Source organism: Cuculus canorus, chromosome 28 (assembly GCF_017976375.1).
Source record: "Cuculus canorus isolate bCucCan1 chromosome 28, bCucCan1.pri, whole genome shotgun sequence".
Lineage (NCBI taxonomy): Eukaryota > Metazoa > Chordata > Aves > Cuculiformes > Cuculidae > Cuculus > Cuculus canorus.
The window spans coordinates 1535899-1803665 of NC_071428.1; the positions used below are offsets into that span (position 1 = coordinate 1535899).

At 62.5% G+C, this 267767-nt stretch overlaps 19 protein-coding genes across 44 annotated transcripts; 11 read left to right on the forward strand and 8 right to left on the reverse strand.

Annotated features, from left to right (window-relative positions):
• Positions 1-3403: 3403 nt before the first annotated feature.
• Positions 3404-36660, reverse strand: KCNN3 (potassium calcium-activated channel subfamily N member 3). The gene is made up of 8 exons (XM_054050882.1): positions 35344-36660; positions 30382-30477; positions 22802-23220; positions 16034-16175; positions 12803-12913; positions 10832-10959; positions 9908-9977; positions 3404-6913 (listed from the first exon to the last, which is right to left on the reverse strand). Exons 1-8 carry the CDS (start codon positions 36055-36057, stop codon positions 6617-6619), a joined length of 1977 nt encoding a protein of 658 aa, XP_053906857.1. The 5' UTR covers positions 36058-36660; the 3' UTR covers positions 3404-6616.
• Positions 36661-37399: 739 nt separating this feature from the next.
• PMVK (phosphomevalonate kinase) lies at positions 37400-43091 on the reverse strand. The gene is made up of 6 exons (XM_054050929.1): positions 42975-43091; positions 42046-42109; positions 41384-41536; positions 40278-40407; positions 39395-39510; positions 37400-37588 (listed from the first exon to the last, which is right to left on the reverse strand). The coding sequence occupies exons 1-6, from the start codon at positions 43055-43057 to the stop codon at positions 37400-37402; spliced, it is 735 nt and encodes a 244-aa protein (XP_053906904.1). The 5' UTR covers positions 43058-43091.
• A 486-nt stretch (positions 43092-43577) lies between these two features.
• Positions 43578-52903, reverse strand: PBXIP1 (PBX homeobox interacting protein 1). Its single transcript, XM_054050884.1, has 9 exons — positions 52786-52903; positions 50668-51061; positions 49054-49171; positions 48771-48974; positions 47195-47218; positions 47047-47111; positions 46840-46965; positions 44881-45845; positions 43578-43757 (listed from the first exon to the last, which is right to left on the reverse strand). Exons 2-9 carry the CDS (start codon positions 51040-51042, stop codon positions 43703-43705), a joined length of 1932 nt encoding a protein of 643 aa, XP_053906859.1. The 5' UTR covers positions 51043-51061; positions 52786-52903; the 3' UTR covers positions 43578-43702.
• A 378-nt stretch (positions 52904-53281) lies between these two features.
• Positions 53282-56982, reverse strand: PYGO2 (pygopus family PHD finger 2). Its single transcript, XM_054050905.1, has 3 exons — positions 56845-56982; positions 55570-55619; positions 53282-55493 (listed from the first exon to the last, which is right to left on the reverse strand). The coding sequence occupies exons 1-3, from the start codon at positions 56966-56968 to the stop codon at positions 54417-54419; spliced, it is 1251 nt and encodes a 416-aa protein (XP_053906880.1). The 5' UTR covers positions 56969-56982; the 3' UTR covers positions 53282-54416.
• A 1478-nt stretch (positions 56983-58460) lies between these two features.
• SHC1 (SHC adaptor protein 1) lies at positions 58461-69931 on the reverse strand. Of its 4 annotated transcripts, XM_054050889.1 has the most exons (14): positions 69735-69806; positions 67348-67430; positions 63804-63965; positions 63524-63594; positions 63242-63305; positions 62914-63033; positions 62049-62102; positions 61890-61941; positions 61592-61718; positions 61316-61484; positions 60396-60456; positions 60123-60281; positions 59768-60030; positions 58464-59284 (listed from the first exon to the last, which is right to left on the reverse strand). In XM_054050889.1, exons 2-14 carry the CDS (start codon positions 67357-67359, stop codon positions 59156-59158), a joined length of 1443 nt encoding a protein of 480 aa, XP_053906864.1. In that variant the 5' UTR covers positions 67360-67430; positions 69735-69806; the 3' UTR covers positions 58464-59155. The 4 variants fall into 4 exon arrangements, with proteins under 4 accessions (XP_053906863.1, XP_053906864.1, XP_053906866.1 ...); XM_054050891.1 differs by lacking the exons at positions 67348-67430; positions 69735-69806 and adding an exon at positions 69831-69931; XM_054050890.1 differs by lacking the exon at positions 67348-67430 and having other exon boundaries at positions 69735-69846.
• A 335-nt stretch (positions 69932-70266) lies between these two features.
• Positions 70267-72265, forward strand: CKS1B (CDC28 protein kinase regulatory subunit 1B). The gene is made up of 3 exons (XM_054050932.1): positions 70267-70399; positions 71868-71995; positions 72068-72265. Exons 1-3 carry the CDS (start codon positions 70341-70343, stop codon positions 72118-72120), a joined length of 240 nt encoding a protein of 79 aa, XP_053906907.1. The 5' UTR covers positions 70267-70340; the 3' UTR covers positions 72121-72265.
• A 2008-nt stretch (positions 72266-74273) lies between these two features.
• On the forward strand, positions 74274-85287 carry FLAD1 (flavin adenine dinucleotide synthetase 1). Of its 2 annotated transcripts, XM_054050894.1 has the most exons (7): positions 74274-74450; positions 76491-77250; positions 79123-79270; positions 80874-80972; positions 81839-82028; positions 83008-83081; positions 83158-85287. In XM_054050894.1, the coding sequence occupies exons 1-7, from the start codon at positions 74274-74276 to the stop codon at positions 83291-83293; spliced, it is 1584 nt and encodes a 527-aa protein (XP_053906869.1). In that variant the 3' UTR covers positions 83294-85287. The 2 variants fall into 2 exon arrangements, 1 of the variants encoding a protein (XP_053906869.1); XR_008447341.1 differs by lacking the exons at positions 81839-82028; positions 83008-83081; positions 83158-85287 and adding an exon at positions 79488-79640 and having other exon boundaries at positions 80874-80970.
• Positions 85288-90635: 5348 nt separating this feature from the next.
• LOC104065069 (mothers against decapentaplegic homolog 6) lies at positions 90636-98148 on the forward strand. Of its 3 annotated transcripts, XM_054050920.1 has the most exons (5): positions 90636-90653; positions 91922-92030; positions 92113-92517; positions 93661-93774; positions 97327-98148. In XM_054050920.1, the coding sequence occupies exons 3-5, from the start codon at positions 92133-92135 to the stop codon at positions 97845-97847; spliced, it is 1020 nt and encodes a 339-aa protein (XP_053906895.1). In that variant the 5' UTR covers positions 90636-90653; positions 91922-92030; positions 92113-92132; the 3' UTR covers positions 97848-98148. The 3 variants fall into 3 exon arrangements, with proteins under 3 accessions (XP_053906895.1, XP_053906894.1, XP_053906896.1); XM_054050919.1 differs by lacking the exon at positions 90636-90653 and having other exon boundaries at positions 91895-92030; XM_054050921.1 differs by lacking the exon at positions 90636-90653 and having other exon boundaries at positions 91895-92030; positions 93661-93756; positions 97327-98145.
• Positions 98149-102383: 4235 nt separating this feature from the next.
• On the forward strand, positions 102384-121835 carry ZBTB7B (zinc finger and BTB domain containing 7B). Of its 5 annotated transcripts, none has more exons than XM_054051077.1 (3): positions 102384-102447; positions 117088-118091; positions 121186-121835. In XM_054051077.1, the coding sequence occupies exons 2-3, from the start codon at positions 117094-117096 to the stop codon at positions 121610-121612; spliced, it is 1425 nt and encodes a 474-aa protein (XP_053907052.1). In that variant the 5' UTR covers positions 102384-102447; positions 117088-117093; the 3' UTR covers positions 121613-121835. The 5 variants fall into 5 exon arrangements, with proteins under 5 accessions (XP_053907052.1, XP_053907054.1, XP_053907055.1 ...); XM_054051079.1 differs by lacking the exon at positions 102384-102447 and adding an exon at positions 102538-102634; XM_054051080.1 differs by lacking the exon at positions 102384-102447 and adding an exon at positions 102726-103359.
• A 3825-nt stretch (positions 121836-125660) lies between these two features.
• Positions 125661-132799, reverse strand: DCST2 (DC-STAMP domain containing 2). The gene is made up of 15 exons (XM_054050628.1): positions 132583-132799; positions 132323-132493; positions 131680-131781; positions 131331-131525; positions 130390-130455; positions 130065-130278; positions 129239-129396; positions 128966-129130; positions 128703-128870; positions 128506-128606; positions 128303-128430; positions 128049-128164; positions 127096-127189; positions 126761-127000; positions 125661-125760 (listed from the first exon to the last, which is right to left on the reverse strand). Exons 1-15 carry the CDS (start codon positions 132749-132751, stop codon positions 125661-125663), a joined length of 2187 nt encoding a protein of 728 aa, XP_053906603.1. The 5' UTR covers positions 132752-132799.
• An 889-nt stretch (positions 132800-133688) lies between these two features.
• On the forward strand, positions 133689-137737 carry DCST1 (DC-STAMP domain containing 1). The gene is made up of 16 exons (XM_054050629.1): positions 133689-133767; positions 133854-133979; positions 134056-134130; positions 134227-134355; positions 134438-134577; positions 134668-134845; positions 134969-135112; positions 135267-135388; positions 135465-135622; positions 135765-135864; positions 135967-136062; positions 136142-136268; positions 136373-136489; positions 136582-136724; positions 136828-136941; positions 137060-137737. The coding sequence occupies exons 1-16, from the start codon at positions 133689-133691 to the stop codon at positions 137294-137296; spliced, it is 2085 nt and encodes a 694-aa protein (XP_053906604.1). The 3' UTR covers positions 137297-137737.
• A 2264-nt stretch (positions 137738-140001) lies between these two features.
• ADAM15 (ADAM metallopeptidase domain 15) lies at positions 140002-159029 on the forward strand. 10 transcript variants are annotated; one of them, XM_054050952.1, is made up of 25 exons: positions 140002-140341; positions 143262-143365; positions 143919-143995; positions 144989-145067; positions 145184-145260; positions 145334-145517; positions 145595-145660; positions 145746-145814; positions 145914-146083; positions 148036-148120; positions 148188-148336; positions 149318-149495; positions 150651-150743; positions 150835-151030; positions 151116-151224; positions 152497-152647; positions 152720-152797; positions 153836-153947; positions 154086-154224; positions 155261-155314; positions 155553-155658; positions 157740-157808; positions 157988-158059; positions 158212-158333; positions 158984-159029. In XM_054050952.1, exons 1-25 carry the CDS (start codon positions 140017-140019, stop codon positions 159012-159014), a joined length of 2895 nt encoding a protein of 964 aa, XP_053906927.1. In that variant the 5' UTR covers positions 140002-140016; the 3' UTR covers positions 159015-159029. The 10 variants fall into 10 exon arrangements, 9 of the variants coding, with proteins under 9 accessions (XP_053906927.1, XP_053906929.1, XP_053906928.1 ...); XM_054050954.1 differs by lacking the exon at positions 157740-157808; XM_054050953.1 differs by lacking the exon at positions 155261-155314.
• A 2654-nt stretch (positions 159030-161683) lies between these two features.
• EFNA4 (ephrin A4) lies at positions 161684-168136 on the forward strand. Of its 3 annotated transcripts, none has more exons than XM_054050963.1 (6): positions 161684-161815; positions 165177-165469; positions 166808-166876; positions 167046-167105; positions 167223-167466; positions 167571-167708. In XM_054050963.1, the coding sequence occupies exons 1-5, from the start codon at positions 161709-161711 to the stop codon at positions 167312-167314; spliced, it is 621 nt and encodes a 206-aa protein (XP_053906938.1). In that variant the 5' UTR covers positions 161684-161708; the 3' UTR covers positions 167315-167466; positions 167571-167708. The 3 variants fall into 3 exon arrangements, with proteins under 3 accessions (XP_053906938.1, XP_053906939.1, XP_053906937.1); XM_054050964.1 differs by having other exon boundaries at positions 167226-167466; XM_054050962.1 differs by lacking the exon at positions 167223-167466 and having other exon boundaries at positions 167571-168136.
• Positions 168137-188132: 19996 nt separating this feature from the next.
• EFNA3 (ephrin A3) lies at positions 188133-203923 on the forward strand. The gene is made up of 5 exons (XM_054050965.1): positions 188133-188325; positions 199707-199996; positions 201105-201170; positions 202162-202239; positions 202372-203923. The coding sequence occupies exons 1-5, from the start codon at positions 188207-188209 to the stop codon at positions 202491-202493; spliced, it is 675 nt and encodes a 224-aa protein (XP_053906940.1). The 5' UTR covers positions 188133-188206; the 3' UTR covers positions 202494-203923.
• A 6942-nt stretch (positions 203924-210865) lies between these two features.
• EFNA1 (ephrin A1) lies at positions 210866-221414 on the forward strand. Its single transcript, XM_054051119.1, has 5 exons — positions 210866-211023; positions 214396-214691; positions 215924-215989; positions 218306-218356; positions 219654-221414. The coding sequence occupies exons 1-5, from the start codon at positions 210923-210925 to the stop codon at positions 219767-219769; spliced, it is 630 nt and encodes a 209-aa protein (XP_053907094.1). The 5' UTR covers positions 210866-210922; the 3' UTR covers positions 219770-221414.
• A 2422-nt stretch (positions 221415-223836) lies between these two features.
• On the forward strand, positions 223837-231912 carry SLC50A1 (solute carrier family 50 member 1). 3 transcript variants are annotated; one of them, XR_008447369.1, is made up of 6 exons: positions 223837-223938; positions 225647-225724; positions 225832-225955; positions 226617-226899; positions 226975-227094; positions 229290-230535. XR_008447369.1 is itself a non-coding variant. In XM_054051115.1 (6 exons), the coding sequence occupies exons 1-6, from the start codon at positions 223874-223876 to the stop codon at positions 229389-229391; spliced, it is 651 nt and encodes a 216-aa protein (XP_053907090.1). In that variant the 5' UTR covers positions 223837-223873; the 3' UTR covers positions 229392-231912. The 3 variants fall into 3 exon arrangements, 2 of the variants coding, with proteins under 2 accessions (XP_053907090.1, XP_053907091.1); XM_054051115.1 differs by having other exon boundaries at positions 226738-226899; positions 229290-231912; XM_054051116.1 differs by lacking the exon at positions 229290-230535 and adding an exon at positions 229062-229279 and having other exon boundaries at positions 226738-226899.
• Positions 231913-238354: 6442 nt separating this feature from the next.
• DPM3 (dolichyl-phosphate mannosyltransferase subunit 3, regulatory) lies at positions 238355-239919 on the reverse strand. 2 transcript variants are annotated; one of them, XM_054051113.1, is made up of 2 exons: positions 239824-239919; positions 238355-239200 (listed from the first exon to the last, which is right to left on the reverse strand). In XM_054051113.1, the coding sequence occupies exon 2, from the start codon at positions 239192-239194 to the stop codon at positions 238916-238918; it is 279 nt and encodes a 92-aa protein (XP_053907088.1). In that variant the 5' UTR covers positions 239195-239200; positions 239824-239919; the 3' UTR covers positions 238355-238915. The 2 variants fall into 2 exon arrangements, with proteins under 2 accessions (XP_053907088.1, XP_053907089.1); XM_054051114.1 differs by having other exon boundaries at positions 239860-239885.
• Positions 239920-241347: 1428 nt separating this feature from the next.
• Positions 241348-243953, reverse strand: KRTCAP2 (keratinocyte associated protein 2). The gene is made up of 5 exons (XM_054051120.1): positions 243800-243953; positions 243033-243187; positions 242896-242959; positions 241742-241808; positions 241348-241541 (listed from the first exon to the last, which is right to left on the reverse strand). The coding sequence occupies exons 1-5, from the start codon at positions 243801-243803 to the stop codon at positions 241421-241423; spliced, it is 411 nt and encodes a 136-aa protein (XP_053907095.1). The 5' UTR covers positions 243804-243953; the 3' UTR covers positions 241348-241420.
• A 636-nt stretch (positions 243954-244589) lies between these two features.
• TRIM46 (tripartite motif containing 46) lies at positions 244590-261601 on the forward strand. Of its 2 annotated transcripts, none has more exons than XM_054051096.1 (10): positions 244590-244718; positions 248205-248460; positions 249644-249987; positions 250110-250253; positions 250371-250466; positions 251255-251508; positions 254660-254781; positions 257531-257830; positions 258158-258455; positions 260945-261601. In XM_054051096.1, the coding sequence occupies exons 1-10, from the start codon at positions 244656-244658 to the stop codon at positions 261318-261320; spliced, it is 2253 nt and encodes a 750-aa protein (XP_053907071.1). In that variant the 5' UTR covers positions 244590-244655; the 3' UTR covers positions 261321-261601. The 2 variants fall into 2 exon arrangements, with proteins under 2 accessions (XP_053907071.1, XP_053907073.1); XM_054051098.1 differs by having other exon boundaries at positions 244607-244718; positions 248210-248460.
• The last annotated feature ends 6166 nt before the right edge of the window (positions 261602-267767 follow it).

A 267767-nucleotide genomic window follows, 5' to 3' on the forward strand; every position in this document is an offset into this window, starting at 1 on the left:
GGCAGGTCGGGGCGTGCTGAGACCTCAGCGGAAGGAAGAACACTTTGGGTAGAAGAAGAAGCAAAGCTGGGCGCACATCTCGCAGCGCCCGGAGCACCGGAGCCTCCCCGCCGCGAGCACCCGCTGGGCAGATGGTGCTGGAGCCCTGCCTGGTGCCCCACGGGGCTCTGAGGTGGCTCAGTCCACAGGGAAAGAACTAATTCCATGGAGCGGCTTTTCCTCTCTCCTGCAAAAGGCCCTCTCTTGCCACCCCAAGCCTTTGGGGAGGGAGCTCAGAGCCAGGCAAGGAGAAGTCGGGACCAGTGCAATAGCAGCAGCATCATCTTCCTCTTCTCAACCCAACCTGATGGCCATTGCATGGAGCTCTGAGCAGGCAGGAGAAATCCAAAGGACGGTGGTGCAAAGGGCCAAGGACCCCCTAAGCACCCCCAAACCCAACGAGCAGCAGGGGAGGCTCAGCCCTGCCCTCACGGGGGAACCAGCCCCTCTCCTCTGGCAGAGCTCTAAACCCCCTGAGATGGTCCCAGACGTGTTCCAACAAGGACCGGTTACCTCCAACAACCATCCCATGAGTGGGGACGAATCTATGGGGCAGGAACAGCGCCTTGCTGGGCAATCCCAGGCTGCCGGCTGATTTCTGCGGGAGGATTTCGGGTCTGGGAGTCAGCAAGGAACCCCTGGAGCTCACGGCAGCTCATTGCTGCTGGGACTTGGCCCTACTGGGTTTAACTGGGAGGCTCAGGCCAGCACAGCCGCGACAGCAACGACAAGGACGGCAGCCCAACAGCGATTTGGAGAGGGAAGAGCTGGTTTAGGGCTTTTTAGGCTTTTTGTTTTTTTTCCTGGCTGAAAGCAGCAGGAATTGGTCCCCTAGGCACTGCTCGTTCCCAGATGTGGTGCAAGAATCCTGGCTGGGAAGGAGCAGCAGGGCTGGAAAAGAGAAGTTGAAGACTTCTTTGCTCCCAAATCTTGATGCGATGGAGATCGGGTCCAACAGCTCAGAGGCTGAAGATAAGGAAGAGATGCTCTCCGAGGAGTAAATCAGCTGGAAGGCTGAGATGGAGCAGAACCCGTAACCTCATCGCTGTTCTCTTTCACGGTCAGGGCTTTGTCATCCTCCAACCATCGCAGATTGAGGCTGAAGGAAGCAAAAGCCGCAGCTCTCCAGGGCTGAACCGGATACCTCCCAGGCACGATGGTTGGGTTCCTCTGGAGCAATTCACTCCGAGAGAGTGAGATTACTCCTGGGAATGCAATGCAGGTCACTGGGGAAGGGCTGCCCTTACCCCCATCCCAGAAAGGAGGTGTTGACCTGAGAAGAAAAAGCGAGTGCGCTATTTCTGCCTCCTTCGGAGCCAACCCTGCACAGCTCCGCTCCACATCCAGGGAGCCAAAGCCGGCAGCACCAATCCTACCTGTCTCCTTCAGAGAAAACCCCCACCAGCCCAGCTCCGCACCCAGGGAGACAAAGCTGGACCAATCCCACCTTCCTACAGGTCTTCAGCCCAAACACACAGTGTTTGGAAGAAGGGATTTGTAGCCTCAACCCTTTTCCTAAGCACGTATGATTCCAAGCCTGCCTGATCCTGACTCTGCTGAGCCAAACCGTGCCGCAAATCCAGGTGGAGAGAGGAAAGGAAGCAGCGTGCCCTGCACCGCTTCTTCCAGGAGAGCCTCTGTCCTGGGGAAAAAGGGGAATTTTGGTTCTCACACAGCTTACGCCCGGCAAGCCGAGTCCCTGCTGCAGCTGGAGAAGACCTGGAAGGGAGGGAATGGCTTTCCAGAATCCGCTGAGACCCCGGGAGGAGAGCAGGACAGACCCTTCCTTAAGGAGAAACAAAGCTCTGGTGTCATCACGCTACGCAGATCCTGCTAAAAGCCAGCTTCTAGGCAATGGGTATTACCTGGAAGTCCAGACAATGGGAATTACCTGGAATTCCAGGCAATGGGAATTACCTGGAATTCCAGGCAATGGGAATTACCTGGAAGGGGAAAGGATAAGGAGCATGGAGAGCCTTTCTGGCTGTGCCCTCACCCAGAAACAGGCAGTTGCGGCAGCGGCTGCTGCCAACCAAGTTGGGTACAAACCCATCATCGAGAGTTCCGATACGCTTTCTAATAGAGCGATAGATTCCATAGGTAAAATAAACCATTATGCTTTCCCCTAGCGTTAAAAAAAGAAGCGAGCGGTACAGATGCAAACCCAGGGCAAAGCTCCCCAAGTCCGGACAGAAAAGTCCATGAGTTTGCAGAGAGGACGGTGAGACTTTTCCAGCGTTTCCAGGACGTTTCCTCGTAGGCGGCGCAGGGAGAAGGTTTGTGGAGCCAGAAAAAAAAAAACCACCCGAGGCTGAGCCGAAAAATAAGACTGAGTCGGTCCCGGAGGGTCGGATGCTTCCCAGCTGCAGGAGGTTGGCATCTCTTTGGGATGAGAACTCTGCGTCGCAGTTTTGTTCTTGTGCTTTTTCTCCACCGTGGTTGCCGGGTTCAACTCTTCTCTTTGCTTATCCCGATGCCCTTTGGAGCTTTAGGCTCCGAAATGATGTTTTCAGGTGTTATAGGGAACATCCTGCCATGGGGAGAGGGAGACGGTTACCGGAGACCCGCCGGGAAGGGAAGCTCCAGCTCCAGAAGGGCACCCCCAGACGCAGGATCCACCACGTACTGGACCATGCTGGGGTGCAGGGGGGGGTCCTCCCCTGTGCCTGCCCTCACCGTGGCCTCGAGGCAGCTCCCAGTAGCCCCAGTGGGGTCCAGAGAACCCGGCGAGGGGTCAGGGCTACCAGCAACGGTGCAATATGGGGGTACAGGGGGTGCAAAGGGGTGGAGTGAGGGATGCAAGGTGTAGGATGGGGGTGTAGGGGTTCAGGGAATGCGGGGCGCAGGGTAGGGGTGCATAGGATGCAAGGTGTGGGATAAGGGATGCAGGGGTGTATGGGATGCAGGGGGTGGGGATGCAGGGGATGGGGATGCAGGGGTGCATGGGATGCAGGGGATGGGGATGCAGGGGGTGGGGATTCAGGGGTGCATGGGATGCAGGGGATGGGGATTCAGGGGTGCATGGGATGCAGGGGATGGGGATGCAGGGGGTGGGGATGCAGGGGTGCATGGGATGCAGGGGATGGGGATGCAGGGGTGCATGGGATGCAGGGGTGCATGGGATGCAGGGGATGGGGATGCAGGGGTGCATGGGATGCAGGGGATGGGGATGCAGGGGGTGGGGATTCAGGGGTGCATGGGATGCAGGGGATGGGGATTCAGGGGTGCATGGGATGCAGGGGATGGGGATGCAGGGGGTGGGGATGCAGGGGTGCATGGGATGCAGGGGATGGGGATGCAGGGGTGCATGGGATGCAGGGGTGCATGGGATGCAGGGGGTGGGGATGCAGGGGTGCATGGGATGCAGGGGATGGGGATGCAGGGGTGCATGGGATGCAGGGGATGGGGATGCAGGGGGTGGGGATGCAGGGGTGCATGGGAGCTCAAGGCGCAGAGCGTAGGGTGCAAATCCAGGGCCGCAAGCTCTCAGGCAGAGGAGTGTTTTGGGGTGCAGGGGTGAGGCTGGGGGACACAGGGTTGTGGGGTGCTAGGTGCAGAGCTCCCGCTGGCTCGGCTCAGCTCCTGCCAGCCCTGCTGAAACCCCACCGAAGCAGCAGCTCTGCCTTAGACAAGGATCTCTTGCACCAGCTGAAATCCTGAAGCTCTCATCCCAGGTCCTTCACCCCACCCCAGGTCTCAGCGAGCTGACAGCGCCTGCTCTCCTCTCCCTCTGATTTCCCAGACCCGATCATTACCCTGCCGGGAGGATCCTGCTGGCGCTATCAATTCTTGAGCATCGCTACTTCCTTTAGCTCTCTGATGCCCACGACGCACCCCTGCACCTCAAACCCTTGCACGACCCCATCGCACATGACAGTTTGTTCCTGCCCAAACCCTTTGGAGAGACGTGGATGCGTTATTTTCCCGCTGGCTGCCTGCAGGCCAGTGGAAACGCTGCATTTTAGGCTCATTCTTAGGATTTGCATTGTTTTTGCCATCACTACGCTGGAAACCTCCTTACAGAGAAGGGCAGAAGGTTCTTCTGCCAGGGACGTAGGGCTGGGGGGGTCCCCAGGAGGCACACAAAGACCTTGCGGGGCTGCCAAGGCAGCGATGCTCTCCCAGCCACTCTGCCTATACCCTGCAAGAACACCAATGCCAAGAGCCTGGAAGAGCAGCTCATTCCCAGAAGTCGAGTTCTCTCCTGCCAGCCAAAGAAAGCTGGCAGCTATCGCCTCCTTTCCTCCCTGACCGCGATGGAAACAACCACGGCTCGCTTCCCTGCTCCCAAGGAGCTCAATACAACCCCTTCTGCAGCCCTGGGAGTTCATTTTGCAGCGCTTGTGGCTTTGCAAGCCTTCCTCCTCCTCCTCTTCCTCCTCTTCCTCCTCCTGGCACCGGACGGAGGAGCGCTCCTCGCTAATTCTTGCTTGTTCGCCAAGTATCTTTAATTGCAGGGCACAAGGACTAAACCACCTCCCACCGCTACCAAGTGGGGTTGAGCAGAGAAATCCCTCAGCTGAGAACGTCCCTACCTCCGTGCGCGCGGAATGCGGCGTTATTCATGGAAGGGAAAGAGTTACAAAGGAGAAGATTACAGGCTTGAGTATACCTGGAGTAACACAGTGACTTTGATTACAATTACTGACACTGCTGGGTGAGCTGTAATTAATATCGCGGAGTAATTACACGGTTACTTCATCTGTTTAAAAAAAAAATATATATATATAAATAGCTTCTGCTGGGTTTTCAGGGAACGCAGCAAACGCCAACCCCAATGCTGGAGCCTGGTGGCTCCACGCAGGGACCTGGAGGAGCCCAAACGCAACCCCAGGGCAGAATTGGGGAGGAAAAAAGGCAAACGGTGAAAGCAGAGCAAGGACAGTTGGAGTCGATGGGTCTCAAAAGTCTTTTCCAACCAAGCGGTTCTAGGATTCTATGATGAAGTTATGATCACCGTTCTAGAAGGAGGCAGGTGACGCCCAAAGATACTTCGAGTCATAGAATGGAATCATGGAATGGGTTGAGTTGGAAGGGACCTTAAAGCTCATCCAGTTCCAACCTCCCTGCCCTTGGATTCAGGAAGGGGAACACCAGCAAAAAGAAATAGAAGCATGAGGCGCTGCACTCGGGCGAGGACAGGTCACGGAATCATGGCATCATGGAATTGTTAGGGTTGGAAAAGGCTTCTAAGGTCATCAAGTCCAACCATCAACGCAACCTCACCGTGCCAACTCAACCATGTCCCAAAGCATCACCTATACACCCATTTGAACCCCTCCAGGGATAAGGACTCCATCACCGCCCTGGGCAGCCTCTGCCAGGGCTTGACCACACTCTCCATGAAGGAACTTTCCCCAGTATCCAATCTAAACCTCCCCTGGCGCAACTCCAGGCTGTTAATTTGAGGTTTGGCTCCTAATGCTGAGCACCGCGCCGTTGCCCGGTTGGCATCGGATGGTGCTGCTGATCCCACCAAACCCACCAGAAGCTGCACGAAGGCGATTGGGCGCTGTTTTAACCAGATGAAGCACCTACCCCCGCTACTACATCCCTTGCCAGCGAGCCTCCCAGCTCGACCCCAGCGCTTTGGCGCTGCCGCCTGGCTTCGAGTGCGGACGTTCCTGCTGCGAGCAGAGGCAGTTGTAGCTGATGGGGGTTTGGAATCCAGCAGTTCGGAAGCTGCCACAAAGAGCCCGCCGGCTTCCCAAAACGCTTGGAGGGCTCCCAGGTGGACGGCGATGGGAGCACCTGGAGAACCCCCCCTGGCACCCAGGCTGGCCTGCCAGCCCCGTCATCACCCATTGCCGCGTCGGCGTGGGGCAGCCCTGCCCGACCCCACATCCCCACACGCTTTAGGCACTGCGTTCCCGGCTCTGGCGTGTGGCCCCCAAGCAGGATCTGACACCGAGGAGCAGAAAGAAGAAGCGCCTCTTGTTCTGCCCAAGTAGAAAACACTCACGGCTCCGAGGAAAGAGAGAGAGAGAGAACCCCCTGGGCAGGATACGGCCAGACCCTGTCACCCGGGCTGGGGGTTCATGTGGGTCCTGGGAAGGAGAAGGGATGGAGCGCGGGCAGCGTAGGTCAGAACTTGGGCAAGAGACCACCACGTTGGCATCTGGCTTAGCGATGGGGCGAGGGGAGCGCCCCAACCCCCGGGCAGGGTCCACGCAGGGGAGGGAACCCCCTCCCTCTGGTGTCTCCATTGCTTCAGTGCTTCTGACTGGTTGTTTTGTTTTGTTTTCAAACGTGAAGACCTGAGATTGAGCGTGGGTTTTTGGTTTTTTTTTTGTTTGTTTCTTTTTTGTTTCTCCGTTCGCCACCGGACGCCGCGGCACAGGTTGACCCGAGGCGTCGCCTCCCGTCCCCTTCCTTCACCACGTGTAGAGGCACCTGAACGGGGATGCAATTCCCGATACCAAGGCGTTGGCAAAAAGCTCCGAGCGTCGCTCGGCAATGCTGGTCCCACCAGCTCCGGCTGAAAGGTCCTTGCGGTGGGGTTCAAGGACCAGAAGAAAGTCCATGGAGACCTCGGGACCTGCGTGGAAACGCTTCCCCTCTCCGGAGGGGCCGTGTTTTAGCAGCTGCTTGAGCTTGTGTAAGGAGTAGGGAAGGAGGTGGAGCTGACCCCGATGGGGCTCTCCGAGAGAGGAGTTTGGGGGGTGCCTACCGGCACACCGATCCCCCGCGCCTCCAGGACGGCGGCGAGCAGGCGTTGCTGCTGCTGGCGCAGCATGTCGGCCATCAGCAGGGGCAGAGAGCTGAAGCTGGCGCTGAGTTGCTCCAGTTTGGTCTCCAAGCTGCCTATCTGCTTCTCTAAGTCCTCGCTGCGGTCGTTGAGTTCGGTGATGAGGTCGTACATCACGTTCTGCATCTACGGGGAAAGGGAAAGAGGGGACGGCGGTTGGGTTTGTGCCATGGGTGGAGGGATTGGGGTTGTGTCATGGGTGGAGGGATTGGGTTTGTGTCATGAGTGGAGGGATTGGGTTGTGCCATGAGTGGAGGGATTGGGTTTGTGCCATGAGTGGAGGGATTGGGTTTGTGCCATGAGTGGAGGGATTGGGTTTGTGCCATGGGTGGAGGGATTGGGTTTGTGCCATGAGTGGAGGGATTGGGTTGTGCCATGGGTGGAGGGATTGGGTTGTGCCATGGGTGGAGGGATTGGGTTTGTGTCATGAGTGGAGGGATTGGGTTTGTGTCATGAGTGGAGGGATTGGGTTTGTGTCATGAGTGGAGGGATTGGGGTTGTGTCATGAGTGGAGGGATTGGGTTTGTGTCATGGGTGGAGGGATTGGGTTTGTGCCATGAGTGGAGGGATTGGGTTGTGCCATGGGTGGAGGGATTGGGTTTGTGTCATGAGTGGAGGGATTGGGTTTGTGCCATGAGTGGAGGGATTGGGGTTGTGTCATGAGTGGAGGGATTTGGTTGTGCCATGGGTGGAGGGATTGGGTTTGTGTCATGAGTGGAGGGATTGGGTTTGTGCCATGGGTGGAGGGATTGGGTTTGTGTCATGAGTGGAGGGATTGGGTTTGTGTCATGAGTGGAGGGATTGGGTTTGTGCCATGAGTGGAGGGATTGGGTTGTGCCATGGGTGGAGGGATTGGGTTTGTGTCATGAGTGGAGGGATTGGGTTTGTGCCATGGGTGGAGGGATTGGGTTTGTGTCATGAGTGGAGGGATTGGGTTTGTGTCATGAGTGGAGGGATTTGGTTGTGTCATGAGTGGAGGGATTGGGTTTGTGCCATGGGTGGAGGGATTGGGTTTGTGTCATGAGTGGAGGGATTGGGTTTGTGCCATGGGTGGAGGGATTGGGTTTGTGTCATGAGTGGAGGGATTGGGTTTGTGTCATGAGTGGAGGGATTTGGTTGTGTCATGAGTGGAGGGATTGGGGTTGTGCCATGAGTGGAGGGATTGGGTTTGTGTCATGGGTGGAGGGATTGGGTTTGTGCCATGAATGGAGGGATTGGGTTTGTGCCATGAGTGGAGGGATTGGGTTTGTGCCATGGGTGGAGGGATTGGGTTTGTGCCATGAATGGAGGGATTGGGTTTGTGCCATGAGTGGAGGGATTGGGTTTGTGCCATGAGTGGAGGGATTGGGGTTGTGTCATGAGTGGAGGGATTGGGTTTGTGTCATGGGTGGAGGGATTGGGTTTGTGCCATGAGTGGAGGGATTGGGTTTGGGCCATGAGTGGAGGGATTGGGTTTGTGTCATGAGTGGAGGGATTGGGGTTGTGTCATGAGTGGAGGGATTGGGTTTGTGTCATGAGTGGAGGGATTGGGTTTGTGTCATGAGTGGAGGGATTGGGTTTGTGCCATGAGTGGAGGGATTGGGTTGTGCCATGGGTGGAGGGATTGGGTTTGTGTCATGAGTGGAGGGATTGGGGTTGTGTCATGAGTGGAGGGATTGGGTTTGTGTCATGGGTGGAGGGATTGGGTTTGTGTCATGCGTGGAGGGATTGGGTTTGTGCCATGAGTGGAGGGATTGGGTTTGTGTCATGAGTGGAGGGATTGGGTTTGTGCCATGAGTGGAGGGATTGGGGTTGTGTCATGAGTGGAGGGATTGGGTTTGTGTCATGAGTGGAGGGATTGGGGTTGTGTCATGAGTGGAGGGATTGGGTTTGTGTCATGAGTGGAGGGATTGGGGTTGTGTCATGAGTGGAGGGATTGGGTTTGTGTCATGAGTGGAGGGATTGGGTTTGTGCCATGAGTGGAGGGATTGGGTTTGTGCCATGAGTGGAGGGATTGGGTTTGTGCCATGAGTGGAGGGATTGGGGTTGTGTCATGAGTGGAGGGATTGGGTTTGTGTCATGAGTGGAGGGATTGGGGTTGTGCCATGAGTGGAGGGATTGGGTTTGTGCCATGAGTGGAGGGATTGGGTTTGTGCCATGAGTGGAGGGATTGGGGTTGTGTCATGAGTGGAGGGATTGGGTTTGTGCCATGAGTGGAGGGATTGGGTTTGTGCCATGAGTGGAGGGATTGGGTTTGTGCCATGAGTGGAGGGATTGGGTTTGTGCCATGGGTGGAGGGATTGGGTTTGTGCCATGAGTGGAGGGATTGGGTTTGTGCCATGGGTGGAGGGATTGGGTTTGTGCCACGAGTGGAGGGGTTCATGCCATGGGTGGAGGGTTTTGGTTCGTACCACGGTTGGAGAGAGTTGTGCTGTGGTTGGAGGGGTTTCTGCCACCACTGCAAACCCTTTAACCCCTTCCTGCCTGCAAAGCCCCAAGAACCTCAGCCCAGTCGAGGAGCTGACAGGGCACCACGACCACTGCTCGTCTCCCTCACCCTGAGGACATTAAAATGAGGAAACTGCTTCCATAGAGGCAGAGGGGAAAGGGGCAGTTGGCTCCGTGCTGCCAAGCGGTGGAACCCCCAATTGGGGCTGCACAAGGGGGTGTGGGGAGCAAACCCCTTTCCTGGATGCAAGGTCACCCCTTCAGCCGCTGGATCTGTGTCTCTCCTACTGACTTGCAAGGGCAGCCGCCGCCTGGCAGCAAATCCCAGCTGACATAGAACAGAATCAAGGAATCATTAAAGTTGGAGAAGACCTCGAAGCTTGTCCAGTCCAGCCGTCATCAACAACCCCACTGCGCCAAACAAAACCGTGTCCTGAAACATCTACGTGTTCTTTCAACCCCTCCAAGGATAGAGACTCCACCACTGCCCTGCGCGGTAAACGCCGTCAGTAAAGGAATCTTTCTCGATATCCACTCTAAACCTCCCCTGGAGCAACTTGAGGCCATTTCCTCTCGTCCTACATCTCCTGAGCCAAAGCATTTTGCGATCAGCCAGGTTTGCTGTTGTTTTTCCAAGTGAAGAGAAACACTTGGGCATCCTGGCTAAGCCGCAAGGTCACCGCGGGGACTTGCCTTTGAGAGGTCGACGAGGGTGTTGGCTTGGTCGCTCAGCTTTCTCTGCTCCATCTTCACACTCCGCAACCTGGGGAGAAGGGAAAAAAAAAAGCAACGTGGCTGCATCTCCTTCCCAAGTGCAAACCACAGGCAGACGCCTGCGATAGCCCAGCTTTGGGAAATGAGAATCATAGAATGATTTAGGTTGGAAAGGGACCTCAAAGCCCATCCGGTTCCACCCCGTGCCGTGGGCAGGGATGCTTCCCACTGGCTCAGGGGCTCCAAGCCCCATCCAACGATTGGGAGCGATGAGGTCTCCCCTCAGCCTCCTCTTCTCCCAACTAAACAGCTCCAGTGCCCTCAACGCTCCCAAAACCTCTGGGCTCCAGACCCTTCCCAGCTCCGTTCCCGTGTTTTGATGGCAGTGCGGCATCGAGCTCAGTGTCCTGAGGATGGGACACAGGGCGTTCTGCAGGGCTTCTGTCCTCCCTGTCCCAGGATGGATGGGTGCTGCCATCACCTTATAGAACCCTGGAATGGGTTGGGTTGGAAGGGACCTCACAGCCCATCCAATCCCACCCCTGCCATGGGCAGGGACACCTCCCGCTGGATCAAGGGGTCCAAACCCCATCCAACCTGGCCTGGAACCCCTCCAGGGATGGGGCAGCCATGGCTTCTCTGGGCAACCTCTTCCAGGACCTCCCCACCCTCACCATGAAGAATTTCTTTCTAAAATCTCATCTCAATTCTCTCCTCTTTCAGCTCAAAACCGTTCCCTCCATCCTCTCCCTGCACTCCCTGATCCAGAGCCCCTCCCCAGCTTTCCTGGAGCCCCTTTAAGCTCTGGAAGGATTGTCCCCACACCTCTGCCAGGAGCTGGACCCCAATTCCCTCAAGGCTCAGCATCCCTGCTCAGCCCCAGCCCGATGCGCAGCCCCTTACTGGTGAATGGCTTGTAGGAATTTCCTCTGGTGCTTCCTGACTTTTGCGTGGTCGATCTTCTTGAGCAGCTTCGTGTGCTTATAGATGAGCCACGTTTCCCGCAGGACGTTGGCTGCCGCGTTCTTGATCTGCAAGAGGAGAGTCAGCTGCAGGTCATCGGCCACAGGATTTCATGGAGACGCCAGGCTGGCCGCGAGCCACTGGTTTATGAGCCACTGCAGCGAGAACACTTTACTCATCCCAGCTGGAGCGAGGCGCTCAGCTCCGCTCCTGCAGAGCCTCCTGCACCTTCACAAGGGATCACGAGCGGCTCAAATAGGAGCGCCAGGTCTGAACACGTGCATCCCCATCTTATCCTGCACCCGTGTCCCATCACTGAGCATCCTCACGCCTAAACCCCGAGAAAAAAAAGGAAAGATCCCAACGCTCTTCTCCATTCCCACATCCATCTGCTGCTCCTGGCGGGTCCTGGCATGAGGATGCAGCTTCCACAGGCTAAACCCACGCCTCCGCTGCTCACTCCGAGATGAATTGGCCGCCGTCTGCCTGGCACCGAGCCTGCAGATCCATATCCAGGGATGGGGAATGAGGCCGAACGGCTGTTGGCTTTCCTGACCCGGCCACGTTGAGGCCCTCAACTATTCCCGGAGTGTCAGGGCTTTTGCCGGCACCATGGCTCTGCTCTCCAGGGCAAAGCATCCCTGCACTGGGAGCCCATTCCAAAGGATAGACCACTGCTTGCTTTGCCACCATCCCCTGCATTGAAGAATCCACTACATAGAATCATAGAATCACCAGGCTGGAAAAGACCTCTGTGATTATCGAGCCCGACCATCCCTATCTGCCACTCAACCTGAGCCTTCACTACCTCATCTGCCCATCTTTTAAACCCCTGCAGGGACGGGGACTCCACCACCCCCCTGGGCAGCCTCGATGACCTTTTCGGTGAAGAAGTTTGTCCTAATGTCCAACCTGAACCTCCCTCGGCACGCAGCGCCGACGGGTTCCGATGCTTTGCCGCGATGAGGCTGCGGAGACAGAGCCCTCCTGCAGCCCCACTGGGGATGGAACACTGGTTCCCAGCACAACCAGTGACCCTGCAGAGCCCCCTCCCGCTGTGGCCTCCGAGTTCCTCCTTGGGGATGGGAAACGCAAAAGCCTCACGGCACGGAGGTGTTGAATCACTGAAATCCGGTCGTCTTCCTGACACCGAGCTCTGTGAGATCATGCTCTGCAAAAGGACGGAATCTGTATCCTCCCGGGTGGTGGGGATGGAAAAATAGGCTTTTCCTCTCGGAGGTGTGGCGGTGAGCATCCTGCATCACCCAAATCCCTGATACAGAGCAGGTGGTGGTTGCTCTCACTGTAACGCTCGTACCGGTGCCGCATCCTCGGACACCTTCCTCTGCGTGGCATCCATTGGAGCCACACCCAGGGATGCCAACAGCTTCCTCGCACCGGGGTACCCATAGGATCTGCACCCAGAGATGCCATCACCTTCATTCTGCTATGATCCCTTCAGGATCCACATCCAGAGATGTCCACACCTTCCTCCTGCCATGGTACCTACAGAATCCATACCCAGACATGTCCACACCTTCCTCCTGCCATGGTAGCTACAGAATCCACACCCAGGGATGCCAACAGCTTCCTCACACCAGGGTACCCATAGGATCTGCATCCAGAGATGCCAACACCTTCATTCTGCTATGATCCCTTCAGGATCCACACCCAGAGATGTCCACACCTTCCTCCTGCCATGGTACCAAGAGAATCCACACCCAGAGATGCCAACAGCTTCCTTACACCATGGTACCCATAGGATCTGCATCCAGAGATGCCGACATCTTCATTCTGCTACGATCCCTTCAGGATCCACACCCAGAGATGTCCACACCTTCCTCCTGCCATGGTACCCTGCATCCCCAGCTCCCACCACAGCCTCTCCTGATGGCTCCCATGGCCCCTTACCCGCTTGGTCAGCTGCGTGTCCATCATGAAGTTGTGGACGTGCTTCTCGGCTTTGGTGAGCTCCAGCTTCCTGGCCACCACAGCCACCACCAGCGCCGTGCAGCCGGCACCCTGCGTGGGGACATCAGTCAGGGAAATGATTTAGTCACCCTCGTTGCAGCCTCGTGCAACAGCAGCGCCGCCACCCTCACCACCGCAACCCCTTAATTAACTAAAGCCCTCCACCCACATCATCCTAATGAGGAGCTATCACAGAACCGGGTGTCCTTGAGCAGCTGATGATGTGCCGAGTAAAGAACGGGAGGCTGAGGCTGATTTACGAGGTCAGCGGCGATGAGCAAGAAGCCCTCGCCTGGTGCCCACCTGCTTACTGGTGCCACTTGTGTCCTCTGCTGGTGCCCTACAGGATGGGTCCCCCCGACTCCCAAGGGGGGATCCGGGGTGGGAGAGCAATAGGGAAGCACCGGGTGATGTGAGGGGAAGGGGGACCCTAAATTGAGACCCATCAAACCTCCCGACAGTGACAGCTGGGAGCTCGCTTATCTTAGTGATTAGAGCCGGATCCATCATCTCCGGCGTGTATTTGGCTTTGGAAAGCACGGGTGCCAAAGCCTCCGCTCCCTGCGGAGCTCCTGCGCTCTGCCCATGCAGAGATGAGCTGCTCCCCCCCTCCCGGCACGCTGGCAGAGGGCCCCCATCCCGGCAAAAGCTCCTTAATTTATTAAAGAGTCATTAATTAACATCATGCTGGAAGCTGAATCCTTTAGCATCTCCCCCCCAAAGGTCCCGCTGTGTGCTCTTGGCTCCTACGGCTGCTCTCGTCCGGGCGGAGCAGCTGATCCGGTGCTGCATTTTGGGGAGCCCAGGGGAGCCCCTGGCAGTTGGGGGGGGGTCCCTCTTCCCGCTGATGTGGGGTACTGTGCAGCCGGATGGGTGCGGGTGGGGGGAATGCTCTGATAGACGGTGTCAGGGTTCAAAGCAACCGCTTGTTTGGAGACCCCCCCCCCCCCAGCACCAGGACCCCCCCCATGGCCAGACCGGCAGCTGCTCCCCTGCTTTGCCCTGCTGGGAAATGCCACATTCCCCCTCTCCTTTTCCCCCCCCCAAAAAAAGGGATATTTTTCCTTTGCAGAGCAAAGATGTGCAGATAATATAAAATCAATACCCGCGGCTGACAGCTCTCGTGGGTTTTTCCTCTTGAAGATGCGGCTGAGCATCCTGACCCACCCAAACCCCTGATACAGAGCGGGTGCCGATGGCTCTCACTGCATCCAAGGCACGCGGACACCTTCCTCTGTCGTGGCATCCATGGAATTCCCACCCAGGGATGCCAACAGCTTCCTTACACCCGCGGGATTGGCACTCAGAGATGCCATGCCAACACTTTTCTCCTGTTGTGGTACCCACAGGATCCACATCCAGGGATGCGAACAGCTTCCTCCTGTTGTGGGATCCATGGGATCCACATCCAGGGATGCCAACAGCTTCCTCCTGTTGTGGTACCCATGGGATCCACATCCAGGGATGCCAACAGCTTCCTCCTGTTGTGGTACCCATGGGATCCACATCCAGGGATGCCAACAGCTTCCTCCTGTTGTGGTATCCACGGGGTCCACATCCAGGGATGCCAACAGCTTCCTCCTGTTGTGGTACCCATGGGATCCACATCCAGGGATGCCAACAGCTTCCTCCTGTTGTGGTATCCACGGGATCCACATCCAGGGATGCCAACAGCTTCCTCCTGTTGTGGTACCCACGGGGTCCACATCCATGGATGCCAACAGCTTCCTCCTGTTGTGGTACCCACGGGATCCACATCCAGGGATGCCAACGGCTTCCTCCTGTTGTGGTTCCCACAGGATCCACATCCAGGGATGCCAACAGCTTCCTCCTGTTGTGGTACCCACGGGATCCACATCCAGGGATGCCAACAGCTTCCTCCTGTTGTGGGATCCATGGGATCCACATCCAGGGATGCCAACAGCTTCCTCCTGTTGTGGTACCCACGGGATCCACATCCAGGGATGCCAACAGCTTCCTCCTGTTTTGGTACCCATGGGATCCACATCCAGGGATGCCAACAGCTTCCTCCTGTTGTGGTACCCACGGGATCCACATCCAGGGATGCCAACAGCTTCCTCCTGTTGTGGGATCCATGGGATCCACATCCAGGGATGCCAACAGCTTCCTCCTGTTGTGGAACCCATGGGATCCACATCCAGGGATGCCAACAGCTTCCTCCTGTTGTGGGATCCACGGGATCCACATCCAGGGATGCCAACAGCTTCCTCCTGTTGTGGTACCCACGGGATCCACATCCAGGGATGCCAACAGCTTCCTCCTGTTGTGGTACCCACAGGATCCACATCCAGGGATGCCAACAGCTTCCTCCTGTTGTGGTACCCATGGGATCCACATCCAGGGATGCCAACAGCTTCCTCCTGTTGTGGTACCCATGGGATCCACATCCAGGGATGCCACACACATGGGGTGCAAATTGGCAGAGCCAAGCAGGGATGGGGATGACTTCATCCGTCCCCCGAGTCTGGGAGCTGTGAGGGGGAAAAGCCGGGATGATAGGATGGGTTTGTGAAGGAGCTGTGGTCACAGAGTCCCCGGCTGCTCCTTTCGTCACCCCGGCTGGACCGTGCAAGCTGGGACATCTCATGGCGCCTGGAGCAGGTACACCGGATGTCCTGGGAATCTTCTGGACATGAGGAAACAAAGCCACAGTGGAACAGTGACGTCAGTGGGAGCACAGCGGGGGTGGAGGGCTCCCAGCTGGTCCCAGCAGCGTTTGGGATTGCTCCGGGTGATGGAAGCCAGGCGGTGTGAGCAGGGATGACCAAGGGATGCTCGGGGCCCCCTCTGCTCCCTGGGGACATCCTGACCCTGCCATGGTCCATCTGTCTCTCTTCCCTTGCCAAACACAGGTCCAAATCCACCCCAAACTCACCAGTGGGGACCATGGGGCAGCGGAGCAGCCGGTGCCCCACCGCAACACCCAACCTGCCCCATCACCTCCTCAAGCAACCTGCCACATCCTGCTAATTACCGTGTTTACGCTAATTGCAAGGACAACTCTATCAGCTTCCAGGTCGTGAGACCTTGGAGCTGAAGCCGTTGTGCCACGGACAAGGCAGCTGAGGAGCAGGTAAAATCCGGTGGCTCTGCTGCCACAGGGACAGGCAGAGCCCCCGGGACGGGCAACGGGCTCCGCACAGCTCTTACCATGATGCCGGTGAGCAGGCAGACACCCTTCCCACAGTAGGTGTGCGGGACCATGTCACCGTAGCCGATGGAGAGGAAGGTGATGGAGATGAGCCACATGGCACCAAGGAAGCTGCTGGTGACGTCCTGCTGGTCATGGTACCTGCCAAGGAGATACGGGCAGAGCGTCACAGCTGTGGGAAGAACAGGGATCCCTGGGCGAGGCAGCTCCCCTGGCACAACGCTGCGCTGTGCAACGCGCCACAGGGATTCGGAGAGCAGCAGGATGCCCCAGCCCTGGAGATGTTGAAATCCAGGCTGGATGAAGCTTGGAGCCTCCTGATCCAGTGGGACTGAATGGGCTTCGAGATCCCTTTTCACCCAACCCATGATTCTATGCTCCGTAGCAAGAGCGGATGCACAATTTACAACAGAGGAAAACCCACATGGATAAAAACAAAGGAGAAACTCAATGGAAAGGGATTCTGTTTTCGGTCAGACCTGTCACCGCATCCCGGTCCCACCGCCTGCATCCCCGGTACCGTGTGGCACGGCGGTGAGAGCAACCGATGGAAGAAGCAGCTACACCTCTGCAACATCCCCAACTGCACCAGAACTGCTGGGAATGGATCCTTCCAAACCTCTGGCACGCACTTGGCTCTGGGACGGCGCGTGGGAACGGCTCATGCGCTCGAGATGAAGCACACGTGGGGCGGCTGCGGCTTCGAGGATGCTGCAAACTTCCCATGGCCGTACCCGTGCTGAGCCGCGAGGTCAGCGACCGCCTCGGCTGCGCTGCGGCTCTTCCGACAAACACGCAACACAGCTGCCTCCGGCACCCCGGGGTCAGCGCGAGCCCGGCCAAGCCGTGCGGAGATGCGTCCTAGGGGATGCTGCTCAGCCTCATCCCTGGAGTGAGCAGCACCTTCACCCCACCACGGGCAGGATGGGCGCCCTCCTCCCTGCGCTCATCCCTCGTGCCAGAAGGCTTCGCGCAACCTCCTCGTAAAGTCATCAGAGGAAAACCAGATGGGAGCTTTTTGGCCTTTGGTTCATCCGAGCTCCTCGTTCCTGGAGCAGTTGGGTTTTCTCCTCTTCCAAAATGTTTTTCCCTCCGAGGAAGCGGAGACTGGGATGAGATCCGGGTGAACGCAAAAGCACCCTCAGCCACGGTGAGAGCTGCTGCTGTGCTCCGGGCACGGCTCGCCGGGGGAGCCAGAGCCCATCACCATGGCCAAAGTAGGGGTCCCCAAAATCCTGGCAACCATAGTAGCATGAACCCCCCCATTCCCATGGGAAAGGCTGAGCCCAGACTGTTCTGCAGGATGTGAGCTCTTGAGGCACGGGGACAACCGCGGGAGCATCATCCTTCCCCTGTGCTCAGCACTGGTGAGGCCACATCTCCAATCCTGGGTTCAATTCTGCGTCCCTCACTCCAAAAGGACCCTGAGGGGCTGGAGCACATCCGGAGAAGGGAACGGAGCTGGGAAGGGGCTGGAGAACAGGGGTTGTGGGAGCGGCTGAGGGCCCTGGGGGTGTTTAGTCTGGAGAAGAGGAGGATGAGGGAGACCTCATCGCTCTGAGCAGCTCCAGAAAGGAGGTTGGAGCCCGGTGGGTGCTGGGGAGAGGCAATGGGACGAGAGGAAATGGCCTCAAGTTGTGCCCGAGGAGGAGAACAAATCTGACGAGGAGCGGCTGAGAGAGCTGGGGTTGTTTAGCCTGGAGAGGAGGAGGCTGAGGGGAGACCTTATTGCTCTCTACAACTGCCTGAAAGGAGGTTGTGGAGAGGAGGGAGCTGGGCTCTTCTCCCAAGGGACAGAGGACAGGACAAGAGGGAATGGCCTCAAGCTCCGCCAGGGGAGGGTCAGGCTGGACATCAGGAACAAATTCTTCATGGAAAGAGTCATCGGGCACTGGAACATCTGCCCAGGGAGGGGGTCGAGTCGCCTTCCCTGGAGGTGTTTAAGGAACGGGTTGATGAAGTGCTGAGGGACATGGTTTAGGGAGTGTTAGGAATGGTTGGACTCGATGATCCAGTGGGTCCTTTCCAACCTGGTGATTCTCTGATTCTACGATCCACCTGTCCCCACTCAGCCACGAGTGTCGCGCTGGTCCCATGCCACCCCGGAGCGTCGCTGTGCCAGGATGCTGCGGCAGCACCGGCTCAGCTGCACCAACCCCTTCGCTTTGGGCATCGCCATCGGGGAGCCCCGGGCCGGTTGCACCCTCGCCGTGCGGAGCGGGACTGGCTTGCACGTGCATGCACGTGTGCGAGCGCCCGTGTGTGCCGTCGGCGGGCAGGGCTGGCAGCGCCGCTGGCACCGCAGGCAGCTCTGCATGGTGAGCGGGCGAGGTTGCTAAGCGACTCACTGCCTTCGGAAAGCTGTGCCCCCCCTCCCCGGCACGCACCAGAGGATGCCCGGCAGCGACGCTGCGCCTGTGGGCATGGGAGCAGCCCACGATAGCTCAGGGATGCACCATGGCACCGAGGGGGATGCATCTCTGAGCTGCCATCCCAGCCCAGGGACCACGTCTTGGAATGGCACAGCCACCTCCGAGCTGCCCAGTCCCTGCGGGTGCAGGTTGGGGATGGTCCTGTAAATCAGGGCAAATCCCTGGTTTCCAGGGCTGGTGTAGCAACCTGACATCCGCGGGGACACATCCTGGGTGGCCCTTGCAGGAGCTGTGCAGCGCCCAGGGCTGGTGCATGCCCTGGGGATGGTGCATCCTTTGGGGATGGAGCATATTCCAGCAGTCCTGCATCCCCCTGGTCCTCTATATCCCCTGGTCCTGCATCACCCGGGTCCTTCAGCCCCCTTTGTCCTCTATCTCCCTGGTCCTGCATCACTCCAGGTCCTGCATCCTCCCAGTCTCTGCATCCCCCCAGTCCTGTATTCCCCCAGTCCTCTATTCCCCAGTCCTGCATCCCCCCAATCCCTGCATCCCCCTAATCCCTGCATCCCCAGTCCTCCATCCCCCCAATCCCTGCATCCCCCCAATCCCTGCATCCCCCCAGTCCTGCATCCCCCTAATCCCTACATCCCCCAGTCCTGTACCCCCCCAGTCTCTGCATCCCCCCCAGTCCTGCATCCCCCCTAGTCCTGCATCCCCCCAATCCCTGCATCCCTCCAATCCCTGCATCCCCCAGTCCTGTACCCCCCCAGTCTCTGCATCCTCCCCAGTCCTGCATCCCCCTAATCCCTGCATCTCCCCAATCCCTGCATCCCCCAGTCCTGAACCCCCCCAGTCTCTGCATCCCCCCAATCCCTGCATCCCCCCAATCCCTGCACCCCCCCAGTCCTGCATCCCCCTAATCCCTACATCCCCCAGTCCTGAACCCCCCCAGTCCTGCATCCCCCCCAGTCTCTGCATCCTCCCCAGTCCTGCATCCCCCCAGTCCTGTACCCCCCCAGTCCTGCATCCCCCTAATCCCTGCATCCTCCTAATCCCTACATCCCCCAGTCCTGTACCCCCCCAGTCCTGCATCCTCCCAGTCCTGTACCCCCCCAGTCCTGCATCCCCCTAATCCCTGCATCCTCCTAATCCCTACATCCCCCAGTCCTGTACCCCCCCAGTCCTGCATCCCCCCAGTCCTGCATCCCCCCAGTCTCTGCATCCCCCCTGGTCCTCCATCCCCCTGGGATCCTGCATCCCTCGGGTCCTGCATCCCAAGCTTGGCCAGGATCCTGCCCGGGTTCACATCTGCTGCTCCGTAGGCAGAGGGAGGTGGTGCAGCAGCTGTGGTGCCGGTGATCTGCAGCGCCTCGTCTGCGTCAGTTCATCATTTTTGACTGTTGGGAGTGGTTCTTTCTTTACATCGCATTTTCCAGCCGAAGCTCTCCAGGTGCAGAATCAGCCCCCCTGGGAGCCTGTCCGCCCGCTCCCCATTTACGAGACACAAATAACAATGAAGGAGAGCACAACGATCTCCAGAACATCCCGAGAACATCATTAAGGGAGGCAGGAAGGCAAACACAGCCTGGAGAAGCTTGAGAACTCTCAGCGTGCTCCTCCACTGCCACGGCTCTTGCTGCCGGGGCAAGGAGTCATGGAATCATGGAATCGTTTGTTTGGAAAAGACCTTTAAGACCATCGAGTCCAACAGTCCTTTGTCCACTCTTCAACCATCGCTGAGCACCGCATCCACGTGGCTTTTGAACCCTTCAAGGGTGAGGACTCCACCACTGCCCTGTGCAGCCTCTGCCAGTGCTTCACCACTCTCTCAGTGCAGGAATCTTTTCCCAATATCCAATCTAAACCTCCCCTGGAGCAGCTTGAGGCCATTTCCTCTCATCCCATCACTTCTTCCTTGGGAGCGGAGCTCAGCACCCAACTCAGCAGAGCCATGAGGTCTCCCCTCAGCCTCTTCTTCTCCCAACTAAACAGCTCCAGTGCCCTCAACGCTCCCAAAACCTCTGGGCTCCAGACCCTTCCCAGCTCCGTTCCCGTGTTTTGATGGCAGTGCGGCATCGAGCGCAGTGTCCTGAGGATGGGACACAGGGCGTTCTGCAGGGCTTCTGTCCTCCCTGTCCCAGCATGGATGGGTGCTGCCGTCACCTTATAGAACCCTGGAATGGGTTGGGTTGGAAGGGACCTCACAGCCCATCCAATCCCACCTCCTGCCATGGGCAGGGACACCTCCCGCTGGATGAGGGGCTCCAAACCCCATCCAACCTGGCCTGGAACCCCTCCAGGGATGGGGCACCACCACTGCTCGGGGCAACCTGGGCCAGGGCCTCCCCACCCGCACAGCAATAATGAGATCTTTCTCCCCAGGATCTCATCTCAATCTCCTCTCTTGCAGCTCAAAACCGTTCCCCTCCGTCTTCTCTCTGCCCTCCCTGATCCAGAGCCCCTCCCCAGCTTTCCTGGAGACCCTTTCAGCACTGGAAGCTGCTCTAAGGTCTCCCACAGCCTTCTCTTCTCCAGGCTGAACAACCCCAACTCTCTCAGCCTGTCCTCCTACAGGAGGTTCTCCAGCCCTCAGATCATCTCCATGATCTCCTCTGGACTCGCTCCAACAGCTCCACGTCCTTCCTGTGCTGAGGACTCCAGAATTGGACACAGGGCTCCAGGTTGGGTCTCACAGAGTGGAGGAGAGGGGCAGAACCCCCTCCGTCCCTGCTGATCCCACTGCTCTCGATGCAACCCAAGCCACGGGTGGTTTTCTGGGCTGTGAGCGCACATCGCTGGCTCACGTGGAGCTTCTCTCCTTCCCCAGCACTCCAAATCCTTCTCCTCAGGGCTGCTCCCAACCCATTCTCTCCCCCAGCCTGGATTTGTGCTTGGGATCACACCACAGGCAGGGAGAACCCCCTCCGGCACGGTGCTGGGTGGGCGGGGGGTGCTCCACCACAGCTCCTCCCGTGTTCCTCAAGTGATGGAGGCGAGCGGTACCCACCGGAGTCGGTCGCCACAGCAACCCCCACACCAAGCACGCTGCTGCCGGCATGATGCCATCCGGCAGTGGGTTTGTCACTGCGGGGTTGTCATGGCACTCGCTGACAGAGCCCAAGCCAAGCTCTACTGCTCCTCCGGCCTCTCCCTGTGCGCGTTCCCCCAACTCCCACTGCTCCCCACGTCCCCCCATCCACCCTCCTGGGGCTGCTGCGCCGGCTGCACCACATGCAGGACATGCTGCCTGTCCCCAGGGACTGTGCTGCGAGGACGGGGCTGTCCCTGCCTCTGGCATGGGGGGTCCTGGGGTGGGAACCCACGTCTGCCGAGCCCCCGCGTCTCTGCAGCTCCGTCACGGTCTTACAGGACATCGCAGCTCTGCTGCACAGCCCAAACTGCTGTGTATCCCTAAATGCTGCACATCCCAAACTGCTGAGCATCCTGAACTGCTGAGGATCCCAAACTGCTGAGCATCCTGAACTGCTGAGGATCCCAAACTGCTGAGCATCCTGAACTGCTGAGGATCCCAAACTGCTGAGCATCCCGAACTGCTGAGTATCCTGAACTCTGAATATCCTGAACCACTGCGCATCCTGAACTGCTGAGCATCTCCAACTGCCATGCATCCCAAACTGCTGAGTATCCCGAACTATCATGCATCCTAAACTGCTGAGCACCCCAAACTGCTGAGTGCCCTGAACTACGGCGTATCCTGAACTGTTGAGTACCCCAAATCACCACTTATCCCAACTGCCATGCATCCCAGACCATAATGTATTCTGAACTGCTGAGTATCCCAAACCACTGAGCATTCCGAACTCCTGAGCATCCTGAACCGCCATGTATTGTGCACTGCTGAGCATCCTGAACTGCTGAGCATCTCAAACTGCTGAGCATCCCAAACTGCTGAGCATCCCAAACCACTGAGCATCCCGAACCACTGAGCATCCCAAACTGCTGAGCATCCCAAACCACTGAGCATCCCAAACCACTGAGCATTCCAAACCACTGAGTGTCCCGAACTCCTGAGCATTCCTAACTACTGAGCATCCCAAACCGCTGAGCATCCCAAACTGCTGAGCATCCCAAACCCCTGAGCATCCCAAACCCCTGAGCATCCCAAACTACTGAGCATCCCGAACTCCTGAGCATCCCGAACTCCTGAGCATCCCGAACTGCTGAGTATCCTGAACTCCTGAGCATCTCAAACTATTGAGCATCCCAAACCGCTGAGCATCCCAAACCGCTGAGTATCCCAAACCACTGAGCATCCTGAACTGCTGAGTATCCCGAACCAGTGAGTATCCTGAACTCCTGAGCATCTCAAACTATTGAGCATCCCAAACCGCTGAGCATCCCGAGCCGCCGCGCATCCCAAACCGCCCCTCTCACCTCTCACACACCCGGACCGTCCACGCCGCGATGATCCAGAGGGAAATGCTGAAGACCAGCAGCACCGTCCCAGGGCAGATGGTCATGAGAGTCTTCATGACGAAGCGGGTGTTGAAGTTGATCTTGTTGAGTGCCCCAATGCTGCGCGAAGAGGCGTCGGTGAAGAGCTTGCTGTGCAGCAGCATCACCCGGGCAATCAGGTAGAGGCGCAGGAACATGGGGATGGACAGGATGATATCCACATCCGCCTCTGCCAGGGAAGGTGTGTAGGAGAAAGCCAGACGGGCTGTCCAGAAAAATTTGTACTCCCCGGGGATGGGATGTATGGCACAAACCAACATCTCCAGACTGATGTAGAGGATGCGTTCGTACGTCATCGCTATCCGCCAGTCGTCGGCTCCATTGTCGATCACAAAGAGCTACCGGGATGTAAAACCACTCCGTTACCAACGGTTCAAGCCAACCCTGTCCCACCAGCATCCCACCCACCACGGACCAGGGAGCAGCAACGCCAGAGCCCCGCGGAAGTGGGGACGGCTTCGGCTAGGAGGGTTGGAGACGGGTGGGGAAGGAGAAAGTGGGAATGAGTCTTTGCCGTCGCCACTGTTGCTCTGCCTGGGTGCTGTGAGGGCATCTCCTGTGCCGGGGACACCCCAGAACGCTTTAGAGTGCCCGGCGTCAAGCGCGTGTCCAGGCATGGCACGAGGACCGTGAGGAACCCAGTTCCCGGCACAGCCTCCTCGCCCGGGACACAGAGCTGCGGTGCCACCGAGCACCAACACAAGCTCTTCTGGCCCTTTTGCTCCTGCTGGCGTTGCACCCGTGTCACCGACACCCCCAAACCCCGAATGCCAGAGCAAGTTTTGAGAAGGGAACGCTGCAGCCGGAACACCCAGCTGCTGGCGGCGATGGGATTCTGTTGTCATAGCAACCACCAGTTCACCCTGGGTACCAGCTTTTCCGCCGCTAGAGGTGACAGAGTTGAGGGTCTCCGATGGAGTCGGGGAAACAGCAGCTCAGGTGGCCCTGGAAGATCCCTGGGGGTCACCTGGACAGACCCCCCCCCCCCCAAGGTGGGATATTGCCTTCTCCCTGGTGTGACAGAGACCCCAATGTCACTCGCAGCAGCGAGGATGCACTCAGAGCCCCTCTGTGAGCAGCGCTTGGCAAAGGCACCACCGGGAAGGGATCCAAGAGGGACGTGGCAGCTGGCGCTACCATCACCAATGTGTCCTCCATCCTGCAAAGAACACAGCGGTCTTGGCTCATCCTGGGGGATCAGGAGCTCTGGCAGCCACTTCAGCCCAAGTAACGGGGGGAGAGCGTGACCCCGGCTGGCACCGCGCCTGGGAACAAACCTCCTGTTCCACCGGAGGCTCCGGAGCACCTGCGCCAGCACAACGCGGCACGTAGAGCTCTCTCCGGGGACGTCAAAGAGTTGCCACCGGGACTGAGTCACGGAACGGCTGTCCCCGGTCACCCCTCCCTGTCTGTTTGGAAAAGCTCTGCTCCTTTTTAGCAGAGCTTTGTTTGAGAAGTTGTTTATAAAAGCGCTCCAAGCTGTCAAGGGAGCTCCCAGGCAGTCAGGGAGCTGACAGCCCATTCCTTCCTGGAAAAGGGTGTTAAAAATAAACAAATCAGCAAGAGGAAAAAGGCAGAGAGCGTTCTGACTGCGTCGGGGAGAGGGGTGGAGGGGGAGCTGCAATGGGCCAGGCTGGAGAAGGGAAGGAGCAAAGGGGGCGTTCGGGCAGGTTTCCCCCTGTGCGAGCCCTTGGCAGCCCTCCACCTGCGGCGCATCGCTACAGGTTTCCATGGAAACGTTGGCACAGTCCAGCGGGACTTGATGGGGACTCCCCAACATCCCCAGTATCTTCAGCATCTCCATCTCCAGCATCCCCAACATCTCCATCTCCGGCATCCCAAACATCTCCAACATGCCCAGCATCTCCACCTCCAGCATTCCCAACACTTCCAACATCTCCAACATTCCCAACATCTCCATCTCCAGCATCCCCAACATCTCCAACATTCCCAACATCTCCATCTCCAGCATCCCAAACATCTCCAACATGCCCAGCATCTCCACCTCCAGCAGCCCCAACACCAACATCTCCAACATTCCCAACATCTCCATCTCCAGCATCCCCAACATCTCCAACATTCCCAACATCTCCATCTCCAGCATCCCCAACATCTCCAACATCCCCAACATCTCCATCTCCAACATCCCCAACATCTCCATCTCCAGCATCCCCAACATCTCCAACATCCCCAACATCTCCAGCATCCCCAACATCTCCAACATCCCCAACATCTCCATCTCCAGCATCCCAAACATATCCAACATGCCCAGCATCTCCACCTCCAGCATTCCCAACACTTCCAGCATTCCCAACACTTCCAACATCCCCAACATCTCCAACATCCCCATCTCCAGCATCCTCAACGTCTCCAAGATCCCCAACATCTCCAACATCCCCAGCATCTCCATCTCCAGCATCCCCAACATCTCCAACATGTATCTCCATCTTCAGCATCCTCAACATCTCCAACATGTATCTCCGTCTCCAGTATCCCCAACATCTCCAGCATCCCCAACATCTCCAACATGCCCAGCATCTCCATCTCCAGTATCCTCAACATCTCCAACATCCTCAACATCTCCATCTCCAGCACCCCCAACATCTCCAGCATCCTCAACATCCTCAACATCTCCAGCATCCCCATCTCCAGCATCCCCAACATCCCCAACATCTCCAGCATCCCCAACATCCCCAGCATCTCCATCTCCAGCATCCTCAACATCTCCAGCATCTCCAGCAATGGAAGGAGAGATCGTGTTGGCCACCACAGCTCCAGCCAAGCCACACGCAATGAAAAACCTTCACTTAACCACATGCACAAAGAGCTCCGGACACCCTGAGGACAGCGACGAGAGGAGTTTGCGTTCCCTCAAACCCCACGGGTAGAACCCCTTCCGCACCACCGTGGACACGGACCCCGTTTGGGGTGTAGGGAAGAGCCATTTCCGAGGTGTCAATCCACTGGGAGCCCCGGGTCGGGAGGGATGAGGTCCCAACCGCTCTCTTGCAACCCCTCAGCTTAACGAAGCGCAATTAGCATCAGCTTGGAACCGTGCCAGGACAGAGAGGATGATCTCGCTCCCCCCGCAGCCCTGGATGGAGGACGATGGGTGACATTGGGTGACACCCATTCCGATGGGTGACATTGGGTGACACCCCATTCCATTGGGTGACAGCGGGTGCAGGGAGGGGACAGGCAGCACCGCAGAGGCTGAATCCAAGACCTCAGGCACAACAATGGAGAAACTGAGGCACGGGGAGAGCCCGAAATGTCTTGAAGGACTCAGCAATTAACACAATTTCTACCGAGGGAAGAGGTTGAAGGTACTTTTGAGCCATTCCTGGAGGCCGAAAGGTGCGGCAGTGTCGTGGCAGGATGAGCGCAGCCCCTCCAGAGGCAAGAAGGACAAGAAGGTGCACATTTCCACCTCCAGACGGATTAGCAGCGATCCCTATATAAGCATCTAAGGGATAACAAAGTGCTGAGCCGCCGGCACGGCTTTGTCCGGAGAAAATCAACTCAAACCGATCCCATTCATAGAATCATAGACTCATCAGGTGGGAAAGGACCCACCGGATCATCGAGTCCGACCATTCCTAACGCTCCCTTAAACCAGGGCTCTGGAAGTGGGAATTTGGGCTCTGGCATAAGGATTTGGGCTCTGGCAGTGGAAAATTGGGCTCTGGCAGTGGGGATTTGGGCTCTGGCAAAGAGATTTGGGCTCTGGCTGTGGGGATTTGGGCTCTGGCAAAGGGATTTGGGCTCTGGCTGTGGGGATTTGAGCTCCAGTAGTGAGGATTTGGACTCTGGCAGTGGGAATCTGGGCTCTGGCAAAGTGATTTGTGCTCCGGCAGTGGAAAATTGGGCTCTGGCTGTGGGAATTTGGGCTCTGGTATAAGGATTTGGGCTCTGGCAGTGAGGATTTGGGCTCTGGCATTGGGAATTTGGGCTCTGGCATAAGGATTTGGGCTCTGGCAAAGGGATTTGGGCTCTGGCAGTGGGGATTTGAGCTCTGGCAGTGGGAATTTGGGCTCTGGCATAAGGATTTGGGCTCTGGCAGTGGGGATTTGAGCTCTGGCAGTGGGGATTTGGGCTCTGGCAGTGGGAATCTGGGCTCTGGCAAAAGGATTTGGGCTCTGGCAAAGGGATTTGGGCTCTGGCAGTGGGAATTTGGGCTCTGGCATAAGGATTTGGGCTCTGGCAAAGGGATTTGGGCTCTGGCAGTGGAAAATTGGGCTCTGGCTGTGGGAATTTGGGCTCTGGCAGTGGGAATTTGGGCTTTGGCAAAGGGATTTGGGCTCAGGCAAAGGGATTTGAGCTCTGGCAGTGGGAATCTGGGCTCTGGCATAAGGATTTGGGCTCTGGCAAAGGGATTTGGGCTCTGGCTGTGGGGATTTGGGCTCTGGCAGTGGGAATCTGGATTCTGGCAGTGGGAATCTGGGCTCTGGCAAAGTGATTTGGGCTCTGGCAGTGGGAATCTGGGCTCTGGCAAAGTGATTTGGGCTCTGGCTGTGGGGATTTGGGCTCTGGCAAAGGGATTTGGGCTCTGGCAGTGGGAATTTGGGCTCTGGCATAAGGATTTGGGCTCTGGCATAAGGATTTGGGCTCTGGCAAAGGGATTTGGGCTCTGGCAAAGGGATTTGGGCTCTGGCTGTGGGGATTTGGGCTCTGGCAGTGGGAATTTGAGCTCCGGTAGTGAGGATTTGGACTCTGGCAGTGGGAATATGGGTTCTATCAGTGGGAATCTGGATTCTGGCAGTGGGAATCTGGGCTCTGGCAAAGGGATTTGGGCTCTGGCAAAGGGATTTGGGCTCTGGCAAAGGGATTTGGGCTCTGGCTGTGGGAATTTGGGCTCTGGCTGTGGGAATTTGGGCTCTGGCATAAGGATTTGGGCTCTGGCAGTGGGGATTTGAGCTCTGGCAAAGGGATTTGGGCTCTGGCATAAGGATTTGGGCTCTGGCAGTGGGGATTTGAGCTCTGGCTGTGGGAATTTGGGCTCTGGCATAATGATTTGGGCTCTGGCAAAGGGATTTGGGCTCTGGCAAAGGGATTTGGGCTCTGGCTGTGGGAATTTGAGCTCTGGCAGTGGGAATCTGGGCTCTGGCAAAGGGATTTGGGCTCTGGCTGTGGGAATCTGGGCTCTGGCAGTGGGGATTTGGGCTTCAGCTGCCAGAACTTGGGTACCAACAGTGGGGATTTGAGCTCCGGCGACAGGGATTTAGGCTCTGGCAGTGGGGGTTTGGTCTCCAGCAGCAACGGGAAAGGTGGGAAGGCCACGCACCCGCTCGGGTGGACACTGTGTTTGCACAACCTTCTCCCAAGAACAACAAAGGGGCAGAAGGCGGCGAGCGCCGCGGCACAGACCGCCCCGCTGACCCCAACCACCACCACCACCACCACCACCCCCCAGAGTAAATATTTTCTTAGCAAATACCAGAGCTATCAAATATTTGCTTTGAGCAACCGGTCACCAGCTCGGACTGAGCCGGAGAGGGGTCTCCCGGGAAGCAGATGGGGAGAGGGGCTCCTGCTCCCAGCCTGGAGTGGGATGAGCTTGGGGCATCAAAACACCAGGTGCTTTACCATCCCTGCCTGGGATGCTCCTTCTCCTTCATTCCTCCTCCCCAAACCACTTCCACACCCCTGGTGGCATTCCAGAGGTTGGAGCCCCGGATCCAGTGGGAGGTGTCGCTTCCCACGGCAGAAGGTGGGACTGGATGGGCTTTGAGATCCCTTCCAACTCAAACCGTGATGTTATGATGTTTCAGACAAGTCTGAATACACCTTCAAAACATCAAACCCTTCCTGTAACCTACAGCAAAACCACAATTTCTCTCTAAACCCACTCTTAAACGAGAGGTGGACATCTAAAGTGCCATTATCATTCTCTATTAAAGGGACTATTCGAATTTCTGGTTCACCCAAAGGACACTTCGGATGATGGTTAAGGCTTTTAATATTGGTCACCCATTTCGAGCTGAAAGAGGGGAGATTGGGATGAGATCTTAGGGGGAAAATCTTAATTCTGAAGATTTTGCCCAGAGCAGTGGTGGCTGCCCCATCCCTGGAGGGGTTCCAGGCCAGGTTGGATGGGGTTTGGAGCCCCTGAGCCGGTGGGAGGTGTCTCTGCCCACAGCAGGGGTGCGACTGGATGGGCTTTGAGGTCCCTTCCAACCCAAACCATCTCATAGCTCCACGAGTCTCACTTGACATCAACCAGAACCCCCAGATCCCATCCCTGGAGGGGTTCCAGGCCAGGTTGGATGGGGCTTGGAGCCCCTGGGAGGTGTCCCTACCCATGGGATGGGGTGGGACTGGATGGGCTTTGAGGTCCCTTCCAACCCAAACCATCTCATAGCTCCATGATTCTCACTTGACATCAACCAGAACCCCCAGATCCCATCCCTGGAGGGGTTCCAGGCCAGGTTGGATGGGGTTTGGAGCCCCCGATCCAGCGGGAGGTGTCTCTGCCCATAGCAGGAGTGGGACTGGATGGGCTTTGAGGTCCCTTCCAACCCAACCCATCCCAGGATTCTATGATTTTTCAGGCTACGACTCAGGAAGAATGAAGCGAATATTTAACGTTACTTATTAATACAAAATAAAAAGGAACTCAGCCCTGTGCCGAAGACGGACTCTGTGGGGAAGCGCAACCTTCCTGGAGCAAACCGGGAGCCTTTGCACTTCCCAGCAAAGCTGAGGAGGAAGAGATTGGGCAGCTCTGAGTAGGAAAGGGTGTCACAGCTTTCCTTGGCACCTTGGCCAGTCCCGGCCCTTCCTGGCTTCCACCTCCTCCGGCCGCTCGCGGCTCCCCCCGGAGCACCCCATGCCCGGACAGACCCCTGTGTGCCCGGAGACAGCGGCACAGAGGGAGAAAGCTCCAAACAAGCTGTAAGCTCAGCAACCACATCCTCCCGAGCGTGGAAGGCAAACGCAGAACCATGGAATCGTTAAGGTTGGAAAAGATCTAGAAGCTCATCCAGCGCAACCATCAACCCAACCGTGTCAATCCAATCATGTCCCGAAGTGTCACGGCCACAGGGATTTTGAAGCCCTCCGAGGATGGGGACTCCACCACTGCCCTGCGCAGGCTCTGATGGTCCTTAAGAAGCCTTTCAGTGAAGGAATCTTTCCCAATATCCAAACTAAACCTCCCCTGGTGCAACTTGAGGCCGTTTCCTCTCACATCCCATCGCTTGGGAGAAGAGCTCAGCACCCGTCTCACCACAACCTCCTTTCCGGGAGCTGCACAGAGCGATGAGGTCTCCCCTCATCCTCCTCTTCTCCACACTAAACACCCCCAGAGCCCTCAGCTGCTCCCACCACCCCTGTTTTCCAGCCCCTTCCCAGCTCCGTTCCCTTCTCCAGACGCGCTCCAACACCTCATGGTCTTTTTTTTTGGAGTGAGGGGCGCAGAATTGAACCCAGGATTGGAGGTGCAGCGCTGCATCCTTCCCCGGTCCCCCACCCCGGCACCAGCGACACCCGGGACCTACCTGCACCTCCCGCGTGTGGTAAGCGATGATGAGACCCAACAGGATGACGGTGGAGAGGCTGATAAGGCATTTCAGGGCCAGGGAGAACATGGAATCCTGCAAGGAGAGAGCAGCGTTGGCGTTAGCGGAGAGGGATGCGGCCACAACGCCGGGCTCCGCACCCCCATGGAGATACACCCCCCAACTCCTTCTCCTCCCTACAACCCTTCAGCCACTCCAGTTCCCACACTGGGCAGTGAGGGCAATGTTGGCATCACCAGCATCACCGTAGCGAGGGCACCGCCAGCATCGCTGGCAGCGAGGGCATCGCTGGCATCACCAGGAGTCAGAGCATCGTCAGCATCAGTGGCATCACCAGGAGTCAGAGCACCACCGGCATCACCGGGAGTCAGAGCATCGTCAGCATCAGTGGCATCACCAGGAGTCAGAGCACCACCGGCATCACCGGGAGTCAGAGCACCATCAGCATCCCCGGCATCACCGGGAGTCAGAGCATCACCAGCATCCCCGGCATCACCAGGAGCCAGAGCACCACCGGCATCACCAGGAGTCAGAGCACCATCAGCATCCCTGGCATCACCAGGAGTCAGAGCACCATCAGCATCCCCGGCATCACCAGGAGTCAGAGCACCACCAGCATCCCCGGCATCACCAGGAGTCAGAGCACCATCAGCATCCCCGGCATCACCAGGAGTCAGAGCATCACCAGCATCACCGGCATCACCAGGAGTCAGAGCATCACCAGCATCCCCGGCATCACCAGGAGTCAGAGCACCATCAGCATCCCCGGCATCACCAGGAGTCAGAGCATCACCAGCATCCCCGGCATCACCAGGAGTCAGAGCACCACCAGCATCCCCGGCATCACCAGGAGTCAGAGCACCATCAGCATCACCGGCATCACCAGGAGTCAGAGCACCACCAGCATCAATGGCATCACCGGGAGTCAGAGCACCACCAGCATCCCCGGCATCACCAGGAGTCAGAGCACCACCAGCATCCCCGGCATCACCAGGAGTCAGAGCACCACCAGCATCAATGGCATCACCAGGAGTCAGAGCACCACCAGCATCAATGGCATCACCAGGAGTCAGAGCACCACCAGCATCAATGGCATCACCAGGAGTCAGAGCATCACCAGCACCACCAGCATCCCCGGCAGCAAGGGCATTGCCGGCATCACCGGCATCGCCATAGTGAGGGCACCACGGACACTCCGAGTCCTTTCTCCAACCATTTCCTCAATCCCATTCTGCCCAGCGTGTTTTCCAGCCTCCCCTCGCGGGGACTCACACCACCAGCACCGTGGTCACATCCAGCACCCTAATGGATGCTCTAATTAGATCCTTCTGCTAATTAGCCCCGGTAGCCCTCCTGGCAAAGCATTGCCGCACCCCTCTCACTTTTACCAACGTCTCGGCACACCTCCTGGCAGGATGCTTCGCCGTGGTGATGCTCACGGTGCCGTCCTGGAAGCAGGACAGGTTGCATCCCGCCAGCGCTCGAGGGATGGGAAGAGAACAGGTAAATCCCGGTCACCGCGTCTTCGTTTTCCGGCTCAGCCCTCGGCATCTTCCGGCTCAGGGAGCACTCAGCGGCCGTGGGGCAGCGCTGGAGCCGAACCACAGCCGGCAACACCACCACCGCCAACCGCGCAACAGCTGCTCGGGTGGTTCTTTGGTCATGACCGTGTTGCCGATGGCGATCTCGACTTTCCCACCAGTGGGAATTTGGAGGGGTTTGGCTGTTGCCACGGCTCCAGCCAAGGGGTCCCCCCTGCACGCCGCGGTCATTGGCGCGAGTTGGGGTGACCGCAGCGCTGAGTCTTCCCCGGCTGACACAGCAGTTCGGTGATGCTGGGATCTTCCTCCTCGGAGAGGGAATCAGGGATGCGGGTGAAGCATCTTCCTACTTGGAGAGGGAATCAGGGATGCGGGTGAAGCATCTTCCTCCTCGGAGAGGGAATCAGGGATGCGGGTGAAGCATCTTCATACTTGGAGAGGGAATCAGGGATGCGGGTGAAGCATCCTTCTCCTCGGAGAGGGAATCAGGGATGCGGGTGAAGCATCTTCCTACTCGGAGAGGGAATCAGGGATGCGGGTGAAGCATTTTCCTCCTCGGAGAGGGAATCAGGGATGCGGGTGAAGCATCTTCCTACTCGGAGAGGGAATCAGGGATGCGGGTGAAGCATCTTCTTCCTCGGAGAGGGAATCAGGGATGCGGGTGAAGCATCTTCCTCCTCGGAGAGGGAACCAGGGATGCGGGTGAAGCATCTTCCTCCTCGGAGAGGGAATCAGGGATGCGGGTGAAGCATCCTTCTCCTCGGAGAGGGAACCAGGGATGCGGGCTCAGCACCGAGGCAGCAGAGGGAATCACTGCTGGTGGCTCCCGCGCTCCGTCTGACGCTGGTTGGGGCCCAGGACCCCCCCCGCCCCCCTACTGATCCCCTTTGTGGGGTCCCCCACACCCACCAGACCCCCCGTTTCACCCCTCCCTTCACCTGCTCCCCCTCCTCCTCCACCCATTCCACCCTTCCCCACCGCCTGCGCTGGATCGAGCAGCATCTGTCCCCCCTCACCAGCTCCTTCCCCTCCGCCGGCAGCACCGCAGCGTGGGGGGACCCCCCACCCCCCCGTCAGCCGCCCCCCCAAAACTGTCCCAGTGACACCCATGAGTGCCACGCACGCCGTGCCGGCGCGGGTGCCGCTGCTTTCCCCTCGGAGGCTCCGTATAAATAACCTGACAGATGTCAGTACAAAGAGTTCCTCACGTCGCTGCCAACCAGCGCAGCGCGAGAGCGGAGCTGGAAAGGGCGGAGGGGGGAAAGCAGGGGGAGAATCATCAATAAAAGGCATTATCCTGCTCCCCCCCCCAAAAAAAAATGGGATGAGGATGAGGAGGTGCGGGTTCCATCGGTGTCTCCACACCCTGGTGGGGTGGAACGCCTGCGGCACACGGAACAGCTCTGCCGGGGGGTGCCCAGCGCCCAACGCGGCCAACTCGTGGTCCTGGTGGCCACCAGCCCAAAGGTCCTGTGGGACACCTCCGTACGGCCCCGGGAGCGCAGACAGCTCCGGATGGTCCCATCCTGCACCAGATGGGCCAAAGGGCTCCGTTTCTCCTACGGGCCAAAATATGGGGGGATCCACCCCATGAGCACCACGTGGGGCAACCGGGTTTGTGGGCAATGGATGGGGCAACCGGGTCCATGGACACCAGATGGGACAACTGGCTCCATAGGCACCAGGGGGGCCAACCGGCTCTCGGCTCACCCCACGGCCACCAGACGGGGCAACCAGCTCCATGCTTACCCCATGGACATCAAATGGGGCAACCAGCTCTGTGGGCAATGGATGGGGCAACCGGGTCCATGGACACCAGATGGGACACCAGATGGGACAACCAACTCCATGGACACCAGATGGGACAACTGGCTTCATAGGCACCAGACGGGCCAACTGGCTCTCTGCTCACTCCACGGGGACCAGATGGGGCAACCAGCTCCATGGGCACCAAACGGGGCAACCGGACCCATGCTTACCCCACGGACATCAAATGGGGCAACCGGCTTGGTGCTTACCCCATGGGCATTAGGTGGGGTAAATAGGTCCATAGGCACCAGATGGGCCAACTGGCTCTCTGCTCACCCCACAGGCACCAGATGGGACAACCAGCTCCATGGACACCAGATGGGCCAACTGGCTCTCTGCTCAACCCACAGGCACCTGATGGGTTAACCAGCTCCACGCTTGCCCCACGGGCACCAGATGGGGCAACCAGCTCCATGGACATCAAATGGGGCAACCAGCTCCATGCTAGCCCTGTGGGCACTGGCTGGGACAACTAGCTCCACGCTCACCCCATGAGCACCAGATGGGGCAACCAGCTCCATTCTCAACACACGGGTGTCTGATGGGGCGACCACCATCTGTGCTCACCCCACGGGCACCGGATGGGCCAACCAGCTTCATGCTCACCCCATGGACACTGCATGGGGCAACCAGCTCCATGGGCAATGGATGGAGCAACCAGCTTTGTGCTTGCCCCACGGGCACCAGATGGGTCAGCTAGGTCTGTGCTCACCTCACCATCACCAAATGGGGTCACCAGCTCCGTGCTCACCCCACCAGGCACTGGATGGGGCAACCAGCTCCATTCCCAACCCATGGGCATCCAACGGGGCAACAAGCTCTGTTCTCAACCCACGGGCATCCGATGGGGCAACAAGCTCCATTCCCAACCCATGGGCATCCGATGGGGCAACAAGCTCCATTCCCAACCCCCGGGCATCCGATGGGGCAACAAGCTCCATTCCCAACCCACGGGCATCCGATGGGGCAACAAGCTCCATTCCCAACCCACGGGCATCCGATGGGGCAACAAGCTCCATTCCCAACCCATGGGCATCCAATGGGGCAACCAGCTCCATTCCCAACCCACGGGCATCCGACGGGGCAACAAGCTCCATTCCCAACCCACGGGCATCCGACGGGGCAACAAGCTCCATTCCCAACCCATGGGCATCCGATGGGGCAACAAGCTCCATTCCCAACCCACGGGCATCCGATGGGGCAACAAGCTCCATTCCCAACCCATGGGCATCCGATGGGGCAACCAGCTCCATTCCCAACCCTCGGGCATCCAATGGGGCAACAAGCTCCATTCCCAACCCACGGGCATCCGATGGGGCAACAAGCTCCATTCTCAATCCATGGGCATCCAATGGGGCAACCAGCTCCATTCCCAACCCATGGGCATCCGATGGGGCAACAAGCTCCATTCCCAACCCACGGGCATCGAACGGGGCAACAAGCTCCATTCCCAACCCACGGGCATCCAACGGGGCAACCAGCTCCGTTCTCCATCCATGTGCATCCGACGGGACAACCGTCCCTGTGCTCGCCCAACGGGCACCACCCAGCACCACCAGCCCCGTACCCAATCCCTCGGCCGCACCGGTACCTTGGAATAGAGCCCCCAGGAGAGCTCGGTCTCGATGACCATAACGACGATGCCGAACATGCCGAAGATGAGTGCGTAGTCGCTGAGACGCTTCCTCTTCTCAAAGAGCGCCCGCCGGTGCCCCAACCGGTAACCGATGTTCTGGGCTTTGCGTTTGGGCCCTTTGGCGAAGGTGGCGGGCGCCGGGTGGGTCGCCGGGCGCTCGGGGCGGCGTGCGGTGGGCGCGTGGTTGTCCTCGCGTGAAACGACGATTTCGGGGGGTTCGCTCGCCCCGAAGAGTTGTAAAGGTTGAGCTTCGGGTTCGGCTTCGATGAGGTTCCTGCGGGATGCGCTGAGCCGGCTGAGGGGTTTCATCACGCCGCCGCTGTACTTGCAGGAGCTCATGGCGATCTCGGTGAAGGGATTGCTGTCCCGGCGATGAACCAACGGACTGGGCTGCCGGTGTTTGCCGCTCCCGGGGCCGGAACCCGCCGGGTGGTCGCCAAGGTTGAGTTGGCTGCCGTGGCGGGAGGAAGGGTGGAGGGCGGCGGGGGCGGCGGGAGGAGGAGGAGGAGCGCGCAGCGAACCGGGCGAGGAGTGCAACAGGCTGTGTTGGAGCGGCGGCAGAGCGGCGGGAGGCGGCGAGCGTTCATCTCCCGGTAACGGGCACGGACACCGACCGTCTTCATCCAAATCCCCCACGCCGGAATCGTGAAGATGCCCTGACGTCTCCATAACGAACGAGGCAGAGCTTCTTTCTCCCAAGCGCGGCGGTGCCAGACCGTTCAACCGAATTATCGGTACCCGTTGAAACGGATACCGGACAACGGGAGCATGAATGGGGCGTCGTGCGCGTTCTCCGTCGCCGCCGCCGCCGCCCCCGCCGCCGCCGTTGGCCCGTCCCCCGCCAGCGCCATTGGCCACGGCGGGGCTCCCCGCAGGCTGACATCATCCCCGCTCGCTCCCCGCTTTGGATCCCACCCCTCTTTGCCTCCTCTCGGTGGGGCTGCGGAATTCGGTGGGGGCGGACGGGATTCCGAGTTCTTTCCCCCTGGGGGTAACGGAACCGGTGTGGGGGTCGCCAAGGAGCTCATGCCGGAGCCCCATCCGTTGTATTATGGGATCACGGAGGGGGTTTTTGCTTTGAGGGGGGGGAAGGGACTTCAAAGGGTATGGAATTATGGAGAGGTTTGGGTCAGAAAGGACCTGAAGGATTGTGGAATCATGGAATGGTTTGTATTGGAAGCGATCTCAAAGCACATCCAGTTCCACCCTCTGCCATAGGGCACCTCCCACGGGATGAGGGGCTCCAAACCCCATCCAACCTGGCCTGGAACCCCTCCAGGGATGGGATCTGGGGGTTCTGGTGGACGTCAAGTTGGAATCATGGAACTGTGAGATGGTTTGAGTGGGAAGAGAGCTCAAAGATCATCCAGTTCCAACCATGGGCAGGGACACCTCCCAGTGGATGAGGGGCTCCAGGCCCCATCCAACCTGGCCTGGAACCCCTCCAGGGATGGGATCTGGGGGTTCTGGTTGATGTCGAGTGAGAATCATGGAGCTATGAGATGGTTTGGGTTGGAAGGGACCTCAAAGCCCATCCAGTTCGACCCCTGCCAACCATGGGCAGGGACACCTCCCACTGGATCAGGGGCTCCAAGCCCCATCCAACCTGGCCTGGAACCCCTCCAGGGATGGGGCAGCCACCACTGCTCTGGGCAACCTGGACCAGGACCTCCCCACCCTCACAGCAAAACATTTCTCCCTAAGATCTCATCTCAATCTCCCCTCTTGCAGCTCAAAACCATTCTCTCCATACCATCCCTGCACTCTCTGATCCAGAGCCCCTCCACAGCTTTCCTGGAGCCCCTTTTCCGTACTGGAAGCTGCTCTAAGATCTCCTTGGACCCTTCTCCTCTCCAGGCTGAACAACCCCAACGCTCTCAGCCTGTCCTCCTACAGGAGGTTCTTCAGCTCTTGGATCATCTCCATGATCTCCTCTGGATTCGCTCCAACAGCTCCGTATCCTTGTGGTGCTCAGGACTCCAGAATTGGACACAGGACTCCAGGATGGGTCTCACGGAGCGGAGCAGAGGGGCAGAATCCTCTCTCTCCGTGCTGATCCCACCGCTCTGGATGCAGCGCAGGACACCGGTGGGTTTTCCACGTTTGAGAGTGTCCTTTCCCACCTCCCGTTGAGGTTCCCCCATCCCTGGAGGGGTCTCGGACCACGTCGGATGGGGTTTGGAACTCCAATGGGAAATATCTGTGCCCACAACAGGTGATGGAACCCCGATGGGCTTTTGAGATTCCCAGGATTGCATTTGGGATTTGGAGGACCTCAAGTTCTCAAAGGTCTCCCCAGAGGGGAGAAGAGGGGCAGAATCTGACACCCCCCCCACCCCCAACCCCCCCCAAATCCCCCCAATCCCCGTCCCCATCCCCCCCCTCCGGATGCAGCTCAGGATACAAAACTAAACCCCCCCTTAATCCCTTTTCCCGGAGATTATGGAGAACAGCTGGAATTGGATGTTCCCAACACCCCCCGAGATGTCCCCATGGGGTGAAGCGATGCTGTCCCCGCCCCCCCCCCCCCATGCCTTAACCCCCCCCCCCCAACATCCACCCTCCCCCCCCAAAATCCCCCCCCATAGAGCGCCCCCCGAGAAGGGCTGAAGGCGTTTGCTCAGGAGGTGGAAAATCCGGAGGGAATTGGGGTTGGATGTAATCGGAACGCAATCGGAACTCACTGCAAAGAGCACAGCTGGTGCCCCCCCACCCCCCCCCCCCCCCCGGGCAGTGGGGATTAACCCCCACCCCATAGCCCCATAGCTCCTGCCCCATAGCTGCTGACCCATAGATCCTGCCCCATAGATCCTGCCCCATAGCCCCTCAGCCCCATAGCTCCCAGCCCCATAGCTCCCAGCCCCATAGCCCCACAGCCCTCAGCCCCATAGCCCTATAGCCCCATAGCACCAGCCCCATAGCCCTCAGCCCCATAGCCACCAGCCCCATAGCTCCTCCCCCATAACCCCTCAGCCCCATAGCTCCCAGCCCCGTAGCCCCTCAGCCCCATAGCCACCAGCCCCATAGCTCCCAGCCCCATAGCCCCACAGCCCTCAGCCCCATAGCTCCAGCCCCATAGCCTCCAGCCCCATAGCCCCACAGCCCTCAGCCCCATAGCCCCATAGCTCCAGCTCCATAGCCCTCAGCCCCATAGCCCCTCAGCCCCATAGTCCCCAGCCCCATAGCCCCTCAGCCCCATAGCCCTATAGCCCCCAACCCCATAGCCCCATAGCCCTCAGCCCCATAGCCCCTCAGCCCCATAGTCCTATAGCCCCCAACCCCATAGCCCCATAACCCGTCAGCCCCATAGCTCCAGCCCCATAGCCCCTCAGCCCCATAGCCCTATAGCCCCCAACCCCATAGCCCCATAGCCCCCGGCCCCATAGCTCCAAGCCCCATAGCCCCTCAGCCCCAAAGATCCTGACCCATAGCTCCTGCCCCATAGCCACCAGCCCCATAGCTCCTGCCCCATAGCCCCATAGCCCTTCAGCCCCATAGTCCCTCAGCCCCATAGCTCCTGCCCCACAGCCCCATAGCCCTTCAGCCCCATAGTCCCTCAGCCCCATAGCTCCTGCCCCACAGCCCCATAGCCCTTCAGCCCCATAGTCCCTCAGCCCCATAGTCCGTCAGCCCCATAGCTCCTGCCCCACAGCCCCATAGCCCTTCAGCCCCATAGTCCCTCAGCCCCATAGTCCGTCAGCCCCATAGCTCCTGCCCTACAGCCCCATAGCCCTTCAGCCCCATAGCCCTCAGCCCCATAGCTCCTGCCCCATAGCCCTCAGCCCCATATCCCCATAGCCCTTCAGCCCCACATCCTCCTCCTGTGTCCCCCAGCCCCACACGTGTCCCCCAGCCCCACATCCTCCAGCCCCATAGCGAGATGTTTCTCCCCCCCTGGACCGGTCGCTGCTCTCTGAGCTTTATTTGCAGGGCCGCTGTGGGGCAGCCGTGGGGCAGCCATGGGGCAGCCGTGGGGCGGCCTGGGCTATAAGCGCCCGCGGAGCACCTGCAGCAGCGCCTCCAGCTGCTCGTCCAGAGCCGCTCCGTCGCCGTTGTTGGTGATGACCCAATCGAAGGGCACTCCTCGGTCCAAACCGCACTCGGATTCGGCGTCGTCCACCCCTGAGGAGGAGCAGAGCCGCCATGAAACCCCCCCCGCCACATCTGTCCATCCCACCACCACATCTGTCCATCCCACCGCCACATCTGTCCATCCCATCGCCACATCCGTCCATCCCACCGCAACATCTGTTTGTCTCACCACATCTCTCCATCTCACCAGAACATCTGTCTCACCACATCTGTCCATCTCACTGCAACATGTCCATCCCACCACCACATCTGTCCATCCCACCACATCTGTCCATCCCACCACCACATCTGTCCATCTCACTGCAACATGTCCATCCCACCACCACATCTGTCCATCCCACCACCACATCTGTCCATCTCACCACATCCGTCCATCCCACTGCAGCATCTGTCCATCCCACCACAACATCTGTCTGTCTCACCACCACATCTGTCCATCCCACCGCATCTGTCAATCCCACCGCAACATCTGTCCATCCCACATCTGTCCATCCCACCACATCAGTCCATCTCACTGCAACATGTCCATCCCACTGCAGCATCTGTCCATCCCACCACATCTGTCCATCCCACCACCACATCTGTCCATCCCACCACATGTGTCCATCCCACCGCAACATCTGTCCATCCCACATCTGTCCATCCCACCACATTTGTCCATCCCATCGCAACATCTGTCCATCCCACCACAACATCTGTCCATCCCACCCCCTCTGGAGGCTCCATCTCCCCTCACGGCCACCCCTGTTGCCGCGGTGCCGCCATGATGCCGCCGCCTCAGCCGCGTTTCCTCTCACCAGCGACGAAGACCCAATTCCTCTTCTTCCGCGTCTCCTCGTCGGCCACAACGCGAACCGTCTGCACCGCATCCCCATAGCCGGAGCGGAACCACTCCACGTCCGAGAGGCGCCGCGCGTCGCTCACCACCTGCGGGAGACGCTCCGTCACCTCCCGCTGCCCCAAATCCATCCCAAATCCATCCCCAAATCCATCCCCACATCCTCATCCCCACATCCTCATCCCCACATCCTCATCCCCACATCCATCCCCACATCTCCATCCCCACATCCATCCCCACATCCATCCCCACATCCATCCCCACATCCTCATCCTCACATCCATCCCCACATCCATCCCCACATCCTCATCCCCACATCCTCATCCCCACATCCATCCCCACATCCTCATCCCCACATCCTCATCCCCACATCCTCATCCCCACATCCATCCCCACATCCATCCCCACATCCATCCCCACATCCTCATCCCCACATCCTCATCCCCACATCCTCATCCCCACATCCTCATCCCCACATCCATCCCCACATCTCCATCCCCACATCCATCCCCACATCCATCCCCACATCCATCCCCACATCCATCCCCACATCCTCATCCCCACATCCATCCCCTCATCCATCCCCACATCCTCATCCCCACATCCATCCCCACATCCTCATCCCCACATCCATCCCCACATCCTCATCCCCACATCCATCCCCACATCTCCATCCTCACATCCATCCCCACATCCATCCCCACATCCTCATCCCCACATCCTCATCCTCACATCCATCCCCACATCCATCCCCACATCCATCCCCACATCCATCCCCACATCCTCATCCCCACATCCTCATCCTCACATCCATCCCCACATCCATCCCCACATCCATCCCCACATCCATCCCCACATCCATCCTCACATCCATCCCCACATCCATCCCCACATCTCCATCCCCACATCCATCCCCACTTCCATCCCCACATCCATCCCCACATCCATCCCCACATCCATCCCCACATCCATCCCCGCATCCTCATCCCCAGATCCTCATCCCCACATCCTCATCCCCACATTCCCATCCCCACATTCCCAGCCCCACATCCCTCAGGCTCTCACCCACACCGGCTGTGCCGCGCCCTTCACGGCGCTCCGGCAGAAGCAGCCGGGATCAGCGCGGCGTTTCTCCTCTCCCCATCGGATCATGTCGTGCCGGTACCGCTCCTTATATTCAGTGGCGTCGAGGAGCCGCTCGAAATCCAAACCGTGTTCCTGCGGGGAAACGGCTCAGCCGGCAAAACCCATGGCACGGCGCGGTGTGGCACGGGGCGCGGTGCCGGCACGGCAGGGATTGGCTCAGCAGGGCAGGGTGTGGCACGGGGCGCGGTGCCGGCACGGCAGGGATTGGCTCAGCATGGCAGGGTGTGGCACGGGGCGCGGTGCCGGCACAGCAGGGATTGGCTCAGCACGGCACGGTGTGGCACAGGCGCAGTGCCGGCACGGCAGGGATTGGCTCAGCATGGCAGGGTGTGGCACAGGCGCGGTGCCGGCACGGCAGGGATTGGCTCAGCATGGCAGGGTGTGGCACAGGGCGCGGTGCCGGCACGGCAGGGATTGGCTCAGCATGGCAGGGTGTGGCACAGGCGCGGTGCCGGAACGGCAGGGATTGGCTCAGCACGGCAGGGTGTGGCACGGGGCGCGGTGCCGGCACGGCAGGGATTGGCTCAGCATGGCAGGGTGTGGCACGGGGTGTGGTACCGGCGCGGCACAGGACGTGGTACCTTGGCGAACTGCTCCTTGAGGGGCCCCGAGAGGCGCAGGACAGTGCAGACGTCGGGGCCGAGCCTGCGGGACATTGGGCAGCAGAGTGGGCACCGGCACCGGTGCCGCCCGGTACCAACCGCGCCCCATGGTACCGACCCACCCCGCCGGTACCGACCCCATCCCACCATACTGGTCAGGCACAGCCGGTACCGACTCACCCCCCGGTACCGACACCACCTCTGGCACTGACCCCGTCCCCCGGTACCCACCCCACCCCCGGTACCGGCCCCACCTCCTGGTACCGACCTCATTCCCCAGTACCCACACCATATGCCGGTACCGACCCCGTCCACCGGTACCGACCCTGTTCCCCGGTACCGACCCCGTCCACTGGTACTGACCCCGTCCACCGGTACCGACCCCATTCCCCGGTACCGACTCCACCCCCAGTACCCACCGGTACTCACCCCATCCCCCAGTACCGACCCCGTTCCCCAGTACCGACCCTGTTCCCCTTTACTGACCCCACCCCGGTACCCACCGGTACTCACCCCATCCCCCGGTACTGACCCCACCTCCTGGTATCAACCCCATTTCCCGGTACCGACCCTGTTCCCCGGTACCGACCCCCTCCCCCCGTACCGACGCCGTTCCCCGGTACCGACCCTGTTCCCCGGTACCGACCCCGTTCCCCGGTACCGACCCCCTCCCCCGGTACCGACCCCGTTCCCCGGTACCGACGCCGTTCCCCGGTACCGACCCCGTTCCCCGGTACCGACCCCCTCCCCCGGTACCGACCCGGTTCCCCGGTACCGACCCCCTCCCCCGGTACCGACCCCGTTCCCCGGTACCGACCCTGTTCCCCGGTACCGACCCCGTTCCCCGGCACCAACCCCATCCCCCGGTAACCTCACCCCCCGGTACCGGCCCCGCCCCCCCCCGGTACCGGCTCCGCAGCTCCTCAGCCACGAAGTCCTTCCCGGATTTCCTCTTCCCGCTCAGCACCACAACAGCGCGCGGCGCCGCCATTGCCGGCGAGAGGCCACGCCCCTCACCCCATAGGTCACGCCCCCTGATAGACCACGCCCCCCGGTCGCATGGCACAGCCCCCGCCGGTCACGCCCCTTCCAGGCACCGCATACTCGGTCACGCCCCCTCTTTGGCCACGCCCACAGCGACTGACACACACGCGGCCACGCCCCCTCGGAGGCCACGGCCATAGCGGACGACACCCCCTTCGGCCACGCCCCCGCCAGAAGCAGATGTCATATGCCACGCCCCCCCGTCACGCCCCCTCGTCGGCCTTGTCCCATCCAGACACTGCCCTCCTCGGCCACGCCCCCTCTTTGGCCACGCCCACCGCGCGCTCCAGCACCCCCTGTTCCCCTTTAGCACCCCCTTTCCCCCCAGCACCCCCTCTTCCCCTCTGACCCCCCCCTTTCCCTTTAGCACCCCTTTCATCCCAGCACCCCATCTTCTCCAAGCACCCCCTGTTCCCCCAGCACCCCTTTTTTCTCCTCTGAACCCCCCTTTTTCTCAGTTCTGCTCAGCGGTGCCTTTATTTCGTGTTGGGGGTTCAGTGCATCTGCTCAGGGATCCGATCCTCTCCGGACCCCCCAAAAAATGGGGGGACCCCCCCCCCCTTTGTCCTGGGTGAAGCCGTGAGATGGGGTTCTACACCCCTGTGCTGTGCTGCCGCGATCCCCAAATCCGCTCCTTCCCGGTACTGCTGCAAAAGAGGGGGGGCTGGAATTGGGGGACACACCCAGGACCCCCCAATATCCCCCAGGAAAGGGGGGGGGGGGGGTCTGGTGGGGTGACAGGGTCTGATCCCCAAGAATTCCCCCAAGAATTCCTTGAGTCATCCCAAGACCCCCCGAAAAAGAGGACTGTGAGGAGAAGTGGGGGTTCAGCCCCCCCCAATTCACCCCTTGAAAAGGGCACTTGTGATGGGATGTGGGAATTTGGCCCCCCAGAACCCTCTGGAAAAGGGGGGGCTGTGATGGGATGTAGGAATTTGGCCCCTCAGGACCATATGGAAAAGAGGGGCTGTGATGGGATGTGGGGATTTGGCCCCTTGGGATCCCCCAGAACCCTCTGGAAAAGGGGGGGCTGTGATGGGATGTGGGAATTTGGCCCCTCAGGATACCTCAGCACCCTCTGGAAAATGGGGGGCTGTGATGGGATGTGGGGATTTGGCCCCTCAGGACCATATGGAAAAGAGAGGCTGTGATGGGATGCAGGAATTTGGCCCCTTGGAATCCCCCAGAACCCTCTGGAAAAGGGGGGGCTGTGATGGGATGTGGGAATTTGGCCCCTCAGGATCCCCCAGAACCCTCTGGAAAAGGGGGGGCTGTGATGGGATGTGGGAATTTGGCCCCTTGGGTTCCCCCAGAACCCTCTGGAAAAGGGGGGGCTGTGATGGAATGTGGGGATTTGGCCCCTCAGGATCCCCCAGAACCCCATAGAAAAGAGGGGCTGTGATGGGATGTGGGGATTTGGCCCCTCAGGACCATATGGAAAAGAGGGGCTGTGATGGGATGCAGGAATTTGGCCCCTCAGGATCCCCCAGAACCCCATAGAAAAGAGGGGCTGTGATGGAATGTGGGGATTTGGCCCCCCAGAATCCCCCAGAACCCTCTGGAAAAGGGGGGGCTGTGACGGGATGTGGGAATTTGGCCCCTCAGGACCATATGGAAAAGAGGGGCTGTGATGGGATGTGGGAATTTGGCCCCTAAGGACTATATGGAAAAGAGGGGCTGTGATGGGATGTGGGAATTTGGCCCCTCGGGATCCCCCAGAACCCCATAGAAAAGGGAGGGCTGTGATGGGATGTGGGAATTTGGCCTCACCCTCCGTAGTGCCGCCGCACGAACTCCTCGAAGCCATCGGCCGCCTCCTCGTCGCCGCGTTCCCTCTCCGCCACCTCCTCCAACAGCTCTTCCACGTCCTCCACGAAGTCAACGAAACGCAACCGATCGTGAGCGAAGGCTCCGTCGGACCCGAAAACCCCATCCAACTTCGCTGCCAACTCCCCAAAATGTTGTCCCCAACCCAAACGCTCCATAAACTCCTTCAGGAGTTGCAGGAATTGCATCTTCTGCACCGGCTCCAACGCAGCGCCCAACGCTTCCCGACCCTCTTTCCGGGTGCAATCGGCCACTCCGGAGCAGCCCTGGGGTGCTCCGTACCGGCTGAAAGGCATTCCATGAGGTGCTTTCCCCCCGTTTTTTCCCGCTTTGTACCCCCCGGATCCCTTCCCGTTGGATTTGTGACGCTCCCTCTCCTCCCACTCGCGACGGGACGCGCCGTCGCGACGGGACGCGCCGTCGCCGCGTCGCTCGTGCCGTTTGCTCTCTTTCTTTTCCACCTGGAACGGCTTCTTCCAAGACTTTGGGAAGGATTGAACCCTCTCGGCTTCCAACTCGCGGCCGAGGCGTCGCTCCAGGGCGCTCAGCTCCTCCGCGAGACCCTGGAGACCCCCGGGACGCCGCGCTCGCTCCAGGGCGACCGCCAGCTCGTGCCGTACCAAAGCCAAGCGGCCGCGTTCCCGCTGCGCCGCGGCGTCACCGGAATGCGGAGTGCCCATATTTGGGGGTTGCTTCGGCGCTGGATCCCTAAATTTGGGGCATTGCGGTGTCTTCGCTTCCCGCAGGCGCCGTAACTCGGCACGGGCGTCGTGGAGGGCGGATGTTTCGCGGTCCAGCGCCGCTCGCAGCCGCGCGTTCTCCGCCGTCAGGGTCTGATGCTGCGCCCCGGCCGACGCCGCGGCGTCCTCGCTGCGACGCAGCAGCGCCTGCAGCTCCGTCTTCTGCGCCTGCGGAGAAACGGGGGGCGAAAGCGGCTCTTGAGATCCCTTCCAACCCAACTCATTCCATGATTCCACCATCTTTGAGATCCCTTCCAACCCAACTCATTCCATGATTCCATGACCTTTGAGGTCCCTTCCAACCCAACTCATCCCATGATTCCATCATCTTTGAGATCCCTTCCAACCCAACTCATTCCATGATTCCACCATCTTTGAGATCCCTTCCAACCCAACTCATTCCACGATTCCATCACCTTTGAGGTCCCTTCCAACCCAACTCATTCCATGATTCCATCACCTTTGAGATCCCTTCCAACCCAACTCATTCCATGATTCCATGACCTTTGAGGTCCCTTCCAACTCAACTCATTCCATGATTCCATCATCTTTGAGATCCCTTCCAACCCATTCCATGATTCCATCATCTTTGAGATCCCTTCCAACCCAACTCATCCCATGATTCCATCATCTTTGAGGTCCCTTTCAACCCAACTCATTCCATGATTCCACCATCTTTGAGATCCCTTCCAACCCATTCCATGATTCCATCATCTTTGAGATCCCTTCCAACCCAACTCATCCCATGATTCCATCATCTTTGAGGTCCCTTCCAACCCATTCCATGATTCCATCATCTTTGAGATCCCTTCCAACCCAACTCATTCCATGATTCCATCATCTTTGAGATCCCTTCCAACCCAACTCATCCCATGATTCCATCATCTTTGAGGTCCCTTCCAACCCAACTCATTCCATGATTCCATCACCTTTGAGATCCCTTCCAACCCAACTCATTCCATGATTCCATCACCTTTGAGATCCCTTCCAACCCAACTCATTCCATGATTCCATCACCTTTGAGATCTCTTCCAACCCAACTCATTCCATGATTCCACGATCTTTGACATCCCTTCCAACCCAACTCATTCCATGATTCCACCATCTTTGACATCCCTTCCAACTCAGATCAGTCCGGAATTCTCCGGCCGTTGCCGCCCACCTGCAGCTCCGCCTGCATCCGCCGTATCTCCTGGTTCTCCTTGGCCACCTTGTCCAGAAGGACACTCACCGAGTGCACACTCGGGGGATCTCCGGTCTCCGGCGTTGGGGACTTCTCCCGCGATTCCTTGGGAAGAGGATGGATTGGGGTCCCCTGAGGGCACTGGGGACGCCGGAGACGCCGAACCCCACTTGGTCCCCCCCTTACGTTGCCGTCGGTGGGCGGCGGCGGCTCCCGCTCCGCATTCCGGGTCACCACAAATTCCGCAGGTCCTGGAGAGGAACCAGACGGCGATGTCCGACCCCGGCGCGAGGCTGAGCGCCGCACGGCCGCATCCGGACCGGGGAGCGCTTACCGTCCCCCAGATCGTAGAGGCCACCTGGGGGGGGAGGGGAGGGGCCATCAGGGGGATGAGGGGACCCCCATCCCACTGTGGGACCCCCACACTAACCTGGAGACCCCCAACCTGCTGTGGGACCCCCATCCTGTCCTGGGACCCCCAAACCTGCCCTGGGACCCCAACTCTGTCCCTGGGACCCCAACACTGCCCTGGGACCCCAACCCTGTCCCTGGGACCCCAACTCTGTCCCTGGGACCCCAACCCTGTCCTGGGACCCCCATCCTGTCCCTGGGACCCCTAACTCTGCCCTGGGACCCCCATCCTGTCCCTGGGACCCCAACCCTGTCCTGGGACCCCCAACTCTGCCCTGGGACCCCCAACTCTGTCCCTGGGACCCCCATCCTGTCCCTGGGACCCCCACCCTGTCCCTGGGACCCCCAACTCTGCCCTGGGACCCCAACTCTGTCCCTGGGACCCCCAACTCTGCCCCGGGACCCCCAACTCTGCCCCTGGGACCCCAACCCTGTCCTGGGACCCCCAACCCTGCCCTGGGACCCCAACTCTGTCCCTGGGACCCCCAACTCTGCCCCTGGGACCCCAACTCTGCCCTGGGACCCCAACCCTGCCCTGGGACCCCAACCCTGTCCTGGGACCCCCAACTCTGTCCTGGGACCCCCAACTCTGCCCTGGGACCCCCATCCTGTCCCTGGGACCCCAACTCTGCCCTGGGACCCCCAACCCTGCCCCTGGGACCCCAACTCTGTCCCTGGGACCCCAACCCTGTCCTGGGACCCCCAACCCTGTCCCTGGGACCCCCATCCTGTCCCTGGGACCCCAACCCTGTCCCTGGGACCCCAACTCTGTCCCTGGGACCCCCAACTCTGCCCTGGGACCCCCAACTCTGTCCCTGGGACCCCCATCCTGTCCTGGGACCCCAACTCTGCCCTGGGACCCCCAACTCTGTCCCTGGGACCCCCATCCTGTCCTGGGACCCCTTCACCCTGTCCAGGGACCCCAACTCTGTCCTGAGACCCCCATCGTGTCCCTGGGACCCCCATCCACATTTGGGACCCCCACTCTGCCTGTGGGACCCCCACCCTTTCCCTGGGACCCCCATCCAAATTTGGGACCCCCTCACCCTGTCCCCGGGACCCTCATCCTACTGTGGGACCCCCACTCTTCCTGTGGGACCCCCACCCTTTCCCCAGGCCCCCCATCCATATTTGGGCCCCCCACTCTTCCTGTGGGACCCCCACTCTTCCTGTGGGCCCCCCATCCATATTTGGGCCCCCCACTCTTCCTGTGGGACCCCCACCCTTTCCCCGGGCCCCCCATCCATATTTGGGCCCCCCACTCTTCCTGTGGGACCCCCACCCTTTCCCCAGGCCCCCCATCCATATTTGGGCCCCCCACTCTTCCTGTGGGACCCCCACCCTTTCCCCGGGCCCCCCATCTCCCTGTGGGCCCCCCACTCTTCCTGTAGGACCCCCACCCTTTCCCCGGGCCCCCCATCCCCCTGTGGGCCCCCCACTCTTCCTGTGGGCCCCCCACCCTGCCGTGGACCCCCCTCCCCACGCCGGTCCCCCCTCACCGGTGAGGAGGAGCAGCGCGGCGGCCGCCAGCGCCAGGACACCCAACAGGACTTTGCTGAGGCTGAGCCCCTCCTCAGCGCCGCGATTTGGGGTCCCCCGCGGTGGGGCGGCCTTTTGGGGGTCACCACGGGGCTCACGGCTCTGCTGTAACCCCCCCGTCTCATCGTCGCTGCCGGTGCCGCTCTCGTCCTTCACGGGGGACCCTGAGGAGGGACGAGGGGACCCCCAGGGTGGGACTGTACCCCAAGACCGCCCCCCCTGAACCCCCTGGGAGGGTCTCACCTGGTTTTGGGGTGTCCAGGAGGGGTCCCAGCGCGGTGTTGGGCTCTTTGGGTTCCGTGTTTTCCGGCACATCCGTGGTGTCCGGCGCTGCCGCGGTGTCCCAACGCTCCTGCGGATGCTGCAGGCACAGGTGTGTGGGGGTCAGGAGGACCCCAATCCCCGGGGACACCCCTATTTCCAAGCTCATCCCGGATCCCAGCTCATTCCAGCTTCCAGGCTCACCCCAGTTCCCAGCAGCCAAATCCCGTTTTGCCTCTGGATCCTAAACTCACCCCTCTTCATGGACTCATCCCCGTTCCCAATCCCACCCCAATTCCCACTCCTCCAGTTCCCAATCTCACCCCAAATCCCAATCCCACCCCTCCATTCCCAATCCCACCCCAGTTCCCAATTTCACCCTAATTCCCAATTCCCACCCCAGTTCCCAATCTCACCCCATTTCCCATTCCCACCCCTCCAGTTCCCAATCCCACCCCATTCCCACCCCAATTCCCAATCTCACCCCAATTCCCAACCCTATCCCATTCCCACCCCAATTCCCAATCTCACCCCAATTCCCAACCCTATCCCATTCCCACCCCAATTCCCAATCTCACTCTAATTCCCACCCCTCCAATTCCCAATCCCACCCCATTCCCACCCCTCCATTCCCAATCTCATCCCAATTCCCAATCTCACCCGAATTCCCACCCCTCCAATTCCCAATCCCACTCCATTCCCACCCCTCCATTCCCATTCCCACCCCAATTCCCAATCTCACCCTAATTCCCACCCCTCCAATTCCCAATCCCACCCCATTCCCACCCCTCCATTCCCAATCTCATCCCAATTCCCAATCCTACCCCATTCCCACCCCTCCAATTCCCAATCCCACCCCATTCCCACCCCTCCAATTCCCAATCTCACCCGAATTCCCAATCTCACCCTAATTCCCACCCCTCCAATTCCCAATCCCACCCCATTCCCACCCCTCCAATTCCCAATCTCACCCCAATTCCCAATCTCACCCCAATTCCCACCCCTCCAATTCCCAATCCCACCCCATTCCCACCCCTCCATTCCCATTCCCACCCCAATTCCCAATCTCACTCTAATTCCCACCCCTCCAATTCCCAATCCCACTCCATTCCCACCCCTCCAATTCCCAATCTCATCCCAATTCCCAATCTCACTCTAATTCCCACCCCTCCAATTCCCAATCCCACTCCATTCCCACCCCTCCATTCCCATTCCCACCCCAATTCCCAATCTCACCCGAATTCCCACCCCTCCAATTCCCAATCCCACTCCATTCCCACCCCTCCATTCCCAATCTCATCCCAATTCCCAATCTCACCCTAATTCCCACCCCTCCAATTCCCAATCCCACCCCATTCCCACCCCTCCATTCCCAATCTCACCCCAATTCCCAATCTCATCCGAATTCCCACCCCTCCAATTCCCAATCCCACCCCATTCCCACCCCTCCATTCCCATTCCCACCCCAATTCCCAATCTCACCCCAATTCCCACCCCTCCAATTCCCAATCCCACTCCATTCCCACCCCTCCATTCCCAATCTCATCCCAATTCCCAATCCCACTCCATTCCCACCCCTCCAATTCCCAATCTCACCCCAATTCCCGGTCTCATCCCGGTGCCGGTCTCCGCTGGGTGGGAGCAGAGCACACGGTGAGCGGTGATTCCGGAGGGGACACACGGACACACATCGGCCCTTCCCGGTCCCCACGGCCATCGCTTGCCTGTGCTGGTGGTATTCCCGGTGCCTTCCTCCTCCTCCTCATCCTCTTCATCCTCAGCGCCGCGGGAGGCCAATTCCGGCTCGGCACCCTCCGGATCCGTCTCGGCACCCTCCGGATCTGTCTCGGCACCCACCGTCTCGATGGGGACACCGCGGGGGCAGGACGGGGGGGGTCCCCCCTCTGTCACCTGGTGGCCCGTCAGCACCCGGCCGCTCGCCGACTCCGGAAACGATGGATTCTCCGCCATGGGGAATGTCCAGAGCCACCTGCGAGGAGACAGAGGGATGGACGGACAGAGAGATGGAGGGAGAGATGGACGGATGGAGGGAGGGAGGGAGGGAGGGATGGAAAGAGGGAAAGAGGGAGGGATGGATGGATGGATGGATGGATGGATGGATGGATGGATGGATGGAAAGAGGGAGGGAGGGAGGGATGGATGGATGGATGGATGGAAAGAGGGAGGGATGGATGGATGGATGGATGGATGGATGGATGGAAAGAGGGAGGGAGGGAGGGAAGGATGGAAAGAGGGAGGGATGGATGGATGGATGGATGGATGGATGGATGGATGGATGGAAAGAGGGAGGGAGGGATGGATGGATGGATGGATGGATGGAAAGAGGGAGGGAGGGAGGGAGGGATGGATGGATGGATGGATGGATGGATGGAAAGAGGGAGGGATGGATGGATGGATGGAGGGATGGATGGAAAGAGGGAGGGAGGGATGGATGGATGGATGAATGGATGGAAAGAGGGAGGGAGGGATAGATGGATGGATGGATGGATGGATGGATGGATGGATGGAAAGAGGGAGGGAGGGAGGGAGGGAGCGATGGATGGATGGATGGATGGATGGATGGATGGATGGATGGAAAGAGGGAGGGATGGATGGAGGGATGGAAAGAGGGATGGATGGATGGATGGATGGATGGATGGAGAGAGGGACAGATGGAGAGACTGAGTGACGAATGGATGGATGGAGGGAGGGATGGAGGGAGGGATGGATGGATGGATGGAGGGATGAATGGAAAGAGGGAGGGATGGATGGATGGATGGATGGATGGAGGGATGGATGGATGGATGGATGGATGGATGGAGAGAGGGACAGATGGAGAGACTGAGTGACGAATGGATGGATGGACAGAGGGAGGGAGGGAGGGAGGGAGGGAGAGAGGGAGAGATTGAGTGATGAATGGATGGTTGGAAAGAGGGATGGATGGATGGATGGATGGAAAGAGGGAGGGATGGATGGATGGAGAGACTGAGTGATGAATGGATGGATGGACAGAGGGATGGAGGGAGGGAGGGAGGGAGGGAGGGATGGATGGATGGATGGATGGATGGATGGAGAGAGGGACAGATGGAGGGACTGAGTGACGAATGGATGGATGGACAGAGGGATGGAGGGAGGGAGAGATTGAGTAATGAATGGATGGTTGGAAAGAGGGACGGATGGATGGATGGATGGATGGAAAGAGGGACAGATGGAGAGATTGAGTGATGAACGGAGGGATGAATGGATGGACGGAGGAATGGACAGAAGGATGGATGGACGGATGAATGAAGGGATATATAGAGGAACAGACTGAGGGATGGATGGATGCGGCGATGGATGGATGGATGGATGGATGGATGTGACCGGGAGAAGTCACGGTCTGCACGGTGCCGCTGCCCGGACCCTGCCTGTGGTGGGGACCCCCGTTCCCCCCATTCCCAAATTCCCCATCCCCCCATTCCCCCCCGCAGCACTGCCCCGCTCGGTATTTTCAGTCGGTATTTTTAGCCGGTGACGCTCCGGCAGCCGCGCGGGACACGGGGCGCCGTTCGGGGGCACCGGGAAGGCAGTGGTAAACGGGGGAAAAAGTGTCCCGAACACCCCTCGCTCCCCCCCTCCAAGGGACCCGGTACCGGCCCGGTGCCCCCCCCCCGCCACTCCATCCCTGCGGTCACACCGGCTGTGCCCGTTCGAACCGGCTCCGCTCCCCGTTACCTCCAGTATTCCCAGTGCTCCCAGTCCCTACACGATCCCGTTCCCAGTTCCGGCCCCGTGGGGCAACCGGATTTCTCACTGTCCCCAACGAGTCCCTCCGGTAACTCCTCCCGGTGACCCCCCCCCCCCCCCCCCCCGTAACCTTCAAAGGATTCCGGTAACATCCCCCCCATCCCAGTAACTTTCTCCGCTCCTCTGTTAACCTCCCGGTAACCGTTCCCGGTCTCCCGGTTAGTTCCCACACGGTAGTTTTACCCCTCTCCGGTCACTTTCTCCCCCTCACTCCCGGTTACGGTACCCGGTTCCCCCCCCCCCCCCCGGTTCTTCCTCCTCCCCTCCCCGTTCCCGGTCACCGCCCCCGGGAAACGGCACCACGTGACACCGGCAGCCAATGGGCGGAACCGCCGGTACCGGACACCCCCCCCCAATCCTCCCCCCTCCTCCGGTCCACCGGCGGCGGGAGCGGAACCGCACAGGGCTTTACACGAGGGCTTTATAGCGGCCGTACAAAAGTTTCCGTTAACGATCGGTTACAACGGGGAGTGGGGGAGGACCGGGAGCGTCCCGAGCACCGGGAATTGAGGGGGAAAAGAGTAAACCGGGAACGTTCAGAGCACCAGCGGTGGGGGAACACGGCGCACCGGGACCGTCCCGAGCACCGAAAGGGGAGGAAGGAGGGCACCGGGAGCATCCCGAGCATTGGGGGGGGAGGGCACCGGCAGCATCCCGAGCGTAGAGAGGGGAGGGGGGCACCGGGAGCATCCCGACAACCGATTGGAGGGCACCGGGAGCATCCCGAGCACCGAGAGGGGAGGGGGACACCGGGAGCATCCCAAGCACGGAGGGGGGATGGGGAGTACTGGGAGCATCCCGAGAACCGATTGGAGGGCGCAGGGAGCATCCCGAGCACCGGAGAGGAGTGGCGGGGGGGGGGGGGGGCGCACCAGGAGCATCCCGAGCACAGACTGGGGGGCACCGGGAGCATCCCGAGCACCGAGGGGGGGGGGCACCGGGAGCATCCCGAGCACTGAAGGGGGGGGGGCCACCGGGACCATCCCGAGCATCGAGAGGGGAGGGTCACCGGGAGCATCCCGAGCACGGTGGGGGGGCGGGGTCACCGGGAGCATCCCGAGCACCGGGGCAGTCCTGGACGGTGCTGGGCACCAGATCACTGCCCGGGTAATGGCAGGGCCACCCCCTCTCAGCAGAGCCGGGGGCACCAGGAGCCTCAGCCCCCCCCTTCCCCGCAGCAACCGGCCACCCCCCCCGGCCCCGAGCCCGTGATGGGGCTGAGGCACAGCCGGTGCTGAGCCACGGCCTGTGTCCGGTGCCGCATCCAGAGTCTGGTGCCGCAGCTGGAGTCCTACGCTGAGCTGCAGCCGGTGCTGCAGCCGGTGTCCCGTGCCGAACGGCGTGCAGTGCCGAGCTGCAACACCATGCTTCATTCTGAGCCGCAGCCGGAGTCCGGCACCGCAGCCAGAACCAGAATACAGTGCCAGAGCCGGCGCTGAGCCGCAACCACAGCCCCGGTGCCATCTCTCCAGCTCGCAACAGGGACAACGGCTACAAAAGAAAGGGATTTTTGGTCCTAAACCAGCAGGAGAAGCTGGAGCCGGCGGCGGGCGGGCGGCTCAGCCGTCGTTGGCGGCCACGAGCTGTCCCATCCCCTCCCGGACGTAGACAGATTGGATCTCCTTGGTCTTGAGGCAGAAATCGCACGCCCAGACGGCGGAAGCCTCGGTGGTGAGCAGCCCGTAGGCGTTCTCCGTCATCCCGGTGCATTCCCGGTGAAACCACTTCTGGCAGGAGGCCTCGCACAGGATGGCATCCTGGTCGTCGTTGACCTCGTTGCGGCACGCTCCACATGGATACACCAACCCCGGTGGCGGTTGGTGTCCGGAACCGCCGGCTGCTTTGCCAGGAGGTGCCGGCGGGAGGCTGTTGGTTTCTGGGGTGCTGGCGCCACGGCCGGCACTGTTGGTGAACGCCGGTTGCGCCCCATTAACGGCAGCAGGGGAGCCCGAATGCGGCTCCTGAGCGAAGGTGCTGGGCGGCGGGTTGAGGGGTTTGCCCCCCTCTTCGCCGCCGCCGCCAGGGAAACCAGGATCGGCGCCGGGAAAGGGGCTGGCGGTGGGAGGCAAAGGCGGGATGTTCTGCCCGGGACGCCCCAACGGTGATTGTCCAAAGAGATTGCCGGGCTGGTTGAAGCGCTGAGCCACTGCCGGCCCCGCTGGGGGCGCGTTGAGAGCTGGCCCGGCACCCCCGTCACCCCTGGGGGGCTGCCCCATGGTGGGGGAGATCATGGGCCCAAAGGTGCCCACGGGGCCCGGCAGGAGCTGCGCCGCCGGCGGGCTGAAGCTCTGTCCGAGGGGTTGCCCGAACGGCTGTGCCGGGAAGGCCAAGCCGCCCGCTTGCCCGTAGCCGGGGGTCTGGGGCGGCATGGCGAACGCCGGGCCCATCTGCCCCGGCGCAAAGGGCGGCGGCTGCCTCCGCAGGGGCTGTGGGCCATAACCAGGGGGCACCTGCGGCGTCAGCCCCCCGGGGCCACGGAAGGCGCCGAAGGGACCGGGGGCACCAAGGAACGGGGCAGGCGCCGCGCCGGCTTTGGGAGTGGCAAAGTCGTCTTCGAAGGGGTTAGAGGCTACCAGGTGATCCACCATGGGCGTAGGCGGCGGCGCGAACTCCGAGAGATGCGAATAGGCCGGGCCCTGCGGGAAGAGGGCACTGGTTATGGCTCCAGTTACCGGTACCGGAGCCGGGACCACCTCCAAAGCTCGACCCTACCTGCGTGTTTGACTTGCGGCGCTTCTTCTCGGGGCTCTTCATCTGCAGTCCTGCAGGAAAAACGGGGGCATCAACCGGGGATCAGCTATGCCAACTGCCGCGGCATTAACTGCGGCCGTGCCAACATGAACCGGGGCGGCAGCAATGCCAATAAAGCCGTGTTAACTAAATCCAGGGCTGTGCCAACCGGGATCAGAGCAAACCGGGCAGCAGCACCCACCGAGGGCTCCAAACACGGCTGCTCAAACCGACGCAAACAGCGTGAAAGCGCCAACCCGAATCAGGGCCACACCAATGCCAACCAGAGCAGTATCAACTGGCGGCAAACGGGGCGGTGGTGCCAATGGGGGCAAATAGGGTGGTGGTAATGGTGCCAATGGGGGCAAATGGGGCGGTGGTAATGGTGCCAATAGGGGCAAATGGGGCGGTGGTAATGGCGCCAATGGGGGCAAATGGGGCGGTGGTGCCAATGGGGGCAAATGGGGCGGTGGTAATGGTGCCAATGGGGGCAAATGGGGCGGTGGTAATGGTGCCAATGGGGGCAAATGGGGCGGTGGTAATGGCGCCAATGGGGGCAAATGGGGCGGTGGTAATGGCGCCAATGGGGGCAAACGGGGCGGTGGTAATGGCGCCAATGGGGGCAAACGGGGCGGTGGTAATGGCGCCAATGGGGGCAAACGGGGCGGTGGTAATGGCGCCAATGGGGGCAAATGGGGCGGTGGTAATGGTGCCAATGGGGGCAAACAGGGCGGTGGTAATGGTGCCAATGGGGGCAAACGGGGTGGTGGTAATGGTGCCAATGGGGGCAAACGGGGCGGTGGTAATGGTGCCAATGGGGGCAAACGGGGCGGTGGTAATGGTGCCAATGGGGGCAAACGGGGTGGTGGTAATGGTGCCAATGGGGGCAAACGGGGCGGTGGTAATGGTGCCAATGGGGGCAAACGGGGCGGTGGTAATGGTGCCAATGGGGGCAAACGGGGCGGTGGTAATGGTGCCAATGGGGGCAAACGGGGCGGTGGTAATGGTGCCAATGGGGGCAAACGGGGCGGTGGTAATGGTGCCAATGGGGGCAAACGGGGCGGTGGTAATGGTGCCAATGGGGGCAAATGGGGCGGTGGTAATGGTGCCAATGGGGGCAAATGGGGCGGTGGCGGCGGCGCCAACCGGGACAGCGCCAACCGGGTCCTCAGGAGCACCAACCAGAGCCAGGCCTGTGGCGGCGGCGCTGACAACGAGGGCAGCACCGCCCGGTCCCGGTGCCCGCCCCCCGCTCACCTGCCTTCCCCTGCTTGCGGCCGGGCCCGGTGGTGGCGGCGCCGCCCGCGGGGTGCGGGGGTCCCGGCGGGGCCGGGGGAGCCGGGACGCCGCCCTCCAGCTTCTCAGCGTGCGGGGCCGCCATGGCCCGGCCTCGCCGCAACCGGAACCGGAAGTAGAGCCGGAAGCGCGCGCCGCCAATCAAGGGCGGGGAAGGCGGGGTGGACTAAGTGCTGCACGGGCTGGGGGGGGGAGGGCGGGGGGAGAGTGGGACAAACCATGTGCGGGGAGGGGGGAAGGGGATGGGCCAATCAGAGGGGAAAAGCAGAGCGGGACGAACCAAGTGGAAGGCCCTGCGGGGGGGGGGAGGTAAGCGGGAGGGACCATGTGCGGGGGGGGGAGAGTGAGGGACCATTTTGAGGGGATGAGGGGACCATGTGGCACTGGAAAGGGCGATGACGATAGCGGGCAGGGAGGGGGTGCAGACAGTGTCTCCCCAGCTGCCCTCGTCCCCCCCTTCACAGCAGGCAACGCTAGAGAAGTGGGGAGCGGGGTCCCTCCGGGATCCTCATCCATGACACAGGAGAGCGAGCGCAGGTTCAGGGATGTCACCAAGGCGAGAGGTGAGGGTGACACCCGTGAGGGACAGGAGGGCATCCAGAGGGAGCTGAGCAGGCTGGAGGAGTGCCGTCCTCCGGACGTTCAAGCAGGCCAAGATCCTTCACCTGAGCTGGAGCAACGCACGGTTTCCGTACAGGATGGGGGATGACAGGATCGGGACCAGCCCTGAGGAGAAGGACTTGGAGGGCCGAAGGATGAGAAGCTCCAGAGGAACCGGCAAAGTGCATTTGCAGCCCAGAAACCAACCGTGGCCTGCGCTGCATCCAGAGCGGTGGGAGCAGTAGGGACGGAGGGGGTTCTGCCCCTCTGCTCCGCTCTGTGAGACCCCAACCTGGAGCCCTGTGTCCAATTCTGGAGTCCTCAGCTCCACAAGGACGTGGAGCTGTTGGAACGAGTCCAGAGGAGATCATGGAGATGATGCGAGGGCTGGAGAACCTCCTGTAGGAGGACAGGCTGAGAGAGTTGGGGTTGTTCAGCCTGGAGAAGGCTCCATGGAGACCTTAGAGCAGCTTCTGATATGGAAAAGGGGCTCCAGGAAAGCTGGAGAGGGGCTCTGGATCAGGGAGTGTAGGGAGAGGTTGGGGGGAACGGTTTTGAGCTGAAAGAGGGGAGACTGCAATGAGATCTCTTTCCTGTGAGGGTGGGGAGGCCCTGGAAGAGGTTGCCCAGAGCAGTGGTGGTGCCCCATCCCTGGAGGGGTTCCAGGCCAGGTTGGATGGGGTTTGGAGCCCCCGATCCAGTGGGAGATGTCCTTGCCTGTGGCAGGGGTGGAACTGGATGGGCTTTGAGGTCCCTTCCAACCCAAACCATCTCATAGCTCCATGATTCTCACTTGACATCAAGCAGAACCCCCAGATCCCATCCCTGGAGGGGTTCCAGGCCAGGTTGGATGGGGTTTGGAGCCCCTCATCCAGTGGGAGGTGTCCCTGCCCATGGCAGGGGGTGAAACTGTATGGACTTTGAGGTCCCTTCACACACAAACCACTCAGTGATTCTATGAAATACCAACTTTAATACCAACCGCCGGTTCCTTTGGTTTAGTGGGGCCCGGGGGGGTTCCCAGGGCTGCAGGGGCTGCGCTTTGGCTTGGGGGGGGAGAAGGGGGGGTCACACCGTGCATGCGAGGTGGGGGCCCTCCCACCGCCCCCCCCCCCTTCCCGGGACTGCCGGCACCGCCGAGCCCGGATGGGACCTTGGGGGTGCCGGGGGGGCCCCGTGAGGGCTGGGACCAGGGGGGGGCTCTGCCCCCAGCCCCCTTGGCTTTGCATAAGAGAGTGGGACCTGCGGGGTCAAGGCACAGAGTTAACACGTCAAGTGATCGGGTACAGTCCGAGCGGGGCCATCCGGGCCTTGTGCTTGGGGGGAACGGGGTCCCCCCATTCCCCTCCGTGGCCCAAGGGGTTGGGGATGAAGCCAGGCTCCCCCACGCACCTCCCACAGCTCAGGAGGTTCGATTCCGCCAGCCCCACGCCGGCGAGCGCGGCAGCAGGGCCGGGATTTGGTGGGAGCAGAGCTGCTGTGCAAAGGCTGGAGCTGGGAAAGGAGGCAGCGGCTTTGGCAAGACCAGCCCCGCGCCCCACAGGCAGCTCGCGCCACGCCGGCCGGGCCCCCGCAGCCGCCAGCTCCTCATGGCAGAGGGGAACAGGCCCCAACTACGGCAAAGTCCCCGCTCGGAAGCGGGCAGAGCACCCAAGGGTAAGGCCAAGGGCGCTCAGAGTCTCCTCTCCACTGGTTGCTGCAGGCACATCTCGCTGCCGGCCGAGATGATGGGCAGGTGATTGTCCATGTGGTAGCTGATGAGGTGGCTGACGCTCTCGAAGCGGTGGTCTTTTGTCCGCACCTGGGGGAACCGGAGAATCAGAGAATCACAGAAGGGTTTGGTTGCAAGAGACCTTTGAGACCATCAAGCCCAACCATCCCTGTCCACTCCTGAACCATATCCCTACGCACTTCACCCACCCGGCTTTTAAACGCTTCCAGGGATGGGGACTCAACCACCTCCCTGCTCAGCCGTTCCAGTGCCCGACAACCCTTTCGGTGAAGAAATTTTTCCTAATGTCCAATTTGAACCTGCACTCGCGCAACTTGAGGTGTTTCCTCTCATCCTAAAGAGGCACTTAGGGCATTGCCAATGCCTGCTAGCAGCCAAAAGCCACCAGCACCTGGGCACCAACCCTCACCACACACTCTGCCAGGTCTTCTCCATCCCTGGAGCCAGTCCAGAGGGTTCTCTCCAGCAGCAGCGGGGAACCCCAAAGCCTCGGTGGCTCTTCTAACCACCCCCAGGTCCCTCCAGAGCTGTGCTGATGTTCCACGGACTCACCACTCCCTCAGGATCGACGAGCAGGAGATGCTTGGGCTGCCCACCCTGCAAACCAGTCAGGACGTACTGGCCTGGGGTGGTGGTACTCTCCCGCACCAGGAAGTCTCCGTTCACCTTCAGGAGCTTTTCAGCCTCCTTGCGGTTCATCTTCCCGTGGTACCAAGGCTCCCGTCGCAGCTGCTCCTCCATGGAGGCCACCACCTGGGCAGGGGGCAGCCCCACGGGCACAGACGGGGGCACACGCAGGGCATCCTCAAAGGGCTCTGCAGGGACAAAGGAGCAGGAGGGTTCCCGTGAGCGGCCTCACAGCTCTCCACCCCAAGCCCAGGCGCACGCTGCGTGCTGTCGCACTCACTCATATCGAAGAGGTCTCTCTGGGCGCTGCCGTTGGCCGTCGCGGGGGTGCCAGCAGCCGGTGCTTGGCGTGTCTTGTCCATGTTCTGCACGTTGACGTAAGACGGGTCATCAAACAGGTCCGTGCGGCCGGAGGCACCCGCTGGAGCTGGGTATTTCCCTGCAGCCAAAAGCACTGTGCTCAGCAGGGCCTCTGCATCAACCCTGGCGTCCGCTGCAGGAGCGTGGCGGGTCCAGGAAAGCAGGCAGGGACCGGGAATGTCCATCTCGTTACCTTGGCCAGGAGGGTGCTGCTTCCGGGGGTCGTGTTCCCCACCAGACGTCTGGCCAACAGGCTGCAGGGAGAGGCGGGCGCTGAGCCCCACTGAGCCACCCCATCCCCATCTCGCCCTGCTCCCCTCCCAACTCCCGTTCCACTGCGCTTCCCATCCATCCCGTTCCCCCATCCCGCTCCCCCAACTCATCCCATCATAGAATCACCAGGTTGGAAAGGACCCACTGGATCATCGAGTCCAACCGTTCCTAACACTCCCTTAAACCATGTCCCTCAGCACTTCATCCACCCGTTCCTTAAACACCTCCAGGGAAGGCGACTCGACCCCCTCCCTGGGCAGCTGTTCCAGTGCCCGATGACTCTTTCCGTGAAGAATTTGTTTCTGATATCCAGCCTGAACCTCCCCTGGCGGAGCTTCAGGCCATTCCCCCTTGTCCTGTCCTCAGTCCCTTGGGAGAAGAGCCCAGCTCCCTCCTCTCCACAACCTCCTTTTAGGCAGTTGTAGAGAGCAACAAGGTCTCCCCTCAGCCTCCTCCTGCCGTGCTTCCCTGTCTCACCGCATACCCCTGCCCCATCCCACTGCGCTTCCCTTCCCCATCCTGTCCAGCTTCCCTTCCAATCCCACTCTGCTCCCCCCATTCTGCACTGCTTCCCTTCCCATCCTTCTCCCCCTCCCATCCCATCCTGCTTCTCTTCCCATCCCATCCTGCTCTCCTTCCTGTTCCCCATCTCATCCTGCTTCTCATTCTGTCCCGTCCTGCTCTCCTTGGCGTTCCCCATCCCATCCTTTCCCCACCCTCTGGGCTGCTGGAGGGACCGCGGACACCCAACCCCACGGCTCTCGTGGTGGAACAACCCTGAGCCAAGAGCCTGCAGCCCGGTTAGGATCCCTGGATCTCCCTGGTGGCCCAGAGCCTCACCAGCGTGGCCCCCAAGTGATTAGGGGTCTGAGCAGCCCCGTCCCGCAGCCGCATGTCCACGACTCCTCCGATGGGAGGCTCCTTGCCAGGGAAATCGTTGTAGTACTGGTGATCGGGGGCCGGTTCCTCTTCTTCCTCATCCCAGGCAGAGCCATCAAACCCTGCCATCCTGGGAAAGCAGGGCACGGATGAGCAGCCGACAGGCAGCCGGGGCCGCATCCCCTCTCCAAAAGCCACCCCAGACATCATCCCAGCTCCCTCTTTCCCTGCCCTGACCTATCGTGGGGTGTCACCAGCTTCGGGGGGTTCTTCAGGTACTGCTTGAACCGCAGCTCGAAGGCCTGGCCGATGGTGCTGATCACATCCTGCGCCAAACCCTCGGGGCACTCCAGGATATGGCAAGCTGGGAAGGGAACACGGAACCCCAACGTTGAGTTTGCCACCTCTTCAGCCTCGTCTTGTGCCCCCCAAAAACATCCTTATGGGGCAGCTGCTCCCTCCCCACCACCCCGAGCTGCACCCGAACACGCAGAGCACAGCGCTCCGGCATGGAGGACCCTCGCGGCAACCTCACCTCGTTGGTTAACGGGGTCTTTGGCAACGTAGGCGACATACTCAGCTGTGTCCTGTGGGTGAGACAGCGGTGGTGGTGGTGAAACGGCGCTGCCCGAGGCTGTGGGGGAGGCAGCGATCCCGAGCAGGGCACGCGGGGACAGGGACACTGTGTACTCACTGGGTCTCCCCCCGAGGCGAAGGAGATGGACTGCATGTGGTGGTTGGCAATGATCTGCAAGGCAGAGAGCTTGTTGGACACAGCCAGGAGCTTCTCGGCACTCAGCCAGAGGTAGCACCTCCCGCTTGCCACAATCCTCCTGGTGCTGGCCCGTTACAAACCCTCTGGAGCCCTGGTTACAAGCCATGAGCCATCAGGAAAAAGGTTGGGCACCAACAGGGCCACGGAGAGCGGGGTCAAAGCCAGGAGACCTGGACCCCCATGCAAGGGCTTGGGGACAGAGGATAGAATCATGGAATGGTTTGGGTTGGAAGGAACCTCAAAGCCCATCCAGTCCCACTCCTGCCATGGGCAGGGACACCTCCCGCTGGATGAGGAGCTCCAAACCCCATCCAACCTGGCCTGGAACCCCTCCAGGGATGGGGCAGCCACCACTGCTCTGGGCAACCTCTTCCAGGGCCTCCCCACCCTCTCAGCAAAACATTTCTCCCTAAGATCTCATCTCAATCTCCCCTCTTTCAGCTCAAAACCATTCCCCTCAACCTCTCCCTGCTCTCCCTGCTCCAGAACCCCTTCCCAGCTTTCCTGGAGCCCCCTTCTGTGCCGGAAGCTGCTCTAAGGTCTCCCTGAAGCCTTCTCTTCTCCAGGCTGAACAACCCCAATGCTCTCAGCCCGTCCTTGTACAGGAGGTTCTCCAGCCCTTGGATCATCCTGATGGCTTCCTCTGGAGGAGGAACCTGCAAAGCATGCAGGACATCTCTTCCCTGCCGGGAATGGGTGGGTAAAGCTGAGCCCAGGGTTTGGGGGATGCGGATTCCTGCTTGTCTGATACCAGCCGCCCAGCCCTGTCCCCTCCGGCTCTCACCTGCTTGCAGTCAGAAGCCATGAGGTTGAGGCTGCTGGTGGAGATGGTCAAGGTGATGGGCATGCCAGCGAACTTGAGGTTGCTCTTGCCCAGGATGGAGTTCAGGGAGCGGCCACAGGGCTGGGGGCAAACGGTATCGTGGGGAAAGGGTTCCCCAGGCTGGACAAAGCCTGGCTGGGGGGGACAGGCCACATCCTGCACCTTGTCCGCACCACCGCTCCCGCTGAGCTGCACTGGCCTGAGCCGTGGTGGGAGATCGGAGCCCCAGGGTGTCCAGCAGAGCTGGAATTCAGCCCTCGGCCCCACGTGTGTTCCCCTCCGGCCTCACCTTCCTCCTCCGCATGGCTCCCTTGGCACCAGGCACGGCTTCGCACACCAGCCCAATGGCCTCCCTGCAGAAAGCACAGCGGGAGTCAGTCCCCACAGTCCCCTGTGATCCCTAAACCACGGGACCGAGGACACAGGGACCCGGGGGACAAGGAGAAGCCCTTGGCAAGCACCAGCTGGGGCTCTCCAAGTGGGAGAAGCCTCAGATGCCACCAAGGGCTTGGATGGGGCTCGGACCCCTCTCCGACGAAAGCAGCGGCCCCGGAGGAGAAGCAGAGCTCACCTGGTGACCTGTGTCCTGGTGTTGAAATCCAAAGCCCTCATGGACTGAAGGACTTCCACGCAGCCCATGTACTGTGGGAAGAGAGCAAGATCAGTCAAGTCCTCCTCATCTCCGGGATTCGCTCCCCATAGAGCCGGGAAGGTGGTCAGCACCTCAACCCCCCCAGCTCTGCAGTAGTAACCTCCTTGGGAGCCCACTCATCACACCAAGGAGGACGCCAGGAGGTCTCCAAAGCCCCACCACAACCCTTTCCACACCCCTCCGAGTCACCAGGACTTACCCGGACGTGGTAGGAGACCCCGGGGCCCATGACCTTCTCATCGGGGTGCAGCCAGCCGCGGGTAGGCTTATTAACGAAGCTGCCGTGACGGGTCCATTCGTCACCCCCGAGCTGGCCGCCTTCCACCCGCGTCTTCTTCCCGCAGCTCAGCTTGTTCATATCCTGGGAACAGACAGCGACAGGTCCCACTGAGTCGGAGCCGGCAGTCAGTGCCGACATTCCGGCAGGGCCAGGTTCTCCCGGGCTGCTGCCGCTGGCCGAGGAACCGCGCAGGCTAAGCAGATTGGCGGGATTGGAGAGCTTCAAGTTGGCCATTTTGGGGAAGAAGGAGCAGAGGGTGGTGGGGCTGTCCTCCGACTCCGGCGAGAGCTCCGCGAGTGAGGAGGAGGAGGACAGGGAGCCCGGTAGAGACTGTGCGCCTGCGAGGGACTCCAACGGGGAGGCTGCTCCCCCACCAACCGCCTCCTCCAGGGAGGAGACGGACTCATTCCGCAGGTGGCTGTATTTGCTCTTCTGCAGGAGATCCATGCCGGAGAGAGGTGAGAAGGGCTGGGATTGGCCCGGCCTGCGCAGCAGCGGGTTGGAAGCAGCTGGCTGCGTCTCACGGGGGCCCCACGGCCAGTCCGAGCGCCTGCAGCCACCAAGAAGCCACCCCAAAGCACAAGCCGAGCTCCGTGCCAGGTCCGTGCCAGCCCGGCATGGCTGGTGGGAAGAGCCAAGCCCAGCACAGCCAGCAGCGAGTCTGGGGGCTGCCTGGCTCTGCACCGTCGCAGTCGATCGATCGCAATCGGCGTCAGCAAGGATGTGAGGATCTGGGCAGACGGCGAGCAACGGGGAGGAAACGGAGCCGCGGCTACGCCCTGGGGAGTGGGGCTCAGCGCCCTTGGACCCCAGCCCCCAGGTCCTCAAATCCCACCACCCCACGCAGCTCCTGCACCGGGATGGTAAGAAATTGCATTGTCTTCAGCCGGGGCCGGATCTGGACCCCTCTGTGCGTGCTGCTGGGTCCGGCACGGCTGCCCTCAGCCCCAGCCGCTAAGAGGAAATCAAAAGCATGAATATTTAAAGCCCTGAGACAAGGCAGCCACAGAGCGCATCCAAGCCCAGCCCAGCCCTGCTCCCAGCACCGTCCAAGAGCCAACAAGGTCCTTCTGTGGCAGCCGGCGCTACGCAAGCCACGTGCCAGCGGCAAGCAGCCGCCGTTGGCTCCCTGCGTTCTGTCGGGGGGGGGGAACCGCGATGCTGAGATGCTGCCGGTGCTCGCAGCTGCCTGGGATGCAGGGACATCCAGTCCTTCAACAGCACCAGTGGGAGGAAGAGGAGGATGCCCGGGAATGGGATACAGGTGGGGCGTCCGGTGGGTGGGCGATGCAGGGCTCGGTGCTAGCTCCGGGTCGCGGTGGGCAGGCGGCAGGAGAAGCGGCTGCTGCTAAATTGCTGCTGCTTCCCACATCCTGGCCGGTGCTGAGCAGTGACTCCTCCCGGGAGAGGAGACGAAGGAGCTGCCACTAATTGGAAGGGCCGTGCTGACTCACGGGCGGCGGGGGCTGCGTGGGGTTGGGGCACAGCGCAGGAGGGGCTCCCCGCAAGGGGTGGGGACCCAGCACCGAGCGAGAGCAGAAGAATCAAGGTCACAGGCGGAGCTAACGGGTGGGAGCACGCTGGGGGTGGCGGGGGAGCAAACTTTGGTCCCTTCTCCCACGCTCCCCATCCTTGAGGCACCAGGACCTCACCCGTAGCCAGGGGACAAGGGGCTCTCCCTGCTCCCACCTCCCGTGGGCTGGGATTTTGGTCACCGAGCAGTGCCCAACCCCTCTGGACCCACCATGGGCCGAAGCTTTCCTTTCCTGGCACCAAACGCTTGGCAAAACCGGCCACCGATCCAAAACCGGGTGAATCCACTCGAAGGGAAGGGCTCTCCCTGCTCAGAGCACTGCTGCCTGCCCTGCTTCCCAAATTCTGCCACGCCGCCACAGGGACAGGGAAATGGAAGCCGGGACGGAGCTGGAAATAGCCTCGCTCACGGCCCATGGGGCAGTGGCTCAGGACGGCGGGTCCGTCTCCCACCTCCTCGGAGCGCCGAAGCACCGGCTTAGTCACCACCACAAATGCAGCCCCCACCTCAGCCGCCGGTGCCGGTGGTCCCGAGGGTCCTGCGAAGCGCTTGTCCCTGTTGGGGCCCCTCTTGGCCGCTCTGCGCGGTGACCTTCCCGTGGCCGGCAGCGCCGCTGCTCTGAAGAAAGGCAGGAAGCCTGGGACCAGGGAGCCAGGAAGCCGGCAGCCCCGCGAGGGGCCAGCGCAGACCCCACTGCCGGGGCGGCGTCTGATGGGCACAGGGCAGGGGGGTCTCCCCGCAGGCAAATGTAGGGCTGGGGTCCTCTCAAGGGATGCAACGGGTGCCCCAGCACAGCAGCACGGGCTCCCCCAAGGCTTCCCCAGGGCACTGCTGGGATAAAAGCAGGAGGGAATTACATGGGGGGGGCTCCTCAGTCCCTTTCCAGCACCCCAGGATGGCCCAGATGGGTGATGGAGCTGGGCAGGGCCATTGCCAATGTACTCGGAAGGACTGGCGCGCCGCAGGAGCCGCAGCTCCGTGCTCAGCCAGGCCTCTGCTTCTGTGAGATGGACTAATTCCTGATTTTATCAGCTCCTCCTGAGGCCAGCTGGCCCGGTGTCACCTCAACAGCATCACCGCTGCCAACCCTCAGAAACCAGAGCAGCCACCAGATCCCACCCCAGGGCATCTGAGACCCCTTCCTGGTGGGCTCAGAGGACAAACAGAGCCACGGAACAACAGCCCCACCTGAACAGGCAGCCCTTGAGCCCCAATCAGGCAGCATTTGAGCCCCAGCCAGCATCCATCTCATTTGGCAAAGCCCTTTCCTCACCAAACAGGCCGGCAGCGAGCTCCTGCCGTGGCAGGGGAGGACGAGCAGAGCAACCAGAACAATCCAGGCCAGAACAACCGCCCAGGACGTGCCCTGGCAGCACAAAGAGGTGCCGGATCCTCCCTGCGCACGGGAGAGGTAGAAGGACCTGGACTACTTTCCTTGGCCTGGGGCTGGAATTTCACACGCAGCCCCGAGCGAGGAAGAGGAGCAGCGAGGAGACACTCTCGAGGTGCTCCTACAGGACCAGCACCCGACATCCTCCTCCCAGGAAACACAAACTGGGAGCTGAGTCAGAGACCTGGAACACAGCGGCGATTTGGCAAGAACCGGCAGCGAAGAGCAGGCAACTGCCACCGCACGTACACACCTTGTCTGGAGCGGGAGACCTCCTCGCTCCAACAGCGGCCTCGGTGGAGCCATCCCAAACCTCCAGGGCAGGGGAGAAGCAAAGAAAAACACCGAAATCCAGCTAACAGCTGTGGTTTGCCCCAAAAATCATATGGCATCTACACCGTCCTGTGCACAACCGCTCCGCCACTCAGGAGAGGAGCTGAGAGACAGCAGTGGAGACCTGGAGAGGAGGCTGGGGCCCTGCCAGCGGGGAGAGCGGGATCCGCCACCGAAGCCAGGTAGCCCTCCACCGAAGTCCTTACCACATACTCCATCGCCGGCGGAGGGCAGGGCAGGCCCCGGGCAGGGAATGGAAACGCAAACCCCTCTCGTCCGGCACTCCGACCTGCGGTTCAGGGACAAACAGGGAATTAGCCAGCCCCGTCCCGGTCCACTGAGGTGGTGGCCTTGGCACCAAGAGGCAGACCCTGCTCCTCCTCGCTGACCGCAGGTGGACAGGGCCGTAGCGGCAAGATGCTGCTGACATTGGGGGTAAGAGAGGATGGAGTTGGGATGCAATGGAGCAGGAGCGCGAGGCCAAGCCTGGCTCTGCTCAGGCCTTGCCTGGAGCAGCAAACGGTGTTGAGGGCCAAAAGTCACTCCCTGAGCTGAGATGTGTTCGGAGCTGGTCCCTGCCTGGCCCCAAAACCATCACCCAGAGGCCACAGGCGAGTGGGGAGAGCGAAGGCAGCCGGGCAGGGCAGTGCTGCCCCCCCTCTCAGCTGGCACCTCGCTGCAAAAGGACGCTGAGAACCACGGCGCTGCAGCCCTTTCCTTCCCCAGGGCAGCAGTGAAAGAGGGAGCCATGGGAAAAGGCTCTGTGAGGGGAGCCAGGAGGGGCAGGAAGTGCTGTGATGGGAAAAAAAAAAAAGGCAAGCAAAGCAGGAGCAGCTCCGGAACCGCTGCCCTTCCCACCCCCACTGCCCAGGCGATGCAGTGAGGCCGAGCCAGCCAAGCAGCAAACATGATTTACTTCCTTGCAGCAATCGCACTCTTATCTGGGGCCGGAGAAGGCAGGGCCGGAGCCCAGGCGAGCGCTAACCCGATTAGGGAAGCAGTGAGATAAGAAAGGCAAATGCAGAGGCACAGATCGGCCCCAGCAGCACCGCACCAGGTCACTCACTGCCGAGAAAAGGTGGCGACGAAGCCCTTTGGACACCGAGGGCTGAGATTAGCAGTAAGGAAGGAGGATTAGAACTTGACCGGCTTCGCTGAAACATCCTTAGGGTCTGGCTATGTCCCCACGCGGAGGGGACGCTGCCCTGCGTGGCTCCTGGTGGCTGAGGTGGCACAGCCATGGTGCTCCCGCACCAAAGGGCTGTGGGAGGATGAGGTTGGGATGCACTGGAGCAGGAGAACGAAGCCAAGCCCGGCTCTGCTCAGCCTCGCCTGCACCCACAAACAGTGTCAGGGTTCAGGAGTCACTCCCTACCCTGAGACAAGTTGAGAGCTGGTCCCTGCCCGGCCCTAAAACCAGCAACCAGAGGTCACAAACGAACAGGGAGAGCTGCTGGGCTGGGAAAAGTCGGCGCCTTTGACGGCGCTCGAAGAGGCCAAGGCCAGGGCGACCCCAGGGAGCGATGCCAAGGGCTGCCCTTTGTCTCCGCTTCCACAGCCCAAACCCTGCGGGCAGAGCCCGGGTCGCACTCCCTACAAACCCGCATCTGGGGTCTCCCCTGGGCAAGGGCAGCGTCTGGGCGACCTCATCCAAGAGGATTCAAGTGGAGAAGCATGGACAGCCTGCAAGGGATGGACACATGGACAAGGCAGATATCTGTCCCATGGGGGACACCCACCCCTGCCCACAGCAGCCGGTGCTGCTCCGGTTCCTCACTCCAAGGCTCCGCGGGGCTGAAGACAGGACTCCTTGCTGGGGTTGTGCCAGGCCGGGCTCCGGGAGCTCCCCCAGCCCCGCCGCCGGCACAGGGCCCCGAGGAATGGAACAGGACAAGGCCAGGGCCTGGCGAGCGGCCCTGGTGAACGCACAGTAAGGAGAGATCCGGGGCACCAGAGTTACCCCAAGAGGCAACTGAGTGGCGGGCGCAGCCTGGCACCACGGAGGCTCCTCGGGACACGGGTTTGGCACCGTGGGGCCTCTCTGTGACACAAGCCCAGCCCCGGTACCGTGGAGCCTCCCCGGGGCCCGGCCCGGTACCGTGGGGCCTCACCCAGCACTGGGGGGCTTCACTTAATAGCACAGCTTCTCCCCAAGACACGAGCTGCTACCGCCGGGACCTCGTCCGGTACCACGGGGGCTTCCCGGGGATCAGCACCAGCAACATGAGAGCTCACGGGTAACTGTGGGGTCTTCACCCAGTACCACGGGGGCTCCCCAGGGGTCAGCACCGGCACCGTGGGCGCTCAGCCATCACCAGGAGATTTCACTCGGTACCATAGGGGCTCCCCGGGGCCCGGCCCAGCGCCATAGGGGCTAGCAGAGTACCGTAAGGCCTCACCCGGTACTTCGGGGGCTCCCCAGGGCACGGGCTGGTATCGTAAGGTACCACAAGCACCCTACAGGCCGCAGCCCGGTACCGTAAGGCCTCATCCGGCACGGGGAGCCCAAGGCCTGAGCGGCTCCCGGAGGCCCCGCCCGGCCCAGTCGCCCTCGCCGCGGCCCCCCCGCCCCGGGGCTGGCCCCCGCGCTCACCGGGGCACCATGAGTCCTCGCACCGGCCTCCTCCGGTCCCGGCGGCCGCCCTGCCCCCGCCTCCGCCTCACCCCCCCCTACCGCGCCGCCACTCACTTCCGGCCCCCGCCTGGCAGCGCGGCCTCAACTCGCCCTCGTCACGTGACAGACAGTAAGCCAATAGCGCGCCGCGCTCTCTGTCACGTGACAAGGGCAAGCCAATCGCTCGCCGCGCGCGACCCGCGAGGAAGCAGCGCCGAAACCCCGCCCCTCCGCCTTGGCGCTGACCAATGGGTTCCCGCTACCCCACCCCCGGCAGCGTCTCCACTCTCTTGGGTTTTTCCAACACGCCCACCCGCTCCATCACGTGACGCACAGCTCTATGTCACGTGATTCGGATGGGCCAATAGCGACCCGTTTTTCAACCCGCGGGGAAGCAGCGCCGAGGCCCCGCCCCCCAGCGCTAACGCTGACCAATGGTCTCTCCCCCGCCTCCTGATGGGCGGGGCTTGTCGCCGCGCGGGCCAATAGGAACGCGGGGCGGCGGCGTTTGAAAGCGCGCCGGGGGGCGGGGGGGGGGCGGTAACGGTGCGGTGGGCGCGGGGGCCGGGAGCGGGGCGGGGCGGCATGGCGCACAAGCAGATCTACTACTCGGATAAGTACGATGATGAGGAGTTCGAGTACCGGTGAGGCGGGGCGAGGGGAGCCCCGGTAGAGGCTCTGGGATGAGGGGGCGGGGGGGGGGTAATGGGGGGCCCAGGGGGTTGCGTCGTGATAACGGAGCCCCGAGGAGTGGGGAGGGGTTGTCCCAGTAATGGGGCCATGAAGTTGGGGGAGAGATGTCCCGTTAACGGAGCCTCGAGGTAGGGGATGTCCCGGTAACGGGGTCTCGAGAGGGGGATGTCCCGGTAACGGAGCCCTGAGGAGATGCAAGGGGGGGATGTCCCGGTAATGGGGCCCTGAGGAGATGCAAGGGGGGGGATGTCCCGGTAACGGGGCCCTGAGGAGATGCAAGGGGGGGATGTCCCGGTAACGGGGCCCTGAGGAGATGCAAGGGGGGGGATGTCCCGGTAACGGGGCCCTGAGGAGGTGCAAGGGGGGGGGATGTCCCGGTAACGGGGCCCTGAGGAGATGCAAGGGGGGGGGATGTCCCGGTACCGGGGCCCTGAGGAGGTGCAAGGGGGGGGATGTCCCGGTAACGGGGCCCTGAGGAGGTGCAAGGTGGGGGATGTCCCGGTAACGGGGCCCTGGGGGGGGTGGGTATGAACTCCGGGTAATGGGGCCCTGAGATCTGAGGGGGGGGTGTGGAGAAGGGAAGATGTCCTCCTCGTCGGGGGTCTCGAGGTCTGTGGAGAAGGTGTCCCGGTAACGGGGCCCTGAGGTGGGAGCAGTTCCGTTAAAGGGTGGAGGGATGCCCGGGGTGGGGGGGCGGGTCCCGATACAGCGCCTGGGAGGGTGGGATTCCCAGACTGGTGCTGCTCCCAAGGGATGGGGATGCCTGGAGGTCCCAGGGTGGGATTCCCAGTCTGGTGCTACTCCCAAGGGATGGGATGCCCGGGGGTCCCAGGGTGGGATTCCCATACTGGTGCTGCTCCCAAGGGATGGGGATGCCTGGAGGTCCCAGGGTGGGATTCCCATACTGGTGCTGCTCCCAAGGGATGGGGATGCCTGGAGGTCCTAGGGTGGGATTCCCAGACTGGTGCTGCTCACGGTGCTGCTCCCAAGGGATGGGATGCCCGGGGGTCCCAGGGTGGGATTCCCAGACTGGTGCTGCTCCCAAGGGATGGGGATGCCTGGAGGTCCCAGGGTGGGATTCCCAGACTGGTGCTGCTCTCGGTGCTGCTCCCAAGGGATGGGATGCCTGGGGGTCCCAGGTATCCAGAGGGTGGGATTCCCAGTGTGGTGGGTCCTGGTGTTGCTCCCAGTGCTTTTCTTGGGGTACAGGTGACACCTGTGGCTAGCGTATCCCAGTGCTGCTCCCCATGGGCTGGGATTCCCAGGAAAGCCAGTCCATCCCCCAGCGGATGGGTGGGATCCCCCCGCGGCTGGTGGGTCCCCATAGGCTGAGATGTTTGGAGGTGATGGGTCCCCCAAAGGGTGGAATTCCCAGTGTTGCGGCTCCTGCCGTCGAGCTGACACCGGGTGGGGCCGCAGGCACGTGGTGTTGCCGAAGGAGCTGGCGCGGCTGGTGCCGAGGACCCACCTGCTGTCGGAGTCGGAATGGCGGAATCTCGGGGTGCAGCAGAGCCAGGGCTGGGTGCACTACATGGTCCACGAGCCAGGTGAGTCCGGAGTAGGGGGGAAGGATGGCTCCCACAGGGATTTGCTACTGACACCCCCCTTGTACCTCCCAGAGCCTCACATCCTGCTCTTCCGCCGTCCGCTGCCCAAGAAACCGGAGAAGTGAGTGGCCTCTGGAACAACGGAACCTCCAGGACAGCACCTTCCACCGTTTCCTCCTGCCTGGTGTTCCCGGGAGGGTCCCCGGTGCCGGGAGGCTCTTCCTGAATGCCGAAGCTTCAATAAAAGGATGTTTGTGAGTTGCTGGTTGCTGGGAAAAGGGGTGGATAAAGTGTTCCAGTACCTTGGAGCATCCTTCCTGAGGGATCCAGGCTGCTCCCAGTGACCGGAAGAGGTATGGGAGAGCTTCCCACAGCACCCCTGGGCTCTCCCGGTGGATTGGGGGAGGTCCTGGTGCTGGAATGGGCTATGGGAGGGATTCCCAGGGCACCCCAAAATCCTTTCAGTGGAATGGGGACGGTCCTGGTGATTGGAGACGGAGGTATAAGAGGGATTCCCAGGGCACCCCCAACTCATCCCGGTGGATTGGGGGGGCTCCCAGTGCTGGAATGCGGTATGGGAGGGTTTCTTGGGGTATCCCCATTTCCTCCCAGTGGAGCTGGGGTGCTTCCAGTGACTGGACGGAGGGGTAGAGAAGGGCTTCCAGGGGCACCCCCACCCTTCCTGATGGATTAGAGGGGTTCTGGGTGCTGGAATGGGGTATGGGAGGGATTCCTGGGGTATCCCCACTTCTTCCCAGTGGAGCTGGGGCGCTCCCAGTGACTGGATGGAGGGGTAGAGAAGGGCTTCCTGATGGATTAGGGGGGTTCCGGGTGCTGGAATGGGGTATGGGAGTGCTTCTTGGGGTATCCCCATTTCCTCCCAGTGGAGCTGGGGTGCTTCCAGTGACCGGATGGAGGGGCAGAGAAGGCCTTCCAGGGGCACCCCCACCCTTCCTGATGGATTAGAGGAGTTCCAGGTGCTGGAATGGGGTATGGGAGGGCTTCCTGGGGTATCCCCACCCCTTCCTGATGGATTAGGGGAGTTTCAGGTGGTGGAATGGGGTATGGGAGGGCTTCCTGGGGTATCCCCACTTCCTCCCAGTGGAATTAGGGGGCTGCCAGTGACTGGATGAGGGTACAGAAGGGCTTCCCGGGGCCCCCACATCCAATTCAATCTCCTGGTGGATTGTGGGTGGTTCTGGTCTTGGAACGGAGTACGGGAAGGAGCACCTCCTGTACAAGGAGAGGCTGAGAGAGTTGGGGTTGTTCAGCCTGGGGGGGACCTTAGAGCAGCTTCCAGTGCTGAAAGGGGCTCCAGGAAAGCTGGAGAGGAGTTCTGGATCAGGGAGTGCAGGGAGAGGCCGAGGGGAACGGGTTCGAGGTGAAAGAGAGGAGATTGAAATGAGATCTTAGGGAGAAATGTTTTGCTGTGAAGGTGAGAAGGCCCTGGAAGAGGTTGCCCAGAGCAGTGGTGGCTGCCCCATCCCTGGAGGGGTTCCAGGCCAGGTTGGATGGGGTTTGGAGCCCCCTGATCCAGTGGGAGGTGTCCCTGCCCATGGTTGGAACTGGATGATCTTTGAGGTCTCTTCCCACTCAAACCATCTCATGGTTCCATGATTCCAACTTGATGTCCACCAGAACCCCCAGATCCCATCCCTGGGGGGGTTCCAGGCCAGGTTGGATGGGGTTTGGAGCCCCCTGAGCCACTGGGAGATGTGGGACTGGATGGGCTTTAAGATCCCTTCCAACCCAAACCATTCCCCCAGCCTTGAGATCCAGTCACACCCAAACCGCTCCATCATTCCCTGCAGGGGGTCCCGGGGGTGCTTCACCCCAACTTTGCGGTAGAGGTGTAATGTGGCGCGCTCGGAGCTCGTGGTACAGCACCCCTGCCGGGTGGGCCCACTGCCACAGGGACGGGGGGTTGGGGGGGAGAGCTGGTGCCTCCCCCTCCTGCCGCGATGGTTCCGTCCGCGCGAGTCCCGCCAATCCGTGCTGGGCGCGCCTCGTGACTGGCGCACTCCTCGGCCAATGGGCGCGAGGGGCGGGACCATGTCTGTCTCTGGGCCAATGGGAGCACGAGGCTGAGCGGGGGAGGGGGCGGAGCAATGGCGGGCGCGTCTCGCGGCCAATGGGAGCGGGGGGGTGGTGTTGGGGGGCGTATCCATGCCCGCCCCTGGACCAATGGGAACGCGTGGCTGAACGAGGGGCGTGGCCATCTTGAGGCCGCATCCAACGGGAGCGCCGCGGGGGCGGAGTCATGGTGAGGCCTCGGCCAATGGGCGCGCGGGGCGGTGGGGCCGTGCGCATGGCGGGGCCGCTGCGGGCGGTGCTGCGGGGGGGACGGGCTCTGCTCGCCGCCGCCTCGCGCTCCATGGCGGCTCCCGGGCCTGAGGCCGCGCGGGGCCAACCCGCCACCGCCGGCATCGTCGTGATCGGCGACGAAATACTCAGGGTGAGGAGAGGCGGGGACGGGGTCTGGTGCCGGAGGGGGCGTGGCCGTGGACTGGTGGGCGTGGCCATGGACAGTGGGCGCGGCCGTGGTGAGGGCCTTGAACCAGAGGCGGCCATTGTTGGGGCGTGGCCTGTTGGCAGGGGGAGGGGCCTGCGGGGGGGGGTATTAGGGGGGCACCCACTGTCCAGTCACAAGTGGCTTCGTCTCCCCTCAGGGTCACCTGAAAGCTCCACCATCTCAGGTGGCTCTGTTCCCCCCACCCCCGCAGGGCCATCACGGCCCCTGTTGTCACCAGTGGCTCCGTCCGGGGTGTCTCTGTCCCCTTAGGGCCACCCAAGGCCACCACTGTCATGGGTGTCTCTATCCCCCCCCCCTCAGGGCCACCCAAGGCCACCACTGTCATGGGTGTCCCTATCCCCCCCCCCCTCAGGGCCACCCAAGGCCACCACTGTCATGGGTGTCCCTATCCCCCCCCCCCCCTCGAGGCCACCCAAGGCCACCATTGTCATGGGTGTCCCTATCCCCCCCCACCCAGGGCCACCCAAGGCCACCACTGTCATGGGTGTCCCTATCCCCCCCTCAGGGCCACCCAAGGCCACCACTGTCATGGGTGTCTCTATCCCCCCCCCTCAGGGCCACCCAAGGCCACCACTGTCATGGGTGTCCCTATCCCCCCCCCCCTCAGGGCCACCCAAGGCCACCACTGTCATGGGTGTCCCTATCCCCCCCCCCCCTCAGGGCCACCCAAGGCCACCACTGTCATGGGTGTCCCTATCCCCCCCTCAGGGCCACCCAAGGCCACCACTGTCATGGGTGTCCCTATCCCCCCCCCTCAGGGCCACCCAAGGCCACCACTGTCATGGGTGTCTCTATCCCCCCCCCCTCAGGGCCACCCAAGGCCACCACTGTCATGGGTGTCTCTATCCCCCCCCCTCAGGGCCACCCAAGGCCACCACTGTCATGGGTGTCCCTATCCCCCCCCCACCCAGGGCCACCCAAGGCCACCACTGTCATGGGTGTCCCTATCCCCCCCCCCTCAGGGCCACCCAAGGCCACCACTGTCATGGGGGTCCCTATCCCCCCCCCTCAGGGCCACCCAAGGCCACCACTGTCATGGGTGTCCCTATCCCCCCCTCAGGGCCACCCAAGGCCACCACTGTCATGGGTGTCCCTATCCCCCCCTCAGGGCCACCCAAGGCCACCACTGTCATGGGTGTCTCTATCCCCCCCCCTCAGGGCCACCCAAGGCCACCACTGTCATGGGTGTCCCTATCCCCCCCCCCTCAGGGCCACCCAAGGCCACCACTGTCATGGGTGTCCCTATCCCCCCCCCCTCAGGGCCACCCAAGGCCACCACTGTCATGGGTGTCCCTATCCCCCCCCCTCAGGGCCACCCAAGGCCACCACTGTCATGGGTGTCCCTATCCCCCCCTCAGGGCCACCCAAGGCCACCACTGTCATGGGTGTCCCTATCCCCCCCCCTCAGGGCCACCCAAGGCCACCACTGTCATGGGTGTCCCTATCCCCCCCCCTCAAGGCCACCCAAGGCCACCACTGTCATGGGTGTCCCTATCCCCCCCCCCCACCCAGGGCCACCCAAGGCTCCCACAATCCTGGATTCTCTGTCTTGGGTGTCTGCATCACGGGTGACACTGTCCCCTCAGGGCCACCTGAGCTTCGCCACCATCACAAGTGGCTCTGTCATGGGCGTCTCTGTCAGAGGTGTCTCTGGGCCACCCAAATCACCACCATCTCAGGTATCTCAGTCGTGGGTGTCTCCATCACAGGTGGCTCTGTCATGGGTGGCTTTGTTTTGGAGGGCACTGTCCCCTCAGGGCCACCTGAGCTTCGCCGCCATCACAAGTGGCTCTGTCATGGGCGTCTCTGTCTGTGGCACAAGTGTCTCCATCTCCTCAGGCGTCACAGGTGGCTCAATCTCAGGTGTCTCTGTCACGAGTGGCTCCATCCCGGGTGGCTCCGTCCCTCCAGGGTCACCCCACCATCCAGTTGCCTCTGTCACGAATGTCTCTGTCCCTCCAGGGCCACACACAGGACACCAACTCCTTCTTCATGTGCCGCCGGCTGCACGCCCTGGGCGTGAAGGTGGTCCGAATCTCCGTGGTACCTGACGAGGTGGACGCCATCGCCGACGAGGTGGCCACCTTCTCCTCCCGCTTCACCTACGTCCTGACCTCGGGGGGGATCGGCCCCACGCATGATGATGTCACTTTTGAGGCCGTGGCCAAGGCCTTTGGCGAGAAGGTCACCCTCCACCCCGAGCTGGTGGCTCTGGTGCACAAATTCTTTGGCAAGATGGACATGGAATGCCCCGAGATGAAGCTGGCTCGCGTCCCTGAGTCCTCCTGCCTCAACTACGGCACGGACGGGCGCACGGGCAATGCTTTCAAGTACCCTTTGGTCAACGTCCGCAACGTTTACATCTTCCCTGGCATCCCGGCACTGATGGAACGTGCTTTGGATGGTCTCACTCACCTCTTCCGCAGCGCCAACACCCGTTTTCACTCCCGGGATATCTACGTGGCGGCCGACGAGGTCCTCATCGCGCCTATGCTCTATGAAACCAATGCCACCTTCCAGGGCCGCGTGGCTTTGGGTTCGTACCCAGATTGGGCGAACAACTACTACCGCGTGAAGCTGACGTTGGAATCCGAGTCGGAGCAGGATCTGGAGGAAGTGCATCGCTTCCTGATGGAGAAGCTGCCGCCGGGCGTTGTTGTGCCGTTGGTGACCGATTGCGTCGCGTTGGCGGCCACGCAGGTTTATGACCTGGCGGAGTCAGGTACGGGGACAATCGGTGCCTCCATGCGGCTCCTGCCGTGGGAAGAGTGGGTTCGGAGAAGGGTTGGTGTGGAGCGGAGCTTTGGAAGGTGCTGAGGTTCTGCTGGTGACGTGGTCGCAAAGGGTTTGGTCCCGCGCAGGTCGGAGTGGGACCAGTAATCCCACTTAGGCACTGGTCTCCATCCCGGGTGCTCTGTGTCCCCTCAGGGACACCCAAAGGCTTTGCCACCACGAGTGGGTCCATCACGGGTGTCTCTGTGTCCCCTCAGGGCCACCCAAAGGCTGTGCCACCACGAGTGGTTCCATCCCGGATGTCTCTGTGTCCCCTCAGGGCCACCCAAGAGCTGTGCCATCACGAGTGGCTCCATCCCGGGTGTCTCTGTGTCACCTCAGGGCCACCCAAGGGCTGTGCCATCACGAGTGGCTCCATCCCGGGTGTCTCTGTGTCCCCTCAGGGCCACCCAAGGGCTGTGCCACCATGAGTGGGTCCATCCCGGGTGTCTCTGTGTCCCCCTCAGGGCCACCCAAGGGCTGTGCCATCACGAGTGGGTCCATCCCGGGTGTCTCTGTGTCCCCCTCAGGGCCACCCAAGGGCTGTGCCATCACGAGTGGCTCCATCCCGGGTGTCTCTGTGTCCCCCTCAGGGCCACCCAAGGGCTGTGCCATCACGAGTGGCTCCATCACGGGTGTCTCTGTGTCCCCTCAGGGCCACCCAAGGGCTGTGCCATCACGAGTGGTTCCATCCCGGGTGTCTCTGTGTCCCCTCAGGACCACCCAAAGGCTGTGCCACCACGAGTGGCTCCATCACAGGTGTCTCTGTGTCCCCTCAGGGCCACCCAAGAGCTGTGCCATCACGAGTGGCTCCATCCCGGGTGTCTCTGTGTCCCCTCAGGGCCACCCAAGGGCTGTGCCACCACGAGTGGGTCCATCACGGGTGTCTCTGTGTCCCCTCAGGGCCACCCAAGGGCTGTGCCACCATGAGTGGGTCCATCCCGGGTGTCTCTGTGTCCCCTCAGGGCCACCCAAAGGCTGTGCCACCACGAGTGGCTCCATCCCGGGTGTCTCTGTGTCCCCTCAGGGCCACCCAAGGGCTGTGCCACCACGAGTGGGTCCATCACGGGTGTCTCTGTGTCCCCTCAGGGCCACCCAAGGGCTGTGCCACCATGAGTGGGTCCATCCCGGGTGTCTCTGTGTCCCCTCAGGGCCACCCAAAGGCTGTGCCACCACGAGTGGCTCCATCCCGGGTGTCTCTGTGTCCCCTCAGGGCCACCCAAGGGCTGTGCCATCACGAGTGGCTCCATCCCGGGTGTCTCTGTGTCCCCTCAGGGCCACCCAAGGGCTGTGCCATCACGAGTGGCTCCATCCCATGTATCTCTGTGTCCCCTCAGGGCCACCCAAGGGCTGTACCACCACGAGTGGTTCCATCCCGGATGTCTCTGTGTCCCCTCAGGGCCACCCAAGGGCTGTGCCATCATGAGTGGCTCCATCCCGGGTGTCTCTATGTCCCCTCAGGGCCACCCAAGGGCTGTGCCACCACGAGTGGTTCCATCCCGGGTGTCTCTGTCCCCCCTCAGGGCCACCCAAGGGCTGTGCCACCACGAGTGGCTCCATCCCGGGTGTCTCTGTCCCCCCTCAGGGCCACCCAAGGGCTGTGCCATCACGAGTGGGTCCATCCCGGGTGTCTCTGTGTCCCCTCAGGGCCACCCAAAGGCTGTGCCACCATGAGTGGGTCCATCCCGGGTGTCTCTGTGTCCCCCTCAGGGCCACCCAAGGGCTGTGCCACCACGAGTGGCTCCATCCCACGTGTTTCGGTCCCCTCAGGGCCACCACGGTCAATCTTTCTGGGTTGGCACCGATTGTCCTCTCCTGACAGACTCAGCACTGGGGCACAAAGTGGCGGTGGCGCTGCAGATCATCGAAGAGGCTTTGGGACGGCACAGTCTGGCGGAGCTCTGCGTGGGCTTCAACGGCGGCAAGGACTGCACGGCGCTGCTGCACCTCGTCCACGCCGCCCTGGAAAGGTACTCATCGTGGGGGGTTGAGGGGTTCCACAGGTCTGGTTGGGGTTCAACAGGAGGAGTGGGGACCTTCCTGGGGCGCAGCTCGCAGGGAATCCGAGAATCGTTTGGTTGGAAAAGATCTTTGAGATCATCGAGTCCAACGGTCAAGAGACCGCAGTCCTGCACAGGTCGGAGCAGGAGGACATCTCCTCCAGCACACACAGAGATTGTCCCACAGGTTGATGATCACCAGGAGAACTGTCTTGAGGGAGTCATAGAATCCTGGAATCATTTGGTTGGAAAAGACCTTTGAGATGATTGAGTCCAACCATCCCTGTGAACCTCTCTGAGCACATCGTCTATCCGGCTTTGGACTTATGGAATCATTGAGGTTGGAAAAGGCTTCTCAGTTCATCCGGTCCAACTCTCAGCCCAAACCATAGGGTCATAGAATCACCAGGTTGGAAAGGACCCATTGGATCATTGAGTCCAACCATTCCTAACACTCCCTAAACCATGTCCCTCAGCACTTCATCCACCCGTTCCTTAAACACCTCCAGGGAAGGTGACTCCACCACCTCCCTGGGCAGCTGTTCCAGTGCCCAATGGCCCTTCCAGTGAAGAACTTCTTCCTGATATCCAGCCTGACCCTCCCCTGGCGGAGCTTGAGGCCATTCCTCCTTGTCCTGTCCTCAGTCCCTTGGGAGAAGAGCCCAACTCCCTCCTCTCCACAACCTCCTTTCAGGCAGTTGTAGAGAGCAATAAGGTCCCCTCAGCCTCCTCTTCTCCAGGCTAAACACCCCCAGATGGTCCCACAACCCCTGTTCTCCAGCCCCTTCTCCAATCGGTGCCTCCATGCAGTTCCTGCCGTGGGAAGAGTGATTTCGGTGAAGGGTTGGTGTGGTGCGGAGCTTCAGAAGGTGCTGAGGTTCTGCTGGTGATGCAGCTGCAACGAGTTTGGTCCCATGCAGGTTGGAGTGGGACCAGTAATCCCACTTAGGCACTGGTCTCCATCCCGGATGTCTCTGTGTCCCCCCAGGGCCACCCAAGGGCTGTGCCATCACGAGTGGGTCCATCCCGGGTGTCTCTGTGTCCCCTCAGGGCCACCCAAGGGCTGTGCCACCACGAGTGGCTCCATCCTGGGTGTCTCTGTGTCCCCTCAGGGCCACCCAAGGGCTGTGCCACCACGAGTGGCTCCATCACGGGTGTCTCTGTGTCCCCTCAGGGCCACCCAAGGGCTGTGCCACCACGAGTGGCTCCATCCCATGTGTCTCTGTCCCCCCTCAGGGCCACCCAAGGGCTGTGCCACCACGAGTGGCTCCATCACGGGTGTCTCTGTGTCCCCTCAGGACCACCCAAGAGCTGTGCCATCATGAGTGGCTCCATCCCGGGTGTCTCTGTGTCCCCTCAGGGCCACCCAAGGGCTGTGCCACCACGAGTGGTTCCATCCCGGGTCCCACAACCCCTGTTCTCCAGCCCCGTTCCCATCTCCAGATGCGCTCCAGCTCCTCAAGGTCTTTCTTGATGTGAGGAGACCCAAAACTGAATCCAGGATTGGAGGATTGGAGTTGTGGGGGATGATGCCGTCCCTGTTGGTCACCCCACGGCGATGGTCTCTCGGCAGGCGGCACCCGGCGAGGCAGGAGAAGCTGCAGGTGCTCTATATCCGCACCGGGTCCCCTTTTCCGGAACTGGAGCAGTTTATCCAGGCGACCGTCCAGAGGTGTGGGGCACACGGGGGGCTGTGGGGCAGAGACAGAGGGGCTGTGGGGCAGAAGCAGCACTGTGGGGTGGGATTCTAGGGCAGAGGGCAGACTATGGGGCAGGGCTATGGAGGAAAGAGAGAGCAGGGCTGTGGGGCAGGGCTATGGGGCGGGGCTATGGGGCAGGGCTGTGGGGCAGAAGGAGGGCAGGGCTATGGGGTGTGGCTATGGGGCGGGGCTATGGGGCAGGGCTGTGGGGCAGAAGGAGGGCAGGGCTATGGGGTGTGGCTATGGGGCAGGGCTATGGGGCGTGGCTGTGGGCCAGGGCTATGGGGCAGAGGGAGGGCAGGGCTATGGGGCGGGGCTGTGGGGTGTGGCTATGGGGCAGGGCTATGGGGCAGAGGGAGGGCAAGGCTATGGGCCGTGGCTATGGGGCAGGGCTATGGGGCAGAGGGAGGGCAGGGCTATGGGGCAGGGCTGTGGGGCATGGCTATGGGGCATGGCTATGGGGCAGAGGGAGGGCAGGGCTATGGGGCGTGGCTATGGGGCATGGCTATGGGGTAGGGCTGTGGGGCAGAGGGAGGGCAGGGCTATGGGGCGGGGCTATGGGGCAGGGCTATGGGGCAGAGGGAGGGCAGGGCTATGGGGCATGGCTATGGGGCAGGGCTATGGGGCAGAGGGTGGGCAGGGCTATGGGGCGTGGCTATGGGGCAGGGCTATGGGGCAGAGGGAGGGCAAGGCTATGGGGCGTGGCTATGGGGCAGGGCTATGGGGCAGAGGGAGGGCGTGGCTATGGGGCAGGGCTATGGGGCAGAGGGAGGGCATGACTATGGGGCGTGGCTATGGGGCAGGGCTATGGGTCAGCACTGCTCCCTGCCCCGTCCAGGTACCGGCTCGAGCTGGTGACGGTTCCCGGCTCCATCCGCGAGGCTCTGGCGCAGCTGAAGGAGCAGCGGCCGCGGCTGGAGGCGGTGCTGATGGGTACGCGCCGCACCGACCCCTACTCGCGCACGCTGACCCCCGTGTGCCCCACGGACGCCGGGTGGCCGTCCTACAGCCGCGTCAACCCCCTCCTGGTGCGTGTGCCGCGGCGCGACGGGCGCGGTGGGGGCGGCTCGGTGTGAGGGCACACGGGGCAGAAGGAACCTTCAGCCTCCGGATCTCTGGCTGAGGGTCGGGATTGGGCTCCTTTGCTCCCTCGGGGGAGACCCGAGAGCTTCTCGTCCATCAAATCCCAAAGGGAAGATCCTTACAAACATAGAGTCGTGGAATGGGTTGGGTTGGAAAGGACTTCTAAGATGATGGAATCATGGAATGGGTTGGGTTGGAAGGGACCTCAAAGATTGTGGAGTTATGGAATGCTTTGAGTTGGAAGGGACCTCAGAGGTTGTGGAATCGTGGAATGGGTTGGGGTGGAAGGGACCTCAAAGATCATAGAATCATGGAATGGGTTGGGTTGGAAGGGACCTCAAAGATCTTGGAATCGTGGAGTGGTTTGGGTTGGAAGAGACCTCAAAGGTTATGGAATCATGGAATGGTTTGGGTTGGAAGGGATCTCAAAGATGATGGAGTCGTGGAATGGGTTGAGTTGGAAGGGACCTTAAAGATTGTGGAGTTATGAAGTGTGTTGGGTTGGAAGGGATCTCAAAGATTGTGGAGCTATGGAATGGTTTGAGTTGGAAGGGACCTCAAAGATCATAGAATCATGGAGTGGGTTGGGTTGGAAGGGACCTCAAAGATCGTGGAATCATGGAGTGGTTTGGGTTGGAAGGGACCTCAAAGATCATAGAATCATGGAATGGGTTGGGTTGGAAGGGACCTCAAAGTCCACCCGGTTTCAACCCCCTCTGCCATGGGCAGGGACACCTCCCACTGGCTCAGGGTCTCCAAACCCCATCCCACCTGGCCTGGAACCCCTCCAGGGATGGAGCAGCCACCACTTCTCTTGACAACCTGTTCCGGGTCCTCCCCACTTTCATCGTGCAGAATTTCTTCCTAATATCCAGTCCAAATCTTCTCCCCCTTCCCACCACCCCTCTCCCATTCTCTCGACAGGACTGGACCTACCGGGACATCTGGGAGTTCCTCCGTAAACTTTTTGTCCCGTACTGTGTCCTCTACGACAAAGGGTGAGTGTCTTAACGCTGTTGTGGACGCAACCGCTGGTCGTGGACGCGGCCTTGATGCCACCATCTCCCTTGGTAGCTACACCTCATTGGGCAGCATGGCCAACACGCTGAAGAACCCGGCGCTGCGCTACACCGACGCTCGCGGCCGCGAGAGCTACCGGCCTGCCTACGAGCTGGAAAACGAGGAAGAGGAGCGCACATCCCGCCACTGAAGGCTCTGCAGCGACGCTCGTGGTGATAATCTCCGTCACCGACGTCTCTGGCGCTGCGCAATGAATAAATCCGGTGGTGGATTGCGTCAGGGGGGAGGGATAGAGTGGATGTTGGGGAATATTTCTTCCTCGAAAGGGTTTTCGGGCAGTGGAATGGGTGCAAATGGATGCGGTGGAGTCTCCGTCCCCTGGAGGGGATGAAAATCGTGGAGATGTGGTACTTGGGGATGCGGTTGAGTTGGCGCAGTGGGGATGAGCTGGTGGTTGGGTTGGAAGAGCCGTGAGGGCTTTTCCAACCTTAATGAGTTCGTAGAATCATAGAATCCTGGAATGGTTTAGGTTGGAAGAGATGTCAAAGCCCATCCAGTTCCACCTCCTGCCATGGGCAGGGACACCTCCCGCTGGCTCAGGGGCTCCAAACCCCATCCAACCTGGCCTGGAACCCCTCCAGGGATGGGATCTGGGGGTTCTGGTTGACGTCAAGTGAGAATTATGGAGCTACGAGATGGTTTGGGTTGGAAGGGACCTCAAAGCCCATCCAGTCCCACCCTCTGCCACGGGCAGGGACACCTTCCACTGGCTCAGGGGCTCCAAACCCCATCCAACCATGCCTGGAACACCTCCAGGGATGGGGCAGCCACCGCTGCTCTGGGCAACCTCTTCCAGGGCCTCCCCACCTTCATCGTGAAGAATTTCTTCCTAATGTCCCATCTAAATCTTCCCCCTTTCAATTTAAAGCCATTCCCCCTCGGTCTCTCTCTGCACTCCCTGATCAAAAGTCCCTCTCCAGCTTTCCTGGAGCCCCTTTTCCATATCAGAAGCTGCTCTAAGGTCTCCATGGAGCCTTCTCCAGGCTAAACACCCCCAACTCTCTCAGCCTGTCCTCATAGCAGAGGTTCTCCAAGCCCTCAGATCATCTCCGTGGTCTCCTCTGGACTCGCTCCAACAGCTCTACGTCCTTCTTATGTTGAAGACTCCAGAATTGGACACGGGGCTCCAGGTTGGGTCTCACCAGAGCGGAGCAGAGGGGCAGAATCCTCTCTCTCCGTGGTGGTCCCACTGCTTTGGATGCAGTGCAGGACACGGGTGGTTTCTGGGCTGTGAGTGCACGTTGCTGACTGTCTCGTGGAACTTCTCATCTTCCACCACCCCAAGTCCTTCTCCTCAGGGCTGATCTCAACCCCCTCATCCTTCAGCCCATATTGAAACCATCCAAGATTCTATAATTCTATGACTTTTCCTTCACTACAAGGGTTCTCGGGCACTGGAACAGCTGCTCAGGACAGTGGTGGAGTCCCCATCCTTGGAGGGATTCCAAAAACCACGTGGCTGTGGCACCTGAGGACTTGATTTGGGCTCATAGTTGGACCGCATGAATTAAGAAGCCTTTTCCAACCTCAATAATTCCCCGATTCTATGAGTTTTTCATCCTGGGAAAGCTTGGCAGAGGCTTCCCAGAGCAGGGATGGACCTTCCGTCCTTGGAGAGGTTCATAAACCACATGGACAAGTTGCTCCGAGATGGTTCGGTGATGGACGGGGAACGGTTGCTCTCCATCTCAAAGGTCTTTTTGCAACCAAACGATTCTATGAATAAAGCTGCTGTGCTGTGCGCCGCGTTCCGGGCTCCGAACGGCCACCGCTACCTCAACAAAAGCATCGGCCGGACTTCGGAATCGCCGAGAACGCGACAGATTCCAGCGCTCAGCAGGTCCTGCGCGTCGCGTGGTTACCCGTTGGCCTCACGTCCCGCCGCCCCCTTTTGCCGGCCATGCGCCTGCCGCGCACCGCGGGCGCACCGGGACGAGCAGCGAGGGCCGTGGCGGTGCCGGCTGCCGCGACGGCTTCGCTGGGGCTGCGCTTGGGCGCGTGGCTGCTGCGCCTCCTGCGCCGCTGCGTCTACCTGCTGCTCTGCAGCTGGTGCATCCACGAGCTGCTCGACTAAAGGGGGGGGGGTGTTCCCCCCCGCGGACACCACAGGACCACCCCCCCCCCCGGGGTGTGGGTGAGTGTCCTGTGGTTGGGGACCAACTGGGGGTGATGGGGACCAACTGGGGGTGATGGGAACCCAACTGGGGGCTCCTGGGAGTGATGGGGACCAACTGGGGGCTCCTGGGGGTGATAGGGACCAACTGGGGGTGATGGGAACCCAACTGGGGGTGATGGGGACCCAACTGGGGGCTCCTGGGGGTGATGGGGACCCAACTGGGGGTGATGGGGACCAATTGGGGGTGATGGGGACCCAACTGGGGGCTCCTGGGGGTGATGGGGACCAACTGGGGGCTCCTGGGGGTGATGAGGACCCAACTGGGGGTTCCTGGGGGTGATGAGGACCAACTGGGGGTGATGGGGACCCAACTGGGGGTGATGGGGACCCAACTGGGAGCTCCTGGTGGTGATGAGGACCCAACTGGGGGCTCCTGGAGGGTGATAGGTACCAACTGGGGGTTCCTGGAGGGTGATGGGGACCAACTGGGGGTGTTGGGTTGATGGGGTGCAGCTATGGTTTTTGGGGGTGATGGGGACCCAACTGGGGGCTCCTGGGAGTGATGGAGACCCAACTGGGGGTGATGGGATTGATGGGATGCAGCCGTGGGTTTTGGGGTTGATGGGGACCCAACTGGGGTTGTTGGGTTGATGGGGTGCAGCTATGGTGTTTGGGGGTGATGGGGACCCAACTGGGGGTTCCTGGAGGGTAATGGGGACCCAACTGGGGGTGTTGGGTTGATGGGGTGCAGCTATGGTGTTTGGGGGTGATGGGGACCCAACTGGGGGTTCCTGGAGGGTAATGGGGACCCAACTGGGGGTGTTCGGTTGATGGGGTGCAGCTATGGTGTTTGGGGTTGATGGGGCCCCAACTGGGGGTTCCTGGAGGGTAATGGGGACCCAACTGGGGGTGTTGGGTTGATGGGGTGCAGCTATGGTGTTTGGGGGGTGATGGGGCCCCAACTGGGGGTTGCTGAGGTGCAGCCATTGTTTTCGAGGGCTGCTGCGGTGCAGCCGTGTTGCCGGCGGTGTTCCTCACGCCGTGTCTCCCCCCCCCCCTTTCCAGGATCCGCGTTCCGCCCTTACGCCGATGGAATTGACGGACACGCCGCCGCGACCCCTTTCGTCCCCCACCCAAAGCTTTTCCACCCTTCTCTTTACGGCGCCGCTGCCGAGAGCCGCGGGTCCCATCCTGCCCGTCCCCGCGTCGCATTGTCCCTGCTCGTGACTCAACCCCGCGTGTCCCCGCTTGTCCCCGGGGCTCCAGGCTATTTCCTTCCCCGGCTCCGCGGCACCGACCAAACCCTACCGGGATGCAACCGGAGCCAAATGGCACCAAAGGGCCCCCAATGGCCGGAGCTGCGCCCGCGTGAAGGGACGCGATTCGATACCTACGGAAATAACGCTGATGATTTGTATCGCGAATCAATTCCATGAGGGTTTTTCATATCGATTTGGGATTGTGAATAAATTTGGGATTATTGAGAATACGGAGCGACAGAGCGCGATCCGTGGAATGTAAATGGGTGATTTGGGTTTAAATCCAATTGGACCGTTTTTGATGTCACAGTTGGATAATGAATAAATGATTTACGATACAAATCCTCTGCGAGTTTGAGGAGCGAATGGAGCGACGGGACCCGATCCGCAGATTATAGGTGATCCATAGATTATTTGTAATTAATAAATAGGTGATTTTTATATCACACACGGATCGTAAATAAATGGATTCTTCAGGATATGGAGTCCTTGAGTAAAACTTGAATTTGTGGAGTATTGGAGAGTTTGGGCTTTTATATTCGTCGCGTTTTACGCTAAAAATCCTCAAATACACCCGAATTTCACAGAATATTCAAGAATTTGGGCTTTCCCGATGATTTTGGCTGAAAGCCTTTGAGTAAAACTTGAATTTGTGGAGTATTGGAGGGTTTGGGCTCTTACGCCAACGACGTTTTGTGCTCAAAGTCCGATGCGGTGATGGCCAAAGTGGTGGCAATGGGGGGACTCGGGCTCCGGTTGTTGGGGTTCTATCCTGCTCATCCCGCCGTGTGCCATAGCTTTGGCGCCAGCGCCGTCACCCTTATCGCGGCGGGAAGTCGGGAGCAGGAAACGTGGCTCGGAGCGGGATAAGGGGCCCGTTTACATCAACTTCTTTGTTCTGGAGTGGCTCCTCCACCCTCGCCCAACGCCCACGGGGGCGCTCAGCGGCCACAGGGACCCCGGTTTGGGGGTGCTGGGGGGCTCGGTGGTGACGGGGACCTCCTCTTGGGGTGCTGGGGGGCAAAAGGGATCTGCCCCTTGGGGTGCTGGGGGTCTCCGTGGTGACGGGGACCTCCTCTTGGGGTGCTGGGGGGCAAAAGGGATCTGCCCCTTGGGGTGCTGGGGGTCTCCGTGGTGACAGGGACCCCACCTTGGGGTGCTGGGGGGCAAAAGGGATCTGCCCCTTGGGGTGCTGGGGAGTCTGTGGTGACAGGGACCTCCTCTTGGGGTGCTGGGGGGCAAAAGGGACCCCCATATGTGGTGCTGGGGGGCTCCGTGGTGACAGGGACCTCCTCTTGGGGTGCTGGGGGGCAAAAGGGTTCTCCCCCTTGGGGTGCTGGGGGGCTCGTGGTGACGGGGACCTCCTCTTGGGGTGCTGGGGGACAATAGGGACCCCCGTGTGTGGTGCTGGAGGGCTCCGTGGTGACAGGGACCTCGTCTTGGGGTGCTGGGGGGCAAAAGGGACCCCCATGTGTGGTGCTGGGGGGCTCGGTGGTGACGGGGACCTCCTCTTGGGGTGCTGGGGGGCAAAAGGGATCTCCCCCTTGGGGTGCTGGGGGTCTCCGTGGGGTGGGGTGGGGTGACAGGGACCCCACCTTGGGGTGCTGGGGGACAATAGGGACCCCCATATGTGGTGCTGGGGGGCTCAATGGTGACAGGGACCCCACCTTGGGGTGCTGGGGGACAATAGGGACCCCACCTTGGGGTGCTGGGGGACAATAGGGACCCCCATATGTGGTGCTGGGGGACTCGGTGGTGACGGGGACCTCCTCTTGGGGTGCTGGGTGGCAAAAGGGATCTCCCCTTTGGGGTGTTGGGGGGCTCCGTGGTGACAGGGACCCCACCTTGGGGTGCTGGGGGACAATAGGGACCCCCATATGTAGTGCTGGGGGGCTCGATGGTGACAGGGACCCCACCTTGGGGTGCTGGGGGGCAAAAGGGACCCCCATGTGTGGTGCTGGGGGGCTCGGTGGTGACGGGGACCTCCTCTTGGGGTGCTGGGGGGCAAAAGGGATCTCCCCCTTGGGGTGCTGGGGGTCTCCGTGGTGACAGGGACCCCACCTTGGGGTGCTGGGGGACAATAGGGACCCCCATATGTGGTGCTGGGGGGCTCGGTGGTGACGGGGACCTCCTCTTGGGGTGCTGGGGGGCAAAAGGGATCTCCCCCTTGGGGTGCTGGGGGTCTCCGTGGTGACAGGGACCCCACCTTGGGGTGCTGGGGGACAATAGGGACCCCCATATGTGGTGCTGGGGGGCTCAATGGTGACGGGGACCCCCTCTTGGGGCACTTGGGGGCAACAGGTTGGCTCCTGTGGCCGCATCCTGCCGTGTGGCACCACTGCCATCGTGCACAGTGCCCTGGCATTGCGGTGCCCATGGATCCCATCAGCCCTGGCATTGTGGTGCCCATGGATCCCATCAGCCCTGGCATTGCGGTGCCATGGATCCCATCAGCTCTGGCATTGCGGTGCCATGGATCCCATCAGCTCTGGCATTGCGGTGCCATGGATCCCATCAGCCCTGGAATCGGTGCCCATGGATCCCATCAGCAATGGCATTGCGGTGCCCATGGATCCCATCAGCTCTGGCATTGCAGTGCCCATGGATCCCATCAGCCCTGGCATTGCAGTGCCCATGGATCCCATCAGCCCTGGCATTGCGGTGCCCATGGATCCCATCAGCCCTGGCATTGCGGTGCCCATGGATCCCATCAGCCCTGGCATTGCGGTGCCATGGATCCCATCAGCTCTGGCATTGCGGTGCCATGGATCCCATCAGCCCTGGAATCGGTGCCCATGGATCCCATCAGCAATGGCATTGCGGTGCCCATGGATCCCATCAGCTCTGGCATTGCAGTGCCCATGGATCCCATCAGCCCTGGCATTGCAGTGCCCATGGATCCCATCAGCCCTGGCATTGCGGTGCCCATGGATCCCATCAGCCCTGGCATTGCGGTGCCCATGGATCCCATCAGCTCTGGCATTGCGGTGCCCATGGATCCCATCAGCCCTGGCATGAGTGCCCATGGATCCCATCAGCCCTGGCATCGGTGCCCATGGATCCCATCAGCAATGGCATTGCGGTGCCCATGGATCCCATCAGCTCTGGCATTGCGGTGCCCATGGATCCCATCAGCCCTGGCATTGCGGTGCCCATGGATCCCATCAGCTCTGGCATTGCGGTGCCCATGGATCCCATCAGCCCTGGCATTGCGGTGCCCATGGATCCCATCAGCTCTGGCATTGCAGTGCCCATGGATCCCATCAGCTCTGGCATCGGTGCCCATGGATCCCATCAGCTCTGGCATTGCAGTGCCCATGGATCCCATCAGCTCTGGCATTGCAGTGCCCATGGATCCCATCAGCCCTGGCATTGCGGTGCCCATGGATCCCATCAGCTCTGGCATTGCGATGCCCATGGATCCCATCAGCAATGGCATTGCGGTGCCCATGGATCCCATCCAGCTCTGGCATTGTGGTGCCCATGGATCCCATCAGCTCTGGCATTGCGGTGCCCATGGATCCCATCAGCCCTGGCATTGTGGTGCCCATGGATCCCATCAGCTCTGGCATTGCGGTGCCCATGGATCCCATCAGCAATGGCATTGCAGTGCCCATGGATCCCATCAGCCCTGGCATTGCGGTGCCCATGGATCCCATCAGCTCTGGCATTGCAGTGCCCATGGATCCCATCAGCCCTGGCATTGCGGTGCCCATGGATCCCATCCAGCCCTGGCATTGCGGTGCCCATGGATCCCATCAGCTCTGGCATTGCGGTGCCCATGGATCCCATCCAGCTCTGGCATTGCGGTGCCCATGGATCCCATCAGCCCTGGCATTGCGGTGCCCATGGATCCCATCAGCCCTGGCATTGCGGTGCCGGCATCGGTGCCGGTGGCTCCTGCGCTGCTCCTGCTGCATCGCGGCTCCGGCAGCAGCTCAGCGCCAGCTCCGATCAGGATAAGCCGAATCCGTGCATTCCCCAAAGAGGGAGATCCGGAGGAGGGAAGGATCCGTCCCGGCACAGGAAAAGTTCCTGGCAGCCTCACACAATGCGCAGAGCCGCGTTGGCTCCCGGAGCACAGGCCCATGCGCAGCCCCCGCGCCGCTGCAGCCGTGAGCGAGACCCCAACCCCGGCACCCCAACCCCGGCACCCCAACCCCGGGACCCCAACCCCGGGACCCCTTCCCACCCCAGGGACCCCAAATCAGGGACCCCAACCCCGGGACCCCAACCCTGGGACCCCTACCCCGGGACCCCTTCCCTCCCCAGGGACCCCAAATCAGGGACCCCAACCCCGGGACCCCAACACAGGGACCCCTTCCCTCCCCAGGGACCCCAACACAGGGACCCCTTCCTTCCCAAGGGACCCCATTCCCCTGGACCCCAACTCAGAACCCCTTCCCCAGGGACTCCTTCCTCAGGAATCCACCCCGGGGACCCCAAACTCATGGACCCCAATCCAGGACCCCTTCCCTCCTCAGGAACCCCCTTCCCCTGGACCCCAACATAGGACCCCTTCTCCAGGAACCCAAACTCAGGGACCCCTTCCTTCCCAAGGGACCCCCTTCTCCAGGGACCCCTTCCTCTGAAGCCCAATCCAGGGACCCCGAATTCATGGACCTCAATCCAGGACCCCTTCCTCAGGGACCTCCACTTGGGAATACAAACTTGGGGACCCCCCTCGCCCAGGGACCCCTTCTTTTCCCCCTTCCCCAGGGACTTCTCTTCCCAGGGACCTTCTCCTCATGGACCCCTTCTTTAGGGACCCCCTCCTTAGGGACCCCATCCTCATGGACCCCTCCCTCGTGGACCCCTTCTTCAGGGACCACAACCCATGAATCCCTTCTCCTCAAGGACCCCTTCCTCATGAACCCCTTCCCCCAGGACCTCAACTCAAGGACCCCAAACCAGGAGCCCTTCCTTGGGAACCCCTTCCTTGGGGACCCCAACTGGAGGGACATCAAGGGGTGGTGTGTGCTGTTGGGAGGGGTCTCGCAGTCTGAGTCTGGGCAGGTTCTCCTGTGCTGGGGGCTGGTTTGGGGGTCCACATGACCATGAGGACCTCCATGACCTTGGTCCCCATCCCACTGGTGGTTCCCCATTCCACTGGTGGTTCCCCATCCTGCAGGTTGTCCTCATCTTGTAGGTGGTCCTCATCCTGTAGGTGGTCCTCAGCTTGTAGGTGGTCCTCAACTTGTAGGTGGTCCTCATCTTGTAGGTTGTCCTCATCCTGTAGGTGGTCCTCATCTTGTAGGTTGTCCTCATCCTGTAGGTGGTCCTCAACTTGTAGGTGATCCTCATCCTGTAGGTTGTCCTCAAATTGTAGGTTGTCCTCAAATTGTAGGTGGTCCCCATCCCACTGGTGGTCCCCATCTTGCAGGTGGTCCTCATCTTGTAAGTAGTCCCAATCCTGCAGGTGATCCTCATCTTGTAGGTCATCCTCATCCTGAAGGAGGTCCCCATCCCTCGGGTGGTTCGCCATCCCGCAGGTGATGCCCCTCTTGTAGGCCATTCCCATCTTGTAGGTGGTCCTCATCTTGCAGGTCCCCATCGGTTGTCCCCATCCCACAGGTGGTCCCCGCTGCCACCCCATGTTCCGCTCGCGCCGCGCCCGCCTGGTGCGACGGCTGTGGCGGCAACGCTGCGCGGCGGCGGCCGGCCCTGACGATGGTCCCAACGCCCTCAAACTGGCAGCGCACTCTCTCTTCAAGAAGCTGAAGGATGAGGAGCTGGAGGTGCTGGTGCAAGCGGTGGAGAGCCGAGGCGCGTGGGAGTCTGGCTGCGTCTGGGCGCCGCGAGGGGCCAAGCAAGCGGTGGCCCCGCAGCTCCTGCTCTGCCGCCTCTACCGCTGGCCCGACCTTCGCCAACCCCACGAGCTCAAGAACCTCTGCTGCTGCACCGGCGGCCGTGGGGGCGGTGGGGACACGGCCGCGCTCTGCTGCAACCCCCACCACTTCAGCCGCCTGGCTGCACCTGGTAAGTGCATCACCCACCTCCTCCTCACCCACCTCCTCCTCACCCACCTCCTCCTCAACCACCTCCTCATCCACCTCTTCTTCATCCACCTCCTCCTCACCCACCTCCTCCCCACCCACCTCCTCCTCCTCCACCTCCTCCTCACCCACCTCCTCCTCATCCACCTCCTCATCCACCTCTTCTTCATCCACCTCCTCCTCACCCACCTCCTCCTCATCCACCTCTTCTTCACCCACCTCCTCCCCACCCACCTCCTCCCCACCCACCTCCTCCTCACCCACCTCCTCCTCATCCACCTCCTCCTCACCCACCTCTTCCTCACCCACCTCCTCCTCACCCACCTCTTCCTCACCCACCTCCTCCTCAACCACCTGTTCCTCAACCACCTCCTCATCCACCTCTTCCTCACCCACCTCCTCATCCACCTCTTCTTCACCCACCTCCTCATCCACCTCTTCTTCACCCACCTCCTCCCCACCCACCTCTTCTTCACCCACCTCCTCCCCACCCACCTCTTCCTCACCCACCTCTTCCTCATCCACCTCCTCCTCACCCACCTCCTCATCCACCTCCTCCCCACCCACCTCCTCCCCACCCACCTCCTCCCCACCCACCTCCTCCTCATCCACCTCTTCCTCATCCACCTCTTCCTCACCCACCTCCTCCTCACCCACCTCCTCCTCACCCACCTCCTCCCCACCCACCTCTTCCTCACCCACCTCTTCCTCACCCACCTCTTCCTCACCCACCTCCTCCTCACCCACCTCCTCCTCACCCACCTCCTCCCCACCCACCTCTTCCTCATCCACCTCTTCCTCATCCACCTCCTCCTCACCCACCTCCTCCTCAACCACCTCCTCCTCACCCACCTCCTCACCCACCTCCTCATCCACCTCTTCTTCACCAACCTCCTCACCCACCTCCTCCTCATCCACCTCTTCTTCACCCACCTCCTCCCCACCCACCTCCTCCTCACCCACCTCCTCCCCACCCACCTCCTCTCCTCTCCCCTCCATCTCACTCATGTCCTCCTCGCCCACCTCCATCTCGCCCATCTCCTCCTCTGCTCCCTCAGGGTTCAAGGAGGTTCTGGAGGGCCAAGAGGTCCATCCCATCTTCTCACCTCCTTCTCTCCCCCTTCAGAGACGCCGCCCCCTCCCTACTCGAAGTCATCCTGGTTGGATGAGCCTCCCAACCCTCAGCTCCTGGAGTTCGGCTACAACAGCGGCGACCAGCGTGGTGAGAGGCTCTCATCGGGTGAGGGGGGATCAGGAAGGGCCCTGTGCCCCACTGACCCCCAAAGCAGCCCCCAGCGTAGGGGGACCTGCCCAGCCCGAGGTGGCAAGACCCCTCCCACAGCACCCAGCACCCTCCTGCTGCCCCCCAAGTTCATTGTTCCGGGGAAGGAAGGGGTTCCTGGAAGAAGGAAGAGGTTCCTGAGGAAGGTGTCCTTGGGGTAGAGGTCTCTTGGAGAAGGAAGGGGTTCCTGGAAGAAGAAAGGACACCTGAGGAGGGTGTCCTTGGGATAGAGGTCTCCTGGAGAAGGAAGAGGTTCCTGAGGAAGGTGTCCTTGGGGTAGAGGTCTCTTGGAGAAGGAAGGGGTTCCTGGAAGAAGGAAGAGGTTCCTGAGGAAGGTGTCCTTGGGGTAGAGGTCTCCTGGAGAAGGAAGAGGTTCCTGGAATAAGGAAGGGGTTCCTGAGGAAGGTGTCCTCTGGGTAGAGGTCTCCTGGAGAAGGAAGAGGTTCCTGGAAGAAGGGGTCCTTGGGGGAACGAAAGGTTTCCTGATGAAGAGGTCCATGAGGAAGGGGTTCCCTGGTGGAGGGAGTCCCCGGGAGAAGGAAGGGGGAAGAGTTTCCTGGGAAAAGGAAGGGGTCCCGGGGAGAAAGAAGGCAGAGGTCCCTGAGGAGGGGATCCTTGGGGAAAGGGTCACTGGGAGAAGGAAGGGGAACCTGAGTGAAGGAAAGGGTCCCTGAAAAAGAAAGAAGGGGTCCCTGGGGAAGGGGTCCCTGGGAAGGCGTCCCTGGGAAGGGGTCTATGGGGAAGGGGTCCCTGAAGAGTGGGTCCCTGAGGAAGGTGTCCCTGGGGAAGGGGTCTATGGGGAAGGGGTCCCTGATGAAGCGATCCCTGAGGAAGGGGTCCCTGAGGAAGGGGTCCCTGAGGAAGGGGTCCCTGGGAAGGGGTCTATGGGAGAAGGGGTCCCTGGGGAAGGGGTCCCTGGGGAAGGGGTCCCTGGGAAGGGGTCTATGGGAGAAGGGGTCCCTGGGGAAGGGGTCCCTGGGGAAGGGGTCCCTGGGAAGGGGTCTATGGGAGAAGGGGTCCCTGAGGAAGGGGTCCCTGATGAAGGGGTCCCTGATGAAGGGGTCCCTGGAGAAGGGGTCCCTGAGGAAGGGGTCCCTGGAGAAGGGGTCCCTGGGAAGGGGTCTATGGGGAAGGGGTCCCTGAAGAGTGGGTCCATGGGAGAAGGGGTCCATGGGAGATGGGGTCCATGGGAGGAGGGGTCCCTGGGGAAGGGGTCCCTGGGGAAGGGGTCCCTGGGGAAGGGGTCCCTGGGAAGGGGTCTATGGGGAAGGGGTCCCTGAAGAGTGAGTCCCTGGGGAAGGGGTCCATGGGAGAAGGGGTCCATGGGAGGAGGGGTCCCTGAGGAAGTGGTCCCTGGGGAAGGTGTCCCTGGGAAGGGGTCTGTGGGAGAAGAGGTCCCTGAGGAAGCGATCCCTGGGGAAGGGGTCCATGGGAGAAGGGGTCCATGGGAGAAGAGGTCCCTGGAGAAGGGGTCCCAGAGGAGTGGGTCCCTGGGGAAGGGGTCTATGGTAGAAGGGGTCCCTGATGAAGGGGTCCCTGAGATGTGGGTCCCTGAGGAGTGGGTCCCTGATGAAGGGGTCCATGGGAGAAGGAAGGGATCCCTGGGGAAGGGGTCCCTGGGGAAGGGGTCCCCGAGGAAGGGGTCTATGGGAGAAGGTGTCCCTGGGGAAGGGTCTCTTGCGGCACTGTGGGGTCCGCAGGGCCGTGGCCGTGCAGGGGCTGTGCTGCGCCCCCACCCCACTGCCCTTTGGGTGCTGAGCCCACCGCCCTCGGCGCAGAGCCGGCGGCCGCTCCTGGCAGGAGAAAAGGCTCCGGTGCAAGGCGAGGGGTTCCTGCCGGGGGGCCCAGCCCAGCTTGGCCCCCCCCTTCTACCCCGTCCCCGCCATGGCCTCTGTTATTTTTGGCGGCGCCGGACTCTCCGCCGGAGGAAGCGCTGCCCACGGGGACACACAATGCGCGTTGACGCACACAGCGGTGGCTCCAGCGCGGCTGTTGGCCATCGCGCTCCCACCTTCCCCTCGCCCGGGGACCCCCCTTGGCCGCGTCCCCCAGGGACAGGGACCGGGATGGATGGTTTGGCTCTACGTGCTGGGAAGAAGCGGCCGCGGTGACGCATCCGGACAAACTGGGACATCCAGGCAGAGAGAGTTGGGGTTGTTCAGTCCGGAGAAGAGAAGGCTCCGAGGAGACCTTAGAGCATCTTCCAGGGCGGAAAGGGGCTCCGGGAAAGCTGGAGAGGGGCTCTGGATCAGGGAATGCAGGGAGAGACCGAGGGGGAATGGTTTGAAATTGGAAGGGGGAAGATTTAGATTGGACAATAGGGAGAAATTCTTCACGATGAAGGTGGGGAGGGCCTGGAAGAGGGTGCCCAGAGCAGTGGTGGTGCCCCATCCCTGGAGGGGTTCCAGGCATGGTTGGATGGGGCTTTGGAGCCCCTGATCCAGTGGGAGGTGTCCCTGCCCATGGCAGGGGGGTGGATGGGCTTTGAGGTCCCTTCCAACCCAAATAATCTCATAGCTCCATGATTCTCACTTGACATCAACCGGAACCCTGAGATCCCATCCCTGGAGGGGTTCCAGGCCAGGTTGGATGGGGTTTGGAGCCCCTGATCCAGTGGGAGGTGTCTCTGCCCATAGGCTGGAACTGGATGATCTTTGAGCTCTCTTCCCACCCAAACCATCTCACGGTTCCATGATTCCCACCTGATGTCCACCAGAACCCCCAGATCCCATCCATGGGGGGGTTCCAGGCCAGGTTGGATGGGGTTTGGAGCCCCTCATCCACTGGGAGGTGTCCCTGCCCATGGGAGGGGTGGGAATGGATGGACTTTGAGATCCCTTCCAACCCAACCCATTCTATATTCCATACTGGGGTTGCATTTGGTGGTTGAGAAGCTTTCAGAGATCTCCCCAGAGTGGAGCAGAGGGGTAGAATCTCCCCCCTCGTCCTGCTGACCCCACCGCTCTGGGTGCAGCCCATGGTTGGCTTCTGGGCTATGAATGCCCATTGCTGGGCTCATGCAGAGCTTCTCCTTGGAGATCTTCCAGGCCAGGTTGGATGGGGTTTGGAGCCCCTCATCCACTGGGAGGTGTCCCTGCCCATAGGCTGGAACTGGATGATCTTTGAGGTCTCTTCCCGCTCAAACCATCTCATGGTTCCATGATTCCAACTTGATGTCCACCAGAACCCCCAGATCCCATCCCTGGAGGGGTTCCAGGCCAGGTTGGATGGGGTTTGGAGCCTCCGAGCCCCAGTGGGAGGTGTCCCTGCCCATGGCAGGAGGTGAAACTGGATGATGGGCTTTGAGATCCCTTCCAACCCAAACCATTCCATGATTCCATGACCCTTGGGTGCTGTGGCTGTCTGTCTTTCCACCCTGCACTACTCCAAGGGCACTGACCCCATCACCTCTCTGGCTGTGGTTGGTGGCCGTGCCCACCACCGTGCCCACCACCGGGTCGTGGTGGCCCATCCCGGCGCTAACGGTTCCGTTCTCCCCATCCCCCGTAGACACCTCACGGAGCGCCATGAAGGACGGCTACTGGTGCAAATTGGCTTACTGGGAGTACCGGACGCGCGTTGGCCGCCTTTACGCCGTGCACGAGGCATCGGTGAACATCTTTGGCGAGCTGCCGCGTGGCAACGGCTTCTGCTTGGGCCAATTGCCGGCTCCTCACCGTAGCCGCGCTGTGCGCCGGGTGAGGGGCAAAATCGGTCGGGGGTTATTGTTGAGCCGCGAGGTGGGCGGCGTTTGGGTTTACAACCGTAGCGAACACCCCATCTTCATCAGTTCGCCCACCCTGGCGCCGCCCGGCGCCGTCGCCGTCCTCAAGGTGATGCCGGGCTATTCGGCCAAGGTGTTCGACTACGAGCAGGTGGGGGGTTCGGGGGGTCGTGGGTTCTTTGGGGATGGCCCTTGTGACCCCCACAGTGTCCGGATCAGCTTCGCTAAGGGTTGGGGACCCTCCTACTCCCGCCGGTTCATCACCTCCTGCCCGTGTTGGCTCGAGGTCCTCCTCAACCGCCCGTGATGGGGGGACCGGGGGGGACCCCGAGTGGGCACAAGGGGAGACCCCTTGAGGGGAGGGGGCTCTCTGCCACCCCCCAGCCTCGCTCTGCCAGAGCTGATCCCAAACTGGGACCCATGGGGGACCCCCCCCCAACAACACAGGGCACTATTTAACCTCTTTCTCTCTTTTATATCTTCTTTTCATGGTTAATTGGATTTTAATTTATCGTAGTTTTTATTTTAGAAAGGAAGAAAAGGGTGAAGCGGGAGCTGCTCCTGAGCTGGAGATGGGGGAACCGGCACAGTGGGGGGAGAACAGCTGGAATGGGGGGGGGAGCACAGCTGGAAGGTGTAAAGCACGTGAGCACAGCTGGAATATGGGGGGAGCACAGCTGGAATATAGGGCAGGTGAGCACAGCTGGAATATGGGGTGAGTCAGCACAGCTGGAATATGGGGGGAAAGCACAGCTGGAATATGGGAGGGAGCACAGCTGGAAGGTGTAAACGAGGTGAGCACAGCTGGAATATGGGGGAGCACAGCTGGAAGGTGTAAATGAGGTGAGCACAGCTGGAATATGGGGGAGCACAGCTGGAATATGAGGCGGGTGAGCACAGCTGGGAGGTATAAAGCACGTGAGCACAGCTGGAATATGGGGTGATCCAGCACAGCTGGAAGGTGTAAATGAGGGGAGAACAGCTGGAATATGGGGCGAGCACAGCAGGAAGGTGTAAATGAGGGGAGCACAGCTGGAATATGGGGGGAGCACAGCTGGAAGGTGTAAATGAGGGGAGCACAGCTGGAATATGGGGGGAGCACAGCTGGAAGGTGTAAACGAGGTGAGCACAGCTGGAATATGGGGGGAGCACAGCTGGAATATGGGGGAGCACAGCTGGAAGGTGTAAAGCACACGAGCACAGCTGGAATACGGGCTGGATGAGCACAGCTGGAAAGCGTAGGGCAGGCAAAGCCCCCCTCGGACGGGCACCGGAGGGGCTCCGCATCCGTGCGGCGGGAGGATGGGAGCAGCGGTTCGGTCGGAGGGGCAGCGCGGGGTCCCGTCGGTGCCGGTGTCTGTAACCCCTCGAAACCCCAATAAACGGCTCCCGCGTCCCCACGCGTGTCCGCTCCGCTCCGGGACCGGCAGTGCCCTCTGCAGGCGGCCGCCCTCGGGCCGCTATGACCGCCCGGTCCTTCCTGCCACGCCGGCCCGGCTGACAGCGGCCCCGGTGGCTCCCGGTCCCGTCAGACCCCCCCCCCGCCGGTCCTGGTCCCGCAGGTGAGCACCGGCGCGGCGGTACCGGGAGCGCAGTGTCGAGCACCGGAGGGACCTCCGGGACCGGAGCGGGGAGAGCCGCTTTAGGGGCGGTGGGACCGGCCCTGGAGGCAGCGGGCGAGCGGCACCGGGAAGGCTCCGGTACCGGCAAAGGGGAAGCGGTGGGGCCGGGAGAGCCGGTGTGGGCTCGGCACCGGGAACACCGGGCGAGTGACAGCGGGAGAGCTCCGGGACCGGCAAGGATGGGGGGAGGGGGGCGGGGGGGAGTCGGTGGCACCGGCCCCGGGGACATCGGGCAAGTGACACCGGGAGGGCTCCGGGACTGGGAAAAGGGAGCGGCGGAGTCGGAGGAGCCGCTTTGGGGTCGGTGGGACCGATCCCGGGGGCACCGGGAGCGCAGCCGCCGGCACCGGGGAGGAACCGGCACCGGGGAGCCGGTGTGGGGCCGGTGAGCGGCGCGGAGGGGATTTAATGCGGATTTCTCCCCCCTCTTCCCCACCGGAGCCCGGTAGGTCGGTCCCGGTAGGTCGGTCCCGGTCCCAATGGGTCGGTGCCGGTCCCGGTGGGTCAGTCCCATTGGGTCAGTCCCGGTCCCGGTGGGTCAGTCCCGGTCGGTTAGTCCCAATGGGTCAGTCCCGGTCCCGGTAGGTTAGTCCCGGTGGGTCAGTCCCGGTCCCGGTGGGTCGGTGGAGGTGGGGGGGAGGTGGGGGTGCTGCAGGTGCACGGTCGGACCGAGTGGTTGCGGGTAGCGCCGTTCCGGTATCCCGGGAGGGAGGGAACGGGGCGGGCTGGGCGAGGCACGGCAGGTGCCCGGTACCGGAGCCCGGCAGGCGGGGCCCGGCGCTGGAGCGGTTCCCCCCCCCCCCCCGGGGCTGACATAACGTCTGCGCGGGGCGGTGTTTGCCTTGGCAGCCGGTACCGGCGGCTCCTCACACTTTCCGCCGGGCAGCGGACGGGCTCTGAGTCAGGAGCCGGGAGGGAGGGAGGGAGGAACGGGGGGGGCTGGGGTGAAACGAGGTGAACGCCCGGGGCTGCCCCCCTCCCCCCCCCCCCCCGCCGAACAGGTTGTGCGGGGTCCGCGCTCGGCACCTGCAGAGGGGCCGCACCGGGGGGACCCCGCGCCCCGGCCCGGAGCTGCCCCGCCGCACCTCCCGGCTCCCCGTGCTCTGGGCCCGGCGCTCCACACCCCTCCCGGTGCCCCGGTCTGGGTCCCGGTGCTCGGGTCTGAGTCCCTGGTGCTCCATCCCCCCCCCCGGTGCCCGGTTCTGGGTCCCCGGTTCTCCATCCCCCTCCCGGTGCCCGGTTCTGGGTCCCCGGTTCTCCATCCCCCTCCCGGTGCCCGGTTCTGGGTCCCCGGTTCTCCATCCCCCTCCCGGTGCCCGGTTCTGGGTCCCCGGTTCTCCATTCCCCTCCCGGTGCCCGGTTCTGGGTCCCCGGTTCTCTATCCCCCTCCCGGTGCCCGGTTCTCCATTCCCGTCCCGGTACCCGGTTCTGGGTCCCCGGTTCTCTATCCCCCTCCCGGTGCCCGGTTCTCCATTCCCGTCCCGGTACCCGGTTCTGGGTCCCCGGTTCTCTATCCCCCTCCCGGTGCCCGGTTCTCCATTCCCGTCCCGGTGCCCGGTTCTGAGTCCCCGGTTCTCCATTCCCCTCCCGGTGCCCGGTTCTGGGTCCCCGGTTCTCTATCCCCCTCCCGGTGCCCGGTTCTCCATTCCCGTCCCGGTGCCCGGTTCTGAGTCCCCGGTTCTCCATTCCCCTCCCGGTGCCCGGTTCTGGGTCCCCGGTTCTCCATTCCCCTCCCGGTACCCGGTTCTGGGTCTCCTGTTCTCTATCTCGGTCCCGATGCCCGGTTCTGGGTCCCCGGTCCTCCATACCCCCTCCCCCCCCGTGCCCGGTTCTGAGTACCCGGTGCTCCATACCCCCCCCGGTGCCCGGTTCTGGGTCCTCGGTTCTCCATACCCCCCCCCGATGCCCGGTTCTGAGTCCCCGGTTCTCCATCTCCTCCCGGTGCCCGGTTCTGAGTCCCCGGTTCTCCATCTCCTCCCGGTGCCCGGTTCTGGGTCCCCGGTTCTCCATCTCCTCCCGGTGCCCGGTTCCGGGGTCCCCGGTTCTCCATACCCCCCCGGTGCCCGGTTCTGGGTCTCCTGTTCTCTATCTCGGTCCCGGTGCCCGGTTCTGGGTCCTCGGTTCTCCATTCCCCCATCCCCGGTGCTCAGTTTTCCGTGTTCCGTTCTCCATCGCCCTCCCGGTGCCCGGTTTCCCATCTCCCCCCCGCTCTCCAGTCCTCCGTGCCCGGGTCTCGGTGCCCGGGTCTCTATCCTCCACATCCCCGGTGCCCGGTTCTGAGTGCCCGGTATTCCAGCTCCCACTGCCCGGTTCTTGGTACCGTTCTCCATCTCCTTCTCCGTTCTGAGTGCCCGGTTCCGGGGGCCCGGTTCCCCCCTCCCGTGCCACGTTCCGCATCTCCCCCCGCCCGGTGCTCCATCGCCTCTCCCGGTGCCCGGTTCTCCACGCCTCTATGTCCTGTTCTCCCTTGTATCCAGTTTCCCCCCCCCACCCGGTGCCCGGTTCCCTCACCCGGTGCCCGGTTCTCCACCCCTCTATGCCCAGTTCCCCCCCCCTCCCGGTGCCCGGTTCTCCCCCCCCCGGTGCCCGGTTCTCCCCCCCCCGGTGCCCGGTTCCCCCCCCTCCCGGTGCCCGGTTCTCCCCCTCCCGGTGCCCGGTTCTCCCCCCCTCTATGCCCGGTTCTCCCCCCCTCCCGGTGCCCGGTTCTCCATCCCTCTCCCGGTGTCCTGTTTTCCATCCCCCCTCCCTTCCTCGTTCCCGGTTCCCCCCTTTCCCCGTTCCCCCCCCCCCCCATCCCCGGTGCCCGCAGGGCGGAGCGGGGCGGGGCTCCCTCGGTGCCAGGCACCGGCGGGGGGGGGAAAAGGAAGAGGGCCGGGGGGGGGGGGGGGGGTATACCGGACTCTCCCCGGTCCCCGTTGTCGCTCTGACTCAGCTCCCCCCACCGCGCACCCCAAATCCCGGTGGGGGGGGGGGGCGGGGGGGCACCTCCCGAGGGGCGCGGTTTGGGGGGGGGGGTGGGGGGGGTGAATGGATGGATGGATGGGGGGGGGGTCTGACGGTCACCCCATTCCTCCAATGAGAAACCGGAGCGCGGGGGCGCTGCCCAATGAGCTCCCGGCGGGGGTGGGCGCTTCCTGGAGTCCCGGTGGCGGCGGTGGCGGCGGTCCCGGGAGGGAGGCGGGAGGGGAGGGGGGGGTGGGGTTGGGGTGGGGGGGGTGGGGGGGGCAGCGGGAGGGGCGCGGCGGCTGCAGGTGAAGGCGGAGGCGGAGCCGCCGGGACCAGCAGGTGAGAGAGGCTCGGACGGGACCCACCGACGACATTACCGACCCCACCGGCACCGGTTCTACCGGTTTTACCGGGACCGGTGCGGAGACGGCTTTTTTTTGTTGTTGTTTATTTTGTTTGGTTTTTTATTTTATTTTATTTTATTTTTATTGGTTTTTTTTTTTCTTATTGCACCCCCGGTTTTGCGGTGAGTTACGGCGATGCTACCGGGGACCATCGGGGCGAGGAGCATCTCCTCCTCCCCGCTGCGCGCTTCCCGTACCCCTTATCCACCGGTGGTACCGGCAGCCACGTCGCCCCGGGGGGGGGGGGGGCGATAGTCACGCGTGGGGTCTTCCTTCACACCGGATTGTGCCTTACCGGCGCGTTCTATGGGAAACCGGAGATCCCGGTGGGTCCCCAGAACGGCTGCGAAAGCTCCGGTTGCGGTGCCGCCATCCAGCCGGGATCTCCGGTGGGTGCTCGGTGTCATCCCACCCCGCCTTGGCGAACGGTTCGGTAGCGTTCCCGGTTGTACGGGGCACCGGGTAGCACCAAGATGAGTATCCCGGTGGCACCGGGTGGCACCGGGTGAAGGGTCTGAACGGGCCTGATGACTCGGTAGCACCCACCGAGCACCGGTAACACCCGCCAAACACCGCCAGCACCCACCAAGGCACCGCAAACGCCAACCGAACGCCGGTAGCACCCACCGAGCACCGGTGGACTCTGCCCTGCGTGCACCCAGCCCCGCCGTCCGTGTCCCGTCCCCCCCCCCCCACCAACCGGCCGCCCCACCGGCTGTTTGCCCGGGGTGGGGTGCGGTATTTACCCTCCCGCCGTGGCCCGCGCCACCGTCTTGCGCCGTGGCCGCCCTTGACCTGTGTCTGCTTTCGCCTGGCGAGTGGACGCGGTGCCAGCTTTCGCTGTAGGGTGAGTCTTGCCATGCCTCAGTTTCCCTTTAGGTTCTCTGCAGCTTAGGGGAGGTTCTCCCTGCTCTGGCACAGAGGCACACGGCAGCAGCCGGTGAGTCGAGGCCGCGGTGGCGATCCCGGTGATTCGAGGCCGCGGTGGCGCGATGCCGGGTGCCAAGGGAGGGTCCGGGTTTGGGAACTTGGGGTGAGTGCGTGGGGAAAGGGAAAGCGTGGGGCAAACGAGAGTGGGGGGCAGGGGGTGGCCTTGCTGGGAAGAGGGGGGCTCAGGCGTGGGGTGACCAGTGAGGGGGGGGGATATCGTTTGTGGGTGCTGGGGAGCCCCTGAGGTCCGGGTGCGGGTTGGGGCCAAACTGGGGGTGGCCTTGCTGGGAAGAGGGGGGTACAGCGGGTGAAGGCACTGGGATTGAGGAGTTGGGGTGACCACTGATGGGGTCGATGTTGTTTGTGGGGGCTGCGGATCCTCGGAGATCCGGGAGAGGATTGGCTGCTTCCCGGTGCCGAGAGCAGAGCCAGACTGGGGGTGCCCTTGCTGGGAATTGGGGTGCCAGAGTGGGTGAAAGTGCCAAACCCAGGCATGGGGTGACCGGCGGGTGGGGGGGACATCAGTTGTTGGCTCTGGGGACCCCCTGAGACTGGGGTGCAGCCTCGCTGGTTCCCTGTGCCGGGAGCAGAGCCAGACTGGGGGTGCCCTTGCTGGGAATTGGGGGGTCAGAGTGGGTGAAAGTGCCAAACCCAGATATGGGGTGACCGGTGGGGGCGGGGACATGTGTTGTTGGTTCTGGGGACCCCCTGAGACTGGGGTGCAGCCTCGCTGGTTCCCCGTGCTGGGAGCAGGGTCAGCCTGGGGGTGCCCTTACTGGGAATTGGGGTGCCAGAGTGGGTGAAAGTGGCAAACCCAGGCATGGGGTGACCGGCGGGTGGGGGGGACATGGGTTGTTGGTTCTGGGGACCCCCTGAAACTGGGGTGCAGCCTTGCTGGTCCCCCTTGGTGGCAGCAAGGCCAGCCTGGGGGTGCCCTTACTGGGAATTGGGGGGTCAGAGTGGGTGAAAGTGCCAAACCCAGATATGGGGTGACCGGCGGGTGGGGGTGACATGGGTTTTTGGTTCTGGGGACCCCCTGAAACTGGGGTGCAGCCTCACTGGTTCCCCATGCTGGGAGCAGGGTCAGCCTGGGGGTGCCCTTACTGGGAATTGGGGGGTCAGAGTGGGTGAAGATGCCAAACCCAGATATGGGGTGACCGGCGGGTGTGTGTGGGGGGTGGGGATGTCGTTTGTGGGTACTGGGGACCCCCTGAGCTCGTGGCCCAGTCCGTCCGCCTCCCGTCTGTGGCGGCGCGGCGGTGCCGAGCCCCAGGCCCTGGCGCTACGGCGCTGCCAGCTGGTGCCGTGCCCCCTCGGTGCACACGTGGCACGAGCGCCTCAGGCCTGAGCGCAACGGGGGGGCCCCCAGCGTAGCCCCTGCACCCCAACCCTCAGGGTGGCTCTTGGGGGGGTGTTGCTGCCCCACACCCTCCGCAGGAACTTCTCCTTCGGGGCAGGCGGTGGATGATGAAACCGTGGAGAAATCTCTCCTGGCAGCACGCGGGCTGCTGGCGAGAGCCCCCGGGAGCCCGCGCTCCCCCGCCGCCGCCAACACCGCCTTTCCATGGTAACCCCACGGCGGGGGCCGGCAAGGAAGGGGGTGGTGGTTGGTGCTTTCCCGGCTCTCCCCATATTCCCTCCGGTGTCCCCGCCACGGCCCCGCCAGCGTGGGGAAAACCCGGCGAGAGGTTGGGCTGAGACCCGACAAACTCGCTTCATGCCACGGCCGTGACGCTCGAGTGGCCGCGCAAGGCAGCGGCGGTTGTGCCCGGTGCCGGGACTTCTGCTCGGTGACCTTCAGGGCCACCTGGGGATGGGGAAAAGGGTTGGCGTGGTGGGAACCGCGCGGTGCCGCGTACCCCCGGCGAGAGCCGGTGGCGTGACTTGGCGTGGCCAAGAGGGGACGGAGGGAAAATGAAAGCAGGTGATGCGGAAGGAGAAGTAGGTCAGGCGAGCTCTGGCCTCTCCCGGCAGCCTCGGCTGCGCCGCGCGCTCCGCTCTGCCGTGGCTCTGTCCCCAACCGTGTGTCCCCCCATGGGCAGCGCTCGGAGGGGACGGTGAGTACGGAGGGGGCTTTGCAGAGCGTTGCGCGGGATGGCGATGAGGCGCTGGCGCGCGGTGGGCACGGCGGTTGCGCTTGGCGTCTCCTCCGTGGGCTGTGGATGCGGTGAGGGTGAGCAGGAGGATGCTCCGCTCTGGGGGCCAAACAGGGGAAGGGGATTCCCATCCCGCTGAGGCACCGTGGGGACATCCCGGTGGGATTCGGGTTTGGGGACAGCCCCGCGTGCCACGCTGGGGTTGGTGCCCCGTGGGACGGGATGCTGTCGGCCACGGCACGGGATGCTTGTCGGGGTCTCGGTGGCTCGGAGAGGCTGCGGCGGGCACAGCCGCGCTGGCAGCGCTCCGTGGGCTCAGGGTAGGGGGGATTAAAGCCGCCTGTGCCCCCCCCTCCTTCCCTCCCCCGGGATCAGCCGTGGGCAGCGGGGAGCTGGCAGCAGGCAGCTGCCGTGGGGGCGGAAGCCGGGCTATTTCGGGGGGTGGCAATGGGGGGGGCTGTGGGCTGGCACTGTCCTTGCCGGGTGACCCCAGCAGCGCCAGCGCCGCCCCGGTGCCACCGCGGCGGTGCTTGGGGTGCCATCAGGGCGAGGACCCCACGGTTGGGCAGGAGATGCCACCAGCCTGGGGGGCACCTGGGTGGGCCGGTGGGGATGTGGGGTGCTGGTTCTCCTCCGAGGGGCACCCGAGGCGGCTCACGCTGCGGCCCCGCTGCCACCGCCACCTCTGTGCCCGCCACCAGGCGCGGTCCTGGTCAGGACTGGGTTGAGCGCTCCGGGTGATGTCCATCTCCGCTTTGCCCTTCGTGGTGCTGGTAGGGTTGACCTGGCCACCAGCTGGCCTTGGGTCCCTTCCCGGTGCCACTCGCCGTGACCACGGCCGTGTCCGCTGCGCCGCGGGAGCACCTGGGGATGGGTTTCACCCCACATGGGGTTCAAGGTTGACCTTTTCCTTCCTGTTCCCCTACATCCCGAACTCCGTTCCTACAACCCCTTCATTCCTTTCCTTCCTCATCCCCCTCTGCCTGCGCGTGGCCTCGCGCCGCGGGGACAGGCGGTGTCTGGCCTGGCGTGGCCTCTTCCCGGCATTTGGAAGCCCATGGGGGGACCACAGAGGCTGCGTACCCATGGGCGCATCCGTCTTGGCCATCCCTGGGGCGAACAGAGTGGCCGTGGGATCCCCGACTGGCGGCAAACTGGGATGCGCCGTATGGGGATGGTGATGCCCATGGCTGAGGTGCCCATCCCGCTGGTGCCGTGTGGGAGCCGGGATGCTGCAGGAGCACGTGGCAACGGGTGGAGGACGATGGATGAAGGTCAACCCATCCTCTTTAAAGACCGGGGTGTCCCCAGCGAGGGGTGGGCACCGTCGATGCCCCCCTCCAAACCGGGGCGAGCGGCACTTCGTGGCCAATGCATGGGCGGTTGCGACACCCCCCCAAGGGTTGGGGGGGGACACACGGTGACTCACCGCGGCGGGGCCCGGCCACCAGCAGGAACCCTGAGTCAGGGCTGCGTGCCCATGCCGTGCCCCTCCCTGCCCGCCTCGCCCACCTTATCTGCCGCCCTTAGCACCTGGCACACCTGGGCCGGGGGGGGGCTGGCGCCGTTCCCCCCCTTTATGGGGAGCAAAGGGCAGCCGGAGGGGGTGGCGGGCGGCTGCCGCGGCCGTCCCTCCCTACCGGTGATGCCAGAGCTGTGCCCACCGACCCGTCGTGGTGGGCATCACCGCTTAGCGCCGTCGCTGCTTCTCTTCGGAGCGCATCGCGGTTGGTGCACGGTGACGGGGGGGGGGGACGCCGCGCCGGTGCACGGTGACCCGCGGCGGGCGAAAGGCCCCTCTGCCCGCTGGTGTGGTCGGGTTCTTGCACAATCCGGCTCTTTCCGCCAACGTCGTTGGGCACGGAGGCGCCCTCCCTGCCCGGTGACGCGGCCGCGCTGGTGAGGGACTCTTCCCCTTTCTGCTTGGCCTGGAGTTGCCGGGAGCACCGGCACCGGGTCCTGGTTGTGCCAGGGCTCTGCAATGGGGCTGCCCACAGGTTGGGGGGGGTTGGCTGCTCCATTTAGGGGGTTGACCGCTCCATTCGGGGTTCAACCGCTCCATTTGGGGGTTTGGCCGCTCCATTTGGGGGTTTGGTCTCTCCATTGGGGGGGTTTGGCCGCTCCATTTGGGGGGGTTTCACCGCTCCATTTGGAGGGGTTTGACCGCTCCATTTGGGGGGTTTGACCGCTCCATTTGGGGGTTCAACCGCTCCATTTGGGGGTTTGGCCGCTCCATTGGGGGGGTTTGACCGCTCCATTTGGGGGTTCAACTGCTCCATTTGGGGGGTTTGACCGCTCCATTGGGGGGGTTCGGCCGCTCCATTTGGGGGGTTTGGCCGCTCCATTTGGGGGGTTTGGCTGCTCCATTTGGGGGTTCAACCGCTCCATTTGGGGGTTCGACCACTCCATTTGAGGGGTTTGGCTGTTCCATTTAGGGGTTTGGCCGCTCCATTGGGGGGTTTGGCCGCTCCATTTAGGGGTTCGACCGCTCCATTTGGGGGTTCGACCGCTCCATTTGGGGGGTTTGACCGCTCCATTGGGGGGGTTCGGCCGCTCCATTTGGGGGTTTGACCGCTCCATTTGGGGGTTTGGCCGTTCCATTTGGGGGTTTGGCTGTTCCATTTAGGGGTTTGACCGCTCCATTTGGGGGGTTTGGCCGCTCCATTTGGGGGTTCGACTGCTCCATTTGGGGGGTTTGGCTGCTCCATTGGGGGGGTTTGGCCGCTCCCTTTGGGGGTTCGACTGCTCCATTTGGGGGTTTGGCCGCTCCATTTGGGGGGTTCGGCCGCTCCATTTGGGGGGTTTGGCTGTTCCATTTGGGGGGTTCGGCCGCTCCATTTGGGGAGCAGCCCCAGTGCAGCACCGTGGCACGGCCGCGGCAGGGCCGGTGTGGGCGGCCGGGGCGGGTGCTGGGTGCCGGTGGCGGGGTGTGGGGTGCGCTCCCCAGTCTGGTAATTGCTGTTTAGCCGGGGACGCCGAGGGTGTAATTAGAGGGGGGATTGCGTGAACCTGCCCGCGGCCCCGGGGGGCTGTCGGGGGGGACGAGGGGGGTTTGGGGGGCAAACGCCGCGGTCCGGTTGGGGCCATGGCTGAGTCTCCAGCCCGGCTCCCCGTATGCTGTATCCCCTGTGGGAGCTCAGGGAGCGGTTTTTGGGGGGCAGAGGCGGGCTGGGGGGCGGCGGTGGCGCTGGGCGGGCAGGTTGGGGCACGCTGCACCGAGCCCAGCCCTGCGGTGGCAACCAAGCCCGCTGCCGCCCAGCGCAGGCGCCATCCTGCCTCGGCCAAGCTGGCTGCGGCCAGAAGCGAGCACCCAGAGCTCAGCACCCAATGCCCAGCGCTCAGCATCCAGTGCTCAGCATCCAGTGCTCATCACCCAATGCCCATCACCCAATGCCCAGTGCTCAGCACCCAATGCCCATCACCCAACGCCCAGTGCTCAGCACCCAGTGCCCATCACTCAACACCCATCGCTCAGCACCCAATGCCCATCACTCAACATCCAGCACTCAGCACCCAATGCCCAGCGCTCAGCACCCAATGCCCAGCACCCAATGCCCAGTGCTCATCACCCAATGCCCATCACTCAGCACCCAATGCCCAGTGCTTAGCACCCAGTGCCCATCACTCAACACCCAGCGCTGAGCTCCCAGTGCCCATCACCCAGTTTCCAGTGCTCAGCACCCAGTGCCCATCACCCAATGCCCAGTACTCAGCATCCAGTGGTCATCACCCAATGCCCATCACTCAGCACCCAGAGCCCAGCACCCAGTGCCCATTGCTCTGTCCCCAGCACCCAATACCTGTGCCCAGTGCCCATCGGTGAGCTCCCAGCACCCATCGGTGAACTCCCAGCACCCAGTGCTCAGCACTCGATGCCCATCACCCAATGCCCATCACTCAGCACCCAGTACCCGCACCCAGTGCCCATCGCTCTGCCCCCAGCACCCAATACCTGCGCCCAGCACCCAGTGCTGGGCTCCCAGTGCCCTGCCTTGGGGTGGCGAGAGGGTGAGGGCTTGTCCGACGCCTCGGCACAGGGAGTCGGAGCAGGTGGCGAGGAGGGGATGCTGTTGGCGAGGAGGTGATGCCGTCAGCGAGGAGGTGATGCTATTGGCGAGGAGGTGATGCCGTCGGCGAGGAGGGGATGCTGTTGGCGAGGAGGGGATGCTGTTGGCGAGGAGGGGATGCTGTTGGCGAGGAGGGGATGCTGTCGGCGAGGAGGGGATGCTGTCGGCGAGGAGGGGATGCTGTTGGCGAGGAGGAGATGCTGTCGGCGAGGAGGTGATGCTGTCGTCGAGGAGGTGATGCCGTCGGCGAGGAGGGGATGCCGTCGGCGAGGAGGGGATGCTGTTGGCGAGGAGGTGATGCTGTTGGCGAGGAGGTGATGCTGTCGTCGAGGAGGTGATGCTGTCGGCGAGGAGGGGATGCTGTCGGCGAGGAGGGGATGCTGTTGGCGAGGAGGTGATGCTGTTGGCGAGGAGGTGATGCTGTCGGCGAGGAGGGGATGCTGTTGGTGAGGAGGGGATGCTGTTGGCGAGGAGGGGATGCTGTTGGCGAGGAGGGGATGCTGTCGGCGAGGAGGGGATGCTGTTGGCGAGGAGGGGATGCTGTTGGCGAGGAGGGGATGCTGTTGGCGAGGAGGGGATGCCGTCCGCGAGGAGATGATGCCGTCGTCGTGGAGGGGATGCTGTCAGTGAGGAGGGGATGCTGTCGGCGAGGAGGGGATGCTGTCGGCGAGGAGGGGATGCTGTCGGCGAGGAGGGAATGCTGTCGGCGAGGAGGGGATGCTGTCGGCGAGGAGGGGATGCTGTCAGTGAGGAGGGGATGCTGTCGGCGAGGAGGGGATGCCCGCAGCACGGCGAGCGCGTCCTGTTGGCACTGGGAATTTCCTCCTGTAGGAAAAGGGGAGCTGAGGCGGTGCCCCCCGCCCGGTTCCGGCGTTGGCGCCCCACCGCCCGGTTGCCGTCTGTGAAGGGTTAATGCCGTGTGTGTTCTGGGAAGCAAAGCGGGGCTGGGAGGTGCGTGACCCGGGGTGTGGGCGTCGACTCCTTTTGAGGTGGGATCCTGCGCTCGAGCGCAGCGAGGAGCAGGGCCAAGTTCACACACAGCACCCTCCTTCCCCTCCTTGCCGCTCGCGGGCCGCCAGCCGGCCGCCGCGCAGCGCCGAGCCACGCCGGGACGCACGCCAGGTGAGCCGTGTGCCCACCTCGCCGCCATCAGCCAGCGCGGCGGAGAAGATGCCGGAATGCCGGGGAGCGCCGGGCACGGGGAGGGCCGGGAGCAGCCGCGCTGGCACCAACCGCGATGCTGGCATCGCCCAAACCCTGCGCTGCCGGTGGGATGGGATGGGACGGGCACTGAGGAGCAGGTCACCGTGGCCTCCCTGCCTGCCCTGGGAAGGTTTTGGCAGCGTGCGGGGTCCGCTGTGCCAGCGCGGGGCCGGCGGGCAGAGGTTTGGTGCCGGGGGCTCAGTTGCGCTGCTCGATCCCCGCTGCAGGTGTTGGCGTTGGTGCTGGCGACGCCGACGTGCTCGCAGCCGCCTGCTTTGCCGTGGCAGGGCTGCCGTGCCAGGCTGGCACCGCACCCCGGGAGCTGCGCCGGGTGGCACTGGATGGCTGCAGAGGCACAGCTCAGCCACGGTGCTCAAACCCCCTTCCTCGGTGCCGACGGCTGCCGTGTCTCGGCTGTGGTGCTCAAACTCCCTTCTTGGTGCCGATGGCTGCCGTGTCTCGGCTGTGGTGCTCAAACTCCCTTCTTCGGTGCCGACGGCTGCCGTGTCTCGGCTGTGGTGCTCAAACTCCCTTCTTGGTGCCGATGGCTGCCGTGTCTCGGCTGTGGTGCTCAAACTCCCTTCTTCGGTGCCGACGGCTGCCGTGTCTCGGCTGTGGTGCTCAAACCTCCTTCCTTGGTGCCGATGGCTGCCGCGTCTCGGCTGTGGTGCTCAAACTCCCTTCTTGGTGCCGATGGCTGCCGCGTCTCGGCTGTGGTGCTCAGACCTCCTTCCTCGGTGCCGATGGCTGCCGTGTCTCGGCTGTGGTGCTCAGACCTCCTTCTTGGTGCCGATGGCTCCATGCCTTGGCCATGGCACTTGGACCCCCTTCTTTGGTGCCAGTAGCTGCTGTACCTCGGCCACGGCACACAAATCCCCTTCCTCGGTGCCGATGGCTCCGTGCTTTGGCCGTGGCATCCCGGCTGTGCCCATGAGGCACTCGAGGTGCCGGCGGAGCGGGAGCACTCTGGGATGCGTTGCCGGTGCAAAGAACCCAACAGCAGCGTTGGGCTGAGCCGTGGCATGGCTCTCGCTCTCTGGTGCCGTGGGGCCGTGTGTGGGGCTGGGTGTGGGGCTGGGGGCTATGCGTGGGGCAATGTGTGGGGCTGGGGGCCATGTATGGGGCCATGTGTGGGGCTGTGGGCCATGTGTGGGGCTGTGTATGGGGCTGGGGGCTATGCGTGGGGCAATGTGTGGGGCTGGGGGCCATGTGTGGGGCCATGTATGGGGCTGTGGGCCATGTGTGGGGCTGTGTATGGGGCTGGGGGCCATGTGTGGGGCCGTGTGTGGGGCTGGGGGCCATGTGTGGGGCCATGTGTGGGGCTGGGGGCCATGTATGAGGCAATATGTGGGGCTGGGAGCTATGCGTGGGGCTGGGTGTGGGTCTAGGGGCCATGTGTGGGGCTGGGTGTGGGGCTGGGGGCCATGTGTGGAGCAATGTATGGGGCTGGGGGCCATGTGTGGAGCTGGGGGCCATATGTGGGGCAATATGTTGGGCTGGGGGCCATGTGTGGGGCCATGTGTGGGGCTGGGGACCATGCGTGGGGCTGGATGTGGGGCTGTGGGCCATGTGTGGGGCTGTGTATGGGGCTGGGGGCCATGTGTGGAGCAATGTATGGGGCTGGGGGCCATGTGTGGGGCCATGTGTGGGGCTGGGGACCATGCGTGGGGCTGGATGTGGGGCTGGGGGCCATGCGTGGGGCCATGTGTAGGGCTGGGGGCCATGTGTGGGGCTGGATGTGGGGTGTGGGGCAATGTGTAGGGCTGGGGACCATGTGTGGGGCAATATGTTGGGCTGGGGGCTTTGCGTGGGGCAATGTGTGGGGCTGGGGACCATGTGTGGGGCCATGTATGGGGCTGTGGGCCATGTGTGGAGCCGTGTATGGGGCTGGGGGCCATGTGTGGGGCCATGTATGGGGCTGTGGGCCATGTGTGGAGCCGTGTATGGGGCTGGGGGCCATGTGTGGGGCCATGTATGGGGCTGGGGGCCATGTGTGGGGCCATGTGTGGGGCTGGGGGCTATGCGTGGAGCTGGGTGTGGGGCTAGGGGCCATGTGTGGGGCTGGGGACCATGTGTGGGGCTGTGTGTGGGGCTGGGGGCCATTTGTGGGGCCGTGTATGGGGCTGGGGGCCATGTGTGAGGCAATGTGTGGGGCTGGATGTGGGGCTGGGGGCCATGTGTGAGGCAATGTGTGGGGCTGGATGTGGGGCTGGGGGCCATGTGTGGGGCTGTGTGTGGGTCCGGTGGGTGTCTGGTTCAGCGCTCCCCTTCCTGCGTGACTCACTCTCCCCGATGCGGCTGTGAAGTCCCTCGACAGCATTTGCGCCTCTCGTGATCGAACACTGCAGCTCTCGGCGGCGCTTTGGGGTGGCGGTTGTTGACCCTCTCACCCCCTTTTTTTCCCCCTCCCATAGAGGGAATCAACCGGACCCCCCCCGGACACCTCCTCCCATCCTACATCCCCCACTCTCCGCCGCGCCCGGCACCGTGCCGGCTGCCGTCGTGACTTCACGGCACAGGATAGAACCAACCCCTACACCGGGTGGGTTCTACAGGAGACGGAACCCCCCCGGAACCCCAACCCCACCGCGTACGGCTGCGCCGAAGCAACCGGAGCGCCGGGCTCGGGAGGGCTTGGCAGGTGAATGAGGACTGGCGACGGTTGCGGTCCGCGCCGGCGGCAAGATGTCACGGTGACCCAAGTAGGCATTGTTCCCTTTGCCACCCGCCCCACCGTGGGAGCGGGTGATGCGTGGGGAGCGACTCCCCCTTTTCGCCGGCCCCGTACCGCTGCCGCAGCCGAAACAGGCCCGGCCGCAGGCATTGACGTAACCGAGAAAGCTTTGGCGCAGCGTGGCGAGCGGGTATGGCTGCCAGCCCCCTCCCCATCCCATAACCCCCCCCCGTGCCGTCGTCTCCTGGCATCGGCCGAGGAACTTTGGGGGGGTCTGGGGGTGGATGGGGCCCCCTCACACCTCATCCCCCCTCCCATTTCCTTATCGCCGCCGCCATCTCCTCGATGGCAGCACCCGCTCAGCATGTGACTTCGCTCCGGCGAGGAGGATGCGCGGCGGAGGCGGTGGGGGTGTCGGCGAAGAAGAAGAAGAAGCCGTAAATGGGTGGTTTTGGTGTGATGGAAAATCCCGCTCTTGCCACCCGCTTCGCCCCCGCCCTGCTTCGGCTTCACGTCTTCGTCCACCGGCATCCGGCCCTGCCGCTGCTCCCGGGGGTCCCGGCTCTCTCGCCGGGTTGAGCCGTGGCTCTGCCGAATGGGCGCCGGCGGTGCTGAGAAGCTCCTCAGTTGCGTTGTGGCATCACGAAGCTGACGGCTTTGGTGGTTCTTCGTTGGGTTGGGGTTCAACTGCAGCGCCAACGTGCCAACCCCAGCCCCGGCGCGCACCCCAGACCCGGTTTTTGGGGTACCATAGGGGGGCAAAAGTTGGAGGGGGTCCATCCTGCTGCCAACGATGAGCGTTGACCGGGGTTTGGAGCCCCCGATGGCGTGGGAGGTGTCTCTGTGGTGAAACTGGTTGGGTTTGGCGCTCCCTTCCAACCCAACTCACTCTACCAACCGCCTCATCCACGACCCCCACCCGCCTCAGCCCCGGGACCCCCGCGTAGCCCCCATCGCCCCCTCGGCGGGCGCTGCGTCACCGCAAACGCCCTTCTTTCTGCCTGAGCGCCGGCGCGGGGGCTCTCACCCCCTTAATCCTGCCCCGGCTCCTAATCCGGCCTAATCCCACCGGGGGCTGTCGCTGCCTGTTGGCTCGCGGGGCTCTGATGCTTTAATCCCCCCCTAATCCGCTCGCCCCCGCCGCCACGGGGACCCCGAGATGGCGCCTGGGCAAGAGTGGTTGGGAGGGGGCACCCATGGGTGCTCGGTGCCAGCATCCCGGGCGGTCGGCGCTGCCCGGTTCCCAGTTTCAGGGGCGGTTGCCGCCTGCCATGCCGGTCTGGCCTGCTTGGCAGCGGCTGGGGCGGCTCCGCAGCCGGTTGCTCCGGGGCCGTTCCCAGCCGCCTGCCGAGGCAGCCCCAAGCTGGCGGGCGCCCAAAACGTAGGGAGCGGCCGGCACGGGGATGGGCCCCTATGCCGGGGGGCCGCCGGCCGCGCCGCCCCTCCGTGGGCAAGAGGGGGCACGTTCCCCCGCGCCCGCCGACGGCACCGCGTGGCTTGGCACGGGAAGGAACCGTCTGGTGGGGTTCAGTTCGGATGGGGCTGGTGGGGCTCAGCGTGGCCTGGTGAGGGCCAATGCCAATGCCACCATGGCTTGGAGGGGTTCCAGGCATGGTTGGATGGGGTTTGGAGCCCCTCAGCCAGTGGGAGGTGTCCCTGCCCATGGCAGGGGTGGGACTGGATGGGCTTTGAGGTCCCTTCCAACCCAAACCATCTCATAGCTCCATGATTCTCGCTTGACGTCAACCAGAACCATGAGATCCCATCCCTGGAGGGGTTCCAGGCCAGGTTGGATGGGGTTTGGAGCCCCTCATCCAGTGGGAGATGTCCCTGCCCCTAGGCTGGAACTGGATGATCTTTGAGATCTCTTCCCACCCAAACCATCTCATGGTTCCGTGATTCCCACCTGACGTCCACCAGAACCCCCAGATCCCATCCCTGGAGGGGTTCCAGGCCAGGTTGGATGGGGTTTGGAGCCCCTCATCCAGTGGGAAGTGTCCCTGCCCGTGGCAGGGGGTTGGACTGGATGACCTTTGAGGTTCCTTCCACCCCAACCCATTCCTCAATCCCACAATTCTCCGAGCTGATGGCCAGATGGCAGCACCAGAGTGCCCAGAGGGCATCACCCATGGGTTGCCATGGAGTTGCCAGCCACGTTGCCGCACTGGAGCTGCAACCGCTGCGGGTGAGGAGGGCGGTGGGCTCCCTCTTCCCACACGCTCCATCACCCACCCGTGCCGTCTCCGTGGGGACGCGCAAATCCCCAACTCGGCACCACGGGGACGCCAGGCGCCGGTGCCAGGTTTATGGCTGTGGCCAAGCCCTGCCAGGCGTGGGAAAGGCCCGGCTGGTGCCGGCAGGGCTTGGCTGGGCGCGGAGCGGCCGCGGGCTGGGGCAAAGCGGGAGGGAGCGGGGGCAGAAGCCGCCGGCGCGGGTGCTGATGCTAATCTGCGGTGGCAGGAAGCGTGGCCCCCGTTCCCAGCCCGGTTTGGGTTCCGTGGGGCGGCCCCCCAGCCCTCGGGGCCCTCTTCCCGGCACTCAGCCACCCACCCGCCGCCGGCGAGACCCGCGTTCCCAGGAGGAGGCTGCAGCGAGCTGGTGGCTGCGTTGGGGTTGCGCCGGCAGGTTGGGGGGCCGAGGGGACGGGTGGGTGGGTCGGCGTGCAGGAAGCGCCGCGTTCCGGCACCGTTCAAAGGCGCCGCGCTGAGATTTCCCCCTTTGCTGTGGCAGCGGCGCGGGGAAGCCGGGTGACGGCGGCGGAGGAAGCGGGGGGCTGCGGCAAGGGGGGGCTCGTTGCCACCAACCTCAGCGTGGGGTTAGGAGGGCACCCTCTATCCTGCCCTGGGTTGGTGTCCCACCAAAACCCCAGCCCTTGGTGCCACCGCTGAGCGCCGTTGGCTTTGTGGTGGAGCTGATGGCTTCGTTGGCTTTCCTCACACGTTGGTTTCATGGTGGAGCTGATGGCTTTCCTCACACGTTGGTTTAATGGTGGAGCTGATGGCTTTGTTGGCTTTCCTCACACGTTGGCTTCATGGTGGAGCTGATGGCTTTGTTGGCTTTCCTCACACGTTGGCTTCATGGTGGAGCTGATGGCTTCCCTCACACGTTGGCTTCATGGTGGAGCTGATGGCTTTGTTGGCTTTCCTCACACGTTGGCTTCATGGTGGAGCTGATGACTTCCCTCACACGTTGGCTTCATGGTGGAGCTGATGGCTTTCCTCACACGTTGGCTTCATGGTGGAGCTGATGGCTTTATTGGCTTTCCTCACACGTTGGCTTCATGGTGGAGCTGATGACTTCCCTCACACGTTGGCTTCATGGTGGAGCTGATGGCTTCGTTGGCTTTCCTCACACGTTGGCTTCATGGTGGAGCTGATGGCTTCATTGGCTTTCCTCACATGTTGTTTTTATGGTGGAGCTGATGGCTTCGTTGGCTTTCCTCACACGTTGGCTTCATGGTGGAGCTGATGGCTTTCCTCACACGTTGGTTTCATGGTGGAGCTGATGGCTTCGTTGGCTTTCCTCACACCTTGGCTTCGTGGTGGAGCTGATGCTTCAACCACGATGTCCAGTGCCGGTTTGGGACCATCTCATCCTTCCCGCAGGTAAAGATGATGACCAGCCCAGAAGACGACCTCATCGGCATCCCCTTCCCCGAGCACAGCAGCGAGCTTTTGAGCTGCCTCAATGAGCAACGCCAGCTCGGGCTGCTCTGCGACGTCACCATCAAGACACAAGGATTGGAATATCGTACCCACCGCGCCGTCTTGGCCGCCTCCAGCCGCTATTTCAAGAAGCTTTTTGCCGGACCGGGACCGGGACAAGAGGTTTGCGAGTTGGACTTTGTGGGACCGGAGGCTTTAGGAGCGTTGTTGGAATTTGCCTACACGGCGACGCTCACCATCAGCAGCGCCAACATGGGCGAGGTGCTGCGCGCCGCCCGCCTGCTGGAGATCCCTTGCGTGATCGCTGCCTGCGTGGAGATCCTGCAGGGCAGCGGCTTGGAGGCACCTTGCCCGGATGACGGCGACTGCGAGCGCGCCCGACGCTACCTGGAAGCTTTCGCTACCCTTCCTGAGGGCGAGGAGCCCCCACCACCGCCCCCTCGCCCCGTCGCCCGTCGCAGCAAGAAGACGCGCAAGTTCCTACAAACGTGCGGCTCTCGTCTCAACAACCACGCGGAGGAGACGCCCGCTGAGGCCGAAGGCTGCGGCAGCCCCACGCTGCCCGCCGAGCCGCCCTCGCCACCCCTGCCCGAGGGGTTACCTCTACCCTATGACAGCTTTGAGCTGCCCGAGGAGGAGGAGCTGCCCCCGCACCCCTTCCCCTTCCCCTACCAACCCCCCCTGTCCCCCGAGGATGCCGATGAGGATGAAGATGCCATCGACCCCGACCTGATGGCGTACCTGAGCTCGCTGCACCATGAATCGCTGGCGCCGGGGTTGGATACGCCTGACAAGTTGGTGCGTAAGCGCCGTTCGCAGATGCCCCAAGAGTGTCCCGTCTGCCACAAAGTCATCCACGGTGCCGGTAAATTGCCCCGGCACATGCGCACGCACACGGGCGAGAAGCCCTTCGCCTGCCAGGTCTGCGGCGTTCGCTTCACACGGTGAGTGTTGCCGGACGGGTGAGCCCTGATCCCATCCCTGGAGGGGTTCAGTGTGTCTTTGGGGTCTCTTCCCATGATCTTTGAGGTCTCTTCCCATGATCTTTGAGATCTCTTCCCACCCTAAACCATCTCATGGTTCCATGATTCCATCTTGGCATCCACCAGAACCCCCAGATCCCATCCCTGGCGTGGTGCAATGTGTCTTTGAGGTCTCTTCCCATGATCTTTGAGGTCTCTTCCCGTGATCTTTGAGGTCTCTTCCCATCCAAACCATCTCATGGTTCCATGATTCCAACTTGACGTCCACCAGAACCCCCAGACCCCATCCCTGGAGGGGTTCAGTGTGTCTTTGAGGTCTCTTCCCATGATCTTTGAGGTCTCTTCCCATGATCTTTGAGATCTCTTCCCACCCTAAACCATCTCATGGTTCCATGATTCCATCTTGGCATCCACCAGAACCCCCAGATCCCATCCCTGGCGTGGTGCAATGTGTCTTTGAGGTCTCTTCCCATGATCTTTGAGGTCTCTTCCCGTGATCTTTGAGGTCTCTTCCCACCCTAAACCATCTTATGGTTTCATGATTCCAACTTGACGTCCACCAGAACCCCCAGATCCCATCCCTGGAGGGGTTCAGTGTGTCTTTGGGGTCTCTTCCCATGATCTTTAAGATCTCTTCCCACCCTAAACCATCTCATGGTTCCATGATTCCATCTTGGCATCCACCAGAACCCCCAGATCCCATCCCTGGCGTGGTGCAATGTGTCTTTGAGGTCTCTTCCCATGATCTTTGAGATCTCTTCCCACCCTAAACCATCTCATGGTTCCATGATTACAACTTGATGTCCACCAGAACCCCCAGATCCCATCCCTGGAGGGGTTCAAAGCCAGGTTGGATGGGGTTTGGAGCCCCTGAGCCAGTGGGAGGTATCCCATGGGTGCCGCTGGATGGACCGGATCATCCCGGCCTGCTGGGTACTTGATGGCATCCCAGTGCCCGGCACCCTGGCATGGTGCATTGTGGGTCCACAGGGTCTTCTACATCCTATGGATGCTGCTGGATGGATCAAACTGTCGCTGCCCGCTGAGTACCAGGAGCATCCCCCACTGCACGTCTCCTGCCAGCCCCGCTGGGGCCCGGCCGTGTCCGTGCCGTGGTTCTGTGCATCCCTGCCATGTGGCTACCATCCTTACCATGGGGCTACCATCCCTGCCATGGGGCTACCATCCCTGCCACAGGACTACCTTCATCTCCACAGCCAACCAGCTGCTTCCCCAGGGACATCAGCCACCCTGTGCCCTGCAGAGCACCCTTGTCATGAGGCTACCATCCCTGCCATGGGGCTACCATCCCTGCCATGTGGCTACCATCCCTGCCATGTGGCCACCATCCCTGCCATGGGGACTACCTTCATCTCCGCAACCAACTGGCTGCTTTTCCAGGGATGCTGTCCACCTGGTGCCCTGCTGTGCATCCTTGTCATGTGGCTACCGTCCCTGCCATGTGGCTACCATCCCTGCCATGGGGACTACCTTCATCTCCGCAGCCAATCGGCTTCTTCCCCAGGGATGCTGCCCACTTGATGCCCTGCCACCCATCCCTGCCATGTGGCTACCATCCCTGCCATGGGGCTACCATCCCTGCCATCTGGCTACCATCCCTGCCATGGGGCTACCATCCCTGCCATGTGGCCACCATCCCTGTCATGTGGCCACCATCCCTGCCATGTGGCTACCATCCCTGCCATGTGGCCACCATCTCTGCCATGGGGCTACCATCCCTGCCATGGGGACTACCTTCATCTCCGCAGCCAACTGGCTGCTTCCCCAGGGATGCTGCCCACCTGATGCCCTGCCACCGATCCCTGCCATGTGGCTACCGTCCCTGCCATGTGGCCACCATCCCTGCCATGGGGACTACCTTCATCTCCGCAGCCAATCGGCTTCTTCCCCAGGGATGCTGCCCACTTGATGCCCTGCCACCCATCCCTGCCATGTGGCTACCATCCCTGCCATGGGGCTACCATCCCTGCCATCTGGCTACCATCCCTGCCATGGGGCTACCATCCCTGCCATATGGCTACCATCCCTGCCATGGGGACTACCTTCATCTCCACAGCCAACCAGCTGCTTCCCCAGGGACATCAGCCACCCTGTGCCCTGCAGAGCACCCTTGTCATGGGGCTACCATCCCTGCCATGGGGACTACCTTCATCTCCACAGCCAACCAGCTGCTTCCCCAGGGATGCTGCCCACCTGATGCCCTGCCACCCATCCCTGCCATGGGGCCACCATCCCTGCCATGTGGCTACCATCCCTGCCATGTGGCTACCATCCCTGCCATGTGGCTACCATCCCTGCCATGGGGACTACCTTCATCTCCACAGCCAACCAGCTGCTTCCCCAGGGACATCGGCCACCCTGTGCCCTGCAGAGCACCCTTGTCATGGGGCTACCATCCCTGCCATGGGGCTACCATCCCTGCCATGAGGCTACCATCCCTGCCATGGGGACTACCTTCATCTCCGCAGCCAATCGGCTGCTTTTCCAGGGATGCTCCCCACCTGATGCCTTGCCGCGCATCCCTGCCGTGTGGCTACCATCCCTGCCATGTGGCTACCATCCCTGCCATGGGGCTACCTTCATCTCCGCAGCCAATTGGCTGCTTCCCCAGGGATGCTGCCCACCTGCCGCGCATCCCTGCCATGTGGCTACCATCCCTGCCATGTGGCCACCATCCCTGCCATGTGGCTACCATCCCTGCCATGGGGACTACCTTCATCTCCGCAGCCAACTGGCTGCTTTTCCAGGGATGCTGCCCACCTGATGCCCTGCCACCCATCCCTGCCATGGGGCTACCATCCCTGCCATGGGGCCACCATCCCTGCCATGTGGCCACCATCCCTGCCATGTGGCTACCATCCCTGCCATGGGGACTACCTTCATCTCCGCAGCCAACCGGCTTCTTCCCCAGGGATGCTGCCCACCTGCCGCGCATCCTTGCCCTACCACGCGGCTCCCGGCATCCCCGCGGCCAAGCGGCTGCTTCCCCAGCGTTGCCATCCGCCCTACGCCAACGTCTCCTTCTCCTCCCCAGGAACGACAAGCTGAAGATCCACATGCGGAAGCACACGGGCGAGCGGCCCTACTCGTGCCAGCGCTGCAGCGCCCGCTTCTTGCACAGCTACGACCTGAAGAACCACATGCACCTGCACACGGGCGCGCGGCCCTACGAGTGCTACCTCTGCCACAAGGCCTTCGCCAAGGACGACCATCTCCAACGGCACCTCAAGGGCCAGAACTGCCTGGAGGTGCGGACGAGACGACGCCGACGCGACGAACCCCCTCCTCAACCTACCGGACCCCCCGGGCTCGACCTCTCCAACGGGCGACTGGAGGGGCTGCGTCTCTCCATCGCTCATTTGTGGGGACCGGGAAGGATCAAAGAGGAGGAAGAGGAGCCGGAGGTTGAGGAAGGCTCTCAACCACAACCCCACGCGGCCGTGAAGGTGGAGACGGCGTAGGGCGGTTGATGTGTTGAGTTGTACCGGACCCGCCGGGGTTTCTCTTCCCATTTTTTTGCCCCCCCCCCGCCCCGTTACGGTTCATTCCCAGTTATGCAAAGGGGGGGGGGGAAGAAACTCCCCCCCCTCCCCTTTTAGCTGATTTGCACAATGGGGTGGGGGGGGGTCCCCAACTTTTCCCCCTATGCCACACCCGGGTACCCCCTTCTTGTGGCAGAGCCCCGATTTGGGGGGAGGGGGGGGGGGAATGAAGAGGGATCAGGGTGACCCCCCCAAAAAATCCCTCTCCCCCTCCCAGCGGGGATGGGGACCCATGGACCAAGCCCCCCCCCCCCCCCAAAAAAATAAACATAGGGGGGGAGAGGCCCCCACCCCGCGCTGTACATAGCTTATCCCCCCCCTAAGCAGCCCCCCCTCCCCGGCGAGCCCCCCCCTCGCCCCTGCACTCCTGGCTGCTTTCTCTTGGTTGCACTATTTGGGTGAGCTCACCCGGGTTGGGGGGGGGAACCCCAACCCCTACCCGACCCCCCCCCTCCTACAACCCCCCTTTCAACCAAAAAAAAACCCCCCCCCCCCACCTTGGCCCTGTGGGACCCCCCCTTCTTCTTGGGGTGACCGAGCACAGCGGTTACCCCCCCCCCCCCCAGAGCCCTTTGCACATGCGCCCCCACCCCCCCAAAATCCCTGAGTCCCCCAGGGGAGCAGAAGGGGGGGTTTATTTGCCTAAAAATAAGAGTTTATCTATATTTAAAGAGATGATGTAATATATTCCCCTCCCTTCTTTCCAAGCCCCTCCGCTGCTGCTGCCAGCACTGCCCGGGCCCCCCCAGAAACCCCCCCCCCCTTTTGCCCCCCCAACATCTTCTCCCTCCCCATGGGGTGTCGGGAGAAGGTGATGGGGAAGGAATTATTGGGGGGAGTTTCCACTCCCGTCATGGCTTTAAAAAGTGCCTTATGGTGAACTTGAACTTTTCGGCTACTTGAACCTCTCTGGTGTCAGGAACCAAACGAATCATGGGCGCCGCGGCGCCTCTGTCTGTCTGTCTGTCTGTCTGTGTTTGGTTTTCTTTTTGTTTTGTTTTGTTTTTTTTTTTTTTAAACGAAGGCTGCTTGGTAATAAACGGAGAAGCAGGGACACCCCCAAAGTGTCCGACCCTCTGTCCGCAACGGGGACCGTCACTCCGGAGCAGCTCTGGGGGGAGAAGAGTGGGGCTGAGGGGGCACCGTGGGGATGGGGGGGACCATAAGGATGGAGATGGGGGCACCGTGGGGATGGGGGGACCATGAGGATGGAGATGGGGGCACCGTGGGTATGGAGGGACCATGAGGATGGAGATGGGGGCACCGTGGGGATGGAGGGACCATGAGGATGGAGATGGGGGGGCCACGAGGGTGGAGATGGGGGCACCGTGGGGATGGGGGGCCACGAGGATGGAGATGGAGGCGCCATGGGGCTGGGTGGGCACCATGGGGCTGGAGGGACCATGAGGATGGAGATGGGGGGCACCATGAGGATGGAGATGGGGGGCACCATGGGGATGGAGGGACCATGAGGATGGAGATGGGGGCACCGTGGGGATGGGGGGCCATGAGGGTGGAGATGGGGGCACCGTGGGGATGGAGGGACAACGAGGGTGGAGATGGGGGCACCGTGGGGATGGGGGGGCCATGAGGGTGGAGATGGGGGGGCCATAAGGGTGGAGATGGGGGCACCATGGGGATGGGGGGACCATGAGGATGGAGATGGGGGGGCCATAAGGGTGGAGATGGGGGGGCCACGAGGATGGAGATGGGGGCACCATGGGGATGGGGGGGCCACGAGAATGGAGATGGGGACACCATGGGGATGGAGGGACAACGAGGGTGGAGATGGGGGCACCGTGGGGATGGAGGGACCATGAAGATGGAGATGGGGGCACCGTGGAGATGGGGGGGCCACGAGGGTGGAGATGGGGGCACCGTGGGGATGGGGGGGCCATGAGGATGGAGATGGGGGCACCGTGGGGATGGAGGGACCATGAGGATGGAGATGGGGGGCACCGTGGGGATGGAGGGACAACGAGGGTGGAGATGGGGGCACCGTGGGGATGGGGGGACCATGAGGATGGAGATGGGGGGGCCATGAGGGTGGAGATGGGGGCACCGTGGGGATGGAGGGACCATGAGGATGGAGATGGGGGGGCCACGAGGGTGGAGATGGGGGCGCCGTGGGGATGGGGGGGCCACGAGGATGGAGATGGGGGCGCCATGGGGCTGGGGGGACCATGAAGATGGAGATGGGGGCACCGTGGGGATGGGGGGGCCACGAGGGTGGAGATGGGGGCACCGTGGGGATGGAGGGACCATGAGGATGGAGATGGGGGCACCATGAGGATGGAGATGGGGGCACCGTGGGGATGGGGGGGCCACGAGGATGGAGATGGGGGCGCCATGGGGCTGGGTGGGCACCATGGGGCTGGAGGGACCATGAAGATGGAGATGGGGGCACCGTGGGGATGGGGGGACCATGAGGATGGAGATGGGGGGGCCATGAGGGCTGGGTGGGCACCATGGGGCTGGAGGGACCATGAGGATGGAGATGGGGGCACTGTGGGGATGGGGGGGCCACGAGGATGGGGATGGGGGGCACCGTGGGGATGGAGGGACAACGAGGGTGGAGATGGGGACACCATGGGGCTGGGTGGGCACCATGGGGCTGGAGGGACCATGAGGATGGAGATGGGGGCACCGTGGGGATGGGGGGACCATGAGGATGGAGATGGGGGGGCCATGAGGGTGGAGATGGGGGCACCGTGGGGATGGAGGGACAACGAGGGTGGAGATGGGGGCACCATGGGGCTGGGTGGGCACCATGGGGCTGGAGGGACCATGAGGATGGAGATGGGGGCACTGTGGGGATGGGGGGCCACGAGGATGGAGATGGGGGCGCCATGGGGCTGGGTGGGCACCATGGGGCTGGAGGGACCATGAAGATGGAGATGGGGGCACCGTGGGGATGGAGGGACAACGAGGGTGGAGATGGGGGCACCGTGGGGATGGAGGGACAACGAGGGTGGAGATGGGGGCACCATGGGGCTGGGTGGGCACCATGGGGCTGGAGGGACCATGAGGATGGAGATGGGGGCACTGTGGGGATGGGGGGCCACGAGGATGGAGATGGGGGCGCCATGGGGCTGGGTGGGCACCATGGGGCTGGAGGGACCATGAAGATGGAGATGGGGGCACCGTGGGGATGGGGGGACCACGAGGATGGGGGCACCGTGAGGATGGAGGGACAACGAGGGTGGAGATGGGGGGCACCGTGGGGATGAAGGGCCACGAGGATGGAGATGGGGGCACCGTGGGTATGGAGAGACCACAAGGATGGAGATGGGGGCACCAAGGGACCGAGGGCACCACAAGGATGGAGACCGGGGCATCATGAGATGGGGCCATGGAGGGGAGGGGGGCACCATGGACCTGGTGTTGAGGGCACCATGGGGCTGGGGGCACCACAGTGTTGGGCCTGAGGACACCATGAGGATGGGGGTGCCCTAGGGATGGGGGCACCATGGGGATTAGGACATTGTGGGGATGGGGACAACACGGGGATAGGTGAGGACACCATAGGGATTGGGACAACATGAGGATATGAACAGGAGCGCCGTGGGGCTGAGGGCACCACAGGGATGAAGATAGGGGTATCTTGGTCTGAAGGCACCATGAGGACAGAGATGGGGCACCATGAGGCTGAGGGCACCACGAGGATGGAGATGGGAACCCCATAGGGCTGGAGGCACTGCAGGGACGGAGATGAGGGCATTGAGGGACTGGGGCACATCGTGGGGGTGGAGATGGGACACCGTGGGTCTGGGGGCACCATGAGGTTGGGACGACCATTGGGTGCCGGACACCATCTCAGCACTTTGGGCCATCAAGAATCGGGTGCTTTATTCACCACTCCTCACCCACCCCAATGGCTCCCACCTTCCGCCGCGTTGCGGAGGTTCCAGCCATGTCCCCAGAGCCTGGCGCCGTGTCCTCGCTGCCGCGTGGCACTACCCTGCCCTCACTGGGCTCCACGCTTGCTGCCACGTGGCTTCTCCGTCATCACCTCCTCCAGCTCCGTCCCACTGCTCTCGGGCTCATCCTGGTAGCTGTAATCCAGGCTTGGGAGTGGACGGGACAAAAGTGGGGTTGGGGACAAGGATGGGGTTGGGGCCAAGAATGGGGTTGGGGACAAAAGTGGGGTTGGGGCCAAGGATGGGGTTGAGGACAAGGATGGGGTTGGGGACAAAAGTGGGGTTGGGGCCAAGGATGGGGTTGAGGACAAGAATGGGGTTGGGGACAAAAGTGGGGTTGGGGCCAAGAATGGGGTTGAGGACAAGAATGGGGTTGGGGACAAAAGTGGGGTTGGGGCCAAGGATGGGGTTGAGGACAAGAATGGGGTTGGGGACAAGGATGGGGTTGGGGACAAGAATGGGGTTGGGGCCAAGGATGGGGTTGGGGACAAAAGTGGGGTTGGGGCCAAGGATGGGGTTGAGGACAAGAATGGGGTTGGGGACAAAAGTGGGGTTGGGGCCAAGAATGGGGTTGGGGACAAAAGTGGGGTTGGGGCCAAGAATGGGGTTGGGGCCAAGGATGGGGTTGAGGACAAGAATGGGGTTGGGGACAAAAGTGGGGTTGGGGCCAAGGATGGGGTTGGGGACAAAAGTGGGGTTGGGGCCAAGAATGGGGTTGAGGACAAGAATGGGGTTGGGGACAAAAGTGGGGTTGGGGACAAGGATGGGGTTGAGGACAAGAATGGGGTTGGGGACAAAAGTGGGGTTGGGGCCAAGGATGGGGTTGAGGACAAGAATGGGGTTGGGGACAAAAGTGGGGTTGGGGCCAAGGATGGGGTTGGGGCCAAGGATGGGGTTGAGGACAAGGATGGGGTTGGGGCCAAGGATGGGGTTGGGGCCAAGGATGGGGTTGAGGACAAGGATGGGGTTGGGGCCAAGGATGGGGTTGGGGCCAAGGATGGGGTTGGGGCCAAGGATGGGGTTGGGGCCAAGGATGGGGTTGGGGCCAAGGATGGGGTTGGGGCCAAGAATGGGGTTGGGGCCAAGGATGGGGTTGGGGCCAAGGATGGGGTTGGGGACCAGCGCCGGGGCCATCGCCGGCACTCACCTGTGGAACGAGCTGTCCTCGCTGTCCCTGTCGCTGCTTTCCTCCTCACTCTCTCCGCTCGCCTCCTCCTTCAGCCGGGCGAGCAGCCGGGCTGCCAACTCTCGGGGTAACCGCCGGCTGCCCCCCCGGCCCCTCGCCACCTCGTGGATGCGCTGCCGCAGCCGCCGTCCTCGCTCCTGACCCCGCAGCGCCCGCACGGCGCCCACCCACAGAGCCAACGTCTCCTCGTCGCTGGAGTCCCTGCGGGGACACGACGACGAGGGAAGGGGTGAGCTGCAACCCAACCCGCCGCATCCATCCCTCGCTCCTCAGGGTGTGGTGGGCTCCATGCTTACATCTCCTCGTCCTCGTGGGCCTCGTAGCTCAAGGGGCCCATGCAGACGGAGCAGATGTTGCGCAGAGTTCGGTAGCAATCGCTGCAATAAAGCCCTGAGGAAAGCTCAGTGTGAACCTCATGAAGGTCCAACAAGGGCAAGGTCCTACCCCTGGGTTGGAGCAATCCATGGTTGCAATACAGGATGGGCAACGACGTGATTGGAGGAAGCCCTGAGGAGAAGGACTTGAGGTGCTGGAGGATGAGAAGCTCGATATGAGACAGCGATGTGCGCTCGCAGCCCAGAAACCATCCGTGTCCTGGGCTGCATCCAGAGAAGAGCGTCCAGCAGGGAGGGAGGGGATTCTGCCCCTCTGCTCCGCTCCGTGAGACCCCACCTGGAGCCCTGGGTCCAGTTCTGGAGTCTCCAACATAAGAAAGATATGGAACTGTTGGAACGGGTTCAGAGAAGGTCATGGAGATGATCTGAGGGCTGGAGAACCTCCTGTATGAGGACAGGCTGAGAGAGTTGGGGTTGTTCAGCCTGGAGAAGAGAAGGCTCCGAGGAGACCTTAGAGCAGCTTCCAGTATGGAAAGAGTCTCCAGGAAAGCTGAGGAGGAACTTTTTACGAGGGCCTGAAGTGATGGGATGAGGGGGAATGGTTCTAAATTGGAAGGGAGAAGAGTTAGATGGGACATTAGGAAGAAATTCTTCACGATGAGGGTGGGGAGGCCCTGGAAGAGGTTGTCCAGAGCAGTGGTGGCTGCTCCATCCCTGGAGGGGTTCCAGGCCAGGTTGGATGGGGTTTGGAGCCTCTGATCCAGTGGGACGTGTCCCTGCCCATGGCAGGGGGTTGGACTGGATGACCTTAGAGGTTCCTTCCAACCCAACCCATCTCATGATTCCATGAAAATGGGGCTGTAAGAAGGTGAGAGATATTTTGGGTGATGTCCCCAGCGTAGGTGAGCTTCTACCTTTGCACCTGGGGGTGATGCATGCGATGAAGTCGGGCTGTTCTGCCACCTCACACGTCAGGCATTGTCTCTTCCGGATGCGCAAGACTTGAGCCACGCGGGTAAAGAGAGACAACCTGCGGGCAAGGACCTGATGCTCCAGGGGGACAATGTCCCCCCTGGAAGGGTGGCATTGCCCTTTTGCAATGCCCAGTAAGGCACTTATAGGATCAGGATGGCTCCAACCCCATGGTTGCACCCCCAGGGGATCTTACTTGGCCACGAGGAGGAAGACGTTGCCCTCCGCGGCGTCGCCTTTGCGCCCCATGACCGTTTGGCGCAGGGCACGCGCCAGCCCTGCCCGCCGCGCCAGGATGGTGCTGTGGAGAAAGATTGTGCGCTCCTGGCACGAGAAAGATGGGGTGAGGACACGGGGCTGCTGAGGGGGTGCAAGCGGAGGAGGATGGTGGTTCCTAACCTGCTCGCGCTTCGGGTAGTAGGCGGCACACACCACCCGGCGCAAGCGTGCCACGTAGGAGCCGAAGACGGCGATGAAGAGGCAGATGCCGTACAAGAGTCCTGGTGAGAAAGAAGACGAGGGTCACACAGGGGTGATCTCCACTTCATCCATCTCCGCCCAACGTCGCACGCGGCGGGCGCAGCAGCTCTGCTCACCCATGCTGAGGTAGGTGCCGTAGTCGGGCTCCACGGGCCGCGGGATGCAGCTCTGCGACAGCACCGTGAGGTTGCCCTGCTGGAGGACATCGAAAGCAGAGACCAAGTCCCGGAAGATTTCGCTGGTGTAGCCTTCTCCTTTGACGCTGATGGCCATCACCTCCGGTGCTGGGGGGCAAACGGCTCAGGTTTGAGAATGGGGCACCCACCACCCTAAAACTCCAACCAACAACAGCACCCACGGCCATACGGGTGCCGCTCACCCCTGGCGACGATCTCCCCTTTCAGCTGGTGCCGTATGAGGTCGAGCAACCAGAAGAGGCTGTAGTCGGCCAGAATGACGCTGAACCCCAACACCATGTGGCGCAGGACCCACACCAGCTGCAGCCCGTACCGGCGCTGCTCCTGCCGCGACAACAACAGCCCGACTGGACGGGAGCGGGAGCACCGTGAGGTTGTGCCATGCCAGGACCTTCTGGTTGCCCACCGTGGGGTTGGTCTGGGGGATGTCCCACCCCGCCCGGGACAGGGCTGACCTGGGGAGATGTAACGACCCTTCTCCCAGTTGGTGAGGGGCAGCACGGTGGCTTTGCGCTGCTCTGTGAGCTGCTGGTCCAGCTCCATGAAGCGCTGCGTGATGTAGATGTTGTCGAAGGTGTCGTCCCGCAGGTAGCGGCGATGGTAGCGCAGTGCCCTGGGGACACGGATGGATGCTGGGCACCGGCAAGTTGGGTCCCCATCCCCACCGGAGACTGGAGTGGGATCCCAGGCCGCTCACTGGAAGTATGTGTAGAAGATGACCCAGAAGGAGATGGGGACGTTACTGGGCTGGGGACATTGTAGGGCTTGAGGACATCATGGGGCTGAGAACATCACAGGGTTGAGGACACAACGGGGTTGAGGACATCATGGGGCTGAGGACATCACAGGGTTGAGGACACCACGGGGTTGAGGACATCATGGGGCTGAGGACATCACAGGGTTGAGGACACCACGGGGTTGAGGACAGCATGGGGCTGAGGACATCACAGGGTTGAGGACACCATGCGGTTGAGGACATCATGGGGTTGAGGACACCACGCGGTTGAGGACACCACGCGGTTGAGGACATCATTGGGTTGAGGACGTCACGGGGTTGAGGACGTCACTGGGTTGAGGACACCACGCGGTTGAGGACATCACAGGGTTGAGGATGCAGGGATGGAGATGGGGACATTGAGGGACTGGGAAGACCATGAGGTTGGGGGCACGGCAGGGATGGAGCCGAGAGCACTGTGGGGCTGAGGGTACCACGACGTTGGGACCACTGGCACGCAGGGTCTACATCCCCACCAGAGAAGAGCGAGACCCCATCCCACTCACTGGAAGTACATGTAGAGGATGACCCAGAAGGAGATGTGTGTGAAGAGCCCCAGGACCCGGTGCAGGGGCCGCAAGCGTTGGCTCACGTCGTCCATGATGTCCAGGGCCACCTCGCTCAGGGTCTTGCTGGAGTTGAGGCTGATGTTGAAGTGATGCTCGGCCGAGATGTTGAACTCGAACTCCTGACGGACATGGTCCAGAGCGCCTGTGAGAGCTGTGAGGGTGACCAGGGGCTGAGGGGTGCTCGGGGGTCAGGGTGAGAGCCAGGAGGGGATGGGGGGCAGCCAGGGACTCCCCAACCCAACTGTGGCACCAGGATACTCACGGTCTGCGACGTTCCTCTTGAGGAACTCCTGGATGTAGTAGGGGACGACGCAGAAGAGGGTTCCAACTGTGGAGAGAGGGCTAGTCTGAGCCAAGATGGGCAAGGTGATCCACCACCACAGGTGATCCACCACCACCCAACGCTGCAGAAGGATAGGGATGGCAGAGATCCACCACCATCCAACGTTGCAGAAGGACAGGGATGGCAGAGATCCACCACCACCCAACGTTGCAGAAGGACAGGGATGGCAGAGATCCACCACCACCCAACGTTGCAGAAGGACAGGGATGGCAGAGATCCACCACCACCCAACGTTGCAGAAGGACAGGGATGGCAGAGATCCACCACCATCCAACGTTGCAGAAGGACAGGGATGGCAGAGATCCACCACCATCCAACGTTGCAGAAGGACAGGGATGGCAGAGATCCACCACTATCCAACGTTGCAGAAGGATAGGGATGGCAGAGATCCACCACCATCCAACGTTGCAGAAGGATAGGGATGGCAGAGATCCACCACCACCCAACGTTGCAGAAGGACAGGGATGGCAGAGATCCACCACCATCCAACGTTGCAGAAGGACAGGGATGGCAGAGATCCACCACTATCCAACGTTGCAGAAGGACAGGGATGGCAGAGATCCACCACCATCCAACGTTGCAGAAGGACAGGGATGGCAGAGATCCACCACCACCCAACGTTGCAGAAGGACAGGGATGGCAGAGATCCACCACCATCCAACGTTGCAGAAGGACAGGGATGGCAGAGATCCACCACCATCCAACGTTGCAGAAGGACAGGGATGGCAGAGATCCACCACCATCCAACGTTGCAGAAGGACAGGGATGGCAGAGATCCACCACCACCCAACGTTGCAGAAGGATAGGGATGGCAGAGATCCACCACCACCCAACGCTGCAGAGGACAGGGGCCCACTCACGGTTGGCCAGCCTGCAGAGAGACTTGAAGGGAACGATGACGTAGCAGAGGAAGTAGAGGAAGGGGATGGTGCGCTCGCAGCTGTCCTTGGCGTCATCAAAGAGGAGCACACAGCGTTGGTAGGGCTGGCCCAGCTCGCGGTTGCATATCTTGCCGATGTTCACCAACCACAGCCAGACGTTGCGCACGGCTCGGGCTGCGGACAGGAAGCAGGTGTTAGGTGACAGAGACAAGGACAGACCAAGATGGGATGGGAAGAGGTTCTGGAGTCAGGGAGAACCTTGGGGACACCAAAAATAGGAGGCAAGGAGGTGCTGGAGCCAGGAAGACCCTCAGGGACCCACACTCACCGACATAGGTGACTGAGTCTGTGATGGAGTGGAAGAACTTGCGGATGCGGTCACCCACCGCCTTGGCTTTCTGGGCAATGTCCTTGATTTTGGCCAACATATCTGTGGAGAAAGGGGACCCCTGACCATACCCCAAGAGGAAAGGGCAGCTGGGGGGCAACCAGCGTTGCTGGGGGAATCTGCAGTCCCGCTACCTCGACGAATCACAGAATCATGGAATGGTTTGGGTTGGAAAGGACCTCAAAGCCCATCCAGTCCAACCATCTACCATGGGCAGGGACACCTCCCACTGGATGAGGGGCTCCAAACCCCATCCAACCTGGCCTTGAACCCCTCCAGGGATGGGATCTGGGGCTTCTGGTGGACATCAAGATGGAATCATGGAACCATGAGATAGTTTGAGTGGGAAGAGACCTCAAAGCCCATCCAGTTCCAACCATGGGCAGGGAACCCTCCCACCGGCTCAGGGGCTCCAAACCCCATCCAACCTGGCCTGGAACCCCTCCAGGGATGGGACAGCCACCACTGTTCTGGGCAACCTGGGCCAGAGCCTCCCCACTCTCATTATGGAGGATTTCTTCCTAACATCTACTCTAAATCTTCCCGTCCCAAGTTCAAGCCACCTCTGAGCCCCTCCTCTGACCCATCAGCGGCTCCCGGGCGCGTTGGAGCTTCTCAGCCGTCTGGTTGAGGGCGAGCTCAGCCCCACACGACAGTGACTCGGCGGTTTGGGAGAAGTTGTGCAAGATGTTGGTGCAAGGACCCTGCACGGCCATGCCCAGCGCCAGCAGCAGCATCAACATCTTCCCCTCATCTGTGGGAACGGGAGATCCTGGGGCTCAACTGGGAGCCAGCATCATCGCCACCCTGGCGCTCCTGATGGTGGGACCCACAGCTCCTTACTGGTGAAGATGTAGGGTAGCGACAGCAGCACGGTGATCCGCGCCTTGACGGAGAAAGCCATGCCCAAGCCCAGCCCGGCGGCCAGGCTGGACGTGGTGACCAGGCAGTACCAGATGTTGTGGCCCTGCGCCAGCAGCACCAGAGCCCCGTACAAGCTGGCCAGGACCATGCCAAACACGAAGGCACCGGCGCTGCGGGCCAGCTCCCACAGCTTGCTCTCCGTCTCCAAGGGGTGCATCTTGGATCGCCATGCCGTCTTCCACCGGCTCTTCAGCCCACGCAAGGCTCTGCCCAACGCTGAGGTCCACCCCATGTTGGGTTGAGCTCTTCCAAGTGCTTCCTGGTGCTCCTCTAGGCTCCTGGTGGGATGCTCAGCTCACTATGCGCTGGGTTTCAGGTGTGAATCTCGCCGTAACCGGGGGAGCATCTCATCGTAACTGGGGGAGCATCTCATCGTAACCGGGGGAGCATCTCGCCGTAACCAGGGGAGCATCTCGCCGTAACCAGGGGAGCATCTCGCCGTAACCAGGGGAGCATCTCACTGTAAATGGGAGAGCGTCTCGCCATAACTGGGGGAAAATCTCACCATAACTGGGGGAGCATCTTGCTGTAAGCGGGAGAGCATCTCGCCGTAACCGGGGGAGCATCTTACCGTAACCAGGGGTGCATCTCACCATAAATGGGGGAGCATCTCGCTGTAATTGGGGGAGAACCTCACCTTAAGTGGGAGAGCATCTCACCGTAACCAGGGGTGCATCTCACCGTAACCAGGGGTGCTTCTCACTGTAAATGGGAGAGCGTCTCACCATAACTGGGGGAGAATCTCACCTTAAGTGGGAGAGCATCTCACCATAACTGGGAGAGCAACTCACCGTAACCAGGGGTGCATCTCACCGTAACCAGGGGTGCATCTCACCATAACTGGAGGACCATCTCACCATAAGTGGGAGAGCATCTCACCCTGACTGGGGGAGAATCTCACCATAACCAGGGTTGTCTCTCACCGCAACTGGAAGAGCATCTCACCCATAACCAGAGGTCCATCTCACCATAACCAGAGGTGCATCTCAGTGTCAGGGGAACACTCTACCGTCAGACACTCAGCCATGAAACCGGTGCTGGCTCCTAACTGGGAGGTCTCATCTGGGACAGAAGCACATAGGAGGCAGAAACCACCCAACACAAGTGAGTTCCCTTCCCACCCCGCTCCCAGGCAGTGCTGCCCGCGGGCGGCAAGAGAAGCCGGGGCTGACGCTTCCCTCCTCACCCAGCCCTGAAGCGAGCAGTGGTCTCGCTGCTGCCCGTCCCGTGCAGCCGGTTCCTCTGGAGCCAGCCGCACCAGTACCGTGGCAGCAAGTTCTTCCTGGGTGCCGCCTTCGGGACCCTCCTCGGCCTCGGTGAGTGCACCCGGTGCCGGGTACGGTGTAGAGGGGGTGACGGCATAGGGACTCAGCCCATTTGGGGGTGTTTCAGGGCTCTGCCAGCTCCTCATCGTCCCCCTGGACATCACGGAGGAGCGCAAGATGCAGATCTCGTGTGTGCTGGCGGGTGAGGATGGGGCTGGGAGGGACGGTGGGGCTCTCCGAAGCCCCACGGGGGGCGTTTGTCTGCAGGACCGTGGGTTCAACTTTCCTTTCCCTACAGGGGTGACCACCTTGGGTTGGGCCATATCCCCCCACTTTCGCTGCACCAGCCTGCTCATGATCCCCAAGTTCCTGGGCAAGGAGGGTCGGGTCTACGTCCTCTCCTTCGTCCTCGCTGCCATCTACAACGGTAGGGGTCTTCCCATCATCCCCATCATCCCCAACCGCGCGCCGAGGGCCGGTAGGGGCTGAGCCAAGGCTGTTGGCCCCAGGGCCGGTGACAAACACTTGGCACAACCTGGAGGAGGTGACACGCTCCATGGGCTGCGTGGCCGAGATGCAGGTCAACCACAGCCGCCACCTCTGGCAAATGTCGACGGCCCCTCTGCGTGGGATGTTGGACAACATGGTGGTGAGCTTGGGGGGCCGGTGTGGGACCTGTGGAATATGGGGGATGCAGCAGGGAGTTGGCGTTGAGCTTGTGTGTCCTTCTCCCCGGCAGCGGAGCGGGGACAACCTGGATGCTGAGGTGAAGGACATCGCGCACGCCTTCGTGGAGCTGAATGAGGAGGTGGCCAGCGACACGGGCTACGTCCTGCGGCAACACCAGAACCAGAACCACCAGCCGGTCCTCAGCACGCAGGAGATGTACGAGAAGAAGACCAAGCTGCGCTGCGAGTGTGAGCGGGGCAGGCGGGAGGCTGGCAGCGTGCGGGGTGGGCAAGGGATGGAGTTCCTGCAGCCGCATCACCTTGGATGGTGCTCACGGTGCATGAGGGGTTGATGACTCCTTCCCCCTCCAGATGTGATCGAGTTGGGTATGCGGCGGTGCCGGGAGTGGTTCAGTGAGAAGTACGACGCTTGCATGGACACGGTGTATGTGCCCCTCATCAACCACTTCCTCTGCCTGCCCATGAAGACGACGTTCGTCTGCAACATTGTCAAAGGTGGGTGATGCTCAAGACCCCAACCCTGTCCTCCCTCGACGGAGTGGCTCCGATTCTGCCCCTCGTGGCCCCTGGGATGGCAATCGCAGCCTATGCCAGGGTGATGCGTGGTGTTCCTGGCTTTGCCGGCACCGATCCTGCTCCATCCATACAGTCATGCACACCTGGTGCACGAACAACATCCCCGTGGACAGCAACTTTGGGCAGATGTATGACCAGGTGAACGACACCGTCAACAGTTTCAGCCAGGACTTCAGCGCCAGCGTGGTCGTCGAGGTGGGTGCTGATCCCTTGAACCCAGGGCCAGGGCAGGGGATGGATTCTGCCCAGCCACACGGCACCTCTGTCGCAGGAAGAGAGCCGTGAGATGCTGATGGGCATCAACGTGTCGGCGGAGGTGCTGATGGAGGAGGTGACCTTGCACCTGCAGCAGCACAGCACCTACCTGGCCAAGGCCATCTCCATCTTCAGCTTCCTGCTCTCCTTCACCTTCCTCCTCGTCTTCATCTCGTGAGCTTTTGGGATGGGGAGATGCGGGGGCACCCCTGCGTCAGTCACCGGGCATGGAGGGGTGGGGGCTTTCTTTGGTCCTGGGGGGCACAAAGACAAAGGGGGGACCCTGAGGGGCTGAAGGACCCCTCACCCTTGCCAGGTCTTTCTTCTACACCAAGAAGTACTGCCAGGACATCCGCTTCGACAACATCTACATCACCACGTACTTTCGCCAGATCGATGCCCGCCGCAGGAAGCAGGTGAGGGAGCAGAAGAGGTGGTGAGAAGTCCCCCCCACCCCCGGTTTGGGGGGGGGTGGTCCTGGGGGGCTGCGCTGAGTCACCCCACTCTTTCTCTCCCAGCAAAAGCGGACGCTGCTGCCTCTGCGCCGGGCAGAGATCTCGGACGTCATCTTCCCCTGTCGTTTGGCCATACAGTCACCTGAGAGGAAGAACATGGTGAGGAGATGGTGGAGGGTTCTGGGGGGGTGTGGGACAGGGCTGGGGGACAGGTGGTGATAATCCCTGCTTCCTGCAGGTGCTGGAGCTGCTGGAATGTATCCCACCTCTCCTTCTCTTCCTCCTCATCTGCAGCCTGGACCACGTGCTCTTCACCATGCTCAGCATCATCCAGCAGCACTCCTACACCCAGTACTCCTTCTACAGTGAGCTTCCAGCCCCACAGCGCCAGGGGGGCAGCCCCCAGCCCCACCACAAAGGTGTCTCCTCCTTCCACCCACCTCCCCACTACCTCAACCCCACCCCGCAGGCAGCTACCACCTGTCCGTGCACGTGATGGGCAAATCGCTGATGGCACGGCTCTTGCGGAGCACCATCGGTGCCCTCAACGCCTCCTCTACCACCCAACTGGAGACATCCAACATCGGTGAGGTCCCTCAAGGGACAAGACCACCACTCCTCATGTCCACGCCCTGGTGGCCCTACTGGGGTGGCTCAGCACTGCCACCGTGTCCCCAGCTTGCTTGCCACGTCCGCGGGGCATGACGAGGGAGCAGTACGTGAGGAGCTGCCTGCCCTTGGTCGCGTTGGTCTTGCTCTGCTTGGTCCAGGTCTACACCTACCGCTTGCGCCGCGTTATCGCTGCCTTCTATTTCCCCAAGGTGAGCGGCAAAACCGGTGTGCCAGGCACAGCCCAGCCAAAAGAGCCGGTTTTGGGGTGGGTTGGTGTCCCCTGGTCACCTCTCATGGTGTTGGTTGGCCCAGCGGGAGAAGAGCCGGGTGCTCTACCTCTACAACAAGTTGCTGCAGCAGCGGCTGAGCTTCATCCGCCGGCAGCAGAAGCGCATTGCCCAGCGGGCATCGCAGCCGCCGGGACTGGTGAGCAGGGATGGGACCACACCAGGGTGCCATGGGGGGCTTTGCTGCCCCCCGATCCCGGCTTTGCTCCCCCATGGGTTGACCACTCAGCCTCAGGTCACCTCCATCCCCATCCCAGGGGACGTTGTTGCTGCAGTGGTGCCCGTGCCTGCGCCGCTGCATTCGCCGGAGCTGCACGGTGTGTGGGGAGCCCAAGACCCCCCGGGATCGCATCTGCTCCGCACCCGCCTGCGGCGCCTCCTACTGCGGGCAGTGCTGGAGGGAGGCCGGCAGCGTCTGCCTCGCCTGCAGCCCCGCGCTCCACGGCTTCTCGCAGGACAGCAGCGAGGAGGACGTCTGGTACGACGATGCATGAGGTGCCCGGCAATAAAAGTTGTGTTCAAAGAGTAGTGGTGAATGGAACTCAATCCAGTTGGGAACCGGTCACACACGTGGTGCCTCCGGGGCTCTGGGTTGGGCCAAGTCTGTCTAATAACTTCATCCACGATGTGGACAAAAGGGCTGGAGTGCTCCCTTAGTCAGTTTGGAGATGAAACCAAGCTGGGAGAGAGTGTGAAACTGCTGCAGGGTAGGGAGGTTCTGCAGAGGGATCCAGCCAGGCTGGATCCATGGGCTGGAGGGCAGGAAGGCTCTGCAGGAGACCTGGATGCGCTGGAGAGGTGGCCAAGGCCAATGGGATGAGGTTCATCCAGGCTTGTAGGAGCAAGGCTGGGATCGTCCCCCTGGATGTGGCGCTGGTGGGGCCACACCTTGAATCCTGGGTTCAGCTTTAGGCCCCTCACTCCAAGAAACACCATGAGGGGCTGGAGCGCATCTGGAGAAGGGAACGGAGCTGGGAAGGGGCTGGAGAACAGGGGTTGTGGGAGCAGCTGAGGGCTCTGGGGGTGTTTAACCTGGAGAAGAGGAGGCTGAGGGAGACCTCATCGTTCTCTGCAGCTCCTGGAAAGGAGGTTGGAGCCAGGCAGGGGTTGGGCTCTGCTCCTAAGGAACAGGTGAATGGATGAGAGGGAATGGCATCAAGTTGTGCCAGGGGTTTAGATTGGATATTAGACATTGGGTGGGGGTCTCTGGAGCCCAGGATGGAGAAGGTGGGGGTCTCTGGATCCGGGATGGAGAAGGTGGGGGTCTCTGGATCCTGGGATGGAGGAGGTGGGGGTCTCTGGATCCGGGATGGAGGAGGTGGGGGTCTCTGGATCCGGGATGGAGAAGGTGGGGGTCTCTGGATCCCGGGATGGAGGAGGTGGGGGTCTCTGGATCCGGGATGGAGAAGGTGGGGGTCTCTGGATCCGGGATGGAGAAGGTGGGGGTCTCTGGATCCCGGGATGGAGGAGGTGGGGGTCTCTGGATCCACGATGGAGAAGGTGGGGGTCTCTGGATCAGGGATGGAGGAGGTGGGGGTCTCTGGATCCCGGGATGGAGGAGGTGGGGGTCTCTGGATCCGGGATGGAGGAGGTGGGGGTCTCTGGATCCGGGATGGAGAAGGTGGGGGTCTCTGGATCCGGGATGGAGAAGGTGGGGGTCTCTGGATCCAGGAGGGAGGAGGTGGGGGTCTCTGGATCCGGGATGGAGAAGGTGGGGGTCTCTGGATCCCGGGATGGAGGAGGTGGGGGTCTCTGGATCCCGGGATGGAGGAGGTGGGGGTCTGTGGATCCGGGATGGAGAAGGTGGGGGTCTCTGGATCCGGGATGGAGAAGGTGGGGGGTCTCTGGATCCGGGATGGAGAAGGTGGGGGTCTCTGGATCCGGGATGGAGGAGGTGGGGGTCTCTGGATCCGGGATGGAGAAGGTGGGGGTCTCTGGATCCGGGATGGAGAAGGTGGGGGTCTCTGGATCCGGGATGGAGGAGGTGGGGGTCTCTGGATCTGGGATGGAGAAGGTGGGGGTCTCTGGATCCGGGATGGAGAAGGTGGGGGTCTCTGGATCCCGGGATGGAGGAGGTGGGGGTCTCTGGATCCGGGATGGAGGAGGTGGGGGTCTCTGGATCCGGGATGGAGAAGGTGGGGGTCTCTGGATCCAGGATGGAGAAGGTGGGGGTCTCTGGAGCCCAGGATGGAGAAGGTGGGGGTCTCTGGATCCCGGGATGGAGGAGGTGGGGGTCTCTGGATCCGGGATGGAGGAGGTGGGGGTCTCTGGATCCAGGATGGAGAAGGTGGGGGTCTCTGGAGCCCAGGATGGAGAAGGTGGGGGTCTCTGGATCCCGGGATGGAGGAGGTGGGGGTCTCTGGATCCGGGATGGAGGAGGTGGGGGTCTCTGGATCCGGGATGGAGAAGGTGGGGGTCTCTGGATCCGGGATGGAGGAGGTGGGGGTCTCTGGATCCGGGATGGAGAAGGTGGGGGTCTCTGGATCCGGGATGGAGAAGGTGGGGGTCTCTGGATCCGGGATGGACGAGGTGGGGGTCTCTGGATCCCGGGATGGAGAAGGTGGGGGTCTCTGGATCCGGGATGGAGAAGGTGGGGGTCTCTGGAGACCGGGATGGAGAAGGTGGGGGTCTCTGGATCCAGGATGGAGAAGGTGGGGGTCTCTGGATCCAGGATGGAGAAGGTGGGGGTCTCTGGATCCCGGGATGGAGGAGGTGGGGGTCTCTGGATCCAGGATGGAGAAGGTGGGGGTCTCTGGATCCCGGGATGGAGGAGGTGGGGGTCTCTGGATCCAGGATGGAGAAGGTGGGGGTCTCTGGATCCGGGATGGAGGAGGTGGGGGTCTCTGGATCCGGGATGGAGAAGGTGGGGGTCTCTGGATCCGGGATGGAGAAGGTGGGGGTCTCTGGATCAGGGATGGAGGAGGTGGGGGTCTCTGGATCCGGGATGGAGAAGGTGGGGGTCTCTGGATCCGGGATGGAGAAGGTGGGGGTCTCTGGATCCGGGATGGAGAAGGTGGGGGTCTCTGGATCCGGGATGGAGAAGGTGGGGGTCTCTGGATCAGGGATGGAGGAGGTGGGGGTCTCTGGATCCGGGATGGAGAAGGTGGGGGTCTCTGGATCCGGGATGGAGAAGGTGGGGGTCTCTGGATCCGGGATGGAGAAGGTGGGGGTCTCTGGATCAGGGATGGAGAAGGTGGGGGTCTCTGGATCCGGGATGGAGCTCTCGGAGGTCCCCGTCCCCCTCCCCCCTCCCAGCGCTCCCAGCACCGCCGCATCGCACTTCCCGGCGCCGCCCCCGAGGCGCAGCAGCCCCGTTCCCCGCCCGTTCCGCCGCGCTGGGCGTTACCGGGACCGCGCAGGAAGCTCCCCCGCCCCCCCGGGCCGGGCCGGGGCGGGTCCGGGGCCATGCACGGCGGCGGGGGCGGCGGGACAGCCCGGCAGCCGAAAGCCCGGGACCGGGAGGGCGATGGAGCCGCGGGGGATGCTCATCCTCCTCATCCTCCTCGCTGCCGGTTCCGGGGCCAACGGGAGCGGCGGAGGTGAGCGGGGACGGGGGGGTCGCGGAGGATGGGGACGAGGGGTTCGGTGGCTGCCAGTCCCGGGCACCGCACAGCGGCGGGGGAGCGGGACCGGGGGGAGCCGGGTGCTCTGGGACCGGGGGATGCTCAGGGACCGGGGGATGCTCGGGGGTCGCGGGGTGCTCGGGGATCAGGGGATACTCGGGGGTCGCGGGGTGCTCGGGGGTCGCGGGGTGCTCGGGGGTCGCGGGATGCTCAGGGACCGGGGGATGCTCGGGGGTCGCGGGATGCTCGGGGGTCGCGGGGTGCTCGGGGATCAGGGGATGCTCGGGGGTCGCGGGGTGCTCGGGGACCGGAGGATGCTCGGGAACCGGGGGATGCTCGGGGACCAGGAGATACTCGGGGATCGCGGGGTGCTCGGGGATCAGGGGATGCTCGGGAAGGGGGGATCCTGGAGGACGGACGGACGGACGGGGGGGGGGGGGGGTCAATGTCCGCAGCACCGCGGAGCAAACGGGGGTCGGGACTGGGGGTCTTGGGATTTTCGGGGGGAGGGGTGTCCCAGGGTTGAGAGGTGTCGCACAACAGCCGAGAGTCGGGAGCGGGGGTCCCGAAGGATGGGGAAGGGGGGCCGCCAGCTTTGGGCACCGGGCAGGAGCCGGGGGTCCGCACCGGGGGTCTCTAACCCACGAGACACTCGGGGACTGAGGGATGCGCAAGGGTGGTGGGATGCTCGAGGACGAGGGGGTCCCGGGGGTCGCAGGATGCCTGGGGACTGGGGGGTTCTGGGGGGAGTGGGGGGCGTCGGTCCGTGTCCACAGCCCCCCGGGAGTCGAGACTGGGGGTCGCGGGATGCTCAGGATGGGGGTGATGCCAGGACAGGGTGGGTAGGGAGTCCTTGTCCCCCCAGCAGCCGGGGGTCAGGACTGGGGGTCACGGGATGCTCAGGGAGACAGGGGTCCCAGGCGGGGGGGGGGGGCATTATGCAGAAGTTGGGGGTCGCAGGATGCTCGAGCTTTGGTCCAGGCATGGGGGGGCCATGGGGAGTGGGGTCTGTGGGGGCACCTCCAGCACTCCAGCCTCCTGTGGGACCCTCAGGAGGGTGGGGGACCCCTGGAGAGCCGTGAGGGGGGGGGGGCGTTGTGGGGGGTGAGGGGCACTGAGTCAGCCGGACGGGCATCCCAGCCCTGCCCGCTCCCCGAGCTCCTTGTACCGGGCTGACGCAAGGGCTGGCAGGGGTCCCTGTCCGTCCGTCCGTCCGTCCGTCCCCCCCACCCACCTCTGGGCATTGTCCCAGCTTTAGGGGGTGCGGCCAAGGGGTGCTCAGGCTGCACTTTGGGGGACACCCAGGAGCTGCTGGGGTGAGCTTGGGTGTCCTCGTTCCCAATCCCCACTGCCCCCCTGCCCTGGCCCGGGGGGGCTGCACGGGGACAGGTGATGGGAGCACAGGGCTCTGGGCTGTGGCGGCAACTGTGGGGCGATGGGGCTGTGAGGGGTGACTGTGGGGTGACAGGTGACCGTGGGGTGATGAGGCTGTAGTAGGTGACCATGGGGTGATGGGTGACTGTGGGGCAATGGGGCTGTGATGGGTGACTGTGGGGTGATGAGGCTGTAGTAGGTGACCATGGGGTGATGGGTGACTGTGGGGCAATGGGGCTGTGATGGGTGGCCATGGGGTTATGGGGCTGTGACAAGTGACCACAGGGTGATGGGTGACCATGGGGTGATGGTGACCATGGGGCAATGGGGCTGTGACAAGTGACCACAGGGTGATGGGTGACCATGGGGTGATGGTGACCATGGGGTGATGGGTGGCCATGGGGTGATGGTGACCATGGGGCAATGGGGCTGTGACAAGTGACCACAGGGTGATGGGTGACCATGGGGTGATGGTGACCATGGGGTGATGGTGACCACAGGGTGATGGGTGGCCATGGGGTGATGGAGTGGTGATGGTTGACTGTGGGGCAATGGAGTGGTGATGGGTGACCATGGGGTGATGGTGACCATGGGGTGATGGGTGACCATGGGGCAATGGAGCTGTGACAAGTGACCACAGGGTAGTGGGTGACCATGGGGCCATGGAGCAGTGATGGGTTACCATGGGGTGATGGGTGACTGTGGGGCAATGGGGCTGTGATGGGTGGCCATGGGGTTATGGGGCTGTGACAAGTGACCACAGGGTGATGGGTGACCATGGGGTGATGGTGACCATGGGGTGATGGGTGGCCATGGGGTGATGGTGACCATGGGGCAATGGGGCTGTGAGAAGTGACCACAGGGTGATGGGTGGCCATGGGGCGATGGAGTGGTGATGGTTGACTGTGGGGCAATGGAGTGGTGATGGGTGACCATGGGGTGATGGTGACCATGGGGTGATGGGTGACCATGGGGCAATGGAGCTGTGACAAGTGATCACCGGGTGATGGGTGACCATGGGGCAATGGAGCAGTGATGGGTGGCCATGGGGTGATGGGTGACCATGGGGCAATGGAACGGTGATGGGTGGCCATGGGGTGATGGGTGGCCATGGGGCAATGGAGCAGTGATGGGTGACCATGGGGTGATGGTGACCATGGGGTGATGGGTGACCATGGGGCAATGGAGCTGTGACAAGTGATCACCGGGTGATGGGTGACCATGGGGCAATGGAGCAGTGATGGGTGGCCATGGGGTGATGGGTGGCCATGGGGCAATGGAGCAGTGATGGGTGGCCATGGGGTGATGGGTGGCCATGGGGCAATGGAACGGTGATGGGTGGCCATGAGGTGATGGGGCTGTGACAGCAACCGTGGGGTGATGGGGCTGTGATGGGTGACCATGGGCTGACAGGTCTGTGACGGGTGAGCGTGGGGTGACAGAGCTCTGATGAATGACCTTGGGGTGCTGGGGATGCGACGGGTGATGGAGCCGTGACCCGGTGGCCGTGTGCCCCGCGCAGGTGACACCTCGCCGCAGCGCCACGCGGAACCGGATCCCTCCTGGCACGTGACCCCCCAGGTCTTGTTGGACAACCGGACACTCAGCCTGGCAGAGGCGACTCAGGTGACCCCCTGGGGTGTCCCCACCGTGCAGGACCTTGGGATGGTGGGGTGGGGGCTGTCCCATGGCCCCTCCGCAGGCAAGACCGCAGCCTCCACGTCCCCTGGCCCCAAATCCCCAGGGATCCCAGCACTCGTGGTCATTGGGGAGGGGGATTCCCAGTACCCCCCCATCCTCTCCCAGTGCTGGGTGGGACTGGACTGGGATCCCCCTCCCCGGCACCCTTTGCGGCGGGACGGAAGGGCTGAGCCCTCCCCGCAGCCGTTGGGAGTCTCTCCAGCGTTTCCGCCGCCCTGCGCGGTGCAGGAAGCGTTGAGGGGCGCAGGGGGGGCCCTCCTCTGTCTGACCCCCCCCCAGCACAATGAGCTGCGGAGGGAGGGGCGCTTCCTGCGGGGCGTGAGGGTGAGGACCTGGGTGGGCAGGAGAGCCCTTCTGTCCCCTCCCTCCGGGTACCCCCCCTGGCAGCACCCCGCGTTCCGGAGGGTGGGGGGACGGGGGGGGGACACACAGCTCGATGCAGGGGTGGGGGTCCCCCTGTAACCTCTGCTTTTGGCAGGGGGGGTTCCCGGCGCATCTGCGGGTCCTGCTGGAGCTGGACGGGACGAGGCTGGAGCTGGAGCTGAAGCAGAACTGGTGAGACTGGGGCTGGCGGGGGGGGGGACACTGGGGTCCCCTCTCCATGAATGGGGCAGCAGGGGGGGTCCTGTGGGGTCCATCTCCATCCATGGTGGACACAGAAGGACGGTCCTTTGCTCTCCTTCTGCATCCGTGGTGCACACGGGGTGGGGGTTTGGGGGACCCTCTCTCCATCTGTGGTGTATGTGGGGTGGGGGTTTTGGGGGACCCTCTCTCCATCTGTGGTGTATGTGGGGTGAGGGTTTTGGGGGACCCTCTCTCCATCTGTGGTGTATGTGGGGTGGGGGTTTTGGGGGACCCTCTCTCCATCCATGGTGCACATGGGGTGGGGGTTTGGGGGACCCTCTCTCCATCCATGGTGGACACAGAAGGACGGTCCTTTGCTCTCCTTCTCCATCCGTGGTGCACACAGGATGGGGGTTTGGGGGACCCTCTCCCCATCTGTGGTGTATGTGGGGTGGGGGTTTTGGGGGACCCTCTCTCCATCTGTGGTGCACACAGAGAGACAGTCCTTTGTTATCCTTCTCCATCCATGGTGCAATTGGGGTGAGGGTTTAGGGGACCCTCTCTTCATCCGTGGTGCACACGGGGTGGGGTTTTGGGGGACCCTCTCTCCCTCCGTGGTGCACACGGGATGGGGTTTTGGGGGACCCTCCATCCCTCTGTGGTGCACACGGGGTGGGGATCCCATCCTCTCCATCTCCATCGCAGGTGAGGAAGGGTCTGGGGGACCCTTTCTCCATCTGTGGTCTACAAGGGGTGGGGGTCTGGGTGCCCTTCTCTCCCTCCGTGGTGCACATAGAATAAGGGTCCCTCGTTCCCCTTCTCCATCCGTGGTCCACCTGACGTGGGGGTTCCAGGGACCCTGTCTTCACTTAGGGTTCACCAGCAGGGTGGGGGACCCAGGGTCCCCCTTTTCCCTCAACTGGAGTGCTCAGAGTGGGGTGAGTGGGGGGTCTCCGCTGTTGGGGTGACGCGTGCCTCTGGCAGGGAGCTGGTGCTGGGCGCCGGGGCGCTGCTCTACTACCTGCCCAACGGCACACGGGTGACGCAGGAGGCGAGCGAGCAGGTGGGTTCCGTGCACACCGTGTCCCTTGTGGTGTCCCCAAGTGGTTCTGGCACCCCAGGGGGACCCCAGACCCCAAGGGGACCCCAGCACCGGGCTGAGTTCCCCCTCTGCTGCAGGAACATTGCTGCTACCAAGGGACGGTGCGAGGTTTCCCCGGCTCTTGGGCCAAGCTCTGCGCCTGCGCCGGGCTCAGGTGAGCCCCCAGCCCCGCTGTCCCCGAGCTCAGCTCCCACCGCGCCGCTCACACCTCCTATCCCCATCCCCAGCGGCCACATCCAGCTCTCGGAGACCAGGAGCTACGAGCTGGAGTCGGATGCTGACGGCTCCCCGGAGCACCGCGTCGCGTACCAGCCGCGAGAGGTCCGGTTGGCACCGCGGGCACGTGGGCACGGCGCCCTGGACCCCGCCAGGCTGGAGACAGAGGAGACAGAGCCTCCCCAGCTGCAGCGGGTAGGTGACCCCCACGTCTTGCCCCACCAACGAGGGTCCCCTCGCCCGCATCCTGACCCCCATCTCCTTCTCCCCAGGGCAAACGGGCGCTGGTGGAGCAGCAGCGCTTCGTGGAGCTGGTGATGGTGGTGGACCACGCTGCGGTGAGTGCTGGGCAGGTGTCCCCACCTTAGGGGCTGCTCTGCTCCCCCGCTGTCCCCCCTGACCCTCAACCTCAACCCCCCCCAGTTCCAGAATTACCCCGACCTGCAGCGCGTACGCACGCGGACTTTGGAAATCGCCAACCAGGTGGATGCGGTGAGTTGTGTCCATGGCATCCTCCACCTCACCCTGGCACTGCTGTGGGGCCGGCGGGGAGGGGGATGTCTGTGACCCCCTGCTGTGTGCCCCCCCAAGTTTTTCCAGCCACTGGGAGTGCGGGTGGCTCTGCTGGCGGTGGAGGTCTGGAGCGAAGGTGACCGGTTTGTGGTGGGCGGCAGCGCTCGGGCTGCGCTGGAGCGGTTCCTGCGTTGGCGCCACGAGGAGCTGCTGCCCCGGCTGCCCCACGACAACGCGCAGCTCCTGACGTGAGTGAGGAACAAGATGGGGGATCCAAGAAAGAGGGACAAAAAGAGAAATAGAATCATGGAATCGTGGAATGGGTTGGGTTGGAAGGGATCTGAAAGATGATGGAATCGTGGAATGGGTTGGGTTGGAAGGGATCTCAAAGATGGTGGAATTGTGGAATGGGTTGGAAGGGATCTCAAAGATGATGGAATCGTGGAATGGGTTGGAAGGGATCTCAAAGATGATGGAATTGTGGAATGGGTTGGAAGGGATCTCAAAGATGATGGAATTGTGGAATGGGTTGGAAGGGATCTCAAAGATGATGGAATTGTGGAATGGGTTGGAAGGGATCTCAAAGATGATGGAATTGTGGAATGGGTTGGGTTGGAAGGGATCTCAAAGATGGTGGAATTGTGGAATGGGTTGGGTTGGAAGGGATCTGAAAGATGATGGAATCGTGGAATGGGTTGGGTTGGAAGGGATCTCAGAGATGGTGGAATTGTGGAATGGGTTGGGTTGGAAGAGATCTCAAAGATGATGGAATCGTGGAATGGGTTTTGTTGGAAGGGATCTCAAAGATCACGGAATTGTAGAATGGGTTTTGTTGGAAGGGACCTCAAAGATCATAGAATCATGGAATGGGTTGGGTTGGAAGGGACCTCAAAGCACATCCAGTTCCACCCCCTGCCATGGGAAGGGACACCTCCCACTGGCTCAGGGGCTCCAAAGCCCCATCCAACCTGGCCTGGAACCCACTGTATTTTTGTAATTGTATTTTTTTGATGGTTAGGAAGAATGTCCCCCCGAGAGCATGTTTTTTATAGCATGTTTTCCTTCAAGCAGTGTTTCTCCAGACTCTGTTCACTCTTCAGAGGTGAGAAAACCTTGTGCTCAGTCTGATCTGTGCTGAACAGACGTGTCTTCTATCATCACCTCTGTTTGCAGCCTTTCCCCGTCTCAAATGCAAGGTCAGGCAGAGCTGGACCCAGCTCCAAATGAGCAAGAGATTTCACCGGTGTGAAGTTGATAATAACATTAAAATGAGTCCTTTGGAATAGGTGTAAGATTTCTGGGAGAATTTATCTGTACACACGTAAACGGGAAATCTCCTCTGCCCCAGCTCTTGTCTGACTGCACGCGATTGATGGAGATGACGCCCTCGTGTTGTCCAGCCCCGATTAAAGGATGTTGGCTTTCTAAAACTCCAAAACAAGCCTTAATGAGTTGACTTGCTGGCCTGGAGGTGTTCAAGATCAGGTTGGATGGGGCTTGGAGCCCCTGAGCCAGTGGGAGGTGTCCCTGCCCATGGCAGGGGGTGGGACTGGATGGACTTTAAGGTCCCTTCCAACCCAAATCATCTCATAGCTCCATGATCCTCACTTGTCATCAACCAGAACCATGAGATCCCATCCCTGGAGGTGTTCAAGACCAGGTTGGATGAGGTTTGGAGCCCCTGAGCCAGTGGGAGGTGTCCCTGCCCATGGCAGAGGGTGGGACTGGATGGACTTTAAGGTCCCTTCCAACCCAAATCATCTCATAGCTCCGTGGTTCTCACTTGTCATCAACCAGAACCATGAGATACCATCCCTGGAGGGGTTCCAGGCCAGGTTGGATGAGGTTTGGAGCCCCTGAGCCAGTGGGAGGTGTCCCTGCCCATGGCAGGGGTGGGACTGGATGGGCTTTGAGGTCCTTTCCAACCGAAATCATCTCATAGCTCCGTGATTCTCACTTGTCATCAACCAGAACACTGAGATCCCATCCCTGGAGGTGTTCCAGGCCAGGTTGGATGAGGTTTGGAGCCTCTGAGCCAGTGGGAGGTGTCCTTGCCCATGTCAGGGGGTGGAACTGGATGGGTTTTGAGGTCACTTCCAACCCAACCCATTCTATATTATGATTTTCGGTCTCATTTGGACGGGGTGACGCGGGGCGTGCATGCAGCACCCCCAACCCTGGGCTCTCTTTCCCTCCCCAGGGGCGCCCGTTTCGAGGACGTCGCCGTTGGGATGGCAACTCAAACCTCCATGTGTTCCCCTACTCGCTCCGGGGGGGTCAGCATGGTGAGTACCCCCTCTTCCCCCCATCCCCTCCCTGCCGGCTCTCTGTGACACCCCTCTGATCCCGTAGGACCACTCCGTCAGCGTCCTCGTGGTCGCCTCCACCGTGGCCCATCAGCTGGGGCACAACCTGGGCATGCGGCACGACGACGCCAAGCGCTTCTGCGACTGCAGCGACCTCCGGCAGGACCGCGGCTGCATCATGGCATCGCCCACGGGGTGAGGGGAAGCGCGCACGGCTTGAGGGGGGCTGGGGATCACAGAATCATAGAATCACCAGGTTGGAAAGGACCCATTGGATCATCGAGTCCAACCATTCCCAACACTCCCTAAACCATGTCCCTCAGCACCTCATCCACCCGTTCCTTAAACACCTCCAGGGAAGGCGACTCGACCCCCTCCCTGGGCAGCTGTTCCAGTGCCCCATGACTCTTTCCGTGAAGAATTTTTCTCTGATATCCAACCTGACCCTCCCTTGGCGGAGCTTCAGGCCATTCCCCCTTGTCCTGTCCTCAGTCACTTGGGAGAAGAGCCCAGCTCCCTCCTCTCCACAACCTCCTTTCAGATAGAGAGTAATAAGGTCTCCCCTCAGCCTCCTCTTCTCCAGGCTAAACACTCCCAGGTCCCTCAGCCGCTCCTCGTCAGACGTTCTCCAGCCCCTCACCAGCTTCGTTGCTCTTCTCTGGACACACTCCAGAGCCTCAACATCCTTCTTGTGGTGAGGGGTCCAGAACTGAACACAGTATTCAAGGTGCGGTCTCACCAGTGCCGAGTCCAGAGGGAGAATCCCCTCCCTGGCCCTGCTGGTGACCCCATTTCTGATCCAAGCCAAGATGCCATTGGCCTTCTTGGCCACCTGGGCACACTGCTGGCTCATGGTCAGTCGCTGTCAACCATTCCCCTCAGGTCCTTCTCCTCCGTGCAGCTCTCCAGCCACTCTTCCCCCAGTCTGTAGCACTGCACAGGGTTGTTGTGCCCCAAGTGCAGGACCCAGCGTTTGCCCTTGTTGAACCTCATCCCATTGGTCTCATCCCATCTCTCCAGCCTGTTCAGATCCCTTTGCAGAGCCTCCCTACCCTCCAGCAGATCCACACTTCCACCCAGCTTAGTGTCACCCGCAAACTTGCTGAGGGTGCACTCGATGCCTTCACCCAGGATGAGCCCCCTCCTCACCTCAGCGACCCCCCCTCTGCTCCGCAGGCTGACGCCGGGCTTGAGCTTCAGCAACTGCAGCCGACAGGAGCTGCAGCGCAGCCTGCGGCGCGGCCAGGGCTGGTGCCTCTCCAACGTCCCCGAGCCCCTGCGCTTGGCTGCAAGTCCCCGCTGCGGGAACGGCTTCGTGGAGCCCGGAGAGAGCTGCGACTGCGGCCTCAGCTTGGTACGGGGGAGCTCTGGGCAGGTTGGGGTCCCCCCTTGAAACCCCTCACCTCATCCTGAGCCCAAGGGTGCCCGTGGCAGAGGTGCAGTGGGGTGCGTGGGGTCCCCTTTGCAAACGCCACTTGTCCTGAGCCTGGGGGTGCAGTGGGGTCCCCCCCTGCAGCCACCCCTTCCTTCGTCCTGAGCTCACGGCTGCTCATGCCGTGGGGGGCAGTGGGGGGCTTTGGGGTCCTCCTTGCAGAGTCACGCCTTGTCCTGAGCTCGAGGTTGCTGTGGGGTCCCCTCTGCAGCCCCCCCTTGTCCTGATCCCAGGGCTGCCCACACCATGGCTTTGCTTGTGGGGTGCAATGGGGTCCCCCCTGCAGCCCCCTCTTTGTCCTGAGCTTGAGGTTACTCTGGGGTCCCCCCTGCACCCCCTCCTTGTCCTGAGCTTGAGGTTACTCTGGGGTCCCCCCTGCACCCCCTCCTTGTTCTGAGCTCTGGGTTTCTGTGGGGTCCCCCCTGCACCCCACTCTTGTCCTGAGCTCCGTGTTTCTGTGGGGTCCCCCCTGCATCCCCTCCTTTGTCCTGAGCTCGAGGTTACTCTGGGGTCCCCCCTGCGCCCCCTCCTTGTCCTGAGCTTGAGGTTACTCCCACACCATGGCTTTGCTTGTGGGGTGCAATGGGATCCCCCCGTGCAGCTCCCCCTTGTCCTGAGCTCGAGGTCTCTGTGGGGTCCCCCCTGCAACCCCCTCCTTGTCCTGAGCTCGAGGTTGCTCTGGGGTCCCCCCTGCACCCCCCCTCATCCCGGCTTCCCATGCCATGGCTGTGGGGGTGCTGTGTCCCCCCTGCACCCCCCCCTCACCCCGGCTTCCCATACCATGGCTGTGGGGGTGCTGTGTCCCCCCTTCACCCCCCCCCTCATCCCGGCTTTCCATGCCATGGCTGTGGGGGTGCTGTGTCCCCCCTTCACCCCCCCTCATCCTGGCTTCCCATGCCATGGCTGTGGGGGTGCTGTGTCCCCCCTTCACCCCCCCTCATCCTGGCTTCCCATGCCATGGCTGTGGGGGTGCTGTGTCCCCCCTGCCCCCCCCCCTCATCCCGGCTGCCCATGCCATGGCTGTGGGGGTGCTGTGTCCCCCCTGCCCCCCCCTCACCGCAGCCCCTCTCCCCGCAGGAATGCACCGATCCCTGCTGCAACAGCACCTCGTGCCAGCTGCTGCCCGGTGCCGCGTGCGCCGCAGGCGACGCCTGCTGCCAGGACTGCCAGGTTTGTGCCTACACTTTCACCCCTCCAGCCACTCCCTGGGGTGTTTTTTTTGGGGGGATCCCTGCTCACCTGACCGTACCCCTCTTCCCAGTTGCTCCCTGCTGGCCACCCCTGCCGCGAGCCGCTGGGCGAGTGTGACCTGCCGGAATTCTGCGACGGCGTCTCACCGCGATGCCCGCCCGACGCTTTCGTGCAGGACGGGCAGCCCTGCGCCGGCAAGCGGGCGCGCTGCTACGGCGGCGCCTGTGCCACCTACGAGGGGCAGTGCCAGCAGCTGCTGGGGCCGGGTAGGAGGAGGAGGAGGAGAGTTTAGGGGGTGCTGGGGGACGGGGGGGTTGGGGGACGCTGAGCTCTCTGCTACCCCTTCTGCAGGTGCCGCACCCGTCTCCAGCGCCTGCATGGTCGCCCTCAACGCCAGAGGGGATGAACGTGGTCACTGCGGGCGGATCGCCAACGGCTCCTACACCGCCTGTGCCCAGCAGTGAGTGCTGTCCCCCCCAATTTGGTTCCCCCCACCATTGCTGTTTTCCATCCATTCATCACCCTCTTCCCCCCTTCTTTGCTCTTTTTCCCCCATCTTTACTCTTTCCCCCTCATCTTTACTCTTTCCCCCTCATCTTTACTCTTTCCCCCTCATCGTTCCTCTTTTCCCCCTCATCTTTACTCTTTCCTCCTCATCTTTTCTCTTTCCCCCTCATCTTTACTCTTTCCCCCCATCTTTGTTCTTTTCACCCCGTCTTTACTCTTTTCCCCATCGCTGTTTTGCCCCCATCGCCGTTTCCACCCCATTGTGCTTTTCCCCCCCCATCATCACCCTTTTCTCCCTCACCGCCTGCTTCCCCCCATCCTCCCCGTTCCCCCGTCACCCTCTTCATCCCATCATCACCCTCTTCATCCCATCATCACCCTCCTCACCCTCTCCCCCATCATCACCTTTTCCCCCCCATCACCCTTTTCCCATCGCACTTTCTCCCCATCATCACCATCATGTTCCCCCCACTGCCCTTTATCCCCCACCCATCACTGCATCCCCCATCATCACCGCGTCCCCCCCATCATCATCACTGTCTCCCCATCATCACCGCGTCCCCCATCATCACCGCATCCCCCCATCATCATCACTGTGTCTCCCCATCATCACCGCGTCCCCCCCATCATCACCGCATCTCCCCATCATCATCACTGCGTCTCCCCATCATCACCGCGTCCCCCCCATCATCACTGCGTCCCCCCCCATCATCCTCACCCCGTCCCCCCATCATCACCCCGTCCCCCCCATCATCACTGCGTCCCCCCCCATCATCCTCACCCCGTCCCCCCATCATCACCCCGTCCCCCCATCATCATCACTGTGTCTCCCCATCATCACCGCGTCCCCCATCATCACCGCGTCCCCCCCATCATCATCACTGCGTCTCCCCATCATCATCACTGCGTCTCCCCATCATCCTCACCCCGTCCCCCCATCATCACCCCGTCCCCCCCATCATCATCACTGTCCCCCCATCATCACCGCGTCCCCCATCATCATCACTGTGTCTCCCCCCATCATCACCGCGTCCCCCCATCATCACCGCGTCCCCCCATCATCACCGCGTCTCCCCATCATCACCGCATCCCCCCACCATCACCGTATCCCCCCCATCCTCGTGTTCCCTCCGTCGTTGCCTTCTCCCTCTCTTGCCGTGTCCCCCCACCTCGCCACGTTTCCCCCCATCACCCCCAGTTTAACCCCCCTCCCCCTTTTCCGCAGGGACGCGGGCTGTGGGCTCCTTCAGTGCCAGCGTTCCCCCCCTTCTCCTGGCGCAGCCGCAGGGTCCTGCCAGGGCCCCCCCGTACCCGGGGACGAGGACGTGAGCGACGCATCCATGGTACTGCCCGGCACTGCCTGCGGCGCCGGCAAGGTGAGCGCCAGGGTGGTGGGAAGGGGGATTTTGGGGCGCTCAGACGATGCTGACCCCCTATCCGACCCCCAGGTTTGCCTCCGACACCGCTGCCAGGACGTGGCTGTGTTGGTTGACCGGCAGTGCCAGGACAAGTGCCACGGGCACGGGGTGAGTGCGCTGGCGGAGGGGGAAGTTGGGGGGCAATGAAGGCTCCGTGTCGCCCACCCAGGTGGGGGCTCTGTGGTGAGCCCGGAAAGTTGGGGTGAGGGGAGCAAACCCAGTTTAGGGACCGATCCTCTTTAACATCTTCATCGGCGTTGGGGAATGAAAGGATCAAATGCAACCTCAGTTTGGAGATGACACCAAGCTGGGTGGGAGTGTGGATCTGCCGGAGGGCAGGAAGGCTCTGCAGAGGGGTTGGGACAGGCTGGATCCATGGCCAAAGCCAACGGGATGAGGTTCAACAAGGCCAAGTGTTGGGTCCTGCCCTTGGGTCACAACAACCCCACGCAACCATCCAGGTTTGGGGAAGAGCCACTGGAAAACTGCCCAGTGAAAAACGCCCTGGAGGTGTTGGACAACATGAGCCAACGGTGGCCCAAGTGGCCAAGAAGGCCACCAGCGTCCTGGCTTGGATCAGCCATAGGGTGGCCAGTGGGACCAGGGATGGGATTGTCCTTGAATCCTTGAATCCTGGGTTTGGTTTGGGGATTTTTGCTCCAAGAAAGACCTTGAGGGGCTGGAGCGCATCCAGAGAAGGGAATGGAGCTGGGAAGGGGCTGGAAAACAGGGGTTGTGGGAGCATCCGAGGGCCCTGGGGGTGTTTATTCTGGAGAAGAGGAGGATGAGGGAGACCTCATCGCTCTCCACAACTCCAAGAAAGGAGATTGGAGCCGAGTGGGTGTTGGTCTCTGCTCCCAAGGAACAAGTGATGGGATGAGAGGAAACGGCCTCTCCACTATCCAATTAGATTGGATAACGGGAAAGATTCCTCCATGGAAAGGGTTTTCATGCGTTGGCAGAGATGCTTCCCAGCGCGGTGGCGGTGTCCCCATCCCTGGAGGGCTTCGAAAGCCCTATAAGCTGTGGTGCTTCAGGACACGCTTTGGTGGGCGCAGAGACGTTGGGTTGATGGTCGGACTGGCTGAGCTTTGAGATCTTCTCCCCCGTCACCAATTCGGTGGGGTTTTTTTTTCCCCCCCCCAGGTGTGCAACAACCACGGCCACTGCCACTGCGAGCGCGGTTGGGCCCCCCCGACCTGCGAGAGCGCCGGCGCGGGCGGCAGCCAAGACAGCGGCCCCGTCGCCCCGCTGCGAGGTGAGCGCAGCGCCCGCTGCCACGCACAGAATGGGGCTTTGTGCAGCCGGCGCTGCCGGAGCCGGCGTGGGGTGCAGCGGCCGGCGTTGGGGGGGGGGGGGTTGTATGGGGGTGTCCCTGACGTGCTGCTCTCCACAGGCGGGAGCACGCTGCCCACCGCGCTGCTGCTGAGCGCGCTGCTGGCGCTGGCGCTGGCGCTGGGGCTGCGCTGCGCCCACCGCGCCGGCTTGCACAAACACCTCTGCCAACTCGGCAAAGGCACCTCCTGCCAGTACAGGTAAAACCGCGCCGGCGGGCACAGAGGGAGGGGGGGCACACGCGTCTCGGGGTAAAGCAAGCGCTTGCACACGCGTGTTTGCATGTGCACTCCCGTGGCAGCTGCATGAGGGTTTGCACAATGCATCCTGTGGGGACTGCATGAGGGTTCGCGCGTGCATCCCGTAATGCCTGCGGGGGTGTTTGCACACGCGTCACATGGGAGCTGCACGCATGTTTGCACGCACATCTCGTAGCAGCTGCAGTTTGCATGTGCATCCCACGGCAGCTGCGTGTGCATTTGCACAGCCATGAACACCCCATGGCAGCTGTGTGGGTGTTTGCATGTGCATCCTATGGCAGCTGCGTGTGCATTTGCACACCCTATGGCAGCTCTGTGCATGTTTGCACGTGCATCCCACGGCAGCTGTGTGTGCATTTGCACACCCCATGGCAGCTCTGTGCGTGTTTGCACGTGCATCCTATGGCAGCTGCGTGTGCAATTGGACACCCATGCACACCCCATGGCAGCTGTGTGCGTGTTTGCACGTGCACCCCACGGCTGCTGCGTGTGCATTTGCACAGCCATGAACACCCCATGGCAGCTGTGTGGGTGTTTGCACGTGCATCCCACGGCAGCTGCGTGTGCATTTGCACACCCCATGGCAGCTCTGTGCATGTTTGCACGTGCATCCTTTGGCAGCTGCGTGTGCATTTGCACACCTATGTATACCCCATGGCAGCTGCGTGTGCATTTGCACACCCATGCACGCCCCATGGCAGCTGCGTGCATGTTTGCACGTGCATCCCACAGCAGCTGTGTGTGCATTTGCACACCCAAGCACACATCTTTGCACACATCTTTGCACACGCATCCCCCGATGGTTGCACGCATGTGTCCCCGTCTGGGTGCACATCACCCCGGCGCAGGCAGCAGCCCCTGTCCCGCATCGTCACCCCACGTCACCGTCATCCCACCCCGCATTGTCGCTGCATTTCCCACCGCCGCCTCCCCCCCCCCTCGCCCCCGCTGAGCCCCCCAACTCTTCTCCCCACAGCACCGAGCCCCGGCTCCCATTCCTGGGTCCAGAAGCCCCAGACGGCTGGAGCGGGTAACGTTGCTGCCGGAGCGCAGCCGTGGGGCTGTCCCCGAGCCATCCTGCTTCGCAAGGTGTGCGGCGCTGCGCTGTCCCCCTGCCCGCGCCGTGGGGTGCAGGGGGGTCACCTCCGCCGCTGCCAAGGGGTTCGTTTCTCTTGGGCTTCTGCTGGTGTCGCTTGGGTGCTCTGCTGGGTCCCCCTTCCCTGAGTGCACCGGAGCGAGAGAGGTCTCATCCTGTGTCTCCGCCGCAGGATCTCGCAGCCGGAGCCGCGCTCGGGCAGTCAGGGTCCCCCCGAGCGACCACCGCCGCCGCAGTGGCGCCAGGCCAGGGAGCTGCAGGTCATGCATAGCAGCAAGGTGAGAGCGGGGTGCAGCGATGCAGGGGATGGTGGTGCTGGGGGTGCAGGGGATGGTGGTGCTGGGGATGCAGGGGATGGTGGTGCTGGGGATGCAGGGATGGTGGTACTGGGGGTGCAGGGGATGGTGGTGCTGGGGATGCAGGGGATGGTGGTGCTGGGGATGCAGGGGATGGTGGTACTGGGGATGCAGGGGATGGTGGTGCTGGGGATGCAGGGGATGGTGGTGCTGGGGGTGCTGGGGATGGTGGTACTGGGGATGCAGGGGATGGTGGTGCTGGGGGTGCAGGGGATGGTGGTGCTGGGGATGCAGGGGATGGTGGTACTGGGGGTGCTGGGGATGGTGGTACTGGGGATGCAGGGGATGGTGGTACTGGGGGTGCTGGGGATGGTGGTGCTGGGGATGCAGGGGATGGTGGTGCTGGGGGTGCAGGGGATGGTGGTGCTGGGGATGCAGGGGATGGTGGTGCTGGGGGTGCTGGGGATGGTGGTGCTGGGGGTGCTGGGGATGGTGGTGCTGGGGATGCAGGGGATGGTGGTGCTGGGGATGCAGGGGATGCTGGCGCCATGGGAACGGGTGCTGGTTGCCGTGGGGACCAGGCCCTGGGCTGGTTGTTGCTGAGGAGACAGCCCTGGGTACCAGCTCGGAGCATCCCTCCTGCCGGGGCCGTGGGGTTTGACATGGTGGCACTCGGGGAGAGGAGCAGCCTGGCACAGCCTGGGATGGTGCTGCTGCGGTGCCCTGTGCCACGTTCAGCACCAGTAGCGATGCACTGTGCCACGCTGTGCACTGGTCGCGATGCCCTGTGCCACTCTCAGCAGTGGTCACGATGCCCTGTGCCATTCTCAGCAATGGTCGCGATGCCCTTTGTGCCACTCTCGGCACTGGATGTGATGCCCTGTGCCACTCTCAACACTGGTCGTGATACCCTGTGCCACACTCAGCACTGGTCGCAATGCCCTGTGCCACTTTCAGCACTGTTGTGATGCCCTGTGCCACTCTCAACACTGGTCGCGATGCCCTTTGTGCCTCTCTCAACACTGTCATGATGCCCTGTGCCACTCTCAGCACTGTTGTGATGCCCTGTGCCACACTCAGCACTGGCCGCAATGCCCTGTGCCACCCTCAGCACTGTCGCGATGCCCTGTGCCACCCTCAGCACTGTCACGATGCCCTGTGCCACACTCAGCACTGGTCGCGATGCCCTGTGCCACTCTCAGCAGTGGTCGCAATGCCCTTTGTGCCACTCTCAGCAATGGTCGCAATGCCCTGTGCCACTCTCAGCACTGTTGTGATGCCCTGTGCCACCCTCAGCACTGTCACGATGCCCTGTGCCACACTCAGCACTGGTCGCAATGCCCTTTGTGCCACCCTCAGCACTGTTGTGATGCCCTGTGCCACTCTCAGCAATGGTCGCAATGCCCTGTGCCACCCTCAGCACTGTCACGATGCCCTGTGCCACACTCAGCACTGGTCGCGATGCCCTGTGCCACCCTCAGCACTGTCACGATGCCCTGTGCCACTCTCAGCAGTGGTCTCGATGCCCTTTGCCACTCTCAGCACTGGTTGCAATGCCCTTTGTGCCACTCTCAGCACTGGTCGTGATGCCCTGTGCCACCCTGAGCACTGTTGTGATGCCCTGTGCCACTCTCAGCACTGTCGCGATGCCCTTTGCCACTCTCAGCACTGGTTGCAATGCCCTTTGTGCCACTCTCGGCATTGGTCGTGATGCCCTGTGCCACCCTCAGCACTGTCGCGATGCCCTGTGCCACACTCAGCACTGGTCGCGATACCCTGTGTGCCACTCTCAGCACTGTCGCGATACCCTGTGCCACTCTCAGCACTGTTGTGATGCCCTTTGTGCCACCCTCAGCACTGTCGCGATACCCTGTGCCACTCTCCGCACTGACCGTACGCCCCCAGGCTCCGTGCCAGGCAGTGGCCACCCATGCCAGGGTTGCATGCCCTTTGCCGGGGGGGGGGGGGGGGGTGTTTCTATGCTTCGCAGGGGGCAGGGGTCTCTGCATGCTGCATGCTGCATGGCTGCATGGCGCGCAGCCCCCCTCTCCCTCTCTCCGCAGCCGCCTGCCCAGGCTTTGGCGCGCCCCGATCCACCCTGCCGGCCTCTCCCTCCGGACCCCCCCCCCAAGGTAACGGCAAAACCAGGGAGGGGGGGGGGTCCCACGCTGCATCCCCTCCGGCCGCAACCGCATGCGTGGCTGCGCACCAGCTGCACCTGCAGCCCTTCCCACCTGGAAAAACTCCTTCCCCCCCCCACTTCCCACGCTAGCCCACCTGGCTGTTTCACTAGCCATGCTCTGTCTGCCAGGCCCCCAACTCGGACAGGCCGCCCCCCCCTACACGCCCGCTGCCCGCGGACCCCACGACCCCCAGCACGCAGGTAATGGCATGTGGGGCAGGACAGTGTGCCCCCCCCCCCCGCAGCAAGAGGAGGGGGTTTGTGGGTGTCCCCCCCCCAACCCCAAACACGTTTTGGGGGGGGGGTTCTATATGCCACAGCGTTGACACCCCCTTCCCCATGTTTCTCTGCAGCCCTCAGGTGCAGCCAAGCCCCCCCCCCCACAGCGGCCGCTGCCTGAGGACCCCCTGGGACCCCCACACCCCCTCAGTGAGAGCCCCCCCACGCACCCCTATGTCACTGTGGTTCCATCCCGGTGAGTTGGGGGGGGGGCAGGACTGGGCTGGGAGGGTTGGGGAGAGGGTTGAAAGGGTTAAGGTGGCGGTTTGGGGGGGCAGAAAGTTGAGGGGGGGGTGGAATGGGGTGCTGGGGCTAAATTGGGGGCTCAGGTGGGGGGGCAAAAGGCTGCAGGTGGGGCTAGGTGGGCAGAGGGGGGGGCGAAAAGGGTGGAGGTGGGGACTTGGGGGGTCAGAGTGGGGGGCAGAAAGAAGGAGGGGGGATTTGAGGGGGAAGAAAGGGTGCAGGGGTGGTGTGGGGGGGGCGCAGAATGGGGGTCAGAAAATTAGAGGGGGGATTCGGGGGGCAGAAAGGGTGAAGGTGGGGGCTAAGGGGAGCAGGAGGAGACTGGGGGGGCTGAAAGGGATGCAGGAGTCAGAGTTGGGGGGCAGAAAGGGGTGGAGGTGGAGGTCTGGGGGGGCAAAAAGGGGTGTAGGAGTCAGAGTTGGGGGCTGGGGGGGCAGAAAGGGGTGCAGGAGTCAGAGTGGGGGGCAGAAAGGGGTGGAGGTGGAGGTGGGGGTCGGGGGGGGCAAAAAGGGGTGTAGGAGTCAGAGTTGGGGGGGCAGGGTGGGCGTTGGGGGGGTCTGGGAGCTGCCCCCCCCCCCCCTCATGCCCCCCTCCTCCCCACAGCCCAGCGCCCCCACCGCCGCGGGAGGCCTGAAGCGCGGGGCAACGCCTCCCCACCCCCCCGGACCTTCTCGCCCCATTGTGCCCCCCCAGACCCCAATAAAGGCGCTGTGAGCCGCCCCTCCGCCTCCGCCGCGCCGGGGGGAGGGAGAGGGGGGTCCGGGTGGGGCATAGAACTACAACTCCCAGCAGCCCCTGCGGCGCAGACCGGAAGCGCCGGGCTTCGGGCAGGAAGTGGCACTGGGGCGCGCGCGCCCTCTGGCGGGAGAAGTGGGGGAGGGAGTCACGTGGGAGTAAGTGGGCGGGGTCCTGCGCGCGGGAGTCACGTGGGCGAGGGCGGGAGGGAGGGGCCGTACGCGCCGGCAGGCGGGGGGCGGGGGGGGGGGGGCGCGTGTGCAAGAGCTGTGTGCGCGCACAGGCACGCGTGTGCAAGGGGTGACCCCTGTGCATGGGTACGTGTGCCAGAGCTGCTCCCGTGCAAAGAAACACGTGTGCAAAGAGCTGCCCCCGTGCACAGACATGCTTGTGCAAGAGCTGGCCCTGTGCAAGGGAACATGTGTGTGCAAGAGCTGCCCTGTGTGCACAAGCACATGTGCATATATGCACAGACACGTTTGTGCAGGTGCTGCCCCATGCATGCAGCTACGTGTGCGCAGGAGTTGCCCCTTGTGCACACACACGTGTGCAAGAGCTGCCTGTGTGTACAGACATGTGTGTAAGCTCTGACCCCCTGTGCACGGGAACACGTGTGCAAGAGCTACCCCGTGTGCAAGAGAACACACGTATGCAAGAACTGTCTGTGCACAAATACCCGTGGGCAAGAGTTGCCCCGTTTGCACGGCCGTGTGCAAGTGATGATCCCTGCGGACGGACACACGTGTGCAAGAACTGCCCTGTGTGCAGGCATGCGTGTGCAAGAGGTGACCCCTGTGCACGAACACACGTGGCTGCAGGAGCCCCCCCTGTTTGCACACAAACACACGCGTGTGCCGGAGCCACCGTGTGTGCACAGAGACGTGTCTACAGGAGCCACGTCCGTTTACACACACACACGCGTGTGCAGGACCTGCTCTGTGTGCACGGACCGGCACCGGGTCCCCCCAGGCCCAGCCGGTACCGGTACCGGTGCCGGTGCTGCCCGGTAGGGGCGGGGCAGGGCGGTGGGGAGCACCCGGTGCTACCGGTTCCGAATTACCGGGGCGATGCTGGGGTGCCGGTCCCGGTCCCGGGGCGCCGGTTTCGGTGCTAGAAGTGCCGGGTGGGTCCCGGGGTACCGGTCCCGGGGTGCCAAGTGGGTCCCGGGGTACCGGTCCCGGGATGACGGTGGTCCGGAGGTGCCAGTCCCGGTCCTGGGGTACCGAGGGGTGTCGTGGTCCCGGGATACCGGTACCGGTGCCAGGCGGATCCCGGACTGCCGGTGCCGGTCCTCGAATATCAACCCCGGTGCCATTCCCGGAGTACCGATTGGTCTCGGGGTTCCGGTTCTGGGATACCTTAGGGATGCCGAGTGGATCCCGGGGTACCAATAGCGGTCCTGGAGTACCGGTGGGTGCCAGGTGCGTCCCGGATGGCCCCCAAGATACCGGTGCCGGTCCCGGGATACCTGTCCCTGGTTACCAATCCCGTTCTCGGGATGCCGGGGGGATGGATCCCGAGATACCGGTGCCGGTCCCGGGGTACCAGCCCCGTTCCCGGGGTGCCGGGGGGATCTCGGGGTACCAGCCCCGTTCCCGGGATGCTGAGTGGATCCCGGAGTGCTAGGTGGATCCCGAGGTACCGGTGCCGGTGCCGAGGTATCAGTCCCGATCCCGGGATGCTGAGTGGGTTCCAGGTGGATCCCGAGGTACCGGTGCCGGTCCCGGGGTACCAGCCCCGTTCCCGGGGTGCCGGGTGGATCCCGGAGTACCGGGTGGATCCCGGAGTGCCAGGTGGATCCCTAAGTACCGGTGCCGGTCCCGGGGTACCAGTCTCGATCCCGGGATGCCGGGGAGTTCCAGGTGGATCCCGGGGTACCAGTCCCGTTCCCGGGATGCCGGGTGGATCTCGGAGTACCGGGTGGATCCCGGAGTACCGGTGCCGGTCCCGGAGTAATAGCCCCGTTCCCGGGATGCCGAGTGGATCCCGGAGTGCCAGGTGGATCCCGAGGTACCGGTGCCGGTCCCGGGATGCCAGTGGGTTCCAGGTGGATCCCAAGGTACCGGTGCCGGTCCCGGGATGCCGGTGGGTTCCAGGTGGATCCCGAGGTTACCGGTCCCGTTCCCGGGATGCCAGTGGGTTCCAGGTGGATCCCGAGGTACCGGTGCCGGTGCTGGGGCACCGGTGCCGGGGTACCGGTCCCGTTCCCGGGATGCCAGTGGGTTCCAGGTAGATCCCGAGGTACCGGTCCCGTTCCCGGGATGCCGGTGGGTTCCAGGTGGATCCCAAGGTACGGTGCCAGTCCCGGGATGCCGATGGCTTCCAGGTGTCTCCCGAGGTTACCGGTGCCGGTCCCGCAGAGTACCGGTCCCGTTCCCGGGATGCCGGTACCGCCCCCCCAAAGGGTTAATGGCACTCACCGAAGTTGCCGGGCGGCGGCGCGGCGCGGATTGGCCCGAAGTTGGCGGCGAGGGCCGGGCCGTGCCGAGCCCCGCCGCGCCGGGCCGCCCCCGCCCCCGCCGGCCCCCGCCCCGGCCCCGCCACCGCCTCCCCCCCCCCTCCCACCCCCCCCTCCGCCGCCACCGGCGGAGCCATGCGCCCCGCGCCGCTGCTCGCGCTGCTGCTCTGGGCGCCGCTGCTCTGGGCGCCGCCGGTGCGAGACCACCGTCACGGCGTCCACTGGAACGGCAGCAACCCCAGGTACCGGCCCCGCCGCCTTTGTGCGCCCCGGGCCCCGCCAAACGCCCGGGAAACGGGAGGAGGGAGGGGGGAACCGGGAGGGGCTACTGAGCACCCACCGAGGGAATCGAGCCCCGGGTGGGACCGAGACACCGGGCAGCTCCAGGTGATACCGAACCGCTGGGCATCCCCGGTGGCGTCGAGTCCAGGGAGATACCGAGCCCCAGGAGGTACTGAGCCCCTGGGCATCCCCAGTGGTGCTGAGCCCCGGGAGGTACCGAGCCCGTGGGCATCCCCCGTGGTGCTGAGCCCCAGGAGGGACCGAGCCCCGGGAGGTACCGAGCCCGTGGGCATCCCCGGTGGTTCTGAGCCCCGGGAGGTACTGAGCCCCGGGAGGTACCGAGCCCGTGGGCATCCCCCGTGGTGCTGAGCCCCGGGAGGTACCGAGCCCATGGGCATCCCCGGTGGTGCTGAGCCCCGGGAGGTACCGAGCCCCGGGAGGTACCGAGCCTATGGGCATCCCCCGTGGTGCTGAGCCCCGGGAGGTACCAAGCCCATGGGCATCCCCGGTGGTGCTGAGCCCCGGGAGGTACCGAGCCCGTGGGCATCCCTGGTGGTGCTGAGCCCCGGGAGGTACCGAGCCCGTGGGCATCCCCGGTGGTGCTGAGCCCCGGGAGGTACCGAGCCCGTGGGCATCCCCGGTGGTGCTGAGCCCCGGGAGGTACCGAGCCCGTGGGCATCCCCGGTGGCACCAAGCCCGGGTGGCACTGAGCAGGTGAGTGACACTCCTTAAGCGGTACCGAACCGCTGAGCATCCCTGGGTGGGACTGAGCCGGTGGTACCAAACCCCAAGTGGTACTGAGCCGCCGGTTACCCCCAGGTGATACTGGGCCGGTGAGAACCCCTGGTGGCACCGACTCTCGGGCATTGCCAGGCTGCTGAGCACCTCTGGTGGTGCTGAGCCCCCTGTGGTGTTTAGCAAGGGAGTCCCCTCAGGTGACACCGAGCTCTGGGTGGTACCGAGCTGATGGGCAGTACTGGTGGCACCAAGCCCCAGGTGGTCGCTCCTGGTGGTGCCAACTCCCAGGTGGCTCCAAGCCCAAAGTACTTCCAAGCTAGTGGTCACTCCTGGTGGTGCCAAGTCCCAGGTGGCTTCAAGCCCAAGGTGGTACTAAGCTGGTGGTCACTCCTGGTGGTGCCAACTCCCAGGTGACACCAAGCCTGAGGTACTTCCAAGCTGGTGGTCATTCCTGGTGGTGCCAACTCCCAGGTGGCACCAAGCCCAAAGAGTTTCCAAGCTAGTGGTCACTCCTGGTGGTGCCAACTCCCAGGTGACACCAAGCCCAAAGTGTTTCCAAGCTAGTGGTCACTCCTGGTGGTGCCAACTCCCAGGTGGCTTCAAGCCCAAGATGGTACTAAGCTGGTGGTCACTCCTGGTGGTGCCAACTCCCAGGTGACACCAAGCCTGAGGTACTTCCAAGCTGGTGGTCAGCCCTGGTGGTGCCAACTCCCAGGTGGCAACAACCTGCATTCGGCGCGGGCATCCTTGGTGGTACAGAAGCTTTGGGCATCCTCAAGGAGCACCTACGCCCCTGGGAGCAGGGATTGCCGATGGGAGAACCCCCCCAGCCTGGGTGCCCCTCGGCGGGCTCAGGGCAGGACCCCAGCCCCCCACAGCCCCTGCCCGGATGCTGAGTCAGCAGGGAGCCTGCACCCGGTCCTGCCCTGGAAGAACACCCCCGGCTTGGGGGTTGCCCGTGACCGGAGCCACCCCAACAGCGCTGCCGGCCCGGTGATTGATGCCCCGCTGCCAGGAATTCATGCCTGGTGTAAACACCGCCCGCGCCTGCGCCACAGCGTGAGGAGGGGGCTGGAGCCGACGCCCCCCGAGTCCCCGTCGCAGTGGGATGGGGTGACCCTGCAACGCGACCCCCTTGGTGCCCCCCAACCCCCTCATACACCCCACCCCTGGTTGCATCCCAAAGCCGTGTTGAACCCTACCCCGGTTCCATCCAGAGCCCCAGCGCATCCGCGCTCTCTCCTGCACCCCAACTCCAGTTCCATCCAGATCCTCAGTGCAGCCCAACCACCTCATGCACCCCAGTCCTCCTCATGCACCCCAACCCCTTGGTGCGCTCCAAGGTGTCCAAACACCCCAACCCTGGCTGCATCCCAAAGCCCTGTTCACCCCAATCCCCGTTCCACCCAGAGCCCCAGTGCACCCTCACCCTCTCCTGCACCGTGACCCGAGTTCTATCCACATCCTCGATGCACCCTGACCACCTCGTGCACCCCAATCCTCCACGTGCCCCCTGAACCCTATTGCATCCAGATCCATGGGTGCAGCTGGACCCCTCCTCCCCCCCAGCTTGTCCCCCAACCCTGGTTGCACCCAGACCCTTGGTGCACCCCAAGCCCCGTGGTCACCCTCACCTCCGTTCATCCTGAGCCCCAGTGCATCCTCACCCTCTCCCGCACCCTAATCCTCCCCATGCACCCCAATCCCTGGTGCATGCAGATCCCTGGGTGCAGCTGGAGCTCTTCCCCATGCCCCCCAACCCTGATTGCACCCATACGCATGGTGTACCCCAACCTCCGTTCACCCCAAGCCCCAATGTGCTGGATTGGGAGGCGCTCAGCCTGTGGCAGGATGCGTCCGGCTGCATCCGAGGATGCAGCGCAGAGGGACTTGGAAGGGGCTGAAGGTCTCCAGGTGCCTATGTGGGCAGACACGACTAAGCGTGTGCACATGCGTGTGTGCGCGTGTGCGCACATGCATGTGTGTGGATGCATGCACTCGTGTGCATGCACGTGCGTGTGCATGTGTACGTATGTGTGTATGTGCATGTGTGTGTGCATGTACTTGTGTGGACGCACATGTGCACGCGTGTGTATGTGCACGCGTGTGCACGCATGGGTGTGCCCACAGAGGTGCCCGCTCCATCCTTCTTGCCCAGGCATCAGCTCCTGTGGCCACACCAGCGCCTGCCCGCGCAGGTACCCGCGCTGGGCCCCCTCCCCTGCCAGCGCAGCCCCCCGACCCCGGCCCCCCTGAACCCCCCGTGCGGTGCAGGCGGCGTCGCAGCCCCCGCTGCCGTGTCAGCGCCGATCAGCACCGGGGGCGCTGAGGCGGGTGGCGTGGGGCGAGGGGCTTTGTGCCTTTGGCCAGCGTGGCTGGGCTTCCCTCGGCCGCAGCGGGCAAGCCCATTCAGGTCCAGTGGCCTGCGGCTAATCCGAGCTGATGTCTGGTTGTGTCGCGCAGGCAGGTGCCTGGAAGCTGGTTTGGCCAAAGCTTGGCCACCAGCTTTGCTGGACTTGGAGGAAAAGATGAGGAGGTCCCTCTCTGGGGATGGTGGGACCCCCAATTTGCCCTCCCTGGCAGGTTTTTGCGGGACGACTACACCATCCAGGTGGCCATCAATGACTACTTGGACATCTACTGCCCACACTACGAGGGGACTGTGCCCGCCGGCCGGGCAGAGACCTTCACACTCTTCATGGTGGACCAAGAAGGTTATCGTGGTTGCTACGAAACCCCCGGTGCCTTCAAGCGCTGGGTGTGCAACCGACCCCACGCGCCCTTCGGCCCCGTCCGCTTCTCCGAGAAGATCCAACGCTTCACTCCCTTCTCGCTCGGCTTCGAGTTCCAGCCGGGAGAGACCTACTACTACATCTGTGAGTCCCTCTTGGGGTGCAGTTGTGGTTGGGTCCCACCAGTGTCCGACTTCAACCAGGGGTCCGTGTGGGACCAGATTTGGGGCGTGCAAGGAGCTTGGGGTGCACCAAGGGCTTGGATGGAACTGGAGCTGGGGGGCAAAAGAGGGTGTGGCTGCACTGGGGCTCTGGGTGCAAGCAAGGTGTCCAGGTGCAATCAGGTTTGGGACATGAAAGAAGGTTGGGGTACACTGAGGAATGGGATGGAGATGGGGTCAGAGTGAAGGAGAAGGTACAGATGCACTGGGGCTCTGGATGAACTGGGTTTGGGTGAACAGGGGGGTTGGATACACCCAGAGGTCTTGATGCAACAGAGATTGGGGTGCATGGGGAAGGACTGGGGTGCACGAGGTGGTTGAGGTGTACTGAGGGTCTGGAGGGAACTGGAATTGGGGTGCAGGAGAGGGTGAGGATGATCTGGGTGCAACCAAGGGTCCGGGTGGAACCAGGTTTGGGGCATAGAAGACCGTTGGGGTGCACTGTGGATGTGGGTGGGACTGGGATTGGGGTGAAGATGGGGGGTCTGAGTGTAGCTGGGGTTGGGGTGCAAGGAGGGAATCCAGCTGCACCCACGAGTGTGGATGCAACAGGGGTTGGGGTGCACAGGGAGTCTGGATGCCCCAAGGGTTGGGGTGCAGGGGGGGGTCCAGATGCCTGTGGGGTTGGAGTGCATGGGGGTCTGGGTGCCCTGGCGTTGGGGTGCACTGGTGGGGGGGGTCCCGCTGCACCCAGTGTTGATGCCACAGGGTGCCTGGGGAGGGTCGGGGTGCCCGGGGGGGGAAATCGGGGTGCAGGGGGTCCAGCTGCCCCAGGGTTGGGGTGCACTGGTGGGGGGGTCCAGCTGCACCCAGGGTTATGGATGCCACAGAGATTGGGGTGCCCGGGGAGGGTCGGGGTGCCCGGGGGGGTTCGGGGTGCCCGGGGGGGGAAATCGGGGTGCCCGGGGAGGGTCGGGGTGCAGGGGGTCTGGCTGCCCCAGGGTTGGGGTGCACTGGTCGGGGGGTCCAGCTGCACCCAGGGTTATGGATGCCACAGAGATTGGGGTGCCCGGGGAGGGTCAGGGTGCCCGGGGGGGGGGTCAGGGTGCCCGGGGAGGGTCGGGGTGCCCGGGGGGTTCGGCTCGGGGTGCAGGGGGTCCATCTGCCCCAGGGTGGGGGTGCAGGGGTGCCGCCCCGCAGCCCGCCAGGAGGGGGCGCCCGAGTCCCGGCTCTGTCCTGTCCGTTGGGGGCTCCGGTCCCGGATTAGGGGCGCAGTGCGAGGAGCGGGGGGACACCCCACTGATGTGTCCCCTCTCCTCAGCCATTCCCAGCCCCGAGAGCACCGGGCGCTGCCTGAAGCTCCGCGTCTACGTCTGCTGCAGAGGCACCAGTGAGTCCAACTGCACCCCAAATCCCTGGGGCTCCCCCTGCCCTGCCCCTGGGGCAGCCTTCTCCCCACTGGGGATACTGGTTTGCACTGGGGCCTTGAAGGGGGGTGTGGGGGGAACACTGTGCACCCCAGGGGAGCCGTTCACTCACCCCGTTGGGGTTCGTTTCAGCGCCGGAGCCGGTGACGGAGGTTCCCAATTCGCAGCCCCGTGGACGTGGGGGTCCGGAGGGTGAGTATGGGGTGGGAAGGGGGTGGGAAGGGGGGGGAGGTCAGGGGCAAGTGGGGGGGTCATGGAGCCGGATTGCCCTGACGTCTGCTCCCACCCTGCCCTCTGCTCCCACCCCAGCAGACGCGGTGCCCGCTCGAGGCGTCGCAGCGCCGCTGCAGCCCTGCACCCCGTGCCTGGTGCTCGTGCTCCTCGCCCTACTCCGGATCTGACCCCTCCACGGTGGGGATACGGGCTCTTCTGCCCCACTGCCCGCTTCCAGAATCTTCCTCCGCAACCGTCCCCCTCCCCACACCCTGAGCCCACGGGGCAGCCCCAGGACCCTCACGGAGCCAAGCCGGGGCCAGGAGCTCTGGGATGGAAGGTGAGGGGCGCACAGGGGAGGCTGGGGGGTGTCCCTGGGGAAGGGGAAGGGGGGGGCTGCGCCCCCTTGCAGCATCCCCTCATGGGTCTCTCTCCCCATCCCAGGGATCTCGCTCCCCGCTGGCATCACCAAAACACCGGCCCCGCTGGCCATCCTGCCCCGGTGCTGGGCTCCCTGCGGACCCTGCTCTGCCCCAGGGCCGTCACCTCATCTCGTGCCTTTCCCCATGGACCCTCTGCCCCGGGGGGGGCCGGGGACCCCCAGGCCCTGGAGCGGGAGGGGGGTACCGGATGCGGCCCCTCTGCTGCCTTGTCCTCCTGCGAGGACACACACGGATCTGTCTTCTGGGAAGACGCCCTCCTCAGTGCCGTCGTCACCGGCCCCTACGGTTTGGTTTTAACCCCTGGTAGTGACTGAGCCGAGCAATACAGTGTTTGCAAGATCGCTGCGCCCTCCGTGCAGCCCCCACCCCTGGCATCGCGCTGCCCGCTGCCCCCATCCCGCAGTCCCCTCCGGTGGGCCGTCCCCACGGTGCCCCCATGCCCACTGTCCTCTGCCCACTTTCCCCTCCTGCCTAACATCCCTTCCCCATGGTCCCATCCTGCCCACAATCCCCTCCTGCCCATGGTCCCAGCCTTCCTGTGGTCCTTTACCCATGGTCCCATCCTTCCCGTGGTTCTTTGCCCATGGTCCCATCCTTCCCATGGTCCTTTGCCCATGATCCCATCCTTCCCACGGTCCTTTGCCCATGGTCCCATCCTTCCCGCGGTCCTTTGCCCATGGTCCCATCCTTCCCGCGGTCCTTTGCCCACGGTCCCATCCTTCCCGCAGTCCTTTGCCTATGATCCCATCCTTCCCACGGTCCTTTGCCCATGGTCCCATCCTTCCCGCAGTCCTTTGCCCATGATCCCATCCTTCCTGCGGTCCTTTGCCCATGATCCCATCCTTCCCGCGGTCCTTTGCCCATGATCCCATCCTTCCCGCGGTCCTTTGCCCATGGTCCCATCCTTCCCACAGTCCTTTGCCCACGGTCCCATCCTTCCCACGGTCCTTTGCCCATGGTCCCATCCTTCCCGCGGTCCTTTGCCCATGATCCCATCCTTCCCGCGGTCCTTTGCCCACGGTCCCATCCTTCCCGCAGTCCTTTGCCCATGATCCCATCCTTCCCGTGGTTCTTTGCCTATGATCCCATCCTTCCCGCGGTCCTTTGCCCACGGTCCCATCCTTCCCGCGGTCCTTTGCCCATGATCCCATCCTTCCCGCGGTCCTTTGCCCACGGTCCCATCCTTCCCGCGGTCCTTTGCCCATGATCCCATCCTTCCCGCGGTCCTTTGCCCACGGTCCCATCCTTCCCGCGGTCCTTTGCCCATGATCCCATCCTTCCCGCGGTCCTTTGCCCATGATCCCATCCTTCCCGCGGTCCTTTGCCCATGATCCCATCCTTCCCGCGGTCCTTTGCCCACGGTCCCATCCTTCCCGCGGTCCTTTGCCCATGATCCCATCCTTCCCTCGGTCCTTTGCCCATGGTCCCATCCTTCCCGCGGTCCTTTGCCCATGATCCCATCCTTCCTGCGGTCCTTTGGCCCACGGTCCCATCCTTCCCGTGGTCCTTTGCCCATGATCCCATCCTTCCTGCGGTCCTTTGCCCACGGTCCCATCCTTCCCGTGGTCCTTTGCCCATGGTCCCATCCTTCCTGCAGTCCTTTGCCCATGGTCCCATCCTTCCCGCAGTCCTTTGCCTATGATCCCATCCTTCCCGCGGTCCTTTGCCCATGGTCCCATCCTTCCCGCGGTCCTTTGCCCATGATCCCATCCTTCCCGCAGTCCTTTGCCCATGATCCCATCCTTCCCACGGTCCTTTGCCCATGATCCCATCCTTCCCGCAGTCCTTTGCCCATGATCCCATCCTTCCCATGGTCTTTTGCCCATGATCCCATCCTTCCCATGGTCTTTTGCCCATGATCCCATCCTTCCCACGGTCCTTTGCCCATGGTCCCATCCTTCCCGCAGTCCTTTGCCCATGGTCCCATCCTTCCCATGGTCTTTTGCCCATGATCCCATCCTTCCCGCGGTCCTTTGCCCACGGTCCCATCCTTCCCGCAGTCCTTTGCCCATGATCCCATCCTTCCCGTGGTTCTTTGCCTATGATCCCATCCTTCCCGCGGTCCTTTGCCCATGATCCCATCCTTCCCGTGGTCCTTTGCCCATGGTCCCATCCTTCCCGCGGTCCTTTGCCCACGGTCCCATCCTTCCCGCGGTCCTTTGCCCACTGTCTCATCCTTCCCACCGTCCTTTGCCCATGATCCCACCCTTCCCGCGGTCCTTTGCCCATGATCCCATCCTTCCCGCGGTCCTTTGCCCACCATCCCCTCCTGCCCACGGTCCCCCCTGCCCACCATCCCACCGCCCCCTGCCCTCTGCCCTCTCCCCACCGTGCCCTCCCCACGGTCACCACTGCCCACCATCCCCTGTGCCCACTGTCCCCTGTGCCCACTGTCCCCTCCCCACGGTCACCACTGCCCACTGTCCCCCGTGCCCACCACCCCCTGTGCCCACTGCCCCCTCCCCATGGTCACCACTGCCCACTGTCCCCCGTGCCCACCATCCCCTGTGCCCACTGCCCCCTCCCCACGGTCACCACTGCCCACTGTCCCCCGTGCCCACCACCCCCTGTGCCCACTGCCCCCTCCCCATGGTCACCACTGCCCACTGTCCCCCGTGCCCACCATCCCCTGTGCCCACTGTCCCCTCCCCACGGTCACCACTGCCCACTGTCCCCCGTGCCCACCATCCCCTGTGCCCACTGCCCCCTCCCCACGGTCACCACTGCCCACCGTCCCCCGTGCCCACCATCCCCTGTGCCCACTGCCCCCTCCCCACGGTCACCACTGCCCACTGTCCCCCGTGCCCACCATCCCCTGTGCCCACTGCCCCCTCCCCACGGTCACCACTGCCCACTGTCCCCCGTGCCCACCATCCCCTGTGCCCACTGCCCCCTCCCCACGGTCACTGCTCCCCACTGTCCCCATTACCCCCATCCCCTCCCCATCTCCCCACAGGGATATTGGGGTGCAGAGGGGGATGGGGCTGCCCTGCACCCCTCGCTGTGACTTTTCAGGCCGGAGATGGGGGGGTTTGTGTTGAATGGCGGCGATCGCTGTGGAGCCCTCGGCTCATGTCCAGGGAGAGCTTTAATTACAACCACACTGCCTGCGATTAGTGCGACCCGCACTAATTGGGGGGGGCGGGAGGGGGGGGTCACTCATATGGAGCCCCCAGTTGGCTGTCCAGGTCCTCTGTCCGTCTATCTGTCCGCCGTGTGCTCTGTGAGGATGCACTGCAAAGGAGGGCTGAGGGGGGGGGACACACACAACACCGGCATCGCTGGGGGGTGGGCAATGTCATGGGGGGGGCAAGGGGACCCCCCCCCCCCCCATGTTGGGATTCTGGGGTGAGGAGGGGGGTACTGTGCTTTGTGGGACCCCCAAAGTGTGGGTGATGCCATCAAGGGGAGGGAGCTGTACCCCCCCAAAGGGACCCCCATGTGGATTACAGTGGGGTGCTGTGCCTTGTGAGACCACCCCCCCCCCAAAATCTGGGGGGGCTGTGACCAAAGGACTCCCATGTGACAATCCTTGGGGGGCACTGAGCCTGTTGGGACCCCTCAATGTGGGGGTGATGCCATCTGGGGAGGGGCTGTGCCCAAAGGATTCCCATGTGACAATCCTTGGGGGGCACTGAGCCTTTTGGGACCCCTCAATGTGGGGGTGATGCCATCTGGGGAGGGGCTGTGCCCAAAGGATTCCCATGTGACAATCCTTGGGGGGCACTGAGTCTTTTGGGACCCCCCAATGTGGAGGTGATGCCATCTGGGGGGGGTGTACCCAAAGGACCTCCATGTAGGGATTCTGGGAGGAGATTTATGCTTTGTGGGACCCTCGAATGTGGGGGTGATGCCAGCTGGGGGGGGGACACCACGTCCTGCCGCCGCGGTGCCAGCTCCGGTGCAGCCGGACGATGGCATGGCAGTGCTGGGCCCCTGGCGTGCCCGCTGCCAGGGAGGTGCTGGAGTCTCTGCAGAGGCTCCTGTCCCCCCACTCCCCTTTTTGGGGTGCTCAGCCAGGTGTGACACCCCCCCCCCCTTGCTCTTAGCCCGCCCCCCCCCCCCCCAGTCCTTGCGCCGCGCAGGCGTTGCCGCAGTGGTGCTGAGCACGTCAGACGGGTTTTATGGTTTTATGGCTTCTGAGCGAAAGCATCGACCGTGCTGTGCCCCTCCCTGCTGCGACGCCTGCCCTGCCCCCACTGCACCCCGAACCCCAGTCTTGCAAGTTGGGGGGGGGGAGGGGGTCCCCCAAGCCCCATAGAGGGCAATGGGCCCTGGGGTGGGGGGTGCTTGGAGGCTGTGCAGTGGGGGATTCTCTATGTCCTGTGGGGATCCTGGGGGGGGGAAGCGCTTTGGAGACCCCTCTATGTGGGGGTGATGCCATCTGGGGGGGACTGTACCCAAGGGACCCCCCATGTGGGGCTTGGCACGTTGTGCTTGTGGGTCACTGAGGTCACTATCGAGGCCAATCTCATGGCATGGCCAAGGGATCCCCCCGACCCTCCATCCCCGTGGGGTTTCTGGGGGTGTATTGTGCTTTGCAGGACCCCCCAATGAGGGGGTGATGCCTTCTGGGGTGGCCATACTCAAGGGACCTCCATGCAGGGATTCTGGGGGGACATTGTGCCTTGAGAGACCCCCATGGAGGGATGTCAGGCATTGGGGTGCCCTATGGGACCCCCATGCAGGGATTCAGGGGGGACACTGTGTCTTGAGAGACCCCTCCATGTGGGAATGTCAGGTTTTGGGGTGCCCTATGGGACCCCCATTCAGGGTATCTGGGCGAACACCGTGCCTTGAGAGACACCCCCCACCATGCAGGGGTGCTGGGGAGACACTGTGCCTTGAGAGACCCCCCATGCAGGGATGTCAGGTGTGGGGGTGCCCTCTAGGACCCCCATGAAGGGATTCTGGGGGGGACACTGTGCATTGAGAGCCCCCCTCCATGCAGGGATGTCAGGTGTTGGGGTGCCATATGGGACCCCCATGCAGGGATTCAGGGGGGACACTGTGCCTTGAGAGACCCCCCATGCGGGAATGTCAGGTGTTGGGGTGCCCTCTGGGACCCCCATGCAGGGGTGCTGGGGAGACACTGTGCCTTGAGAGACCCCCCCATGCAGGAATGTCAGGTGTTGGGGTGCCCTATGGGACCCCCATGGAGGGATGTCAGGTGTGAGGTGCCGTATGGAACCCCCATGAAGGGATTCAGGGGGGACACTGTACATTGAGAGCCCCCCCCGCAGGGATGTCAGGCGTTGGGGTGCCCTATGGGACCCCCATGGAGGGATGTCGGGTGTTGGGGTGCCCTATGGGACCCCCATGAAGGGATTCAGAGGGGACACTGTACCTTGAGAGACCCCCCCATGCAGGGATGTCAGGCATTGGGGTGCCCTATGGGACCCCCATGGAGGGATGTCAGGTGTTGGGGTGCCCTATGGGACCCCCATGGAGGGATTCAGAGGGGACACTGTACCTTGAGAGACCCCCCATGCGGGAATGTCAGGTGTTGGGGTGCCCTATGGGACCCCCATGGAGGGATTCAGAGGGGACACTGTACCTTGAGAGACCCCCCATGCAGGGATGTCAGGTGTTGGGGTGCCCTATGGGACCCCCATGGAGGGATTCAGAGGGGACACTGTACCTTGAGAGACTCCCCCATGCGGGAATGTCAGGTGTTGGGGTGCCCTCTGGGACCCCCATGAAGGGATTCAGAGGGGACACTGTGCCTTGAGAGACTCCCCCATGCGGGAATGTCAGGTGTTGGGGTGCCCTATGGGACCCCCATGGAGGGATGTCAGGTGTTGGGGTGCCCTATGGAACCCCCATGAAGGGATTCAGAGGGGACACTGTACCTTGAGAGACCCCCCCATGCGGGAATGTCAGGTGTTGGGGTGCCCTCTGGGACCCCCATGCAGGGATGTTGGGGGTCAGGATGCCCCACAGCACCCCCATACATGGAAGTGAGGGTGCTGTACCCATCTCCTTGCCCATGTCTCCCCCCAACCCTGCAGGACTCTCCCAGGTGAGGCCGAGGGGGTCCCCAGGGTAGGATCGGGGTGTCCTTGAGCTGGGAATCGCTTGGTATGCAGGAGCTGCTGCCGCCGGCTTCAAATCCCATCGACTTCCAATGAGCAATGCCATCAATAAACGCTAATTGATGGCACGGCCGCTCCAAATCAGATTCTCCGTCCCCTGAATCGAATTGATGGCTCCGCGCCCCGCAGCCAACGGCGGCAGAAATGGAATCTATTAAAGGAATGGGCTCCATTAGCCCAAACCTTCTGGCTCGCAGCCTCAGGGCTCCCCCCGCACCGCCACCCGTCTCAACTGGGGTGTTGGGGTCCCACTGGGGAGGGTTGTGGGGTGAGGGTACCTGGCGCTCGCTGGAGGCTTCGGGTGGTGGGGGTTAACGCTTCCGAAATTGGAAAGGGAAAAGGGATCGTTGGGAAGAGAAATAGGTGAAATGATAAAAGGGAGTCTGGAGGTGAAGAGGATCTGGATGGAACGGGAGTTGGGGTGCAGGAAAGGGTGTGGATGCTCTGAATGGAACTGGAGTTGGGGTGCAGGAAAGGGTGCGGATGCTCTGGATGGAACGGGAGTTGGGGTGCAGGAAAGGGTGTGGATGCTCTGAATGGAATTGGAGTTGGGGTGCAGGAAAGGTTGTGATGCTCTGAATGGAACTGGAGTTGGGGTGCAGGAAAGGTTGTGATGCTCTGAATGGAACTGGAGTTGGGGTGCAGGAAAGGGTGTGGATGCTCTGAATGGAACTGGAGTTGGGGTGCAGGAAAGGGTGCGGATGCTCTGGATGGAACGGGAGTTGGGGTGCAGGAAAGGGTGTGGATGCTCTGAATGGAATTGGAGTTGGGGTGCAGGAAAGGGTGCGATGCTCTGAATGGAACTGGAGTTGGGGTGCAGGAAAGGGTGTGGATGCTCTGAATGGAACTGGAGTTGGGGTGCAGGAAAGGGTGCGATGCTCTGAATGGAACTGGAGTTGGGGTGCAGGAAAGGGTGCGATGCTCTGAATGGAACTGGAGTTGGGGTGCAGGAAAGGGTGCGATGCTCTGAATGGAACTGGAGTTGGGGTGCAGGAAAGGGTGCAGATGCTCTGAACGGAACTGGAGTTGGGGTGCAGAAAAGGGTGTGGATGCTCTGAATGGAACTGGAGTTGGGGTGCAGGAAAGGGTGCGATGCTCTGAATGGAACTGGAGTTGGGGTGCAGGAAAGGGTGCGATGCTCTGAATGGAACTGGAGTTGGGGTGCAGGAAAGGGTGTGGATGCTCTGAATGGAATTGGAGTTGAGGTGCAGGAGAGGTTGCGATGCTCTGAATGGAATTGGAGTTGGGGTGCAGGAAAGGGTGTGGATGCTCTGAATGGAATTGGAGTTGGGGTGCAGGAAAGGGTGCGATGCTCTGAATGGAATTGGAGTTGAGGTGCAGGAGAGGTTGCGATGCTCTGAATGGAACTGGAGTTGGGGTGCAGGAAAGGGTGCGATGCTCTGAATGGAATTGGAGTTGGGGTGCAGGAGAGGTTGCGATGCTCTGAATGGAACTGGAGTTGGGGTGCAGGAAAGGGTGCGATGCTCTGGATGGAACTGGAGTTGGGGTGCAGGAAAGGGTGCGGATGCTCTGAATGGAATTGGAGTTGGGGTGCAGGAAAGGGTGCGATGCTCTGAATGGAACTGGAGTTGGGGTGCAGGAAAGGGTGCGATGCTCTGAATGGAATTGGAGTTGAGGTGCAGGAGAGGTTGCGATGCTCTGAATGGAACTGGAGTTGGGGTGCAGGAAAGGGTGCGATGCTCTGAATGGAACTGGAATTGGGGTGCAGGAAAGGGTGCGAATGCAGGGCAGGGTGATCAGAAAATGATGTGAAATGGGAATGGTCAGCCCTGAGGTGAAGACGGGCATAAAGAGGTGTGGAGATGAGCCAACAGCTTGGAAGGTGAGGATGGAGTGATGGCACGGCTCTGCGTCCCAGCTCAATCCTGGGGTGTGCTTGAATGAGCCTGGGCACTGCGCCCCAATCTCGTGGTGCTCCTGGCGGTGTGTGAGGATGCTCCTGGCATTGCGTTCCTTGTCCGGTCGCACCGCTGAGGTCCCCTCACCCTGACACCACTCACAGCGTAGGGTGGAGGAAGGAGTCAGACACGGCAGCCATCCTGGGGCAGCCCCAGGACATGCAGGGCAGGATGTGGGGCCCAATAGCCCCCCCCAAAAAAAGGGCTGGATGGGAGGAGCGTGCTTCCCCCAGGGCGGTGGGGGCCACCCCTGCCCATCTCCCATGGGCGCAGGGCAGCAGCGCCAGCCCCCACCCAAGAGCTGCTGAGAGCATCCTGGAGATGGGAAATAGCTCTATGTCACCATGGAAACGGGGCCACGGGCTCGCCATGCCGAGGGGACACAGCGAGCTGAGGGGACACAGTGTGCCGAGGAGTGAGCACCGGGCACCGGGCACAAGCCACAGGCTCCCTAGGGCCACCCCACGCAGCCCATCACCCGCCTCGGTCCTGCTCCATCACCCGGTCATCGTGGGCACATGGTGGGATGCCAGCCCGGTGTGTTGCCATCCCAACCGGGCATCTCTGCCCTGGTGCTGGAGCCGGTTGCTCCCTGAGCAGCTGCCTGATGTGCATCGTCAAGGTTATAATTTAGTAAAACACTCAGCAGGGGCTTCGGATGGAGCCGGCCGGTGCCAGCTAATTAACCGGAGCTGCACGCACCGAGCCCGCGCCTGCCATAGCAATGAGGGCGCGAGCGCCAGGCGTGCCGGCTCGCACCGGCGTAGCACGTGGGCAGGAACCATGGCATCCCGCTTGCATCCCAGGGTGGAGCACTACTGGGCAATTCCCGCTGCCGAGGTCGGAGTAGAGGGCATCACTTCTTGTCTCTGCGGCGGGGAGAGCGCGTGGAGCGCGGGGCACGCCGCTGCCAGCCTGGCCACTGGCAGGGTTGCGCGGTTGGGGCTACAGGCGCAAGAGGATGCTGCGTGCGTGCATCTCTGCTGTGTCTGTCCATCCCTGTCTGTCTGTCCGTGTCCCTGTGTGTCCTGGGGTGGCAGATGCTCCCCCTCAGCCGGCTGGAGTCCTGATGGACAATAATCCTGCTGTGCTGGAGCCGGAGCTGCCCTTGCAGTGCAATTCAGCTGCAAGCTCTGTCCGTGCCGCCTGCATTTGCTGCATATTAAGGGCCCTCAAAGCTGGATCGAGCTTTGCCGTGCGATGGGTTCTCCGCACTGGGACCCACCCTGAATCCCCAGGGATGAGGCTGGTGGCACGTGGGATCCCCAAACCAAAGCATGAGATCTGAACAATACAAGAAAGACCTTGAGGGGCTGGAGCGCATCCGGAGAAGGGAACGGAGCTGGGAAAGGGCTGGAGAACAGGGGTTGTGGGAGCGGCTGAGGGATCTGAGGCTGTTTAGTGTGGAGAAGAGGAGGCTGAGGGAGACCTCATCGTGCTCTGCAGCTCCAAGAAAGGAGGTTGGAGCGAGGTGGGTGCTGAGCTCTGCTCCCAAGGAACAAGTGATGGGATGAGAGGAAATGGCCTCAAGTTGTTGCACCAGGAGAGGCTGAGATGGGATATTGGGAAAGATTCCTTTGCTGTCAGAGTGCCCTGGAAGAGGCTGCGCAGGAAGACGGTGGTGTTTCCATCCTTGGAGGAGTTCAAAAGCCGAGTGGACGAGGTGCTCAGGGATGGCTCAGTAGTGGACAGGAAGGGTTGGACTCGATGATCTCAAAGGTCTTTTCCAACCAAACAATTCTATGGTCTTCCAAGGGTGCTGGAAGCGGGTGCTGGATGCTGGGGTTTCACCACAGCGATGTGGCCACACAGCCATCACTGCCCATCCATCCGCTCCAGGCGTGTGTCCGGTTGCGAGAACACTGGGAAGGATGGAGAATCCCCAGCGCCAAAGGCTGAAGCCGCAGGCTCAGTGCCCAGGGGTGGGGTGGAGGTGAGTCCCCAGGGGCTGCAGGGCTGGTGAGCTCCTGCACGGAGGTCCCACCTCATGCCAAGGTCCGCGGTGCAGGAGTCCTGCAGTTCGTCTGTGTCTGTCGCCCGTGTTCATTGATCGCCCCCGTGTTCCTTTGCTCCTCAGGCTGCTAACGAGCTTCCCTGGCAAAGCCTTCGTTAGCCACGCCAGAGCATCGTGTTGCACGGCCAGAATCTGGCTTGCTGGACACGGCGCTGCTGTGCCCGGCTGCAATGTGGGCAACCTCGTGGGTCCCTGCCAGTGCCAACGCAGGGACAGGCGAGTGCCGGAACGCAACCAGAAGCAGGAGGTGGATCGATACACTGAATTATTTAGCAACGGAGCGTGAGGTGGCTGCGACGGCAACGTGGGGGCACGCGGCTGCACTCGGGCACGGGACCTCCTGGCCGGGCACTTGATGCCAGGCTGCAGGGATGGTGATCTCCTCAAGATCCTCTGCCACCCCCTTGTGCTCGGGCACAGGACCTCCTGGCCGGGCACTTGATGCCAGGCTGCAGGGATGGTGATCTCCTTGAGATCCTCTGCCACCCCCTTGCGCTCGGGCACGGGACCTCCTGGCCGGGCACTTGATGCCAGGCTGCAGGGATGGTGATCTCCTCAAGATCCTCTGCCACCCCCTTGTGCTCGGGCACAGGACCTCCTGGCCGGGCACTTGATGCCAGGCTGCAGGGATGGTGATCTCCTTGAGATCCTCTGCCACCCCCTTGCGCTCGGGCACGGGACCTCCTGGCCGGGCACTTGATGCCAGGCTGCAGGGATGGTGATCTCCTCGAGATCCTCTGCCACTTTCTTGCACTCGGGCACGGGACCTCCTGGCCGGGCACTTGATGCCAGGCTGCAGGGATGGTGATCTCCTCGAGATCCTCTGCCACCCCCTTGCGCTCGAGCACGGGACCTCCTGGCCGGGCACTTGATGCCAGGCTGCAGGGATGGTGATCTCCTCGAGATCCTCTGCCACTTTCTTGCACTCGGGCACAGGACCTCCTGGCCGGGCACTTGATGCCAGGCTGCAGGGATGGTGATCTCCTCGAGATCCTCTGCCACCCCCTTGTACTCGGGCACAGGACCTCCTGGCCGGGCACTTGATGCCAGGCTGCAGGGATGGTGATCTCCACAAGATCCTCTGCCACCCCCCTGTGCTCGGGCACGGGACCTCCTGGCCGGGCACTTGATGCCAGGCTGCAGGGATGGTGATCTCCTCAAGATCCTCTGCCACCCTCTTGGGCACTGGGTGCTGGTGACGTGGGTGACCCCACATCGCCCAGCGATGTGCTGTGCTGGCCGTGCCAGGCTGTCCCCGGTTGGTGCCACCACCACCACATACGCTGTCCCGTCTGAGCCCTCAGCTCCTCGGCACCACGGCAGCAGCACCGTGGCACCGGTGTGGCTGCAGCTGGCAGAGGGATACCCCTTCCAAGGTTTTCACCATGACCCCCAGTGGGGTGCTGCATCTCGGGGGTAAGCGCTGAGCCGTGCCCGCTGCTGCCCTGCCCCTCTCGCCAGCCTTTTATAAGCCATGCATTATTAAAACTACCCCGCGCCATCGCTCACGGCCAGCGTGACGGCAGACACCGCATCAAACCTGATGAATATTTCAGGCCCTGAAATCTTCTGTGCCTGCACGCTTTATCCTCCGCCCCACCACCACCACCACCGCACACAATTTATTAGCTCATTTGCTTCCCCGAGCTTCTGCCCAGCACCAAAGGCGCGGCAGAGCAGGGGCACCGCATGCGCCCGACCTCTCTCTCCATCCCCAAACTGAGAGGTCCCCAACCGCCACCTCCAGCCTGGGATGTCCCCAAGGGGCAGGTGGGTGATGCTGGAGCTTGCACATCCCCAGGCTGGCACCCTCCACGTCACCCCTTCCACCTCCTCCAGCGCTCCCGATCGCAGCAGATATTAATTGCAATATAATCTATGCATGGTGAGAGTGGGATATTGATGCTGCCTGTCACCCCTCGATCAGATTAACGTCACTTAAGCACCGGCAGTGGCAGCTCAGACATCTCCCACCAGCCTGGAGCAGGACTGGCAGAGGCTTCGGCACCACTGTCCTGTAGGTGCCACATGGTCCAAGCAAAAGGCGGTGCTCCGGGAGGGTGAGATGCTGCGGCGCTGAGCAGGGCTGAGCCCTGGGGACACTGTGAGACCTTGTTAGGGTGACTCTGAGGCTCAGGGTTCCTTGCAGGGAGATCAGGTGCAGGCAGTGTTTGAGAACTGCGAAATGTACCCACGCCCTTGATGCACCCCAACCCTGCGTGCATTCCAACCCCCCCTTCACCCCAACCTCAGCTGCATCCGGAGCCCCAGCGCAGCTGCACCCTCTCCTGCACTTCAGCTCCAGTTCCACCCAGAACCTCGGTGCACCCCAACTGCCTTGTGAACCCCAATCCTCCCCCACGTACCCCAATCCCTGTTCCATCCAAACCCACGAGTGCATCCAGATCCCCCTGGCCAGGCTGACCCCAGTTCCATCCAGATTCTGGGTGCACCCCAACTACCCTGTGCCCCTCAGTCTGGTTCTGAGCAGGGCTGAGCCCTCCGGGTGCTGCAAACCCTTGCCAGGGTGAATCTGGGGTGCAGGATCCCTTGCAGGGAGCCCAGGTGCAGGCAGCGTTCTAGGAAGATGAGATGCTGAGCCCTGGGGACACTGCATGACCAAAGCAAGGGCAAATCTGGGGCGCAGGATTCCTTGCAGGGAGCCCAGGTGCAGGCGGCATTCAAGGAGGGCGAGATGCTGCTGGCGCTGAGCAGGGTTGAGCCTTGGGGATGCTGCAAGATCCCACCAGGGTGACCCTGTGGTGCAGGGTCTGCAGCGGCGCAGGGTCCCCAGCAGGGTGCTGAGCTGTGCAGCGATCCCACGCCCTTTGTGCACTCATCTGCAGCTGCTGGAAGCAACAGGGCTCAGTGTGGGGTGCTCACAGGTCCCCACGATGCACCGTCAGCCCAGTGCTCGGCTCTCCATTGCCCCTCTACCCGCTGCCTGCCCGAGTCCGACCGCTGGAGGGGCAGTGGGCTGCAGCCCCCAGCCCAGATGGTGCCAACTGCAGCCCCCGCAGCCGCCAGCCACCATGCAGGGGCCACCAGGGCTGCACGGCTGCGGTGAGCAGAGCAAAGGCCTCCAGGATGGGCAGCGACGATGCCAGCGGCTGCAACCCCATCTCCGTGTCCTTGTCCCTTCCCCAGGGAGCCGTGGCTGCATCGGGGCTGGGTGCCAACCCCCGTTGTGCCATGCCCACAGACGGCTCCCCACGGCACGGCCACGGTGCATATCCAGGAGGGGTTGGATTGGGGACAGTGGGGTTGGAGCTGCTGCTGGAGGATGATCTTGGAGTGATCTTGAGACCGGGAGGAAGGTTTGCCACGCGGGAGGAGAAAAGAGGAGCCGGCTGAGTCACCCAGAGCCGGCTGCTGACTCAGGCGCATCCTGCCAGGTAGTCCCTGCGCGTGGGCTGCGGGGCGCGGGATGCAGCAGAGGGCTCCTGGCACCCCGATCCGGCACCCACAGCGCCTCAGGGTGATCCAAGAGGAGAACGGCGTGGATTCCTACACCGTGCCTTGCAGCGCGGTGACCTGTTTCCACCTGGGATCACCCACCAGCGGCTCAGCCGCGTGCCAGGGTGGCGTGGGAACCGCGTCTGCCGCACCGTGGGAACCGCGAGCTGCCTGCCTGCATCCCCTCAGCCAGCACCTCTGGGTGCCTGAATGCCCAGGGCTGCTGGGATTTGGCACGGCACAACTCGCCGGAGCCAGGTTTCCGGCATCAGGCGCCCGATGCCCAGGGCAGGGACCCTGTGGTTTCCTTCCCGGCGGGCAGCGGGAGCAGCCCCAGCGCCGGGAGCCAGCCCGGGGCTGGCAGGCAGGCACGGCCGGGAGCCACGCATGGCTTCATCCGGCTGTTCCGCGAGGAAGCTGATTTCCTCCGACAGCCTGGGCGCTGCGCCGCTGCCGCCACCCAGCGCGGCTGCCCGCTCGTGACCATGGCCAAAGCTGCTGGCGGTCGGCTTTGCGTCGCCAATTAATCCTCGTCTGCGATCCTCCGCCACGGAGCTCCAGGCCAATTAACTCAAGCTGCTAATTCACAAATCACCCCCATGCCCTTCTGCGCAGAGGGGTTCACCTCTAAACACACCCTCCTGGCATGAGGCCGCTCCGGCTGGACCTGTGGCTCACCGGGGAGGTGGTCCAGTGGCCGGTGGCACTGACACCCATCTTCACATCCCCTGTGCCACATCCCCACCATGGACCATGCTGCCTTGATGCCAAGCCCAGCCCCAAAGCCACTCCAGGAGGTCCCATGGGATGCTTACGGGGCTGGCGGTTCCCCCTTTCTACGGGTGCGGGGGGACCAGCACCCTGCGCCCTCACCGGGGCAGCGCTCGCCAAGATGCCAACACTGCGCGACCATCCATGAGGACTTCATTCAAACTGAAAGACCAACCTGGGGATAAAAATAAAGGAAAAGGGCAACGAGGAGCAGGGTGGCCACGAGTCCCGGGCATGCGGCTTGCGGTGAGCCTGGCCCGGCAGGACGGCAGCGTGCCCGGGCACCAGCGTGCGGCGATTTGTATGGCAAAGTGCTGCCAGGAGGAGCTGGAAGAAGCCAAGGGCTACTTGGCTCCATGCAGACGTGTCAACAGCGCTGGCTAGCTGCTCCCCAACCCGGTTGCCATATCCCCACCATCCTGGTCACCCGTTCTGCATGCCATTAGCGTGTTCTTGCCGTGTCCGGTTGGAAGCGTGCCGACAACCCCGTCTCCTCCCGGTAGGTCAGGAGTCCTGAGCTCAGCATGTTTGGGGCCGTGTAGGTGTGGCTGGTGAATATTTCATGCCCGTGTTCGCCGAGCCCTTTCTTGGTTACACTCCTGCCTCCTCCCCGCTCTCTCCCATGTTTATTTATTTAATGAATTATTTATCGGCTCCCCCTCTCGCTCGGCTGGGCGCTGCTCCGACGCTGCCCCCCCCTCCCTCCGTCTTCTCCCCCCTCCCCGACTCCCAGCCCAACGCGATGATTTATTGAATGCTGGCTCTGCTCTGCGGTTGCGACATGCTGTCACAGGAAACCGCGGTTAAATATTAACCAGGACGGGTGAAGCGGGTCCCATGCCCTGACGGGCACCGTGCTGCCAGAGGGACCCCTGGACTCGCCCTACTCCAGGCGTGGTGGCCACCGTGCCCACTGCCCATGACTGCCAGCTCCAGGCGGAGGGGGTTTTGCTCCGTGTCCTCCCTGCTCGGGAGCAGAAACCTGCTGGATCGCAGTGCGATGGGTGGAGAAGATGTGGAGCGTGGATTTGTGGAGGTGTGGGGCATCAGCATGCCCAGATCCCCAGGAGAGCTTGAGGGCTTTGGTGTCCTCCTGAGAAGAATGTCACCCGGCCGTCCCCACAACAAAGGCCACTTCCTGCTGTGATTGGCTTCATGATGATTCCTGCTTCATCCCTGAGTCCCAGGGGTGATGCCTAGTGGGTGCCAGCATCCACATCGTGACGCTCAGGGCATATTCAGCTACCCAGGTCCCTCTGTCCCTGTGCCCCGTGGGTGAGAGCATCCACACGTGGGTGCACAGCACGATGTTCAAGGCACGTTCAGCCACCCAAGTCCTTCGGTCCCCTAGTCCGGTGGGTGCCGGCATCCATGCGTGATGCTCAGGGCACATTCGCACACCGAGGCCTTCTGTCCCTGCACCCCAGTGATGATGCCCAATGGGTGCCAGCACCAGGGCACATTCAGCCACCCGGGTTCCTCTGTCCCTGTGCTCAGTGGGTGCTGACACCCTCACTGTGATGCTCAGGGCACATTCAGCCGCTCAGCTCCCTCCATCTCTGTGCTCCGGGGGTGATGCTCAATGGGTGCCGGCATCCACACCATGACACTCATGGCATATTTAGCCACCTAGATCCCTCTGTCCCTATGTTTGGTGTGTGCCGGCATCCACGCATGACGCTCAGGGCACATTCAGCCACCCAGGTCCCTCTGTCCCTGTGCTCAGTGGGTGCCGACACCCTCACTGTGATGCTCAGGGCACATTCAGCCACTCAGCTCCCTCCATCTCTGTGCTCCGGGGGTGATGCTCAATGGGTGCCGGCATCCACACCATGACACTCAATACACGTTTAGCCACCCAGGTCCCTCTGTCCCTTAGCCTAATGTGTGCCGGCATCCATGCATGATGCTCAGGGCATGTTCAGCCACCCAGGTCCCTCTGTCCCTGTGCTCAGTGGGTGCTGACACCCTCACTGTGATGCTCAGGGCACATTCGGCCACTCAGCTCCCTCCATCTCTGTGCTGCAGGGGTGATGCTCAATGGGTGCCGGCATCCATCAAGGCGTATTTAGCCACCCAGGTCCCTCTGTCCCTTAGCCTGATGTGTGCCAGCATCCACACATGATGCTCAGGGCACGTTTAGCCACTCAGATCCTTCTGTCCCTGCACCCCAGTGATGATGCCCGGTGGATGCCAGCACCAGGGCACGTTCAGCCACTCAGGTCCCTCTGTCCCTGTGCTCGGTGTGTGCCGGCATCCATGCACGATGCTCAGGGCACGTTCAGCCACTCAGGTCCCTCTTTCCCCACAGGAGCACTCCCTGCATCCCACCTCGGCCGTGCACATCGGGGTGCCCCAGCGCGGGGTCCCCCCCCAGTGAGCGTGGCGCTATGTGGGTGCTGGCAGCGGCGCGCGTTGCCATGAGCAGGGGGGGTTTCCATGTGGAGGTGTGTGTGTTGCCATGGGTTTGCCGAGCCGAGGCGTTTCCATGGATGCAGCGCGGTGCTGCTGGGGGCCCTTCCAGAGGTGTGCAACCCCTTGGGATGCCCCAGCACCAGGGTGGCACTGGGAGGGAGCTGCCACCACTGCCACCATCACTGCACCCCAGAACCTGAGTGCCCCGGCTCCCTGCACCCCGCAGCACCCCCCATCGCCTCAACTCCCCCCCCCCCCGCTCCAGGCCAGCCCAAGCCCTTTTCCACATGTTATGTTTTCTTCACTTCACTTCACTTCTCTGGATAAATAATTAATAGAAGCTTTTTTTGGTCCTCTGGGCACTTCCGCTGGGCCCTTCTCGCTTCCCAGCAGGGCTCCGGTGGGGGCTTGGCACCCCCCAGTGCTGCCAGCACCAATAGGGGCTGGGGGGGGGGGGGGCTGTGCCATGGGGCATCACCAGTGCTCCCAGTCAGTGAGATCCCAGTGTCAGTGGGACCTGGCATCAACGCCTGCACCCGCATGGGTCCGGCTGAGACCTCGGTGGTCTTTGTGTCCCCATTCACAGGGGTCCCAGTGAGACCCCAATGTCAGAGATGTGGGATAGTGGGGATGCAGGGATGTAGGGATGCAGGGATGTAGGGATGCAGGGATGCAGGGATGCAGAGTTGTGGGTATGTAGGGATGCAGGGATGTAGAGATGCAGGGATGCAGAGTTGTGGAGATGCAGGGATGTAGGGATGCAGCGGTGCAGCGATGCAGGGATGCAGGGATGTAGGGATGTAGGGATGTAGGGATGTAGGGAGGTAGGGATGCAGGGGTGCGGGGATGCAGGGATGTAGGGATGCAGGGGTGAAGGGATGCAGGGATGTAGGGATGCAGAGTTGTGGGGATACAGGGATGCAGGGGGATGTAGGGATGCAAGGATGTGCAGATGCAGGGCTTGGCCACCCCGGCCACGCTTGCCACTCCAGCGCGATGGCTCACGATGGGAGCACCCCTGCCAGCCACTGTTGCCATAGGCTCCCAGTCTTATTTGCTGGCTCCTAGGGCTGCGGAATCATAGAATCCTGGAATGGGTTGGGTTGAAAGAGACCTCAGAGCCCATCCAGTCCCACTGTCCCATAGGCAGGGACACCTCCTACTGGATCAGGGGCTCCAAACCCCATCCAACCTGGCCTGGAACCCCTCCAGGGATGGGGCAGCTCCAGGCAACCTGGACCAGGGCCTCCCCACCCTCATCGTGAAGAATTTCTTTTTAACGTCTAATCTAAATCTTCCCTTTCCTCTAGTTTAAATCCTCCAGGTTGTGTGCGAAGCCGGCGGTGCCGGAGCAGGGGTTGGCAGGTGGGTGCTGGCGCTCGGGCGCGCTCCCATGTAGGAGCTGCGTGTGGCTGTGCTGGTGCGAGAGCGCTCGTGCGCACACACGTGTGCTGGGGCGTGGATCACCTGGCACGCAGGACGCCGGGTGGTGCCGCATGGCAGTTGCTAAGGAATCTTGCCGAGGACGGGCGGCTGGAGCTGGCACCCAGCTCAATCCTTTCTCGTAAGGCATCCGCCAGCCCCACGGCTGCCGCTGGACCCCAAAATTCCTTGGCCCCTCAGGAGGAAACGAGGCGTGGGTGCAGGAAGAGAAAGGGCTTTGGATGAGTGCTCAGCCACATGCGGGCAGGATGGGGCATGTCGGGGAGCCTGGCATCGTGGCTGTCCTCCTCCAGCATCCGGGCTGCCCTGGCACACTGGCCCCAGCCCTCCTGTGCCGATGGGTGCCCGTGCTTCCCAGTGGCTGGGTGCCCACGCTTCCGAGTAGGTGGGTGCCCACCCTTCCCAGTGGCTCAGCACCCACCCTTCCCAGTGTCACTTTGCCCACCATTCCCAGTGCCTGGGTGCCCGCCTTGCCCACTGGCTGGGTGCCCATCCTTCCCAGCAGCTCAGCACCCAGCCTTCCCAGTGTCTGTTTGCCCACCTTTCCCAGTGCCTGGGTGCCCACCTTTCCCACTGTCTGTTTGCCCATCCTTCCCACTGGCTGGGTGCCCATTATTCCCAGTGTCTGTTTGCCCATCCTTCCCACTGGCTGGGTGCCCATCCTTCCCAGTGGCTCGATACCCACCTTTCCCAGTGCCTGGGTGCCCATCCTTCTCACTGGCTGGGTGCCCATTATTCCCAGTGTCTGGGTGCCCATCCTTCTCACTGGCTGGGTGCCCACCCTTCCCAGTGGCTCAGTACCCATCCTTCCCAGTGCCTGGGTGCCCACCCTGCCGCCTGCCCCCACATCCCCAGGGGGATCAGATCCTTCTGTGAACACGTGTGATCCCCGTGGCACCGTCAACAGCACTGCCAGGACCCGCGGGGACCCCCACCCACGGCTCTGCCAGCTGCTCGGACCCATGTGGGGCAGTGCCTCGAGCCCCAGCGCTCCCACCAGTGGGACCCCAAAGCCAATGGGACCTGGCACTGGTGCTCCAGCACACTGGGAGGCCTCAGTGACAGCGGGACCTGGTCCTGGTGTCCCAATCCATGGGGGTCCCAGTGAGACCCCAGTGTTGGTGACACCCCAATGTCAGTGGGACGCATCTTGAGCGCCCTCCCTGCAGGGTCCTGGTGAGACCACAATCTTGGTGGCACCTGATCCTGGTGGGACTCGGCTCTGGTGCCCCCACCCACAGGTCCCCACAGCCCAGTCCTGGTACTGGTTCTGGTGCCGGTACTGATGCTGTTGCTGGTACTGGTGCCAGTACTGGTGCCAATGCCAGTGTTGGTGCTGGTGTTGTTGTCAGTACTGGTGCCAGTACCAGTACCAGTACTGGTGCCAATGCCAGTGTTGGTGCTGGTGTTGTTGTCAGTACTGGTGCCAGTACCAGTACCAGTGCTGATGCTGATACTGGTGCCACTGCCAGTGCTGATGCTGGTACCAGTGCTGGTGCTGTTGTCAATACTGGTGCCAGTATTGGTACCAGTGCCAGTGTCAGTACCGATACTGGTGCTGCTGCTGGTACCGGTGCTGATGCCAATACTGGTGCCACTGCTTGTGTTGATGTTGGTACTGGTGCCATTGCCAGCACTGGTGCCAATAACAGTGTCAGTACCGAGACTGGTGCTCGTCCCAGTGCTGATGCTGATACTGGTGCCACTGCTGATGCTGGAACCAGTGCTGATGTTGGTACTGGTGCTGGTGTTGTGGCCAGCATTGGTGCCAGTGCCAGTGTTGGTACTGATACTGGTGCTGATGCTTGTACCAGTGCTGATGCTGATACTGATGCTGGTGCTGATGCTGTTGCCAGCGTTGGTGCCAGGGTTGGTGCCGATCCTGGTGCTGATGCTGATACCAGTGCTGATGCTGATACTGATACTGGTGCTGGTGCCAGCATTGGTGCCAGTGTCAGTATCGATATTGGTGCTGCTGCTGGTACCAGTACTCATGCTGATGCTTTACTGGTGTCACTGCCAGTGCTGATGCTGGTACCAGTGCTGATGTTGGTACTGGTGCTGGTGCTCTTGCCAGCATTGGTGCCAGTGCCAGTGTCGGTACTGATACCAGTGCTGCTACTGATACCAGTGCTGATGCTGATATTGATACTGGTGCTGGTGCTGATACTGGTTCTGGTGTTGTTGCCAGCATTGGTGCCAGTGTCAGTACTGATACTGGTGCTGCTACTGGGACCAGTGCTGATGCTGATACTGATACTGGTGTCACTACCAGTGCTGATACTGGTTCTGGTGCTGTTGCCAGTATTGGTACCAGTGTCGGTACCGCTCCTGGTGCTGCTGCTGATACCGACACCGGTGCCGGTGCCGCTGATGCCGGTGCCGGTGCCGCGGGGGCGCGCTCGGGGCGCGGCGGTGGCGGCGGGCACGCGCGGGGCGGAGCTGGCGGCGGGGGCGCGGGCGGCTCCGGTTCTCCCCATTCATTGGGATCGCGGCGGGTTCGGCGGCGGCGGCGGCGGCGGCGATGGCTGCTCGGCTGCTCGTGCCCCTGTTCCCGCTGCTGCTGCTGCTGCTGCCGGGCCGGGGGCTACCGGGAGCCCTGGGCAACCGCCACGCCGTGCACTGGAACAGCTCCAACCTGCAGTGAGTGGCGGCGCGGGGGAGGCCGCCGGGACCGGGACCGGGGGGAGGCGGCGGCGGCGGGGAGTCGGTGCCCGAGACCGGGGGGTGGGGAACGGTACCGGTGTCCGAGCGGTGCCGCCGTGCGAGAGGGGCTGCGAGACCCCCCGGTACCGATGTCCCATGAGGGACGGGCTGCGAGACCCCCCGGTACCGGTGTCTGCGCGGTGCCCCCGTACGGGAGGGGCTGTTTGTTAGACCCCCCGGTACCGGTGTTCCATGCGGGAGGGGCTGTTTGTTAGACCCCCCCCCGGTACCGATGTCTCATGCGGGAGGGGCTGCCAGACCCCCCGGTACCGGTACCGGTGTCCGCGTGGCGCCCCCGTGCAGGAGGGGCTGCGTGACCCCCGGTACCGGTACCCCGTGAAGGAGGGTCTCAGGGACCCCCGGTACCGGTACCCCGTGAGGAAGGGTCTCCGGGACCCCCGGTACCGGTACCCCTTGAGGAAGGGTCTCCGGGACCCCCGGTACCGGTACCCCTTGAGGAAGGGTCTCCGGGACCCCCGGTACCGGTACCCCTTGAGGAAGGGTCTCCGGGACCCCGGTACCGGTACCCCGTGAGGGAGGGTCTCCGGGACCCTCGGTACCGGGGCGCTGCCCCTCCCGGTGCCTGCGGGGGCCGCTCCGGGGCGGCGGCGGGAGGCGGGGGTGGGGTGGGGTTGGGATGGAGGTGGTTCGGAGCCCCGGGGAGGGGCGCGGGCACCGGCGGGGTCGGGTGGTTTCGGTGGCACCGGGGACCGACACCCCCCCCTCCCTCCGACGGCTCCGATTCCCCCCCCGGCGGCGGCACTGGAAAGAGCGCGTCCGTTTCTCCCCCCCAGCCCGGTTCACCGGGGATGGGGAGGGGGTCCCGGTGCGGAGCCCCCGCCGCCAGACGTGCCCCCCCCCCTCCCCCGCCTGTCTGGGCGCGGTGGCGGCGTCGGGGGTGGGGGGGGGGCACGATGGGTACCCCTTCCCTGTTTGGTGCCATCCTTGATGGTGGAAGAGGGGGTGACCGGGGTGAAGAGGGGGTGCGGGGTGGGGGGGGGGCTGTGGAAATCACCATCACACCCACAGCCACCAAAACCCGGTGGGAGGTGGGCATGGACACCCCCGTCCCCCCCACCCCTCCCTCACGCCTGGTGTTGGGGGGCTGCATCGTGCCCTCGCCCACCCCCGGGGTGGGGGGTGGGGTGTCCCCAGGTGTGTGGGGTGCATGGCACCCACACCTGGTGGTGCCGGAGAGGCAGGAAGGTGGCGATGGGGTCTTCTTGGGGGTGCGATGCTGTCAGTCCATGATGGGTCCATGTCCCCCCCCCCGCTCCAAGAATGGGGGGGCTGCGCCTGCTGCAATCGCCCGTCTCCCCTTCCCTCGCCGGCACCAGCGCTCAGGGGTGTGGCACGGACTGGCGCCCAGCCGGAGCATCGCTTAGTACCCATAGGTCTTGGGGTTCCCCTGGGGTCCTCCCCCCACCCTGCACCCCTTAATTGGGGGTGGGGGGGATGAGACCCCCCCCCTTTCAGCTCCTTCCCCTCCCTTTGAGCTTGTGTCGCCAGGCGGAAGCCTGGGCCCCATAAATCGTGCGTGTGTGCGACGTGCCGAGGCGCAGCACAAAGGCGAGGCGCTGGGCTCACCCCGCTACGCTCGGGCACGCTTCTTTGCCCGTATCCTTCGCTCGGACCACGCTCACCCGCTGGCTTCGTCGCCGTGCCGTGACATTGCCGGCGCCTCCGCGGGTGGGATGCTCCCACCGCCCCATCCTCACCTCGCCGCGACCAAGGGTCACCTCTCCCACCCCATCGCCCGCAGCCGTACGCCTTGACCCCCACCGCTGCCCCGCCACCGCGGCGTGGATGGCACGGAGACGCTGCCAGCGGTGCCCCCCGTTGTGCCAACCCAGGAAGGGGGGGGGGGTGTGTGTCTCAGCCAGACCCCCGTACCCGCTGCGCACGCCTCTCTGGCGCGGCTACGAGCGTCCGGCTCAGGGCACGGGTGGTGGTGGCGGCTGCGGCAAAGCCGTGTCCCAGAGACTCCGAAGAGCTGATATTTATTGTTAGGCAGTGCGGCAGCTCGGCCGCAATTATAGCCGCGCGGCAAAGTGTCGGGATTAGATAAATTATGGGGGGAATTAGGCTCCCTGGGCCGCAGCCTGCAAATCCCAGCAACCCCGCTGCAATCAGAGCGATAAACAAGCCCTGCGCGGCCCCGCGGGGCTCTCCGGGGAAAGGGGGGATGCCGGCAGGCTCAGCTCCTCCGGGGGTTGCGCCAAGCACCCTAAAAATTTATTGCATCTCCTTTGCGGGTCCCCACGGAGCCCACCTGCAGCATCCACGGTGCCAGAAACGCCTCGGAGCGCAGGGTGGTGGCTTCTCCTTGGGGACGCGGTGGTGCTTCTCCAGTCCCGCGGCCGCTATGGGGGATGATGAGGTGCCACAGGGTCACCAAGCGCACAGGACACCCCTCGCACAGCAGTTTTGGGGCGCTGACGGCAAAGCCCAAGGGAGGTGTGAAGGTGGGAACCGATGCTTGGAGCAGTAGAGGTGCTTCTTCCTGCTTGGCCAAAAGGTTGTTGGTCCAACTGCGCTTTCCGTCTGTCCCATCATCCGGTGGCAGCTGGGGAGCCCTGAAGGCGCAGGATGGACCTTGGTTGGACCTTGCCCTGCGCTCCCGAGTCCCACCAGGAGCAGATGTGGTGGCAAAAGGTGAAGAAGGTCTGAGGTGGCCACATCCCACCCAGCGCTCAGATTCAGAGAGGGGGTGGCTGCATCCCTGGCGTCCCCCACGGCGTGGGGTTCCCAGAGGTGTCCCCAGCCGAGCCACGGCACGCTGGCACATGTGGGATACCACCTCCCCTGCTGATGGGCTGAGATGGAGACGCGATTTGTCCCCCTGCACGGGCACAGTGCCACGCAGGCGTCCGGTGGGGTGGCTGTAAAGTGGGGTGCATAGGGTGCTGGTGTCCAGGGGGGTCTGGGGTGCCGGTGCCTGGCTGAGGCAGGTGGATCAGAGCCCACCTATGCACAGGGAGGGTCTGGAAGGGTGTGCAGCTCCCCCATTCCTCGCCGCAATCCGCCGCCGTTGCCGCCACATTGGCCTCTTCAAGGCGGCTTTTATCTGACTGACTTTGTGTTCCAGGCGGTGAGAGCTCGAGCGGGTTCTCAAGAGCCCTTGTGAGAAGCAGCCTCACCCCGGGGAGCATCTCGTGTGCAAGAGCAGCCACAGCCCCGCTCCGTGCCCGCCAGAGGCATCCGGGGGTGCCCGGATTCCGGGGTGTTCCCAGCTGCAGGATCCCAGCACCGGAGCTGTGCCCGGTGAATCCCAGCTGCTGGATCCCAGCACCGGAGCTGTGCCCGGTGAATCCCAGCTGTTGGATCCCAGCACCGGAGCTGTGCCCGGTGAATCCCAGCTGCTGGATCCCAACATCGGAGCTGTGCCCGGTGAATCCCAGCTGCCGGATCCCAACACCGGGGCTGTGCCCGGTGAATCCCAGCTGTTGGATCCCAACACCGGAGCTGTGCCCGGTGAATCCCAGCTGCCGGATCCCAACACCGGGGCTGTGCCCGGTGAATCCCAGCTGCAGGATACCAGCACCGGAGCTGTGCCCGGTGAATCCCAGCTGCTGGATCCCAACACCGGAGCTGTGCCCGGTGCATCCCAGCTGCTGGATCCCAGCACCGAAGCTGTGCCCGGTGCATCCCAGCTGCTGGATCCCAGCACCGGAGCTGTGCCCGGTGCATCCCAGCTGCTGGATCCCAGCACCGGAGCTGTGCCCGGTGAATCCAGCTGCTGGATCCCAGCACCGGAGCTGTGCCCGGTGAATCCCAGCTGCCGGATCCCAACACCGGACCTGTGCCCGGTGAATCCCAGCTGCTGGATCCCAGCACCGGAGCTGTGCCCGGTGAATCCCAGCTGCAGGATCCCAACACCGGAGCTGTGCCCGGTGAATCCCAGCTGTTGGATCCCAACACCGGGGCTGTGCCCGGTGAATCCCAGCTGCAGGATCCCAGCACCGGAGCTGTGCCCGGTGAATCCCAGCTGCAGGATCCCAACACCGGAGCTGTGCCCGGTGAATCCCAGCTGTTGGATCCCAACACCGGGGCTGTGCCCGGTGAATCCCAGCTGTTGGATCCCAACACCGGAGCTGTGCCCGGTGAATCCCAGCTGCCGGATCCCAACACCGGAGCTGTGCCCGGTGAATCCCAGCTGTTGGATCCCAACACCGGAGCTGTGCCCGGTGAATCCCAGCTGCTGGATCCCAGCACCGGAGCTGTGCCCGGTGAATCCCAGCTGCAGGATCCCAACACCGGAGCTGTGCCCGGTGAATCCCAGCTGTTGGATCGCAACACCGGAGCTGTGCCCGGTGAATCCCAGGTGCCGGATCCCAGCACCGGAGCTGTGCCCGGTGAATCCCAGCTGCAGGATCCCAGCACCGGAGCTGTGCCCGGTGAATCCCAGCTGCAGGATCCCAACACCGGAGCTGTGCCCGGTGAATCCCAGCTGCTGGATCCCAGCACCGGGGCTGTGCCCGGTGAATTCCAGCTGCAGGATCCCAACACCGGGGCTGTGCCCGGTGAATCCCAGCTGTTGGATCCCAACACCGGAGCTGTGCCCGGTGAATCCCAGCTGCAGGATCCCAACACCGGAGCTGTGCCCGGTGAATCCCAGCTGCAGGATCCCAACACCGGAGCTGTGCCCGGTGAATCCCAGCTGTTGGATCCCAACACCGGAGCTGTGCCCGGTGAATCCCAGCTGTTGGATCCCAGCACCGGAGCTGTGCCCGGTGAATCCCAGCTGCAGGATCCGAACACCGGAGCTGTGCCCGGTGAATCCCAGCTGCAGGATCCCAACACCGGGGCTGTGCCCGGTGAATCCCAGCTGCAGGATCCCAACACCGGAGCTGTGCCCGGTGAATCCCAGCTGCAGGATCCCAACACCGGGGCTGTGCCCGGTGAATCCCAGCTGTTGGATCCCAACACCGGAGCTGTGCCCGGTGAATCCCAGCTGCAGGATCCCAACACCGGAGCTGTGCCTGTTGAATCCCAGCTGCTGGATCCCAGCACCGGAGCTGTGCCCGGTGAATCCCAGCTGCAGGATCCCAACACCGAAGCTGTGCCCGGTGCATCCCAGCTGCAGGATCCCAACACCGGAGCTGTGCCCGGTGAATCCCAGCTGCAGGATCCCAGCACCGGAGCTGTGCCCGGTGAATCCCAGCTGCAGGATCCCAGCACCGGAGCTGTGCCCGGTGAATCCCAGCTGCAGGATCCCAACACCGGAGCTGTGCCCGGTGAATCCCAGCTGTTGGATCCCAACACCGGGGCTGTGCCCGGTGAATCCCAGCTGTTGGATCCCAACACCGGGGCTGTGCCCGGTGAATCCCAGCTGCAGGATCCCAACACCGGAGCTGTGCCCGGTGAATCCCAGCTGCAGGATCCGAACACCGGGGCTGTGCCCGGTGAATTCCAGCTGCCAGACCACAGCACCGGAGCTGTGCCTGTTGCATTCCAGGTGCCAGACGCAGCACCCAGGCCCATATCCATCCATTGGATCTTCTGGCACCCATGGGGCTGGGGATGGCATCACCTGTGGCACAAGGGACACCCCGGTGGGTACCAGTTAGCGATGCAATTGTGTCCAACGAGGGGCAGTTCCCCACCCCGTGTCTGGCTGCGGGGCTGGAGGTGGCCAATTCCCCATCGCCGCTGGTTGCCACATCCCCTGGTGCAGAGCCCCTCGTTGCGGTGCCGCTGGAGCTGCTGCCCTGGGGCAGAGGGTGCCGTGCCCCGTGAGTCACCGCGCTGGGCGGCACCGAACCCCGGCAACGTGGCCAAGGCCGACGGGGTTCCCATGGGAGAAGGACCGCGGTGTCAGGGTGCGGGGGCTGTCCTGGGGTGCAACAGGGCTGGGGCCACCCGTTCCTGCCCAGGCTGGTAATTGAGTCACTGGTTGCAGATTGATGGTTTAATTAAAACCCAATTAGAAACTTCATTGATCTTGTTAGCAAAGCGGGAAGGTACGAGCTTTGGTGGGGATTAAAGGGATTGTGTGGCTGTCAATAGGGAAGAGGGGTTTGGGGGCACCTGTAGAGCGGGGCTGGGGGTCCCAGGGCGCTCAGGGAGGGCACCCTGGGATGGGTGCTGCCCCACAGCCCCTTCACCCACTCCCACATCCGCAGGGAACAGCCCTCGTCTCCCCAGGAACCCCCATTCTGCGAGTGCGGAGGTGGCCCCGGGGACACCGCGTGCCGGCGATGCCTTTTCCACCCGCACTTTGCAGCTGCGCCAAGCGTGTCGAGGACAAGGGGGGGGGCCGTGCCGTGCCGTGCCGTGCCACCCGTGCGCGTGGGCTGCGTCGCAGGCGCTGTCTGCCGAGCCAGCGCGCGTGTGCGCGGCCGTCTGGGCGCCGTGACTGTGCAGCGCTGTCTGCATGAGGGAGGCTGGCACGGAGGAGGGGAGGGCAACCAGCCGAGCCACCCGGCTCCCCAGCGGCGGGCACAGGGCAGGGGCTGTTTGTCCAGCCCTCCGTCCATCTCTCCATCCGTCTGGGTGGACAGACCGCAACCGCTGATGTGCCTTCGCCCTCTCGCTGTGGCGTAGGGTGACTGGAAGGGAACCACATAAATCAACGGCACCTTTTTTGTTCCCCCGGCTGATCGATGGGGCCCGGATGTGCCGAAAGGGCGAAGCTGCCAGAGCCGAACAAAAGGCTTGGCTGAGCTGGGGATGGGGTCCACTTTGGCCTCCCCAGTGTTGGGGGGCACCGCGCTGTCCCCCACATCAGGGGACGCCCTGCGTTGCCCCCAGTTCTGCCGTCCCCACTGTGGGATGCTGAGCTCAGCTCCATCCCTGCCGCTCTTTCCTGCGCCGTGTCCACAGCACGAGGGTCCGGGCGGGGGGTCTGGTGTCCCCCGTGCCGCTGCCACCGGGGCATGCTGCAGTGCACCAGGCACTCCCTCGCGGTGCACGAGTGAGCGTGCGGCGCTCAGCCCAGATTTATGGCAGCAGATGGGAGCGGAGCGGCCGCCCAGCTCACCGGTGGCTGCGGTTTGCCAGGTAGCCGGGATCTCGCCGGTGCGGGGCTGGTGGGCACCGAGCCCAGCCTGCGCTCGGGACGGTTCTGCCAGGGGACATCCATCTGCCCGGCGTCGACAGGCTGCTGGAAGGTACCACTGCTTTGCAAAGCCCTGCTCTAAAAATGCAGTCGTGCAGAAGTGATGCTGCCCGTTCTCCTCCTGCGCTTAACCCTTCCGGCACTGCCAGAACCCACAGCACCTCACCGGACGCACCGTGGCTGCCGGAGCCCAGGAGGCTGGAGGGTCCATCCTGACCCGCGCCTCCTGTCGCTGGGGCTTTGCGGGCTGGCAGGGACCGGGCAGCCTGTCCCCAGCCTAGGGTGAGTGTTGGTGAGAAAGGAGACTGAGCCCCTTTTCCTGGGTGTTTGGTCCCATCTTCCTGCCTGAAAATAGGGCCCACGGGCTCTGTGTCTGCTATGACTGGACCGGGCGTGCGGCTCTGACGGATGGCACTGCAGGCAGAGCTCAGGGTGCTGCAGGCAGAGTTCGGGGTGCTGCAGGCAGAGCTTAGGGTGCTGCAGGCAGAGCTCGGGGTGCTGCAGGCAGAGTTCGGGGTGCTGCAGGCAGAGCTCGGGGTGCTGCAGGCAGAGCCCGGGATGCTGCAGGCAGAGCTCAGGGTGCTGCAGGCAGAGTTTGGGGTGCTGCAGGCAGAGCTCAGGGTGCTGCAGGCAGAGCTCGGGGTGCTGCAGGCAGAGTTTGGGGTGCTGCAGGCAGAGCTTAGGGTGCTGCAGGCAGAGCTCGGGGTGCTGCAGGCAGAGTTTGGGGTGCTGCAGGCAGAGCCCGGGATGCTGCAGGCAGAGCTTAGGGTGCTGCAGGCAGAGCTCAGGGTGCTGCAGGCAGAGCTTAGGGTGCTGCAGGCAGAGTTTGGGGTGCTGCAGGCAGAGTTCGGGGTGCTGCAGGCAGAGCCCGGGATGCTGCAGGCAGAGTTTGGGGTGCTTCAGGCAGAGTTCGGGGTGCTGCAGGCAGAGCTTAGGGTGCTGCAGGCAGAGCTCGGGGTGCTGCGGCGATAGCATTGGGGCTGCTGGGGTTTGGGGACATCCAGCTGTGAAGGGTGCCGCTCTGCACCAGCGGGGCTGGCGGCCACCATGCAGGAGCCGAGTACAACGCAGCATCACGGCCAGAGCTGCTGCCGGAGTCCTCTGGATGTGCCCCAGGCCATGGTGGCCCCGTGGCTCAGCCCGTTTGGGGCTCTTCTCCAGCCTGGGAGGGTTGCTCTGATGCCTGCACGCTCCCGGCACGTGGTGATGGGCAGCGACGGTGGTGGTTGATTGGCCCCATAGGGAGTGGGGTTGCTGGTCCTCACGGCACCTTTTGGGGTCCCCAGCGCTGCGGTGCTGGTGTGGCCCAACCCAGAAGGAGACCTGGGTGCCCCATGGGGCAGCGCTCCTTAACGAGGCTGTTTACCAGGAGCCTAATGAGCTCAAGCATGGGGTCCCGGAGGGGTGAGACGGGGGGTTCCTCAGCACTGGGTGCCACAGGGGAAGGGGGAGTTAGAGCTCCTCAGCACTCCAGGACAGGATTTCCCAAGATTGGAGCTGAGCGTGGCTCCCGTGGGGTGCAGAGATGTGGGGTTGTGCTTCCTTCCAGCCAGGACACCGGGAGCACCGCCTGCCGCTGCCCACCCTGATGTGGAGCTCGGTGCGCGCTGGCGTCGCAGCCCTGCGTCCTGCACGGAGTTAATTGCAATTTTTCTCCTTGGGGCCATTTCTTTAATAACAATCTTTTTTCTCTTCTCCCCACACCTCCCCCTTCCCCCTCACCTCACCTTTTCCCACCACATCAAAGAGCGAAGATGAAAGGTCCCGGTGGAGCAAGGGTGGCTGCCTCAGCACCTTGCTGGCACAGCAGTTGCCCAGCGGGTGCCGGGCTGGGGAATAGCGGCTGCGCGGCAAGGGAGGTGCCGCGTGAGGCTGCGCTGCCTTCCCCACGGGTGACGAGATTGGATTTGGGTCCCCCCGTAGCCCCCCGATGCCAGTGGCAGCCCCAGGTGGGGAGAAGATGCTGCTTGGGTCCCCCTTTACCAAAGCCACCTCACACACACACACGGTCTTTGGTTCTCTCTTCCAACTTCTGGGGTGCCGTGGGCCCTGGCGGGGTGCCGGGGTTCCCCAAATAGTGCCGGGGGCGGTTGGGTGGGGTGGGGCATCTGCACGCGCAGCCCTGCCCGCTGCCTGCCCAGCCCTGCCGGGGAGACCCGGGACGCCGGCTCCACACCCGGCACTGCTCCAGTGGGGACCAGGGGACCCCAAGTGCCGGGCAAGGAGCTCGTGGGGTTGAGTTTCATAGAGTCGGAGGATGGGTTGGGTTGGAAGGGACCTCAAAGCCCATCCAGTCCCACTTCTGCTATGGGCAGGGACACCTCCCGCTGGATCAGGGGCTCCAAACCCCATCCAACCTGGCCTGGAACCCCTCCAGGGATGGGGCAGCCACCACTGCTCTGGGCAACCTGGGCCTCCCCACCTTCATCGTGAAGAATTTCTTCCTAATATCGAATCTAAATCTTCCCCCTCCAATTTAAAGCCATCCTCCCTCGTTCTACCACTCCAGGCCCTTGGAAAAAGCCCCTCCTCAGCTCTCCTGGAGCCCCTTTCAGCACTGGAAGGTCACTCTAAGGTCTCCTCGGAGCCTTCTCTTCTCCAGGATGAACAACCCCAACTCTCTCAGCCTGTCCTCGGACGGGAGGTGCTCCAGCCCTCGGAGCTAGCACGAGGTGAAGGATCCTGAGCTGGAGCAACGTACCACGCACAGCCCAGCCGCGTGTGCCGGGATCATGGAATCCTGGAATGCTTTGCGTTGGAAGGGACCTCAAAGCCCATCCAGTTCCACCCCTTCCATCAGCAGCGACACCTCCCACTGGCTCAGGGGGGTGTTCCAAGCCCCATCAAGGATGCTCCATCCATGTCCCAGGGGAGGAGAGTGGGGGGCTGCACCGACACCGCTGCTGAGCCGCGCGGTGGAGCAAGATCCGGTTGGGGTCTAATGCTGTTGGTGCTGAGCCAACACCTCGCAGCGCGGGCTCCTAATTAATTGGCAGGAGCAGTGGGGTCAGCGCCACGGCGAGGATTACGGCAGCCGGGATTGCCATCGGTCACGGATTAGGAGCCAACAGAGCCTCTCCTGAGTGGATCTGAGGGATTGCCGCTCCTAATCAATGTAAATGAGGCTCCCCCAGGGCCACCCTTTACGGCATTAACGAACTAACGGGATTAGCGAGAGCAGGGGGAGAAATCCTCTCCCTGAGCATCTACGACGCGTGGCGGTGGTGGTGGTGGGCTGGCAGCAGGAGCCACGCTGGAGCCCTGTGCCCCTCACCCTGCACCCAGGGCTGTGCCGAGAGGACCACAGGCTGCATCCTGCAAGGTCCTCAGTGCCTGTGGGACCCTGGTGTCCATCAGCCCCTTGGCCACGTCTGTCTGTCCATCCTGCTGCATCCGTTCTCTCCTCGTAGTCACTGACGTGTTGCCAGCAGCATCATCTTGTACCAACCGCCCTACACCCAGGGCTGTGCCGAGAGGACCACAGGCTGCATCCTGCAAGGTCCTCAGTGCCTGTGGGACCCTGGTGTCCATCAGCCCCTTGGCCACGTCTGTCTGTCCATCCTGCTGCATCCGTTCTCTCCTCGTAGTCACTGACGTGTTGCCAGCAGCATCATCTTGTACCAACCGCCCTACACCCAGGGCTGTGCTGAGAGGACCACGGGCTGCATCCTGCAGGGTCTTCAGTGCCTGCAGGACCTTGGTGTCCATCAGCCCCTTGGCCACATCTGTCTGTCCATCCTGCTGCGTCCGTTCTCTCCTCGTAGTCACTGACGTGTTGCCAGCAGCATCATCTTGTACCAACCACCCTACACCCAGGGCTGTGCCGAGAGGACCACGGGCTGCATCCCCAGTGCCTGTGAGACCTTGGTGTCCATCAGCCCCATCGCTGGCTCAGTCTGTCTGTCCTGCTATGTCTGTCCCCTCCTCATAGTCACTGGCATGTTCCCAGCAGGACCCAGAAACACCGTTTCGTGCCCCCACACTCTCGTAGGAGTCCCACCCATGCCACCCCGGGCAGCCAGTGCCCCCCGAGACTGATGCCGCGCTGTGGATCCACGGAGCTGAGGTTGCCCGGGTTGGGGGTGCTGGTGAGGTTGAGCAGGGGGGATACCACAGCCCCCCGAGTTGTTGCTCTGTGTCTTGCCCGTTCTCCAGCCTCTGGGTGCCTTTGGAGGAGGTGGGAGACGGTGTTGGAGAAGGCACAGAGGGTGCCCCTGACTTCCCCCCCCCCCCCCCTTTTCTCCCCATTCCCTTGCAGCCTGCGGCGAGAGGGCTACACGGTGCAGGTGAATGTCAACGATTACCTGGACATCTACTGCCCACATTACAACGCCTCGGTGCCGGAGCACCGGCTGGAGCAGTACGTGCTCTACATGGTGAACGCGGAGGGCTACCGCACCTGCAACACCAGCCAGGGCTTCAAGCGTTGGGAGTGCAACCGGCCCCACGCGCCCCACAGCCCCATCAAGTTCTCGGAGAAGTTCCAACGCTACAGCGCCTTCTCGTTGGGCTACGAGTTCCGCGCGGGGCAGGAGTACTACTACATCTGTATGTGGGGCGCGCTGGGGTGGGACCCCCCCCCCCATGCAAGTTCCACCTCATCTCCAGATGGGTCCCCTGCATCCCACTGCATCTGATCCCACTGCACCGCATCATCCTGTTGGGTCCCTCTGCATCCTCACGCAGCCCCTGCATCCCACTCCAAGTGATCCCCTTGCTCCGCACCACCCTGTTGGCCCCCTCTGCACCCTCATCCTGGCCAGGACCCCCCAATACCCAAGCCATGCAGCTCATGCCCCCTGCACCCCGTCCCTAGCAGGGTGGAGGCAGCCTTCCCCCCCTCCAAAGTGGGCACTCTGAGCTCAGGGATGGGGGTGTGAGGACAATTGGGGGTGCAGGGGGGGTGTGGGGTGATGCGGGGGTGATATGGGGGTGTGGGGAAAGAGAGGGATGCGGGGGAGCAGGATGGGAATGTGGGTGCGGGCGTTGATGGAGGATGGGGTTTCCTGCTGATGTAGGATTGAGGTGCTGGGGTGCTGCTGACGCAGGACAGGGGTGCAGGATTGAGGTGCTGAGGTGCTGCTGATGCAGGACAGGGATTCAGGGTGCAAGACTGAGATGCTGAGGCAGGGCTGATGCAGGACAGGGGTGCAGGGTGCAGGATTGAGGTGCTGAAGCGGTGCTGCTGATGCAGGACAGGGGTGCAGGATTGAGGTGCTGAAGTGCTGCTGATGCAGGACAGGAGTGCAGGGTGCAGGATTGAGGTGCTGAGGTGCTGCTGATGCAGGACAGGAGTGCAGGATTGAGGTGCTGAGGTGCTGCTGATGCAGGACAGGAATGCAGGGTGCAGGATTGAGGTGCTGGGGTGCTGCTGATGCAGGACAGGGGTGCAGGGTGCAGGATTGAGGTGCTGCAGCGATGCTGCTGATGCAGGACAGGGGTGCAGGGTGCAGGACTGAGGTGCTGCAGCGATGCTGCTGATGCAGGACTGAGGATGCAGGGTGCTGATGCAGCTGCAGGTTCAGGATGCAGGATGGGGGTGCTGCCACATCCTCCCCCTGCCCCGAGCACCCCCAGACCCCTCCATGCCCAGGGGTGCCCGGGATGGGGGTCACCCGCTGCGGAGCCCCCCCCCAGCCCACTCTTGCCCTTGCAGCCACGCCGACGCACAACCACCGCCGGGCCTGCCTCAAGATGAAGGTGTTCGTGTGCTGCGCCTCCAGTGAGTACCCACGCCCGAGCGGGGGGCTGCGGCGAGAGGGGGGCGGCATGGCCTGCGGGGGGGTCTCCATCCTCCCCCATCCCTTCTGGAAGGGGCTGCGGCGCAAGGGGGGCAACGAGCGTGACACCCCCAGCACTCCCAGGTCCCCTGTCCCTTTCCAGCTCCCCTATCCCTCCCAGGTCCCCCATTCTTTCCAGGTGCCCCATCCCTCCTGGTTTCCCCATCCCTCCTGGGTCCCCCATCCCTCCTGGTTTCCCCATCCCTCCTGGGTCCCCCATCCTTCCCAAGTCCCCCATCCCTCCTGGGTTCTCCATCCTTCCCAGGTTCTCCATCTCTCCTGGATCCCCCATCCCTCCTGGGCTCTCCATCCTTCCCAGGTTCTCCATCTCTCCTGGATCCCCCATCCCTCCTGGCTTCTCCATCCTTCCCAGGTGCCCCATCCCTCCTGGATCCCCCATCCCTCCTGGCTTCTCCATCCTTCCCAGGTTCTCCTTCCCTCCTGGATCCCCCATCCCTCCTGGCTTCTCCATCCTTCCCAGGTGCCCCATCCCTCCTGGATCCCCCATCCCTCCTGGCTTCTCCATCCTTCCCAGGTTCTCCTTCCCTCCTGGATCCCCCATCCCTCCTGGGTTCTCCATCCTTCCCAGGTTCTCCATCCCTCCTGGATCCCCCATCCCTCCTGGCTTCTCCATCCTTCCCAAGTTCTCCATCCGTTCTGGGTCCCCCCATCCTTCCCAGGTCCCCCATCCTTCCCAGGTCCCCTATCCCTCCTGGGCTCTCCATCCTTCCCAGGTTCTCCTTCCCTCCTGGATCCCCCATCCCTCCTGGCTTCTCCATCCTTCCCAAGTTCTCCAATCCTCCTGGGTCCCCCATCCCTTCCGGGTCCCTCATCCCTTCCAGGTCCCCCATCCTTCCCAGATCCCCATCCCTCCTGGCGAGGCTGCAGCCAGGGATCATGATCCCACCACCACCCCCTCTCTCCCTCTCGCAGCGTCGCATTCCGGGGAGAAGCTGGCACCCACCCTGCCGCAGTTCACCCTGCGGCCCGAGGTGAAGATCGAGGATCTGGGTGAGTTGGGCAGAACCCCTGATCCCGCAGCGCCGCGTCCCCCCAGCCGCCGCCCACGGGGCACCCCCAGCCACAGGGTTGGGGTTTGGTGCCACCTTGGTGCCATCCTCACCCTTTCATTCTTCCCCGTAGAAAACTTCAACCCGGAGATGCCCAAGCTGGAGAAGAGCATCAGTGGCACCAGTCCCAAGCGGGAACACTTGCCCCTCGCCGTGGCCGCTGCGCTCTTCCTCATGACGTTGTTGGTCTCCTAGCTTCCAGCGCCAGGGGGGGCCCGGCCAGTGCGGCTCAGCCAAGTGGGGGACCCCCCTAAAAAGTCGCCCCTCGTGAGAGCCAGTGGGGAACCAACGTGGGACTGTCCAGCTTCTCTGTTCCACCACCACCATGTCCAGAGAGCCACCGCACAGAGCAAGCGGCCGCGGCACTCGGTGATCCTGGCTGGGACTTGAGAGACCACGGCACCTGTTGATCCCAACTGGAACTGAAGAGTCCATGGCACACATTGATCCCAACTGGAACTCAGGGGGCCATGATATGTGTTGATCCCAACTGGAACTGAAGGGTCCGTGGCACACATTGATCCCAACTGGAAACGGAGGGGCCATGGCACACGTTGATCCCAACTGGAACTGAAGGGTCTGTGGCACACGTTGATCCCAACTGGAACTGAAGGGTCTGTGGCACACGTTGATTCCAACTGGCAATGGAGGGGCCATGGCACACGTTGATCCCAACTGGAACTGAAGGGTCTGTGGCACACGTTGATCCCAACTGGAACTGAAGGGTCCGTGGCACACGTTGATCCCAACTGGAAACGGAGGGGCCATGGCACACGTTGATCCTTGATGGGACTGAAGGATCCACGGTACATTCATTGATCCCAACTGGAACTCAAGTGGCCACAACACATGTTGATCCCAACTGGAACTCAAGGATCCATGGCACATACATTGATCCCAACTGGAACTGAAGGGGCCACGACACACATTGATCCCAACTGGAACTCAAGGGGCCACGACACACGTGGATCCCAGCTGGAACTGAAGGGGCCACAACACACGTTGATCCCGGCTGGAACTCAAGGGGCCATGACACACATTGATCCCAACTGGAACTCAAGGGGCCACAACACACATTGATCCCAACTGGAACTCAAGGGACCACAACACACGTTGATCCCAACTGGAACTCAAGGGACCACGACACACGTTGATCCCGGCTGGAAACTCATCCCCCCCTCCACTGTGCCCACGTCTGTGAGGATGCAGCTCGGTGCTGCCGTGTTCACCGCACCTTCTGCCAACACCGTCCCACCGAGTGCTGCCCACAGCCCATCCAGTTCCCCGTGGTTGGGATCGGTGCCGCGCTGGCGAGCCCGGTGAGGGCAGGGACGCGCGGAGCTGGGCAGCCTGTAGATACCTATCCAGAGATCTATACATACTGTACAGAGAGCGACTATATAGAGATATCTATACTGTACCATAGGCAGCGGCGCCGGCCCCGGGCTGGCTTGTACATAGTTGAACGTGTTGGATTTTCCTCGTCTTCTGTGAAGACCCGACCTATGCAAACGCACAGACACTTTTTAGGGAAAAAAAAACAAAACGAAACGAAACGAAACGGAAAAAAAAAACAAAAAACAAACTCGACCTTTTTTTCAAGTGCTTTGGCTGGTGATTTTCATATTCTGCTCTTAGTCTATTAAAAAAAAAAAAAGAATAAAAGGATTTAAAAAAAATATATATAACAAAACCAATGACCACTGTCACGGCGGAATGCGGCGTTCCCGGCTCTCAGTCAGTCCCGCTCTCTGGCGTGGTTGGATCCGGCCAGGGTAGGGGTCAAGTGTTGACCTTCCCCATCGGTGCCGGGGGAACCCTGGGGGAATGTGGGGTGCTTCCCCCCATTGCCGCTCCCCGTTGACCTCCAGACACCCAATGTGGAGCATCGGGTAGGGATACGGTGCTGCCGGCAGGAGGATGATGGAGATGGTAGGCAGCAACCTTGGGTAAAGGCAGCACCGGGCTCTTGGCACCCAAGGGTGCTGGGGTGCGAGAGCACCCCGAGAAGGAGCAGGTGTAGGGGAGCCTTCGCCATCCTCGTTGGCTGCATGGAAAGAGCCACCGCGATGTCGTGATCGTATAGTGGCCTTCTGAAACCTGAAGGGAAAGCTGGGAAGGGACTTTTTAGAAGGGATAGGATGAGGGGAATGGCTCTAAATTGGAAGGGGAAAGATTTAGATTGGACATTAGGGAGAAGTTCATCACAATGAGGGTGGGGAGGCCCCGGGCCAGGTTGTCCCATCCCTGGAGGGGTTCCAGGCCAGGTTGGACAGGACTTGGAGCCCCTGAGCCAGTGAGGAGTGCCCCTGTCCTTGGCACAGAGTGGAACGGGGTGACCTGTAAGGTCCCTTCCAACCCAAACCATTCTAGGATTCTATGATTCTGTGTGCCGGGATGGAGGGGGACGGCATTGGAATCCCCACGTCTGGCTCTGCCGGCGTGCCAGCTCTTGCCGGTGCCGGGGGAATCTGCATGTGGGGGTGCCCTTGGCTCCTCCAGCGAGACAAAGGGGTGTGTGGGGAGGGGATCCGCTGCGGGTGGGGTCACATCTTGGGGTGTTGGTGGGGCTCTGGAGGAGGGGGGTGCCCCACCGGCACCCAAAAACCCCACTGGAGCAGCTGTGTGTATCCTGACCCGACGCCCTCTGGGTTGAGGGGGGCCCCATTGCCCCCAGAAGTGGAGCAGCCGCCGTCCCTGTGAGGCGCTGGAGGGGACAGACCCGCTGCAGACACAGCCCGGGTCAGGGTGTCCCTGCGGCCGTGGCAGCGGGGTGGCCGCGCTCCCCGCACCCCAGCGGGCCATGCAGGGCGGTGGCTGAGCGTCCCACCAGCCCGGGCTTGTCTGGGTGTGGAAAGAGCTGGTGAACCTGTCAGACGGGTCCTCCCAGTGCTCCCAGCAGGCGCTGGGTTCCCCACGGCCCCCACTCGTGCTCCAGCAGGCCTGGCCCGCTGTGGCGCTGAGGACCATGACCTGGACCTCCATCCCTGCGGTCTTGCCGTGAACACCCATCTGCTGACCCTGGGACAGCAGGACACGGCGTGGCCAGGGCCCATCTGGGGTGGTCAGAGTCTATCTGGGGTGGTCAGGGCCCATCTAGGGTGGCCAGGGTCCTTCTGGGGTGGCCAGGATCCATCTGGGGTGGCCAGGGTCCATCTAGGGTGGCCAGGGTCCTTCTGGGGTGGCCAGGATCCATCTCTGGTGGTCATGGTCCATCTGGGGTGGCCAGGGTCTATCTGGGGTGGCCAGGGTCCTTCTGGGGTGGCCAGGGTCCTTCTGGGGTGCCCAGGATCCATCTGGGGTGGCCAGGGTCCATCTGGGGTGGCCAGGGTCCATCTAGGGTGGCCAGGGTCCATCTGGGGTGGCCAGGATCCTTCTGGGGTGGCCAGGGTCCATCTAGGGTGGCCAGGGTCCTTCTGGGGTGGTCAGGGTCCATCTAGGGTGGCCAGGGTCCTTCTGGGGTGGCCAGGGTCCATCTGGGGTGGCCAGGATCCATCTAGGGTGGCCAGGGTCCTTCTGGGGTGGCCAGGGTCCATCTGGGGTGGCCAGGATCCATCTAGGGTGGCCAGGGTCCTTCTGGGGTGGCCAGGGTCCTTCTGGGGTGTCCAGGGTCCATCTAGGGTGGCCAGGATCCATCTCTGTTGGCCATGGTCCATGTGGGGTGGTCATGGTCCATCAGGGGTGGCCAGGTCCTACCTGCAGTGGCCACGGTCTATGTGGGGCACCCAGGGTCTGTCTAGGGTGGCCACCAGTGTCCATCTGGGCTGGACTAGGGTCCACCTGGGATGACCAGGGTCTGCCTGGGGCACCCAACGTTTGTCTGGGGTGGCCACCAAGGTCTGTGTGAGGTGGCCAGTGTCTGTCTGGAGTGGCCACCGGCACTGCCAAGGACCGTATCCCCTGGGATGGTGGCTACCAGGGACCACCCAGACCCCTGTCTCCGTGTAGGTCCATGCCGGTGCCACGTGGCACTTTGGGCAACCAAGCCTGGCACTGCCCTGTTAACCAGTGCCTCGCGGCACGGAACAGGGGACGGCGTTGGCTGCCCTGGCACAGCGCGGCACGGCAATCTCCGCTTGCCACCACCTTGGCACTGCTCCCGCGGCACCGCTGCCAGCTCGGTGGGGACCGGCCCCCAGCCCCGTCCCGCTAGGTGCCCTTGGGCACGGCGCACCGTGGCAGTCCAGGAGCAACCAGGAGGCTCCTGGGGTGCCGGTACCGGGGTTCCCCAAGCCCTACTGCCCCAAGGCAATGGGGAGCCCTTGTTGAGACCCCAACGCTGAGGCTCGGATGCCCCCCTGGGTGCTGGGAGCGCTCCTCCAGCCGCGACAGCGGGTCCTGCGCATGGCATGAGCTCCTGGCGCCGTGGCGTGGCATCACTGCACGGCAACGTCCCCAAGAAGGGTTGGGTGCATCCCGCTCTCCGGTCAAACATGTAAGGGCCTGGCGTGGCCGGGCAGCCTCGGGGATGCGGCTCTGCCACGCGCAGCGTTGGGCCGTGCCTACCTGCCCGGCTGCACGCAGGCAGCACGGCACGTCACCGCGGCCTTCGCTCTCGGCCGCGGACTGGACGGTTCCTCTTCCTCCCCCAACACCACGGTTGGTGACGTCAACCTGGGCAAGGGTTGAGGTGTAGCTGGGTGTCCCGAGCCAAGAAACCAGAATTGGTTTGTCACGAGCTCAGCGGCCTCTGCTCTGCCCCACCTGCCCCACGCCGCTCTGCTGCGCGTGTTTACGGCGCAAAACGCCTTCACCTTTGTCCTGCAAGCTGCACGCAGCCGGCACTGGAGCCCGGCACGCATCCCGTCCCACCGTCACCCGGGGAGGTCCCCAGGTAGCATGGACGTGACCACGCACAGGTGCTCATGCACCCACCCTGTGGGTCACCTCATCCCTACCAAAGCTCCATCCCACCATGGACCCAGCGTGGAGAGGCGCTTTCCAGCCCTGGTTTGTCCCTCAGGTTGTCCTTCCTCCCCGGGTCCATCCCTTTTGCCCTTCAGCGGTGATGTTGAGGCCCAATCAGGTCCCTACAGCCTCGTCCCCATGAGCTGGTGGCGCTGCCACAGGGCTGAGGACCACGGCAGAGGTGATGAAGAGCGCTGGGTTCCACATCCCAGTTCCATTGAGGGGTTCGCACGTGGTGCTCCAGGTACCACATCCCATGGGATGGATCCTCAGGGTTTGCCCCAACCCTGTTGGGGGACTGAACGGGACAATCTTGGGCTTTACCATTGACTGCCCAACCTCCATGGCTGCTCCCTGCCTCAGTTTCCCCAAGCACTGCTTGTCTCTACCGTGACGGGGACAACAGTGGGGCAGTGTGAAGACCTCGGCTGTGGCGCTGAGGTCCGTGCTTCGTGCTCGCCACGCTCCAGCTCTGACCACACGGAGATTCCGGGGAGGTTCTCCCTTCTCCAAGCCGTGGGAGCACTTGCCTCGCGCAGCCCTTATGGGACAGTGGTGACGGCACGTGTGGCTGCATCGAGGGAGGATAAGAGCGAAGACACAGGTTCCCCTCGCCCAGGGTGGCGAGAGAGTGTGGGATGCGGCGAGGTCTGGGATGCGGCGAGGATGCAGGGTTCCCCGTGCCCAGGGTAGCCAGAAAGTCTGGGATGTGGTGAGGTCTGGGATGCGGCAAGGTCTGGGATGCAGCGAGGTCTGGGATGCAGCGAGGTCTGGGATGCGGCGAGGATGCAGGGTTCCCCTCGCCCAGGGTAGCGAGAGAGTGTGGCATGCAGCGAGGATGCAGGTGGGATGTGGGGCACTCAGCCCCACACCTTCAACTCCATGGGAGATGCTGGAACCTTCAGCCGCTCTCCGGTTACCACGGCGGTGCCGGCGCTTGCCCGAGCCCCTCTGCAGCCGTGCCAGGGGGAGCGTTCCTCGCACGGCTGCAGCGGCGGACATGCAACATTACCCACAATCAATGGATCATTATGTAATAAACAAGAGGAAAGTTGTTTTGCAAATGCGACTGAGTTATCGCTTCGCAACACGGGCGGGCGAAGCATCGCTCGCGTCCGGCCTTAACGAGGATGGATGGGTGCTGGGGGCAGGCGGGAGCTGCCACGCGTCTCGCCACGCAGCCCGCAGCGCGCCCGCAGCCCCCGCCCGGAGATTGGGGCACGGGGAGGGGGGGATTATGTGCTATAGAGCAAAGAGAGTGGGGGGAGAGCGGGGTGGGGGGCGCATGTGGGGTGGGGGGTGTGTGCAGGTTGGAGGATGCATGCAGACTACAGGACACGTGGGGTGGGAGTTGTGCAGGATGCAGGTTGCATGCAGGCTGTGGGGTACATGTGGGGTGGGAGATGTGCAGGATGCAGGTTGCATGCGGGCTGTGGGGTACATGTGGGGTGGGAGATGTGCAGGGTGCAGGTTGCATGCAGGCTGTGGGGTACATGTGGGGTGGGAGATGTGTAGGGTGCAGGCTGCATGCGGGCTGTGGGGCACATGTGGGGTGGGAGATGTGTAGGGTGCAGGCTGCATGCAGGCTTTGGGGCACATGTGGGGTGGGAGATGTGCAGGGTGCAGGTTGCATGCAGGCTGTGGGGTACATGTGGGGTGGGAGATGTGTAGGGTGCAGGATGCATGCGGGCTGTGGGGTACGTGTGGGGTGGGAGATGTGCAGGGTGCAGGCTGCATGCAGGCTTTGGGGCACATGTGGGGTGGGAGATGTGTAGGGTGCAGGATGCATGCGGGCTGTGGGGCATGTGGGGTGGGAGATGTGCAGGGTGCAGGCTGCATGCAGGCTGTGGGGTACATGTGGGGTGGGAGATATGCAGGATGCAAGCTGCGCAGACTGCGGGACATATGTGAGGTGGGAGATGTGCAGGATGCAGGCTGCATGCAGGCTTTGGGGCACGTGTGGGGTGGGAGATGTGCAGGATGCAGGCTGCATGCAGGCTTTGGGGCACGTGTGGGGTGAGAGACGTGCAGGATGCAGGTTGCATGGAGGCTGCGGGACATGTGGGGTGGGAGATGTACAGGATGCAGGTTGCATGCAGGCTTTGGGGCACGTGTGTGGTGGGAGACATGCAGGATGCAGGTTGCATGGAGGCTGCAGGACACGTGTGGGGTGGGGAACATATATGGGGCGGTGGATGCATGCAGGGCGTGGGACACTTGGGGTGAGGGACGTGCGCAGTGCGCAGGAGATGCATGGGGGGGGACACGTGGGGTGCAGGATGCGTGCAGGTTGGGGGACGCGTAGGGGGTGGAGGATCTGGTGAGGGATGGAGTGGGGACAACCCTGCAGGGTCACACCCCCACAGCCCAGGGAGGGGGTACCCCCAAAGCTGGGGGTCATGGTTGAGGGGGTACCCCCAAACCTGGGGGTCATGGTTGAGGGGGGATCCCTACAGCCTCGGGAGTGATGGAGTGGCAACAACCCTGCAGGGTCACACCCCCACAGCCCAGGGAGGGGGTACCCCTAAACCTGGGGGTCATAGTTGAGGGGGGATCCCTACAGCCTCGTGAGTGATGGAGTGGCGACAACCCTGCAGGGTCACACCCCCACAGCCCAGGGAGGGGGTACCCCCAAACCTGGGGGTCATGGTTGAAGGGGGATCCCTACAGCCTGGGGGGTGGTGTCTGGGGGTACCCCCAAACCTGGGGGTCATGGTTGAAGGGGGATCCCTACAGCCTGGGGGGTGGTGTCTGGGGGTACCCCCAAACCTGGGGGTCATGGTTGAAGGGGGATCCCTACGGCCTGGGGGGTGGTGTCTGGGGGTACCCCCAAACCTGAGGGTGGTGTCTTGGGGTACCCCTAAACCTGGGGGTCACAGTCATCACTGCCGGTACCGATCAGTGTGGTGGGGGTACCCCCTCCCTGGGCTGTGGGTGTGGGGTGCTGCCCCCCCCCCCACACACACACAGGTGATATCTCGGGTGTCGGTGTCTCCCCCGGTCCCGGTTGGTGCGGTGAGTCCCGGCTGTCGGTGCCGGTACCGGTATCAGTACCGGTCAGAGTGATGGGAAAGGAACGAGCGTCAGTGCCGGTACCGGTACCGGTCGGTGAGGAGCATCCCGGGTGTCGGTGCCGGTGCCGGTACCGGTCTGTATGGTGGGGGAGGCACTGGTGTCAGTGCCTCCCCCGGTCCCGGTGGGTGCGGGAGGGTCCCGGTGGGTGAGGTGGATCCCGGTGCCTCCCCCGGTCCCGGTGGGTGTGAGAGGGTCCCGGGTCCCGGTGCCTCCCCCGTTCCCGGTGGGTCCGAGAGGGTCCCGGTGCTTCCCCCGTTCCCGGTGGGTGCGGTGGGTCCCGGTGCTTCCCCCGTTCCCGGTGGGTGCGGGAGGGTCCCGGGTGGGTGTCAGTGCCTCCCCCGGTCCCGGTGGGTGCGGGAGGGTCCCGGTGCTTCCCCCGTTCCCGGTGGGTCCGAGAGGGTCCCGGTGCTTCCCCCGGTCCCGGTGGGTGCGGTGGGTCCCGGGTGGGTGTCGGTTCCTCCCCCGTTCCCGGTGGGTCCGGGAGGGTCCCGGGTCCCGGTACGTGATGCCACCCCCCATCCCCCGCCCCGTCCCGTGTTGTTGTTGTGTCTCGGCCCCGGTGCGCGGGGCGGGGCGGCGGCGGGGCCGTTCTTAAGGGCGGGGAGCGGTGCCGCCCGGTGGAGCTGCGCCCCGCGGAGCGGATGGAGCGGCTCGGGGTGTCCCTGGCCCTGTTGGGGCTCGCGTGCTGCTGGGGGGCGGGGGCCGAACGCCACACCGTCTTCTGGAACAGCTCCAACCCCCGGTAAGTACCGGCACCGGGACCCGAGGGCGCGCACGGTGCCGTTCCCGGTCGGGACTGAGCGCTCCCGGCGCCCTTTGTCCCGGGACAGAGCCTCCGTGGGGCTCGGAGAGGGGGAGGGGAGGGCGAGCACGGGGGGAGGGGGGATGTGGGGCTGAGCCCCGGGCCGGGGGGGGGTCCCGGTGCGCGGTCCAGGTGCGAAACCGGAGAAGGGGGACGGGACTGAGCCCGGTGAACGGCGAGGCCCCGGTGCTGAGCTCCGGTGTGCGGGGCGGCCCCGAGGGCTCATTGACCCCCGGCGGTGGGGGCTGAGCCCGGGGTACGGGGCGACGGCGTCGGTTTTTAACCACGGAGGGACGGTCCCGGTGCTGAGCCCCGGGGGGGGGGTGGGGGGAGGGGGAAGGTATCCCGGTGTTTGACCCCAGCAGTCCCGGTGCTGAGTTTCCTGGCGGGACGGTCGCGGTGCTGAGCCCCGGAGCTGAGCTCGGTGCACGGTTCGATCCCGGTGCTGAGCCCCGGAGCTGAGCTCGGTGCACGGTTCGATCCCGGTGCTGAGCCCCGGTGCTGAGCCCGGGGCACGATTCGATCCCGGTGCTGAGCTCGGTGCACGGTTCGGTCCCGGTGCTGAGCTCGGTGCACGGTTCGGTCCCGGTGCTGAGCCCAGACCTGAGCCCGGTGCTCGGTTCGGTCCCGGTGCTAAGCTCGGGGCTCGGTTCGGTCCCGGTGCTGAGCTCGGTGCACGGTTCGGTCCCGGTGCTGAGCTCGGTGCTCCGTTCGGTCACGGTGCTGAGCCCCGGAGCTGAGCTCGGTGCTCGGTTCGGTCCCGGTGCTGAGCCCAGACCTGAGCTCGGTGCTCGGTTCGGTCCCGGTGCTGAGCCCCGGAGCTGAGCCCGGTGCTCGGCTCGGTCCCGGTGCTGAGCCCGGTGCTCGGCTCGGTCCCGGTGCTGAGCCCCGGAGCTGAGCTCGGTGCTCGGTTCGGTCCCGGTGCTGAGCTCGGTGCTCGGTTCGGTCCCGGTGCTGAGCCCCGGTGCTGAGCTCGGGGCTCGGTTCGGTCCCGGTGCTGAGCTCGGGGCTCGGTTCGGTCCCGGTGCTGAGCCCAGACCTGAGCTCGGTGCTCGGTTCGGTCCCGGTGCTGAGCTCCGGTGCTGAGCCCGGGGCTCGGTTCGGTCCCGGTGCTGAGCTCCGGTGCTGAGCCCGGTGCTCGGTTCGGTCCCGGTGCTGAGCCCCGGCACGGTGGTCCCGATGTTTAACCCCAGCGGTGCCGGTGCTGAGCCCCGGGCCGGTCCAGGTGCGGGTTTGATGGGGGGGTGGAATGCACGGGGGGGGGGGAGGGGAGGGGACGGGACAGGACCACCGGGGCGGGGGGGGGGGGGAGAGCCTTTCCGTTCCCAGAGCCGAACGGGGCCTCTTCCTTCCCCGCGGGGGGGGCGCGGCGGCAGCCCCGGCGCCGGGACGCGGGGGAGCGGTGTTGACAAACACAGCGTTGGCTCCGCTCCCGCCGCCCGGGCAGGATGTGCGGGGGGGGTGGGGGGGGCTGTGACCGGGACAGGCGGCCCCCCGGGCCCCCCCGGCACCGCCACAGCCTGGGGGGTGACCCCCATCCCCGGCACCACAGCCCCAACCTGTAGGGGTCCCCCCCACTTGGGACACAATGCCCAGGTTTTGGGGTACCCCACATATAGACACCCCCCACACAGGCTGTAGGGGTCCCCCTCTTGAGACACCACCCCCAGGTTTTGGGGTACCCCACATACAGACACCAGCCCCCCCCCCCCAGCCTGTAGGGGTCCCCCCTTGGGACACAATGCCCAGGTTTTGGGGTACCCCACATATAGACACCCCCCCCCCCCACTCCCAGGCTGTACTGATGCCCTCCCAGACCGTGACTCTGAGATTTTTGGGGTGTCCCTATACCCATGATCACCCCCCCAACTGTAGCAGGGGCCCCCCCACTAGGAGTCAGCCCCCCAAGGCTCTAGGGGTCCCCTCCAAACATGACCCCCAGGCTTTAGAGGTCTCCTGGTACCCAGACACCCCCCCCAGGCTGTAGGGGTCCCCCTCTTGGACCGTGACCCCCCCGCCCCCCCAAACTGGAGGAGTGTACCCCTGAGCTGTAGGGGTGCCCCCCTCCACTGGGCACCAGAACCCCCAGGCTGTGAGGGTCCCCCTAGGACATAACCCCCAGCTTTCGGGGTAGCCCCAGACACCAGCCCCCCCCAAGGTTCTACGGGTCCCCCCAACCATGACCCCCAGGTTTAGGGGTGCCCCCATACCCAGAAAGCACCCCCAAGGCTGTGGGGGGGGTCTCCCCTCCCCATGTGATGATCTCCAGGTTAAGGGGTGCTTCTCCCTGCCAGGACCCCCAGGTTGTAGGGATCCCCGCTGGGCCATGACGCCCAGTTTAGGGGTGCCCCCACACTCAGACAATAGCTCCCCAGGTTTAGGGGTGCCCCCACGCTCAGACACCAGCTCCCCAGGTTTAGGGGTGCCCCCACACTCAGACACCAGCTCCCCAGGTTTAGGGGTGCCCCCACACTCAGACACCAGCTCCTCAGGTTTAGGGGTGCCCCCACGCTCAGACACCAGCTCCCCAGGTTTAGGGGTGCCCCCACGCTCAGACACCAGCTCCCCAGGTTTAGGGGTGCCCCCACACTCAGACACCAGCTCCCCAGGTTTAGGGGTGCCCCCACACTCAGACACCAGCTCCTCAGGTTTAGGGGTGCCCCCACGCTCAGACACCAGCTCCCCAGGTTTAGGGGTGCCCCCACGCTCAGACACCAGCTCCCCAGGTTTAGGGGTGCCCCCACACTCGGACACCAGCTCCTCAGGTTTGGGGGTGTCCCCCCTGGCTGTAGGGCAGGGGGTTGGGAGCAGGAGGTCCCATCCCAGCTGGTGAGGAGAGGGGACCCCAGTGAGGCCCCCCCACTTTCTGCCAGTCCGTCTGTCTGTCCGTCCCCCCCGGGGGAGGTGTGGGGAGCAGCAGGCGTTGCAGCCCCACGGGCGAGAGCTCCTGACGCCTTCTGACTTGGGACAGGATGGGTGGATGCATCCCAGAGGGTTCCCTCCCTGCTCCCAAGCTCCCATCACCACGAGGGAGCCCTGGAAAGAGGGGTGCACTCCCCAGCCATGGCGTAGGGGTTGATTTTGGGGGGGCTTTTCCACCCCGAAGCCAGCCTGGGTGCTGTGGGACTCTGCCAAGGGAAAGGTGGACCCATGGTTGCCCCCATCTCCATCTCCAAGGAGATGCTGTGGGTGGGAGACAGCTCTTCCTTGGTGTCATTAACCAGCGTGGGGGTTTTGGGGTGCAGGGAAAGGGGGTCCTTCCGAAGCCTCTCCCTCCCCGAGCTGATCCCTTCTTCCCTCCTTCTTCTTCAGGTTCCTCCAGAACGATTACACGGTGGAGCTGCGCCTCAACGATTACTTGGACATCATCTGCCCACACTATGAGGAGGGGAGCGCGGACCCCCGCGCCATGGAGCGTTACACCCTCTACCTGGTGGAGCTCGAGGACTATCGGAGCTGTAAACCCAGCTCCAAGGAGCAGATCCGCTGGGAATGCAACAAACCCAGCGCCCTACACGGCCCCGAGAGGTTCTCCGAGAAGTTCCAGCGCTTCACCCCCTTCTCCTTGGGCAAAGAGTTCAAGGAAGGGCACAGCTACTACTACATCTGTGAGTGCTTTGGGGGGTCCCCTGCTGTCGGATTGGGGGTTCCCTGTGGGGGGGTGGCTGGGAGGTCCCTGATGTGGGGCTGGGGGTCCTACTGGGCTTCTCCCACCCCCTAAGTCGCAAAGAAGGGCACAGCTGCTATTAAATCTATGGGGCTGGGGGTCCTGATGTGGAACTGGGGGTCCTACTGGGCTTCCCCCACCCCCTAAGTCACAAGGAAGAGCACAGCTGCTATTAAATCTATGGGGCTGGGGGTCCTGATGTGGAACTGGGGGTCCTACTGGGCTTCTCCCACCCCCTAAGTCGCAAAGAAGGGCACAGCTGCTATTAAATCTATGGGGCTGGGGGTCCTGATGTGGAACTGGGGGTCCTACTGGGCTTCTCCCACCCCCTAAGTCACAAGGAAGAGCACAGCTGCTATTAAATCTATGGGGCTGGGGGTCCCTGATGTGGGGCTGGGGGCCCTGCTGTGGAACTGGGGGTCCTGCTGGGCTTCTCCCACCCCCTGAGTCACAAGGAAGAGCACAGCTGCTATTAAATCTATGGGGCTGGGGGTCCTGATGTGGAACTGGGGGTCCTGCTGGGCTTCTCCCACCCCCTAAGTCACAAAGAAGGGCACAGCTGCTATTAAATCTATGGGGCTGGGGGTCCCTGATGTGGGGCTGGGGGCCCTGATGTGGAACTGGGGATCCTTCTGGGCTTCTCCCACCCCCTAAGTCACAAGGAAGAGCACAGCTGCTATTAAATCTATGGGGCTGGGGGTCCCTGATGTGGAACTGGGGGCCCTGATGTGGGGCTGGGGGTCCTACTGGGCTTCTCCCACCCCCTAAGTCACAAGGAAGAGCACAGCTGCTATTAAATCTATGGGGCTGGGGGTCCCTGCTGTGGGACTGGGGGTCCTGCGGTGGAACTGGGGGTCCTTCTGGGCTTCTCCCACCCCCTAAGTCACAAAGAAGGGCACAGCTGCTATTAAATCTATGGGGCTGGGGGTCCCTGCTGTGGGGCTGGGGGTCCCTGCTGTGGGGCTGGGGGTCCCTGATGTGGAACTGGGGGTCCTTCTGGGCTTCTCCCACCCCCTAAGTCACAAAGAAGGGCACAGCTGCTATTAAATCTATGGGGCTGGGGGTCCCTGATGTGGGTCTGGGGGTCCTGCTGTGGGTCTGGGGGTCCCTGCAATGGGTCTGGGGGTCCCTGCCGGGCTCCCCCCACCCCATAACCTGCATCCTTCCTTGCAGCTCAGCCCATCCACCACCACGGTGAAGCGTGCCTGAAGCTGAAGGTGACGGTGACGGGCAAAGGCAGTGAGTATCGCCCGGAGCTCCCGCGGTGACGGGGACTGATCCGCACCCTTAGAACCGTACAGGATGAACCTTAGAACCATCACGGATGGCCCCATCGCTCCGTGTCCCGTTCCACCTCGAATTCCTCGCCTTGCCGCCATCAGTAGAATATTCTGGGTTATTCCCAAGAAACAAGAACGGGAGAGCTTTCTTCTGGGCGCGATGGCGTTGGGGTGTTCTTGGTGCAAGAAAACCAGAGGAAGAGGGGGTGGGGTCACCCCCACCCACCTATTTTTGGGGGGGATAGCGTAGAATCACCAGGTTGGAAGGGACCCACTGGGCCGTTGAGTCCAACCAATTGGTCAATGGTCTGAAAACCAAACCCATCGTAGCGATGAAGGGAGATCTCGCCCACCCTGGGGGGGACCCCAATTGCTCCGGATCCTCGATAAAAAGGGGCCCTGGCAACGGTGGCGGTGGTGATGATGGTAAAGAAGCAGTCACCGATGGCTCTGTCTTAATTACTCCTCTGTCGCAGTAAAGATCAGACCCAGTGCCTTTAGAGCTCTTGAGGTTGGCGCCTCCATCGCTGCCCATCGTGTGGTTTCTTTCTTGATGGAAAAAAACTTGAGTAAAACTTGATTTCGTGGAGCATTGGAGAGTTTGGGCTTTTGTGCTCGGTGGGTTTTATGCTAAAAGCCCTTGAGTAAACCTGGATTTTACAGAGTATTCCAGAATTTGGGCTTTTTATGATGATTTTTGGCTAAAACCTCCTGAATATTTGAGAATTTGGGCTTTTTATGGTGATATTTTGGCTAAAACCTCCTGAATATCTGAGAATTTGGGCTTTTTATGATGATTTTTTGGCTAAAACCTCCTGAATATCTCAGAATTTGGGCTTTTTATGGTGATTTTTGGCTAAACCCTCCTGAATATCTGAGAATTTGGGCTTTTTACAATGATATTTTGGCTAAAACCTCCTGAATATCTCAGAATTTGGGCTTTTTATGATGATTTTTGGCTAAACCCTCCTGAATATCTGAGAATTCGTGCTTTCTATGATGATTTCTTGGCTAAAACCTCCTGAATATCTCAGAATTTGGGCATTTTATGATGATTTTTGGCTAAACCCTACTGAATATCTGAGAATTCGTGCTTTCTATGATGATTTCTTGGCTAAAACCTCCTGAATATCTCAGAATTTGGGCTTCTTATGATGATTTTTGGCTAAACCCTACTGAATATCTGAGAATTTGTGCTTTTTATGGTGATTTTTTGGCTAAAACCTCCTGAATATCTCAGAATTTGGGCTTTGTATGATGATATTTTGGCTAAAACCTCCTGAATATCTCAGAATTTGGGCTTTCTATGATGATTTTTGGCTAAACCCTCCTGAATATCTCAGAATTTGGGCTTTCTATGATGATTTCTTGGCTAAAACCTCCTGAATATCTCAGAATTTGGGCTTTCTATGATGATTTTTGGCTAAAACCTCCTGAATATCTGAGAATTTGGGCTTTCTATGATGATTTTTTGGCTAAAACCTCCTGAATATCTGAGAATTTGGGCTTTCTATGATGATTTTTTGGCTAAAACCTCCTGAATATCTGAGAATTTGTGCTTTTTATGATGATATTTTGGCTAAAACCTCCTGAATATCTCAGAATTTGGGCTTTCTATGATGATTTTTGGCTAAAACCTCCTGAATATCTCAGAATTTGGGCTTCTTATGATGATTTTTGGCTAAAACCTCCTGAATATCTGAGAATTTGGGCTTTTTATGATGATTTTTGGCTGAAACCTCCTGAATAGTTGAGAATTTAGGCTTTGTATGATGATTTTTTGGCTAAACCCTCCTGAATATCTGAGAATTTGCGCTTTCTATGATGATTTTTCGGCTAAAACCTCCTGAATATCTCAGAATTTGGGCTTTTTATGATGATTTTTGGCTAAACCCTCCTGAATATCTGAGAATTTGGGCTTTTTATGGTGATATTTTGGCTAAAACCTCCTGAATATCTCAGCATTTGGGCTTTTTATGATGATTTCTTGGCTAAAACCTCCTGAATATCTGAGAATTTGGGGTTTTTTTGCCCTCTTTGTGGTACAACACCCCATATACCCCCCCTTTCTGTGCCCAGCTTGGCCTTTCCGGAGCTGAGTCACGGCCAAGCGTGTGGCCCTTTGCCAGTCCCGGGGTGTGGGTGCGTTTGGCTCAGCTGGGAGAGGTGCTGGTGGCTTCCAGGGGGGCCCAATCCTGGGTGAAACTTGGCTGCAAGGGGGGGGGGTCAGGGTGCTGCCCCTCCCTCCCTGCCTGACCCTGTGTTTGCTTTGCAGCTCAAGCACCGCCTGTCCCTGCAGCCACCCAGAAAGGGAGGATCCAGGCAGGTAGGTTGGTTGGTGGCTGCAGGTGTGCCCAGATGTGTCTGGGGAGCTGTGGGGCTGGAGGAGAGTGGGGCTGAGCCCGGATTGCATCCCTTGGGGGGCTGTGGGGCTGGAGGAGAGGGGGGCTGAGCCCGGATTGCATCCCTTGGGGGGCTGTGGGGCTGGAGGAGAGGGGGGCTGAGCCCAGATTGCATCCCTTGAGGGGCTGTGGGGCTGGAGGAGAGTGGGGCTGAGCCCAGATTGCATCCCTTGGGGGGCTGTGGGGCTGGAGGAGAGTGGGGCTGAGCCCAGATTGCATCCCTTGAGGGGCTGTGGGGCTGGAGGAGAGTGGGGCTGAGCCCAGATTGCATCCCTTGAGGGGCTGTGGGGCTGGAGGAGAGTGGGGCTGAGCCCAGATTGCATCCCTTGGGGGGCTGTGGGGCTGGAGGAGAGTGGGGCTGAGCCCAGATTGCATTCCTTGGGGAGCTGTGGGGCTGGAGGAGAATGGGGCTGAGCCCAGATTGCATCCCTTGGGGGGCTGTGGGGCTGGAGGAGAATGGGGCTGAGCCCAGATTGCATTCCTTGGGGAGCTGTGGGGCTGGAGGAGAATGGGGCTGAGCCCAGATTGCATCCCTTGGGGGGCTGTGGGGCTGGAGGAGAGTGGGGCTGAGCCCGGATTGCATCCCTTGGGGGGCTGTGGGGCTGGAGGAGAGGGGGGCTGAGCCCAGATTGCATCCCTTGGGGAGCTGTGGGGCTGGAGGAGAGTGGGGCTGAGCCCAGATTGCATCCCTTGGGGGGCTGTGGGGCTGGAGGAGAGGGGGGCTGAGCCCGGATTGCATCCCTTGGGGGGCTGTGGGGCTGGAGGAGAGTGGGGCTGAGCCCAGATTGCATCCCTTGGGGGGCTGTGGGGCTGGAGGAGAATGGGGCTGAGCCCGGATTGCATCCCTTGGGGGGCTGTGGGGCTGGAGGAGAGGGGGGCTGAGCCCGGATTGCATCCCTTGGGGGGCTGTGGGGCTGGAGGAGAGTGGGGCTGAGCCCGGATTGTGCTCCTGGGGGGGCTGTGGGGCTCCTTGGGGTGCTGTGGGGCTGGAGGAGAATGGGGCTGAGCCCGGATTGCATCCCTTGGGGAGCTGTGGGGCTGGAAGAGAATGGGGCTGAGCCCAGATTGCATCCCTTGGGGGGCTGTGGGGCTGGAGGAGAGTGGGGCTGAGCCCAGATTGGACTCCTTGGGGGCAGCAAGGTGGGGGGGTAGCAAGGTGTGGGGGTGCCATGGTGGTTTTGGGGTGCAGCAGGGATGCTCACGGCTCCTCTCTCCCCACAGACGATGCGGCCGCGCACGTGCTGAGGAGTGTGGGGCAGAACTCGGCGATGAGGGGCAGCAGCCCCATCACCTTCATCAGCATCCTCCTGCCCCTCCTGGTGCCGCAGGGGCTGTGAAAACCACTCGGATGCGAACCCTAAAACATCCAGAGCTGAAAGGGACCCACAAAGATCATCGAGTCCAACTCCTCTCCCTGAATATATGGACCAAAGCTGTGGCCGCGGGCGATGGAGTGGGGATGTTCGGAACCGCCGTGGTCTTTGTGTCCTCACCGGGGTGACCTGCATACAACGGGGAGCGGAAAGGCTTTGTCGAACTGAGCAAGGAAAGGATTTGTCAGTATTACAAGAGGGCCCGAAGCGAAGCTGAGCAGCCGAAACCCTCAGTCTGCCTCAGTTTCCCCCAGCGCTTGTGGGCAAGATGTTCTCCGGGCAGGATGCTCGAGTCTGGAGCTAAAACTGAGCATCAGCCCTGGACTGGAGGGAAGTGGGGGGCTGGTACCCCCACCCCAAGAGCTGGGCTCGCCCCTTGGGTCTCTCCAGGCTCAGCTGTGATTGTCCTGCAGGTGAGGATGTGGCCAGTGGCCCCGTGGCCAGTGCTGGCCGTGGCAGCGGTCCCTTGGTGCCACCAGCTCTGGGAGCATGGACTGGAGATGCCTGAGCCAGCAGAGCTGCAGGAAACAACCCCCCTTCCCCATCCTCATCCCACTACACCTGGGGGTGACGGGACCTGCTCCCCCTTTTCCCCTCCTTCATCCCATCACACACTGGGGTGACGGGACCTGCTCCCCCTTTTCCCCTCCTTCATCCCATCATACCTGGGGGTGATGGGAGCTGCTCCCTCTTTTCCCATCCTCATCCCACCTCGCATGGAGGTGATGGGAGATGTTCCTCTTTCCCATCCTTCATCCCATCACACATGGGGGTGATGGAGCTGCTCCCCTTTCCCATCCTTCATCCCTTCCTACATGGGGGTGATGGAGCTGCTCCCCTTTCCCATCCTTCATCCCTTCCTACATGGGGGTGATGGAGCTGCTCCCCTTTCCCATCCTTCATCCCTTCCTACATGGGGGTGATGGAGCTGCTCCCCTTTCCCTTCCTTCATCCCCTCCTACGTGGAGGTGATGGGAGTTGCTCCCCTTTCCCATCCTTCATCACAACTGGGGGTGACGGAGCTGCTCCCCTTTCCCTTCCTTCATCACAACTGGGGGTGACGGGACCTGCTTCCCTCTTTCCCCATCCTTCATTCCACTGCCAAGGGGGGTGACGGGACCTGCTCCCCTTTCCCCATCCTTCATCCCATCACACATTGGGGTGATGGGAGCTGCTCCCTCTTTTCCCATCCTCATCCCACCTCACATGGAGGTGATGGGAGATGTTCCTCTTTCCCATCCTTCATCCCATCACACATGGGGGTGATGGAGCTGCTCCCCTTTCCCATCCTTCATCCCTTCCTACATGGGGGTGATGGAGCTGCTCCCCTTTCCCATCCTTCATCCCTTCCTACATGGGGGTGATGGAGCTGCTCCCCTTTCCCATCCTTCATCCCCTCCTACATGGGGGTGATGGAGCTGCTCCCCTTTCCCATCCTTCATCACAACTGGGGGTGACGGGACCTGCTCCCCCCTTTCCCCATCCTTCATTCCACTGCCAAGGGGGGGGTGACGGGACCTGCTCCCCCTTTCTCCTTCTTTATCCCTCCACACATGGGGGTGATGGAGCCGCTCCTTTGGATGCCCCCCCCCCACCCCCCCCCCCCTCGGTGCTGGGTGCCGGAGGGACACCCCAGCTGCCCCTTGGGGTGGTTTGCCCCCCCCCCCCCCCCCCCCATCTCTACAGCAGTTTTCAAACACTGGAGTTTTTGTACTGGAATAAAGAGCCAAAACCAACCTGAGCGCCTGGTTTGGGGGGGGGGGGTTGGGAAAAGGGGGGGGCTCTGCCGGGTGCCGTGGGGCCAGGCTGGCCTTGGAAGGAGGATTGGCCCATGTGGGGCATTTGTGCTGGTTAATTAATTAATTGGCTGGTGTTTACACAGGGCTTTGAAGTGGAAAAAATGCCACCGTGGGGGCTGAGGCTGTCAGGGGGGGTTTATCTGCTGAGGTGGTGACACAAAGCCCTTCGGGGAGGGGGGGGACACACACACACAGAGCCACTATCCCATGGATTTGGGGTGGGGGAGCTCTTCCAGGGGATTTTGGGGGGGGGGGGGGGCTCCTCCCTGCACTGGGATGAGATTCCAGGCTTGAGGGCAGCTGCTGTGCCATGGGATTAGGAGGATGGGGGGGGTCCTCCCAGGAGATTTGGGGGGGGGGGGTCTCCTGTCTGCACTGGGATGAGATTCCAGGCCTGGGAGGGGGGGGAGTGTGGAATTCCAGGACTGGGGGGAAGGGATGTGGGTGGGAGAGCCCCAGGGGTTGGGTAGGATGGAGACAGCCAGGCTGAGCCCCAGGATATGGGGATGTGGAATGAGAGGGATACAGGGGTGGGGGAGCACTGGGGGAGGGGGGGCTACAGGGATGGGGGACCCCCTTGGAGGTGGGGGGGTGGGGAGAATCTCAGGGAATTGGGATGACAGGGATGTGTGAACCCAAACATTTGGGATCACAGGGATGTGGGAAAGGGGGAATTTGGATTACAGGGATGTAGGACCCCACACATCTGGGAGTTGGGGGGGAACACCCCCCCCCCCCCCCAGGCATTTGGGGGGTGAGGGGTGCAAGGTCTGAGGGGGTGCAGTGTCCTGGGGGGCTGGAACCCCAGGTATTTGGGTGGTGCAGGGGCCTGGGGGGGGAAAGGGGGGGGCAGGACCCCAGATATTGGGGTCTGGGGGGTGCAGGGTCCGGGGCGGGGGGAATCCTGGGGGTGCAGGGTTCTGGGGGGTGGGGCAGTCCTGGGGGTGCAGGGACTCCTGGCACTGGGGTTGGGGGGTGCAGGGACCCCCGGCACTGAGGTTTTGGGGTGTGCAGGGACCCCCGGCATTAGGGGTTTTGAGGGTGTAGGGACTCCCGGCACTGAGGTTTTGGGGGGTGCAGGGACCCCCAGCATTAGGGGTTTGGGGGTGCAAGGACCCCCGGCGTTAGGGGTTTGGGGGTGCAGGGACCCCCAGCACTGGGATTTTGGGGGCTGCAGGGACCCCCGGCATTAGGGGTTTTGGGGGTGCAGCGACCCCCTGGAATTAGGGGTCTGAGGGGGTGCGGTGTCGGAGGGGGGGGCAGGGACCCCTGGCATTAGGAGTTTTGGGGGTGCAGGGACCCCCGGCATTAGGGGTTTGGGGGTACAGGGACCCCCGGCTCTGGGGTTTGGGGGTGCAGGGACCCCCAGCACTGGGATTTTGGGGGCTGCAGGGACCCCCGGCATTAGGGGTTTTGGGGGTGCAGCGACCCCCTGGAATTAGGGGTCGGGGGGGGTGCGGTGTCGGGGGGGGGGGGGGCAGGGACCCCTGGCATTAGGAGTTTTGGAGGTGCAGGGACCCCGGCATTAGGGATCTGGGGGGGTGCAGGGACCCCCGGCACTGGGGTTTGGGGGTGCAGGGACCCCCGGCATCAGGGGTCTGGGGGGTGCAGGGACCCCCGGAATTAGGGATCTGGGGGGGTGCAGGGACCCCTGGCTCTCGGGTTTGGGGGTGCAGGGACCCCCAGCACTGGGATTTTGGGGGTACAGGGACCCCGGCATTAGGGGTTTTGGGGGTGCAGGGACCCCTGGCTCTCGGGTTTGGGGGTGCAGGGACCCCCAGCACTGGGATTTTGGGGGCTGCAGGCACCCTCGGCATTAGGGGTTTTGGGGGTGCAGCGACCCCCGGCATCAGGGGTCTGGGGGGTGCAGGGACCCCCGGAATTAGGGGTTTGGGGGGTGCAGGGACCCCCGGCACTGGGGTTTGGGGGTGCAATGACCCCCGGCATTAGGGATCTGGGGGGGTGCAGGGACCCCCGGCATTAGGAGTTTTGGGGGTACAGGGACCCCCGGCATTAGGCAGTTTGGGGGTGCAATGACCCCCAGAATTAGGGCTCTGGGGGGGTGCAGGGACCCCCGGCATTAGGCGGTTTGGGGGTGCAATGACCCCCGGCATTAGGCGGTTTGGGGGTGCAGGGCCCAGGGGGTGCCTGGACTCCCGGCCCCGGGGCAGCCGCCCCCTCCCGGTGCCCGTGCCGGTGTCCGGTCCCTCCCCGGTAGTGCGTTCCGCCCCGCCCCCCCTCCCCGGTCGCCCCGTGGCCGCCGCTCGCCATGGCCCCGGTGCTGCTCGCCACCTCCTGCCTGGCCTGCACGCTCGCCATGTTCGGCACCGGGCTGTGAGCGGGGGGCCGGGGGGCTATTGGGGTTCAGGGGGGGCGTGGGAGGGTCTGGGGGTGCGGGGGGGGACGGGGAGGGGACATGAGAGGGGTTCGGGGGGGGCTCTTGGGGTTCAGGGGGGACGTGGGAGGGTCTGGGGGTGCATAGGGGCTCAGGGGGGGAGCAGGGGGAGGTCTGGGGGTGCAGGGGGGATGGGGGGGCATGGGAGGGTCTGGGGGTGCAAGGGGTTCATGGAAGGGTTTGGGGGTGCGGGGGGGCCAGGGAGGGGGCATGAGAGGGTCTGGGGGGGCAGGGGGGGGACGGGGAGGAGACATGAGAGGGGCTCGGGGGGCTATTGGGGTTCGGGGGGGCTGTGGGGTGTAGGGGGGACATGGGAGGGTCTGGGGGTGCAGGGGGGATGGGGGGGCATGGGAGGGTCTGGGGGTGCAAGGGGTTCATGGAAGGGTTTGGGGGTGCGGGGGGGGGCCAGGGAGGAGGCATGAGAGGGTCTAGGGGGGCAGGGGTGGGTCTGGGGGTGCAGGGGGGGGACGGGGAGGAGACATGAGAGGGGCTCGGGGGGCTATTGGGGTTCAGGGGGGTCTGTGGGGTGTAGGGGGGACATGGGAGGGTCTGGGGGTGCAGGGGGGATGGGGGGCATGGGAGGGTCTGGGGGTGCATAGGGGCTCGGGGGGGCCATGGGAGGGTCTGGGGGTGCAAGGGGTTCATGGAAGGGTTTGGGGGTGCGGGGGGGGCCAAGGAGGGGGCATGAGAGGGTCTGGGGGGGCAGGGGGGGGGACGGGGAGGAGACATGAGAGGGGCTCGGGGGGCTATTGGGATTCGGGGGGGCTGTGGGGTGTAGAGGGGACATGGGAGGGTCTGGGGGTGCATAGGGGCTCTGGAGGGAGCAGGGGGAGGTCTGGGGGTGCAGGGGGGATGGGGGGGCATGGGAGGGTCTGGGGGTGCAAGGGGTTCATGGAAGGGTTTGGGGGTGCGGGGGGGGGCCAAGGAAGGGGCATGAGAGGGTCTGGGGGGGGCAGGGGTGGGTCTGGGGGTGTAGGGCGGGACGGGGGGCCATGGGAGGGTCTGGGGGGGCAGGGGTGGGTCTAGGGGTGTAGGGGAGATGGGGGGGCATGGGACGGTCTGAGGTGTAGTGGGGGCCGGGGGGTGTTGGAGGGTCAGGGATGGGGGGCAATGGAGGGGCAATAGGGCAGTTCAGGGGGGCAGTGGGGGCCATGAAGGGTTATTGGGGGGCCTGAGGTTGCAGCGGGGGCCAAGAAGGCTTGTTGGGGTGCAGTGGGGGCCATAAGGGGGTCTCGGGGGTGCAGTGAGGGTCTGGGGGGGCAGTGGGGGAGTACAGTTGAGGGAGTGCAGTGGGAACAATGAGGGGTTCCTGGGGGGGGGGGGGGGGCAATGGGGAAGGCTGTGGGTGCAATTCACGGGGTGTAATGGGATGAGAATTGAGGGGAGCAGTGGGGCAGGACCGGGGGGTGGGGGGGGTGGGGGGGCTGGGGTTGAGGGAGCGAGAAAGCTGAAGGCTGAGGACACCAGCGACCGGGGGAGGGTCTGGGGGGGCAGGAGAAGGAATGCTCCAAGCGTGGGCGAGCATTGAGGGGTGCATTTTGGGGGGGGGGGACACCTGCTGGCTCTGACACTTGTAGCCCCCCCCCCCCCCAACCCCCCAGCACTGCACACTCCCCCGGTGGCACCAAACCCCTCCGCTCTCCCCAGATCCGATCTGCGCCAGATGTGGGCAACCAAGAGCGTGGAGAACATCCAGTTCCTGCCCTTCCTCACCACTGATGTCAAGTATGGAGGGGTTGAGCCCCGGGGGTGTCAATTTGAGGGGGGTTCCATGAGTGTAGAGTGGGCAGAAGCCCCTCCAGACCATGGTAGGACTCGTGTTTGACCTGCAGCAACCTGAGCTGGCTCGGCTACGGCTGCTTGAAGGACGATTGGACGCTCATCACCGTCAACGCCATCGGGGCAGCCCTGCAAACCCTCTACATCCTGGCGTTCCTCTACTACAGCCCTGCCAAGGTTGGGGGTGGCCTGGGGGGGGGCGATGGGGGGGGGGACCCCAGAACCTCTAGAATGTCCTGAGTTGGAAGGGAGCCCCCCCAAAGATGATGGAGTCCATCGTGTCCCTGCACAGGACACCCCAACCTTCACCCCGTGGGTCGTAGGGTGTTGGCCAAATGCTTCTGGGATGTTGTCAGGCTTGAGGCCGTGACTGTGTCCCTGGGGAGCGAGTCCAGAGGAGGCCACGGAGATGATCCAAGGGCTGGAGCACCTCCAATATGAGGTCGAGAGAGTTGGGGTTGTTCAAACTGGAGAAGAGAAGGCTCCGAGGAGACCTTAGAGCAGCTTCCATTGTGCAGAGGAGCTCCAGAAAAGCTGAGGAGGGGCTCTGGATCAGGGAGTGCAGGGAGAGGACGAGGGGGAATGGGTTTTTGACTGAATGAGGGGAAATTGAGGTGAGATCTTGGGGACAAAATGTTTTGCTGTGCGGGTGGGGAGGACCTGGAAGAGGTTGCCCAGAGCAGTGGTGGCTGCCCCATCCCTGGAGGGGTTCCAGGCCAGGTTGGATGGGGTTTGGAGCCCCTCATCCAGTGGGAGGTGTCCCTGCCCATGGCATGGGTGGGACTGGATGGGCTTTGAGGTCCTTTCCAACCCGACCCATTCCATGATTCTGTTCCAGTGCTCCAGTACCATCTGGCTGAAGAACCTTTCCCTAAAATCCAGCCTTTCCCTCCCCTGGCCCATCTTCCTGCCGTCCCCTCAGGACCCTCACGCTCACCATCCCCTCCTCTCCGCCCCAGCGCCCCGTGCTGCTGCAGACCCTGCTGCTCCTGGCCGTGCTTGCCACCGGTTACAGCTACTTCACGCTCCTCATTACCGATGCACAGACGCGCCTGGCACGCCTGGGGCTCTTCTGCAGTGTCTTCACCATCACCATGTACCTCTCACCGCTGGCCGACCTGGTGCGTGGGGCTGGGGGGGCTGCAGTGGCACCAGGGCTGCCAAACCCAGGACCAGCCTGACGTTTGCTTCCGCAGGCCAAGATTGTCCGGACTAAGTCGACGCGCTGCTTGTCCTTCCCCCTGACCGTCACCACCTTCTTGGCCTCCACCAGCTGGACACTGTACGGCCTACAGCTCCGGGACCTCTACATCATGGTGAGTTGGGCGGTTGAAGGCTGCTCTCCCATCCTATCCTGTCCTATCCCCTCCCATCCTATCCCATGCCACCCTGTGCCATCCCATCCCGTGCTGTGCCATCCCATCCTGTGCCATGCCATGCTGTCCTGTCCCATCCCATCCCATCTCCATCCCCATACACCCACATCTCCATCTCTATCTCCATCCCATCCCCATCCCATCCTATCCCCCTCCCATCTCCATCTCCATCCCATCCCTATCCTCATCCCTGTCCCATCCCCATCCCTATCCCCATCCCATCCCATCTCCATCCCAATCCCAATCCCAATCCCATCCCCATCCCCATCCCCATCCCCATCCCATCCCATCCCCATCCCCATCCCAATCCCATCCCATCCCATCTCCATCCCCATACACCCACATCTCCATCTCTATCTCCATCCCATCTCCATCCCATCCCCATCCCATCCTATCCCCCTCCCATCTCCATCTCCATCCCATCCCCATCCCTATCCCCATCCCTGTCCCATCCCCATCCCTATCCCCATCCCATCCCCATCTCATCTCCATCCCAATACCAATCCCATCCCCATCCCCATCCCCATCCCCATCCCCATCCCCATCCCATCCCATCCCATCCCATCCCATCCCATCCCATCCCATCCCCATCTCCATCCCCATCCCATCCCTTCCCATCTCCATCTCATCCCCATACCATCCCATTTCCATCCCCATCCCATCTCCACCCCCATCCCCATCCCATCTCCACCCCCATCCCCATCCCATCTCCACCCCCATCTCCATCCCATCCCCATCCCATCCTATCCCCCTCCCATCTCCATCTCCATCCCATCCCCATCCCTATCCCCATCCCTGTCCCATCCCCATCCCTATCCCCATCCCATCCCATCTCCATCCCAATACCAATACCAATCCCATCCCCATCCCCATCCCCATCCCATCCCATCCCATCCCATCCCCATCCCCATCCCCATCCCAATCCCATCCCATCCCATCTCCATCCCCATACACCCGCATCTCCATCTCTATCTCCATCCCATCTCCATCCCATCCCCATCCCATCCTATCCCCCTCCCATCTCCATCTCCATCCCATCCCCATCCCTATCCCCATCCCTGTCCCATCCCCATCCCTATCCCCATCCCATCCCCATCCCATCTCCATCCCAATACCAATCCCATCCCCATCCCCATCCCCATCCCATCCCATCCCATCCCATCCCATCCCATCCCATCCCATCCCATCCCCATCCCCATCCCAATCCCATCCCATCCCATCTCCATCCCCATACACCCGCATCTCCATCTCTATGTCCATCCCATCTCCATCCCATCCCCATCCCATCCTATCCCCCTCTCATCTCCATCTCCATCCCATCCCCATCCCTATCCCCATCCCTGTCCCATCCCCATCCCTATCCCCATCCCATCCCATCTCCATCCCAATACCAATACCAATCCCATCCCCATCCCCATCCCCATCCCATCCCATCCCATCGCATCCCATCCCATCCCATCCCATCCCCATCTCCATCCCCATCCCCATCCCATCCCACCTCCATCCCCATCTCCATCCCCATCCCATCCCTTCCCATCTCCATCCCCATCCCATCCCTTCCCATCTCCATCTCATCCCCATCCCATCCCATTTCCATCCCCACCCCATCTCCACCCCCATCTCCATCCCATCTCCATCCCCATCCCATCCCATCTCCACCCCCATATCCATCCCATCTCCATCCCATCCCATCCCATCCCATCCCCATCCCCATCCCAATCCCATCCCATCCCACCTCCATCCCCATCTCTATCCCCATCCCATCCCTTCCCATCTCCATCTCATCCCCATCCCATCCCATTTCCATCCCCACCCCATCTCCACCCCCATCTCCATCCCATCTCCATCCCATCTCCATCCCATCCCATCCCATCCCATCCCCTCCCGTCCCTCCCGGTGGCATTCAGCTAAGCGGTTGGCACCGGGCCGGTCCCCATCGGGCGTCATCTGTGTCACACAGCAGAGCCCGTGACTAGACTCGACGAGATGAGTATTGATTTTAATTAATTAGATGGTATCGGGCCAATAAATCTCCCCCGGCAACGCGGAGCTGATGGAGCGGCGGGGAGGGGGAGGGCAGCAGCACCACGAGCCGGGCAGATCCGCTTTCCCCCCAACCCCATGTCCTCCCGCAGGTCCCCAACATGCCGGGGGTCGTCACCAGCGTGGTGAGGTTCTGGCTTTTCTGGTGGTACCCATCGAGCCGGGATAAGCCCTACAGAGCCCTGCCCGCCTGAGGGACCCCACGGAAAGAGCCCACGTGCTCCGGAATGATGAAGGATCCCCCCAAACCCTCCTTTTGTCTGGCTGGACTGGCCTCAGCCGCTGAGCTGTGGTGACAACGCAGCGCTGTTGTCCCCCTTGGCCAAGGGCCGCCTGTTCCCAGCAGGACTGGGACCTCCGGAGGGCACCGCTGCTGCCGGGCTTCGCCCTCACCGTTGCCCCTCCAACCTTTGGGCTTGTGGTGATGGGTGGTTTGATCTCAGCGATGTCTTTGAGGTGCTGGGAGCCCCTGTGCCCCAGGTCCTGGAGACCTTTGGATGGTCTTCCATGCCCACAGATCTGCCCCAGCGCCGGACGGGGCTGCTGGGAAGCCCCGTGTTCTCTTCTGGATGAATTTAAGTGCCTTTTAATAAAACGGAGACTCTTCTGGTGTCCAAGCTGAGAGGTGAGGTTGACATCCTTGAGGGATGGGATGGTGCCCAGAAGGACCTGGACAGGCTGGAGGAGTGGGATTGTGTGAACCTCAGGAGGTTCAACAAAGCCAAATGGAACGTCCTGCACCTGCGTCTGGGCAATGCATGGTTTCCATACAAGATGGGGGATGATGGGATGGAGAGCAGCCCCGAGGAGAAGGACTTGGGGTGCTGGAGGATAGGAAGCTCCACATGAGCCGGCAACGTGCGCTCACAGCCCAGAAACCACCCGTGTCCTGGGCTGCATCCAGAGCGGTGGGATCAGCGGGGAGGGAGGGGATTCTGCCCCTCTGCTCCGCTCTGTGAGACCCAACCTGGAGCCCCGTGTCCAATTCTGGAGTCCTCAGCACAGGAAGGACGTGGAGCTGTTGGAACGAGTCCAGAGGAGGCCACGGAGATGATCTGAGGGCTGGAGAACCTCCTGTATGAGGACAGGCTGAGAGAGTTGGGGGTGTTCAGCCTGGAGAAGAGAAGGCTGTGGGGAGACCTTAGAGCAGCTTCAAGTATGGAAAGGAGCTCCAGAAAAGCTGGGGAGGGGCTCTTGACCAGGGAGTGAAAGGACAGGATGAGAGGGAATGGCTTTCAATTGCAAGGTGGAAGACTTAGATGAAATCTTAGAGAAAAATTCATCACAAGGAGGGCACTGAGACCCTGGCCCAGGTTGCCCAGAGCAGTGGTGGCTGCCCCATCCCTGGAGGGGTTCCAGGCCAGGTTGGATGGGGTTTGGAGCCCCTGAGCCAGTGGGAGGTGTCCCTGCCCATGGCAGGTGTGGAACTGGATGGGCTTTGAGGTCCCTTCCAACCCAACCCATTTCATGGTTCTTGGTGCCTGCTTGGCGTGCTGGGGGCAGAGGCCAGGATGGCTCTTGTCCGCCAAGATGCTGGGTCTCATCCTGACACCTCCAAGCCTTCCTCCAGGAGCATCCACTTTCTGGCAGCGAGGAGGTATTGGGAAGGGAGGGTGCACAGGGCTGCATTGGGGCTGGATTGGGGCAGGAGAGGGGTACAAGGACACCAGAACTGCCCGGATTGGCTGCTCTGACCCCTCCTCGGCAGCAGCACGGGGACACCGATCCCAACAGGGAAAGGAAATTCTGTTCAACACGAGGTTTGGATGCTGGCAGACGGAGAATCGATTCAAATCCTCCCTGAAACCCTAATGATTGAGCGCGTACAAATCCGGCAGCCGTTGGCATCGACCCAAACTCAATTAACAAATTAACAATGATCTGGAATGAAGCTATCGGGCGAATGCATCAAGCTCAGAGACGGCCGCGTGTTCGGGTGACCGAGTTACACCACGAGCATCCAGAGCCCTGTGAAACACAACATTCCCTACACACATACTGTGGGCTGGGAGCCCCCTCCGGAGCGAGGAGCCCATTTCTGCAGCTCCTCGCCGTCTTCCAGCCCAGATGACGCAGCCCGGATTAAGGAAGTGGTGATGAGGACTCTGGCAGAGCACAAGCTGGTTTACACCTTGCGACGTGGCTTGGGAAAAACCAACACGGAGGCGAACGGCTGGAACGGAGCTTAGGAGGGGGTTGAAGACGAGCTCGTGCGGCTGCTGCGATCGCCCGGCGTGCTCCGTCTTGTTGCCACAAAGCCAAGGCTCCCCTCACCCTCTCCGGCTGCGCTTGCAGGTGTTTCTGCCCCAGGGGTTTGCACCAGGGCTTCCCTCATCCGCATCGGCTGCGGTTGCAGGTGTCTCTGCCCCAGGGATTTGCCTCGGGGCCACACTCGCTCCCCCAGCCCCATTCTCATCCGCCAGTGACTCCCAGCCGGGACAAAGGAGTGGCCGTGTTGATAAAGAGCAGCTTTTGCCGCTGACGCACCGGGCAGAAACCCGGCTGCCGCCCGGTCGCTGCAGCTGGTGGGTGCCACGAGCCACGGCGCAGCCCCACACGCCAGGCTGGAGGTGAGCAGAGCAGCTCCCGGGGACGCCAGCGCCCGCAGCGGGCACATGGCCGGCCACGGAGACGCTGCCGCCGCGGTGCTGCCTGCCCAGCCGCCGGAGGGCTGGGAGTAACCTCTGGATGGCCATGAGTAGCCCATGGAGGACTGTGAGTAGCCCCTGGCTGGTCATGAGTAATCCCTAGAGCGCCATAATTAGTCCATGGATAGCCATGAGTAGCCTTTGGAGGGCCATGAGTAACCTTTGGAGGGCCATGAGTAGCCTTTATATGGCCATAAGTAGTCCATGGACGGTCATGAGTAGTCCATGGATAGCCATGAGTAGCCTTTGGATGGCCATGAGTAACCTTTGGAGGGCCATAAGTAGTCCATGGAGGGTCACGAGTAACCTTTACGTGTCCATAAGTAGTCCATGGAGGGTCATGAGTAGTCCATGGATAGCCATGAGTAGTCTTTGGATGGCCATGAGTAGATTTTGGATGGCCATGAGTAGCCTTTGGAGGGCCATAAGTAGTCCATGGAGGGTCACGAGTAACCTTTACATGGCCATAAGTAGTCCATGGAGGGTCATGAGTAGCCTTTGGATGGCCATAAGTAGCCTTTGGAGGACCATGAGTAACCTTTGGAGGGCCATGAGTAGCCTTTATATGGCCATAAGTAGTCCATGGAGGGTCATGAGTAGTCCATGGATAGCCATGAGTAGCCTTTGGATGGCCATGAGTAACTTTTGGAGGGCCATAAGTAGTCCATGGATAGCCATAAGTAGCCTTTGGAGGGCCATGAGTAGCCTTTGGATGGCCAGAAGTAGCCCATGGATGGCCATCAGTAGCCCGTGGAGGGCTGCAAGTGGCCTGTGGGGTGTCATGAGTACCCCTGGAGGACAAGTGGCCCACAGAGGGTTACACGTAGCCCATGGAGGGCTATGAGTAGCACCTGGATGGCCATGAGTAGCCCATGGAAGGCCAAGTAGCCCACAGGGGGGCCGTGAGTAGCCCACAGAGCTCGAACAGCCACGCGCAGGCAACCGTGAGAGCTGCCCACCCTGCTCAGAGCTGCCATTGTTGCTCAGGAAACAGGTAATTAGTCGCTCCTGCTAATTAGCCCGAGTCCTGTCTCCTGATACCAACTGCTCCTTTCATTTCTTTGCAGGAGGACGCACAGCCGATAATTAAAAACAAGAAAGTCCTTCGCCCGGAATGCGAAGAACCCTCCGAGGCCGCCAGCCAGGCAAGTCGTGGCGTGCGTCACCGCCGGCCGCGCAGCCATTCCAGCCGGGCCGGCAGCGCGGGTCCCGGCACCCCGGACACAGGGATCCCCCCTCTGGACATGGGGATCCACCTCTGGACACGGGGATCCCCCTTCTGGATGCAGGGATCCCCCCCTCTGGACTCAGGGATCCCCATTCTGGACTCAGGGATCCCCTCTGGACATGGGGATCCACCTCTGGACACGGGGATCCCCCTTCTGGATGCAGGGATCCCCCCCTCTGGACACAGGGATCCCCATTCTGGACTCAGGGATCCCCATTCTGGATGCAGGGATCCCCCTCTCTGGACACAGGGATCCCCTCTGGACACAGGGATCCCTCTCTGGATGCAGGGATCCCCATTCTGGATGCAGGGATCCCCCTTCTGGATGCAGGGATCCCCCTCTGGACACAGGGATCCCCATTCTGGATGCAGGGATCTCCCTCTGGACACAGGGATCCCCCTTCTGGATGCAGGGATCCCCCCCTCTGGACACAGGGATCCCCATTCTGGACTCAGGGATCCCCATTCTGGATGCAGGGATCCCCATTCTGGATGCAGGGATCCCCCCATCTGGACACAGGGATCCCCTCTGGACACAGGGATCCCTCTCTGGATGCAGGGAATCCCCCTTTTGGATGCAGGGATCCCCCTCTGGACACAGGGATCCCCCTTCTGGATGCAGGGATCCTCCCCTCTGGACACAGGGATCCCCATTCTGGACTCAGGGATCCCCCTTCTGGATGCAGGGATCCCCCTTTTGGATGCAGGGATCCTCCCCTCTGGACTCAGGGATCCCCTCTGGACACAGGGATCCCTCTCTGGATGCAGGGATCCCCATTCTGGATGCAGGGATCCCCCTTCTGGATGCAGGGATCCCCCTCTGGACACAGGGATCCCCATTCTGGATGCAGGGATCTCCCTCTGGACACAGGGATCCCCCTTCTGGATGCAGGGATCCCCCTCTGGACACAGGGATCCCCATTCTGGACTCAGGGATCCCCCTTCTGGATGCAGAGATCCCCCTTTTGGATGCAGGGATCCCCCCCTCTGGACTCAGGGATCCCCATTTTGGATGCAGGGATCTCCCTTCTGGACACAGGGATCCCCCTCTGAATGCAGGGATCCCCCCCTGAACACAGGGATCTCCTCCAGAAACAGGGATCCCCTCTGGACATAGGGATCTTCCCCCTCCGGACACAGGGATCCCCCCTCTGGACACAGGGATCCCTCTCTGGATGTAGGGATCCCTTCCAGACACAGAGATCCTCTCCAGACACAGGGATCCCCTCTGGACACAAGGATCCCCTCCGGACATAGATCCCTCTGGACATGGAACCCCCTCTGGACACAGGGACCCCCTAGAACAGAGGGTTCCTGGACAGAGGGATCTCCTCAGGCACGAGGATCCCCCTGGAGAGAGGAGCCAGCACGGTACAATAAAGATCTCGAGGGGCTGGAGCCTGTTTGGAGGAGGAGATGGAACTGGGAAGAGTCTGGAGAACAAGAGTTGTGGGAGCAGCTGAGGGATCTGGGGGTGTTTAGTCTGGAGAAGAGGAAGCTGAGGGGAGACCTCATCACTCTCTGCAGCTCCTGGAAAGGTTGGAGCCAGGTTGGTGGTGTTGTCTTCTCCCAAGGAACAAGCGTTGGGGTGAGAAGAAACAGCTTCAAGTTCTGCCAGGGCAGGTTTGGATATTGGGAAAGATTTCTCCATGGAAAGAGTGATGAAGCACTGGCAGAGGCTGCTCAGGGCAGGGGTGGAGTCCCCTTCTCTCCCTCCTTGTGTGCTGCGGGTAGAGGCCAGGACGGCTCTTGTCTTCACAGCTTTGTCCCCCCAGGATGCTGGGGGCTCATCCTGGTACCTCCAAGCCCTTTCCCAGCAGCATTCACTTCCCAGCAGTGAAGAGGTAACACAACAGGAGGGGGAGCAGGGCTGGATTGGGGCAGGGAAAGGCAGTCCCCATCCCTGGAGGGGTTCAAAACATGTGTCTGTGGCACTTTGGGACGTGGTTTAGTTGGCACAGTGGGGTTGTGTTGACGGTCGGACTGGATGAGCTTAGAGATCTTTTCCAATCTTAATGATTCTGGGATTCTGTGGCGCTCTGGCACATCAGCATCTTTCAGCACAGGTTGGGTTACGAGGGGATCGGGAGTAACCCAGAGGAGAAGGACATGAGGTGCTGGAGGATGAGATGCTGCTCTTCATGAGCCGGTAACCTGTACCCACAGCCCAGAAACCACCCGTGTCCTGGGCTGCATCCAGAGCGGTGGGATCAGCAGGGAGGGAGGGGATTCTGCCCCTCCGGTGAGACCCCACCTGGAGCCCTGTGTCCAGTTCTGGAGTCCTCAGCACATGGAACTGCTGGAGCGAGGCCAGAGGAGGCCACAGAGATGCTGTGAGGGCTGAGAGCACCTCCCGTACGAGGACAGGCTGAGAGCGTTGGGGTTGTTCAACCTGGAGAAGAGAAGGCTGTGGGGAGACCTTAGAGCATCTTCCAGTTCTGAAAGGGGCTCCAGGAAAGCTGGGGAGGGGCTTTTACAAGGGCCTGGAATGATAGGACGAGGGGGAATGGCTTTAAACTGGAAAGGGAAAAGATTTAGAGTAAACATTAGGAAGAAATTCTTCATGATGAGGGTGGGGAGGCCCTGGCCCAGGGTGCCCAGAGCAGTGGTGGCTGCCCCATTGCTGGAGGGGTTCAAGGCCAGGTTGGATGGGGTTTGGAGCCCCTGATCCAGTGGGAGATGTCCCTGCCCTCTGCAGGGGAGTTGGAAGTAGCTGACCTTCGTGGTCCCTTCCAAACCAAACCATTCTATGACTCTGTGATCTGCCCGCAAAGCTGGAGCAGAGGAGCAGGAGCTGTGCTGGCAGGAGCGGGGAGCAGCCCCCGGCGTGGGCTGAGCCGCCCCGGCAGCTCAGGGGAGACCACAGGCTCTGGGCATTCTACACTTTAAAGGCTGTGCCGCCCGCTCCACCCAAGCAGCCTCTCTCCTCCTTGCCCTGGAATCCATCCAGCTGGGCCGGGATGAGTCTGCTCCAGCTCCCACCTGCCCGTGTGAACCACATCTGAAGGGCAGAAGGGAACGCGCTCTGCCCGCAGTGCTACCCAGCGCCGCAGGGCTGCAGGGCGAGGCCTCATCCTGCTCTCGCCACCATGCATCTCTGCTTCCAGAGCCAAGCTCCAAGAAACTTGGAGAGGGAGAGGCTGAGCTGGGATAGGGTGGGATCCCTGCAACCTCTGCAGTGCAGTAGGAACGCTGAGAGGGGACCTGGATCTGGGTAGAGACCCCTCCTCTGCATGGAGCTCCCTAAATCCCAGCCTCAAGGTGAACAATTTCCCACCAGCACAGGTCTGAGCACCACTCAGGGGAGCCTGACCTCGAGGGCCCCCACTTTCCCCTCCGCCCCGGGATCCACCGCACTCAGCAGCTGCCATCCTGCAGCTTTATTGGGATCAAAATGATGGAAGTAGATTCAAGACAGCCAACACGGCTTCACTGAGGGCGAGCCCTGCCTGAGCAACCCAGTGGACACAAGGAAAACAACGGATATCATCAATCTGGACTTCTGTAAAGACTTTGACACAGCCCCAACAACACAGAATGGTTTGGGTTGGAAAGGACCACGAAGGTCACCCAGTCCAACCAACCTCCTGCCATGGGCAGGGACACCTCCCACCGGATCAGGGGCTCCAAGCTCCATCCAACCTGGTCTGGAACCCCTCCAGGGATGGGGCAGCCACCACTGCTCTGGGCAACCTCTTCCAGGGCCTCCCCACCCTCCCAGAAAAAACATTTCTCCCCAAGATCCAGTCTGAATTTCTCTTTTAGTTTAAAAACATTCCCTCTTGTCCTATCGCTACAGACCCTGCTAAAAAGTTTTCACCCATCTTTCTCACCAGCCCCTCCTTCAGTATTGAAAGGCCACAATAAAGTCTCCTCAGAGTCTTCTCTTCTAGACCACTAATCTCCGGATGCAACCACCCAACCAACTCCTTATCCACCCAACAGTCCACTCATGAAATCCATCTCTCTGCAATGTAGAGGGAAGGATGTTTTGGGACAAGTGGTGTTCAATATCTTCATCAATGACACAGATAGGGAGATCAGGGCGCCCTCAGCAACTTTGCAGATGACACCAAGCTGAGGGTGCAGTTGTCACACCACAGAGATGGCATCCAGAGGCACCTGGACAGGCTGGAGAAGTGGGGCTGTGTGAACTTCAGAGGGTTCAAGAAGACCGAGCACAAGGTCCTACATTTGGGTCAGAGTAACTCTCAGTATTGATACAGGCTGGGGATGAAGAGATGGAGAGCAGCTGGTAGGGGCCACCCCGACACGCCGAGTCAAAAAGGGAGGGTAAAAAGGTTCTTTTGGGTGTCTGCGCAGCAAATCAGAGAGCGTCAAATCTGCAAATTCAATTGCAGCGTTTATTTTGGACGCAGCCAAAATCACCAAACAGATGCTCAAGTGCACCGCGAGTCACAGCTTCTAAAGGTCGCGAAGCAGATCCAAATCTGTTTCAGATCCCAAGCTGAGATCTTGAACACAGCCAAGGTCACTACACAAATTAGAACCTGACTCAGATTCGATCCAATTCACCTCAGTGCCAAGAAAAAGAAAGTACGGAAAGAGAAGTCAGAGGAGAGAGAAAGAAGTAGCAGGGGAAAAAGAAAATCATCACTACTCCAGTGGGGCACGGTGGCTCCTCAGAAAAACGTAGTCCATCCAGCAGCAACTCCTCTGGCAACAATTCTTCAGGAACACGTGGTCCAGTTCTGCTTCAGGTCAGGACAGGCCTGAAGTGCGGTCCATGCAGTGGTGTGCGTGCGCTCCGTGCCTTCTTGGCAGGAATCATTTCTAAGACAAGTCCATGTACTTTAGAATGTGAGGTGGTGGGCTTGCCGTCAAAGTTCAGGCACTGGGGGGCACACAAAAGCTCCTTCAAGAAGGTTCTGGCATTGGGGCATGCACAGAAGCTCCTTCAAGGAGGTTCTGGCACTGGGGCTGAGGGCTCCAGGGTCACCGGCAGTTCATCAGACCCTCACCAGAACCGCCGTGTGAACTCTTTGGGTTCTCAGGGCAGAGGAGAGGCAGCGTCTGCTCCTCCATCCCCCTCTCATTATTAACCAGGAGCCAAGAAAAAGGGCCCCTCAAGCACACAGAGCCTTGCACTTCAGCTGATGTTTAAGACATAAATACAAGCACAGAAGTTGGTCTCCACAGCAGCCGTGCAGAGACTTGGGGTGCTGAAGGATGAGAAGCTCCACGTGAGCCAACAATGTGCGCTCACAGCCCAGAAAACACCCGTATCCTGGTTTGCATCCAGAGCAGCAGGACCAGCAGGGAGGAAAGGGATTCTGCCTCTCTGCTCTGCTCTGTGAGACCCAACCTGGAGCCCTGTGTCCAGTTCTGGAGTCCTGAGCACAGGAAGGACATGGAGCTGTTGGAACGAGGACAGAGGAGGCCACGGAGATGATCTGAGGGCTGGAGAACCTCCTGTATGAGGACAGGCCGAGAGCATTGGGGTTGTTCAGCCTGGAGAAGAGAAGGCTCCAGGAAGACCTTAGAGCAGCTTCAAGTATGGAAAGGGGCTCTAGGAAAGCTGGGGAGGTGCTCTTGACCAGGGAGTAAAAGGACAGGATGAGAGGGAATGGCTTTAAATTGCAAGGGGGAAGATTTAGATGAGATCTTAGAGAAAAATTCATCACAATGAGGGCACTGAGGCCCTGGCCCAGATTACCCAGAGCGGTGGTGGCTGCCCCATCCCTGGAGGGGTTCCAGGCCAGGTTGGATGGGGCTTGGAGCCCCTGAGCCAATGGGAGGTGTCCTTGACCATGGCAGGGGATAGAACCGGATGGCCTTTGAGGTCCTTTCCAACCCAAACCCTTTCTTGATTTCTCTGATACTAAAATTGCAGCCCTCGTTGCCGCAGGTCCCTCCGTGCTTCCCTGATGTGCTCCTGCAGCTCGGCAGCCGCCTCCTCACAGTCGTTGAAGGTAGCCAGGCGGTAGCCCACAGTGGCCAAGGAGTAGCAGCCGAAGGCCACCAGCAGGTAGAGGGGCAGGGGCAGCAGGGCCTCACGGAACGGGGCCGGGAGACGCAGACCTGGGGGTTCCAGCGCCAGCGCGGCCCAGGCCGAGCCCAGCAGGGCGAGTCCACACAGCCACTGCCCCAGCTTGGTCATGGCAGCCTGCAGAGAGGGGGGAGTCATGAGAGACAGACCGACCTGCTCCCCGCATCGGCCCCTTCAACCCAACCGGGCCGGGACCGGCCCTCTCCGGGCCTGTAGGGGCTCCCAAACCCCTGAGGGCCCCGACAACCGGTACAGGGACCCGGACCCCGATGCCAGAACCCGGGCCCAGCCCCCAGCAACCGCTACCAGGATCCGGCCCCGGCCCCATCCTGGCCCATCAGGAGCTTCCGAAGCCCTCCGGGCCCCGCCAACCGGCACCAAGACCCGCTCCTGGCTCCCTATGGCAACCGGTGCCAGGACCCAGGCCCGGCCCCCGGTACCAAGACTCGGCCCCGGCCCCATACGAGGCTCCCGAACCCCTCTAGCCTTCACCAACCGGTACCGGGGCCCGGCATCAGCCCCCTCCGTGCCTGCAGGGCACCTCGAACCCCTCCAGCCCCCGCCAACCGGTCCCAGGGCCCGGGCCCTTCCGGCCTTCGCCAACCGGTACCGGTCCCAGGACCAAGGCCCGGGCCCAGCAGGGGCCTCACAAACTCCTCTGGCCTATCGCCAACCGGTCCCGAGACCCAATCCCAGCCCCCTCCGTGCCCGCGAAGAACCGGTCCCGGTTCCGCCCAAACCTGGACCAGTCCCGGGCCGAGCTCCCACTCTCCTACCCGTCGCGCGAATGACGTCACAACCGCGACGCGGGGCCTGCTGGGAATTGTAGTGTGGGGAGGGCGCACATGCGCAGTAAGAGCCGCCGCTGCCCCGGGAGTCCGCGGGCAGCGCTGGGCCTTTGGCAGCGGCGGCCGCAGGATGCACCTGGCTTCCTCCGCGTCCGGCCGGCGTGAGACCGGGGCTGCCCGGCGCTTCCCACGGCCACCGCGTGTCCCCGGTGCCCGCTGCCTCCCCGCCCTGCACCGGCGCAGCCCCGGTAGCCGGTGCCCTCTCTCCATTGTCGGTGCAGCCTCGTGGCCTTCTACCCTGTCCCGGTGCAGCTCCGGTGCACGCTGCCTCCCTGCCCTGCACCGACGCAGCCCCGGTACCCAGTGCCTCTTCCACTGTCCGGCGCGGTCCCAGTGTCCGGTGTCTCCTCTCTGCACCGGTGCAGCCCCGGTGCCTCCCCCCTGTCCCAACACAGCCCTGCTACCCGGTGCCTCTACCCTGTCCCGGTGCAGCCCCTGTGCCCGGTGCCTCGCCCCCTGTCCCGGTGAGGCAGCCCCGGTACCTGGTGCCTCTTCCATTGCCCAGTGCAGTCCCGGTGCCTTCTTCCTGCACCGGTGCAGCCCCGGTGCCTCTTTCCTCCAACAATGCAGACTCGGTACCCGCTGCCTCCCTGCCCTCCACCGGTACAGCTCCGGTGATCAGTGCCTCCCTCCTGTCCCGGTGCAGTCCCAGTGCAGTCCCAGTACCCGGTGCCTCCACCGCATCCCGGTGTAGAGTGTTTCCCCCCTGTCCCAGCTCTGCCCCACTGACCGGTGCCTCAGCTTCGCACACAGCCTGGATTTAAACTGGAAGAGTAGAAGATTTAGACATTAGAAAGAAATTCTTCCTGATGAGGGTGGGGAGGCCCTGGCCCAGGTTGCCCAGAGCAGTGGTGGCTGCCCCATCCCTGGAGGCGTTCAAGGCCACATTGGATGGGGCTTTGAGGTCCTTTCCAATCTAAACCATTCCACGACTTTATAAGCCCTCTTTTAAGTATCAAAATGCTGCTCTAAGGTCTCCCTGGAACCTTCTCTGCTCCAGGCTGAACCCCAACACTCCCAGCCTGGCCTTGTCCAGGAGGTGCTCCAGCCCTTGGATCATCTCCGTGGCCTCCTCTGGACTCGCTCCAACAGCCCCACGTCCTTCCTGTGCTGAGGACTCCACAACTGGACAAAGAGCTCCAGGTTGGGTCTCCCAGAGCGGAGCAGAGGGGCTGAATCCTCTCCCTCCCTGCTGATCCCACTGCTCTGGATGCAGCCCAGGACACGAGTGGTTTCTGGGCTGTGAACGCGCATTGCCAGCTCATGTCCAGCTTCTCATTCCTCCCCTCCAGGCTCTGCCGCAGCTCCAAGCAGTGAGCAGAACCGCTCTCAGCCATGCCTGCACACAGTGAGGTGAGGAAATCACGCTGGAAGCCAGCGGAGGAACCAAACCTGTAGCAGCAGCAGACAAGAAGCTACAAAGAAATGGCTTTATTGGGTTGCAGTGAGCCTCAGTCCGACCTGATGGGGAGGGGGCTGCCCTGGGACATCAATTCCTCTTCCTGCCTTTGCCGACAGCCTTGGCGGGAGCAACGACTGGCGCTGCAGACTGGTAGAGGGTGGAGGAGATCTTGTTGATGTAGTAGAGGCCAACCATGGAGAAGATGAGGCTGTGAGGAAAGAAGAAAAGAGGCTGCTGAGCTGCTGGAAGGCAGGAACACTCTGAGGTTGATCCAATACCTTTCCCTTCAATCCCACAGCAGTGCCTCATCCTGAGGGTCCCTGGCCCTGCCCGGTAGCCCGTTCCCCTCCCAATAGCCAGCACGAGCCAACACAGCTCCCCACCCTACGGGGCTGGTTCTGGACTTACCAGGTGGTCACACAGACTCGGTGAATGAGGCCAGAGGCAAACAGAGACAGCAAGAGGCAGGTGAGGACTGCAGGGGAGAAAAAGGAGATAAAAGACACAGCCATACTCAGCATCACAGCCAGGCTGGCTACCGGTCATTAGCGGGCTTCTGCAGGGATCCATGCTAGGGCCAATACTCATTAATGTCTTCACCAATTACTTGGATTCAGCAGTTGATGGTTTAATGACTTGCTGATAACGTGAAACTGGGGGGAGCTGCTGACACTCTTGAGGGCAGAGAGGCCTGCGGAGGGATGTGGACCAACCGGAGAGCTGGGCAATCGCCAGCCACATGGAGTTTAACAAAGGCAAGTGTTGGATTTTGCACCAGGGACACAGCAATCCTGGCTCTCCACACAGCCTGGGGAGCGAGAGGCTGGAGAGCAGCCCTGCCAAAAAGGATCTGGGGGTTCTGGTTGATGACAAGTTGGATATGAGCCAGCAGTGCGTCCTGGTAGCCAAGGGGACAACTGTGTCCTGAGAGGCATCAAGCACAGCATCACCAGCCGGGTGAGGGAGGGGATTGTCCTGCTCTGATGCACCCCCACCTTGAGCACTGGGGGCAGTTTTGGGAGCCTCAGGATAAGAAAAAAAAGATCTAAAGCTCCTGGAAAGCATCCAGAGGAGGGCATGGAGTTGAAGGGTTTAGAGGGGAAGCGTGTGAGGAGCGTCTGAAGTCACTGGGTCTGTTCAGCCTGGAGGAGACTGAGAAGAGACCTCATTGTGGTCACCAGCTTCTTCACAAAGGGAGGAGGAGGAGCAGGCGCTGAGCTCTTCTCTCTGACCCAAGGGAATGGCAGGAGGATACCAGGAGAGCATTAGGTTGGACATTAGGAAAAGGTTATTTGCCCAGAGGGTGGTGGAGCACTGGAACAGCACCCCAGGGACACGGTCCCAAACCTGACAATATCCCAGTAGCATTTGGACAATGCCCTCAGGCACACGCTGTGAAGGTTGGGGTGTCCTGTGCAGGGACAGGAGTTGGACTCAATGATCCTTGGGAGTCCCTTCCATCTCAGGACATTCTATGGTTCTACGATGCAGCAGGACAAATCTACCCACAGAGCAGACAAAGCTTGGGGACCTTGGCAAACCCAGCCCTCCACAGCACTTACTCTCCGGGAAGATCTTGGCCTGGAAGCCCTTGCCGAAGACGAGGTTCTCAAGGTTGTTGAACGCCTGGCCAGGAGGGTTAAGGGATAGAACGGGGCACTGCACCCCTGGCCCCGCTCCCCACAGCCCCAAAGGATACGGTGAGGGAGCAGACGAAGAGCGCCGAGCCCAGCAGCCCGCCCTGGATGGTCAGCCACTCGGTGGAGGCCAACTGCCGGCTGTACATCTGCATCCCGGCGAAGAGCAGCAGTGACAGCAGTGAGGACAGTGCCAGGGATGTGCCCGTGCCTACAGCTGGGACCATGGTGCTGCTTCAGTGAAGCTGCCAGCACCAGGCCCACCGCTGCCACAGCAACACCCTGATGTCCCCCCAGGCCTTGGTCACCCCCTGTGCCCACTGTGATGCCCCCCAAGCCCTGACACCCCCTGTACCCACCCAGGTGCCCCCCATGCCCACCTCGGCCACCCCACGGGTCACAGTTTGCCCAGCTGCTCCTCGCATCCTCCCTGCCATCCCCTGGCTCCTCGCAGCCCCCGTACCCTCCTTTCTACCCCCCAGGTCCCAGCCATCATCCGTGCCCCCTCGGCTCCCCGTGCCCCGTCCGGTTCCCCACGCTCCACCCCCCTGTGCCCTCCCCGGGGCCCTGCTGCCCCCCGTGCTCCAGCCGGTTCCCCGTGCCCTCCCCGCCGCCCTCCGTATCTTGTCCGGTCCCCCGTGCCCCAGCCACCCTCCATGCTCCCCCAGGTCCCCGCCATCCCCCGGGTTCCGGTGCCCCCCGCGCCCTCCCCTCCTCCAACCAGGCCCCCTCCCGTACCCCAGCCGCTCCCGGGTCACCTTGACGCCGGGGCCCCGCCCCGCTGCTCCCACCCCGCTCGAACCCCCGGTCCCCGTGCGGCCCTCGTTACCCATTGTGCCCCGCGGCGTCGCCCCAGGCCCAGTCCCGGGGCCCCGCCGGCAGCGGCACGTGGGGGCGGAGACTGCGCATGCGCAGGGAGGCGGTGCTGGTGCGCGAAATACGCATGCGCAGGGACACGAAAGCAGAGCGAGCACTGCGCATGCGCAAAACCACGCCGGTGGGTCGGGTAGTGCATACATGCAGGGACACGACATCGGAGGGAGCACTGCGCATGCGTAAATGTTCGAGGGGGGGCGCACAGCCGCGGTGGCAGGCAATACGCATGCGCAGAGCGCGCCGCAGCGGGGCAGGCAGCACGCATGCTCAGTGCTGTCAAGGCCACGGCACTGGGGCTGGAGATGCGCATGCGCAGTGCAGCCCCGCCCCTGCCGGCGGGCACAGCGCTCCCGCGGACTCGCGCGCCCCCTGTCGGTCGGGCGCGGCGCTGCAGCCCCCGCCGCTCGAGCGCCTCCTGCCGGCCGGGAGGAGCGCAGCGCGCGGAGCCGGTTGGGGTGCGGGACCCCCCCCTTTTCCCCGGTGCCGGTACCGGCTGCTCTCCCGGATCCCCCGCTCAGCCCGCTTGGCGCACCGCTCGTCAAGCCACGCCGCCGCCAGCACGGTCCCGGCGGGGGGAGCGCGGGGGTGCAGCGGGAGCCTCCCGGTGTTGCCCCCCCGCCGCTTCCCGCCGCCGCCCTCCCGGTGCTGCCCCCCCCGCCGCTCCCTGGCGCCCCCCTCCCGGTGCCTCCGGCGGGGCGGCTCCCACCGAGCATGCGCGCCGCCGCCCCCCGCCCTCCCCCCGCTCCCTGCAACGCACCGGGGCGGCCACCGGTGCTGCCGCCGCCGGGACCGGGACCGGGAGCGGAGCCATGGCCGAGGGCGAGGACTTGCAGACCTTCACCTCCATCATGGATGCTCTCGTCCGCATCAGCGTGAGCAGCGGCGGCGGGGTGGGATGCGAGGGGGAACGGGGACATCACCGGGATGCACCGGAGCGGGCTCCCCCGGGACCGGCGTCGCCATGGCAACGCGGCGGGAGCCGTACCCGGGATGCCCTCGAGGCAGCGGTCCCCTCCTCCATGTCGTGCCATCCCGGGGCTGGGACAACCGGGGGCCGCCCGAGCGGGGAAGGGGGGCTGCTGGACTCATCCTGCACCGATCCTGGTGCTGGTCCCAACCGCAGCCCCAATCCCCATCCCCATCCCAGCCCCGGTCCCCATCCTGAGGCTGATCCTCATCCTGACCCCAGTCCTGGTCCTCAGCCCTGCTCTGGTCCTGGTCCCAGCCCCAATCCCCATCCGAGCCGTGGGCCCCATCCTGGAGCTCTTCCCAGTGTTGGTTCCGATCCTGACCCTGCTGCTGCTCCTCATCCTGACCCCAGCCCTGGTCCTCATTCTGGCCCCATCCTGCTCCCCATTGCAGCCCTGGTGCCAATGCTGGTCCTGATGCTGGCCTTGATGTTGGTCCTCATCCTGGTTCCGTCCTGGTGCCCATCCCAGCTTTGGTCCCAGTACTGATCCTGATGTTGGTCCTCATCCTGGCGCCCATCCCAGCCCTGGTCCCAGTGCTGGTCCTGATCCCAGCTCCAATGCTGGACTCAGCTTCAATCCACATCTTGATCCCAGCCTTGGTCCCCATCCTGGTGCTGGTCCAGATCCTGGCTCTGCTGCTGCTCCCAGGCCTCATCCTGGCCCCCAGTCCTGGTCCTCATCCCAGCCCAGGTCTCCGTGCCGGTCCCAATCCTGACCTTGCTGCCAGTCCCAGCACCAATCCCCATCCCAATCCCAGCCCTGGTCCCCATCCCGGTGCTGGTCCCGGTGCTGATCCTGGCGCTGCTGCTCATCCTGGATTTAATCCTGGTGCCCATCCCAGCCCTGGTCTGGTGCTGGTCCTGATCCCAGCCCTGGTCCCAATGCTGGTCCTGATCCCAGCCCTGGTCCGATGCTGGTCCTGATCCCATCCCAGCCCCGGTGCTGGTCCTGATCCCAGCCCTGGTCCTGATGCTGGTCCTGATCCCAGCCCTGATCCGGTGCTGGTCCTGATCCCAGCCCTGATCCGGTGCTGGTCCTGATCCCAGCCCTGATCCGGTGCTGGTCCTGATCCCAGCCCTGGTGCTGGTCCTGATCCCAGCCCTGGTCCTGATGCTGGTCCTGATCCCAGCCCTGGTGCTGGTCCTGATCCCAGCCCTGGTCCTGATGCTGGTCCTGATCCCAGCCCTGGTCCGATGCTGGTCCTGATCCCAGCCCTGGTCCTGATGCTGGTCCTGATCCCAGCCCTGATCCGGTGCTGGTCCTGATCCCAGCCCTGATCCGGTGCTGGTCCCCGACCTGATGGTGTGTTTGGTGCTGGCTCTGGTCCCAGTACCAGTCCTAATTCTGGCCTTGGTCCTGGTCCCAGATCTGCTGCCGATCCTGCCCTGGTGCTGGCTCCCGTGCTGGTCCCAATCCCGGTCCTGGTCCTGGTCCCCATCCCGGCCCCCGGTCCCAGTCCTGGTCCGATCCTGGCTCTGTGCTGGCCCCAGCTCCAGGCCCCATCCTGATCCCAGTTGGTGCTGGTTTGATCCTGGCGCTGATGCTGCTCCCAGGCCTCATCCTGGCCCCGGTGCTGCTCCTCATCCCGGCCCCAGCCCTGGTCCTGATCCTGCTCCAGTCCCACTCTGGTTCCCGCTCCAGTTCAGCTCCAGTCCCGCTCCATTCTCTGTTCCAGTCCCACTCCAGTCCTCTCTCCAATCCCACTCCAGTCCCACTTCAGCCTCACTCCACTCCCCACTCCAGTTCTGCACCAGTCCCGCTCCAGTCCCATTCCAGTCCCACTCCAGTCCCACTCCAGTCCCACTCCAGTCCTGCTCCAGTCTCGCTCCAGCCCCACTCCAGTCCCATTCCAGCCCCGCTCCAGTCCCACTCCAGTCTCGCTCCAGTCCCGCTCCAGTCCCACTCCAGTCCCGCTCCAGTCCCATTCCAGTCCCGCTCCAGTCCCACTCCAGTCCCGCTCCAGCCCCATTCCAGTCCTGCTCCAGTCCCACTCCAGTCCCACTCCAGTCCCGCTCCAGTCCCATTCCAGTCCCACTCCAGTCCCATTCCAGTCCCATTCCAGTCCCATTCCAGTCCCGCTCCAGTCCCATTCCAGTCCCACTCCAGTCCAGCTCCAGTCCTGCTCCAGTCCTGCCCCAGTCCCACTCCAGTCCCACTCCAGTCCTGCTCCAGTCCCACTCCAGTCCCACTCCAGTCCTGCTCCAGTCCCGCTCCAGTCCCGCTCCAGTCCCACTCCAGTCCCGCTCCAGTCCCGCTCCAGTCCCACTCCAGTCTCACTCCAGTCCCACTCCAGTCCCGCTCCAGTCCCACTCCAGTCCCATTCCAGTCCCACTCCAGTCCTGCTCCAGTCCCACTCCAGTCCCGCTCCAGTCCCACTCCAGTCCCACTCCAGTCCCACTCCAGTCCCGCTCCAGTCCCACTCCAGTCCCACTCCAGTCCCGCTCCAGTCCTGCTCCAGTCCCACTCCAGTCCCATTCCAGTCCCGCTCCAGTCCCGCTCCAGTCCCACTCCAGTCTCGCTCCAGTCTCGCTCCAGTCCCTCTCCAGCCCCACTCCAGTCCCATTCCAGTCCCGCTCCAGTCCTGCTCCAGTCCCGCTCCAGTCCCACTCCAGTCCTGCTCCAGTCCCACTCCAGTCCTGCTCCAGTCCCACTCCAGTCCCACTCCAGTCCCATTCCAGTCCCATTCCAGTCCAGCTCCAGTCCCACTCCAGTCTCACTCCAGTCCCACTCCAGTCCCACTCCAGTCCCACTCCAGTCTCGCTCCAGTCCCACTCCAGTCCCATTCCAGTCCCATTCCAGTCCCACTCCAGTCCCGCTCCAGTCCCGCTCCAGTCCCACTCCAGTCCCGCTCCATTCCCTCTCCAGCCCCACTCCAGTCCCATTCCAGTCCCACTCCAGTCCCGCTCCATTCCCTCTCCAGCCCCACTCCAGTCCCATTCCAGTCCCACTCCAGCCCTGCTCCATTCCCTCTCCAGCCCCACTCCAGTCCCATTCCAGTCCCACTCCAGTCCCGCTCCAGTCCCGCTCCAGTCCCACTCCAGTCCCACTCCAGTCCCATTCCAGTCCCACTCCAGTCCCGCTCCAGTCCCGCTCCAGTCCCACTCCAGTCCCACTCCAGTCCTGCTCCAGTCCCGCTCCAGTCTCGCTCCAGTCTCGCTCCAGTCCTGCTCCAGTCCCACTCCAGTCTCGCTCCGGTCCCGCTCCATTCCCTCTCCAGCCCCACTCCAGTCCCACTCCAGTCCCACTCCAGTCTCGCTCCAGTACTGCTCCAGTCCCACTCCAGTCCCACTCCAGCCCCACTCCAGCCCCACTCCATTCCCACTCCAGCCCCACTCCAGCCCCCCCCCAGCCCCTTTTCCGTCGGGTGACGCTCGTCTCTCTCCGCAGACCAGCATGAAGAACATGGAGCGGGAGCTGGTGTGCCCGGTGTGCAAGGAGATGTACAAGCAGCCGCTGGCCCTGCCCTGCGCCCACAACGTGTGCCACGTCTGCGCCAGCGAGGTGCTGCTGCAGCACGGCTTCCTCTGCTGCGACCCCACCTCGGAGCCCTCCTCGCCCGCCGCCACCCCCGCCACCCGCAGCCCCCGCCTGGGACGACGCGGGGTCCCCAAACCCGACCGCCTCGACCGCCTCCTGAAATCAGGTGGGGCGGCGGGAGGGGACGGAGATGGGGACCGCCGCGTCCCCCGTGGGAGGGATGAGGGATTTTGGGGTGGAGGTGAATGGCTTTGGGATGGGGACGAGTGGCTTTGGGATGGGATAAGTGGCTTTGGGATGGGATAAGTGGCTTTGGGATGGGGGTGTGTGGCTTTGAGATGGGGACGAGTGGCTTTGGGATGGGATAAATGGCTTTGGGATGGGGACTAGTGGCTTTGGGATGGGGACGAGTGGCTTTGGGATGGGATAAGTGGCTTTGGGATGGGATAAGTGGCTTTGGGATGGGGGTGTGTGGCTTTGAGATGGGGACGAGTGGCTTTGGGATGGGATAAATGGCTTTGGGATGGGGACTAGTGGCTTTGGGATGGGGCGAGTGGCTTTGGGATGGGATAAGTGGCTTTGGGATGGGATAAGTGGCTTTGGGATGGGGACAAGTGGCTTTGGGATGGAGGTGAGTGGCTTTGGGATGGGATAAGTGGCTTTGAGATGGAATAAGTGGCTTTGGGATGGGGACAAGTGGCTTTGGGATGGAGGTGAGTGGCTTTGGGATGGGATAAGTGGCTTTGAGATGGGGGCGAGTGGCTTTGGGATGGGGGTGAGTGGCTTTGGGATGGGGGTGTGTGGCTTTGGGATGGGGACGAGTGGCTTTGGGATGGGGACGAGTGGCTTTGGGATGGGGGTGAGTGGCTTTGGGATGGGGACGAGTGGCTTTGGGATGGGGACGAGTGGCTTTGGGATGGGGGTGAGTGGCTTTGGGATGGGGACGAGTGGCTTTGGGATGGGATAAGTGGCTTTGGGATGGGACAAGTGGCTTTGGGATGGGATAAGTGGCTTTGGGATGGGGACGAGTGGCTTTGGGATGGGATAAGTGGCTTTGGGATGGGACGAGTGGCTTTGGGATGGGATAAGTGGCTTTGGGATGGGGGCGAGTGGCTTTGGGACAGGGATGAGCATCTTTAAGATAGGATTGAGTGGCTTTGGGACAGGGATGAGCCACTTTAGGATGGGGACGAGTCATTTTGGGACAGGGATGAGCAGCTTTAAGATGGGATTGAGTGCCTTTGGGATGAGGACGAGTGCCTTTGGGATGGGGACGGCACCCACGGGCTCCCCTGCAAGAGGACCGAGCACCTTCAGGGCTCGACACCCTCCCTGCCTCCCTCCCACAGGCTTCGGCACCTACCCGGGGCGCAAACGCGGCACCGTGCACCCCCAGACCGTCAGCTTCCCGTGCCCCGCCTGCCAGCGGGACGTGGACCTGGGCGAGCGGGGCTTGGGCAGCCTTTTCCGTAACCTGACGTTGGAGCGGGTGGTGGAACGCTACCGCCAGACCATCAACATCAGCGCGGCCATCATGTGTCAGTTCTGCAAGCCGCCGCAGCTGGAGGCCACCAAGGGCTGCACCGAGTGCAAGTCGAGCTTCTGCAACGAGTGCTTCAAGCTCTACCACCCTTGGGGCACCCAAAAAGCCCAACACGAGCCCACGCCCCCCACCCTCACCTTCCGCCCAAAGGTACAGCCTCCGTAGTAGCGGGCTTTTCCGTGCCCACCGTGGATTTTTTTTGGGTGATGGGGTGGATCTTGGAGAGGGGGTGGATGCAGATCCCTCTCCTGAGCTGGGCTGTACCCGCGTAGGGGCTGATGTGCCCGGAGCACAAGGAGGAGGTGACCCATTACTGCAAGACCTGCCAGCGGCTGGTTTGCCAGCTCTGCCGCGTGCGACGCACTCACACCAGCCACAAGATCACCCCGGTGCTCAGCGCCTACCAGGCTCTCAGGGTAAGGAGAGTGCTCAGAGCAGGGATGGAGATTGGAATTGGGGCCACCGGCAGAATCCCGGCACAGATAGGGTGCTGGAGGGGTTGGTGGCATCTCACTTCACCTCTTTTCCTGCAGGAGAAGCTGACAAAGAGCCTCGCCTACATCCTGAGCAGCCAGGACACGGTGCAGACCCAGATCGCTGAGCTGGAGGAGACGGTGAAGCACACAGAGGTGAGGGCAGAAGGTGCCCATCTGTCCCCGAGGTGTCCCCAAGCGGTGGGGGGTGGATCCCCTCTCCATCCCAGTCCTCTCTCAGTGCCAGGGGGAGGGCTGTATGCTGACTTGTTCATTGGTGAGAAGCTCAACACGAGCCGACAACGTGTGCTCACAGCCCAGAAACCACCCGTGTCCTGGGCTGCATCCAGAGCGGTGGGATCAGCAGGGAGGGAGGGGGTTCTGCCCCTCTGCTCCGCTCTGTGAGACCCAACCTGGAGCCCCGTGTCCAATTCTGGAGTCCTCAGCACAGAAAGAATGTGGGGCTGTTGGAACGAGTCCAGAGGAGATCATGGAGATGATCCAAGGGCTGGAGAACCTCCTGTAGGAGGACAGGCTGAGAGAGTTGGGGTTGTTCAGCCTGGAGAAAAGAAGGGTCCGAGGAGACCTTAGAGCAGCTTCCAGTGCGGAAAAGGGGCTCCAGGAAAGCTGGGGAGGGGCTCTGGATCAGGGAGTGCGGGGAGAGGACGAGGGGGAATGGCTTTAAATTGGAGAGGGGAAGATTTAGATTGGACATCAGGGAGAAATACTTCCCCATGAGGGCAGTGAGGCCCTTTCCAGGTTGCCCCGAGCAGTGGTGGCTGCCCCATCCCTGGAGGGGTTCCAGGCCAGGTTGGATGGGGTTTGGAGCCCCTGAGCCAGTGGAAGGTATCCCTGCCCATGGCATGGGGTGGGACTGGATGGGCTTTGAGGTCCTTTCCAACCCAACCCATCCCATGATTCTATGAGTGTGGTGTACTCGGCAGGTGAACGGCTCGCAGGCCAAGGAGGAGGTGTCGCAGCTGATCCAGGGGCTGTGCTCCATGCTGGAGGAGAAGCGAACCACCTTGCTGCAGGCGATCGAGGAATGCCAGCAGGAGCGGCTGGCCAGCCTGCACTGCCAGATCCAGGAGCACCAGGCCATGCTGGAGAACTCGGGCATGGTGGGTTACGCCCAGGAGGTACTGAAGGAGACCGACCACCCCTGCTTTGTCCAGGCTGCCAAGCAGCTGCACAACAGGTACCGGAGCTGTGGGGACCCTCATGGGCACAGGACTGCCCGGGGCACTCAGGGTCCTTTGGTGCTCCAAGGCCACCTATGAGATTGTGGCTCTGCTGGAGAGCAGGGAAGCTCTGCTGAGGGATCTGGACAGGCTGGATCCATGAGCTGGAGAGCAGGGAAGCTCTGCTGAGGGATCTGGACAGGCTGGATCCATGAGCTGGAGAGCAGGGAAGCTCTGCTGAGGGATCTGGACAGGCTGCATCCATGAGCTGGAGGGCAGGGAAGCTCTGCTGAGGGATCTGGACAGGCTGCATCCATGAGCTGGAGAGCAGGGAAGCTCTGCTGAGGGATCTGGACAGGCTGCATCCATGAGCTGGAGAGCAGGGAAGCTCTGCTGAGGGATCTGGACAGGCTGCATCCATGAGCTGGAGAGCAGGAGGGCTCTGCTGAGGGATCTGGACAGGCTGCATCCATGAGCTGGAGGACAGGGAAGCTCTGCTGAGGGATCTGGACAGGCTGCATCCATGAGCTGGAGAGCAGGGAAGCTCTGCTGAGGGATCTGGACAGGCTGCATCCATGAGCTGGATGGCAGGGAAGCTCTGCTGAGGGATCTGGACAGGCTGCATCCATGAGCTGGAGAGCAGGGAAGCTCTGCTGAGGGATCTGGACAGGCTGCATCCATGAGCTGGAGGACAGGGAAGCTCTGCTGAGGGATCTGGACAGGCTGCATCCATGAGCTGGAGAGCAGGGAAGCTCTGCTGAGGGATCTGGACAGGCTGCATCCATGAGCTGGAGAGCAGGAGGGCTCTGCTGAGGGATCTGGACAGGCTGCATCCATGAGCTGGAGGACAGGGAAGCTTTGCTGAGGGATCTGGACAGGCTGCATCCATGAGCTGGAGAGCAGGGAAGCTCTGCTGAGGGATCTGGACAGGCTGCATCCATGAGCTGGAGAGCAGGGAAGCTCTGCTGAGGGATCTGGACAGGCTGCATCCATGAGCTGGAGAGCAGGAGGGCTCTGCTGAGGGATCTGGACAGGCTGCATCCATGAGCTGGAGAGCAGGGAAGCTCTGCTGAGGGATCTGGACAGGCTGCATCCATGAGCTGGAGAGCAGGGAAGCTCTGCTGAGGGATCTGGACAGGCTGCATCCATGAGCTGGAGAGCAGGGAAGCTCTGCTGAGGGATCTGGACAGGCTGCATCCATGAGCTGGAGGGCAGGGAAGCTCTGCTGAGGGATCTGGACAGGCTGCATCCATGAGCTGGAGAGCAGGGAAGCTCTGCTGAGGGATCTGGACAGGCTGCATCCATGAGCTGGAGAGCAGGAGGGCTCTGCTGAGGGATCTGGACAGGCTGCATCCATGAGCTGGAGAGCAGGGAAGCTCTGCTGAGGGATCTGGACAGGCTGCATCCATGAGCTGGAGAGCAGGAGGGCTCTGCTGAGGGATCTGGACAGGCTGCATCCATGAGCTGGAGAGCAGGGAAGCTCTGCTGAGGGATCTGGACAGGCTGCATCCATGAGCTGGAGGGCAGGGAAGCTCTGCTGAGGGATCTGGACAGGCTGCATCCATGAGCTGGAGAGCAGGGAAGCTCTGCTGAGGGATCTGGACAGGCTGCATCCATGAGCTGGAGAGCAGGGAAGCTCTGCTGAGGGATCTGGACAGGCTGCATCCATGAGCTGGAGAGCAGGAAGGCTCTGCTGAGGGATCTGGACAGGCTGCATCCATGAGCTGGAGAGCAGGGAAGCTCTGCTGAGGGATCTGGACAGGCTGCATCCATGAGCTGGAGGACAGGGAAGCTCTGCTGAGGGATCTGGACAGGCTGCATCCATGAGCTGGAGAGCAGGGAAGCTCTGCTGAGGGATCTGGACAGGCTGCATCCATGAGCTGGAGAGCAGGGAAGCTCTGCTGAGGGATCTGGACAGGCTGCATCCATGAGCTGGAGAGCAGGGAAGCTCTGCTGAGGGATCTGGACAGGCTGCATCCATGAGCTGGAGGACAGGGAAGCTCTGCTGAGGGATCTGGACAGGCTGCATCCATGAGCTGGAGGACAGGGAAGCTCTGCAGAGGGATCTGGACAGGCTGCATCCATGAGCTGGAGGACAGGGAAGCTCTGCTGAGGGATCTGGACAGGCTGCATCCATGAGCTGGAGAGCAGGGAAGCTCTGCTGAGGGATCTGGACAGGCTGCATCCATGAGCTGGAGGACAGGGAAGCTCTGCTGAGGGATCTGGACAGGCTGCATCCATGAGCTGGAGGACAGGGAAGCTCTGCTGAGGGATCTGGACAGGCTGCATCCATGAGCTGGAGGACAGGGAAGCTCTGCTGAGGGATCTGGATGGGTTGGAGCAACGACCAAGGCCAGTGGGATGGGGTTGAAGAAGACCAAGTGCCAGGTCCTGCACTTGGGTCACAATAACCCCACGCAATGCTCCGGGTTTGGGGAGGAGCAGCTGGAAAGCTGCCCAGAGGAAAAGGACTTGGGGGTGTTGGGTGACAGCAGTTGAACTTGAGCCAGTAGTGGCCCAGGTGGCCAAGAAGGCCACCAGCATCCTGGCTTGGATCAGCCATGGGGTGGCCAGAAGGAGCAGGGACGGGATCGTCCCCCTGGACTCGGCACTGCTGGTGAGGCCACACCTGGAATCCTGAGTTCAGTTCTGAGCCTCTCGCTCCAAGAAAGATGTTGAGGGCCTGGAGCGCATCTGGAGAAGGGAACGGAGCTGGGAAGGGTCTGGAGAACAGGGGTTGTGGGAGCGGCTGATGGCTCTGGGGCTGTTTATTCCGGAGAAGAGAAGGCTGAGGGGAGACCTCATCGCTCTCTGCAGCTCCACGAAAGGAAGTTGGAGCGAGGTGGGTGCTGAGCTCTGCTCCCAAGGAACAAGTGATGGGATGAGAGGAAATGGCCTCAAGTTGCACCAGGGAAGGTTTAGATCAGATATTGGGAACGATTCCTTCACAGAAAGGGTCCTCAAGCCCTGGCAGAGGCTGTGCAGGGCAGTGGTGGATTCTCCATCCCTGGAGGAGTTTAGAAGATGGGTGGATGTTGTGCTCAGGGACACAGTTCAGTGGTGGAGTTGGCAGTGTTGGGCTAAGGATTGGCCTCGATGATCTTGAAGGTCTTGTCCGACCTCACTGATTTCGTGATTCTGTGAGGTCCGTGCTTTCCTCTTCCATAGGATCCTCAGGGCCACCGACTCGCTGCAGAGCTTCCGTCCTGCAGCCACGGCGTCCTTCAGCCACTTCCAGCTGGACGTCAGCAGGGAGCTGAAGCTTCTCACCGACCTGGCCTTCATCCGAGGTAAAAGCAGCAGCACCCGGGCACCGGCTGTGCCCCGTGCGGAGGTGCAGCCCCTGCGAACAGAACGGCTCCGTGCCCTCCTCAGAGCCAGAGCTCGGCCGTGGCCGCCCAACGCTGCGCTCGGGTGGGCGCTCGCGGATCTACCTGTCCCCCCCAAACCCCGTCAGGGACAACCCCGGCCCCAGCAGCCCCCCAAAAGCAATCCCTGCCCTGTGCCAGGGCGGCCGGGGCGAGGCAGCAGGACAGGCAGGGCAGCAGGAGCGCCGGAGGGTGAGTACGGAGCGGAGGTTGCCCCGCTGCAGGGCAGGAGCTTCGCCGCAGGGCAGGAGCCGCGTGGCCCTGCCGGACCCGCTGGCAACACTTTTCAGACCTGCTTCTACCTCTCTTTGTTTATAGGCTGCAGCCGCTGCTGAGTCGTCACTGAAGTAACTGAGGCAAGTCACATCCCTGCCCCAGAGCCGGCCCCGCTCTCTCTGTCCCATCCCTCCATCCCCACTCCCCACCATCCCTGCTCCGCTGGCATCCTCCGTCCCTGCTCCACTGCCATCCTCCATCCCTGCTCCACTGCCATCCTCCGTCCCTGCTCCACTGCCGTCCTCCGTCCCTGCTCCACTGCCGTCCTCCATCCCTGCTCCACTGCCATCCTCCGTCCCTGCTCCACTGCCATCCTCCATCCCTGCTCCACTGCCATCCTCCATCCCTCCTCCACTGCCGTCCTCTGTCCCTCCTCCACTGCTGTCCTCCATCCCTCCTCCACTGCCATCCTCCATCCCTCCTCCACTGCCATCCTCCATCCCTGCTCCACTGCCATCCTCCATCCCTGCTCCACTGCCGTCCTCCATCCCTCCTCCACTGCCGTCCTCCATCCCTGCTCCACTGCCATCCTCCATCCCTGCTCCACTGCTGTCCTCCATCCCTCCTCCACTGCCATCCTCCATCCCTGCTCCACTGCCATCCTCCATCCCTGCTCCACTGCCATCCTCCATCCCTGCTCCACTGCCGTCCTCCATCCCTCCTCCACTGCCATCCTCCATCCCTGCTCCACTGCCGTCCTCCATCCCTCCTCCACTGCCATCCTCCATCCCTCCTCCACTGCCATCCTCCATCCCTGCTCCACTGCCATCCTCCATCCCTGCTCCACTGCCGTCCTCCATCCCTGCTCCACTGCCGTCCTCCGTCCCTCCTCCACTGCCATCCTCCATCCCTGCTCCACTGCCATCCTCCGTCCCTCCTCCACTGCCATCCTCCATCCCTGCTCCACTGCCATCCTCCATCCCTGCTCCACTGCCATCCTCCGTCCCCCTCCTGCCTTTTCGCGGGGACAGGTGGTGCCTCTGCCCCGGCTCCATCTGCTGCCATTCCTCATCCCCTCCTCACCTCATCTCCGTCCACTCCTCGCCCTATTTCCGTCCCCCTTCTCACCCCATTTCCATCCTCTCCTCACCCCATTTCTCTCTCCCTTCTCGCCCCATTTCCATCCCCACTTCTGGCCCCGACTCCATCCCCTCCCTTGCACCATCTCCACCCCCCTCCTCACCTGATCTCTGTCCCCTCATCACCCCATTTCCATCCCTCTTCCTCACCCCATTTCCACCCCCTTCTCACCCCATTTCCATCCCCCTCCTCACCCCATTTCCACCCCCTTCCTCACCCCATTTCCACCCCCTTCTCACCCCATTTCCATCCCCCTCCTCACCCCATTTCCACCCCCTTCCTCACCCCATTTCCACCCCCTTCTCACCCCATTTCCATCCCCCTCCTCACCCCATTTCCATCCCCCTCCTCACCCCATTTCCATCCCTTTCTCACCCCATCTCCATCCCCCTCCTCACCCGATCTGTCCCCTTCTCCCCATTTCTGTCCCCCTCCTCACCCCATCTCCATCCCCTCCTCACCCCATTTCCACCCCCTTCCTCACCCCATTTCCACCCCCTTCTCACCCCATTTCCATCCCCTTCTCACCCCATTTCCATCCCCCTCTTCACCCCATCTCCATCCCCCTTCCTCACCCCATTTCCATCCCTTCCTCACCCCATCTCCATCCCCCTTCCTCACCCCATCTCCATCCCCCTCCTCACCCGATCTGTCCCCTTCTCACCCCATTTCTGTCCCCCTCCTCACCCCATTTCCATCCCCCTTCCTCACCCCATCTCCATCCTCCTCCTCACCCGATCTGTCCCCTTCTCACCCCATTTCCATCCCCCTTCCTCACCCCATTTCCCCCCCCCCTGCATCTCCACCCCCTCTTCCTCACCCCATTTCCATCCCTTTTCTCACCCCATTTCCCCCCCTCCTCCTCACCCCATCTCCATCTCTTTTCTCACCCATCATTGCCACCCCCCTCCTTGCCCTACTTCCACCCGCCATCCCCTCATCTCTCCGCCCCTCCTTCCCGCTCTGCTCCCACCGGCTCCTCCAGCATCTCTGCTCCACCATCCTCATCTCCTCCTCCTCTCCTCCATCCTCTCTCTTTCTCTCTCTCTCTCTCTCCTCCCTCCCCGACTTGCACTCAGCCTGCCCGCTCCCTGGAGCCCCACAGCAGCGAGCTCCTCTGTCTCCCTGACTCTCGCTCTCCTCCGGTGCCCACACACGGTCTCCGCAGTCAGATCCCTTTAGACTCCTGCTGGTTGTGCGTCCGTGCGTCCGTCCATCCGGAATGCCCCTTCCCTGCGTCTGGTTGCCTCCCCGCCTGTCACGGGGAGGAGACGGACGCTGCCTGATGCCCGGCTGCTGCCTCCTCTTCCCGCAGCGCCCGAAGCCCCCGTTATCGACACCCAACGCACTTACGCCTACGACCAAATCTTCTTATGTTGGCGACTGCCGCAACACTCGCCGCCCGCCTGGCACTACACGGTGGAGTACCGCAAGACGGACACCAAGGCCAAAGGGCTGAAACTGTGGCAGCGACGGGAGGAGATACGCGGTACCAGCGCCCTGGTGGAGTACCTGGACACCGATAGCGTCTACGTGCTCCGCGTGAAGGGCTGCAACAAAGCCGGCTTCGGGGAGTACAGCGAAGACATCTACCTGCACACACCGCCCGCCCCAGGTGAGGAGATGCAATGGAGCACCCATCCAAAGCACCCTACCGGTTGCTTCCGTCCTCATTTTCACCCACCTTCTTGATGGGATGAGAGGAAATGACCTCAAGTTGTGCCGGGGTAGGTTTAGATTGGATATTAGGAAAGATTCCTACATGGAAAGGGTTCTCAAACACTCAACGGGCTGCCTGGGGCGGTGGTGGAGTCATCACGCCTGGAGGGATTTGAAAGATTGAGTAGATGACGTTCTCGGAGATGGTTTAGTAGTGGACAGGAACCAATGATCTCAAAGGTCATTTCAAACCAAATGATTCTGATTCTTCTCCTCCCTATAGTCCTCAACTTCTTCTTGGACAACCGCTGGGGCTTCAACCGGGACCGGTTGGCCATCAGCAAGGATCAGCGTGCCGTGCGTAGCGTCCCTGGTATCCCTATGCTCTTCGCCGCCGAGCGTTTGATGACCAGCTGCCACCTCTCCATCGACCTGGTCATCGGGGACGTGGCCATCACGCAGGGCAAAAGCTACTGGGCGTGCTGCGTGGACCCCAGCTCCTACCTGGTCAAGGTGGGCGTAGGGCTGGAGAGCAAACTGCAGGAGTGGTTCCAGGTGCCGCAGGACGTGGTGAGCCCCAGGTGAGCAGGAGAGGGCTTGGTGGGTGCAGGGGGGGTCCTCTGCCTGTTCCTGCCTCCCCACCGGGCACTGGCTCTGGGGTGCAGAGGGGAGCCCCAGTCTTTTTCTGGGCTGGGACTCGCTCATCCCCTTGCTGGGCACCAGTTCTGGGGTGCAGAGGGGAGCCCCAGCCTGTCCCTGTGCTGGGCTCCAGTTCTGGGGTGCAGAGGGGATCCCCATCCTGTCCCTGTGCCAGAACTCACCTGACCTCTTGCCAGGCACTAATTCTGGGATACAGAGAGGAGCCCCATCCTGTCCCTGTGCTGGACTCCAGTTCTGGGGTGCAGAGGGGATCCCCATCCTGTCCCTGTGCCAGAACTCACCTGACCCCTTGCCGGGCACCAATTCTGGGGTGCAGAGGGGAGCCTATTCCTGTGCTGGGACTCACCCGTCCCTGAGCCGGACTCCAGTTCTGGGGTGCAGAGGGGAGCCCCATCCTGTCCCTGTGCTGGACTCCAGTTCTGGGGTGCAGAGGGGATCCCCATCCTGTCCCTGTGCCAGAACTCACCTGACCCCTTGCCGGGCACCAATTCTGGGGTGCAGAGGGGAGCCTATTCCTGTGCTGGGACTCACCCGTCCCTGAGCCGGACTCCAGTTCTGGGGTGCAGAGGGGAGCCCCATCCTGTCCCTGTGCTGGACTCCAGTTCTGGGGTGCAGAGGGGATCCCCATCCTGTCCCTGTGCCAGAACTCACCTGACCCCTTGCCGGGCACCAATTCTGGGGTGCAGAGGGGAGCCTATTCCTGTGCTGGGACTCACCCGTCCCTGAGCCGGACTCCAGTTCTGGGGTGCAGAGGGGAGCCCCAGCCTGTCCCTGTGCCAGACTCCAGTTCTGGGGTGCAGAGGGGATCCCCAGCCTGTCCCTGTGCCAGACTCCAGTTCTGGGGTGCAGAGGGGATCCCCATCCTGTCCCTGTGCTGGACTCCAGTTCTGGGGTGCAGAGGGGAGCCTCATCCTGTCCCTGTGCCAGAACTCACCTGACCCCTTGCTGGGCACCAGTTCTGGGGTGCAGAGGGGAGCCTCAGCCTATTCCTGTGCTGGGACTCACCCGTCCCTGAGCCGGACTCGAGTTCTGGGGTGCAGAGGGGAGCCCCAGCCTGTCCCTGTGCCAGACTCCAGTTCTGGGGTGCAGAGGGGATCCCCAGCCTGTCCCTGTGCCAGACTCCAGTTCTGGGGTGCAGAGGGGATCCCCATCCTGTCCCTGTGCCGGACTCCAGTTCTGGGGTGCAGAGGGGAGCCCCAGCCTGTCCCTGTGCCAGGAATTGCCCGTCCCCTTGCTAGGCACCAATTCTGGGGTGCAGAGGGGATCCCCATCCTGTCCCTGTGCCGGACTCCAGTTCTGAGGTGCAGAGGGGATCCCCAGCCTGTCCCTGTGCTGGACTCCAGTTCTGGGGTGCAGAGGGGAGCCCCAGCCTGTCCCTGTGCCGGACTCCAGTTCTGGGGTGCAGAGGGGAGCCCCAGCCTGTCCCTGTGCCAGGAATTGCCCGTCCCCTTGCTGGGCACCAGTTCTGGGGTGCAGAGGGGATCCCCATCCTGTCCCTGTGCTGGACTCCAGTTCTGGGGTGCAGAGGGGAGCCCCAGCCTGTCCCTGTGCCAGAACTCACCTGACCCCTTGCCGGGCACCAATTCTGGGGTGAAGAGGGGAGCCCCATCCTGTCCCTGTGCCGGACTCCAGTTCTGGGGTGCAGAGGGGAGCCCCAGCCTGTCCCTGTGCCAGAACTCACCTGACCCCTTGCCGGGCACCAATTCTGGGGTGCAGAGGGGAGCCTATTCCTGTGCTGGGACTCACCCGTCCCTGAGCTGGACTCCAGTTCTGGGGTGCAGAGGGGAGCCTCAGCCTGTCCGTGTGCTGGACTCCAGTTCTGGGGTGCAGAGGGGAGCCCCAGCCTGTCCTTGTGCCAGACTCCAGTTCTGGGGTGCAGAGGGGATCCCCAGCCTGTCCCTGTGCTGGACTCCAGTTCTGGGGTGCAGAGGGGAGCCCCAGCCTGTCCCTGTGCTGGACTCCAGTTCTGGGGTGCAGAGGGGAGCCCCAGCCTGTCCCTGTGCCAGAACTCACCTGGCCCCTTGCCGGGCACCAATTCTGGGGTGCAGAGGGGAGCCTCAGCCTATTCCTGTGCTGGGACTCACCCGTCCCTGAGCCGGACTCCAGTTCTGGGGTGCAGAGGGGAGCCCCAGCCTGTCCCTGTGCTGGACTCCAGTTCTGGGGTGCAGAGGAGAGCCCCAGCCTGTCCCTGTGCTGGACTCCAGTTCTGGGGTGCAGAGGGGATCCCCAGCCTGTCCCTGTGCTGGACTCCAGTTCTGGGGTGCAGAGGGGATCCCCATCCTGTCCCTGTGCTGGACTCCAGTTCTGGGGTGCAGAGGGGAGCCCCAGCCTGTCCCTGTGCCACGACTTGGGGTGCAGCTCAGGATCCCCAGTCTGTCCCCGTGCCGGACTCCCCTGTTCTCCCCTGCAGGTACGATCCTGACAGTGGCCACGACAGTGGAGCAGAGGACACGACGGTGGAGGCGCCTCCGCCTTACGCCTTCCTCACCATCGGCATGGGCAAGATCCTGCTCTCGCACGGCTCGGTGCTCACCTCTCGCGACCCCAACGGCTGCACCGTTCCTTTGCCGCCGCGCATCGGCATCTGCCTGGACTATGAGCAGGGCAAGGTGAGCTTCTACGATGCCGTCTCCTTCCGAGAGCTCTGGGAGTGCGGCGTGGACTGCTCGGGACCCGTCTGCCCTGCCTTCTGCTTCATCGGAGGGGGAGCCCTGCACCTCCAGGAGTTGGTGGCCAACAAGCAAGAACGGAAAGTGACCATCGGGGGCTTCGCTAAGCTGGATTGAGCCCCACAGGCGCGCTCCGGCTGTGACCCCCTGATTGCCCGGCAAACTCCGCGGCTTGATGGGGGACGTGGGCAAGCAGAGCACTGGGATGGCAACCCCGGCCGTGCCGCCGGTTGGAAGCCAGTGTTTGGTTTGGAGGGATGAGGGGGGACAGGGATAACTCTGCCGTCCCCTCTTCTCCCCATCCTCCTGCCCCTTTGCCCGGCTTGGCTCGAGGCTGCGGGCAGAGGGTGAGCCCTAGAAACGGACCAGGGAAGAGGGGTGCGAGTGGGATGTGGGGCTGCGCGGGGATGGGGGGGGTGGAAGGTGACGATGGGGGTGACGGTGGTGGTGGGGGGGAAAGGCTGGGGTGGTGGTTGGGGTGGGGGAGGCAGCTGGGCTTGGGGAGAAAGGGTGGGGGGAGACTGGGCTGGGACCGAAATGTGAAGAATTCTTTTTAAAATGGGGGTGTTTTTTTCCGCAATGCGGCTCACCCGGCGCAGCCATCACCGGGTCCATCCTGCTGTGGGTCCTCAGTGCTCCTGCTCTCAGCCGGGGCCACGGAGCACCCGTGGGAGCCCTGCCCGTGCCCCTGCCTGCCCCGGGCACCGGCCCGTTTGCTGCCTGCACGTGCTCTGGAGGGGCCACGCTTGGCTCCGGTTATACCGCTCAGTGCCAAACCGCATGCAGCCAGGGCAGGATGAGGCCACAGGGTCAGGATCCGACCAGGCTGGGTGCCACCCGGGGCCACCATCCACCCCGCAGGGACCCACGCTGGCATTGCCGTGCTGGGATGGGCGCGAGCTGCTGTCGTTTTCTCTTGAGTTCTGTTACGATTGCTGTATTTTCATGATTTCCTACAATAAACTGCAATGCCAGAGTCTTCCGCAGCCACTCAGCGGCAGAGGGCACCCGTCCCACCGGCAGCACCGGCACCGGGGGGCTGTGGGGTGCTGGCTGCTCCCTGGGGTGCAGCGAGGCCGTGGGGCTGGGCTGGCCGGCAGGGGCCAATCCTGCCCAGGGAACGGCTCACGGCCGCTCGGGCAGTGCTGACGTGTCCTGTCCCTGTGTGCGCTGTGCCCGGCCACGTGGCCGTGGCCGATGTTGGGGTGCTCCTGGTCTGGCCACCAGCTGGGAGCATCGCCCCGCTGCCCCTGTGGCATCAGCAGAGGGGGGCTCTCGAGAGTGGACTGGTGCAGCTTAGGGGGCTGCTGGGGCTTCTTAGGGTGTAGCATTAGTGGGGGGCTCTCAAGGGTGGGCTGGTGCAGCCTGGGGGTGCTACTGGGGCTTCTTCTTGGGGTGTAGCATTCATGGGGGGCTCTCGAACATAGACTGGTGCAGCTTAGGGGGCTGCTGAGGCTTCTTGGGGTGTAGCATTCATGGGGGGCTCTTGAGCGTGGACTGATGCAGCTTAGGGGGCTGCTGAGGCTTCTTGGGGTGTAGCATTCGTGGGGGCTCTCAAGAGTGGGCTGGTGCAGCTTAGGGGGCTGCTGGGGCTTCTTCTTGGGGTGTAGCATTCATGGGGGGCTCTCGAACATAGACTGGTGCAGCTTAGGGGGCTGCTGGGGCTTCTTCTTGGGGTGTAGCATTCATGGGGGGCTTTCAAGAGTGGGCTGGTGCAGCCTGGGGGTGCTACTGGGGCTTCTTCTTGGGGTGTAGCATTAGTGGGGGGCTCTCAGAGGTGGGCTGGTGCAGCTTAGGGGGCTACTGGGGCTTCTTCTTGGGGTGTAGCATTAGTGGGGGGCTCTCAAGAGTGGACTGATGCAGCTTAGGGGGCTGCTGAGGCTTCTTGGGGTGTAGCATTAGTGGGGGGCTCTCGAACATAGACTGGTGCAGCTTAGGGGGCTGCTGGGGCTTCTTCTTGGGGTGTAGCATTCATGGGGGGCTCTTGAGCGTGGACTGATGCAGCTTAGGGGGCTGCTGAGGCTTCTTGGGGTGTAGCATTCATGGGGGGCTCTCGAGAGTGGACTGATGCAGCTTAGGGGACTGCTGTGGCTTCTTCTTGGGGTGTAGCATTCATGGGGGGCCCTCGAACATAGACTGGTGCAGCTTAGGGGGCTGCTGGGGCTGCTTCTTGGGGTGTAGCATTCATGGGGGGCTTTCAAGAGTGGGCTGGTGCAGCCTGGGGGTGCTACTGGGGCTTCTTCTTGGGGTGTAGCATTAGTGGGGGGCTCTCAGAGGTGGGCTGGTGCAGCTTAGGGGACTGCTGGGGCTTCTTCTTGGGGTGTAGCATTAGTGGGGGGGGTCTCAAATGTAGACTGATGCAGCTTATGGTGCTGCTGGGGCTTCTTCTTGGGGTGTAGCATTAGTGGGGGGCTCTCAAACATAGACTGATGCAGCTTAGGGGGCTGCTGGGGCCTCTTTTTGGGGTGTAGCATTCCTGGGGGGCTCTCGAGGGTGGACTGATGCAGCTTAGGGGACTGCTGTGGCTTCTTCTTGGGGTGTAGCATTAGTGGGGGGCTCTCAAACATAGACTGATGCAGCTTAGGGGGCTGCTGGGGCCTCTTTTTGGGGTGTAGCATTCCTGGGGGGCTCTCGAGGGTGGACTGATGCAGCTTGGGGGGGGCTTTTGGGTGCTTGGGCATCCTTGTAGGGTGGATAACAGGGGTTGAGAGCCCCCCCCCCCCCCACCTGGGTACCCCCAGCCCATGGGGAGCAGCGTAGCAGGTGTCAGAGCCACGTGTGGGTGTGGGCCCCCCCCAAGGTTGGCACAGGTCCCTGGGGAGCGCGGCCCCCCCTGTTCCGAGCCGTGCCAGGCTCCTGCAAACAGGCGGCTCCCTGTAGCGCCCAGACAAGGGACCTGTTTCCATTCCTGAGGGCCCTGCCCAGGGCTCAGAAAGCGGGGGGGGGGGACACACCAGCCCTGCCCAGCCTCAGGGGGCCCCCCCTCACCGCCCCTGCGCCCCATCTCGAGGCTGGTTTTAGCTCTGCTGCTTCCTTCAGGGATGCAAAGGGAGGGTCCCCCACCCATATCCCTTCATCAGCATCCAGAGAACACCCCCCACCCCCCCCCCGCAAAGACCTCCTTGCCCTGTGCCCCCAATCTCCTGCTCGATTCCCCCAGTTCCTGCCCCATTCGCCCCTCTTCTGCCCCATCCCCTCATCTCCTCCCTTATTCCCCCCTCTCCTGCCCCATTCCCCAATTCCTGCCCCATCCCCCCTCTCCTGCCCCATCCCCCCTCTCCTGCCCCATTCCCCCAATTCCTGCCCCATCCCCCCTCTCCTGCCCCATCCCCCCTCTCCTGCCCCATTCCCCCAATTCCTGCCCCAATCCCCCCTGTTCTGCCCCATTCCCCCCCGTTCTGCCCCATTCCCCCCTCTCCTGCCCCATCCCCCATCTCCTGCCCCATCCCCCCCTCTCCTGCCCCATTCCCCCTCTCCTGCCCCATCCCCAATTCCTGCCCCAATCCCCCCTGTTCTGCCCCATTCCCCCCTCTCCTGCCCCATTCCCTCCTCTCCTGCCCCATCCCCCCCTCTCCTGCCCCATTCCCCCCCTCCTGCCCCATCCCCCCTCTCCTGCCCCATCCCCCAATTCCTGCCCCATCCCCCCCCTCCTGCCCCATTCCCCCCTCTCCTGCCCCATCCCCCAATTCCTGCCCCATCCCCCCCTCTCCTGCCCCATTCCCCCTCTCCTGCCCCATCCCCAATTCCTGCCCCAATCCCCCCTGTTCTGCCCCATTCCCCCCTCTCCTGCCCCATTCCCTCCTCTCCTGCCCCATTCCCCCTCTCCTGCCCCATTCCCCCCCTCCTGCCCCATCCCCCCTCCTGCCCCATCCCCCAATTCCTGCCCCATCCCCCCTCTCCTGCCCCATTCCCCCCCTCCTGCCCCATTCCCCCCTCTCCTGCCCCATTCCCCCCTCTCCTGCCCCATCCCCCCCCTCCTGCCCCATTCCCCCATCTCCTGCCCCAATGCCCCCTCTCCTGCCCCATCCCCCCTCTCCTGCCCCATTCCCCCAATTCCTGCCCCATCCCCCATCTCCTGCCCCATTCCCCCCCTCCTGCCCCATCCCCCCCCTCCTGCCCCATCCCCCCTCTCCTGCCCCATCCCCCAATTCCTGCCCCATCCCCCATCTCCTGCCCCATTCCCCCTCTCCTGCCCCATCCCCCCCCTCCTGCCCCATCCCCCCTCTCCTGCCCCATTCCCCCAATTCCTGCCCCATTCCCCCAATTCCTGCCCCATCCCCCATCTCCTGCCCCATTCCCCCCCTCCTGCCCCATTCCCCCAATTCCTGCCCCATCCCCCCTCTCCTGCCCCATCCCCCCTCTCCTGCCCCATTCCCCCAATTCCTGCCCCATTCCCCCCCGTTCTGCCCCATTCCCCCCTCTCCTGCCCCATTCCCCCCCTCCTGCCCCATTCCCCCCTCTCCTGCCCCATTCCCCCCCCTCCTGCCCCATTCCCCCTAATTCCTGCCCTATTCTCCCCCAATTCCTGCCTCGTTCCCCCCCAGCTCCTGCCCCAATCTCCCCCCCCAGGCACTTCTCCTCTGTGGCTACTGGATTTGGCTATCACTTTTGCCCACTGTGGCTACCAACAAGCCACTGACACCCCCCCTCACCCAGCTGCCCCCCACCCCCTCGCTGGGCTCCCAGATCTGTCCTGGTGCCCCCCCCAACCCCTCGCCCGGACCCCCACCACAGCCCAAAGACCTCTTGGCATATTTTGGGGTCCGCGGGCAAGCGGTGGAGCCACATTGGCCACCAGCCGCCAGGCCAGCCCCGGGGCTGGCACAGCATCTGGCTCAGCGCCTGAGCTCACAGGACATTGCTTTGGGGAAGGTTTATTTCCTTGTTTTCCTGCCTTTTCAGTCGTTGCCAAAACCCTCCCAGGCCCCAGTATGGGTCCAGTCCAAACTGGGACTGCTGGAGGGGCCACCCCATGACTCAGGGCACGGCAAACCTCGCAACAGCCCGGCGCACGGCTCCACGCTGAGCAGAATGGGTCCCACTTGGGTCCCCAGCCCAGCACATGGGTCCATGCTGGGCAGAATGGGTCCCACTTCGGTCCCCAGCCCCAAATAGCTCAGTACATGGCTCTACACTGGGCAGGATGGGTCCCACCTCAATCCCCAGCCCAGCACATGGGTCCATGCTGGGCAGGATGGGTCCCACTTGGGTCCCCAGCCCAGCACATGGGTCCATGCTGGACAGAATGGGTCCCACTTTGGTCCCCAGCCCAACATATGGGTCCATGCTGGGCAGGATGGGTCCCACTTCGGTCCCCAGCCCCAAACAGCCCAGCACGAGGCTCTACACTGGGCAGGATGGGTCCCACTTCATCCTCCAACCCTAAACAGCTCAGCACAGTGCTCCACACTGGGCAGGATGGGTCCCACCTCAATCCCCAGCCCAGCACATGGGTCCATGCTGGGCAGGATGAGTCCCACTTCATTCTCCAGCCCAGCACATGGGTCCATGCTGGGCAGAATGGGTCCCACTTCGGTCCCCAGCCCCAAATAGCTCAGTACATGGCTCTACACTGGGCAGGATGGGTCCCACCTCAGTCCCCAGCCCAGCACATGGGTCTGTGCTGGGCAGAATGGGTCTCACTTGGGTCCCCAGCCCCAAACGGCCCAGCACGAGGCTCTACATTGGGCAGGATGGGTCCCACCTCAGTCCCCAGCCCAGCACATGGGTCCATGCTGGGCAGGATGGGTCCCACTTGGGTCCCCAGCCCAGCACATGGGTCCATGCTGGGCAGAATGGGTCTCACTTGGGTCCCCAGCCCCAAACAGCCCAGCACGAGGCTCTACATTGGGCAGGATGGGTCCCACTTTGTTCTCCAACCCTAAAGAGCCCTGCAGGAGGCTCCATGCTGAGCAGGATGAGCCCCACATTGGTCCCCAGCCCCACTGGGGCCACCCCACTGCCCTGCTGGAGCTTCCCACCCTCCCAAGAACCTCCAAAAGGTGTTTTTGGGGGTCCCTCAGGGTTGGAGGACCCCAAGGCTGGACCAGGCAGGGCATCGCTCCACGCCCGCACCGCGCCCCACACCTTTATGTCCCCTTCGTCACCTTCCGTGCCGTCGCGGCAGCCGCGGAGGAACCGATTGCGTCAAAGAAGTTGTGTTTGCTCATGAGACCGAAACCGAGAGTGAGGGGTGGGACCGAGGTGGACCATGACCTGGTGGGACACAGGCACAGCCGAGGGACACAGGGGACATCACCTCCATCCTGGTGGCTGTAGGGACATTGAGTGAGAAATAACCCCAACGTGAACCCCACGTTGGCCCAGGCCAAGGAACAAGAGTGGCTTCCCCAGGCAAGGGCACCGGGAGGTGATGGCCACACCAGGGATGGCCCACCAGCCCCCAAGCTCCATGAAGAGGTCACTCCCCAAGGGCACTGGTGGGTGATGGCCACACCAGGGATGTCCCACCAGCCCCCAAGTCCCATGAAGAGGTCACTCCCCAAGGGCACTGGTGGGTGATGGCCACACCAGGGATGTCCCACCAGCAGTCCGATGGACGTG

Coding starts and splice junctions, on each gene's coding strand:
- ZBTB7B (XM_054051076.1), top strand. CDS start 110,518: ATGCCGTGTGTGTTCTGGGAAGCAAAGCGGGGCTGGGAGGTGCGTGAC. Junction 110,728..117,087: donor CACGCCGGGACGCACGCCAG/GTGAGCCGTGTG, acceptor TCCTTCCCGCAG/GTAAAGATGATGACCAGCCC. Junction 118,092..121,185: donor TGCGGCGTTCGCTTCACACG/GTGAGTGTTGCC, acceptor TCTCCTCCCCAG/GAACGACAAGCTGAAGATCC.
- CKS1B (XM_054050932.1), top strand. CDS start 70,341: ATGGCGCACAAGCAGATCTACTACTCGGATAAGTACGATGATGAGGAG. Junction 70,400..71,867: donor GATGAGGAGTTCGAGTACCG/GTGAGGCGGGGC, acceptor GTGGGGCCGCAG/GCACGTGGTGTTGCCGAAGG. Junction 71,996..72,067: donor CTACATGGTCCACGAGCCAG/GTGAGTCCGGAG, acceptor TGTACCTCCCAG/AGCCTCACATCCTGCTCTTC.
- PMVK (XM_054050929.1), bottom strand. CDS start 43,057: ATGGCGGCGCCGCGCGCTGTTGTGGTGCTGAGCGGGAAGAGGAAATCC. Junction 41,537..42,045: donor TCAAGGAGCAGTTCGCCAAG/GTACCACGTCCT, acceptor GTTTCCCCGCAG/GAACACGGTTTGGATTTCGA. Junction 39,511..40,277: donor GAATTGGGTCTTCGTCGCTG/GTGAGAGGAAAC, acceptor GCTCCTCCTCAG/GGGTGGACGACGCCGAATCC.
- EFNA4 (XM_054050962.1), top strand. CDS start 161,709: ATGCGCCCCGCGCCGCTGCTCGCGCTGCTGCTCTGGGCGCCGCTGCTC. Junction 161,816..165,176: donor TGGAACGGCAGCAACCCCAG/GTACCGGCCCCG, acceptor CCTCCCTGGCAG/GTTTTTGCGGGACGACTACA. Junction 166,877..167,045: donor CGTCTGCTGCAGAGGCACCA/GTGAGTCCAACT, acceptor GGTTCGTTTCAG/CGCCGGAGCCGGTGACGGAG.
- LOC104065069 (XM_054050920.1), top strand. CDS start 92,133: ATGTTCCGCTCGCGCCGCGCCCGCCTGGTGCGACGGCTGTGGCGGCAA. Junction 92,518..93,660: donor CAGCCGCCTGGCTGCACCTG/GTAAGTGCATCA, acceptor CTCCCCCTTCAG/AGACGCCGCCCCCTCCCTAC. Junction 93,775..97,326: donor TGGTGAGAGGCTCTCATCGG/GTGAGGGGGGAT, acceptor CATCCCCCGTAG/ACACCTCACGGAGCGCCATG.
- EFNA1 (XM_054051119.1), top strand. CDS start 210,923: ATGGAGCGGCTCGGGGTGTCCCTGGCCCTGTTGGGGCTCGCGTGCTGC. Junction 215,990..218,305: donor GACGGTGACGGGCAAAGGCA/GTGAGTATCGCC, acceptor TTTGCTTTGCAG/CTCAAGCACCGCCTGTCCCT. Junction 218,357..219,653: donor GAAAGGGAGGATCCAGGCAG/GTAGGTTGGTTG, acceptor CTCTCCCCACAG/ACGATGCGGCCGCGCACGTG.
- FLAD1 (XM_054050894.1), top strand. CDS start 74,274: ATGGGCGCGCGGGGCGGTGGGGCCGTGCGCATGGCGGGGCCGCTGCGG. Junction 77,251..79,122: donor TTATGACCTGGCGGAGTCAG/GTACGGGGACAA, acceptor CTCTCCTGACAG/ACTCAGCACTGGGGCACAAA. Junction 83,082..83,157: donor TGTGTCCTCTACGACAAAGG/GTGAGTGTCTTA, acceptor CTCCCTTGGTAG/CTACACCTCATTGGGCAGCA.
- PBXIP1 (XM_054050884.1), bottom strand. CDS start 51,042: ATGGCGGAGAATCCATCGTTTCCGGAGTCGGCGAGCGGCCGGGTGCTG. Junction 47,219..48,770: donor CGCGCTGCTCCTCCTCACCG/GTGAGGGGGGAC, acceptor CTCCCCCCCCAG/GTGGCCTCTACGATCTGGGG. Junction 43,758..44,880: donor GTGCGGCGGCACTACGGAGG/GTGAGGCCAAAT, acceptor CCTCTTTTGCAG/CAGTACCGGGAAGGAGCGGA.
- ADAM15 (XM_054050952.1), top strand. CDS start 140,017: ATGGAGCTCTCGGAGGTCCCCGTCCCCCTCCCCCCTCCCAGCGCTCCC. Junction 145,661..145,745: donor TGGTGGTGGACCACGCTGCG/GTGAGTGCTGGG, acceptor AACCCCCCCCAG/TTCCAGAATTACCCCGACCT. Junction 157,809..157,987: donor CTCCGGACCCCCCCCCCAAG/GTAACGGCAAAA, acceptor TCTGTCTGCCAG/GCCCCCAACTCGGACAGGCC.
- DCST2 (XM_054050628.1), bottom strand. CDS start 132,751: ATGGTCCTGGCCAGCTTGTACGGGGCTCTGGTGCTGCTGGCGCAGGGC. Junction 131,782..132,322: donor CGCCCGGGAGCCGCTGATGG/GTCAGAGGAGGG, acceptor CTTTCTCCACAG/ATATGTTGGCCAAAATCAAG. Junction 130,456..131,330: donor TCTCTGCAGGCTGGCCAACC/GTGAGTGGGCCC, acceptor CTCTCTCCACAG/TTGGAACCCTCTTCTGCGTC.
- KCNN3 (XM_054050882.1), bottom strand. CDS start 36,057: ATGGAGACGTCAGGGCATCTTCACGATTCCGGCGTGGGGGATTTGGAT. Junction 12,914..16,033: donor GCCTGCTCACCGGCATCATG/GTAAGAGCTGTG, acceptor GTCCCCACGCAG/GGTGCCGGCTGCACGGCGCT. Junction 10,960..12,802: donor ACACGCAGCTGACCAAGCGG/GTAAGGGGCCAT, acceptor CTCCTCTTGCAG/ATCAAGAACGCGGCAGCCAA.
- SHC1 (XM_054050888.1), bottom strand. CDS start 64,331: ATGGATCTCCTGCAGAAGAGCAAATACAGCCACCTGCGGAATGAGTCC. Junction 63,306..63,523: donor ACCAGGACACAGGTCACCAG/GTGAGCTCTGCT, acceptor TGCTTTCTGCAG/GGAGGCCATTGGGCTGGTGT. Junction 60,282..60,395: donor GCAGCACCCTCCTGGCCAAG/GTAACGAGATGG, acceptor TTTTGGCTGCAG/GGAAATACCCAGCTCCAGCG.
- EFNA3 (XM_054050965.1), top strand. CDS start 188,207: ATGGCTGCTCGGCTGCTCGTGCCCCTGTTCCCGCTGCTGCTGCTGCTG. Junction 199,997..201,104: donor GCAGGAGTACTACTACATCT/GTATGTGGGGCG, acceptor TTGCCCTTGCAG/CCACGCCGACGCACAACCAC. Junction 202,240..202,371: donor GGTGAAGATCGAGGATCTGG/GTGAGTTGGGCA, acceptor TCTTCCCCGTAG/AAAACTTCAACCCGGAGATG.
- TRIM46 (XM_054051096.1), top strand. CDS start 244,656: ATGGCCGAGGGCGAGGACTTGCAGACCTTCACCTCCATCATGGATGCT. Junction 244,719..248,204: donor ATGCTCTCGTCCGCATCAGC/GTGAGCAGCGGC, acceptor CTCTCTCCGCAG/ACCAGCATGAAGAACATGGA. Junction 258,456..260,944: donor CAGGACGTGGTGAGCCCCAG/GTGAGCAGGAGA, acceptor TCTCCCCTGCAG/GTACGATCCTGACAGTGGCC.
- PYGO2 (XM_054050905.1), bottom strand. CDS start 56,968: ATGGCGGCCCCGCACGCTGAGAAGCTGGAGGGCGGCGTCCCGGCTCCC. Junction 55,620..56,844: donor CCGCAAGCAGGGGAAGGCAG/GTGAGCGGGGGG, acceptor TTTTTCCTGCAG/GACTGCAGATGAAGAGCCCC. Junction 55,494..55,569: donor GCCGCAAGTCAAACACGCAG/GTAGGGTCGAGC, acceptor CTCTTCCCGCAG/GGCCCGGCCTATTCGCATCT.
- DCST1 (XM_054050629.1), top strand. CDS start 133,689: ATGAAACCGGTGCTGGCTCCTAACTGGGAGGTCTCATCTGGGACAGAA. Junction 133,980..134,055: donor CGGGACCCTCCTCGGCCTCG/GTGAGTGCACCC, acceptor GGGGTGTTTCAG/GGCTCTGCCAGCTCCTCATC. Junction 136,490..136,581: donor ACTGGAGACATCCAACATCG/GTGAGGTCCCTC, acceptor CCGTGTCCCCAG/CTTGCTTGCCACGTCCGCGG.
- DPM3 (XM_054051113.1), bottom strand. CDS start 239,194: ATGACCAAGCTGGGGCAGTGGCTGTGTGGACTCGCCCTGCTGGGCTCG.
- SLC50A1 (XM_054051115.1), top strand. CDS start 223,874: ATGGCCCCGGTGCTGCTCGCCACCTCCTGCCTGGCCTGCACGCTCGCC. Junction 223,939..225,646: donor GCCATGTTCGGCACCGGGCT/GTGAGCGGGGGG, acceptor CGCTCTCCCCAG/ATCCGATCTGCGCCAGATGT. Junction 226,900..226,974: donor TCTCACCGCTGGCCGACCTG/GTGCGTGGGGCT, acceptor TTGCTTCCGCAG/GCCAAGATTGTCCGGACTAA.
- KRTCAP2 (XM_054051120.1), bottom strand. Junction 242,960..243,032: donor TCTTCGTCTGCTCCCTCACC/GTATCCTTTGGG, acceptor CCTCCTGGCCAG/GCGTTCAACAACCTTGAGAA. Junction 241,809..242,895: donor GGCCAAGATCTTCCCGGAGA/GTAAGTGCTGTG, acceptor TCTCCCCTGCAG/TCCTCACCTGCCTCTTGCTG.